The sequence below is a fragment of the Hippocampus zosterae genome, chromosome 12 (assembly GCF_025434085.1).
Source record: "Hippocampus zosterae strain Florida chromosome 12, ASM2543408v3, whole genome shotgun sequence".
Taxonomy (NCBI): domain Eukaryota; kingdom Metazoa; phylum Chordata; class Actinopteri; order Syngnathiformes; family Syngnathidae; genus Hippocampus; species Hippocampus zosterae.
In genome coordinates, this window is record NC_067462.1 from 21,073,630 (window position 1) to 21,297,842 (window position 224,213).

A 224,213-nucleotide genomic window follows, 5' to 3' on the forward strand; every position below is an offset into this window, starting at 1 on the left:
TTGCCCGCATCGCAGATCCACATGGTTGCTGACAGCCACGGCCCTCCTTTGGCAGCTGCGAATGGGAGCCCCATTCGCACCTACAGCATGAGGTTCGTGGAACTGTGCTTCAGTGGGCAGCGCTTTAGTTGGGACTTTGTTACAGCGCGTGTCGATGTACCTCTTTTGGGGGCGGATTTTTTGTGCGCTCATGGACTTTTAGTGGACGTGAAAAACCAACGTTTAATCGACGCTGCCACTTTCTGTTCTTACGCGTGCACACTCGGACCGGCTGACATTATCCGCCCCGTATGCTGGAGAGGTGTGGACATTTTCCACCGCCTGCTTGCCGAATTCCCTGCACTCACACAGCCCACCTTCACTTCAGCGACTGCCAGGCATGGGGTGGAACACCACATCGCCACCACGGGCCCACCAGTCTACGCTCGAGCCCGGCGCCTGGACCCGACCAAGCTGGCTGTGGCCAAGACGGAGGTCGACAATAAGGAGCGCCTGGGGATTGTCCGCCGCTCTAACAGCCCTTGGGCCTCCCCTCTCCACATGGTCCCTAAACCCGGCGGTGGCTGCCGCCCTTGTGGAGATTATCGACGGCTCAACGACGCTACAACGCCCGACCGTTACCCTCAGCTCACCTAGCCGGCAAGGTGAATTTCTCCAAGGTCGACCTCGTGAGGGGCTACCATCAGGTTGTCCGTTCAGCCCCCCCCCCCCCCCCCGACATCCCTAAAACGGCAGAGATCACACATTTTGGTTTATTTGAGTTTCTACGCATGCCGTTTGGACTTAAGAACGCTGCTCAGACCTTCCAACGTCTGATGGACTCTGTGCTGCGGGACCTTCCCTTTGTTTTTGTGTACCTTGACGACATCCTGGTAGCAAGTTCTTCCACGACAGACCACATGGCACACCTCCGAACCCTTTTTCAACGGCTCAGTCAAAACGGACTTATCATCAACCCTGCGAAGTGCCTGTTTGGCCTCTCCACCATAGGGTTCTTGGGGCACAGGGTCACGGAGGCAGGCGCAGTTCCTCTCCCGTCCAAGGTGGAAGCCCTCACAGCGTTCCCACGCCCAGTCATCGTGAAGTCCCTGCAGGAATTTCTTGGCATGGTGAACTTCAATCATCGTTTCATCCAAGGGAGCGGCTCGCACTATGCGGCCTCTTTATAAGGCCCTTAAAGGCAAGAAGCCCAAACACACTGTTGACTGGACTGTAAGCAGGGTCAGGGCTTTTATGGACACTAAAGTAGCTTTGGCACGAGCTACGATGCTGGCACATCCCTCCTTTTCTGCCCCTGTGGCACTGACCATGGATGCTTCGGACTACGCGGTGGGGGAGGTGTTTGAACAGTGGGTGGACGATACCTGGCAGCCTCTCGCTTTTTTCAGTAGGCAGTTACGCCTCCCTGAGCGGAAGTACAGTACTTTCGACCGTGAACTGCTTGGGATGTACCTCGCCATCCACCATTTTCGACACATGCTGGAAGGCCGACCACAAACCGTTGACCTTCGCCATGTCCAAGGCCGCAGAACCATGGTCCGCCCGACAGCAACGCCAGCTGTCCTATGTCTCTGAGTTTACTACAGACATTCAACACGTGGCGGGGAAAGACAACTGTGTTGCTGACTGCCTCTCCAGAGCCATGGCTGTAGCGGTCCACCTGGGTCTCGACTACTGCAGTATGGCGAAGGACCAGGCTTCCGACACCACAGTGCAGCAGTGCCGGTCATCCACTACAGGTTTGCAGCTGAGGGACATGGTCTTTGGCAGCTCCGGCGCCACTTTGCTCTGTGACGTCTCCACAGGCACCCCTCGGCCTGTGGTTCCCTTGAGCTGGCGACACCCGGATTTCTATGCTGTCCATGGACTCTCTCACCCGGGGACCAGGCTTCTCAAAGACTGGTGGCAGCCAAGTTCGTGTGGCACAGCCTAAGGAAGGATGTCAGAGATTGAGCTCGTGCCTGCGTGGAGTGCCAGCGGGCCAAGGTTTACCGCCACACCAAGGCCCCTTTGGAACACTTTCACGTGCCTGAGCGACGTTTTGACCATGTCAACGTTGACCTGGTTGGCCCCCTGCCTCCTTCTCGTGGCTGCACTGACCTGTTAACTATGGTCGACCGCACCACACGTTGGGCAGAGGTCACCCCGCTGTCATCCATTACACCAGTCGACGTGGCACGGGCGTTTATTGGCATCTGGATATCCCGTTTTGGCGCCCCTTCTGATATTTCCTCGGATCGCGGCAAGCAGTTCACTTCTGAGCTTTGGACTGCAGTGGCAGACGGCTTGGGTGTGAAGTTGCACCGCAACACAGCGTATCACCCGCAAGGCAACGGCCTTTGCGAACGTTTCCACCAGTCGATGAAGGCTGCTCTTCGTGCCACTTTGAAGGATGGCAACTGGATTGACAGACTCCCGTGGGTCTTGCTCGGCATCAGGACGGCGCCTAAGGAGGATCTCCGGTCTTCCTCTACGGAGCTGGTTTATGGCCAGCCTCTGCGGGTGCCTGGGGATTTTGTGCCGACTGCTTCCACTCCTTGGTCGGCCACAGCACAACGCTCCACCCTCTTGGACAATGCCAGGCTCTTTGCCCAACTGCCCACTTCCTGGCACGGTGTACCAGGTTCTCACATGCCCAAGGACCTCCTGTCAGCTGGTTATATGTTCATTCGCGTTGATGGGCACAGAGGGCCCTTGCGCCCTCCTGATGAGGGCCACTTCCGGGTTTTGGAGGCGGGACAGAAACATTTTGTCATTGACATGGGGGGTAGACCCGAGCGGGTCTCAGGCGACCGCCCTAAGCCAGCTCACTTGGACTTGGCCGGGCCGGTTGAAGTGGCTCGCCCGCCGAGGCGGGGGCGTCCTACTATCGGGCGCTTGTCTCCTAGCCTTCCCCCCTCTGACCCCTTCCCCGTGACTTCCCCGTCTCCAGTTTCTCCTGTTCCTCCGCGATCGCCCCCTGAGGATGCGCTTCCTCACTCCCGCGTGCTGCGTAGCCGTTACGGCCGCCGGATTCACCCCCCACGACTTGAACTTTAGAGTGTCTATTTTTGTAGGGTTTCTGGGGGGATGTGTGGAGTGACTTCTATGTACACAATTCACCACCAACTGCAAACGTGTGAATGCAATGTTTCATATGCTTGTCAGAGAGTTCACAATCATTTGTTAACGGGGTAGAAATAATTGCAGTCCCTTTAAGGACCGCCATGTTAGTCTGCTGGTTTCTATGGAAACTTACTTTCGGCGGGTCTCGTGTGGCGTTTTTTTGTTGTGCTAATAAAAAAACCGACACACTCTCTCGGCGTGCGAACGTGAGAAATTGTCGCTTTCTTCGAATTTCTACAATTTCCACAACATACTTTAACAAATAAATATACTGAATACATAAACACGGCTTGAAGTTAGCGGTTTCGCATCATAGTGTGCGAGTCAAAATTAGCATTTTGTGAAATAAGATTAGTATCCCTTTAACCTTTGTACTGTAAACAGAAGGCAGGGAAGCCATGCTAATTGCAAAGCTAAAATTGACACAAAAATGTGAAACACAGAAATTAAGCACTTGAGTGTTTGAGTACACTCTTCAAGTCTGTCATGGACCGTGTTAAACCGCACAGTGTACAAATTTGACAACCAAAATAGGATCCACTCTAATATTTTTCTGCAGAGAAAATTATACAGTTACAGGACTGAAACCGGAAATTACTTTCTGTACGTTATGCTTTATGTCTGCTGGGAGAACAAGGTAACAACAAGGTAAAAAGTAAGTTGATATATTTTTATAATTCCAGTAGTTATTTGTTTGTTTTTAAAATACGATTCTGATTGGATGTTGACTTAAGATTTGAGTTTTAATTTTTTTAAATTAATTCATCAATGTAGCTTTGCAAAAGGACTATACAATCCACACATGGTTATAGTTTTAGTGTTTAATAAGAGCCTTATTTCAGGGCCATGGGTTTAGCTGAAAAAAAAACTGCTTCTCAAATTTAGTTATTGATTAGTAAAACTACTCAATAAAGAAAAATATGTTATTTGGAACCTTGTATAAATCTGCTGTGAATACAGAGTACAAATATAAATATATACAGTAGGTGTGTGTATAGGGATGAAAATGCAGAAACAATAAAAGATCAATGACATTCAATATGCAAGCTTGAATGGCTGGGTATTGGGCCAGGTTTTGAAGAAAACTCTTTTTTGCATTTTATTTCATACGGTGGTTTTAATATAGTGAACAGAACCGAATTCTTCCTATCTTGTATTTACACAGCATCGTGCTTTGATAATAAGTCTACTTCGACCAACGACCTCCATGATTACCATGTCACATTACCGGATGATTATTGTGTGCGTATGTGTGTGTGCATGTGTGTTATGTTTACCTGGTGGCCATTATGAGAGTTCAGCAGCTGTAAAACATTTTAGTGGCAATACCCCGCTGCACAGCACCCTGCTGCTCACACTTTACCGCCGAGGCCAGCTTATGGCAACGTCATCATTCCTGTTACGTGCTAAAACTATGATGAGCTCTGGCATGAAGTCACACTTGGTCGACATTTTTGTTTGTGGAGACATTTTGTTTGGTCCAGCGATAAATATGATGAGCTCTTCTCGTCTGTGAGTGTCTGTCTTTCCGTCTGTTTGTTATAGACTTGAACCTCCACCATGGAGCCCCTGCAACGGTTTCAGGACTTCTGAAACCCAGGAAATGAAAATCAAGTGTCAGCAAGTTGATGTTCTGGTTAGAGTGAAATGTAAATGAGTAGAATAAACAGTTTACTCACACAGATGTCATCCAGAGAGCATCCGGCATCATCAAATGTTTGAAATGAGGACTTTTTCAAATGCAGAGACCTCTCAACATTTGATCATTGGGATCAGGAAGGAGGAATTTCAATTTATTTATTTTTTTAACACAGAATTTGTGCAGTCAAGGTAGATCAAGCGCTACAAGTAACGCCCAAGACTGTGCAGGATTACATCTCGATCAAGAAATAAAGGGCTGTACTTTTTAATTGTAAAATTGTATTTTTGAAAATTCAGGGACAACAACAATCCTCCCCAGTGGTCAATACAAGGCGCTAAAGCACCTCCAGTGACTTACTTCTCCTATCAAAACACTGGATGAATCTATTTTTAAAGACCCTCTGAAGTCATTTTTATGATTTGTTTCCAAGATTCATTAGATATCTGCCAGTTTAAGGTCTGTTTAAGAGGGAGGAAATTTCATCTGTGCTGTATGCTAGACATAATCTGTGCATATCTGTGCTGTATGTTAGACATACAGCACAGTTGACAATAAAGTTGTACTTGATATGTTTGAAGATGAGTGTTGAAGAATCAGTACAATGTATTTTGTTTTTTGGGTGGGGGACATGTATACTTAAACTCTTCACATTCTCATTTGTGTAGAATTTTGGGGTGTGTCTAAAACATTATGTTAAACATTAAAGTTATGCACTCAGTCCCCTCGCATGAGTCAGCCATCCCCCACTCAATGGGTCATTCCAGAATTGGAGGACATTTTACCTCGCATCCATCAAATTGTCAATAATCCACATTCAAAACACTAAAACAAGTACCGTAAATTTACTTGTCTTGAGACCAAATCTAAAACGAACTCAGAGAAAGTAATGCTTAATCTCAAATAAAACACTTTTTAAATGTCAGTTTTTGATGTCATTTCTTTCGTTGCTGTCTCTTGTAACCATGGGAAGAGCAAAGGTAGTTCGTCTCTTCTGTTTTTCATCCATCCATCCATCCATCTATCAATTGATTTTCTGATCTGCTTATCCTACAATACAATACAATACAATACATGCTGATTTATATAGCGCTTTCACAACAGCGGCAGCTGTAACAAAGCGCTTTACAAAACAGTTAACATAAAGTAAAATAATAAACACAACACATAACATAAAACACGGACAGTCGTGCAGTCCTAACCACTTTTCCGTCACACGCTTTGTTGTTTGAAGCGGTTTGAGATGAAAGAGGAGAGAATCAAAGTGTCCTTTAACCAGTGGATCAGAGACATAATGCTCAAAATGTGCACACGTCGGCTACAAGCTAAGTTTCAAAGTCAACAAGAAGCTGTAGCATCCATTGATGAAAAAAGAGATTGGTTCACTTCTCCTGTCCCATGGAAATCCATTTCAATTCCAAGCGGCAACCTACGGTTCCAAATACGCATCGGCGCTCTTCGCCAACGCTCCTCTCTCCTCATCCTCAACTTCAGCGGCCATCCATCCAGCCGCACCAACGCCAACTGTCCAACAGCGCTGACATAGCCACTGAACAAATCGGGGTTGTGAAAAATGCTGCCCATTACTGGCGCAAAAAACACAAGCGCCCCAGGTCTATCCAGCACCGACAGTCAATGGCGCCGACATTCGCCATCCTCATGAGGGTTGCAGGGCGTGCTGGAGCCTATCCCAGTCGGCAGGAAACGGTTGCCAGCCAATTGCAGGCAGACAAACAACCATATGCGCTCAAAATCACACCTTGGGAGACGATTTAGAGTGCTCCGTTAATTAAGGTATCCTTTATTTGGCGTGCGGCCGAAATGACCAGCTGCACGGTCACTGTTGCGCTCCGCATATCGAACCACGTCATGGGGGTAAAAGAATAGGAGCGATGAAGACGGTGATAACAAGGATGTGTATGCGCGTGTGGTTGTCCAGTTGCGTATGTGTATGCGTGTACAGGTCATAGATGCTTCGTCGAGGTCTGCTCATTATGAAGACAGTCCCGGCTTATCAGTCCATGGCCGAGAAGGAGGGGGGTGGTGGGGGGGCCCTAGACTCCATGCGTACTTCCATCCAGGGGAAAGGCCAGATAGCGTTGTTTGTTTTGGAGGGACGGCCGCCAACAATTACAGACAGCCTTGACTCCTTGGTCTGTATCTCCTCACTGGCGCCGATCAGTCGGATCCGAAAATTCTTTCCGCAGCGCGGATTCCAACTTCTCCATGGTGTTGTCGATCGTGCGGAGTCACTCCAAAACCGCAACAATATTGCGGTTGGCCTCAGTCACCGCTTGAGTCTGAGTGTTGGACATTCGCGCCAAGCCATCCAGAGTGACCGGCAGCTTCTTCACTTCCAATAGAGCCGTTCCCGTCGGTTGAATTTTGCGATAGAACAGAAAGCTGCCAACACCAAACAGCAGCATACCTGTTATCAAAAGGCCAATAATGTAGATGTCTTCCACATCCTCAACGGACAGTATTGCAAGGCACACCATTCTCCACTTTCTCCATGGATCAAGGCCGTACCGGCAGCAAGTGTCCCCGGGGGGCAAGCAGGCTCCCCACTGCCCGCTCTTTTCGGCTAAAAAAATTTAGTCGATTACATCGAGAGACCAGCCAACTAATTCCATGGTTAGTTCTTCGGACGAAAAGGCTAGGAAAAAAGTTAGACAAAGACAGCACAAGGACTAAGTGGCGAGCACGGAAAGGGTGGAGTGAGGGCAGGAGGAGCAGTGCAAAAAGCGTCCGCCTTTGTCGAGAGCCAAGCAGAAAAGGTTAACCTGCCATGCATGTTTTTTGGAATGTGGGAGGAAACCGGAGTACCCAGAGAAAACCCACACAGGCACAGGGAGAACATGCAAACTTCACACAGTAAGGGCAGACTCAGGATCGAACTCTCCACCTCTGCACTGTGAAGCCGACGCGCTAACCAGTCGACCACCACCCTCTGTTTTTCACATTTTTGGAGCCTATCCCTTCGGGCAATAGGCAGGGGACACCCTGAACCGTTTGCCAGCCAATCGCAGGGCACACACAGACAAACAACCCTTCGTGCTCACACTCATAACTTGGGACAATTTTGAGTGTTCAATCAGCCTGCCATGCGTGTTTTTTGGAATTTGGGAGGAAACCGGCGTACCCGGAGAAAACCCAAGCAGGCCCGGGAACATGCAAACTCCACACAGGAAGGCCGGAGCTGGGATCAAACGCACGACCTCTGCGCCGTTTGTGGATTAAGTTTTCGCTTAAATAATATCAAGCGAACCATGAATTCATATGAAAGACTTCAAATAGAGTCGACTTACTAAACATTGACTTGCAGTCTTCATAAAATTCTACTGAACAAGTGTGGAAAATTCTGTCTATTACATTGCAATGCCAATTTGAATTTGAGTAATAGTTCTTCACCTTTTAGCATCAATGACAGTTTGGAGTCCTTCGTGATAGTTGCAACTATTTTCATGGTTGTTTGGGATCTTCCAAGACACTCTGGTGGCCACAGCAGGAGCTTGCCTTAGTTTTCATTTATTGGTTGCAGCGACATGGTTATCCGGAGACATTTTTAAACTGTTTTGTCTATGTGGCCGTCCCATTTCTGAGATCGAGTGTGGACGCTTTGTTTTGAACAACAACTAACATACAGTACCTACGAATAGTGCATCAATGTTTAAGGCTTGTCACCTGATCTTATTTAACATGCACAAATAATGATGACCTGTGACCTGACCACTGTAGGAACCACTGTTCCTGAAAGGGTTTATTATTTAAAAAAAAAAACACACACACACAACAAACAGGTCAATGTTGCATTCAATATATTTATTTATCATTTCCTTTTCAAGCACATTTTCCCCATACATGTGAATATTTCCAAGGAAAAGGTAGAGTGAGATCAAAGTGCTGACAAATTGAGGGTGGGGGACCCCCAACCACTCAAATAGTCGTCGTAGTTATCACGGCGACAAAAACCTCTCTTCTTCCAAAAATATATTTAAGTGTGACATGTATATGTCCACCAGCACTCACACACATAGCTGCTGCAAAAAAATACAACTCTTGAGAAAGTTCTCATGGTGTAAAACCACTAACCATCCATCACCACCACCTAGCAAGCAAAACAAGACTATGTGGGCGCAACCTACTCCTCACACAGTATGCACAACGGAAGCAGCGATATGTAACACTGACAAATTTACAGCAGGAAAAAAAAAAAAAAAAAAAAAGATCGGAAAACTAACAAACAAAAAGGCACTTTAACCCTCACGTAAATTTCATTTATCCCTCATGGCGGGCTTACTGGCAGACACCTTCAGTCAGAGACAAATAGCGTAAACACAAATATAGGCCACGTGGTTTCTTCCTTCAAGTTTTCTTGGCACTTAAATTGGCAAATGCTCGCCACGAGGCGCAGCATTTACACCTGCCCACAAACACAAGCAAAAACAATGAGTCATCACTCAGTGATCGCCAACCAAAGAGCACCACAACCCTACTCCAACAAAGCCAAGATGCGTGTGCCTGCAAACAAATCTCTCCAACTCACAAGAGTGAACTGCCAAGATTGAGAGTCCCTTACATTAGCTTGAGGGCACTCTAAATCGATGCACCCACCCGAAATTAAGGTTTAAAAAAAAAAAAAAAAGCAATGGGGGCCAGGATAATCAATCCCTGAGCAACTGCTCGTTAGCTTATTTACCTTCTTCATCGGCTAGATAGGACAAAGATTCCTCAGGGGGTACAGGAGGAGTGAGATGGGGGAGGGGGACAAAAAGAACATGACGAAAAAATAAAACTAATAAAAATGAGCTCCAAACACCCACCAGGATTTTTCTAAATGGGGCATTAAGCCAACACTGGTTCGTTTAAAGGGTCAGAAAAGAAATGACAACCTGCCTCCCCCGAGCATCACGAGCCAACTCTATCAACTAAAAATTAAAAGCGAAAAACCCAAAAGAACCCTTGTTGGTCCAGAGTGGGAGTGGGCAGCATGTCACTGGTTTGTTGGAAAGCACTCGGCAAGGTACAACGAGCCAGACGGAGGGGCAGGGCAGGGGGCCACCCGCACCCTTTAACTTCAGATAAGAGTTGCTGCCGGTTATCTGGGGCAAACACGGGCGGCAGTGTACTGGTAGAGGCAAGCGATTCTGAGAAAAGGCCAAGGCCCATGTTGGGGACAGTTGGTGCTGCGGGCTGTTTGGGTAGGTGGCTGTTTTGGGAATCGCTGCCCCTTGCATAACAGGCCAACATACAGGGATCATCGACACTGCTTTACAACGCTAATAATAATAGCATGATGTCATCAAACACACCTGGTATCTTTACCCATGACCACACATGGAGTTAAGGCAGCAAGTCCCTCCACCTGACTCCAGTGAAGACTGAGTGAGGATAATTATAGAAGAAGGCTCTGGTTGCAGGGCCAGCGTGGGGACTCGCCACGTGCTTCTGCATGGAAGGCCCGAGTAGGACCGTGGAAGCGACGTGCCTTTTGGGTCTGGAACGCCACAACACAAAAATCAAGCTGTGTGCTTTGTGGTCACAAACTCGCATTGTCATGATTAATCATTTCGATGCCTTTGCTTGAAGGTGCCGACACAAGCACCGGCACGAAGTTACGAACGCAGCGATACATGGTCATGTGACCAAGATCAACTCAACTGAGCACATTCAGATTTTTTTTTAAACACATTACAGGCACTTGGTTTTTTTTTTCTTCTTAGTTCACCTGTGAGATTTCAAAGTCAAAATTTGAATTAAAAGAAAATTGATTCCTCATAATATACCAGATTCACCAACCTTTTTTTCCAATTTTGGGTACACCTTATTACACTTTCCCATAGATAGCATTTTTCAACATTTTCCACCTTTTTCATACTCAAAGGACGAAGGGAAAAAAGAAAAGCAAAAAAAATAAATAAAGCCTATTTTAAGGCTTCATTGTCATCAACAGCCCTTTAACCTTTTAAGGGGTGGTCGGCATCCAGCAAGAAAGAAAATTGGGAATAACACTTAAAAATATCACATTGATGCATCGGAAGAGAAGGAACACCAAAGGGTTCCCAAAAAAATGAAAGTCTTCATTCAGAAAATGTTGTGACCTTCTGTTGTCTCATTTTTTTCTCTTTTTTTGTGCCCCTCCCAGTCAACCCGTCAGTTGCACGGCAGCCATGTGGGAATGTTCTGGTTGGCCACATAGTAGTTGCTGAAGTTGTGGTCGCGCACGTACGGCGCCGGCTGGTAGTAGCAGGTGACGCAGGAGGCGTCCGGTATGGCGTTCTGCTCGGCAAGTACACGGAAGGCCATGAGCGAAATGAGGTGCAGGGTCTGGCGCCGCTCGTGGCCCATGAGGCACACGGTGCTCTCGTTGACCACGCGACGCAGGATCATGAGGTAATCGTACTTGCTGGACTCCTCGCCCACAAAGTGGCTGTGGAGGTACGCCTCCACTTTGCGCTGCTGCTCGCTGATGTCGGGGAAGTCGATGAAGAAACGCGAGCACATATAGCGCTCCAGGCCCTTGAACTCCTCTTCGCTGGCGGGCCGAAAGTCACGCACCAGAAGGTTGCAGTACTTGAGCAGCCCGCCGCCGCGAATCTCCTCAGGACGCTTGGTGGCGATGAGCTTGTCGCGCAGGTGGCCCAGTGCCACATCAAAGTCACCGTACACGCTCTCGCCGTTCACCGCCGGGTGGTGCTCGGGCGACATGGGTTTGGCGGCGGCTTCACCCGCCGCGTAGAAAGCCAACACTGAGTCCAAAACGATCTGGAAGGAGTCAACGCTGAATTCGAACTGGCGGCGGATGCGGTCGACGAACTTGAGCTCCACATTGCGGCCGTTGTTGTTGGACAGCGAGATAAGGCTCCAGCGGTCCTGTTCCGTGTTGACCTTGACCAGCTTCTGCACGTAGGCCTCCTTGAGCGTCGCCGGTGTGATCTTCTCCTTGTTGACACCCTCAGGTAGGAAGTCCAGCAGGGTGCCCAGCACCACGTCGCGGATGAGCCGGAACTCGGACTCGTGCGGCAGGTCCACCCTGAAGATGACGTCCAGGTCCTTGTAGCTCCAACCCAAGTCGCGCACCAGCACGTGGCTGGCCGTCGAGCCGTTCAAACGCACGTCCTTCACGCAGACGCCGCTCAGAGTCAGGCTGGAGCGCACCCGGGCCACAATGTCCTTCAGACGCACCTCCAGCGTGGGGAAGTTTCCGCGGCCGTGGACCGGCACCACCTCGCTCAGGACCTCGTCCAGGCAGTTCACTTGCTCCCATGACAGAACGCTGACGGAGGCGCTTGTTGCCACTTTGGCGGCCATCTTCTCACGTGTATTTTAGCTGAGAAGGAAGTGGAGACGTGATGGTTACCGGATTGGAACTTTTCATTTAGACTTTTGAAATTCAGTTATTTTTAATTGGTTTTCTTTATTTGAAAAATACTAAGACGCACATACACTCGCACATTTATATTTTTGCTATAGTATTACTTTTATAAACATAAAATGTGGTTTTAGTTATTTTAATCAAATAGAAAAAAATGCTTTTCTCAGTTTTTTTTTTTTTATTCGGTGTCGTTAAACTACCAGGCACAGGTGTCAGCGTCTTGCATGGGGGCATGGGCGCCCCCGCGCGATTCTCTGATGTAAGATGATTCACGTTGAGCAGAAATGGTGGCTGCCACATCAAGGAGAGCACCCCAGAACCTCAATGACCTGATGGCTGCCCTTCAAGAAGAGTGGGATACCATGCCTCAGCAGACGATAAGTTGACTTGTCAACAGCATGTGATGTCGTCAAGCTGTAATTGATGCTCAAGGGAACATGATGAGTTATTGAAACGTTGACTTTTTTTGTTGTGGTGTACCCATTAATTTTTAACTTTTGTTTGTTTCAATGAATTGCTTGAGATGAAGAACTCACCAGTGCATCCTTCTACTTAAATGTCCTACTTTCACAGTAAACTTTTTACATTTTGCATAAATTTCACTTGCAAGCCAAATATCCCTAACTTTTTGTGAGTAGTGCGCGCGCGCACACACACACACACACACACACACACACACACACACACACACACACACAGGACTTATTCTCTAATGAACGGGTGGAGTAACAGGTTCCTTGTACATTCTACCATCTACTCTAAGAGCATTTAATTTTCCATGTGCATTTTTAAATTACTCTTTCGGATGACTAAAATCTTTTATAGAAATTTGTTTCCCTATCAAATTGGCTTTACTTGTAATGGTGGTAGACCTTAGCACTTTGTAAGATTTTCTTTTAAAACGGTCCACTAGATGCCAATAAAAGTATACAGTACATGCTGTATCTAATGAAATGATCTCTGAGTCATTCATGTCATGTTGTCAGTCATTTTGCTGGCACGTCAATAAAAAAAAAAGGTTTCGTTTGAATGGTAGCCAATGAGAGCAGCGTTAATCCCAAGTGTAAATAGGGTTTGGCAATATTTGATTTCACCCGTGTGTAACAGCATCACACACACACACACACACACACACACAAGTGAGTGAGTGAGGCTTCCAGAACAACTCGAGCGCTCGGTCCATTATGCCACTTTTCCAGAGTCTTCCTTAAAAACACGCGTACACGCAAACACGCGCACAACCGCATCCCAAATTAACCAGCCGAGCTCGAGTGAAAAATAAGGTACATTTAAGTCGTACAAAGCTTTGGTCTCCCGCAAGAAAAAAAGTGTTTAAAACGCCACATCGGTAACGTCAACAAGGTGGGTAGCAGGTTTGCTAGTTATTGAGTTAGCGAGTTAGTTCTGAAGTTAGCTCGCCCATATGGCGACACTCGGCACCGGGCATTTAACACAGCTGTTTGGCATCAGTCCACAAGACAGGGGAACGAAACGTTACATTCACGTCAACCGCTCCGAACATACGTTTTTAATCGAGACTCATTCTGGTTTTAATTTAGCCAGACCAAAAGAAACACAAAACAAGAGATGGGAGAAATACCTACGTTTTCAAGAGTTCCCCGCGGTCATTCAGGGTGTGTGCGGAGGTATAAAAAGAGGCAGAAGATATTACATTTCCTTCGTGCATTCGCAGAAGCCAGCATTAGTCCACGCAGGCTTGTGACACTGACACACGTCGAGGCCAGAAATGTTCGCTCTTTACAGCGTCCTCCCAGTTGTTGGAAGTGCAGTTCTTTTATATATCCGTGGCACGACAGAGTGGATCAGATGAACATCCGCGCAATGATAGAGTCCCACGGGGACCTACTTGTTCTGAGTGTGTGCGTGTGTGTGTTTTGATTTGGCTTCTCAAATTGAAAAAATAACTCAACAAAGCTATTAAATGAAATGCAATATGTATGAGAATCATTACAACGCGATTTTAGTGATGTTCTTTCTGTTTGTAGCAGTGTGCCTTATGAGTACGTTGATTGGTCATCCGTGTTTTGCGTTGCTATGCGACTGGAGCAGGTTCCAACTTTTTAGAGCTGGCGATTTCTCCAGTTGATGGCATATTTTGTTGTCTTACATAGGAATACATTTATTGAAAATTGAGAGGAAATATTCATCATAAGGGAGATGTTGATAGGCGAGCATGTTTGTTCACGAAACTTCACAATGGGTTTTTTTTTCTCTACAGTAATTCTCGTTATTACACGGTTTATATTTCACGGCTTCGCTGTTTCACGCATTTTTTTCGTGCAGTTTTTTAAAAATATAATTGTGTACCACATTCTCATTGACTAAGGAGCTGTAGACCAATGACAAGTCTCCCGCCTCATCGCTGAACAGCTTGCAAAATTTTCTCCATGACAAAACCCTCAATGTCAACGAAACTTTCTGTACAGTATTTCTAAAAACTGCTAGTTGTTTGTCAGAAAACATACATTTTTCTTGTTTTTTTATGCTTGAGCGTGAAAAAAAAGTTTAATTTTTGGTTTCATTCAATACAGTATTATATTGTACATGTGATAATTCTAAAAAATAAAGATCACTCCTTCACAGATTTCACTTATCACTGGTTCTTTTTGGAACATAACCCCTGTGATAAATGTCGGATTACTGTATATCAGAATCAATCATCTTTATTGGCCAAGTATGTAGAACACACAAGGAATTTGTCGATTGATTTAAAATTATTTTGTTTTTTTTGTTATGTACTGTCGTTAAACGTCTGTATGTTGGTTTATGAGCAAAATTACCTAGTAAACGTGAGCTTGTCCATCATCTTAACCATATACTCTACATAAACAAACTCATGATAACCCAAATAAAAGTAATATTTTTACCTAATTTCATTCATACTAATGTAACCTACTCATAGATGGCCTGGGATGAAATGGTCCATCCGTCCTGGACAGACACCCATTTTGGGCACAGAGGACGAGAAGCTTTTTAAAAAGGACACACTAAGCAAGGACATACCTGTAAGTGGGTTTTCGTCCATCCCTTTAATGATTCCTAACCGACTTATGAACCGACGGACACCCATTTTACCAACAACTGACAGATACAGGCCCAGCCTGTCTTACGTGTGTAATCCGCCAATACACTACTTCAGACCAAATGTGACATGCCGCTTGTCTTGTGCGTGTTGACCACGTTTGTATGCGGGAGGGACTGACTTCACTTTGCTTCAAGGAGACAATAGGAGGAGCCCTCGTTCTCCGTCCAAGTTTACACTCGCCAGACATTCTGGTAACCGACGGTTTTTGTGTTGACAGCTTAATGCTATCTTGAGTGACACTTAAACAGTTGTAAAAAATTAAATCCAGCCAGTAAAGAAACCCGGATGTGTTGAATGTGTCTCGATGCCTGCCCACCCTCCAAGATGCATATTCCCTCCCATTTGAGGCACGGATTTCTAAAACTAAAGTTTTAAATTATTATTGTGTTATTTCAACAATTGGTTTCAGTTGTTATTGCTGAAGTGGGGTGGCCCGGTGGTGGACTGGTTAGTGTGTCGGCCACACAATGCAGAAGTGGAGGGTTAGAAAAATTTGGATGACCACCGATCGCAGTTTTGGCACATTAGGTGATATTTGAAGTCAAGATGGCGCCCGAGTAGGCAGCCGTCGGCAAGCGCTCTCATCAGCCTTGCTTTTTTTTGTTGTTTTTGTGTTTCTTTTGTCACTTGTGTTTGTTGTTATGTCGTGTGGACTTTTGACTTTTGACCTTTGACTTTTTTCAGCATTTTTTGGCCACGACAATCATCAAGGAGGAGACTCTGTGCTTGGTGGTTGCGCCTTTGCGGCAGCATGGATATACCAGCACTGTTTTTGACTGGGAGGAATGTCGGCGCCATTTGACAGTCGTTGCTGGACAGTCCCGGGGCGCTTGTGTCTTGCGCCTGTAATGGGCAGCATTTTTCACAGCCCCGCTTTGTTCGGCAGAGAGATCGGTGCTGTTGAACGGTCTGCGGCTGGATGGATTTAAGGCTTGAGGAGCCGACGATGAGAAAAAAGAAGCGTTAGCGTGGAGCGCAGATGCAGATGTGGAACTGGGAGTCGCGGCTTGGAGTTTGAAGCGGATTACATGGGACAGGAGAAGTGAACTAATCTCTTTTCGTCAATGGACACCACAGCTTCGTGTTTGCTTTCAAAACTTAGCTTGTAGCAGACGTGTGCACACACACAAAGGACACTTTGATCCTCTCCTCTTTCATCTATAACTGTTTCAGACAACAAAGTGTATGCAGAAAAGTGGTGAAGATTGCACGACTGTCGTGTCCTATGTGTTGTGTTAGTTTTGTTATTTTGACTTCAAAATGGCGCCGCGAAAGTGGCTGCCTTTCCAGCAGCTCCTATATTTTGTTGTTTTACTTCTTCCCTTCATAACTTTGCTGCTGTGAATTAGGAATTTCTCCATTGCGAGACTAATAAGATAAGAAAACCTTTATTTATTTATTGTAAATTTCCCCAGTGTGGGACGGATAAAGGACATCTCATCTTATCTTATCTTATTTAAATTCCTACATTAAGGTTTAAGGAAAAGTGTATTCGAGTTGTTGACTGTGGTTGAAAATATTTCATGATTCAAAAATATTAAAATGAATGTTGTTCCTGTCGGTCGTCATTCATTTTGTCACACCGTAGCCTGATCGTGTGAAAAAGATACACAAGTAACTACATGAGGCGTTGTTGTGTAATGTGTACGTGAATGCGGGTCACACTGAAAGAACATCCTCCTTTTCGGAATGGTAACATGAAACCAGCAGTGGAAGTGTGTGACTGTGTGTGTGTGTGTGTGTGTGCGCGCGTGTTTGAGGGGTAGACCGAAAAAAGGGGTTCTACATTACTTGTGAGTCAGCAGAAGAGGAAGCGAACTAGCAGCATGGGAAATCCTTGACTATGTAGAGACCGTCGATTGTCTTCTCTTTCATGTTGTGCTGCTAATACAATAAAACATTTATACCACATTGTTTTCAATTCACAAAATACAAAACATGACATTAGGTACACATTAGGTTTTGATAAGAAAACCTTTATTTGTCTTACAAGGGAGAAATCCCCAATTTACCGCAGCAACATTATGAAAGGCAGAAGTAGAAGAACAACAATTATATAAATATAAATAATAAAATATAAATATAAACATATTAAAAATGATTCCTTTTTTAAAAATGGGACAGTGGTAAGTGTTCAAGCAGGATTTTGAAACAGCCCTGAAAGCTGTCTGCACTCCCATCGCATTGTCCCTGCACCTGTTGGTCTGTGAAGGGTCGTGGAGAATTAAATCTAAACGGTGAATGAGTGAAACAGCGAAAGCTGATCATATCAACAACTCACAAGGAGCAGAACACATATGCCGCTTATCACCGCCCCACCGACACACACATACACGCACACATCTTAGGGGAACACGACATTACATTGCTTCACAGTAGATCGTTTTTATCTAACCGGTCATCCATCCATCCATTGTCCGAACTGCTTAATCCTCACTAGGGTCACGGGGGGAGCTGGAGCCTATCCCAGCCATCTTCGGGCAGTAGGCGGGGGACACCCTGAATCAGTTGCCAGCCAATTGCAGGGCACACAGAGACGAACAACCATGCGCGGACACACTCACACCTAGCGACAATTCAGTGTATTCAATCAGCCTGCCATGCATGTTTTTGGAACGTGGGAGGAAACTGGAGCACCCGGAGAAAACCCATGCAGGCCCGGGGAGAACATGCAAACTCCACACAGGGAGGCCGGAGCTGGAATCGAACCTGGTACCTCTGCACTGTGAAGTCGACGTGCTAACCACTGGACCGCCCCTCTAACCGGTCATGTTTAAAAAAAAAAAAAAAGTCCATTCCATTTTCTGTGAAACATCAGTTAAGGATTAATCATCATCATTATTAAAGTGAGACGGGTGTTTGAAATGACCTTATTTCGCAATAGCCAATTACCATAAGGATAATCTTGGCCCCCCTCCGTGAGTCGTCACCTTACCGTGGTGGAGGGGTTTGTGTGTCCCAATGATCCTAGAAGCTAAGTTGTCTGGGGCTTTATGCCCCTGGCAGGGTCACCCATGGCAAACAGGTTCTAGGTGAGGGGCCAGACAAAGCACGGCTCAAAGACCCCAATGATACAATACAATACAATACAATACATGCTGATTTATATAGCGCTTTCACAACAGCGGCAGCTGTAACAAAGCGCTTTACAAAACAGTTAACATAAAGTAAAATAATAAACACAACACATAACATAAAACACGGACAGTCATGCAATTCTAACCACTTTTCCATCACACGCTTTGTTGTTTGAAGCTGTTTGAGATGAAGGAGGAGAGAATCAAAGTGTCCTTTAACCAGTGGATCAGAGACGTCATGCTCAAAATGTGCACATGTCGGCTACAAGCTAAGTTTCTAAGTCAACAAGAAGCTGTAGCATCCATTGACGAAAAAAGAGATTGGTTCACTTCTCCTGTCCCATGGAAATCCACTTCAATTCCAAGCGGTGACTCACGGTTCCAAATACGCATCGGCGCTCTTCGCCAACGCTCCTCTCTCCTCATCCTCAACTTCAGCGGCCATCCATCCAGCCGCACCAACGGCAACTGTCCAACAGCGCTGACATAGCCACTGAACAAATCGGGGTTGTGAAAAATGCTGCCCATTACTGGCGCAAAAAACACAAGCGCCCCAGGTCTGTCCAGCACCGACAGTCAATGGCGCCGACATTCCTCCCAATCAAAATCTGTGCTAGTACAGGCGTGCTGCCGAGAAGGCGCAACCACCAAGCACAGATACTGCTCCTTTGACGAATGTCGTGGCCAAAAAGCGCTGAAAACAGTCCATATCAGGTCCACACAATGAAACAACAAACAACATGTGACAAAACAAAAGACAAAAACAGCAAAAAAGAAAAAAAAAGCAAGGCTCTTGAAGAGCACTTGCCGAAGGCTGCCTACTCGGGCGCCATCTTGGAAAAAAAAAAAAATGATGATTACGATAAATGGATCTCGGTTTCCCTTGCCCGGACGCGGGTCACCGGGGCCCCCCTCTGGAGCCAGGCCTGGAGGTGGGGCTCGTTGGCAAGCGCCTGGTGGCCGGGCCTACACCCATGGGGCCCGGCCGGGCACAGCCCGAAGAGGCAACGTGGGTCCCCCTTCCCATGGGCTCACCACCCATGAGAGGGGCCAAAGGGGTCGGGTGCAATGTGAGCTGGGCGGCAGCCAAAGGCGGGGACCTTGGCGGTCCGATCCTCGGCTGCAGAAGCTAGCTCTTGGGACATGGAATGTCACCTCTCTGGCAGGGAAGGAGCCCGAGCTGGTGTGTGAGGCAGAGAATTTCCGACTGGATATAGTCGGACTTGCCTCCACACACAGCCTGGGTTCTGGTACCAGTTCTCTCGAGAGGGGTTGGACTCTCTTCCACTCTGGAGTTGCTCATGGTGAGAGGCGCAGAGCAGGTGTGGGCATACTCATTGCCCCCCGGCTCAGTGCCTGTACATTGGAGTTCACACCGGTAGACGAGAGGGTTGCCTCCCTCCGCCTTCGGGTGGGTGGACGGGTCCTGACTGTTGTTTGTGCATATGCACCAAACAGCAGCTCAGCATACCCACTCTTTTTGGAGTCCCTGGAGGGTGTGCTGGAGAGTACTCCTGCTGGGGACTCCCTTGTTCTGCTGGGGGACTTCAATGCTCAAGTGGGCAATGACAGTGAGACCTGGAGGGGCGTGATTGGGAGGAACGGCCCCCCCGATCAGAACCCGAGTGGTGTTTTGTTATTGGACTTCTGTGCTCGTCACGGATTGTCCATAACGAACACCTTGTTCAAACATAAGAGTGTCCATATGTGCACTTGGCACCAGGACACCCTAGGCCGCAGTTCGATGATCGACTTTGTAGTTGTATCATCGGATTTGCGGCCGCATGTTCTGGACACTCGGGTGAAGAGAGGGGCGGAGCTGTCAACTGATCACCACCTGGTGGTGAGTAGGCTCCGATGGTGGGGGAAGATGCCGGTCCGTCCTGGCAGACCCAAACGTATTGTGAGGGTTTGTTGGGAGCGTCTGGCGGAATCCCCTGTCAGAAGGAGTTTCAACTCCCACCTCCGACAGAGCTTTTCCCATGTTCCGGGGGAGGCATGGGACATTGAGCCCGAGCGGACCATGTTCCGTGCCTCTATTGTTGAGGCGGCCAATCTGAGTTGTGGCCGTAAGGTGGTTGGTGCCTGTCGTGGCGGCAACCCCCGTACTCGCTGGTGGACACCAGCAGTAAGGGATGCCGTCAAGCTGAAGAAGGAGTCCTATCGAGCCTTTATGGCCTGTGGGACCCCAGAGGCAGCTGACGGGTATCGATTGGCCAAGCGGGCCGCGGCTTCGGTGGTCGCCGAGGCAAAAACCCGAGCGTGGGAAGAGTTCGGTGAGGCCATAGAAGCCGACTTCCGGACGGCTTCGAGGAAATTCTGGTCCACCATCCGACGTCTCAGGAGGGGGAAGCAGTGCACCACTAACACTGTGTACAGTGGGGATGGGGCGCTGCTGACTTCGACTCGGGACGTTGTGAACCGGTGGGCAGAGTACTTCGAAGACCTCCTCAACTCCACCAACACGCCTTCCTTGGAGGAAGCAGAGCCTTGGGACTCTGAGGTGGGCTCTCCTATCTCTGTGGTTGAAGTCACCGATGTGGTTAAAAAGCTCCTCGGTGGCAAGGCCCCGGGGGTGGATGAGATCCGCCCGGAGTTCCTCAGGGCTCTGGATGTTGTGGGGCTGTCCTGGTTGACACGCCTCTGCAACATCGCGTGGACAACAGGGAGAGTGCCTCTGGATTGGCAGACCGGGGTGGTAGTCCCTCTTTTTAAAAAGGGGGACCGGAGGGTGTGTTCCAACTACAGAGGGATCACACTCCTCAGCCTCCCTGGTAAGGTCTATTCAGGGGTGCTGGAGAGGAGGGTCCGTCAGGAAGTCGAGCCTCAGATTGAGGAGGAGCAGTGTGGTTTTCGTCCCGGCCGTGGAACAGTGGACCAGCTCTACACCCTTAGCAGGGTCCTTGAGGGTATGTGGGAATTCGCCCAACCAGTCTACATGTGTTTTGTGGACTTGGAGAAGGCGTTTGACCGTGTCCCTCGGGGAGTTCTGTGGGGGGTGCTTCGTGGGTATGGGGTACCGAACCCCCTGATACGGGCTGTTCGGTCACTATACCACCGATGTCAGAGTTTGGTTCGCATTGCCGGCAGTAAGTCGGAATCGTTTCCAGTGGAGGTAGGACTCCGCCAAGGCTGCCCTTTGTCGCCGATTCTGTTCATAACCTTTATGGACAGAATTTCTAGGCGCAGCCGAAGCGTTGAGGGGGTCCGTTTTGGGGGCCTCAGTATTGCATCCCTGCTTTTTGCAGATGATGTGGTGCTGTTGGCTCCTTCAAACGGGGCTCTCCAACTCTCACTGGAGCGTTTCGCAGCCGAGTGTGAAGCGGTTGGGATGAAAATCAGCACCTCCAAATCTGAAACCATGGTCCTCAGTCGGAAAAGGGTGGAGTGCCCCCTCCGGGTCGGGGAGGAGATCTTACCCCAAGTGGAGGAGTTCAAGTATCTTGGGGTCTTGTTCACGAGTGGGGGTAGGAGGGAGCGGGAGATCGACAGGCGAATCGGTGCAGCGTCTGCTGTGATGCGGACGTTGTATCGGTCTGTCGTGGTGAAGAAGGAGCTGAGCCAAAAGGCGAAGCTCTCAATTTACTGGTCGATCTACGTCCCAACCCTCACCTATGGTCACGAGCTATGGGTCGTGACCGAAAGAACGAGATCCCGGATACAAGCGGCTGAAATGAGTTTTCTCCGCAGGGTGTCCGGGCTCTCCCTTAGAGATAAGGTGAGAAGCTCAGTCATCCGGGAGAGGCTCAGAGTCGAGCCGCTTCTCCTCCACATCGAGAGGAGCCAGATGAGGTGGCTTGGGCATCTGATTCGGATGCCTCCTGAGCGCCTCCCCGGTGAGGTGTTCCGGTCATGTCCCACCGGGAGGAGACCCCGAGGAAGACCCAGGACACGCTGGAGAGACTATGTCACCCAGCTTGCCTGGGAACGACTCGGGATCTCCCGGGGAGAGCTGGAAGAAGTAGCTAGGGAGAGGGAAGTCTGGGCTTCCCTGCTAAAGCTGTTGCCCCCGCGACCCGGCCCCGGATAAGCGGTAGATGATGGATGGATGGATGGATGGATAATCTTGGCCTTGGTTAAAATTGACTTCGAACGTACAATGCGGGCATGGTCAATAAAAAATTAAAAAGTGTAAAAAACATTGCCTGCACATTTGATGAAGGTTTTATCATTGACCATAGTTGGAGACTGGAATAGATTCACTCTAATTTTCATTACTTCCAATGGACCAAGCTCTATTAACATAAAACGAGTGCACACAAGCACACATTCATAAGACCAGGCGCAAACACAAAAGTATCCATTAGCGGTTGCACTGTGACCTTATCTGTTCTCGGTAACTGAGTCAGGCCACGAACAGCTCACAACTTCCTGTGACATCACTTCTTTCTAGTTCATCTTTTTTTATCACAGCAGTTTTGTTTTTTACTTCCTGGTGCTCCATGCTCATAAAAACATGGTGCACGCATCAACTTGATGAAAACAGTAAGTCTATAATCATTATAATTAAGATGGTATTTTGGCACAAGTGGTTAGTGCATGACAAACAAAGTATCCTGGTGCAATGTGAAAACAGTCGTACGTATTATAGGATTGACGTACAGGACCACAACAGTTGGATTCAAGGCAGGATTTTTACTGCCCATAAATTTTGTAGGACAGGGAAGATATGCAGTAGTAGCGAAAAGGCACTGTGGGAAAGTCCGCATGGTAACGCACCTGTTGGCAGCTCTCACGTCATAGAGCAGTCTGCGTTGTCACTGCTAACTGGTTGGGGCATCTGCTGAGTAATTTCGACATACAGGGAACTTTCTGGAAGCCAGTTTGTACAAAATGAGACCAAAAGTATTAACACTAAAACCACATACGCTGAATTTGATTTTGAATTGAAACAAAAGACAATCACTTAAATATCCCGTGATATACCCGCATAATAAACATTAAAACTCTTTATACAAAATTTGCCTTTTGAGCGGCAATTTGTTTATGGTGCACCCTTCATGCCCAAAAAGATTTTTTAAAAAAAGGAAAAGATAAATTATGTGATAAACATTAATTCTACTGTTTTGAAATGATAATTGTTGAACATATTGTTTTATTTATGCTGGCTAAAGGTCAGAGTGCCTTTTAAGAATGTATTTTTTTGTAGTTGGGCGGGGTGCTATATTGTGTATACATTTTGTAGCATAAGGAACCGTCGACTATTTGTGGTTCACAAGTCAAGAATTGATCTACATATTTGTAATATTTATTCTGTGGCGCTTATCCTGAGCTATTCGCGGAATCTGTATTTTTGGACTCTTCCTGTGACCCGGGCTAAAAGGAAAGTACTGTAGTAATTGGTGTCAAAGGAGTATGTTCAAACATCCATCCATCCATCCATCTTCCGAACCGCTTGATCCTCACTAGGGTCGCGGGGGTGCTGGAGCCTATCCCAGCAGTCATCGGGCAGTAGGCGGGGGACACCCTGAATCGGTTGCCAGCCAATCACAGGGCACACAGAGACCAACAACCATCCGCGCTCACACTCACACCGCGCTCACACTCAAACAATGCATCTCAAATGTTCTAACATCTTCGACTGCCAGGGAGGAGGTAAGTTTAGCGTGGGTTGTAAGGACATGTGAAATATGTTTTTGCTTTGCTGACTGGGTATTCAAAAGTTCAACTGAATATTGAGGTCTCCAAATGGTTTCACAGGTGCTATTTTCACAGGTTATTTAAGTTTTTCTGAGTTTTAAATTATATTTAAGTGCTTTGGGATCAAAGTTTATGCTATACTTAGGGTAAAGCACATGTTTTCAAACTAGTGGCCCAGGGCCCCTGATCTGACCTGTAACAGCATTTGATGTGGCCCACGAAGGCTAATTATGTGCACCAACTTAATAACTCTTGCAAATATTTTCCCTTTAACAAAAGATACTGTTGCAATGATATTGCAAGTATTTTTTGTTACTCATCCCCCTTTACAAGAATTTTAAAAATGAGTTGAATTATTGACTGATCTGTGATTTCAACAAGTCAGCCCAGTGGCCTCACCAAGCAGAGTTGCAGGGCTTGATTCTGGCTCCTGCATTCCTGTGTGGATTTTTTCATGTTTTCCCCGTGTATGTGTGGGTTTTCTCTGGTTTACTCCTGCATTCCAAAAAACATGCATGGCAGGTTAATGGAACATTACGTGTATTGTCCCTACACGTGATTGTGCTCATGAATGGTTGTTTGTCTGTGTGTGCCCTGCGATTGGCTGGCAAATAGTTCAAGGTGTACCTCGCCTGCTGCCCGAAGACAGCTGGGACAGGCTCAAGCATGCCCCATGACCCTTGTGAGGAGAAGCGGATCGGAAAATGGACGAATGGGTGATTTCAATACTAATTCCCCAGAAAATTGTTGTGTTGTGATAATATAAGGCCATTATACACTTACTGTATTTAGCCAAAAAAATGAGTGTGACACTCCCGGACTATTATTACAGGCATTTTTTTTTTTGTGGCCAGGTTCAGTTCTTGACTTCTGAGAAAAGTGGGAGTGTAAAATATATACAATATAAAAAAAAAAACATAACATCCCAAGTAAGACTAAAATGTGAAATAGAATTAAACAACCTCATTTATCTAAGTGTATTTGTCATTGCAAGACAAGTTTAAAAGCAAACATCGCAGATTTACCAAAGCCAACATTCACACCATTAAAACAACTCAAGTCCCTCCTCACTTATAGCAACAACTTTATTGAATTTTGTGTTGACTTTTCAACATATTTACACACACCTTTTCTTTGTAGTGACGTAAAAATACAAAGAGAAAACACAGCCCACTCATTGGTTGGCTCGCTGCGGCCACATGGTTGACAGGATTCTGAAAGCGATGAACGAGGAAGGTATGTGACGTCATGAAAATGAATGCATACTTCAAAATGGATGCACTTCCTCCAAATTAAGAAATAGTGGATTTTTTTAATATTAAATAATTTAACAAGAAAATCCCTAAAATTTACATTTGCACACAGGGATCCCAATAATGCATGGTGTCACTGTCTAACTGAAAATATATTTCTCAGAATTTTGGATTTTCTTTTCATCTGAAACGCCAGGAAAGGTCATTTGTCATTTTAGGGATTAAAAAAAAAAAAAAAAAAAAAAAAACCCTCAGAACATCTGGGGATACATGCTTTTCATTGAAAAGCGACAATGTGTAGCCGTTTTTTTTAACAGTCACGGCTCGATTCAGTTTGCATTAAAAAGTCACATTCAGAAAATCCCATTAACATTTTAACTATAGCGTCGTCATTTCAGTCCTGCGTCAATCTGTTTCACTTCACAGTTCTGAACTTGAAGCCCCCCACCCCCTAAATAAAAAATAATTCATGTCTGACAGTAAAAGAGCATGGTAATGGCACAACTGTGTCACATCAGATGATAAGGCTTAATTAAGAAATCAACATCATTAAAACAGGACCGAAAAAAATAATGGTTATTCAGCTAAATTCAAGACTTACCTACATACAACAATCACTGAATGTGATTGAAACTCAGTCAGGTCCGCAACTAATGAGTATTTTAATAATCTGATATTTTCCATATTATTTTTTTGATTCATAAATGGATCCGATTTTTAAAGAAAAAGCTTTACTTTCCATCCCTGTATTAAAAAACAGGACATTATTTCAAATTGATTCCAGAAAATGCACACATTAAGATTGAGTTAATGCTTTGGTCTATAACATGTAAGAAAATAGTTCATCGCTCTCTTCCAAAGTACAAGCAAATGTTTGCAAAAGTATGATTTTGACTCAACATAATACAGTCAAATCCACAGTCCTATTTTCCCCCCTCATCAATCTTTGAATTCACCTTCAAGAAAGGTTTTGCCAAAGCAACTTCCAAGTCACGAAAGAAAGGGGCATTATAATTTCGTCACAATTGAATGAAACTGAAAAAATATGATATTACGAGTGCTCTACACCCTTAGCAGGGTCCTTGAGGGTATGTGGGAATTCGCCCAACCAGTCTACATGTGTTTTGTGGACTTGGAGAAGGCGTTTGACCGTGTCCCTCGGGGAGTTCTGTGGGGGGTGCTTCGTGGGTATGGGGTACCGAACCCCCTGATACGGGCTGTTCGGTCACTATACCACCGATGTCAGAGTTTGGTTCGCATTGCCGGCAGTAAGTCGGAATCGTTTCCAGTGGAGGTAGGACTCCGCCAAGGCTGCCCTTTGTCGCCGATTCTGTTCATAACCTTTATGGACAGAATTTCTAGGCGCAGCCGAAGCGTTGAGGGGGTCCGTTTTGGGGGCCTCAGTATTTCATCCCTGCTTTTTGCAGATGATGTGGTGCTGTTGGCTCCTTCAAACAGGGCTCTCCAACTATCACTGGAGCGTTTCGCAGCCGAGTGTGAAGCGGTTGGGATGAAAATCAGCACCTCCAAATCTGAAACCATGGTCCTCAGTCGGAAAAGGGTGGAGTGCCCCCTCCGGGTCGGGGAGGAGATCTTACCCCAAGTGGAGGAGTTCAAGTATCTTGGGGTCTTGTTCACGAGTGGGGGTAGGAGGGAGCGGGAGATCGACAGGCGGATCGGTGCAGCGTCTGCTGTGATGCGGACGTTGTATCGGTCTGTCGTGGTGAAGAAGGAGCTGAGCCAAAAGGCGAAGCTCTCAATTTACCGGTCGATCTACGTCCCAACCCTCACCTATGGTCACGAGCTATGGGTCGTGACCGAAAGAACGAGATCCCGGATACAAGCGGCTGAAATGAGTTTTCTTCGCAGGGTGTCCGGGCTCTCCCTTTCAGATAAGGTTAGAAGCTCGGTCATCCGGGAGGGGCTCAGAGTCGAGCCGCTTCTCCTCCACATCGAGAGGAGCCAGATGAGGTGGCTTGGGCATCTGATTCGGATGCCTCCTGAGCGCCTCCCCGGTGAGGTGTTCCGGTCATGTCCCACCGGGAGGAGACCCAGAGGAAGACCCAGGACACGCTGGAGAGACTATGTCACCCAGCTGGCCTGGGAACGCCTCGGGATCCCCCGGGGAGAGCTGGAAGAAGTAGCTAGGGAGAGGGAAGTCTGGGCTTCCCTGCTAAAGCTGTTGCCCCCGCGACCCGGCCCCGGATAAGCGGTAGATGATGGATGGATGGATGGATGGAGTGCTGTTAGTTGATGATTTTGCATTTAAAATGATCCATGTCGCTTGCTGTAGTTTCAGCCAGGGATGGCAATTTGCATCTCTAGTTTCAACCATGAATACCTGCATATTAGCCGAGAGCAATATCTGGCTCAAGTTGTCAGCTTTCACAGAAGATTTTCTGTCTTATTGTAACAAGGTTGGGGGTGGGGTTGCGGGTGAAAAAAAAAGACTCGCAGCAAGTAACTTCCTTGACCCAAAAGAAATGAATGATGTGAGAGGAAGTCACTAACGATGGAAATAAACTCATGAACAAGTCATCTTAAAGATGGAAAACCACAAACCACAGGACCTCAAATTCGATTTATCTCATTTCAGAATGCTGATGATAGCATAAAGTTGATGGATACAAAGGCGGGAGATGACAAAATATTTTGAACGATGAAGGAAAGTGGCGGCCAAAGAGTCAGATGATGGTGCGACTGATTCCGCCCGTCCTCGTCCACAACATCAGTTTAGTGGAAGTTGAAACAACAAGATGAAGCAGAACAGACAGAAAAGGGGTATATTTAAAAAAAAAAAGCGAGAAGAGCCAAAAAAGCAGCATCCAATTATAGCATAGCAGCGGTTTCTTTTTTTTTTTTTTTTTCAATGACGGGTGCGGTGGAGGAAGTGTTTTTGGCTGAATTGATGATACAGCCAGTCAGACTGTAGCTCTGTTGTCTGCTCTGAAAGATCCACACCTGCTCAAAAAAGAAGACGGCCGCCAAGATTGTGCCGTGAAAGCAACAGTTTCCATTCAACTGGTGCGTCCCTATTAAAGAGAGGAAGATAAAGAGTTTGGTCAAACAAACCCCAAACATTGGAACAAAAATGAAACGTGTCCATTCTGGAGCACCAGAGTTATCAGGGAGTTCTCAAGCTCCGATATGGTCCACATCTGAAGAACCTGATAAAAGTCAGTCCAGTGTGTATTGTCGGGCGGGCAGGGGGAGACCTGTTCACTGCTGTGACGGCTCACTGCCCGGCAGGGTGATGTTGCCCAGATGGAGCACAGGAAGCGGATGAGCCTCTGTGTTGAAGACCCAACTTTCCAACGGCATTAGATCGTCGCTAGAAAAGAGCAGGTACAGATACCTAGCCGACAGGAAGAAAAAAAAAAGAGATTGCACACATGAGTTACGAGAGTGATGCAAATAACTGACAATGCCAACAGACCTCGCTGTGTTTGCAAATAATAAAATAATAGGTGCCAGGGTACAGAGGAGCTGCTTTAAAAGGGGTATTTGCTCACATGTACAGTATGTGGAAAATAAGTAATACATGAGTACCGTATTTTCCGCACTAAAGGGCGCACTTTAAAATCTGGTGCGTCTTGTGTATGGTCATTACGGTAATATGTCGACCCCAAGATGGCTCTTTGCTGGAGACATGCTTCCAATGTTATAACTTGCTGTTGGTTCAGTGAACTGTGTCGCTGCTTTATTAAATACGTTTTTGTTGCGGCTCTGAAAAAAAGAGAGCATGGAAGGAGCGTAGCACCATCTAGTGGATGCATTGTAGATTGCGCCTTATAATGCGATACGTCCAATGTATGAAAAAAAATTACAAAATAGCCATTCATTGAAGGTGCGCCTCATAATCCGGTGCGCCTTTTAGTGCGGAAAATTCGGTAATTTATCAAAAGGTTAACAGCAATTCTAACATGCTATCACTTTCACCCTAAAACGGGCACAGCGGTAACATTAATCCGAGCAGCAGAACATGTTTCTGACATGTTCTAATACCCCTTTCACACAGGCCTTTTTTCCTCGGATGCCGTTTTTGTGTGAAAGACATCGAGACGGAATGAGCACTTTTATAATGTTATTTTTTCTTTTAAATTGCATGGTTTGTGCTGTTTTTGTATCTTTTCGAGAAAAGGCTTCTGACGTTAAAATGGGCTTTATTTTAAACGATCGAGCACCACATGTTGCTTGGCATGCACTCAACAGTCTATGAGCTTACTTGAGCGTCTCCGCCAAAAAGAAGCTCTGCTGTACGTCATCGTACGTCGGGTTCGAAGAGTAGACGTCCTTCACACCTGAGAAGCCTCCACTCACCCTGCAGTACTTGTCGATGGCCTGTAGGGGGTGGTAGAGGAGATTTTGCACCGTTAGAAAACAAAAATTAAATCAGAATCATCTTTATTAGCCAAGTATGCAGAACACACAAGGAATTTGTTTCCAGTAGCACAAGCTCCACTAGTATAATCATAAACAAGGACATGACAAATAAGTACAGTGGTACCTCTATTTCCAAAAATTAATTGGTTCTGGAAGAAATTTCGGAACTACAAAATTTTGTAAGTAGAGACACATTTTCCATGTAAATGTCCTAATCTGTTGCAAGCCCCACCAACATTCAGACATAAATGTTTTCTAAAGCATAAAAATATGGAACAAATACATTCATTCATTCATCATTCATCTTCCTAACCGCTTGCAACCATTCGCACTCACACTCACACCTAGGGACAATTTAGAGTGTTCAATCAGCCTGCCATGCATAACAAATACATGTTACAATTAAAATATTGCACAATAAATGAGAATTGTGCATAATGCAAAAAACTAAGTCAAGAGTAAAGAATAAAAATGATGGTCATTTAACATTTAATTGCACCTTCATTGTTTTTCTTGCCCTCTTCAGTTCAAGTTCTCTCTCAGAAGTGGTTTTTGCCTGGCGCTTTGTAAAGAACTGATCCAAGGGCGTTTGCTTTTGTCAGCTTTTACCAATCCTTGAAAAAGATCAGCATAGTGAGCCATCGCCCTTCTCAAAACTCACTTGTATTCTTTGGCATTCGACTCAGCATGACTTAGATTTGTTCTTGATTTTACTGTTTGGTGCTTTCTGCCGCCTTTATTACCGATTTGTCTTACTGTTTATCTTGCATGTTAAATTGCTCCATGTACAGCACTTTGTATGCAGCGATGGCTGTTTGAAAGTGCTCTATAAATACTGTAGACTTGACTTGACTGGTGAACACTTTTTCTGGATCATTCGCATTTACGTAAAACTATCAAATGCCTCTTGGCAAATGACGAGGACTCTGTAGAGAGACATATCTATCCTATTTATCTATCTATCTACACACATAGACATAAAAGGTAGAGCTCCCTCTTCGCCAATGGGATGCCAGGATGCTCGGTAAGAGCCAATGGCAGAGCAGCTATTAGTATGTTGAGTTTGGGAAATTCAGAGCTGCGAGGAGCAGCCCATTCTGTATTTGTATCTTGAAATTTCTTTTATAACAAGAGGCAATATTTTCATGTGGAGGCGTTTCGTAACTTGAAAAGCGCGTATGAAGCGACGTTCGTAAGTAGAGGTACCACTGTATTTGGTCTCTTCGTGGAAGGTCTAGTGTAAATAAACACACTCCATCATTTGTTTTCATTATTCTGAATAGGTATGCCACACCCCTCCGTGAGCCGTCACCTTACCGTGGTGGAGGGGTTTGTGTGTCCCAATGATCCTCGGAGCTAAGTTGTCTGGGGCTTTATGCCCCTGGCAGGGTCATCCATGCCAAACAGGTTCTAGGTGAAGGACCAGACGAAGCACGGCTCTAAGACCCCTTATGACGTGTAAAATTACGTCACGGAGCCAGGCCTGGTGGTGGGGGCTCGTTGGCGAGCGCCTGGTGGCTGGGCCTACACCCGTGAGGCCCGGCCGGGCTTAGCCCGAAGAGGCAACGTGGGTCCCCCTGCTCATGGGCTCACCACCCATAGGAGGGGCCATAGGGGTTGGGTGCAATGTGAGCTGGCCAGCAGCTAAAGGCGGGGACCCTGGCGGTCTGATCCTCGGCTGCAGAAGCGAGCTCTAGGGACGTGGAATGTCACCTCTCTGGCAGGGAAGAAGCCCGAGCTGGTGTGTGAGGTAGAGAAGTTCTGACTGGATATAGTCGGACTTGCCTCCACACATAGCCTGGGTTCTGGTACCAGTTCTCTCGAGAGGGGTTGGACTCTCTTCCACTCTAGAGTTGCTCACGGTGAGAGGCGCAGAGCAGGTATGGGCATAATCATTGCCCCCCCGGCTCAGTGCCTGTACATTAGGGTTCACACCGGTAGACGAGAGGGTTGCCTACCTCCGCCTTCGGCTGGGGGGACGAGTCCTGACCGTTGTTTGTGCATATGCACCAAACAGCAGCTCAGCATACACACCCTTTTTGGAGTCCTTGGAGGGTGTGCTGGAGAGTACTCCTGCTGGGGACTCCCTTGTTCTGCTGGGGGACTTCAATGCCCACGTGGGCAATGAAAGCGAGACCTGGAAGGGCGTGATTGGGAGGAACGCCCCCCCCCCCCTGATCTGAACTCGAGTGGTGTTTTGTTATTGGACTCCTGTGCTTGTCACGGATTGTCCATAACGAACACCTTGTTCAAACATAAGGGTGTCCATATGTGCACTTGGCACCAGGACACCCTCGACCGCAGTTCTATGATTGACTTTGTGGTTGTATCATCGGATTTGCGGCCGCATGTTTTGGACACTCGGGTGAAGAGAGGGGCGGAGCTGTCAACTGATCACCACCTGGTGTTGAGTAGGCTCCGATGGTGGGGGAAGATGCCGGTCCGTCCTAGCAGACCCAAACGTGTCGTGAGGGTTTGTTGGGAGCGTCTGGCAGAATCCCCTGTCAGAAAGAGTTTCAACTCCCACCTCCGGCAGAGCTTTTCCCATGTCCCGGGGGAGGCGGGGAACATTGAGTCCGAATGGACCATGTTCCATGCCTCTATTGTTGAGGCGGCCAATCTGAGTTGTGGCCGTAAGGTGGTTGGTGCCTGTCATGGCGGCAACCCCCGTACTCGCTGGTGGACACCAGCAGTAAGGGATGCCGTCAAGCTGAAGAAGGAGTCCTATTGGGCCTTTATGGCCTGTGGGACCCCAGAGGCAGCTGACGGGTAGCAACTGGCTAATCGGAACACAGCTTTGGTGGTCACCGAGGCAAAAACGCGTGGGAAGAGATCAGTGAGGCCATGGAAGCCGACTTTCGGTCCACCATCCAACGTCTCAGGAGGAGGAAGCAGTGCACCACTAACACTGTGTACAGTGGGGATGGGGCGCTGCTGACTTCGACTCGGGACGTTGTGAAGCGGTGGGCAGAGTACTTCGAAGACCTCCTCAACTCCACCAACACGCCTTCCTCGGAGGAAGCAGAGTCTGAGGATCCTGAGGTGGGTTCCCTATCTCTGTGGTTGAAGTCACCGATGTGGTTAAAAAGCTCCTCGGTGGCAAGGCCCCAGGGGTGGATGAGATCCGCCCGGAGTTCCTCAAGGCTCTGGATGCTGTGGGGCTGTCCTGGTTGACACGCCTCTGCAGCATCGCGTGGTCATCGGGGCCTCTGGATTGGCAGACCGGGGTGGTGGTCCCTCTTTTTAAAAAGGGGGACCGGAGGGTGTGTTCCAACTACAGAGGGATCACACTCCTCAGCCTCTCTGGTAAGGTCTATTCAGGGGTGCTGGAGAGGAGGGTCCGTCGGGAAGTCGAGTCTCAGATTGAGGAGGAGCAGTGTGGTTTTCGTCCTGGTCGTGGAACTGTTGACCAGCTCTACACCCTTAGCAGGGTCCTCGAGGGGACGTGGGAATTTGCCCAACCAGTCTACATGTGTTCTGTGGACTTGGAGAAGGCATTTGACCGTGTCCCTCGGGGGGTTCTGTGGGGGGTGCTTCGGGAGTATGAGGTACCGAGCCCTCTGATACGGGCTGTTCGGTCCCTATCCTGCCGATGTCAGCTTTATGGACAGAATTTCTAAGCGCAGCCGAAGCGTTGAGGGGGTCCGTTTTGGGGGCCTCAGTATTGCATCTCTGCATTTTGCAGATGATGTGGTACTTTTGGCTCCTTCAAGCAGGACTCTCCAACTCTCACTGGAGCGTTTCGCAGCCGAGTGTGAAGCGGTTGGGATGAGAATCGGCACCTCCAAATCTGAAACCATGGTCCTCAGTCGGAAAAGGGTGGCGTGCCCCCTCCCCTCCGGGTCGGGGGGGAGATCTTGCCCCAAGTGGAGGAGTTTAAGTTTCTTGGGGTCTTGTTCACGAGTGAGGGCAGGAAGGAGCGAGAGATCGACAGACAGATCGGTGCAGCGTCTGCTGTGATGCGGACGTTGTATCGGTCTGTCGTGGTAAAGAAGGAGCTGAGCGAAAGGGCGAAGCTCTCAATTTACCGGTCGATCTACGTTCCAACCCTCATCTATGGTCATGAGCTATGGGTCGTGACCGAAAGAACGAGATCCCGGATACAAGCGGCCGAAATGAGTTTTCCCCGCAGGGTGTCCGGGCTCTCCCTTAGAGATAAGGTGAGAAGCTCGGTCATCCGAGAGGGGCTCAGAGTAGAGCCGCTTCTACTCCACATCGAGAGGAGCCAGATGAGGTGGACGCCACCCTGGTGAGGTGTTCCGGGCATGAACCACTGGTAGGAGACCCCGAGGACGACCCAGGACACGCTGGAGAGACTATGTCACCCAGCTGGCATGGGAACGCCTCGGGATCCGCCAGGAAGCGCTCGAAGAAGTGGCTGGGGAGAGGGAAGTCTGGGCTTCCCTCCAAAAGCTGCTGCCCCCGCGACCTGACCCCGGCCGGATAAGCGGTGGAAAATGGATGGATGGATGGAGGTATGCCACAATGTCGCTAAATGATTTCTACACATATGCACACCTGTCTTGTTTTTTTAAGTTTGTTTTTTTTTATTTTTACCCTCCTGGGGGTCTAGATGAGGGGATGTTGTTAAGATTTGTGAACTGTGGGCATGTGAATCCCTGTAAGCCATTTCTGTGACTAAGGGCGAAATAAATAAATTTGACTTGCCCACTGCATGGAGGCTAGGCCATGCCACCAAAACGCTTTCATTCCAGATGTTTCTGGTGTGCATTTGTCCTGGCTGTATTAATTAGGAGCAAGCGTTGCCCATTCAGCTTCACTTGATTGCTGTTAAGTGATTGGTCAAGGAATGGGCCAGTAGGAAATGCCAGCAAAGTGCTTGGTTGTGCATGGCCTTGTAAACTGCTTTTACGTAGCAATTACCTACTTTGTGCTTTGTGTAGACTTTATAGGAAATGTTTCAAGTTAGAGTAAAACCTTTATAAATACCTGTAAATATCTGTAAATATTTAGTCAAGCAGAGCAATCAAAGGAGGAGGAAGCCATTTTTGTTTTAACGCATTTTCTCCTGTTTTTCGTTTGGGGGAGGTTAGTCAGCTATTTGTCTTTTATTTTCCTCTTTTTGTTTCGTGATGTTATAGGGTGTTTTGGTTTGGTTTGTTATGTTGGCCTATACTCCCTCTGAAGCCAATAGAATGGCTCCTTAAGAACTTAATTGACTGATGCCGCTGGTCTTTCTGGGTGTGAGAAGACTGGGGGAGCACCCACACGTGTCCCAAGGTTTCCAGTGATAATTTTACAGTTTACCACCAGCGAGTCCCAGGGACTCACAGATCAGAAAAGTATGAGTCCCATTATGCATTTCGAGAGTCCTGAATTCTGAAATGGTCTACTTATTCAATTCATATCATATGATAATAACACAAACAACAACATATGCATACAATTATAAATAAATGCAGCAAAAATTTAAACCAGTAAATTTTAGAATAACCAAGAACTGTTTCATAATATTTTTCATAGCGATTAGCCGATACAGTGATCCCTCACTATTTCGCGGTTCGTTTATTGCGGCTTCAGTGCATCGCGGATTTTTTCAAACATATTCATTAAAAAAAATATATATACACACACACGCACGCGCGCACACACACACACACACACACACACACACACACACACACACACACACACACACACACACACTAGGGATGTGAATCTCAGCACTGAGGACGATTCGATACACATCTCGATGCACTGCCAGCGATGCGATACTTAAACGATACATGGAATTTTCTGGCGATGCGATACGTTTCACCGTCGTCACGATGCGATACGATGCGATACACATTAAGTTCAAATCAATGCGATCCGATACGATACAATGCAATTTGTTGCGATATTGTGCAATTAAACATGATGCAAATAAGCAAAGAAAAAAAGCTTTTAAAAAGATGGAATTCAGTATGGTATTACAAAAAGGATACCACTTTATTCCTTATAAACAGTATAACTTGTAAAACAACTTATTTAAGCCCTTTCACAATTGGGTTTTGTGCAAAGAAAATGTAAACAATTTGGCACCTGAGACTCACAGCTGTTGGTATAGTGTAAACACAAACAGACTATTCTCACTGAGTGTCTTATATGAAATATAATAATAATATATATATGTATATGAATCTATAGCGCAAGATGTCCACCCATCCACTGTAAGTGCAACTCTTTGCGCACTGTTCAGCGACACAGTAATCTCACTTCTCACTTTGTTGTACACATCGGGAATATGTTTGTAAGTGAACAAAGACCTGTCTGGTATTTTATACCCGGGTTCCAAAACGTGCACGAGCTGTCTGAAACCCTCGTTGTCCACCACGCTAAGGCTGGAGGTCTTTGCATATGAAATAAGCAATGGCCTTAGTTATAGCCATTGTGCGGTCACAGTGAGTTGCAAGGGGACTCCCAAAATAAGAGGCAATTTTTTTCTGATCCTGACCTGGTTTACCAAGAGTTTCTCCGGTGTCCGACGAGGAACTGGGCGGGGAAGCGGGGGAGCGGGAGGGAAACTTGTCGGTGATCTGGTGCCATCGTTTTAAGTGGGTCTGCATATTTGTGGTGCTGCCGTTGTATGGCTTCTTAGTGCGACATTCCTTGCAAATTACGGAGGTTTTATCAAGCTTTCCGTCTTTCTTTTCGAAGCTGTAGTATTTCCAAACATAAGATTTGAATGTTGCGGCTGCATTAAATATAGTAGTTTCCTTGCTGCTGCTTGCGCTAACTTCCATAATGTTTCGCTAGTTGTGTACTGGACTGTATGTGACGCACGGCTACCGTCCGTATTCAACACAAAATGCAAAGCAATGATGGTGCATTCATTGTGCCTATGAAAGGGCAGATAGGTGACGTTTAACATGAATAAAACGGCGCTTGAATCGGATTTTACCGATACCCATCAATGCATCGTGATGAATCGCGATTTCACCCGTCAATCGCGTCGTACCCAATGAATGAGCCGATGCACTCGCATCGCGCACGTGCGCATCGATGTATCGATTATTTTCCACACCCTTAACACACACACACACATATATATATATATATATATATATATATATATATATATATATATATATATATATATATAGTACGGACTCGTGTTTGCGCTGTCCAATTTATCCTTATAACAGAAATTCCTCATTTGGGAAATGAGCATGGTACATGTCCTTTATGAACCTGCAAGTATGTTGACAAAATGCACGTGTAACAGCACAATCAATAAAATACGAAAATATACTGTCCCAAAACTGTTTATATAACAAAAACTGCAATATAGGTGTATCCCCAAAAAATCACAACAGTAAAATACGTACAGTATTTCAATGTTTATTTTTTTCTGTCTTGGGAAAAAATATGTATTTTGGATTGTTTTGTTGGATGCATTCTTTGGTTTATGACAATGTTTGCCTGCGTGTCATAGTTTTCTTGCCAGTTGCAAGTAACTGTCCCGTTGATCACCGATTTCTGGTAATTCTTATGCATACTGAAGGATTTTTGTTGCCATTTGCATTGCTTCCTTGCTGGATGGTGGCTTGTCATCAGGAGTTGAATCGATGCCTTGTTGTTTAAAGTTTCGTAGATTTGCGTCTTTCCGACTCCAAGTGTCTGCTGGATCTTTTTAACTTTGTGTTCAGCCTCGCTCAAACGGATGCATTTCACTCGCTCTGCTCCAGTTGTTACAGTTCTTCTACGTTTCGACGCGATGATCTACACGACGTAAGTGAATAAAGTTAAAATCTTTCACAATTACAGTAAAACGCACGCCAATAAAAAGTCGCTTACACATCTTAGTTTCGAATCTGATGAATGTAAACGGTGAAGCGAACACGTTTCTTCGGTCTTGTCGAGTGGGTGCTGCTTTTAAGCTAGTGCCGCGTTCTACAAGACGTAAGTGAATAAAGTTAAAATCATTCACAATTACAGTAAAACGCACGGCAATAAAAACTCACTTGCACGTCGTCGTTTAGAATCTGATGATCGAAAAACTCAAAGTGAAAACTTGTTTCAGCGTTGTCTTTTCCGTCGTATCTGGTGGGCGTTGCGTGTATTTAAGCTCCCGCGGCATTACACCTCCATCCGGATTACGGGTAGTGGAATTTCCGCTTACGCAACTTCCGGTAACGTGTAATATCGTAGTCAAAATGTTAATGCATAGGTTTTTATTCCGGGTGAAGGATATTCCCTTGCAGAGAATTCCGGGGATGGGAATATTTACTGTATAATATATATATATTTTTTGAAGTCCGCAAAAAGTCCGCAAATGGTCCGTGAGGAGCAGCGAAAGTCAGCAAAACAACAGTGAGTCACATAAGGGGTGTTCACACGGCAAGATTTAGTCCGGTGCTACGCCGGGGCTGCCCCAGAAGAGCGTTCACATGTGCAAATTAGCTCCGGCGTAGCCCCGGAAAACAGCTTACACCGGAGCAAATTTGATCCACCTCAGGGAGGTGGTTTAAAAATTTGCTCCAGAGCAAATGCTCGTTTGCGAAGCAGCACCGATGTAAATTTGCACGTGTGAACGCAACTGGGTTAAATTTGCTCCAGAGCAAATGCTTGTGAAGAGTTGATTACGTACATCGAGAATGCGTTGCTTTCTTTCATGCTCTGTCGGACTTCCGGCATGTGTTTGTTTAATAACGACACAAGATTTGGCTGGTAACATCTTTCTGATAGAGAAATCTCTGAACAAAATTGTATCATGTCAAAAGTTTCGGTTAATATGGGCATGTCTGGACATACTCAGCGCAGAGGCGTCGACCGTTAGGGCGGATGGCCTTTTCTTGAGTAAACGCGTCAAGCAAGTAAACACTGTCAAAGCAGTAGGAAGAAGACTAGATTCAATCACAGAGTAGGAATGAACAAATTGGGAACAAAGAGTTGTTGAATACCAAAAGACAGTTTGGGAACAGCTGTCACGCCCAGGTGATCATTTGTCATCAGCAAAGTCTTTGACTTGTGTATTCGAGTAGATCAGATCATTACCGAGGGGGCGCGGTATGCAAATCTCGGGGGCAGTGTTTTTTTGTATTTTGCAATAAAAGTTCGAACCGGCGGAGAGGGAGCCGAGTGTGTATCTTCGAAGCAACTAACCGTCGTTTGCGCTCAGAGATCCCCTCCCGCCGATATTGAAGATAATTTTCCTGTGTGCCGAGTCATTTCTTTAACTTTGTCCGAGAAAATATCTGACACTTTCCTTTTGTCGCAGACTGGACTGTCTCGGGAGTTGTTCGTGTAGTTTGTTCCTTTGTTGTGTGTTCACAACCCCCTGACCCCTATATAATTTATTTTGTGATTTCCTCTCTTGATTTTCTGTTTGGCGCATTACGTGTTTGCTTTTCTGAGTGTCATTGAAGTCATTGTTGATTTACGTTTTCGGGGGCGGTCACTCTCGAGCAGAAGGCACGGAGACCGACACTTGTGTTGTGTATACGTTTAAAAAAGAACCAACACGACATCTTATTTGTTTTCTGTCGTTTTGCTCTGCTGCAGAAAATGACGTGTGAACGCAAGTGGGGCTGCACCGACGCTGTGCCGGTGCTGACACGCTCAGCGGCTTTGTACGTGTGAATGCTCCACACAATTTGCTGCAGTGTAAAATATATTGCAACAAAATACATCGGTGCAGCGCCGGAGCAAATGTGTGCCGCGTGAACACCCCTATAGAGCAACATATACAGTACATGTGGGGTGAAGGGGTTGGCTGAGAAGATGCAGCAAAGCCATGTTGATTGGCTGTGCATCTTCTTTGTCTTATCACGTGGGTTACTCTTTGATCTTTAATATGTGTCTAAGTGTTGTTTAGATACGTGCTAGTGTACGTGTGCTTGTGTGTGTGCGTGTGGCTGAGAGAGAGAGACAGAGAGAGAGAGAGAGAGAGAGAGAGAGAGAGAGAGAGAGAAGGCTTATAAGAGCAAAAGCAGGTCTCTTCCATCCTTAATTGTCTAATCATCCTTAATTGACGTGTCTACTGCACAGCCCGGGATCGCTGGCCTGTGTGTGTTAGTGATGGGAATTCCGGCTCCTTTTAGAGAGCCGGCTCACTAAAAAGAGCCGGCGGCTCCCAAATGGCTCCTCAGTTTTTTGTTGCTTAAATTAATTTAATACCAAAAATAACGTAATATTATGCGTAAAATGAAGTACTAATGCAAAAAATAGACATTATATCAAATATTTATTATTTATATGGCTTTATTTATATTCTTCTGAACATACTCAACATGGAGTGCTACAAAAATGAAAAACAAAGTACAAAGACCCATCTCAAAACAAGGTCGTCAAAAAGTTCCAATCTCTGAATGTGTATATTTATAAGCTTTTAACTATTTACAGTACAGTACAGTTACAAATATAAGTAAGCTTTGAATACGACGCAACAAATTATAAATTAAAATTTGTAAAACAAAAAGAAAAAAACAGCATCCAGGTAAAGGTTTTAGCTTGTCTTTAGCGAAGATTGGCATGAAGAAAAACCAAGTGCCTCAGCTTTGAGGGGTTGATCCTGTTTCTCCTCTCTGTTAATAGTTGCGCTGCCACTGTTGTGAAAGCGCTATATAAATCAGCATGCATTGTATTGTATTGTATTGTATTGTATTGTATTGTATTGTATTGTATTGTATTGTATTGTATTGTATTGTATTGTTTTGGAGAAGATTCTCTCTGAGGGGACAGATGTTGCGACAACACACAGCCAACACCAAATGGATGAAAATCCCTTGCAATCATTTTATCCAGTTCCTCGTCAATTGTGTTCTGTTTTGCTGGTTTTATAGCTTTTTGCATAAAGTGGCTCATAGAGCTCTGGGCTGTACATCTAGGCAGTTGTGACATTGCAGCAGCAGCAACAGTTGCAGACACACTAGCACCTTCATTAATAGCTGGTTCCCTTGCTTGTCTTTTCTCTTCAAATTGTACTGATGGGTGGACATTTCTGATGTGCCTGTGCAGGTTATTTGTGGAGCCTGATCTATGGGATATTTTAACCTTGCACAGTCTACACGCTGCCTTTCAATTAAATTGAAATGAGTCCATATTTCACTGCGTTTCCAATCCATTTTCTCACCTTTCCACTTTCCACCGTGTTGTTTTTTTTCACTAACTAGCTCTCTCGTCTCCTCGTCTGTCTTGTTCGCGTGTTGCTCTGGGAGCCGGCTCGGTCGCGAACGACACATCACTAGTGTGTGTGTGTGTGTGTGTGTGTGTGTGTATATCTCGTAGTTTGTTTTTTGTTTTGACTGAGAAATTTCCTTGCGTCCCAAAAACGCACATTATTTGGAACTGTGCATCCCGCAGGAAAATTGTGCGTCTAGGATGTGGTAACAAGATGGCTGGTTTCTGCTCCATGTACACCACTTTGTATACAACGATGGTTGTTTTAAAGTGCTCTATAAATACAGTTGAGTTGAGTTTCCCTCCACTGGGACATAACATGGTGAAGAGAGACGTGCTGCTACTTTCGGTGAAGCACAATCACTCCCACCCCTATGTAATGCAATTGGTGAAACCTCACATTGAAAGAAGATGGTGCCTTACAAGAGCATCGACAGATGCTGCAGCAATTGTGAGGGACATACAGACAGAGATAAACACCCGAATTCCTCCAATGGTACAAGAAATGTGGCAAGTGTCTCTCACACAAAAAGAATCCACCTTCCCCACCAAAAAAACGAACTATGCCGCCGTCAGTCCCAAGCGCGGATAACTAATGAGGACGGGTGAGGGAGACAAATATCTGACAAAAAAAAAGGAGCTCAAAATAAGTAGACACGTTCATGAGGGCAGGGGGCCGGGTGAGGAGAGGAGCTTCCCAACATTCATCAATATGGTTCAATCTGTGAGAGTTGTGAATGTAAACCCCAAATTAGAAAATATTTGGATGAAAGATTTTCAAGACCCAAACTCAAAAACGCGACAGGAAAGGTAATTTCATCACCAAAACGTACAGGTCTCATCCTCTTGTGTCTATTAAATGTTTTCTGAAAATTTCAGAAGAGTTGTATGAAAACCTTTAAGGATACATTAATTTAAAAGTTTGACCTGATGGTGGCGCTAGAGGACAGGCCAGCTGGCTACTGTCTTGAGCTAAATATCCCAGGAGTAAAATTGACCACAAGGGTAAAATGTGTTCGCAATATTTGAGGATAATAGGATGGTTGAAGCAGAAAGTATCCAACTTTGTAAATCAAAATAGCTGGCAATTTAATCGGGTTCAAAAGCCGGTGGATGAGATGTATAACATCCTTGAAGCGCAAGAACAAACTAAGAGAATGCACTTGATCCTGTAATTGAAATAGTGGTGTGAAGAATACAGTCGTCTAACAGGTGCAATACAAGCAAATTCAATGAATGACACCTCTTACAGTAGAGTAGAGCTGGGAACACTTAACACGTTTTCCAGGGGATATGTCTTCAGTACTTAACCAATGCTGTCATCAGGTGTTTCGGTGAGTAACATTAAACACCCCAGGCTGAGAAAGGCCCATCAGGAGGCGATCAGGTTGAACCGTAACCCCAAAAACACTCACCCCGGCCTGAGCCCAGCCTGTACAAAGTTTCTCATCTAGCTATAAAGAAGTCCTTCATGCTTCTGTTTGGCGACTTCATGGGTAATGTCAAATATTTATATAGCTGGCGCAACTATCATTATCATTAGTAATGGCATTAGTTTTTAAATGTATGAGGGGTACCTACCTGTGCTGCTTCCCAGCCCCACTGGCGGTATTTGGGGTCATGGGTGAACCTCCACATGTACCAGTAGGTTTCGATGACCTCGGGCCGCAGGATGTAGTACTTCTCGTTCTGCCTCACAGCCACTGCCTCCAGGCCACTATCGAACTTGAAGGCCTCCGGGCCCAGCTTGACCACTGGAGGGGAAAATATGATCAAAATTGATACAAATTTTGATTGTCATTATTAAGTTTGAATTTCTGACTGTCAGAAATCATATGTAGAGTGTAATGTGGCATACAAATTCATAGATGAAAGTGGACTCTCCTGAAAACTACGGAAAACAAATCTATCTATATATGCGTGTGTGTGTGTGTATATATATATATATATATATATGGTTTTAACTGATTTACCAGGTTTGTCGACCCTTCGAATGTAGTCGGACAAAAAAAATCTCAGTTCAAGTCCTTTTCCTCAAGCCATGACCACTTGAACGTGTTCCTAACACTCGCATCTATTGCACGTATGTCAGCTTGCCTGTCTACCTGTTTGAAAATTATGCTGCGACCCTAGTGAGGATTAAGCGGTTCGGAAAATGGATGAATGGATGAAAACGCAATTCAAATACTCGACATTCAATGATTAATCTGCCTTTTGTGTGCACACGTGCACCCTTTGTGGCTTTGTTCTTGCCGAAATTTCGAAATCTCCGAGATATGGCGAGGCTATGAGAATGCGAGGTGAGGGTGTTACTGTTGTCGTGACGCCACTCAAGCGAAGCGCGCCTAGTCCGCTGCTTTCTGCTGTGAGTACGGAAGCGCGAACATGTACGCACACGTGCGTCTTTTGGTTTCAACCAATCAGCGCCGACGCAACCGACGTCACAGATCAAAGAAGCTTTGACAACAGCTAAGCCAAACTAGCCGAGACGACATGACGTTTGAAGTCAGACGGTTTTTCTGCTAATTTTGTTCAAATATATTTTTTGTACTACAACTGTCTTGTCCACCGCGTTTTTTATTCGTTCCACTGGGGTTTAGCAAATGTGTTTATAAAGAGACGAAGATCTCTTTACAGTTATTAGTGTTAGTGCCTCAGCATGGCTACGCTGGTGAAAGCAAAACAATGAACTCAAACGCATGTTCGTTCAATGTTGTCAACTAATATATGGATTAATTTTAGGCAATTTTTCCTCAATTTTCCGGAGGAATTCTCATGAAAATGTGAAAATCCGTAATTCAGGAAAATCCAGAGGACTTTCATCTCTGCAAATTGAAAGTGAAAACCTTGCTTTGCAAAAAATACCAAAATATCAGCAATAAAAACACTGTGTCTTTGGACCATACCAACTGTTGTCTTTTGCTTCAGAGTAATTTATAGGAGAAGAAAGAAGACCTTCCTAAAGTGGGGTGGGGGCAAGTACGTTTGAGAGCCATTGCAAACTTTAAGAATGACGATAAAAACAACTGCAAGTTATTAAAAATATTTAAATATATATACTGTATATACTGTAGATGCCTGTGTGTGTGTGTGCGCGCGTGTGCACATACAGTATATGTTCAACTTTAAAAATTGCAAAATTTAGAAAAAGTACGCAGCTGCAGGTACCGCTCATAAATTGAATTGGAGCAAACGGGAAAAAAAACCCACAACCCACTAAAATAGTGAGACCAAACTGCTGTAGATGAAGTTATAGTCACAAATTAAAATCTGCAATAAAATAAAAATAAATAAAATAAAAATGCAATGTCGATTTTTGAGAAACTGAAAGGAGTTTCCATCTGACATTTAGGGTATTTCTGAATGCACCCACGATTAGGGAACAGGGAATTTGGGTGAGTCTGAACTGTACTTTTGTTTGTGTGTGTTTTATTCTTTATTTTTTGGGGGGTGGGGGTAAAATAAAGTTCCCCAAAAATGTGACTGATTCTCTGGACCGATCCAGACAGGTCTGTTGTTTTTTTTTTTCTTTTTCATCATGCATTTTTGACTGGTGGGACTCCGGAGAGACTTGTAGTCCGAAAAATGCGGTCATTGTATTTGTCCATCTAAGAGCCATTTCAAAACAAACTGCTGTGGTTAAGCAAAGAAACTAAATCAAATTTACTTAGTTAAAATAAAAATAAACTATAAACAAGTACTGACAGGCTAACGGCTCCGATATCGTTCAAGCACTCCTCATCTCTTTCTCTCGATCTCTGTTTCTCTTTTCTGTAATTTGTTGCTACACCAACCTCTCTTGTCGGAGCACATTTCTAACAGCAAATAAGGTTTGAAACAATTCTTTTCATCTCTGTTGTAGGCTCGTACAAGTGGGGTAAGGTGAACACAGCAACATTTTTGCAGATTGGAAGGACGTAACGTCGGGTTCAAAGCTTAACATCACGATAAATCGCCGGTTTTGTGACATATACAGGAGACCTTTTCAGAATGTTAGTTTACTATAAGTGCTCGGGTACGGTACTTGTGCATGGTAAAGTGCTGACCTGTACTGAAAACATGACAGAAATTTGTTGGTTTTTAGAAGTTTGCCCACCAGATATTCGAAAAGACCAGGAACCAAACCTTTATTATGAGGTTTGTGGAAGGTAATTTCTCACAGGTAAGGATTACAATTACGGATGTCTCCAACAGTCCCACTCACAATATCTGTGTTTCCTCCCACATTCTAAAAACATTAGAGCACTCTAAACTGTCCCGAGGTGTGAATGTAAGCGCGGATGTTTGTTCGTCTGTGTGTGCCCTGCGATTGGCTGGCCACTGGTTCAGGGTGCCCCCTGCCTACTGAAGACAGCTAGGATAGGCTCCAGCACCCCCGCGAACCTTATGAGGATAAAACAGATTGGAAAATGGATGGATGAATGGTACTTAGTACTGCTTGTAGTAGCATTGCCCACCTGTCCTGTCATAAGACTCGTGGCAGGTGTGTGCAATCTCTGCGCCCAGCTGCAGCCAGTGGCCTGCCTTGTCTTCGGGCGAGCCATCTGCGCCCAGTGCGAACATGCCGCCGGCAAAGCACGCCAGGTGGCCCATCTTCCTCTCCAGGTGGCCATTCTTCCACTCGCCAATGAATGTCAGACCACTGTTGGACTTGCGGATCAGGTGGCGCTCGATTGCCTGCAGGTGGGCAGGCATTTTGAATTGTTTTGAATGTTTGAATATCGTGACACATATAAAATTCATAATGAACCTTCGCAATTTGGTGTAAAAGTAAAACTATGTGAATAAGTAATTATAACAGACTGCAACTAGAGTTTGCACAACGATGTAACTACAACCCAAAGCTCGACACTAAATGTTCACCTGTTAGCACTGGTGCTAATGCTCACGACTTTATCAGTTAGTCACCATTTTTATTTTTTTGGGGGGGAGGGAAGGGGGTAAGGGCAAGGCCATGCATGTTGATTACTAGCTGTGTTAAATTGTGCTTCATATGAAGTAAAGATTGACATAAACTCAAGTTTTGAAATATGCATAATATTTTGCCTTGCATTAAGTTTGTTTGCAATTAATTTTATATGACTTTACTCAATGTGTTAAATGAAGCAGGCAAATGTCTATGCATTTATCAATCAATAATAGCATTTATTGATTAATCTGCTAAAACGCATGGTACATAAATATAAAAAAATAAGACTACTATAACTGCTTTATAGAGCATTTTGCATTTACAGTTTCACCTTCTAATGCAGCAACATCAGTGTCTCAACGTAAATGTTTGTAGTAGGCAAAGACAATTTTATCACTGGTGCGCGCATACTGAACTGACTATGCATCCCCACCTTGCATGAGCCAACCGCAACAAACATAAACACCAATGAACACTAGCTATGAGTAGCGCTGGTCAGAGGACATGTGACAATATTCCTACACAATGTTACAACAATTCAATTTGAGGTACACCAGCCTACATCAGCCGTTCCTTGATGATGCGATCTCGATGAGCTGGAGCATTGTTGTCCATGAAGATGAAATTAGGGCTGTGCTGTACATGTTGGGGCACAATCACTGGATAAATAATATTATTCGGGTAATATGGGTTTGTCACTGTACCATTCACAAAGTGTTGGGGGTTCTGTGCCGACTGGACACACCTGCCCACACTGTAACAAAAAACCCATCTGGTGACAGCAGTGACTGATGCATAGCACTCTCGTTGACCTCTCCAAAATCATAGGAGGCCATAATTTCTGCTCAACGTGAATCGACAGCACTGAGGCTCACTGGTCCCTCATCCAGTGTAAATGCTCCCTGGCCCATGCAAGACGATGACGCCTGTCTGTGCTTGGTGGTGTGGTCAGGTACCTTTGCAGGTCATCTAGCACGCAGATCACACTGATGTAAACAGAGGTCATCACCTCTCTTAAATGTGCCTGGAGTTGAGCGGCATTCAATGTCTGGTTTCTCAGGACATTGTTCACAATGTTGCGGTCATGAGCATGGGATGTGGCCAAAAGACGCCCACTTCTACATCTTTCTGTGACTCTTCCAGTCTCTCTGTATCTCTGTTGCAACCTGCTGATAACACTTTGTGACACAATAACTTCCGAACCACCGGAACTCTCCCCAGAGCTGGCCACCCATCTAAATAGATCAAGCAGGGAGGTGACCAAGAACCCGAATGTTGCTCTTTCAGAGCTCCAGCGGTCCTCTGTGGAAAGAGGATTACCTTCCAGGACAATTTCTGCAGCACTCCACTATTCAGGCCTGTTTGGTAAAGTGGCCAGATGGAACCCAACTCTTAGTAAACAGCATATGGCTGCCCACCCGGAGTTTGCCAAAAGGCACCTGAAGGGCTCTCAGACCCTCAGAAAAAAAATTGACTGATGAGATAAAGATTGAACTCTTTAACTGTAATTACGGCCAACTGTGCAAAATCAAAGCAAGGCTGTGAACACTTACAGTATGTAGAAAGTGATGTCTTAGGGTTTTGTTTTGTTTTTGTAATACATTTGCAAAAATTCATATTGTCATGATGTGTGTTGTGTTATGTGTAAAATTTTGAGGAAAAAAATGACTGTATTCAATTTCGAGATGAGGCTATAACAGCATGTGGAAAAAGGAAAATGCTGTGAATACTTTGCAGATGCACTGTAGCTACTTTTAATCATTTCCAGAGCTACATCAACAATCGGTGAGAGCCAGTTTGAGAACATGCTAACGTGAGAGAAAGTCTTACCTCAATGGCATCGTCGTACGTCTTGCGTGCTTCTGTGTCCGTTTTGTCTGACATGAGCCATGCTTTCAGTAGGTATTCGTAAAAGCTGTCCCCTAGCCCGCCAACTGAAGTGTGATCTGTATACACCAGACAACACTGTAAACAACTGATTTGGAGATGTCCTTCTAAGCAAGCCTTGAGCAAGCCTTTGAAGTCGATTGGCAGACTTAGGATACCGCTCTCCGATGCACATAACCCCGCCCTCCCCTACTCCACCCCCCCCCCCAAAAAAAAGGCATGCGCACAAGAAATATAAAAAAAACATGAGACAAAGACATTTAAAAATAAACATAACAGTGCAATTTTGGATGATTTAATTCAACCATTTCATATATCAAAGACAGCTAAAAGACAAAACTTCCAGTACCACAATTGCGAGAGCTGTTTGAAGGCTACAAATGATATTAGAGGTGCATCAGCAACACCTTTTGTATTGCTCTTGTTGGAGTGTTTCAAGATTGATTTCTGATTTTAATGTTAAGCCATTCACAATTGTTATTTGTTTTGAAATTATGACACTGATTGTTAAACTTTTTCTTCAAACATGTCTTTTTTTATTCATTCCAATACTTCCTCCTGGCATTTTTTTTCTTTTTTTAATTTTTAAATGGCTATTACTGTTTCTTTAGAAATATACCAACTAATAGTCCTAGAATGGACTAAAATCTACTTTACAGTGTCAACAGTACTTTAGTCTAACAATTACAGTACAGCAATACACAAATATTCTCCAAAATGTTTTTCCTTTGCTCTGACTGTCTCTATTTTAAACTTAATATAGACTTAAATTATCCTCGGAAGAGGATAGTTCGAGCGCGTTTTTTTTCCCCTCTCGCTAGCGTTTTTCCTTTCTGAATTCTGATTGTAATTTCCCCATTGCGGGACAAATAAAAGATATCTTAATATGCTGCTCTCACACAACTCTAATTGCCCCACGAGGATAAATAAAGTTTTCTGAATCTGAATTCCTTTTTCATGCAAAGCCTTGCTTGCCCCGGTATGATCTTCAATCCTTAATTAACTTTTAAAAATTATTATTATAAAGTAATACTTTTTTTAATCATCACATTTAAATATTAACCAAGTACTAAATGTGACAAAAGGAAATTGTCCGGGCAACCATAGTGAAGCGATGGCATTTATCGTGATGCATGTATTATGTGATTTGACCACTAGGCGACACTCCACGATCAAAATAACTTGAACTTTGTGCTCACTGTGCACTTCCAAAGCATTCAGCCAAGGAAAAGTTGTGCTGTTTACTTCCAAGACATTCCATAAAACCTCATTAACCTAATATAACAATCATCAGTAGCCCTAACTGAACCGCTTTACAGAGATATAGAATTCATTAAGTCAAGACACTTTTATTCAAGTGCTGTTTACATTATCCATCTTTTTAAAAAATATATACCGTATTTTCACGACTATAAGGCACCATTAAAAATCTTAAATTTTCTCCAAAATGGACAGGACGCCTTATGATGCGGAGCGTCTTGTGTATGCGCTGAGTTCCAAAACCCGACTGACAGCCGACACGCTGTTTATATAGAGAAAAGGAGGAAGTGACTGTGGACAGGCATGCGGCAAAGAAGTCGGCCAATCAGTGAAGGGTGGGCGTGTATATATACATATATGGAGAGAGAGAGAGAGAAAAGGCAGACGTGAGTGAGGACAGGCATGCGGCGAAGAAGTCCGCCAATGAGTGAAGGGTGGGCGTGTAAGTGGACGCTAAAGGGACGCCCCAAGCAGGTACAAACACCTGTATAGAGTGTGGCTATGTGCATTGTTGCAAAACAACTTCGGGTTTGGTTTCCAAGAACCCCGGAAAATAAATTCTACAAAGAGACACGCCTACGAAGCTCAGTTCAAACTTCAAGCCATCGGTTATGCTTTTGGCATGCGTGCCCATCTCACAGCAGTGGTGAAAAAACAAGTCAAGCAAATGAACTCTGAGCTTGCCGTTATTCCCGGAGGCTTGTCAAAAGAACTCCAACCGCTCGCTGGACATCGGCATCAACCGGGCGTTCAAAATAAAGTTGCGACCGCGCGTTCAAAGTAAAGTTGCGAACGGCATGGGAACAATGGATGCGATGGCATACAAAACTTTACAAAGCGTGAGAGGCAGCGCTGGGCGAGTTACGCCACAATTTGCGAATGGATTGTGGCTGCTGCACTGTTGTTCGAGTGTTTGGCAAAGCCGGCATCATTTCTGTGGAGCCACATGGCAATGAGAGTGACTCTGACAACGAGAGGGAACGCGGCGTTTTTGATGGATTACCGGTACTTGCACAATTGTTCAATTCTGATACAGAGGATGAGGACTTTGATGGATTTCTGGGTGATGATTGATCGAAAAACGTGAGTACATTGTACGATGGCTAAATAAAATACAACGGAACTCGGTTTTGCTTCCGTTGCCTTTTTAAAAACATGTTTTTAGCTTGTATCTGTATGTCTTGGCATGCTACCGTGTGGTACATGTGGTACAATACGGTACATTTCCCTTGATGAATAAAAATAGATGGATAGATCCCACACAACAGTATGCCAAGCGCAAGGGACATCAACGCAACACCTGAAGCTGCTATGGAAGACAAAAGACAAAACTAAAATATGTTACAACTACTAGTTGATATTTAGTGTAAAAACACACAATTAAAACAAAGACTATTAAACATTGCACACCAAAATGTTCAGCAAAACTACATAATTTCATTGAATAAAAATAGGCTAATTTAATGCTCACGACGTGAAGTGCCATCAACACATGGACGGAAATTAGCCTTGATGTCATTGCATCCTAAACCTTGGGCTACTTAAACACCAACTGATCAGACCTGAGCTATGGAGCTGCACTAACTTATTATCCGTGTATTTCAGACCTGCTTGTAACTGTGTAATGTGATCTACTGTTAACTATGGAAGAAATAAAAAATCGGAATGCGGCATTGAGAAGACAAATCTTTATGGAAATTGCCAGTGGCCCACAATCGGTAGCTGGCTCACAAGCAGCATCTGGCCTGCCTGCTGCCTATTGACCTCATACACTGCAACACATTAAGGAGGGAGTTGGCAAACTAAACAAAATAAACAAAGAAGAACACTTATTTGTGAAAACTATCAGTATAAACATGAGTTGTATAGTTGACCTGTAAAATAAATAAATAAATAAAGCATCCCTTTCTGGACCCCCATTTGGTACCTCTAATTTGATTTTTAAGAAACCACCACCCGAGGAAAACCAATCAATCCAAGACACAGGGTGTTACTGACAAGGTGTCAATCATTTGCTGTGCACTTAGACACCTGTTTCCTGGGGCTTCAAGGAGCTTTGCTCAAACTATGGTGGAACATCTCCCGCGGGTTTGAAAAGTTAAAAAGACAGATCTCAAGATCAAAACAAGGTGAACATAGAAGCTGCCTTTCAGAGTTAGAGGGTCCAAAGATAGCTGAGCCAATTAAGAAATTGTAGAAGAAAGTTCACTTTAATCATTTGGACGGTCCAGCAGGATAAACGTCTGCTGTCAATATCTTACAAGCAACTGGGCTGCCATTTGATTGATAAATAACCACTGTCGCTAATTGTTTCAATAGTTCAGTGCAAGTACTATTCGGGGTCGAAATGGCCTCCAAATTTTTCATTTTCAAAATTGGGGAAAAAAGCTCCTTCAGACAATATTCAACGAAAATGTGGGTTTTCCATGTTTCCCTTGTCGTCACGATGCATGTATACATGCCAACCAGAAGGTAAAAAAACAAACAAACACCTTCCACCATTTGTGCCCCCCCAAATTAAGGCCTTTTCACACTGCACTTAACACAGTGCGCCATGAACCAACCCATTTATCATGAATGGCCACAACCCAGGCGCTGCAAAAAATATGTTGCATGTGTTTTGGTTAGGTCAGCAGTGTATACCAGGACATGTCTCCATGTCACCAATAAACAGACCCTTTTACTGGGTAGCTTGCTGTGAGTACAAGTTTTAACTTTCACTTTTGCTTTTAGAGTAGTGCACAAACTGCAGGTTGATCACAGTTTGCCAGCAGTTGGAGGCGCCATACAAAAGCGGTGTATTCCAAGCTTGCTTCTAAAGAAGAAATGAACAGTGAGAAATCGGCATTTCAAAGAACAATGGAGTGAGAATGTCACACTCATTCTCCCTCCAATCAGCAAAAAACCAATGGTGCTTAGCTCATTCAATGCTGGTCAATTTCAAAACGTTCCCCATTTGGCAGCTGTATCAAAGCATTTTGACAGCTTTTTTCAAGGCCCTCAGAAGATTGTTCTGTGACAACACAGTAAAAACACTGAACATAAGATGCAACATAAGTACGCTGTTTTTTTCCGATCTTAAGTGATCAGCGGTAAAACATGGGTTGGTGTCACAAAGAACAGATTTCTGACAAATTGAGAGAACAAGCTTTTTGTCAAAAGAAACATGTTGAGTTGAGCAGATCAGTGACTTGAGATTCAAAATGTACAAAACAAGACTGAGAAAGGGCAAATATTTTATTGATAAATACAGAGTCAAAAAACACACTGTGAGAACACTGACTCAATGCATGGTTCAAGTGTGGCTTTTTTTTTACATCGAGTTCCAGTTCATGCCAAGAATGATCTTTTCTCACAACTGCGACACAAACGTACTTGGTTATACAATACATATACTGTACATCACATCGCTCTCCTGTGACAAACACATGTCCATTTTTGTCTTTTTTATGTCTAAAATGTAGATACCACATTGACATACCACAAAAATGGACAGGTGTGTTTTTCACAGGTCTGTGATGATATGATGTTTGAGTGTTTCGACTTGTGCGAATTCCAACGTGTTGGCATTTCTCTCCCTCATAATCAATGTGATAAGGTGACTATCATCAAAGCTGTGCTGATTTTGAATTCTATTCAAATTTGAAATTCTGTTCATCATAACAGTTATGAAGAAGCTTTCATTTCAAGGCTGGGTGAGACACCCTTACACACCCGCCCATTGAAAAACAACAAATAGATTTGCTGGTGATAGTCAAAAGTTAGATTCCAGATGATGAATACAAACGCCCACAGCAGTGAATGAGTTTTCAATATGCCAGGAGGCTACTGACATTTTTTGATCATGTGTCCGCTATGCTGGAGGTTGAACTCTGGAGGTTAAGCTACGCATGAATTGAAAAGACGACTTGGAGGCCACCTTGTGTTTATTTGCAGGTGTTCGTTTTCCTCATTACAACTGTCATTAATTACCGTAATATGAGCTACATTATCAACATTTGCAATCTCTTTTGATGTGCTGAGTGCAAAAAAAAGACAAGAGTACAAAGAAACTTTGAATACCATGGAAAAGACAAAACACGATGACAAAGTGTCAGTCATAAATAACTACAATCCATACACAATTGAAACATCAGACAACACATAACTGTGTGTGAAGAAAAAAGGAAAAAATCAGCTTGTTTTACTGAATGACCCGGAATAAAAAAGCTAGTAGCTAAACAGCTTGCTTAAGCTAAAAAAGCAGCACATGGCTCGGCAGTGGTTGGCATGGTCGGAGTTGCCTTCCATTTCGATAATTAAAGAGTCTTACATTTCTGACGTCAGTGCACATTTAACAGCAACCATCGGTCGATATCCAAGTTAATATGTACATTTTATCAATTTGTATAATTGAAGAGTACAAAACTAATATGTACACATTGAAAATGGAGATATACAGTATGTAACACTTTTTTGTGTGTGTTAAGCATTAAAAGCTATCTTTCAACTAAATGCCCAAAACAAAAACATATGTATTGACTTGTATTGACTATTGGAGTGAGCTCTGAGTTGTGAACGCCTAAATTACAGTGTTTTCCTTGACGAATATCTTCTTGTCCTGAATTGAAATTGCCACAAGTGTGAAATCTGAATTTGTCCCTCCTACCTGTATTGTTGCTGCCAAATACCACAGAATAATTCACCATTTATGATGTTGGCTTTCAATCATACTTCTCTAAAACACAACTATTTCCGTATTTTTGCACCGTACAAGCATTCAATTTTCTCAAAAGCTGACAGTGTGCCTTATAATCCAATGCGCCTAATATAAAGAGACTGTAACTCGCTTTATATTCCCCATTGCGTTGTTTCCAAGTTAGTGTTCCTCTGCCATCTAGTGGTTATTATTAGCAGGAACCAATTGTAACCTAAAAGGGTTCTGCCCGACACTAATTGACATGTGTAGTCGCCAACACACACTCAAACAGACAATTACTTTGTGAGCTCTGCATAACCATTTTGAAATGAAGATAAAACGAAAAAGGATAGATAACTACTGACTAAATGAAGGAAGGGGACAAGCAAGACTTCTAAGATATCCTTAGAATTCCCTTGTGGATGTGAGCCCCAGAGGTTTGTGTGCCTTTTTGTTGAATCAATTAATAATTTTGTCTTTCATTTATTTTGTAATGCCATTTGTATTGATATGTCCGTGTTTGGCTCTGTATAAATAATGCTGTATTGTATTGTATTCCATTGTATTGTATTGTATTCCTGTAGCATAGCACCATCTAGTGCAGGGGTGTCAAACTTATTTCACATTGTGGCCACATACGGCCTCAGTAGATGTCAAGTGGGCCGGACCATTAAAATTATACCATACTCTGCTATAAATAACCAAAATATCATGTCTTTCCTTTGATTTGGTGTAAAAAAGCATTGACGTATTGATACAGCCTGCTACGTTGGGTCTGTCTCAGTGACAGATTGAGACTGCTGTTGTCTTCTTCTCTGATCAAAACAACGTTGCCTTCTACTCTGATCAAAACAGTGTGCCCCCTAGCGGATATTCCATAAATCACATCTTATTAAAATATTCATTCCGTGTCTCTCATGCATTATTTTTTCACTTTTAAATTGTCCTGCGGGCCTGATCGAACCTCCTTGGGAGCTTGGTTCGGCCCGTGGGCCATACGTTTGACACCCCCGATCTAGTGGTTGCATAGCGCAAGCGCAGCCACTATTACTACTACCGTATTTTCACGACCATTCGGCACACCGTATGGTTGGGCGCAGTCTCATTAATGGGTGCTATTTCTGTATTTGACACATAGACAAAACGCACTGTATTATTTGCCGCAGTTTTAAAGTGGTAAAACATACACCAGCTTAAACATACGGCATGCATGCGCGCACTTTAAAAACACGTTAGCTTGAAGCATACGGTAGCATGCCAAGACATACAGATGCAAGCTAAGAACACGTTTTTAAAAAGGCAACGGAAGCAAAACTGAGTTCCGTTGTATTTTATTTAGCCATCATACAATGTACTCACGTTTTTCGATCAATCATCACCCAAAAATCCATCAAAGTCCTCATCCTCTGTATCAGAATTGAACAATTAATAATAATAATAATAATGCATTTTGTGCAAGTACCGGTAATCCATCGAAAACGCCGTGTTCCCTCTCGTTGTCAGAGTCACTCTCATTGCCATGTGGCTCCACAGAAATGATGCCGGCTTTGCCAAAAAACTCGAACAACAGTGCAAGCAGACACGTTCGTCCAATCAGCCACAATCCATTCGCAAATTGTGGCGTAACTCGCCCAATGCTGCCTTTCACTCTTTGTAAAGTTCTGTTTGCCATCGATCATCCATTGTTCCCATGCTGCTCGCAACTTTACTTTGAACGCCTGGTTGATGCCGATGTCCAGCGGTTGGAGTTCTTTAGTCAAGCCTCCAGTAATAACGGCAAACTCAGAGTTCATTTGCTTGACTTGGTTTTTCACCGCTGCTGTGAGATGGGCACGCATGCCAAAAGCATAACCAATGGCGTGAAGTTTGAACTGAGCTTCGTAGGCGTGTCTCTTTGTAGAATTTATTTGGGTTCTTAGAAACCAAAACCGAAGTTGTTTTGCAACAATGCACATAGCTACACTCTATACAGGTGTTGGTACCTGCTTGGAGCGTCCCTTTAGCGTTCTCTCTCTCTCTCTCCATATATGTATATATAGACGCCCACCCTTCACTGAGTGGCCGACTGTTGTTGAGAAATGTTTCTCTTTGCTCCCTTAACGCCTGTGTTATTTTTTCTAAAATAGAAAACGAAAACACGTCAATATTTACACTCTAAACAAAGCCGACAGTTTCTCCCTCACAATTGATAATGCCACGATATCTCCTTCCCCCCAGGTGAAGAGTCTGGGTGTCATCCTTGACAGTTCACTATCCTTTCACTCCCACATCAATAACATTACCCGGTCCGCTCATTTCCACCTTCGCAATATAAACCGCCTCCGTCCCTCACTCACTCCGCACACCACCGCTATCCTTGTTCACAGTCTCGTCACTTCCCGTATTGACTACTGCAACTCACTCCTCTTCAGTGTCCATCAGAAATTCCTCCATAAACTTCAACTTGTTCAGTATTCAGCAGCCCGGATCATCACGAGAACCCCCTCCTTCCATCATATCACCCCCATCCTCCGACAGCTCCACTGGCTTCCTGTCAAACTTAGAATCAACTTCAAATTATTTCTCTATACATTCAAAGCCATCCATAACCTTGCACCTCCCTATCTGTCAGATCTTCAAATCTCAATTCCCTCTCGCTCACTCAGGTCCTCATCCTCCCTCCACCTTTTTCTACCCTCTGCCCGTCTCAGTACAATGGGGTGCAGAGCCTTCAGTCGCTCTGCTCCCAAACTCTGGAACTCACTTCCTCCCAACATTCGTAATATTGACTCTCTTACCTTATTCAAAAGCCAGCTCAAAACCCACCTATTCAGACTTGCCTACCCGCCTTAAATCTTTCTTTCTTTATTTATTATTTTATCTGTGTTTTACTATTGGTCTTGGCTGTACAGTGTCCTTGAGTGTTGTGAAAGGCGCTTACAAATGTGATGTATTATTATTATCAAGTGTACTCACGTTGGCCCCAGCGACCTGTACGAGGGTTTAGGTAGTTTGGGTAGAGCCCGTTGGGACGGTCCATTTTGGCTAGTAGCTTTCGGATGTGCATTACCTGCGAAAGCAATACAAAAGATAATAAATTGTATTTCACAGTAGATCATTATTTAACTTACATTTTTTTCTCTCACATTAAAATGAATTTGGAAGTTCTGGATTGCTTTTGAGCTGTGCAAGTTTTTATGTATCAAGAAATGTTTTGTCAATATTTCAAAACAGATAATTGGAATTTCAGCACTATAGCAAATAAAAGAATTATTAATAACAAAAGTAAGTGTCTTGTAAATTTAGAACACTGGTTTCCAACAAGAACAAAGTCAAGAAAGAGTAAACCATGAGTCTGTTAGTTAAGTGACTTTATGCATTGCCTCACTGAATATTCACAAAATTAGTTTTTTTCTGCTCTGCCAAGAATGGGATAAGATGCTACAAGATGGCACTGAAGCCCTGGCTAATAGGAAAGTTAATGGTGTCAAGGATGCATTAAAACGAATCTATGAGGGACAAACATTTTTTACCATGCCTTGAAAATCACACACACACGAACACACACACACACACACACGCACACGCACACGCACACGCACACGCACACACACACACACACACACACACACAAACAAATGTTTCAGTTCATCAAACCAATTTTAATGTCACAGAGACAACCGAAAAAATACAAAATGCAGTGGGTCACTGGAACCCCAGAGTCTTGGAAATGGCTTTGTAACTTTTTCTAGACTGATAGACCTCAATAACTTTTTTTCTAATTTCTTCGGATCATGACGTGATGTGTTGGTTTCTTGAGCTCTTGTGACCGCCTTCACTTTGTCTGACAGATTCTACATATGTGATTTCTTGATTCAACAAATGCGGCAGTAACGAGGTTTGGGGTGTTACCTGTAAAATTCAACCCACCTTTCCCAAAAGTCTTAGTTAAACTGAGTTAATTTGTGATTTAACAAGGGGGACAACAATTACTTTTTCACATAGAGCAAAATAAGTTTGGCAAATTAAATGATCGATTAGAAACTGCATTTTATATTTCCTTGGGTTGTCCCTGTGTGATATTAAAATTGGTTTGATAAACTGAAACCTATGTGTGTGATAAATATGCAAAGAACACAGAAATCAGGAAAGGGGTAAATAGTTTTTCAAGGCACTGCTTGTCAGGGAGGATTTAAGTTTAGCCCTAGTTGGTACTGAGCACAACAATGTCTTGTTTCCCGCAGCTATGTATATGCTATATAATACGGTTGTGCAGAGATGGGCATTCTGTCCCTGGGAAGGAACGCTCCGTCCTGGACGTATTGCCATTTTTGGGACAAGACGTTTTTTTTTAAAAAGGACGGCGAAGCAAGGACAGAAGTGGGTTTTCGTCCGCACATTTAATCGTCCCTCACTGAGTTAAGTATGTGGTGGCAAAATGAAGCCAAAGTGTAGACAAACACCATTTTCTTAAAAGGCAATTTCATCTCAACAGTATTTTTACAGCAACACTGCCACCTAGTGGTGTGCTGTCAAGTTTCAGGCCCATTTCCAAACTGCCTTTCATTTCCAAAATTCTGGAAAAAGTGGTGCACATGCAGTTGAAACTTTTCTTGGATAAACATAACATCTTGGAGGTCTTCCAGTCAGGTTTCAAGACGATGCATAGCACGGAGTCAGCCCTGTTGCGCGTTTCTAATGACATCCTCCTGGCAAATGACTCTGGAGACCACGTGTGTCTAGTTTTATTGGACTTAACTGCAGCATTTGATACAGTGGATCACAGTATTCTGCTGACTCGTTTGCAGCACTTGGTGGGCATTGGCGGCAGTGCCCTTGACTGGTTTAGGTCCTATTTAGCTGACAGAACCTTTTGTGTCAGCCTTGGCTGCTCTGAGTCACGCAGTGCTCCCCTGTCATGTGGTGTTCCTCAGGGCTCAATTCTGGGGCCTCTGCTGTTCTCGCTGTAACTGCTCCCATTGGGTTCCATCTTAAGGAAACATGGTATTCCCTTCCACTGCTATGCAGATGACTGGCAGATCTATGTCCCACTGAGCAAGAAGTGTCTGGAAGAAATCAAAACCTGGATGGCACAAAATTTCTTGAAATTCAATGAAAAGAAGACAGAGGTGATATTGTTTGGTCCCAGTGGCCCTTGTACATTCCATCCTGTAGACTTGGGCTCCCTGTCTCCTTATTTTAAGTCAACAGTCTCAAACTTGGGCCTTAAACTGGACAGTGATTTCAAACTTGATCGGCAAATTGGTGCCATTATTAAATCCAGCTTCTTTCACATTAGACAGCTGGCCAAAATAAAACCTCTCCTCTCACATGAACACTTTGAGACAGTAATTCATACCTTTGTCACATCCCGGCTCGATTACTGCAATGCCCTTTACTTTGGAGTCAGCCAGTCCTCCATTAAGCGCCTTCAGTTGGTCCAGAATGCCGCTGCTCGCCTCTTGACTGGTACTCGTAAGAGGGAGCACATAACTCCTACTCTGGCATCCCTTCACTGGCTCCCCATTCATATTAGAGTTGTTTTCAAGATCCTCCTCTTTGTTTTCAAATCTCTGAATAATCTCGCACCACTTTACCTCTCTGAGCTCATCCGCCCCTACACAACTGCCCGGCGCCTCAGGTCTGTGGACCAGACATTATTAGAAGTACCAAGAACTAAACTGAGGCTCAGAGAGGATCAAGCCTTTTCTGTTGCTGGTCCCTCTGTCTGGAATGACCTCCCACTGAACATTCGCCAAGCCTCCTCGCAGCCCATCTTCAAAACCCTCCTCAAAACTCACTTGTATTCTTTGGCATTCGACTCAGCATGACTTAGATTTGTTCTTGGTTTTACTGTTTGGTGCTTTCTACCGCCTTTGTTACCGATTTGTCTTACTGTTTATTGTGCATGTTAAATTGCTCCATGTACAGCACTTTATATGCAGCGATGGCTGTTTGAAAGTGCTCTATAAATACTGTTGACTTGACTTGATTTGACTTGACTAGTGTACCGTCAGAGAATATAAAGTGCCTACGGACACCGATTTCACTAACGAACAATCCAGCCGGTTAAGAAAGCTGGCTGTGTGATGTCTCAGGGTGCCTGCTCAGACTAAGACATTAAAAACATAAATGTCAATAATTTTGACTGTATTGATGCCCAGCTTTATCTGCAACAGCCAATCACGGCGTTACTGAAAATAAGGTTCAGTACACAGACATACGTGAGGAATACGTCAATGTTTGCAGGTAGCAAGACATGTCATGTGTTTTGTATTTAATGGATGACATGTTTCTTTCGTGAAGACATAAGCTTTGTAGTGAGTGCCTCTATGAAGAGTTGCATCACTTTATGGCAAATGAGAAAGGACGTACTACATTTGTGTCAGCAATAAAGCGGGATTATGGCGTTTACTACAAGACTCCATGGAAGCCATAAACTCTAAAATGAATATAAATATTATTTTCCTTTTCAATTCTGTAGCAGATAATTATTGAAATGAGTATGAGTGATATGTACGCCTATTCCGTCATATTTCTATGAGGTTTTAATATTAGATATAAATTCGGAAAATATGTTAAAACTGAGCTGGGACAAATTCATACAATCAAAAATAATAATTCCATATTTTGCTTGATCATACATCTGTAAGGAGGATGCACATTCACGATTTGCTTCACTTTGCCACAACCAATACGTACGGCTGTGGCGTTGACATCCTCAAGAAGGAGTCTTTGTATATGGAATGTAAATGTTGTCTATGACAATACTTGCTTGTTGTCGCAAAAGGCTTCACTCAAGATGGGATCAGCAGGGCGATGTGAATGTATGTAGCATAGTAAGTGCTGTCTTGTTTGTAGGGTATGAATTGCCCCCACCCCATGCCTCTCACGACTATTATATGAATAAAGGACGGAGGGACGATGAAGGAAGGGTACCCAGGTTGCGGACGGAGGACAGAAAATAGGTTGGAGTGCCCATCTCTGCAGTTGTGCACATGTAAGCATTACCTTCTGGTAGTAGACAGGATTTCCTGTCAGGTACGTGAGGTGAACAAACTCCATATGCAGAGTTCCAAACTCCGCCAAGATGCTGCTGCCAGCCGACGCCCAACCCCAATTACGACCAACACCACTGAGGGAAGAAATGTGGACATTTTTAACCTGTTCTAGGGACTTCACCTGTCAAATTTGATAGCACGCTGCTTTTGAGAGTGAATATGATCGACACAGTTGATTTACCTTGATGATATCACTTACCTCTTCAGATTGACCATGGCCCAGGGGATTCCCGTGGGGGTGTTGAAGGCAGGGAGCAGCTTCTCTGCAAGCTGCGTCGCCTTTAACTTGAACATCTAAAGGAGACAGACAAAAAGTGCATCAAAACGTGATTTAGATTAATTTTAGCCGGGTTTTTCTCCCCCAAGCTCATATTCATTTTTTAAAGCTGTTTCAAGGTGAGATTTATATGAATTTCTAACACTTTTACAGTTGTGGTAAATTAAGTTCAATACAATTACTAATGATTTCAAAAAAGGAAATAATGGAAATTTAATTATCTGTCCCTTAGCAATCATTAACATTTTTTCACTGTATAACATGTTTTAAACAACATTTAAAAATTCATGCATTCTCACAACTGTACAAATGTAAATACACAAAAAAAGACCCTCTTAATTTCAATGAGAAAATATTGCTGTCCAAAAAAAGTATTTTGAATCTTTTTTTTCTTTCATCATAATATTGATATGAAAACAAAAAATGGTTTTGTGTTTTTCTAAATAAATGTTCTCATAGGAAAATAATATGTTCTGTATCTATCAGCTGCTCTAGGGGCAAATCTGTTCAGTAACAATTTGTAACATTCTGAATTAGGAGGGGGCGGCCCGGTAGTCCAGTGGTTAGCACGTAGGCTTCACAGTGCAGAGGTACCGGGTTCGATTCAAAGCTCCGGCCTCCCTGTGTGGAGTTTGCATGTTCTCCCTGGGCCTGCGTGGGTTTTCTCCGGGTGCTCGGGTTTCCTCCCACATTCCAAAAACGTGCGTGGCAGGCTGATTGAACACTCTAAATTGTCCCTAGGTGTGAGTCTGAGTGCAAATGGTTGTTTGTTTCTGTGTGCCCTGCGATTGGCTGGCAACCGATTCAGGGTGTCCCCCGCCTACTGCCCGAAGACAGCTGGGATAGGCTCCAGCAGCCCCCGCGACCCTAGTGAGGATCAAGAGGCTCGGAAGATGAATGAATGAACTCGGAGGGCTCAACCGATCACGGTCAACATATGTATATGTTTATATACATATACATACACATATACATATATAAATATATATGTATGTGTATATATACAGGTACATAAACACATACATATGTATATGTGTGTGGAGTCCCAGAAAGTGGATTTAGAATAGAAACAACAGTGAAGATAGCATTTCAACATGGCCCATCTGACATAATCACAGCCAAAGTGGATTTCTTCAAGCAAGTAATGGTCCCTTTAAGGTGCTTTTGGGAAGTTGACAGCGAAATGGTACACATGTTCCAGTTAGAGGCACCGATCACCTATAATCCACATCAGAAAAACCATCCTAAAAGAGGCCAGTAATCCCGCTATTACACACGGCAATATCATCTATAAACTGAAAACAGGTGCTGAGTTGAAACATTACAGAGCAGGCGATAACTAACATGAGTTGTCCTCTTGAGAGCAGTCGACTTGAGTCGTCTCGACGAGCGGAGAGGCTCGATCACCAGAGCCCAGTTTAGACTTATATTGCCATCACAAAACAACAACAACACAACATCACCTTGAAGCCATGTTCAATGGTTTACTAAGGACACCAAACAAACCTTTAATGAATTAAACTGACATTGTTTTACATGGGGCTGCATGATGCTGGACTGGTTAGCATGTTTGCTTCAAAGTGCAGAAGTTGTGGGTTCAAATCCAACCTCCAGCCTTCCTGTGTGGAGTTTGCATGTCCTCCCTGTGCCTGCGTAGGTTTTCTCCGCGTACTCTGGTTTCCTCCAACATTACAAAAACATAAATGGTAGGGTAATTGAAAACCCAAAATCACATATGTCAAACTCAAGGCCCGGGTGGCAGATCTGGCCCGCCAAATCATTTTATGTAACCCGCAAAAGAAAATCATGTGTGTTGACTTCATCTTTCTTTCAATTTGTTGTCTCTTTTAACACAGAGAAATAAGATATTGCAAGCATTTGTTACCAAGCCTTCGTTAAAATAAAGTGATAAATACTTTAACACACTATTTCCTGTGACTGAATTCAATACGAGTTAACCATCAATTTGGTGTGAGTATATGTGATAACATAAGGCCAAAATACATTTATATGGGTTCACAATAATGGCCCATTGAGGGACACCATATCTACAATGTGGTCCACAACAAAAAAAAATAGTTTGACACCCCTGCTATAAATTATCATAAAGTGGGATTGTGAGTATAGATGTTTGTCTATGTGTGTGCCATGTGATTGGCTGGCAATCACTTTAGGGTGTACTCTGCCTCCTGCCTGAAGACAGCTGGGATAGCCTCCAGCACGCCCGTGACTCTCGTGAGAATCAGCGGCTTGGATAATGGATGGATGGATGTTTTATGCTGTTTTATGCTGCCCATGCTGTTGCTAGCATGGGCAGCTGTTGCCAGCATGGGCAGCTTGCAGCTTGCAGTTAGCCGTTAAGCGTGCTCCAAGCTGTTAGCATTTCATAATGTCACTAAATGCACTTATTTAATTTTTTTCAGTAGATGATGTCATTTCACTTTTCTTAATTTGATCTATACCAGTCAAGAGGCGAGCAGCCCCTTGCGACTCTCTTGGCATTCTGGACCAAGAGAGTCGCAAGGGGAGCCAGATGGCTTCGTCTGGTGAACTACATCCTCCAAAAGAGCCAAGGACAAAGTTTCAAAAGAATTTAGTAGAGCTGAACATGGAATATGGACAGAGGGGTCAGTTGCGGTATTTGAGACCGGAGTCCTAGCTGTAGAGACCTTATCAATGAAAAACGGAAGGAATTTGCTGCACATCTCGGGTGAAGAATCCGAGTAAGTAGGCAGAGGGGGTTTGAGTACAGAATACATTGTTTGGGTTGAGACGGTTAGCTTGAATAAGGTCCGACAGATATTCTCTTTTGGCCTCTTTTACTGTGAGCTAGTAGTTACGCCAGCAGTCTTTCCAAATTTGACAAGAGACATGCAATTTGTCTTTTTTCCACTTGCGTTCAGCTTTGCGACACCCCTGCCTAGCTGCGCAGGTAATGTCGTTAAACCATGGCTCGGGTTTAGGTTTTGGGAGCACAGTTTTTGAAGGAGCCACCAAATCCAGGATGGCACGGCATGACGAGTTGAACCAAGAGGAACCAAGTTGTTCCTCTGTGTTAGACGAGGGTACGCAAAGGTTATTAAAGGCATCAGAGAAACGACTAGCAGTGCGAGGGTTAAAAATTCTGCGTTTACAACTAGGAGCGGCAGATTTCACAGCAGCATGTGATAGGACTACGTCAAATAAAACTGCCATGTGATCAGAAATCTCATTTTCAAGGACTTCCAGATTTGACACCAGTAGACTATGAGCAAGTACAAGGTCTAAAATATGTCCTTGTTCATGTGTCGGGCTGGTCACATACTCCACGAAATTAAAAGAGTTGCCAGATAGTTCCACTGACAAGACCAAAGTTACCTGGATATTTTGCAGTCGTAAACTGAGCTACCATCATAGCACGTCAAGTCTGAAATACCACTTAATGGCCAAACACACAGCTGATGTGAGTACTCCGTCTAAGACAGACAGCTATGGATCATTTCAAAGCGAAGATAACGCGATGAAGAACAAATTTGCTGAAGCCATAGCTAAATGTATGGCTTCTGCATGGAAGCCTGTCAACATTCTCCACAGCCAGCCTCAAGCTGAAATCATGCGCATTGCATCTAACGATTCCACTATGGATTGCCAGCGAGAGCCTCCATTACAAGCTATGAACAGAAATTTTACGTAGCGGAGAAGGCTAAGGCACACCAAGCGGGAGCAGACACCGTTTCGGGAGAGAAATATGAGACGAGGTTGATGAGCCTCTGGTGAATAGAGGGCAGGCATTCTGTTGAGCATGACGTATGCCACTGATATACTTTTTTGGAACTATTTTGTGTGGAAGTTTACCGTGTTCCGTGTCCATATAAATAATGGCGGTGGAGCTTCTCTGTGTTCGTCTGACACTGAAAATAAAACGTCTCCAGTGTTGTGATCGAACCAAGTGAAGTCATCCGAAATAATGTCTGCACAAAACCTTGGAGATACTTCCGCGCAAGAAGGGCCAACACAATCAACATAGCCTGACTGCTGACTGCTTGAGAAAAACGAAGTATCCAACCAAGGCTTAAATCCACTATAGGCTGAGTACTAGTTTACCTTAGATGTGCACTTTATAATTTTATATTGCTCTGTTTTGATTCCATAAAATAGCTGTTAAAGCAGCTGTTATGTGACAAAATGTTTTTTTCACTGTAGTTGATGGACAGTAATATTGTATGAGAGATTATGTGTGAATAACTGCTCCAAGTGAAAAATGTTCATGTAAAATTGAAAATCAAAATTATTTCAGTAAATATTTGCATTTTGCACATTGAAAATTGATTCATTATTCCATGTTGATGAGAGCATTAAAACGGGAAAAAATAGGACAAAAAAATATTTAAAAAATTCTGAAACGATAAAAAATGTTTGCATAATCACGATTAATTATGTTAATTTTAGTTAATTATGCGTTTTTAATTAGATTAAATATTTTAATCGTTTGACCGCTCTAAATAACTGCATTTTTTTTAAATAAGAAAAAAGTCAATAACATTTGAAGACATAAGTATATATTTTTTAATTGTGCACAAAATGAACTGTGCATGACGTACTATCACGACATTCACATGTTGACTACAGAGCGAACTAAATTTCCCGCAGCACTAATTGGACAAGCAATGTAATGTGATCATCTGCAGCCAGTGATGGCCAAGCGGGCGTATCATAACTAATTGCCATGTTAAGTCAGGTGTGTCTTAACCTCCATGGCAGAGACTCCGTCAAACCCCTGAGACCGATTCACCGAACCCCTGGGGTTCGATCAAACCCAGTTTTAACGACCACTGGTCTAAATGCTTGTAATTTGAAGGATTAAAAGTAGGGTAGCCTCTGTACTATGTAATGAAAGTTATGCTCACTAGACAATATTCCTTTTTTGCAAAAGGCAAAGACCGAAAAAAGTTCATAAAATCAGAAATATATTGGCATTGACAGTGCCTCTGGTTAGGCAGACTGGGGTGGTGTAGTGTGGCTTGTCCTGACCGTGGAACAGTGGACCAGGTCTAAACCCTCGGCAGGGTTGTCGAGGGTGCATGAGAGCCAACCAGTTTACATGTGTTTTGCGGATTTGGAGAAGGAGCAGGCATTTTACCCAGTCCGCCGCGGATTTATGTGTGGGGTGCTGTGGGAGTGGGGGATACGAACCACCACCTATGACAGAGTTTGGTTCGATTTGACGGCAGCAAGTCAGATTTGTTTCAAGTGAGGGTTGGACTTTGCCAAGGCTGCCATTTGTCATGTTCATAACCTTTATAAGTTAAGATATCCTTTATTTGTCCCACACTAGGGAAATTTACAGCCTCCAGCAGCAAGAATGTAGGTAGAAAGAAGAAAGAAGAAAAAAACAAACACTGTTCAATTAAGTGCAATATAAATACAAAATGGATAAATCGCAGTGCTATTTACAATTGTCTTTCACATCATTTAATTATTATTATTATTATTATTTTATTTATTTTTTTTTATTCAGCAGCCTGACAGCAGTCGGTAGGAACGAGCGTCGGTATCTCTCCTTCTTGCAGCGCGGATGTAACAGTCTCTGGCTGAAGGAGTTACCAAGTGTTGTCAGGGCGGGCTGGAGGGGGGACTGTCCATCATAGCTTAGTTAGCAACATTCTGTTGCCCACCTCCTCCAGAGTGTCAAGGGAGCAGCCCAGGACAGAACTGGCCTTCCTGACCAGTCGCTCCAGTCTCTTTCTGTCCCGGGCTGAGATGCTGCCTGACCAGCAGACAATGCCATAATGGATTCGTCAGTCCCCTGTACTCCAGATCGTCCCCGTCTGTAATGAGGCCAACAATCGCAGAGTCATGGGAGAACTTCTGAAGGTGGCAGTTTGGAGTGGCGTGTCTGAAGTCCGAGGTGTAGAGGATGAACAGGAATGGAGCCAGAACAGTCCCCTGTGGCGCTCCAGTGCTGCAGAGAAGCCTGTCCGACTCACAGCTCTGCAACCTCATGTACTGCGGCCGATTTGTGAAGTAGTCTATGATCCATGCTGTGAGATGGTGGTCCACTCCGACGTTCTGCAGTTTGCCTCCCAGTAGTTGGGCTGGATGGTGTTGAAGGCACTGGAGAAATCAAAGAACATGATTCTTTGATTGATTCTGCCAAGTGTGACAGCACTGAGTGGAGGAGGTAGACAATGGCGTCTTCCATGCCGATGCCAGGCTGATAGGCAAACTGCAGCGGGTCCAGTGCCGGGCTCACCAGCGGTCGAAGGTGGGCGAGGACGAGTCTCTTCAGCGTCTTCATTAGGTGAGACGTCAACGCCACCGGTCTGTAGCTGTTCAGCTCCTTAGGGTGGGGGGTCTTGGGCAATGGGACCAGGCACGAAGTTTTCCACAGCTGTGGAGCTCTGCCCAGCTTCAGGCTCAGGTTGAACATGTGCTGGACAATGTCACACAGCTGGTCAGAGCAGGTCCTGAGGAGCCGGGAACTGATCTTGTCCGGACCTGCTGCCTTCCTCACATTCATCTTCCTCAGTTGGTTCTTCACCTGCTCTGTTGTGACGGACAGGCAGGAACCAGGTGACAGACTGGGTTGATGAGAGCTGGTCGAAAGAGGAGGGGGAGGAGAAGAAGTCCTCAGTGAGAGTGGCTGCAGTTGGTGGTGGGGGGAAGGGACAGACGACTGGTCGAAACAGTTGAAAAAACGGTTAAGTCCATCTGCCCAGTACTTGTCCTTCTCAATCAATGTCTTGGGCTGTCATGCCTGAGATGGTTTTCAGGCCCCTCCAGACACCAGTGACATTGCTGGCCTGTAACTGGTCCTCCAATTTCATCCTGTATATCTTCTTCCCCTCCCTGATCTTTCTTCTCAGCCGAATCTGCACGGCCTTCAGCTCCTCTCTGTTTCTCGACAGAAAAGCTCTCTTCTTCTCCTTCAGGAGGGCCTTTATGTCGGGATTAATCCATGGTTTGTTGTTGGAAAAACACCACACAGTTCTGGTGGGTATGGTGTTCTCCTCACAGAAGTTTAAGTAGTCCGTGATGGTGTCAGTGAGTGCATCAATGTCCTCCCCATGAACCTCGCTGTAAAGTTCCCACCTGGTTATCTCGAAGCAGTCCCGCAGAGCATCTTCAGCTTCCGATGACCATTTCTTGACTATTCTGGTCACAGTTGGCTACCTGTGCACCAGGGGTTTGTACACAGGCTTGAGAAATACCAAGTTGTGGTCTGCTCTTCCAAGAGGGGGCAGGGGGAGGGGTTTATATGCCTCCTTGGTATTGGCATAAAACAAGTCCAAAATATTATTGTCTCTAGTAAGACAGGTTACATATTGCGTGAAGGTTGAAAGGGAGGACGACAGAGAGACATGATTGAAGTCCCCAGAGATGATCAGCAGGGCGTTGGGGGACTGTGTTTGCAGCCTGCTCACGACAGTTATCAGGACATCACACGCTGCATCACCATTAGCCGACGGGGCGATGTACACTGTCACAGCTATGACGTGTGAGAATTCCCTCGGGAGATAATGGGGCCTCAGGCTAATGGCTAGCAGCTCAATGTCCCGGCTGCAGAGTTTGTCTTTGATTGTGATATGCCATTGCACCATTTGTCGTTCACAAAAACAGCCAGTCCCCCACCTTTTCTCTCTCCACTCCCTTCATTCCTGTCCGCACGTATGAGTTGGAAGCCTTCCAACTCGGCATGTGTGTCCGGAGTGATCGCTCTTAGCCACGACTCCGTGAGTAGCATTAGGCTAGCCTCGCGATACTCCCTTTGATGTCGCGTTAGCGCCGCCAACTCATCCATCTTGTTAGGGAGCGATCTTACATTCCCAATGATGACGGACGGGAGGACATGTCTGTACTTTCTCCTCCTTGTGCGGCGGTCCTTCCCGGCTCGACACCCTCGTGTCCTCCTCTTCAACTCGCGTGGGATATCCGGTTTGTCACCGGCCAGTAGCCCGCTGTTAGCCCGCCATGCTAACAGCTGGTCCTTACTGTAAACAATGGAGTTGCGTGTGCTATCGGGATCTCCGTTCACAGGATACGTAAAAAGTAGAGCTGTCAAACGATTAAAATATTTAATCTAATTAAAAATGCAACTGTCATAATTAACTCAAATGGAATAAAAAATTAATCGTGATTACTCACACATTATTTATAGTTTCTGAATTTCCTTTTACATTTTTTCCCCCATTTTAATGCTCTCATCAACATGGAATCATGAATCAGTTTTCTGTGTGCCAAATGCAAATATTTACTGAAATAACAATATCGATTTTCAATTTTACATGAACATTTTTCACTTGGAGCAGTTATTCACACATAATCTCTCACACAATATTACTCTCAATCAACAACAGTGAAAACAATATTTTGTCACAAAACAGCTTCTTTAACAGCTTTTTTAATAAAAATCAAAACTGAGCAATATAACATTTTAAAGTGCACATCTAAGGTAAACTAGTACTCAGCCTATAGTGCATTTAAACCATGGTTGCATTATTCGTTTTTCTCAAGTTTGCTTTGAACACAGCAGTCTGCTTCTGTATGTTTGTTGAAGAATAACGAGACACCAGACACCAGTGTTCATTATGTGCCGCTGAATTCAAAACTGCCTGCCGTACAAAAAAGCGCACGCACTTCCCCCGAGCTGCTGGGGCAAACCGTTCTGAAAGGGGGTGGGGGGGCTCACTCCCCCTAACACAGTCAGGCTATGTTGATTGTCTTGGTCCTTCTTGTGCGGAAGTCTCTCTACGTTTTTTGTGTATACCTCATTTCGAATGACTAAACTTGGTTCGATGACAACACCGGAGACGTTTTATTTTCGCTAGGTCGCTACCACTGTCAGACAAACACAGAGAAGCTCCACCCACTCTATTTATATGGACGCAGAACACTGTAACCTTCCACACAAAATAGTTCCAAACAAGTAACAATCGTGTCAGTGGCATACATCGTATACCTGTATGATACAGAGAGAGAGAAGAACAGATAACTTTGGTCTTGTCAGTGGAGCAATCTGGCAACTTTTTAAAAGTAAACTTTCCATTCATAAACTCTTTAAGTATCCGTTTTAGGTGTCTCACGCTGCCGTGGCCGGCAAAACAGACATGGGCGTGGACTTCTGCAGCGCGCTTGTTGTTTTGTTCTGGTGTATTTATAAAGCAACGCAACATCCGCTTGTGACGTGTGCCGCGTTAATCTCGCGAGAAAAAATTTAATCCCGTTAAAATTCATTTAGATAAATGCCAATAAAAACGCGCTAAACTGACAACTGTAGTAAAAAGATTCAAGCAAATAAGGGAGGTGAGCAGAAATGAAGCTGCTCCTCTCCCCCCGTAGGTTTGGGGTACAAAACCACGCAAAACAAAATGGGAAGACGAAATAAATAAAGTAAAAGGACAAAAAGAATCTCAAACAGGGATATGCGCTGCTGGAGAGGCAGCCACTCAGGGGGCGCCATCATTAAGATATGTAAACTGAATTTCCAGGCGCAGCCGTTGTTATTGTCTTCTTCAAGCAACAACAACTCTCACTGCAGCAGTTCACAGCTAAGTGTGAAGCGTTTGGGATGAAAATCAGCACCTACAAATCTGAAAACAAGGTCCTCTGGCAGAAAAGGGTGGAATGCCTTCTCCAGGTCGGCGATGAGATAGTACCCCAAATAGAGGCGTTCAAGTATGTTAGGGTCTTGTGAGGGCAGGATGCCTGGACTCTGTATCGGTCTGTTGTGGTGAAGAAGGAGCTGGGCTGAAAGGCTTCACTTTTTATTGACCAGGTTGCTCTATGTTTTACCCTCACCTACTGTTTGGTGACAAGCTATGAGTTGTGACCAAAAGAACAAAATCCCAGACGAGCGGCTGAAATGAGTATCTTCCACATGGTGTTCAGACATAATGGAGTGAGAAACCTCACCTCTGGTCACAAACAGTGGGTTGTAACTGAAAGAACAAAATAACAGATACAACCGGCTGAAATGAGTTTCCTCCGCAGGGGGTCTCTCTCTTCTCTCTCTCTCTCTCTCTCTCTCTCTCTCTCTCTCTCTCTCTCTCTCTCTCTCTCTCTCTCTCTCTCTCTCTCTCTCTCTCTCTCTCTCTCTCTCTCTCTCTCTCTCTCTCTCTCTCTCTCTCTCTCTCTCTCTCTCTCTCTCTCTCTCTCTCTCTCTCTCTCTCTCTCTTTCTCTCTCTCTCTCTCTCTCTCTCTCTCTCTCTCTCTCTCTCTATCGCTCTTAGAGATAAGGGGAGAAGTTTGGTCATCTGGGAGAGACTCAGAGTCAAGCTGCTGCTCCTCCGCAGTGAGAGGAGCTAGAGGTGGTTCGGGCATCTGGTTCGAATACTGGCTGCACGCTCCCTGATGAGGTGTTCCAGGCATGTTCCAGGGGCAGGAGGATCCCACGCCCCAAGAGTTGGCAGGGGTGGGTGGGGAGAGGGAAGTCAGTGGTTCCCTGCTAGAGCTGCTGCCTCTGCAACGTGACACCGGATAACCAGTAGAAATGGCCTTAATCTCTCCTCCTTGCAAAGAAGTGGGGGCTAACACCAGTGTGCAATTAGCTTGAAAGCTTCAGTGTTGAGTTAAATGCCCCCCATAGACATGAAGAATTAAGCCAAAGGGTGTAGACCAGCATGGTGTCACTTGTCCCAGGACGATACACAGCAAGGCTCTGTATCAAAGGCAGAGGAGGGAGTTTAAGTGTGTAAGGATGAAATATGCACACCAAAACCACCAGACATTCAAACAGCTTCTTCCCTCTTGCCATTAACTCCCTAAACAGTGACTTAAATTTATGGTGGCTCTTTGAATTTTTGCACACCTCTGTGGGACAGTATTACTGCACTTGTCGTCATTGTCGATCAATATTCCACAGAACAAGACACTTTAAAGCACTCAAGTACTTTCTGCATAATTGCACACCTAAAGTTGTACTACAATTACTGCTACTGGACACTTTAACCCTTAGATGCATATGTGGGTCAAAAATGACCTGGTGAGGTTTTTTTCTTGAAATATCTTCAGACTGAAAATTTATTATCATTTCATATCCCAGGTATTCCTCAAAAAACAGTTTTTTAATATAATGTCATTCACAATTTTAACTTACATTTTATACATTTTAAGAAATTTCAGTTTTTATGGAAACTTGCTACCCCAAGTTTCCATAAATGGGTCAAAAGTGACCTGTGTACATTTTCTATGGAATCCAATGGGAACGACTGATTCTAATCGACTTCTTCTACAAATTGGCCTTCCGCCTGGAAACAGATCATATGGCAGCCTTCCACTAGGTATGGGACCTGTTCCTGGTCAACTGCAGACAGCGATTCATCCCCAGTGATTGTGTCACTGTGGACGAAAAGCTTGTGCCATTCAGGGATGCGTGCAAGTTTCTACAGTACATGCCAAGCAAGCCTGCTAAGTACGGCCTAAAGATCTTCTGCACACATCCCCTAAGCAATAGATGGTATAGTTTACACGGGGAAACAACCAGGGGAAGACATTCAGAAGAATCTGGGCGAAAACATTGTCCAGCAGTTGTGTGGTAGATTTAGAAACACCGGTCGCAACATCACCATGGATTTTCACCAGTGTGCCACTCGCACAGCATCTCCTGGAGAAGGAGTTCACTATTGTGGGGACTCTGCGTCAAAACAAGCCAGACATCCCTCCTCTGATGAAGCCTTCCAAGTACAGGGAGGTTTACAGCAGTTTGGATTCAACGACAGCCTTACCACTGTCAGCTATGTCAGAAAGAAAGGAATAGCTGTTGTGCTCCTGAGAGAAAAAAAGAAATCTGCAACATCGGAACTGAACGACTATAGGCCTGTCGCGCTGACGTCTGTGGTCATGAAGTCCTTTGAACGCCTTGTGCTGAAGCACCTAAAGAACGTCACCGGACCCCTGCTGGACCCTCTCCAGTTTGCCTACCAGGCAAACAGGTCTGTGGAAGACGCAGTCAACATAGTTTGATTCTCTCCTCTTTCATCTCAAACTGCTTCAAACAACAAAGCGTGCGATGGAAAAGTGGTTAACACTGCATGACTGTCCGTGTTTTATGTTATGTGTTGTGTCTATTATTTTACTTTATGTTAACTGTTTTGTAAAGCGCTTTGTTACAGCTGCCGCCGTTGTGAAAGCGTTATATAAATCAGCATGTATTGTATTGTATTGTATTGTATTGTATTGTATTGTATTGTATTGTATTGTATAGGTCTGCACTACATCCTTGAGCACCTCGACAGCACAGGGACCTACGCAAGGATTCTGTTTGTGGATTTCAGCTCTGCGTTCAACACCATCATCCCGATCTGCCAGTGGATCCTCAGCTTCCTGACGGGACGGACACAACAGGTGAGACTGGGAGCAACAACATCATCAACACGCACCACCAGCACTGGAGCCACAGGGATGTGTCCTCTCTCCACTGCTCTTTTCCCTCTACACCAGAGGTGGGCAATTATTTCCCCGGAGGGGGGGGGGGGGCAAATGAGAAGCAGAAAATATTGTGGAGGGTCGGCCCAAAAGTAAGAAATAGAAATAGAAAATAAAGAAGATAGCACAATGTCTTTGTATGCCAGTAATAATGTAACATTCTCTTCCACCATCACACTCAGCACCGGTTCTCCTCAAGGATGTGTACTGAGCCCCCTGTTACTCTTATTACCGGTCCAGTTTGCGGAAAGTTTTTAACGTGTAATCAAACCATTCTAGGAAATGTTCATTTACTCGAGCCACAAGCAATTCACCCTGAGCATGGAAATGGCCAGAATCGGACTGAGTAAGAATCGCTTCCTTGTTTTTCAAAGTCTCGTAGATTTGAGTCCTTCCGACTCCAGGCGTCTCCTGAATGTGTCGTGTCGTGTGTGTTGTTACCCGCTTCGTTTAATCACATACATATTACTTTCCCTTCGATGGTCATTACTTTCTCCCTCTTTCTTCGTCTTCCCCTCCCTCCCTGTGCTCTGCAACTTGAAGTAACTGCGCCACTTGGAGTTGAAATACCTGTCATTACAAATCCAAACTAAATGAATGCAATCAAACCTTAATTGTGCACCAATTTTCGGCGTGCCGGATTAAAAAGACCAACGGGCTGGATCCGGCCCGCGGGCCATATGTTGCACACCCCTGCTCTACACAAACGATTGCACCTCAACAAATCCAGCTGTCAAACTCATAATGTTCGCAGACGACACCACGGTCATCGGTCTCATCAAAGACAGCGACGAGTCTGCGTACCGCCGACAAGTGGAGCAGCTGGAGCTCTGGTGAGCCGACACAACCTCGGGCTGAACACGCTCAAGACTGTAGAGATGATCGTAGACTTCAGGAAGCATTCTTCTCCACAGTTGCCCCTCACACTATCCAACTGCCCTCCGTCAACCGTCAAGACCTTCAAGTTCCTGGGAATCACAGTCTCCCAGGACATGAAGTGGGAAGTCAACACCATCTCCATCCTGAAAAGGGCCCAACAGATGATGTACTTCCTGAGGCTGCTGAGGAAGCATGGCACCACCCTACCCACTCTTGAGGACTTGCACACTGCAAGAATCAAGACAAGGGCCCGGAAAATCCTCCTGGATCCCCCGCACCCTGCCCACCACCTTTTCCAGCCACTCCCCTCAGGCAGGCGCTACAGATCCATGCGCACCAAATCCAGTAGACACTTAAACAGCATCTTCCCTCTAGCCATTAACTCCCTAAACAGTCACTGACATAGTCACTCTTCTTGTACTACAAATACTGCTACTGGTCACTCTAAAATGATTCAATGATTTTCTGCACCAACTGTACAAACTGTCATAGTATTGTATTCTACCACTGTTCACTTTAGCTCTGCTTGATACTTTGCACATTGTCTCGCAGTTGTCACTGGGTGGTACCACCGCACTACAGTTCACTTACATTACGAAATGTCCTTGCATACCTAAAAAAAAAAAACATGTCCTACAACCACGTGTCGTATAAATTAAGGTTGGAAAGGCAAACTTGCCGTTGTCTAAAAACATCTGCACCTTAATGCACGTCTTGTGTGTTTTGTTCCGGAAGAACCACAGGTGAGCACTGACCTCCTGTCCAGAGAGATAGTAGGCTGCCAGCAGGCCTCCGATGAAACGGATGTTGACCTCAAACACAGACACCTCGACATTCTGGAAAAACGGAAACCGACAAATTAGGACATCAGAAACACAAATGCAATTATTTAATAATACATCCATCCGGTGTTAATCATTAGGTTGATCATTTGAGGTTGATTAATAGGTTAACCACGTCATGAAGAAATTGAAGCAAAACTACACTGTTGCAACCGGCAGAAATATGGTATATTTAAGGATAAACAGGGCACAAGACTGCCCTTCAATGGCCGCATTTGCCCCTAAAATTCAAGACACGGTGAGGAAACTTCATTCATTGGTGCCCATTACGTTGATCCTGATCGACTGGTAGATCTAGGACAGGGTCCAAGTGTATCTGAGAGGTGCAGAGGAGAATTTAAAAAAAAAAAAAAAAAAACATGTGTGTGTCTTTGTACAGTTGTTTGTTAGTAATATATTTTTTGTGTTCATGTACGCTGCACCCTAATCATCCTATCAGTCTCATTTTCACGAATAAATATTTTAAAAATAAAGCAGGGAAATCATTAACCTTCTGTGAGGCGTGATCTACGTCACCGGAAGTTGTTAGCGCTCAGCAGTCTGCAATTGCAGCCTGTAATCAGAGCTGTTGCGCTACATCTTTTATCGTCATTATTCTCATTCAGAGTTTACTTCGTGTACAACTCATCGAGGGCACAGGCAAATAGGAATCTAGAGGGCCCTGGGAAGCACTTTAAAATGGTACGTGTGAGCTAGCTAAATAGTTAACAGGCTGCAAATGGGCATTGCATGCCTCTGTGTCAGGCTGTTCTCATCATGGCGTGCGTGCGCGTGTGCGGTAAGGGGCGATCGAGGTTGGTTGATCGAAAAGTCGATCTGAGGTCCAAAATGTTTGGGCACCCCTGCAGTAGTGCATTCTGTAAATTTGCCCTTGATTTATCGACATATATAAATCAGCATTTTTTTCAATAGTTTTTGTTGGCTGACAAGGTGGAGCAAGTTTCCTCCCGAGGCAGTGTTTTGTGAATTGTTTCGAATCGGCTTGCAGTGACGCCAGAAAACGAGCAACAGTCTGCGGCAAAGTAGTTTTAGAGCACAGGTGTCGAACTCCAGTATTGGAGGTCCGCTGTCCTGCATGTTTTCAAAGTCTCCCTGTTGCAAAAAACCTGATTCAAATGATCAGATCATCGACACCTGTCATTGAACTTGTTCATTTGAATCAGATGTGTTGCAACAGGGAGCTAGGGAAATATGCAGAACAGTGGCCCTCCAGAACCTGAGTTTGACACCCCTGGTTTAGAGGCTGTTAAAACCAAGTGAGTACCACAAACCAAATTATTGCACCATGTAAAATCGACACAAAGCAGCAAATGATGTTCTGTGCGAGACATGGGAGAGAAAGATCGCGCTAAGCAACGGATAAGAACAATTAATTCAGGTTTAGTTTTTACAAGGAGCCCAGTAATAAAGAAGTCAATCTCTCAACATTGTTGGTGTTGGCATGTTGCAAGAGCAGTTACATCGCCGCATTGTGGAACTGATCTATTTTGATGGTTGGTGCAGCTGTTGTGCTAAACGTCTACATATGAATGATTCATTCACGAGCAAACTGATTAATTCTGTTTCCATTTGGACTCAGAAATACACTCAGAAGTATGTTTTAATTGTCAAGCAACAGTGTCTCATTTTCTACATGACTGCTTCCGGTGATTTCACTTCACAATAAGGGAGCATCCGAAAGTTTAAACATTATGACAGGATTTTATTTTAAGGCCATATCATCTTGAGGTCAAGAAAATGTATGGGTTGAATAGCATTTGATACCGTATTGGCCCGAATATAAGACTGTGTTTAGCATTGAAATAAGGGGGGGGGGGGGGGTTGTCTTATATTCGAGGTCGAGACATTATACCCATTCACGACGCTCGATGGTGCCAGATATCATTAAAGCGAATGCTGAACTTGACTTCTCAGGCAAAACTGAACCCCTGTCACGAAGAATAAAAATAAAAATAGCGGTAGCACGAAGAAGTAAAAAAATAGTGGTGAGAAAGAAAAGAGAAGAAAATAATAGAAGATATAACAGAAAATGGAGAAACATAGCGACCATCTGGAGAAAAGTCGAAGATCGACTAGGTTAACCGGCAGCTGAGGAGAAGTTATGATGTAATTTACATTTCAAAAATCAGAAGTCATTCATTTACGAATGTGATTGTACTTTAGTTTACTTATTTAAATGTTCAGATATTAAGATTTGAATGAGGAAAAATAACACGCTTTTTCTCTCAAATATACAGTGATCCCTTGCAATTTCACGGTTCGCTTATCGTGCCTTCGGTGCATCGCAGATTTTTTCAAACATTCATTAAAAAAAATTATATATAATCTTATAAGAACAAAACCAGGTCTCTTTCATCCTTAATTGTCTTAATTGACTAATCATGAACAGTATGCTGCACAAGCTGGGTCGCTGGCCTGTTTGTGTGAGAGAGAGAGAGAGAGAGAGAGAGAGAGAGAGAGAGAGAGAGAGAGAGAGAGACTTATAAGGACAAAGGCAGGTCTGTCCATCCTTAATTGTCTAAACAATTGACTAATCATAAACACGTCTGCTGCACACCCGGGATCACTGGCCTGCGTGTGTGTGTGTGTGTGTGTGTGTGTGTGTGTGTTAGTGCGCTCTGCTCAAGGGCAAAGGCCCAAGTGGGGCAATTTTTTTTTATATTCCATAAATTCCGGATTATAAACCGTTACTTTTTTTTCCAAAACTTTCAACAATGCCGCGTGTAATATGAGGGGCTTTTTAATTATTTTTTTTCCATCGCGGGAAAAACATGGACCAATAAAATGAAGGAGTAGTTCACTGAGGTCCAATTAGATTGCATGACTAATCACAACTTCTGTTCTTTTGCCGTAACGGGGAAAAATGTGTTACCTGGCAACAGTCGACCAATAAAATGAATGAGTGGTACACAGGGGTCCAATAAAATTGTATGATTACCGGTAATCACAACTTCCTTATTTCAGTCTTTCTTCTAACACTGATCAACATGGAGAATAGCAGACGAAAAGCATATGATGCAGCTTTTAAACTTTAAACCGATCACTCTGTCAGTTATGGAAGGAAATCGAGCTGCTGCCCGTAATCTTGGCGTTGATGAGTCGATGGTGCGAAGGTGGAGAGTCACTTTTGATTTGCCCCTCACTCGGACTGTAAATAAAGAAGGTGACTCCTCCGTCATACTGAAAACAAGCGGCCACGAGAGAACACATTTTACCTGTGTTTTGAGCTGCGCAGCAGGCCTAAAGCTGCCACCGATGATCATTTTTACGCGGCTGACTAGAGAAATAATGTCATATCTTTTCCCATTTATATGATTTGCATTATTCTATTTAAAGCCGAATGGGCTTAAGTATTTCTCCTCGTAATTACGCAAATGCACATCAAGATCTCTCTTTGTCTGGCCTCTTATGTGTTTCAGCGTAATTTCGTTGTGCTCATAAAAATATGGAGATTATTTTAACTTTAAGAAAATGTTGCGTTTTTTTTTCTGCGGGGGTTCAGCGGGGGACCATGTCCGCGGCCTCACCCGGAGGTAGAGTGCCTGCGTCTTTGCCGCCTGGAGCAGGCGGCAGGGACGCAGAAGCAAAACCTCGCCTACTCATTGGCCAGCGGTTTATAATATGGTGCGGCGCAATTGGTTGCTACTTCGCGGATTTTCATTATCGCGGGTGGTTTTGGTCCCCATTAACCATGAAAAACGAGGGATTACTGTATTGTTATAATCATTTGTTTCAGATGTACTGTGATTATTTTCTGTATAAAAATTAATTTGGTGTTCAAAAAGTCTTTTTTCAAACTTGAGTCTTGAAAAAGAGGGGTCATCTTATAATCAGGGCCGTTTTATATTCCGGCCAATACAATATTTGTCAAATGGAGAGCACATCCATTTTACAGTTTAGAAGTTGTGGGTTTGAATCTGGGCTCTTCCTTTGTGTAAAGCTTGTGTGGGTTTCTCAAAACTCCCTTATGCAAAAAACATGCATGTTAGGTAAATTGTACCTAACATGCCATAATCTGGGTGTGAAGAGCTGTTTGTTTCTATGTGCTTGTGCCAAGCGTCAGCTGGGGTGGTACAGAAGATGGATGAATGGCTGCTCTGGCGCACACAACTCTGTGAATGTTAAAGCCTTGGTGAAGGTCCACGCTCTCTGGGTGTTTCAGATTTCAGATTGACACAACTATCAACAGCCATATAACCTCATAGCCCTCACAGCTTTATTCATTTGCCACCTACAGTATGTGTCCGTCAGATCACACTGTGCCAGGAATGGTACAATGCTTAATCGAGAATCAGTCTCCTAATGCAGCTCAAAACTGATTATAGCTTAGGGGTGTTAAAAGTGAAGAGGAGGGAGGGCGTGAGAAGAGGTTAACACCAATTTATGTTTGTTTGCATAGCAGAGCGAAACTGGAGCTTAATCCAATCTCATTTGCCTGTTCATGACACACAGGTGCACCCAATTGCTGCATTTGACCCCCCCCCCCCCCCCCCACACACACACACACATTCAATCCACCTCCAGGAGCATGATTGTTGAAGTTCATGCATTTGATGATAGAGCTTTTGGAAATGCAGTGGAAACTCCTATGCGGAAGGACAACAAGTAGAAAACCAAGGTGCCCAAAACATTCCGCAGTGAAAGGCATTGAATCAATCTTAGGGAAAGTCAAGATTTAAAAAAAAAACCCTTAACAATAATACTGTATCTTCAAACCGCCCGCACTAGTCGAAACTCGGTTTTCAAGATGAGCCCTTCGGCACTGTAATGTCATTTTCAGTCAACAACAAGTAGTTGTACAAGGCAAAATGGCAGCACCCTGAGATGGATAAAACCAAGTACATTATTCATCTTAATTTGTCTTCTACAAACACAATATTAATCAGAATGCTGTGTTTAGACTTGTGGTGATGCCTAGGCCACATTATTACAAAGAACATTTTTGACTCGACTTCCCCTTTAAAAGTGGTGGTGACATTTTACACCAATACCGATGGCGAGGTTAAGAGGAGAAAAACTGGGAAAGGAGTTGTGGAACAACGACTATGATCGCAAGATGTCTTCTTTGGTTGTCAAACCATTAACATAGCTAGAAAATCACTGAATGTCCTGATTGGTGCCTCTCCTGTTACGCAGTGAGGAAATTGGAGTCTTTTGTTGGGTGCAGATCTTAACATTTCCAGGTCAGTGCAAGCCAAATCACTGTACATCAAAATTTAGAGTAGCATAATCCCAGCGGTCAGGATCTCTGCTGTTTTGCAAGACAATAGCAGGAGCTGCAGACAGTTAACCAAGTTGCAAGTCGACCTTGAGTTAAAATAGAGTGGCATGCTGAGGGCTTGCCCTTCCTGTCAGAGTGACTTATCCACACATTCTTTTTTTCCCCATGAGTGTTCAGACTGAGACACCGCAGTTGACACCAGGGCTTTCAGAAAAGACTGACAAGCTCCTAAGACTCAACCTCTGAAACAGTACATTGATTTGCACACTTGGTGGTTAATAGGGAAGGCATACTTGAATGTTAACTGAAGCACTGTGGAAACACTACTTTTTGGATTTCAAATTGTAAAATTGACGACAGACACCCACCCACACCCACACAATTATACACGGGTCATACCGTATCTCGAAACCATGACTTTTTGAAATTGATGTATAAATTAAAACCAGTAACCTATGGCAGGGGTCACCTTGTTCAAAGTCCGAGCTAATTCTTGGGTCCTGATCAACGTGTAGGGAGCATTTTCTCTTTCGACCAGCTCTCATCAACCCAGTATGTCACCTGGTTCCTGCCTGTCCGTCACAACAGAGCAGGTAAGGAACCAACTGAGGAAGATGAATGTGAGGAAGGCAGCAGGTCCGGACAAGATCAGTTCCCGGCTCCTCAGGACCTGCTCTGACCAGCTGTGTAACATTGTCCAGCACATCTTCAACCTGAGCCTGAAGCTGGGCAGAGCTCCACAGCTGTGGAAAACTTCGTGCCTGGTCCCAGTGCCCAAGACCCCCCACCCTAAGGAGCTGAACAGCTACAGACCGGTGGCGCTGACGTCTCACCTGATGAAGACGCTGGAGAGACTCATCCTCGCCCACCTTCGACCGCTGGTGAGCCCGTCACTGGACCCGCTGCAGTTTGCCCATCAGCCTGGCATCGGCGTGGAAGACGCCATTATCTACCTCCTCCACTCAGGGCTGTCACACTTGGAGAAGGCTGGGAGCACTGTGAGAATCATGTTCTTTGATTTCTCCAGTGCCTTCAACACCATCCAGCCCAATTTGCTGGGAGGCAAACTGCAGAACGCCGGAGTGGACCACCATCTCACAGCATGGATCATAGATTACCTCACAAATCGGCCGCAGTACGTGAGATTGCAGAGCTGTGAGTCGGACCGGCTTCTCTGCAGCACTGGAGCGCCGCAGGGGACTGTTCTGGCTCCATTCCTGTTCATCCTCTACACCTCGGACTTCAGACATGACACTCCAAACTGCCACCTTCAGAAGTTCTTCGATGACTCTGCGATTGTTGGCCTCATTACAGAAGGGGATGATCGGGAGTACAGGGGACTGACAAAGGACTTTGTGGACTGGTGCCAGCAGAATCTCCTCCAGATCAACCCGAGGAAAACTAAGGAGTTGGTTGTGGATTTCTGCAGGAAAAAGTCCTCACCAGCACCGATGAACATCCAGGGTATGGACATAGAGAGGGTGACCTCCTACAAGTACCTTGGTGTTCTTCTCAACGACAAACTGGACTGGTCCACAAACACGGACACCCTGATTAGGAAAGGACAGAGCCGACTCTTCCTACTCAGGAAACTGAGGTCTTTTGGGGTTCAGGGGTCACTCCTTAAGACGTTCTATAACTCGGTGGTGGCCTCGGCCATCTATTATGGCATTGTCTGCTGGTCAGGCAGCATCTCGGCCCGGGACAGAAAGAGACTGGAGCGACTGGTCAGGAAGGCCAGTTCTGTCCTGGGTTGCTCCCTTGAGACTCTGGAGGAGGTGGGCAACAGAAGGATGCTAACTAAGCTAAAAGCTATGATGGCCAGTCCCTCCCACCCCCTCCAACCCGCCCTGACAGCACTTGGTAGCTCCTTCAGCCAGAGACTGTTACACCCGCGCTGCAAGAAGGAGAGATACCGACGCTCGTTCCAACCGACTGCTGTCAGGCTGATGAATAAAAAATAACAATCATAATAATAATAATAATAATTAAATGATGTGAAGGTAAATTGTAAATAGTACTGCGATTTATCCATTTGTGTTCATATTGTATTTAATTGTAGGATGTTTGTTGTTGGGTTTTTTTTCTCTTCTTTCTACATACATTCTTGCTGCTGGAGGCTGTAAATTTCCCCATTGTGGGACAAATAAAGGATATCTTATCTTATTTTGATACACACTCGAATTATGAAATAAATCTGCTCAAATTACCTTTAACAATGTATGCTTCATTAATAATGAATGCTCATTTACGGCATGTGAAGGCACTCATGTTAATGATCTTTCACAGTATTAGGTACCAGATAAATATCAACACACTTTCGTTCTACAAATCTCTGATAGTGTTTACATTTTCAAACAATCACTTATACAATATTCCAAGAAAATCACAATCTCCCATCACTTTAGCCGTTTATAGAGCAGGCCCGAAGGATAACCGATGCCCACGGCCAACACATTAGTTCGGACAGAGAAAAAGAATAAAATAACAGCTGAAAAAGAACAGAAAATCTTGCCAATATACACATTGGCTCTATGTTACCTACAAACTTTGGTAGAGCAAGCACAAGTTCACACGTGCAAATTAGCTCCGGCGAAGCCCCGGAAAACAGCTTACACCGGACCAAATTTGATCCACCTCAGGGAGGTGGTTCAAAAATTAGCTCCAGAGCAAATGCTCATTTGCGAAACAGCACCGGTGTAAATGTGCACGTGTGAACGCAAGTGGGTTAAATTTGCTCCAGAGCAAATGCTTGTGAATAGTTTACGTCCAGCGAGAATGCGTTGCTTTCGTGCTCTGTCGGACTTTCGTCATGTGTTTGTTTAATAACGACACAAGACTTGGCTGGTAACATCTTTCCTTTTGTAGGAGACTGGACTGTCTCGGAGTTGTTTGTGTAGTTTGTTCATTTGTTGTGTGTTTACAACCCCCGCCCCCCATATAATTTATTTTGTAATTCCCTCTCTTGATTTTCTGTTTGGCGCATTACGTGTTTGCTTTTCTGAGTGTCATTGAAGTCATCGTTCATTTACGTTTTCGGGGGCGGTCAATCTCAAGCAGAAGGCACAGAGACAGAGAAGGAGAAGGACGTGCCTGTCCAGTAAGGGTGTGGAAAATAATCGATATTAATCGATACATCGACGCGCACGTCCGCGATCCGAGTGCATCGGCTCATTCACTGGGTACGACGCGATTGACGGGTGAAATCGCGATTCATCACGATGCATTGATGGGTATCGGTGAAATCGCGATTCATCACGATGCATTGATGGGTATCGGTAAAATCCGATTCAATCGCCGTTTTATTCATGTTAAACGTCACATATCTGCCCTTTCCTAGGCGCAATGAATGCACCATCATTGCTTTGCGTTTTGTGTTGAATACGGACGGTAGCCGTGCGTCACATACAGTCCAGTACACAACGAGCGAAACATTATGGAAGTTAGCGCACGCAGCAGCAAGGAAACTACTATATTTAATGCAGCCGCAACATTCAAATCTTATGTTTGGAAATACTACGGCTTCGAAAAGAAAGACGGAAAGCTTGATAAAACCTCCGTAATTTGCGAGGAATGTCGCACTAAGAAGCCATACAACGGCAGCACCACAAATATGCAGACCCACTTAAACCGATGGCACCAGATCACCGACAAGTTTCCCTCCCGCTTCCCCGCCCAGTTCCTCGTCGGACACCGGAGAAACTCTTGGTAAACCAGGTCAGGATCAGAAAAAAATTGCCTCTTATTTTGGGAGTCCCCTTGCAACTCACTGTGACCGCGCAATGGCTATAACTAAGGCCACTGCTTATTTCATATGCAAAGACCTCCAGCCTTAGCGTGGTGGACAACGAGGTTTTCAGATAGCTCGTGCACGTTTTGGAACCCAGGTATAAAATACCAGACAGGTCTGTGTTCACTTACAAACATATTCCCGATGTGTACAACAAAGTGAGAAGTGAGATTACTGTGTCGCTGAACAGTGCGCAAAGAGTTGCAGTTGGATGGGTGGACATCTTGCGCTATAGATTCATATATATATATATATATATATATATATATATATATATATATATATATATATATGAATATTTCATATAAGACACTCAGTGAGAGTCTGTTTGTGTTTACACTATAGCAACAGCTGTGAGTCTCAGGTGCCAAATTGTTTACATTTTCTTTGCACAAAACCCAATTGTGAAAGGGCTTAAATAAGTTGTTTTACAAGTCCTACTCTTTATAAGGAATAAAGTGGTATCCTTTTTGTAATACCATACTGAATTCCATCTTTTTAAAAGCTTTTTTTCTTTGCTTATTTGCATCATGTTTAATTGCACAATATCGCAACAAATTGCATTGTATCGTATCGGATCGCATTGATTTGAACTTAATGTGTATCGAATCGTATCGCATCGTGACGACAGTGAAACGTATCGCATCGTATCGCCAGAAAATTCCATGTATCGTTTAAGTATCGCATCGCTGGCAGTGGATCGTGATGTGTATCGAATCGTCCTCAGTGCTGAGATTCACATCCCTACTGTCCAGTAGTCGCTTGAGTTGTGTATACGTTTTAAAAAGACCCAACACGACAGCTCATTTTTTTTCTGTCGTTTTGCTCCGCTGCAGAAACTGCCATGTGAACGCAAGTGGGGCTGCACCGACGCTGTGCCGATGCTGACACGCTCAGCGGCTTTGTACGTGTGAACGCTCCACACTATTTGCTGCGGTGATATATCGCAACAAAATACATCGGTGCAGCGCCGGAGCAAATGTGTGCCGTGTGAACACCCCTATTGACGTGTTATATTCTTTTATCAAATTGATCGTAGATTACACAGGGCATCGTCTTGGGGTTGCAAAGAGGATGTCAAGCCATATCAATACTATAAGTCTATGTAGGAATAAGGTCATTTTTTAAAAGATTCATCATTCAATTCCTCATACATGCTTTTGTATTAATAAAGGGGGTGAGTAGCCATTGATATTATGTTTATTTCCATAAACAATACACCCACACACATATCATGTTAATAGTGTCAGGTTTACTTGTCGCCCATGGTATATAGCCAGGTCTGAAGTATTGTGGACACATATATGTTACTGATGGCTATAGTATTTCATAATTATTTCATTATTGATATATTAATATATATATTATATATATATTAAAGATTTTCTTTTCTTAATGATTACCAGTAAATTAATCTTTGCAGTGTGAGAATGGGGAAAATAAAACTCAGATTTTGTGGTATGCTGTATTCATGATGCCATATGAGTACAATAAAAGTGCTAAACAACATATTTTGATCCATTTATTTGATTGAATAAACCTGGAGTACACAGCTGTTGATGCAATTATGTTAATTGTTCTTAAGAAAACATAAGAAAACCTTTATTAGTCTCGCAATGGAGAAATTCCCAATTCACAGCAGCAAAGTTATGAAAGGAAGAAGTAGAACAAAAAAATATAGAAGCTGCTGGAAAGGCAGCCACTCTCGCAGCGCTATTTTGAAGTCAAAATAACAAAAATAACACAACACACACACAGTCGTGCAATCTTCACCACATTTCTGCATACACTTTGTTGTCTGAAGCAGTTATAGATGAAAGAGGAGAGGATCAAAGTGACCTTTCACCAGTGGGTCAGAGACATCATGCTGAAAATGTGCACACGTCTGCTACAAGCTAAGTTTTGAAAGCATACACGAAGCTGTAGCCTCCATTGACGAAAAGAGATTAGTTCACTTCTGTCCCACGTAATCCGCTTCAAACTCCAAGCCGCGACTCCCAGTTTAATCGCCCAATTAATGCACAAAGCACACAATAACCTGCTCTGCCAAAACATTCTAAAGTGTTTCAAAATTCGAGAAAGCAGCTATGATTTAAGAGATAGTAACTTATTCAAAAAACTCAAAACAAGAACAAACACCAAGCAAAGAACTGTATCTATCAAAAGTGTTAATCTGTGGAGTAACTTCGAAACAGACCTGAAAATGAGTAAAACGCTTGATGGGTTCAAAAACAAATTTTTAAAAAATAGTACAAACAACCTACATCAATCAGAGTTAAAATGATAAATTCTAAACATTAAATATAATGATAAATCAGAACTAAGTTGATAAATAGAGAAAGGTATTGAAATAGCCATTATGAATACAAGAGAAAATTGACACAAGAGTGATAGGGTGTGGATGTATATAATCCCGATACAAACCAAACGTTGTAAAAATATCACGGTTAAGGCTAAAGTATGAGCCTTAATGGAGACTTTTTCTTTTCTGATTGATATCAAAATCATTTTGATATCAAACACAACGGGGTAGGACTAGATACGTTTTTTGCTTCTTCCTACTCCCTTGAACATAATAACTGTTGAATGAAGACTGATTTATTTCTTTTTTACTATTTTATTTACCGTATTTTCTGTCAAATTATTACTGTATATGTTTTATGTTCAATAAACAAACCAAACCAGTTCCAAATCCGCATCGGCGCTCCACGCGAACACTCCTTTCTTCTCATCGTCGGCTCCTCAAGCCTTACATCCATCCAGCCGCAGATCGTTCAACAGCACCGATCTCTCCGCTGAACAAAGCGGGCCTGTGAAAAATGCTGCCCATTGCAGGCGAAAGACACGAGCGCCCCGGGACTGTCCAGCAACGACAGTCAAATGGCGGCGACATTCCTCCGAGTCAAAAACAGTGCTGGTATACCCATGCTGCCGAGAAGGCGCAACCACCGAGCACAGAGTCTCCTCCTTGATGAATGTCGTGGCCAAAAAATGCTGGAAAAAGTCCACATCAGGTCCACACGACGTAACAACAAACACAAAGTGACAAAACAAACACAAAAACAACAAAAAAAAGCAAGGCTAATGAGAGCACTTGCCGACGGCTGCCTTCTCGGGCGCCATCTTGACTTCATGTGTAGTTTTCAAACATTTACCCTTTAAATATCATACTTTTGAGTCTCAAAATTCTTGATTATGAATATCAGGACAAGCTGCAGGTAGCCACGATGAGTGATGAGAATGAACCAGGACTGCTTCATGGTAAATTCTATTTTAGCTCTTCCCCGTAATGTATAAATAGGTCAAGAAAAAACACTACTACCACCTATGACGTGTTAATATGTGTAACATTTTTTTGCATTGTAGAATGCAGGAGGGTCAGACGCAGCCTCTGACTCAGGATCAGGCTTGCCTGCCTTGTAAATAATTTAAAATCTGTCCAGCAGGTGGCAGCGTTTGTAAGGGATCAGCCAGGATCATGTTGCAGAACAAGCAGATGTAGAGGGGGAGGGACGCATGGGCGGAGTTGTGGAGTAGCATGGAGTTAGCAGAGAGTACATACGAACCTGTAGCGATAGAGAAATCAAAACAATTAACCCGTGATGACTGCTTTCGGGGAACAAAATCTTACACCGAGGAAGATGGAGTTACTGAAAGCAGCAGGACGCTTTTGTCCGCGCAAAAGTAAGAAGTAGCCATCAAAAGAGGCTCTGTGTGCACGAGCATCGTCTGTATAAAGCAAAAACCGCATCACAGAGAAGATGCCTTCGTAAAGTGAAACCAGAACGCCATGTAAGACATGTTGTGTGCCCTTGTATGAGGACAACTGCTTCATTGTGTATCACACATGCATAAATTGTAGGGGGAAGGGGACACACAATGCACACGCCCGGAACTGCAGGGTGGAGGGGGGACCCAGGCACGCATGAACACCTGGATACATGCACATACAGTGCACACACAATCACTGAACTTATTGTTTCACTTCTTGTCATAGTTCATTTAATCAGTTCTATAGGGTGGAACACCGCGATCAACAGTCCTTTTGTGGTGGTGGTGTCTATGTTGTTTTGCTGAAGGAAAGTCTTAGGTAGATGCTGGAGATGTCAAAACAGCAATAAATCGTGGTGCCATACTTGAAATTATGGTCAAAAATATTAATAATACAGTAAACTATGATTGATCACATGATTAACCTGATTATTTTTTTAATCACTTGCCGTCTAGTGATTAAAAAAATCACTATTTACAAAAATACAAATTAAAATCAGAACGTCATCACGTAACGAGAATAAGGTCATAGCATTACAAGAAACAAAGGGCTCATTTTAAGAGGATAGAGTTGTGTGTTGGGGGGCTAAGTAAATAAAAACATGTGGGTTGTACGGGAATAGATTCCAATACAGTATCATTGTTATGTTCACATAACCTTTTGGGGAAATTATGTGACAGTTGGAGGCCTATTTGAAAATGTAAATGGTTTAAATGTTGGCAGTATAATCTGAAAGGTTTAAAAATATTTCAGGTGAACAACAGGGATCAAAGGTTTAGAAGTTGAATGGACATTAACGGCTGCATGAAAGAAGAGTTCCATCATCAGTGCACCTGTGCTGTTGCATTCTCTCCCAGAAACTTTTGTGTTTTACGGTGTTTTTACGGTGTTTTTACGCTCGATTGTTTTACTGTTTCACATGGAATCACTATTATCAAATCACAGTCATTCCACCCAGCCCCCATTCACGCCTGCCTCGCACTCTCAACTATCTTTGACGGTTTCGTCCCGGCGTCTCAGCGTCCTACCTGTCAACCTGTCGCTCCTCCATCGACCTGTCAAGGGTCTGCTCCAGTACTCGGTGGCCGAGGTCCTTCGGCTCCGCTTCCAATGGCTGGGCCCTCCCCTCCTGCTCTACACTGGCTCCCGGACATCGTTCGCTTTCCTTCCCGGAAATATATTCATCGTGGGTCTCGTCGGGGCTTCTGCCTCAACCAATCCAACACCATCATCTCCTTCTGGTCTTCCTCCCGTCGGCCATCCAGAAATGCCGGCCGGTCCATCGACCATCATGCGTTAGCCGGCTTGGCTAGGTCGGCTAACGGCCGCCGCCGCAGCGAGACTGCCGCCGTCAACTTTGGGCTACTTAACATCCGTTCGCTTACTGGGAAGGATAATCTCATTCAAGATATCCTCACGGACCGTAAGCTTGACATTCTTTGCTTAAATGAAACCTGGCAAACTCCCGGGGACTTCTCACAGTTGAACGATTCCACTCCCCCGGGATTTGTTTACATTTCCAAGCCCCGCGATTCTGGTCGCAGAGGAGGTCTCGCGATAGTATACCGCGAGAAGTGGAAAGTACTTCACGTTTCTCTCCCGCCACTTTCCTCCTTTGAATGCCTTGTCTGTCAAATATCCGGACCCATTCCCACGATTATTGCCACAGTGTACCGCTCCCCCAAACCCTACCGCGACTTTTTAAATGAAGTGTCTACTGTCCTCACCCATCTCTCCTCTCTGTCACCAAATGTAATAATAATGGGAGATTTTAATATACATATGGACAACACTGCGCATCCTCTCACCATTGACTTCACTTATTCAATTAACAGTTTTGGTTTTAATCAATTTGTAGATTTTCCCACACACATCAAAGGTCACACCCTGGGTCTGATCTGCTGCTCTGGTATTTCCCCCTCCAACTGTACTGCTGACGAACTTCCAATAACGGACCACTTCCTTATCTCATTCAACATTACACTCCAGCTCTCAACTGCCAAATCACCCCGGACCATTGTTTACCGTAATATTAAAAACATTAACATTGACTCTCTCACTGCATGACTGACCACCCCGACTCCGGACATAGACTCCACTCCTGATGATTTGGTTTTCCGATATAACTCTCGTCTCACCAGCATCCTCAATACGCTCGCCCCTGTCAAGTCCCGCTCTGTCCTTTTTACTCGGTCTGCCCCTTGGTTCACCCCTCATCTATGTTCCTTGAAGTCCCAAACCCGGCAGCTTGAGAGACTTTATAGGAAAACCGGCCTCACTGCTCACAAGGACATCTATGCAGCTCAACTCTCCCTCTACAAGGATTCCATCTCGCAAGCAAAATCACATTACTACTCCGGACTCATCTGCTCCAATGCTGGAAATACTAAGACTCTCTTTTCCCTTTGGAACAGAATCACTCAACCACCTGACTCCCTACCACCTCACTTTTACTCTCGTGACACATGCAACACACTTCTCCTCTTTTTCAATGAAAAAAATCAACAGAATCCACCAGCATCTGGGCTCCTCTGTACCTTTCCCCTCCACTGACCTTCTCACCCCTTGCAAACTGTTCTCTTCTTTTGAACTCTCATTAATTTCAGACCTCATCATTAAATCCAAGACTTCCTCCTGTCAGCTCGATCCCCTCCCCACAGTTCTGGTCAAATCCTGCCTACCCTCTCTGCTTCCCTTCATCTCAGCCATTATCCATTCCTCTCTGTCGACTGGAATTGTTCCTGTGCTCTTCAAAACTGCAGCTGTCACCCCAATCCTGAAAAAAACTGGTTCAGATCCCAATGACTTCAATAACCTACGCCCCATTTCCCATCTTCCCTTCATCTCAAAAATTCTGGAGAAAACTGTCGCCTCTCAGCTCCACTCCCACCTCAGCGACAATAGTCTTGATGAACAATTCCAGTCCGGCTTCCGTCCCCGTCACAGTACTGGAACAGCCCTCATAAAAATCACAAACGATCTTCTCATGGCAGCAGACTCTGGCCTTATCTCCATCCTCATCCTCCTTGACCTGAGTGCAGCCTTCGACACAATCTCTCACCCCATCATCCTCAATAGACTCTCTACCATAGGCATCACCAACACCCCTCTACGTTGGTTCCACTCATATCTCACTGGCCGCTCTCAGTTCATTCAACTTGATTCTTTTACTTCATAATCCCTCCCCCGTTTCTTCTGGTGTTCCTCAGGGTTCTGTCCTCGGTCCGCTCCTCTTCATTGTCTACCTCCTTCCACTCGAAAACATTTTCCGCAAATTTGGCTTACACTTTCAGTGCTTTGCGGATGACACCCAGCTCTATCTCTCCAGCAAACCCGACGCTTCTCTCCCACCCTCATCCCTCTCTCACTGTCTCTCAGAAATCAAATCTTGGTTCACCCACAATTTCCTCAAGCTAAACAGCAATAAAACTGAACTCCTACTCGTCTGTACCAAATCCACTCTAAACAAAGCAGACAGTTTCTCCCTCACAATTGATAATGCCACGATATCTCCTTCCCCCCAGGTGAAGAGTCTGGGTGTCATCCTTGACAGTTCACTATCCTTTCACTCCCACATCAATAACATTACCCGGTCCGCTCATTTCCACCTTCGCAATGTAAACCGCCTCCGTCCCTCACTCACTCCGCACACCACCGCTATCCTTGTTCACAGTCTTGTCACTTCCCGTATTGACTACTGCAACTCACTCCTCTTCGGTGTCCATCAGAAATTCCTCCATAAACTTCAACTTGTTCAGTATTCAGCAGCCCGGATCATCACGAGAACCCCCTCCTTCCATCATATCACCCCCATCCTCCGACAGCTCCACTGGCTTCCTGTCAAACTTAGAATCAACTTCAAATTACTTCTCTATACATTCAAAGCCATCCACAACCTTGCGCCCCCCTATCTGTCAGATCTTCTTCAAATCTCCATTCCCTCTCGCTCACTCAGGTCCTCATCCTCCCTCCACCTTTTTCTACCCTCTGCCCGTCTCAGTACAATGGGGTGCAGAGCCTTCACTCGCTCTGCCCCCAAACTCACTTCCTCCCAACATTCGTAATATTGACTCTCTTTCCTTATTCAAAACCCAGCTCAAAACCCACCTATTCAGACTTGCCTACCCGCCTTGAATCTTTCTTTCTTTATTTATTATTTTATCTGTGTTTTACCATTGGTGTTGGCTGTACAGTGTCCTTGAGTGTTGTGAAAGGCGCTTACAAATGTGATGTATTATTATTATTATTATCATAGACTACATGTGTGCTGGAGTCTTACACTATTCAGACAATACAATGTGTTGCATCACAATAGTCCAAACAAGGCTAAAGCAAATTAACTTGTGTGTTTTCTTTGGAGAAACACAGAACAGGAAGTCAGTGAGGTCAATTTCACCGAGTGGTAAAGGGAGTTAAGCCCAGCAGCCAAAAATCAACAAATAAGACTCCACAAGAGAGAACCGAATGTCCGTAGCACAGTTTCACATGACATGTACATAAGTATCCAAAGCCTTTGCTAAATACTTTGTTGTGGCACCGTTGGCAGTAATTAGTCTCAAGTCTTTTGAAATATGCTGTCACAACCTTGACACATATATCTTTGAGCAGTTTTGACTATTCCTCTTTGCAGCATATCTCAAGATCTATCAGGTTAAATCGGGAGCAGTGGTGCACAGCCATTTTTATTTTCTCCCTAGAGATGCTTGGTCAGATTTGAGTCTGGACTCTGGGTGGCCACTCAAGGACATTTACACCGTTGTCCTAAAGCTACTCCTTGGTTTTCTGGGCTATGTGTTTAAGGTTTGGAAAGTAAACCTTTGCCCAAGACTAAGGTCCTGACAACTGTGGAGCAGGTTTTCGTCCAGGATGTCACTTGATACATTCCTATTTCCTGCAATCCTGACTCAATCCCAGTTCCTACAGCTGAAAACCATCCATTAATCATCACGATTTACTGTAGGGATACTATTGGTCAGGTTACGAGCTGCGCCTGGTTTCCTCTAAAAAATTATGCTGGACATTCAAGCCAAAGAGTTCAGTTATCATCAGATTAGAGAATCTTCCTTATTTTTTTAGGTTTTGAGAGACCTTCGGGTGCCCCCGCTGGAGTGGCTTCCGTCTGGCCATTTTACATTGCAGGCCTTATTGATGGGAGTGCTGCAGAGATTGCAGTCCTTCTGAAAGGTCCTCCTCTCTCCACAGAGAGTCGCTGGAGCTCTGACAGAGTGCCCAACGGATTCATGGTCACCTCCCTGACTAATTGTTGTTGTTTACAATACACAGGCGGCTGGCTTTAGGAAGAGTCCTGGTGGATCAGAACTCCTTCCAATTATGGATGACTAGCTGGTTCGCCGCCCTCCGGGCGGCTCATCAGCTAGTTCCTGCGGAAGGCTGGTAAGGTGGTGGTTCGCCGCCCTCCGGGTGGCTCATCAGCTAGTTCCTGCGGAAGGCTGGTAAGGTGGGCCTTCGGCCCACAAAAGTGTTGTTGCTTGGTTCAACTTTTTGTTCATCTTCATTGCTTATCGCGAAAATAAAGAGATGTTTAGCTCTACTAAATAACTAACAATTTTATTGCAATGCTTGTGGGTAGACAACATTTTTTCGCTAAGATGCCCGCGCGATCGTAGTGAGCCACTGCCTGAGCGACGCAGTGGCGGCGCGCAGTGGCGGCGCGCAGCGGCGCGGTGAAGTAGGTACGTTTTGAAAAGGGACAGACGGAAGGACAGACCGCGTGCGGGACGACGCGCAATATATATATATAAGATGGAGGCCAGAGTTCTCATCGGAAGCTTAAAGTATCACAATTGTTTTCGGTCCCTTTCCAGAGATTTGTGCGTGACAATTCCTTTGATTTAATTTGTGCTCTGCCAGAGAGGTAGGGTGCCTTCCAAACATCTTAGCTCAATATTGAGCTTTGTGGAAAAGGCTGAGAATACTATGGTATATGTGATAAATTTGTTTCCCCAGTCTATTTAATAAATTAGCAAAATTTTCAAAAATACTTTCACATTGTCATGTGATAAATTTGTTTCCCCAGTCTATTTAATAAATTTGCAAAATTTTCAAAAATACTTTCACATTGTCATTGTCGGTCAGGTGTTGTGTTATTAATTTTAAGGGGAAAAAATGATTTATTCCATTTTGGAATGAGGCTGTTTCCACAAAATGTGAAGCACTGAATATTTTTATCTTGTTCCATCCATTTTCCTACCTGTTTATTTCCTTATCCAGTAGTCTATTTGAGTGGGGATTTAATTTATTCGGGGTGGATGTGAATGAATAACACACAACTGTGGCACTGCATTAACTACAAATGGGACAGTCTAAAACGCTCAATGTATAAAAGCTTACCGTGGGGGTTAATGTCACAAAATTCACATGCACATCACTAATTACGCCGACTCCAACCTCTGAAAATATCAACATGGTTGCCAGAGCTTTTGGGATTTCATGGACATTAAGGTTTTTCCTCCCCACTGAGGTTCATTCAAGAGAAAATACTTAATGAGGCTAAATGTTATTAGACGATGGCCATTCGCCACCAAAATTCCAGAGGAGATCTCTACTTGTGCCCACATCAATCTCTGAAAATATAAGAACAATTGCACCAATGTTTGAGATTTTATGGACATGACCTTCTTCCTCTCCATAGGTGAGCACTGAGGCCTAGTGTCGCATAATGAGGAAAACATTTTAGGGCAATAAAAATAAATTGTTTTGATATTTTCAGAGATTGGTGTGGTTATAGATGGTGACCTGCATATGAATTTTGGAGGTGACGAGCCGTAGTTTTCTAACATTAAATGAGGTTAAGGTCCCCCCTCACCCCACCCCAAAACACACATTAAGCGTTTTAGACTGTCTCTTGCCGAGGAAAAAGTATTTCTGAAATCTGTTCAGTTTGGGGAAGTAAACACCTGCCAGTCGTTCGATGGTCCGGCAGATTCTCAACATGGCAAAAGATTAGCTTAAACAGTCGATGTGCCTTAGCTCACGGAAACACCAGGATATACTTTTGCATTCTGACAGTTTATTTTCTAGCTCCCCTTTATCTCCACACCTGGATAAACATCCGGACATGGCCAAAACATCTGAATAGTACATACAAGAAGACTCATTCTCCTTAATTGTTATTGTTTAAGCATTTTTTTCCCTGACTGAAATGTTCAATAGGATGTCATCACTACCGTTGAAAGAGCATTCTTAAATTGTTGATATAAAACTTTTTTTTGTTGAATCGAAAATCGACCTGTGAATTAATTGGAGTTAGGTACACACCACACTGAAGTCCAGATTTTGCTCGATCCACTCCTGCCCGTCCTTGAATTCTTCGTGCAGGCCCATGATGAACAGCGTGTCCAATGCGTCCACGATGGATGCTCCAAGCTGAGAATTACCTGCACAAGACAGATAGGGAAACTCAAGGGGGGAAAATATTTGTTCCCCCCCGAACAACAAGTAATCCATCCATCCATCCATCCATTTTCTCAACCGCTTATGCTCATTTGAAACTTTGCTGAATGACCATCTCTAATATATGGACAATGAAAACAACAGGATTTCTAGCAAAATACTTCCTCTGGCCTGATTGGAGTAAGTTTCCTACCAGATGCAAGCACACCAAATCACCAATAACAGCAGTACATTGACATTCCCACAAAGCACAATCCCTTGTCACAGATTTATGACAACAGTTATGATATGACATTTAGATTAGAGTGAGAGCAATTACCAACAGTAACAGTCCCAAGTGCCATTGATCAAACATCTCGTAAAGACTGACTGTGAAGATTTAGGCATTCATTGTATCCAGCGCTAAAATAATCATTGTCTTATTTTGGATTTTATTAGGGTGCAACTCATATGGTTTGTGACTATGAGGTGTATTGGAAGATTAATATCATTTTGCTTTGAAAGTCATGTTAGCAGGATATCTTGAATGGTAGACTGGAGTCCGGATTCGGTCCAAATTAAGGTCTCGTACGGACCAATGGTGAACCGTCATTAAATAAAGTACACAAATATATATATATATTAGAGCTGTCAGTTTAGCGCGTTTTTATTGGCATTAATTTAAATGAATTTTAACATGAGTAAAAATTTTCTCGCGAGATTAATGCGGCACTCGTCACAAGCGGATGTTACGTTGCTCTATAAATACACCAGAAACAAAACAACAAGCGCGTTGCAGAAGTCCACGCCCATTTCTGTTTTGCCAGCCACGGCAGCGCGAGACACCGAAAACGGATACTTAAAGAGTTTATGAATGGAACGTTTACTTTTAAAAAGTTGCCATATTTCTCTACTGACAAGACCAAAGTTATCTGTTCTCTCTTTCTGTATCATACAGGTGTACGATGTATGCCACTGACGCGATTGTTACTTGTTTGGAACTATTTTGTGTGGAAGGATACAGTGTTCTGTCTCCATACAAATAGAGCGGGTGGAGCTTCTCTCTGTTCGTCTGACAGTGACCGCTGTCACTGTAGTGGTAGCGACCTAGCGAAAGTAGAATGTCTCCAGTGTTGTCATCGAACCAAGTGTAGTCATTCGAAATGAGGTCTACACAAAACCGTAGAGAGACTTCCGTGCAAGAAGGACCAACACAATCAACATAGCCTGACTATGTTAGGGGGAGTGAACCCCCCCCCCCCTTTCAGAATGGTTTGCCCCTGCAGCACGGGGGAAGTGCGTGTGCTTGTTTGTAAGACCGGCAGTTTCGAATACAGCGGCACATAATGAACACTGGTGTCCGGTGTCTCGTTATTCTTCAACAAACATACAGAAACAGACTGCTGTGTTCAAAGCAAACTTGAGAAAAATGAAGTATGCAACCATGGTTTAAATCCACTATAGGCTGAGTAGTAGTGTACCCTAGATGTGCACTTTATAATGTTATATTGCTCTGTTTTGATTTAATAAAAAAAGCTGTTAAAGCAGCTGTTGTGTGACAAAATATTTTTTTCACCGTTATTGATGGACAGTAATGTTGTGTGAGAGATTATGTGTGAATAATTGCACCAAGTGAAAAATGTTCATGTAAAATTGAAACTCGAAATTGTTATTTCAGTAAATATTTGCATTTGGCACATAGAAAACTGATTCATGTTTCCATGTTGATGAGAGCATTAAAATGGGGGAAAAAATAGGACAAAAATGTAAAAGGAAATTCAGAAACGATAAATGTGTGAGTAATCACGATTAATTTTTTAGTTCATTTGAGTTAATTATGACAATTGCATTTTTAATTAGATTAGATTTTTTAAGCGTTTGACAGCTCTAATATATATATATTTATATATATATATATATATATATATATATATATATATATATATATATATATAAATGCAAAAAATGAGCACATAACACCATCCAGTGTGGGTCCTTGGGCAAGATCCTTCACGCTAATGCCTACCTCATACAATGATGAGAGACAATAAAACGAATGACATGCCGTCTCAGACGTCGCCCGGCCAAACAAGGTCTGCGTCAGGTGCTGGAGCACCTTGATGAAAAATGGGCTACTGGAACAAAGCGGAGATGGGCGAGATGCGATAGCATGGCTCTGTTGGAATGCTACTACTCAAGCAACCCTAGTCAGAGGGGTTACATGCAGAGAATGTGGGTTAAATGGTTACTTCGAAACCCACAGTCACGGTTGACCACGAAACAACTAGTAGCTCAGTGTTCCAACATCCACAAACGGCAACTGCTGTCACAACTTGAGATTGATGAGGTACAACGCAGGTTTCCATGGTGAAGGGCCCCAGGCTGCCAGATCAGAGGAGGAGGTCATACAAGAGATTGGGAGGCAAGCCCCAATGAATGCAGATGATGAGATTGGGTGGCCAGCCCCAATGAATGAAATGCTGAGCGAGGCAGCAATTGACCTGAAAGCTAAGATCATGGCGAGAATGAAAGCTGGGCAACCTAGAAACCGATTACAATGGCTATGTGAAGTACAGTGCAACCCCGCTATGCGACCACCTCATTTAAACGACCACCTTAAAAATACGACCGGTTTTGTACAGTCCCAAATAGAAGGCCTATGTATTGTATTGTATTGAAACCCTAGAAATGAGACCACCCCGGAATTCAGAATTGCGACCGCGATATCCGGTCCCGAGGAAGCTATCGCCTCATAATTACGAGCAGGAGTGAAAATGGCAGCAAGCAAGAAGAGAGTTGATTTGACCCTACAACAGAAAATAGAAGTTATTCGAGCCAGTGAGCAGCCAGGATCGAGCCAGCGAACATTAGCTGAGCGGTTTGGAGTTGGAAAAACTCAAATCCAAACCATTTTGAAAAAGAAACGGGAGCTCCTCGACGCATACCAAGCGAACGCTAGCTCTTCGAGAAAGCGCCTGTGCTACCGAAGCGACTACGACGACGTGGACGAGCTAACTTGGCGATGGTTTCAAAAAGTGCGCAGCCAGAATGTCCCTATCAGCGGACAGATGATCCAGGAACAGGCACGAGAATACGCAAAGGAGCTTGAAAAGGACGAAGCCTTTAAAGTGTCCAACGGTTGGCTGGATCGTTTCAAACGAAGGCACAACATTGGAGGCGCTAAGCTAACAGGAGAGCGAGCCAGCGTAGATCCTGAGACAGTCCATGCTTGGAAACAGCGGCTACCTCAACTCACAAGAGGGTATGATCCCTGTGACATCTATAATATGGATGAAACAGGCCCTTTCTATCGAGCTCTACCTGATAAATCACTTGTTATCAAGGGTAGTGATTGTGCTGGTGGAAAGAAAGCTAAAGAGCGCTTAACCGTGGTTATGTGTGTAAGTGCCACAGGAGAGATTGAGAAGCCGTTAGTTATTGGCAAGAGTCTGAAGCCTCGCTGTTTCAGAAATGTCAACATCAAAAATCTGCCTGTGTTGTGGACAGCAAATCGCAAAGCATGGATGACGAGTGAAATTTTTCACGAATGGCTGACAGCGTTCAATGCAAAGATGCAGAAAAATAAGAGACGCGTGTTGTTGTTGCTGGACAATGCACCCTGTCACCCAGCTGCTTCGGAATTCTCTAATGTCACGCTGCAGTTTTTACCAGCGAACACTACATCAGTGTTGCAACCACTAGATCTAGGCATCATCCAGAACATGAAGTGCCACGATCGTACGTCTCTCCTTCGTGCTGTACTGTGCCAAATGAAAAAGGGCTCTGCATCAGAAATTTCAAAGGGCATCAACGTTTTAGATGCATGCCATTGGATTCACACTGCAGTCCAGAATGTGAAGGCACACACAATAAAGCGTTGCTTTGAAAAAGCTGGTGTTATTTCAGAAGAGGGCAGCATCTGCAGTGACACTCCCGACGAAGGTGACAGTCTCACACAGCTTGGTGAGCTCTTGCAAGACACAGTGGAACATCTGCATCTGGAGAGCTCCTTATCCCTCAACGAGTACACCACAGTAGATGAAGAGGCACCAGCTATTGAAGATCTCCAACAGGGATGGGAGAAAGACTTAGTAGAGGAGTATAAAACAACCAAAACTTCAGCCACCAGAGGAGAAACCGTGCAGTCAGACGATGAGGAGCCAGATGAGCCATGTCCAGCAGAACCGTTGATCAAAAGCTACACGGAAGCAATGAAATGGGCCGGGGAATTGAAGCAGTTTGCTATTGCCAACAGTCTAGACTCCATCCTTTGCAAGATTATGTCTGTAGAGTCTGGACTGCAAGAGGCTGCTTTGAAACACAATAGCAAGAAACGACAATCTACTTTGGATAGTTACTTCCTCTAAGAACCATAGTTTGTAGCTGTAGTTTTTTTTCTCTTGCCTTATACATACTTTACATAGACTATTCAAATGCTTAAATTTCTTTTGTGTACAATAAAGTTGCATGTACATTCCATCATTTATTACTCATTGTGTGTACATGACGCTACAGTATATTGTTGCATGTGAGCCACATTACTTCTGCATTATCATTACTGCATGCCACTTCAGAAATCAGACCACCCCGAAAATAAGACCACCTTGAGCAGTAACATAGGTGGTCTTATTTCTGAGGTTGCACTGTACCATCTGAAAGTCTCATAGAAAGTGTGAATGCAGCACTAAGGGGGATCCCTACCGTAACGATCACAGAAACCAATGAGCTGATATACGCTTCAGCATCAGTGATCCTGGAGACTCTGGGCTATAAGAGCAACCATGGAAGCCATGAGATACGTTACCCACCATGGAAAAGATGGTTGGAGGCTAAGATCAAGGAGGCCCGGAAAGATGTGAGTCAATTGACGGAGGCCCAGAGAGGTGTGATGAAAAGGCCGATACCCGAGAGGTACATCCAGATGACCATACCTGAAGCACTCGAAACTGCCAAACAAAGGCTCCTAGCCTTGTCCAGTCGCCTAAAGCGGTACACGAAAGAGAAAGAGGCCAGACGAATAAACAGGCTGTTCGCAACACAACCTGCGAAAGTGTACGCTCAGTGGCAGGGTCCTAACAACAGAGCTGACCCACCAAGACTGGAAACTGAAAGGTACTGGAAAGGCATATGGGAGAAGGAGGTTGCCATAACAGCAGTGCACAATGGCTGGTGTCCCTGAGAGAGGAGCACAGCAACCTCCCTGAACAGAACCCAGTTACCATAACAGTGGCAGACATACAGGAAAGAGTCTCAGATATGAAGAACTGGACAGCACCAGGCCCGGACATGGTCCACACCTAGTGGCTAAAGAAACTCACAGCACTCCATGAGCGCCTCGCAGTACAAATGAACCAGCTACTGAGGGATGGGACTCACCCAGAATGGCTAACCGAAGGGCGAACGATCCTGATCATGAAGGATCCCTCGAAGGGTGCAGCCCCATCCAACTATCGGCCAATAACCTGTCTCTCCACAACATGGATGCTCATGTCAGGCATCATTGCGGCGAAGATAAGTGGACACATGGATCAATACATGAACGAAGCGCAGAAGGGCATTGGTAGAGATACCAGAGGAGCCAAACATCAGCTCCTGGTTGACAGAACAGTCGCACAAGACTGCAGGTCCTGACGTACCAACCTGTGCACAGCTTGGATTGATTACAAGAAAGCCTATGACTCGATGCCACATACATGGATCACTGAATGCTTGGAGTTGTATAAGGTGAACAGGACCCTAAGAGCCTTCGTTGCGAACTCGATGAGGATGTGGAAAACCACACTTGAAGCCAATGGCAAGCCACTTACCCAAGTGTCCATCAAATGTGGCATACACCAAGGTGATGCACTCTCCCCACTGCTGTTCTGCATAGGACTGAACCCCCTAAGCCAAGTAATCACCAAGACAGGCTATAGATACCGCCTCAGAAATGGAGCTACAATCAGTCACCTCCTCTACATGGATGACATAAAGCTGTATGCTAAGAGCGAAAGGGACATAGATTCCCTGATCCACACAACAAGGATCTACAGCAGCGACATCGGGATGTCATTCGGGCTTGAGAAATGCAGTCGGATGGTGACTAAGAGAGGAAAGGTAGTCCGCACTGAAGGGGTCTCACTCCCTGAAGGAACAATAGCAGACATTGAGGACAGCTACAAGTACCTTGGTATACCATAAGCCAATGGCAACCTCGAACTGGCAACAAGGAAAGCGGCTACGGCCAAATACCTAGAGCGAGTGAGGCAAGTCCTAAGAAGCCAGCTCAATGGCAAGAATAAGACCCGGGCAATAAACAGCTATGCCCTCCCAGTGATCAGATACGCTGCAGGAATAATCAGGTGGCCAAAGGAAGAGATTCAGACTACGGATGTTAAGACCCGAAAGATCCTAACCATGCATGGAGGGTTCCATCCCAAATCCAGCACCCTGAGACTGTACGCAAGCCGAAAGGAAGGAGGCCGGGGACTAGTGAGTGTGAGAGCCACTGTCCAGGATGAAACATCCAAGCTCCATGAATACATCAAGGAGAAGGCTCCAACGGTGCTGCAATAAACAGTAAGACAAATCGGTAATAAAGGCGGTAGAAAGCACCAAACAGTAAAATCAAGAACAAGTCATGCTGAGTCGAACGCCAAAGAATACAAGTGAGTTGATCAATGATCAAAGTGATCAGTCTGGAACACACACAAGTCCGTTTCCACGTCAGTTTCGGTTTTCACGGTTCAAGCTTGCGATTGCTGAACACAAGTTAATAATTCGAAGACTCAAGTGGCCATATACGGTACACAAGTGTGCTTTACAACAGTAGGACCAACAGGATTTGTAATTTCACATGTAACCTACCACTGAAAACAGAGTGTGCACTTACTGTTGCCAAAACGCACAGCGGGATGCAAGCAACTCAGTTCATGGGAGTGAACTCAATGGAAAGCTGTCCTTTATAAAGCAAATAGTGCCAGTTAGGTTAAATGGCTGTAAATGTGGAATGTGGCAAAGTAGACATCCAGACTTGTTCATCTATTTACCGTATTGGCCTGAATATAAGACAGTGTTTTTTTGCATTGAAATAAGACTGAAGAAGAAAAATAAAAAATATCGGTAAGAAAGAAAAGAAAATAATAGAAGAGATAACGGAAAATGGAGAAACGTAGCGACAATCTGGAGAAAAGTCTAAGATCGGCCAGGTTAACCGGCAGCTGAGGAGAAGTTATGATGTAATTTACAGTAATAGTATTTCAAAAATCAGAAGCCATTCATTTACGAATGTGATTGCACTTTAGTTTACATTAGTGGTCCCTAAACATTTTCCTGTGAGGGCCACATAACTTTTCGCTTCTCTGATGGGGGGGCCGGGGTCAGTTTGTAACAGCACAAGTGTGACTGCAAGAGTACCTAGACGTAAAAATGTAATGTTTCCCAGAAACCCACACAAAATCAAATAACTTTTTTTGATACAGTTGCGGTGTTAAAGACGTCTTTCTTCTCGGGACACACCACCTCCGCGACAGCATTCATACATTTCTTGACAAACTCTCCTTACCGCTGCTTGCTATCAGTTGAGCTAACTGAAAGCTAGCCCAAACAGATTCTGGTTCAGCTGAGCTTGGCGTACAAATGTATTTTGCTGAGCTCACGTTCCTCTTTTTAGCGTTGACAGTTTGTCTGCTCTCATTTGCCCATGCAAAAAAATCATACTTGTTGTTGTGTCTCCGCAGATTGTATTCTGTGAATACCGCCACCGACAGATGAGACAGACAATCTTTTCTTTGCATTGAAAAGAATATAGTTTCTCCATTTTGGGTTAAATTCCCTGTATTCTGAATATTATTTTTTCCTCTTACATCACCTTTTCGCCATGACTATGTTCTCTTTGAGAGGGACGGTTTTAGGAATTTTTTTCTGGGGTTGCCAGATAACGGCGCAGACCGCAGAAGGATGGAACAAATGTCACGTTATATGTGCATAGGAAATTGTTACTAGCTAATAGTTAATCATGAAAATAGTTCATAACTAAGGAATATTTTATTGCAAAAGCCAAATTTTATGAGAAAATACAAATATACATAGATGAAAAATAAATCAAAAGACTCTCTGGTATTGTTCAGAGGGGCCGGACCAAATGTGGAGGCGGGCCGGAGTTTGGTGGCCACTGGTTTACATACTTAAATGTTCAGATATTAAGATTTGAATGAGGAAAAATAACTTGCTTTTACTCTCAAATATATTGTAATAATCATTTGTTTCAGATGTACTATATAAACAACTGAAGTTGTGGTTGTATGTACAGTAAGTATGAACACCTCCCTAAACCTGGGGATGTGTCTGTGTTCAGAATTAAACGAATTACAGTAATCCCTCGTTTATCGTGGTTAATGGGGACCAAAACCACCCGCGATAAATGAAAATCGCGAAGTAGTGACCAATTAACATATACATTAAAAAAAAATTGCCCCACGTGGGCCTTGGCGCTTGAGCAGAGCGCACTAACACACACATGCACAGAACGCGAGAGCGAAATACGACGCGGAGGCACGATTACGAGGCAAATTGGTCATTAGATTTGTAGGCTAATCGCTGTGAAAAATATTATGAAACAGTATTGGTTATTCTATAATTTACTGGTTGTAGCATGGTAACTTTATGAATAAAACATTCGTCACAAGGTGTAGTAATGCGAATGTTAACTGTTGGTAGAACTAATGATGACGTGTGTTAAATTCTTTCGTCAAATTGATCGTAGATTACACATGCATCGTCTTGGGAAGAGGATGTCAAGCCACATCAATACTTACCTGTATTAATGATTACCAGTCAATTAATCTTTGCAGTGTGAGATGATGCCACTGATGATGCCACATGAGTACACCAGTTTTTGATCCATTTATTTTTTGGAATAAACCTGGAGTACACAACTGCTGATATAATGTTCATTGTTAATGCATAGTTTTCAAACATTGACCCTTGAAACATGATACTTTTCAGTTTCGGAATTCTTGATGATCAATATCAGTCAAAATAGAAAAATGGGTTCCCATGATGAACGTTTACGGAGCCCAACATTTGTTATAGTGGTTTCCCATTAGGTAATCCAACGGAACCGAAAAACGGTTACCATTAATTTCCGAAATCCTCTGGCCTGCTCCTGAATTATTTAAATTTTTGCAGCATTTGTTTATCATTGTATGTATACACTAAATATTCTCTAGTACGGACTCGTGTTTGCACAGTCCAATTTGTCCTGATAACAGAAATTCCTCATTTGGGAAATAAGCATGGTACATGTCCTTTATGAACCTGCAAGTATGTTGACGAAATGCACCTGTAACAACACAATCAATCCATCCATCCATCCATCCATCCATCCATCCATCCATCCATCCATCCATCCATCCATCCATCATCTACCGCTTATCCGGGGCCGGGTCGCGGGGGCAACAGCTTTAGCAGGGAAGCCCAGACTTCCCTCTCCCTAGCTACTTCTTCCAGCTCTCCCCGGGGGATCCCGAGTCGTTCCCAGGCAAGCTGGGTGACATAGTCTCTCCAGCGTGTCCTGGGTCTTCCTCGGGGTCTCCTCCGGGTGGGACATGACCGGAACACCTCACCGGGGAGGCGCTCAGGAGGCATCCGAATCAGATGCCCAAGCCATCTGATCTGGCTCCTCTCGATGTGGAGGAGAAGCGGCTCGACTCTGAGCCCCTCCCGGATGACTGAGCTCCTCACCTTATCTCTAAGGGAGAGCCCGGACACCCTGCGGAGAAAGCTCATTTCGGCCGCTTGTATCCGGGATCTCGTTCTTTCGGTCACGACCCATAGCTCGTGACCATAGATGAGGGTTGGGACGTAGATCGACCGGTAAATTGAGAGCTTCGCCCTTTGGCTCAGCTCCTTCTTCACCACGACAGACCGATACAGCGTCCGCATCACAGCAGACGCTGCACCGATCCGCCTGTCGATCTCCTGCTCCCTCCTGCCCCCACTCGTGAACAAGACCCCAAGATACTTGAACTCCTCCACTTGGGGCAAGATCTCCCGGAGGGGGCACTCCACCCTTTTCCGACCATGGTTTCAGATTTGGAGGTGCTGATTTTCATCCCAACCGCTTCACACTCGGCTGCAAAACGTTCCAGTGAGAGTTGGAGAGCCCCGTTTGAAGGAGCCAACAGCACCACATCATCTGCAAAAAGCAGGGATGCAATACTGAGGCCCCCAAAACGGACCCCCTCAACGCTTCGGCTGCGCCTAGAAATTCTGTCCATAAAGGTTATGAACAGAATCGGCGACAAAGGGCAGCCTTGGCGGAGTCCTACCCCCACTGGAAACGATTCCGACTTACTGCCGGCAATGCGAACCAAACTCTGACATCGGTGGTACAGTGACCAAACAGCCCGTATCAGTGGGTTCGGTACCCCATACCCTCGAAGCACCCCCCACAGAACCTGTACATTGGGGTTCACACCAGTAGACGAGAGGGTTGCCTCCCTCCGCCTTCGGGTGGGTGGACGGGTCCTGACTGTTTGTGCATATGCACCAAACAGCAGCTCAGCATACCCACCCTTTTTGGAGTCCTTGGAGGGTGTGCTGGAGAGTACTCCTGCTGGGGACTCGCTTGTTCTGCTGGGGGACTTCAATGCTCACGTGGGCAATGACAGTGAGACCTGGAGGGGCGTGATTGGGAGGAACGGCCCCCCCGATCAGAACCCGAGTGGTGTTTTGTTATTGAACTTCTGTGCTCGTCACGGATTGTCCATAACGAACACCTTGTTCAAACATAAGGGTGTCCATATGTGCACTTGGCACCAGGATACCCTAGGCCACAGTTCGATGATCGACTTTGTAGTTGTATCATCGGATTTGCGGCCGCATGTTCTGGACACTCGGGTGAAGAGAGGGGCGGAGCTGTCAACTGATCACCACCTGGTGGTGAGTAGGCTCAGATGGTGGGGGAAGATGCCAGTCCGCCCTGGCAGACCCAAACGTATTGTGAGGGTTTGTTGGGAGCGTCTGGCGGAATCCCCTGTCAGAAGGAGTTTCAACTCCCACCTCCGACAGAGCTTTTCCCATGTTCCGTGGGAGGCGGGGGACATTGAGCCCGAGTGGACCATGTTCCGTGCCTCTATTGTTGAGGCGGCCAATCTGAGTTGTGGCCGTAAGGTGGTTGGTGCCTGTCGTGGCGGCAACCCCCGTACTCGCTGGTGGACACCAGCAGTAAGGGATGCCGTCAAGCTGAAGAAGGAGTCCTATCGAGCCTTTATGGCCTGTGGAACCCCAGAGGCAGCTGACGGGTATCGACTGGCCAAGCGGAACGCAGCTTCGGTGGTCGCCGAGGCAAAAACCCGAGCGTGGGAAGAGTTTGGTGAGGACATGGAAGCCGACTTCCGGACGGCTTCGAGGAAATTCTGGTCCACCATCCGACGTCTCAGTGGGGGAAGCAGTGCACCATTAACACTGTGTACAGTGGGGATGGGGCGCTGCTGACTTCGACTCGGGACGTTGTGAACCAGTGGGCAGAGTACTTCGAAGACCTCCTCAACTCCACCAACACGTCTTCCTTGGAGGAAGCAGAGCCTGGGGACTCTGAGGTGGGCTCTCCTATCTCTGTGGCTGAAGTCACCGATGTGGTTAAAAAGCTCCTCGGTGGCAAGGCCCCGGGAGTGGATGAGATCCGCCCGAAGTTCCTCAAGGCTCTGGATGTTGTGGGGCTGTCCTGGTTGACACGCCTCTGCAACATCACGTGGTCAACAGGGAGAGTGCCTCTGGATTGGCAGACCGGGGTGGTAGTCCCTCTTTTTAAAAAGGGGGACCGGAGGGTGTGTTCCAACTACAGAGGGATCACACTCCTCAGCCTCCCAGGTAAGGTCTATTCAGGGGTGCTGGAGAGGAGGGTCCGTCAAGAAGTCGAGCCTCAGATTGAGGAGGAGCAGTGTGGTTTTCGTCCCGGCCGTGGAACAGTGGACAACACAATCAACAAAATACAAAAATATACTGTCCAAAAACTGTTTATATAAGAAAAACTGCAATACAGGTGTATCCCAAAAAAAATCACAACAGTAAAATACATACAGTATTTTAATGTTTATTTTTTTCTGTCTTGGGAAAAAAAATTGTATTTTGGATTATTTTGTTGGATGCATTTTTTGGTTTATGACAATGTTTGCCTGCGTGTCATACAGTTTTCTTGCTAGTTGCAAGTAACCGTCCCGTTGATCACCGATGTCTGGTAATTCTTGTGCATACTGAAGGATTTTTGTTGCCATTTGCATTGCTTCCTTGCTGGATGGTGGCTTGTCATCAGGAGTTGAATCGATGCCTTGTTTTTTTAAAGTTTCGTAGATTTGCGTCTTTCCCACTCCAAGTGTCTGCTGGATCTTTTTAACTTTTGTGTCCAGCCTCGCTCAAACAGACACATTTCTCTCACTCCACTCCAGTCGTTACAGTTCTTCTACGTTTCGATGCGATGATCTACATGACGTAAGTGAATAAAGTTAAAATCTTTCGCAATTGCAGTAAAACGCACGGCAAAAAAAAGTCGCTTACACGTCTTCGTTTCAAATCTGATGAATGAAAACGGCGAAGGGAACACGTTCCTTCGGTCATGTCGAGTGGGTGCTCCTTTTAAGCTAGTGCCGCGTTCAGGACGTAAGTGAATAAAGTTAAAATCATTCACAATTACAGTAAAACGCACGGCAATAAAAACACCCTTACACATCGTCGTTTAGAATTTGAAACACGAAGCGAAAACTTGTTTCAGCGTTGTCTTTTCCGTCGCATTGGGTGGGCGTTGCATGTATTTAAGCTCCCGCGGCATTACACCTCCATCCGGGTTACGGGTAGTGGAATTTCCGCTTACGCAAATTTCCGGTAACGCATAATATCGTCTCTGCCACACACACAGACCCGCACACGCTAGCAGCATCGTAAACAACACTTAGACACTGATTATAGATCAAAGAGTAACCCACGTGATAAGACAGAAAGAAGATGCATAGTCAATCAACATGGCTTTTGCATCTTCTCAGCCCCCCCCCCCCACACACATTCACATTAGTAGTGTGAATCTCAGCACTGAGGACGATTCGATACACATCTCGATGCACTACCAGCGATGCGATACTTAAACGATACATGGAATTTTCTGGCGACATGATGCGATACGTTTCACCGTATTCACGATGTGATACGATGCGATACACATTAAGTTCAAATCAATGCGATCCGATACAGTGCAATTTGTTGTGATATTGTGCAATTAAACATGATGCAAATACGCAAAGAAAAAAAGTTAAAAAAAAGATGGAATTCAGTATGGTAATGCAAAAAGTATACCACTTTATTCCTTATAAACAGTAGAAGGTGTAAAACAACTTATTTAAGCCTTTTCACAATTGGGTTTTGTGCAAAGAAAATGTAAACAATTTGGCACCTGAGACTCACAGCTGTTGCTGTAGTGTAAACACAAACAGACTACTCACTGAGTATATTATATGAAATATCCATCTCCATAGGACAGGAAAAAAAATACAATTGAAACAATGTGGCAGTCACAGCCTCAAAGCTGCTGTGTGTATTGTAGCGTACACAGACCACTCTGTGTCAAAATGAAATGTCCAAAAGAGTCATCCATATATAATTTTTCCTTGCGCGGTCACAGTGAGCTGCAAGGCGACCCCCAAAATAAGAGGCGATTTTTTTCTGATTCTGACCTGGTTTGCCAAGAGTTTCTCCGGTGTCCAACGAGGAACTGGACGGGGAGGCGGGGGAGAGGGCGGGAAACTTGTCGGTGATGTGGTGTCGTTTTAAGTGGTCTGCATATTTGTGGTGCTGCCGTTGATCTGGCTTCATAGTGCAACATTCTTTGCAAATTACGGAGGTTTTATCAAGCTTTCCGTCTTTCTTTTCGAAGCCGTAGTATTTCCATACATAAGATCTGAATGTTGTGGGGGCATTAAATACAGTAGTTTCCTCGCTGCTGCTTGCGCGAACTCCATAGTTTTTCACTAGTTGTGTACTGCACTGTATGTAACTCACGGCTTCCGTCCGTATTCAACACAAAATAATGATGGTGCATTCATTGCGCCTAGGAAAGGGCAGATAGGTGCCGTTTAACATGAATAAAACTGCGCTTGAATCGGATTTTACCGATACCCACCAATGCATCGTGATGAATCTAGATATTACCCGTCAATCGCGTCATACCCAGTGAATGAGCCGATGCACTCGCATCACGCACATCGATGCATCGATTAATAGCGATTCTTTTCCACAAAGAAAACTTACTGTACATGTCGCTCTATGTTAATCACTGTTGTTTTGCTGATTTTCACTGCTTCTCGTGGACCGTTTGCGAACTTCAAAAAAAAATTATGAATATGTTTGAAAAAATTCGCGATTCACCGAAGCCGCGGTAAACGAACTGCGAAATAGCGAGGGATCACTGTACATTCAAGCTCATGTTAAATGCGGATCAGCACACACCTGCCACCATTTAAACTGGCTCTGAATAACCCCAAATAAAGTTCAGATGTTCAAATAGGCTTTCCCTAATATTCTTTCTCAAAGAAGCTGGAAGGTTTTGTGCTAACAAATACTGACTGTTATTTGGAACTGTCCACCTTGAGTTAGACCCCAGTCTAGCTTAAGAAAATAATCACTCAAAGCATAATGCTTTGTATTTTGTGACATCATCATTAATGTGTTAGTTGTGTGTCTCAAAACCAATACAACTGAAATCTCATGAAACACCTGATACACCAAATATGGGTATGAAACATTGTTTATAAGAACAAAATATGCATCAAAATGATTATATTTGATGACCCAGTGACTGTATTTGATTTAATTGAACACAAAACATTTGGATGGGCAATAGAAAAATTAGTCTCGTTGTGTCTAAAATATTCAAGGTCAGAATATAATCTTCAAAAACACAAAAGAAGCCTTTCACGTAATTTCTTATCTTCCTGCTTGGATGATGGACATGACACTTTTAGGCTGATTTGTAATGGGCCCAGCAGGAACAAACATGGCAGTTTATGCTCCCAGAAACCATTAGAGCAACCTGTCAGTGAACTGGCGGTTTGGAAAAAGATGAAAACATCTGTTTTCTTTGTTTTTCCTCAGAAATTAAATTATTGCACTAGATCGGCAGTGATCAAACAAGGTGCTGTGGCACACTAGTGTGCTGTGCAAAGGTTTTCAGTTAATATTATTAATGACAAATTTCTCATCTATCTTTGCCTGTGACTTAGATTTATAGGCTGAACAATTAGATAAGTTTCTATTAAATGGCAGGAGATACACTAAACCTGAAGCCATTCATAAAAAGACTTCCAGTGAGTCATGATATGTCTATCAGCTTTGTGACCAGCAAAACAGGGCTAGATTTGAATAACAGAACATTTACGAGCAAATCAAGGTCATCATTATTTCACTATTCAAATTTCATACAAACAAGATGTATATCATCTTGTAAGAACATCATTGTGACGTACTACTAGGGCGGGGGTCGGCAACACGCGGGACCTGAGCTGCATGTGGCTCTTCAGCGACATCTACTGGCTCCCTGGAGCTTTATAAAAGGTTTGAAAATGGAAATAGATTTTGATAGTATGCTAATATAGCTCAAATAGATATAGATACATGTTGCAGCTCCGAAAAAGGAGAGCTGTGGTGTTATTGTGTGTGGTATTTATGCTTTTAACAGTCTCGACAAAGACAGAGACGTCTGACTACGACTCCGTGACTTTTCTCTTCTCGTTCGACTTGAGAGGCGTTCAAAGACAGCCTCAGAAAAACGGAAATGAATGATCACTGATACTAATAAAAGCGAAAATAATGCACCAAAACAAAAAAAAATTAAGCGAGGAAATTACAAAATAAATTCTATGGGGGTGTTTGTGAACACATAAAGGAATGAATAACAAACAATTCCGCGACAGTTCAGTCTCCTACATACATACAGCATGTGTTTCCTTCATTATAAGTTTTATAGAAGGCTTTTATTTTTTTGCGGCTCCAGACATATTTGTTTTTTGTCCCATATGGCTCTTTCAACATTTTGGGTTGCCGACCCTATACTAGGGGCTTTGTTTTGACGTTCACCATGTGTCATCTAACGGAAAAAAATTCTCACTTGGGCAATCATGTAGACCAGGGGTGCCCAAACTTTTTGGATCGAAGATCTACTTTTCGATCAACTAACCTCCCGGGATCTACCCTTACCGGCGCGCGCACGCATACGCACACGCACACGCACACGCACACTCACACACACACACACACACACGTCATGATGAGAAACAGCCTGAAACGGAGGCATGCAACGCCCTTTTGCAGCCTGTTAACTATCGTAGCTCACACGTATCCTTTTAAAGTGCTTCCCTGGGCCCTCCTAGATTCCTATTTTTTGCTCGTACCCTCGGTGAATTGTACACGAAGCAAACTCTGAATGAGAATCATGACGATAAAAGATAGAGCGCAACAGCTCTGATCACAAGCTGCAATTGCAAACTGCCGAGCGCCAACAACTTCCGGTGACGTAATTACACGCCACCGTAAATGTGAGATTTACCTGCTTTATTTTATTTAAAAAAAAAAAGATTTAGTGAAAATGAGACTGATAAGATGAATAGGGTGCAGTGTATATTAACACAAAAAATATATTACTAACATGTACAAAGACACACAAATGGTTGTTTTTTTTCTTCTCGACACTCCTCGAATCTACTTGGGACCTGTCTTAGATCTACCGGTAGATCAGGATCTATCTAATGGGCACCCCTGATGTAGACACACATGTATAAATCTTGTCTTGTCATATTAATGTAACTTCTGCTTCTGCAATGAATTCATTGCCATCATTGCCATGCTAGAGTTAAGCAACACTAAACAAAACACACTAAACAGTTTTTACTGTTTTGCCCTCCCAATAACGGTATTTGTGCTGGTTGTACATCTGTACTATTAGTGTAATAACAAAGCTCAAGATAAGTAGTTTAGTATCTAAATAAATATTCTGCGCCTCATTCATACAGATTGAACTCAAACCCAATGATATCCGCCAAAAGAAAGTATTCGAAGAAAACGGATCACTGAGATACTCCCAGAATATTTCTAATTTATCAGAAATATTACACGTTTGTTTTCACAAGAGTCTTGAGTTTTGACTTTTGAGGTCTGAAAACCCTCTCTGATCTGGCACTTGGCGATTGAGTTTTTCTCTTTGTAGCCCAGATAAATTCTCGCAAAGGAACTATATTTGATAGCACAGTCATGTTTGGTGAACTCTGTATACGCTCTTCTTATGAAGTCACATCACTTTCAGTCACCTGGTAAAATGCAATAAGATGTGGCTTGATGGGAATAAAACCCAGTGAAGTGTCTAAAGCAGGGGTGCTCAAACTTTTTGGATCGATCTACTTTTCGATCAACTAACCTCCCGGGATCTACCCTTACCGACACGCGCACGTACACACACGCACACGCACACGCACACGCACGCCCTGATGAGAAACAGCCTGAAACTGAGGCATGCGACGCACTTTTGCAGCCTCTTAACTATCGTAGCTCACACGTACCGTTTTAAAGTGTTTCCCTGGGCCCTCCAAGATTACTATTCTTTGCCTGTGCCCTCTGTGAATTGTACACGAAGCAAACTCTGAATGAGAATAATGACGATAAAAGATAGACCGCAACAGTTCTGAACACAAGCTGTAATTTCAGACTGCTGAGAGCTAACAACTTCCGGTGACGTAATCACGCGCCACCATAAATTCAAAATTTACCTGCTTTATTTTATTTTATTTTTAAATATTTTCGGGTGAAAATGAGACTGATAAGATGATTAGGGTGCAGTGTACATTAACACAAAAAAAATATTATTAACATGTACAAAGACACACAAATCGTTGTTTGTTTTTTTTTTCTCCTCGACACTCCTCGGATCTACTTGGTACCTGTCTTAGATCTACCAGTAGATCAGGATCTACCTAATGAGCACCCCTGGTCTAAAGGGTTAGGGTTAGGGTTAGGGTTAGGGTTAGGGTGTATGTAGTTTATCACAACAGCTGCTAGCACCGTTGAAGTATATCAGTGTGTGGATAAATGACTGCTTTTGCAATGCATAAAAAGACACCATGCGTTTGACAATGTTCAGCGCCATCGACTGCATGATTGCCTTCACCGGGTTCCTTTCTTGTCATAGGTAAAACAACGTGAAATAATTATATTTGGTCAGTTTCTTTGTGGGAATTTTCCCTTCCATGTTACTTGCTTTGCTTTTAACAGTCTTAAACATAGTTTGCAGTGGTCTGTTTGTTGCACATTAGAGCTGCCACAAACACTTTATTCTTCAAATCAACCAAATCACGGGAGTTGCGATCAGCTGACTAGTTGGACCATATGTAATATCAGCTGCTCTGATATAACCATTAGCTTACAGCAAATTCAAAACAAAGGCAACCAGGCTACAAGCATTTTTTTCAGTAGAAGAACCACATTTTAAAAAAGGCATTGTGCTGAGGATAACAAAAACACTTGTACAGTGGTACCTCTACTTACGAACATCTCTTCATACAAAATCTTCAAGTTACGAAACGCCTCAACAGGAAAATATTGCCTCTTGTTACCAAAGAAATTTCAAGATATGAAAGGTTTTAATACAGTATGGGCTGCTACTCGCAGCTCCGAGTCTCCTGAATGCAACATACTTATAGCTGTCACGTTGTGCACGAAGCGATAGAATGATCGCTCCGTGCACAACAGAATAAGGAAGTGGATCCCCGAAATAGCAGACACAGAAAAAGGTTTGTCAAATAACAAAAGGAGTCTTTAATATGAACACAAAATAACCCGACAGGGAGAATAACAAAAAGCGCTGGTCAAAATAGGGACCAGGGATAACATAAAAAGGACAACAGAAAACGCTTGCGGAAAAAGATAGCAAGGAGGGTCTGATTAGATAATGAATATAAATTTCACTCGCCAGAGGAACAACGACGCGCAATAACAGCCACAAGGCTAAGAGGCAATGAATCAATACGAGTAGGAATTGGGCGAGAGAAATTTTGGCACGGCGTGGAATTCTGCGGCAGTGAGTAGACTGCCAGAGCGTCCAAATAAAGGCTGAGCAATTACTCCGCAATGGGCAACCCCGGGACGTGACAATAGCTGCCCTGCCACAGCTACCTCGCCTTGTTTCCGTGGAAACTCCGCTTCGTCCTCTTGACTTGGCAGGGCTCTTTCTCCTTCTTCTTCCACTTGCGATTGACACTCAATAAAGGTGGATGAAAGGGTTTAAAATAGGACAGACTTCTTTACGCAACGGAAGAAGTTATGCCTCACACCAGTGGTTTTCCCAACTTTTTTTGTCTACCGCCAAACTTGTTAGTCATACCTGATTATTATATACAACTAATTTTAATTCATCTACGAATGCTAGTTTATTACATTCTCAGGTATTATCTTGTTTTTTACCTCAAATTAAAAACAAAAAGCAATACTTTGCCTTGAAAATACATAAAATAAATTAAATGAGAAAACATGCTTTTTTTATACTCAATTCAATAAGTTCCCATTAAAGAGGTACTTGAACTAATTATCACGTACAAAACAATTGCCTCCTCAAGGATACAAGGTGTTTATTTTATTAACTGGTTTACAAAATGAACATTTTTACTCATCATCTTGGAAATAAAATATATTATATAAATATTCTGATGTACCCCCTGTAACATGCTTGTGTACCCACCCGATTAGCCCTGGCTGTGAAACACTGTTTTACACTATGGCTGGGAATTGCAGAGTAACTTCAGATAAAATAGTAGGTTTTCAGGCAATTATATAACTTCACAGCTTTATTCTTGTAATATTCAGAAATATTGTTTTTCCTTTGGTGGGCCAGAGTACTCATTTGTATTTATAGTGAGAGCGCATGCAACGTTGATATGAATGAAGGACATTTCCACCACAGAGTAATGTGTTATCATTGCTGCTTATATCACTCTGCCATAATTTCTGTATTATCGCCTATAATTAATGTATTTTTCAAAGTTTCAGGAATCTGTTCTGTGCAAAGGCACTTACCAAGTAATTTACAGAAGTTTTATTATCAATTCAATTCAATTATATTTATAGAGCACTTTCAAACACCCATCGCTGCATACAAAGTGCTGTACATGGAGCAATTTAACATATACAATAAACAGTAAAACAAATCGGTAAGAAAGACGGTAGAGAGCACCGAATAGTAAATTCAAGAACAAGTCTAAGTCATGCTGAGTCAAATGCCAAAGAATACAAGTGAGTTTTGAGGAGGGATTTGAAGATGGGCAGCGAGGAGGCTTGCCGAATATTCAGTGGGAGGTCATTCCAGACAGAGAGAGACCAGCAACAGAAAAGGCTCGATACCCTCTGAGCCTCAGTTTAGTTCTTTGTACTTCTAATAATGTCTGGTCCGGAGACCTGAGGCGGCGGGCAGGTGTGTAGGCGCGGATGAGCTCAGAGAGGTAAAGTGGCGCGAGATTATTCATTCATTCATTCATTCATTCATTCATTCATTCATTCATTCATTCATCTTCCGAGCCGCTTGATCCTCACTAGGGTCGCGGGGGGTGCTGGAGCCTATCCCAGCTGTCTCCGGGCAGTAGGCGGGGGACACCCTGAATCGGTTGCCAGCCAATCGCAGGGCACACAGAGACGAACAACCAGTCGCACTCACACTCGCACCTAGGGACAATTTAGAGTGTTCAATCAGCCTGCCACGCATGTTTTTGGAATGTGGGAGGAAACCGGAGCACCCGGAGAAAACCCACGCAGGCCCGGGGAGAACATGCAAACTCCACACAGGGAGGCCGGAGCTGGAATCGAACCCGGTACCTCTGCACTGTGAAGCCGACGTGCTAACCACTGGACTACCGGGCCGCCAGATTATTCAGAGATTTGAAAATAAATAAGAGGAGCTTGAAAACAACTCTAAAATGAATGGGGAGCCAGTGAAGGGATGCCAGAGTAGGAGTTATGTGCTCCCTCTTACGAGTACCAGTCAAAAGGCGAGCAGCGGCATTCTGGACCAGCTGAAGGCGCTTAATGGAGGACTGGCTGACTCCAAAGTAAAGGGCATTGCAGTAATCGAGCCGGGATGTGACAAAGGTATGAATTACTGTCTCAAAGTGTTCATATGAGAGGAGAGGTTTTATTTTGGCCAGCTGTCTAATGTGAAAGAAGCTGGATTTAACAATGGCACCAATTTGCCGATCGAGTTTGAAATCACTGTCCAGTTTAAGATAAGATAAGATAAGATATCCTTTATTCGTCCCACACTGGGGAAATTTACAGCCTCCAGCAGCAAGAATGTATGTAGAAAGAAGAAAGGAGAAAGAAAAAAAAAAACAACAAACATCTTTCAATTAAATACAATATGAACACAATGGATAAATCTCAGTACTATTTACAATTTTCTTTCACATAATTTAATTATTATTATTATGATTGTTATTTTTTATTCATCAGCCTGACAGCAGTCGGTAGGAACGAGCGTCGGTATCTCTCCTTCTTGCAGCGCGGGTTTAACAGTCTCTGGCTGAAGGAGCTACCAAGTGCTGTCAGGGCGGGCTGGAGGGGGTGGGAGGGACTGGCCATCATAGCTTTTAGCTTAGTTAGCATCCTTCTGTTGCCCACCTCCTCCAGAGTGTCAAGGGAGCAACCCAGGACAGAACTGGCCTTCCTGACCAGTCGCTCCAGTCTCTTTCTGTCCCGGGCTGAGATGCTGCCTGACCAGCAGACAATGCCATAATGGATGGCCGAGGCCACCACCGAGTTATAGAACGGGCCGAGTTTAAGGCCCAAGTTTGAGACTGTTGACTTAAGATAAGGAGACAGGGGGCCCAAGTCTACAGGATGGGATGTACAAGGGCCACTGGGACCAAACAATATCACCTCTGTCTTATTTTCATTGAAATTCAAGAAATTTTTTGCCATCCAGGTTTTGATTTCTTCCAGGCAGGACAGAAGTGGCCTTAAAGAGAAAGTGTCTTTTTTGCTTAGAGGGACATAGATCTGGCAGTCATCTGCATAGCAGTGGAAATTATCACGTAATTTTCTCCACCAGACATGAAGGCAACCATGTTTACGCCAAGGGTTTTTGCAAGAGTGTGTGTGATATGATTTTTTTTGTCGAGGGTCTTACCAAAGATATTTGTAGAATGTCCTTTCTTGGCAAGGGGCTTGAGCTCGTTGTGACCCCAGCCATACTGACGGTAGCTGTCCCACGCATGCTTCATCATCTGAAACGTCAAGCCACACAGAACATTGGATGTGTTCAGAAATTAAGCAATTTGTACCATGATTGTGGTGGATTTTTACACAACAAAATGTGTTCTTTGTCAGTTATCTTCACGATGGAAATTGGACATGTTGATGATGTCGTCAGTGTATCTCTTCTATACCGTATTTTTGTCCCAACCTGACTGTAGAGTTTTGGAGTTTGACAAGCTACCTATCCTCTCAATGAATTCTGACAATACAAATTGCATCACAATACGACGACAAGTGATAGTTGATATGTTGAAAGAAAAGTCAACATGGCATTTTGAAGTCAAGATGGCGCCCGAGTAGGCAGCCGTCGGCAAGTGCTCTCATGAGCCTTGCTTTTTTTTTTTGTGTGTGTTTGTTTTGTTACTTTGTGTTTGTTGTTACGTCGTGTGGACCTGATGTGGACCTTTTTCAGCATGTTTTGGCCACAACATTCATTGAGGACTCTGTGCTTGGTGGTTGCGCCTTCATGGCAGCATGGGTATACCAACACTGTTTTTGACTGGGAGGAATGTCGCCGCCATTTGACTGTCGTTGCTGGACAGTCCCGGGGCGCATGTGTCTTGCGCCTGTAATGGGCAGCATTTTTCACAGCCCCACTTTTTTCAGCGGAGAGATCGGTGCTGTTGAACGGTCTGCGGCTGGATGGATGTAAGTCTTGAGGAGCCGACAATGAAAAGAAAGGAGCGTCAGCGCGGAGCGCCGATGCGGATTTGGAACTGAGAGTCGCGGCTTGGAGTTTGAAGCGGATTACGTGGGACAGGAGAAGTGTACTTTGTTGTTTGCTTTCAAAACTTAGCTTGTAGTAGACGTGTGCACAATTTTCAGCATGACGTCTCTGATCCACTGGTGAAAGGACACGTTCATCCTCTCCTCTTTCATCTATAACTTCTTCAGACAACAAAGTGTATGCAGAAAAGTGGTGAAGATTGCACGACTGTCTGTGTGTGTTGTGTTATTTTTGTTATTTTGACTTCAAAATGGCACCGCGAGAGTGGCTGCCTTTCCAGCAGCTCCTATATTTTGTTGTTTCCTTTCATAACTTTGCTGCTGTGAATTGGGAATTTCTCCATTGCGAGACTAATAAAGGTTTTATTATCTTAAAACCAAATATATAACAAACCATCTATGAAACAAAATAAAACTTCAGTAAATAACTCACAACAAAAATATCAAATGTTCCTGAATATTAAAATACACTATGACCGAGCATAAATTGGACACATTTTCCCAAGAGAAAAACTGCATTTTGATAAAAAAACATGATGTCGTAGTTGTGTACTTTATAGTTATGACCACTCACTCACTCATGCACACTGCTGTGTGAGCAAACATTTTGTGAGTAGTATAGTAAACGACCATAGTTATCTTTCACACGCTACTTTGCAGATATTTAAGCAATTGTGGTTTTATTAAGGGATTTAACAATATACAGAGTTGTACACTTCATTGAAGTAACACTACAAATATTAGAATTTATTTTATATGGTATTACTTAATGCAGGGACGGGAAACCACATGTGGCCATTGACCAGATAATTTATTCATTTATTGAGTGTTTGTGTGCGCGAGAGAGAGAGAGAGAGAGAGAGAGAGAGAGAGAGAGAGAGAGATATGATGCACACGCGCAGACACACACAATTTTTTTAATTTGTGGGAGATATGAATATGTTTAGCCTCCTATGATGCACCCTCACCTGCAGATTCATTTTTTTTCCAATATGAAAAAAAAGCCTACTCTTCACGGAACACGGATTTTGGAGTTTTATCAGCACGATTTTCAAAAAAAAAAAAAAGAATTTCCATTGTACAATTTTCACAATGCATTTCAGTGGGTGGAGATTATGCACATTTTTTTGGTTTTCGCATGCAGACTGGCACCTCTTTGGACCATAGGACCAGGTCTGGGTGCAGGTTAGTCAACGCAATTTTGTGTGGAAAAGTGAGCCTCTGTCTGAGGTCCACCCGCATTTACCAGTCCCGGGCAACAGTCAGTGGGCCTGACTTCGGAGGAACTGGCTTGGTCCACCGTTTCTCCCCTTCCCGAACGAAAGGTGTTTTGTGTGGGAAGGTCGGCTGGGAAGTTACCTTTTTGTTTTCAGGTTTGTCAGCCAAACCTGATTGTGGCAACAGGTGTATCTTCCTTGAGTCAGACTGGTTTTGCACCCCACCAAGATGTGTTTGAGGCTTGCTCGGACAGCACAAAGGGGGCAGGTTGGTTCTTCTCCTTACCAAAGATGTAAGTTGGTTGGGGAGGGCAGGACACGTGGCCCTAATGATGAGGTTTAGCCTATCAGCCTCCATGCTCCACAGCTTGTTCCACATGATTTTCCTCCACTCCATACCCTCAAATGATGAGCCCCATTGCCATGACAACATCAGTGGAGCGATGGTGCAGCCCCCCATAATGTCGACCTTGAGGTAATGCCAGGCAGTTGTATTCTCCTGTGCTGTAAGACCGAACTGGATGTCCTGTAAGTAGGCTTTCACCAATCTTGTGATGTCTTCTGGCACTTGGAAGAAGTCAAATGCTGTCCACAATATTTGAATTCCTGATTTTTTATGACGATTGCTCGATTACGAATAATTATTGCTCCATGTACAGCACTTTACAATACAATACAATACAATACAATACATGCTGATTTATATAGCGCTTTCACAACAGCGGCAGCTGTAACAAAGCGCTTTGTTTACAGCTGCCATTTTAAAGTGCAAAAACTGTCTTGCAGGACTCCCAAAGTTCATCAAGATTCTTTGGCCTCATCTTCCAAGCCTCCTGCTTCATTCAACTTACCCCAGACATGCTCAATAATGTTCATTCTTGTCTGGTGATGGGGCTGGACAATTCTACAGTACCTTGACCATTTTGGCTTTCATGACTTTTGATGTGCAGTATGAGAAGGAGAACTATTTTGCTGAAGAATTTTCCATCTCATTGTTTGGGATGTAGAAGGCCTTCCTTGATACTGAAAGGCTTTTGATGGTGCAATCTACTCTGGAGATTTCTCGCATACCCCATACTGCATGTAATGCCAAGCCATGATTTTTCCACCCCCAAATGATCGTTTCTGGTGGTTCTTGGGTCCCGACAGGTTCCACCAGGTCTGAAGCAGCATTTGTGACAAATGGTATGCAGTTAAATGGATGATAAATCATAAAAATGAAATCCATCTTTTGCAACTTTTCCACTGTCGGTCCTTTCTGTAGACTGTGGACGTATTTCGTCTTTTATTTAATGTTGGTTTGTGAGCACTAACTCGTCCATGGAGACCACTGTGTGAAAGAAATCAATGATTTTTTCTTCAGTTCTTAGTGACCAGTTCTTAAGTAGCTCCTCTTAAGAATTTAAGTCCGCAAGGACTAGTGCGAAGCTCGCAAGCTGTTTGGGATGATCGGAAGACGGACAGGGCCGGCTGCAACTTGACATTGTTGTTTGGTTGTATCCGTTGTAATTCGAGCTTTAACTGACTCGGTTAATAAAAGTAACGTTTAATTTCACCCTGTGTAGTGTGAGCGAAACATGGTGGCAGCGCGTGTGTAGAAATTGGCGACGTGAAGAGGGGGTTGGACAAAACGCTAGCTCGTTCGAAGCTAACTGCGAACAGACGCTACGCAGCAGGAACCCACCACCAAGACCAACCAGCCGAACGCCAGCGAGCGTGAGGGAGCCGGCAAACCCACTTGCCACATTAGAAACACCCAGCAGCAAGCCCACTGGACACGTCACAAACTAGCATACAACCAGCTAGCAACGAGACCCGACAAAATGCCACCCAAACAGAAGCAAGACACAAAGCAGGATGAGGATTTCCTGACCCTCACTCAAGTAAACGAATTACTCCAGCAAAAAAAGAGCTTTTTTACGGTGCTCTTGCAACAACAACAGGAAAATTTCAAAGGATTTGTCAAGATGATAATAGACTCAACAAACTCACGACTTGATACTTTTACCAGGGAAGTCCAAGAAATAAAAACCAGCATCAACGTTACCCAAAAAGAGGGAGACGACATTAAAAAAAAATCTAATCTGTCAAACTGGCCATCCCAAAGACATGCAAACAGAATTCTACAAAATATGTGATGGCATGCTAGTATTAACAGACAAGATGGATTACTTGGAAGGACAGTCAAGAAGAAACAACTTGGTAATTGATGGAATTGAGGAAACACCGGGAGAAACGTGGACTGAAACAGAGGAAAATGTTCAAAAAATCCTCAAGGAAAAGCTGCTGATACAGGGGCAAATTGAGGTGGAGAGAGCTCACCACACAGTTAGACAAGAACCTGGAAGACCTCGACCGAGGCCATTTGTGGTGGAATTTCTAAAATACAAGGACAGATCAAGGATCCTACAAAAAGCTAAATACTTAAAAGGCTCCAACATCTACATCAACGAAGACTTTACAGATGCCGTACGACAAAAAAGAAAAGAGCTCCTCCCAAAATTAAAAGCTGCACGTGACAGAGGGGAAACTGCCTACTTCAGATATGACAACCTTATCGTCCACCCCCGCACCAGTACTCCAGCACAACAGGCTCAAGTTCAACACCATCAAGCAGCATACTGAGAATTGTTTGTCACCCGACGACAAAAACTCTGACCCAACTGAAGCAGGAAATTGAAAACATGGACTTCGAACCCTTTGATGACCCTTCCAACCCTTTGATGACTTCCAACCCTACTGATCACAAGACATTTGACCCTGAAAACAACTTCAACACGGACAATAACTTTTTCAAGACCGACCGACCGCAAGGGAGCCAGCGACGACTGACCATGAGGGAGCCAGTGACGACCGCGAGGAAGCCAGCGAGGACTGCAGGGAAGCCAGCGGACGTGAGGAAGCCAGGAGACAACCAGCCAGCGACCACCAAGATGGAGCCAGCGATGACCGCAAGGGAGCCAGAGACGACCGAGAGGAAACCAGCGACGACTGCAAGGGAGCCAGTGACCGCGAGGGAGCTGGGAGACAACCAGCCAGCAGCCGCGAAGGAGCCAGCGACGACCGCAAGGGAGGAAGCAATGACAGCAAGGGAGCTTTTAAGCAAGACCTAGAAAAACAAAACTGGACCGAAGTCTACTCAAACGAAAACCCAAATACAGCGTTTGAAGTATTTCAGTCTACCATAATCTCCTTATATGACAAACATTTTCCATTAACTAAAGTCTCCAAAAAGTATAAAGACCCAAGTAATCCATGGATAACGAAAGGCATAGAAAACGCATGTAAAAAGAAAAATAATTAATATAAATTGTTTTTAAAAGTGAGAACTGAAGAAGCAGAAAAAAATATAAGACCTATAAAAATAAACTAGTAAATATTATAAGAACCAGTAAAAGAGATCATTATCATCCACTATTCTAGCAGAATAAAAGTAACACACAAGAAATATGGAAAATACTTAACCAAGTAATCAGAAATAGTCCTAAAGAAATTGATTATCCAGAGTATCTTATCAATGGCAAAAATACTATTTTGGAAAAAACTGCAGAAATAGCAACTGAATTTAATGAGTATTTTGTCAACATCGGCAATAACCTAGCAAAACGAATTGATGATCCAACAAACTTGTTTGAAATAGATACGTAGAAAAAAAACTCCTCCACGATGTTCCTTACTGATGTAAAACAAGAAGTATCAAATATTATAAAAACTTTTAAAAATAAAAAGTCAACTGATTGATTTAATATTGATATGACAATAATCAAGCAGATTATAGAATATGTAGTGCGACCTTTCACGCACATATGCAACCTGTCATTCAAAGCTGGTATCTTTCCATCAAAAATGAAAATTGCTAAAGTTATTCCAATCTATAAAAGTGGAGAAAGACATCTGTTTACAAATTATAGACCAATATCACTACTACCACAATTTTCAAAAATATTAGAAAAACTATTTTCTCGCAGACTTGATAGCTTTATACAAAAGCATGCGCTGTTAAGTGAGAATCAATATGGCTTCAGGGAAAAACGGACCACCTCAATGGCAGTTATGGAGTTTGTGGAAGCAATAGCCACGAATATAGACAACAAAGAATTTACTGTTGGGGTTTTCCTAGATCTAAAAAAAGCTTTTGACACAATAGATCACAGTATATTATTGAAAAAACTAGAAAGATATGGCATTAGAGGTGTAGCTTATAAATGGATAAAAAGTTATTTAGAAAACAGATATCAGTACGTGCAACTCAACAATAAAAAACCGAATCAACTGAAAATCACTCACGGAGTTCCTCAGGGGTCAGTGCTTGGTCCAAAACTATTCATCTTATATATAAATGATATCTGCAAGGTCTCAGAACAATTTAAATGTGTCCTATTTGCTGATGATACAACTTTCTACTGCTCTGGAATAAATCTGAAACAGCTCCTGACAACCATACAAAACGAATTAAACAAATTAAAAAACTGGTTCGACAGAAATAAATTGTCACTTAACCTGAAAAAATCGAAGTCAATTGTTTTTGGCACAAGACCAATCAAACAGCAAGCTGAAATTATGGTAAACTCAATTGAAATAGAAAGAGCGTATGAAACCAAGTTTCTTGGATTAGTAATAGACTCAAAACTATGTTGGAAACCACATACCGATAACGTAAAAAGAAAAATAGCCAAGACTGTAGGGATCCTCTACAAAACCAAGGAAGTGCTGAATAAGAGATCTTTGTACACATTATACACTTCATTATTATTACCATATAGGACCAACTGTGTGGAAACATGGGGAAATGCCTGCAAAACAAACACACTCCCTATTCTCAAACTACAAAAAAAAGCAATTCGAATTATTAATAGATCAAAATATACGGAACCCACAAATCCAGTATTTATCAAATTAAATACGATGAAATTTTATGACCTGGTTGACTTTAAAATCGCCCAATTAATGTACAAAGCACACAATAACCTGCTCTGCCAAAACATTCAGAAGTTTTTCGAAATTCGAGAAAGCAACTATGAATTAAGAGGTACCAACTTATTCAAAAAACTCAAAACAAGAACAAACATCAAGCAAAGAAGTGCATCTAGCAAAGGTGTTAATCTGTGGAATAATCTCGAAATGGAAATGGACCTGAAAATGAGTAAATCGCTTGCTGAGTTCAAAAACAAATTCAAAAAAATAGTACAAACAACCTACATCAATCAGAGTTAAAATGATAAATTCTAAACATTAAATATAATGATAAATCAGAATTAAGTTGATAAATAGAGAAAGGTACTGAAATATCCATTATGAATACAAGAGAAAATTGACACAAGAGTGGCAGGGTGTAGATGTATATAATCCCGATACAAACCAAAAGTTGTAAAAATATCACGGTTAAGGGTAACGTATGAGCCTTAATGGAGACTTCTTCTTATTTTTTTCTTTTCTGATTGATATAAAAATGATTTAGTAGATATAAACGCATAACGGGGTAGGACTAGATAAGTTTTTTTACTTCATCCTACTCCCTTGAACATAATAACTGTGTTGAATGAAGACTGATTTCTTTCTTTTTACTTTTTTTATCTACCTTATTTTCTGTCAAATTATTACTGTATATGTTTTATGTTCAATAAACAAACAAATAAACATAATATACATACCGAAGCTAGTTCTTTTTTTTGGACATCAATAAAATGCTTTTCAGACTTTTTCCCAGCCAAACAAAAGAAAAACAACAACACTACACGAACGCCATTAATTTGTGATTACATCGTTGACAGTGCGGAGGTGGAAGTTGCACGTTTCAGCGCAGCCTTTTCACTCACAAGAACCGCAACAAGGCTAAAAATAAAGTAGTTTTTGGGCTAACACTTATAAAAGAACAACGCCGGTTGAGTTTGCTGTAATGTGTTAATGTGACCATGGATGCGATCAATGCCATTGATAGATTGCACATTATCACACTACAGTCACCGATTTTGCATAAAATGGTCAATATTAACCAATTTCGATACCCGCAAGATAATTGGTTTAAAGTCTAACCCTAACAAATCATCACCAAAATGTATGTGCACATCTCTATTCATGCTCACTTCATATACTCTAAACGTTTGATTGAAAATCGTGTTTGTTTGTTTGTTTTTTTAATGGGCACAGGTGGGCAAACTCTTTGGCTCGGGGGGGCCATAGTGATTTCTAAATTTGACACGGTCAGCACAAGATACGGGACATGTAAAAAACTGTATATGTTGACAGTCCATACCAAACATTAACAGAACAAAAGCATTAAAGTATTTTTTTAATGAGAACAGTGAAATAACTATGGTATATGTCCTGTAAGAATGTCCAAGTATATTAACAACATACAGTACATGTATGACAACACAAGCAACAAAATGCAACAATATATCGTCCAAAAACTGCAGCATCCAGTACAGATGTATGACAAAATATTACAAAGTTAGGACTATTTGCTCCAAAATGAGACGAGTAAAAGACCTGGTGGCTTTCTTTCCACTCACTCACTGTCTCGAACTTGACCTCCCCTCGATCACCACACAAGACAGCGTTGCTCAGCTGATGTCGTGCAACGAATTTTTGAACCCAGCCACGGGATGCTTCGAAGTCTTCGATGCCCATAGCGCAATGGAACTCCATTGCTGTCTTATTAGTGGTCCAGTTCGCGGGAAATTTTTAGCACAATAACAGTCAAACCATTCCTGGAGGAAACGTTTGTTTACTCGACTGTCCGTCGAGCCGCATGCAATTCACTCTGAGCATGGAAACAGCCAGAATTGCTTCCTCGTTTTTCAAAGTCTCGTAGATTTGAGTCTTTCAGACTCCAAGTGTCTTCTGAAGTTTTTGTACTTTGTAACCCGCTTCGTTTAATCAGATACACTTCACTTTCTCTTCCACGGCCATTACTGTTCCTCTTCGTTTGTATGCCATGATATATAGCAGGGGTGCCCAAACTTTTTGGATCGAAGAATCGAAGATCTACTTTTCGATCAACTAACCTCCCGGGATCTACTCATACCGGCACACACGCGCACGCACGCGCACGCACGCACGCACGCACGCGCGCGCGCGCGCGCGCACGCACACGCACACGCACACGCACACGCACACGCACACGCACACGCACACGCACACGCACACGCGCACGCGCACGCGCACGCGCACGCGCACGCGCACGCGCACACACACACACACACACACACACACACACACACACACACACACACACACACACACACACACACACACACACACACACACACACACACACACACACACACACACACACACACACACACACACACACACACACACACACACACGCCATGATGAGAAGCAGCCTGAAATGGAGGCATGCGACGCACTTTTGCAGCCTGTTAACTATCGTAGCTCACACGTACCGTTTTAAAGTGCTTCCCCGGGCCCTCCTAGATTCCTATTCTTTGCTCGTGCCTTTGGTGAATTGTACACGAAGCAAACTGAATGAGAATCATGACAATAAAAGATAGAGCGCAACAGCTCTGATCACAAGCTGCAATTGCAAACTGCTGAGCGCTAACAACTTCCGGTGACGTAATCACGCACCACCGTAAATTTAAGATTTACCTGCTTTATTTTATTTTTAAAATATTTTTTTGGGTGAAAATGAGACTGATAATATGATTTGTGTGCAGTGTATATTAACACAAAAAAATATATGAATAACATGTACAAAGACACACATATGGTTGTTTGTTTGTTTTTTCTTCTCGATAGCCTCGGATCTACTTGGGAACTGTCTTAGATCTACCGGTAGATCAGGATCTACCTAATGGGCACCCCTGATCTATAGGATGTAAAAATGTTCGCAATTCCAGTAAAACTCACTGCAATAAAGAGTCTCTCTCGCTGACTTAAAAAAAAATATGTATATATATGTTTTTAAAATTGTATACTAAAACGATGTGCAGATACGAAACTAAGGAATACTTGTTTTAAAACAAACAATTTGTATAAAACAGAGAAGGCGCTGTCAACTAATTGCTATTTAACTGCTAAAGGGGAGAACAGCCGCAGACGGCCAGACGCTGAGCATGCACTGCGCACGTGTCACACCAAATTACAGACAACGAAAATTTTAACTTTTAGGTTAAATTTCGTTTAAACAAGAGTATAGAAATACTTTCATATACCTTTACCTATTTATTTGATTTGAATTATTCTATTTAAAGCCTAGTGGGCTGAAGGATTTCTCTGCGTGCCTGCAAATCATGTTCATTGGTCGGGCTCGGGCCCGGTCGGGTCGGGCTCGATTTTTTAGGACAGATCTTACCTCTAACGCAGACACACTTATTCCGTCGTATCAAGCGGGAGTTACTTGAGTGAGCGCTACTGCGGGCTTCCATATCGTCTCCCCCACCCTCCCTGTGTTCTGCAACTTCAAGTAACTGCGCCACCTGGCGTTGAAATGCCTGTCATTACAGGTTATTATACATTATATCGAACCTTAAATGTGTACTGTACCAACCTTCGGCAGGCCGGATTAAAAAGACCACCGGGCCGGATCCGGCCCGCGGGCCATAGTTTTCCCATCTCTGCTCTAGAGAAAAAACATTAACGTCACTTCAATGTACAAAAACGGTGATCACAGCGACTCATCAATCGCTGCTTATGTTCCACCAACACTCATTGGCAAACCTCAATTCCTTGCAATTCAGTGTCATTCGTCTGTCTCGTATGCGAGTTTAAACTTGTGAACATTCAAAGCAATTGTTGAGGACAAAATTGTCTAACATTAGTGCACAGTGATAATGTTACAGTTTGAGCCCTGCGAGTCCCAGGGACTCGCTGATGAGAAAAGTATGAGTCCCATTATGCCAGTGGTGGTCAACCCACGGCTCGCGAGCCGCATGCGGCTCCCGGGCTATCACACGACAATTGTCGAAAATGCCTCGCTGATGGCGTTGCCATTCAAACAACGGTGCTTAGTACACAGCACGGACTACATCAGCCTATCATCAATTCTGTTACTCGATTGACATAGAGGGCAACCAATCAGATGACTGAATCACCGCTCACGCGCAGACAACGGCGCTAAGTGCCAAGCTTGTCAGCGAATTACCTCTGTTTTTAGGGCAGGGGTGCCCAAAACGTCGGTCGCAATCAACCAAGAGCCAGCAGACTGGTCTCAAGTCGACCACAAGTGGTTGGAGGAGGAAATGGCCGCAAAAAATAAATAAAAAATGGTGTTTGTGTCATAAGGTTTTATTTGTGTTCGGGCGCTGTTGTTTGTCGTGGCGTGCATGTATATGTGCGCGAGTGCATGCTCGTGTGTGCGTGTGTGTGTGTGTTAGAGGTAAGATCTGGACAAAAAAAATCCAGCCCGACCCAACCCGAGCCCGACCAATTAATTTGATTTGCAGGCCCGATCCAAAGCAAACCCGAAATTTAATATTTTATTTGTGAAGACTCGGGAGGAGGAGGGGTGATTTCTGATAACAAATTTAAGCCTGTCTTTCACGAAATCTAAGTTAAACAAGACTGTAGAAACATTTACATCTTTTATATTTCTGTTTCTGCAGAGGGTACATTAACCGACAAATTTCCATCATTGAGTAGTTGATGGAAAAAATTAAGGCCATCCATCATTTTGACAGGTTGAAAATTGGCCCATTAACAACAGCAGCAGTACGTCCTTAAGCATCTAGCGTGGCATTTTAAGAGAGAGAGGCAGAGTGACAAAGAAGAAGAAGAATGAGGGGTGGATAATAGACAGATTTCTTTGAATTGTCGTTGCAAGAATTTAGTACAGTACGTGTTGTGATAATGCGACTTCTGTTTTTTTTTTTTTTTGCGAACCACGGTCTCTCGTGACCAACACTATTCACGGCCTCAAAACGCCTCAGCATCACAGTGATATTTATTTTTTAAAATGTCAGCGAGAGAGAGGCCCGGCCCGGCCTTAAGCAGGCCTAAAATGTCAATCATTGCCAATGATTGACATTTTAGCCCGATTTTTAGCTTTCGGGTCGGGCTCAGGCTTTAGATCTTACCCTTAGTGTGTGTGTGTGTGTGTGTGTGTGTGTGTGTGTGTGTGTGCGCACGGCTGTGCGTGTGTGGCTCTTAGCAGTAACACAGTAAAAAAATTGGCTCTTATTCTCTTGACTGGTTGGCCACCCCTGCATTATGCATTTAGAACAGGGGTGCCCATTAGGTCGATCCTGATCTACCGGTAGATCTAAGACAGGTCCCAAGTAGATCCGAGGAGAAAAAAAACAAACAACCATTTGTGTGTCTTTGTACATGTGAGTAGTATATTTTTTGTGTTCATGTACGCTGAACCCTAATCATCTCATCAGTCTCATTTTCACCCCAAAAATATTGAAAAAATAAAATAAAGCAGGTAAATCTTGAATTTACGGTGGCGCGTGATTACGTCAGCTGTTAGCTCTCAGCAGTCTGCAATTGCAGCTTGTGATCAAAACTGTTGCGCTCTATCTTTTATCATCATTATTCTCATTCAGAGTTTGCTTCGTGTACAATTCACCGAGGGCACGGGCAAAGAATAGGAATCGAGGAGGGCCCAGGGAAGCACTTTAAAACGGTACGTGTGAGCTACGATAGTTAAAAGGCTGCAAAAGTGCGTCGCATGCCTCAGTTTCAGGCTGTTTCTCATCATGGCGTGCGTGTGCGTGTGCGTGTGTGTGTGTGCGCGCGCGCGTGTCGGTAAGGGTAGATCCCAGGAATTAGTTGATCGAAAAGTAGATCTTCGATCCAAAAAGTTTGGGCACCCCTGATTTAGAGACTCCCAAATTTTAAATTCCGAAATGGTTTACTTATTCAATTACCATATTTTCACGAATATAATGTGCCATTAAAAGTCTTAAATTTTCTCCAAAGTGGACAGGACGCCTTATGATGCGGAGCGTCTTGTGTATGCGCTGAGTTCCAAAACCTGACTTACAGCCGACACGCTGTTTATATAGAGAAAACGCGGAAGTGACTGTGGACAGAGATGTGGCAAAGAAGTCGGCCAATCAGTGAAGGGTGGGCGTGTATGTATAAATATATGGAGAGAGAGAGAGAAAAGGCAGACGTGAGTGAGGACAGGCATGCGGCGAAGAAGTCCGCCAATGAGTGAAGGGTGGGCGTGTAAGTGGACGCTAAAGGGACACCCCAAGCAGGTACCAACACCTGTAAAGAGTGTGGCTATGTGCATTGTTGCAAAACAACTTTGGTTTTGGTTTCCAAGAACCCCCGAAAATAAATTCCACAAAGAGACACGCCTACGTGTCACATTTCGGTTTTTCGGTCTGGCCAGCAGGTGGCAGGAGCGGTCTCTCTAGCACACCTGCTGGCAATCATTAATCAATAGAGACACTATTTAAGGACTCCTACGTTCGACACCTGTTATGGGAGTATTGTTTTTGGCATTGCTTACCTCATTGCTCATTGACTAGTGGCTTTTGACCTCGTCGTGTTTTGGCGTGTAGTCTCGGTACCAAGTTTGTGTGTAAGTACCATTTTGTTTTGATGATCTGGCTTTTCTTGCGTGTACAAAGTGTTACATTGTTTTTCGTTCGTAGTTTGTGGGATTTACTTTACTTTTCTTGCTCTTTTGTGCAAGCACCTTTTGTTAGTCGTTTTTGATTTACCTCCTGGTCCTCATTGTGGACCAGCGCTTTATGTTCTCGCTTATTTTCGGTTCGGTTTGGACATTAAATTGTCTTACTTCGGAGACCTTGTTTTTGTCTACGTTTTTTGGATCCCCCTCCCTCACTCGGTTTACCCGAGTACATAACACTACGAAGCTCAGTTCAAACTTCAAGCCATCGGTTATGCTTTTGGCATGCGTGCCCATCTCACAGCAGCGGTGAAAAACCAAGTCAAGCAAATGAACTCTGAGCTTGCCGTTATTCCCGGAGGCTTGACTAAAGAACTGCAACCACTGGACATCGGCATAAACCGGGCATTCAAAGCAAAGTTGCGACCGGGCGTTCAAAGTAAAGCGGCATGGGAACAATGGAAACAAACACACATTAGAAAGAGTGAGAGGCAGCGCTGGGCGAGTTACGCCACAATTTGCGAATGGATTTTGGCTGCTTGGACGAACGTGTCTGCTTGCACTGTTGTTTGAGTTTTTGGCAATTTCTGTGGAGCCACATGGCAATGAGAGTGACTCTAACGAGAGGGAACACGCCGTTTTTGATGGATTAACGGTACTTGCACAATTGTTCAATTCTGATACAGAAGATGAGGACTTTGATGGATTTCTGTGTGATGATTGATCGAAAAACGTGAGTACATTGTACGATGGCTAAATAAAATACAACGGAACTCGGTTTTGCTTCCGTTGCCTTTTTAAAAACATGTTTTAGCTTATATCTAGTATGTCTTGCTATGCTACCGTATGCTTCAAGCTAATGTGTTTTTAGCGTGCGCGCATGCATGCCATTTGTTTAAGCTGGCGTATGTTTTACCACTGTAAAACTGCGCCCAATAATACAGTGTGTTTTGTCTATGTGTCAAATACAGAAATAGCACCCATTAATGAGACTACGCCCAACCATACGGTGCGCCGAATGGTCGTGAAAATACGGTACATATGATAATAACACAAAAAACAACAATATGCATTTATAATAGGTTTATTTATTATAAACAAATGCTGCAAAAATTTGTATCATTCAGGCATACAAGATTTGCTGAGAAAAGGGTTCTTATTTCATGTCATGGTTCAGTCTTTGAAGATCATAAATCTCTCTTTACTCTGCTTCCAGTGATGCAAGGCTTTCACAAAGTCAACTTATCATTGCAAAAAAACTATCCAACATTAGCTGCTTCCTCTGTGATATCTCCGCAATAAACCTTTGTAACACTTGTTCGCAACACTTGTTTTAACATTACACAACTTGGCAATCGTCTGCTTCCCGCGAGGTGAAGGCTGAGCTCACCAATCTCGTCACGTGAGATTATTTAACGCAAGACCAAAACAACAATGGAGGGGATGGTCAAACTGCGATCGTTGCTGGAAAAAAAGATTTACCGTAGTTTTTTTCGTTGTTTTGACTGAGAAATTTCCTTGCGTCCCAAAAACGCACATTATTTGGAACTGTGCAACCCGCGGCAAAATTATGCATCTAGGACGCGGGACGCAGAGATGGCTGAATGCATGCGTCGCACGTACCAAAAAAGGTTTAAGAAACCAAAAGCCATCAAACGGTGACCCAAAACAATTCCAAGAGCATGTCACTCAACTGTTGTTCTGAGGCAACAAGTGAATGTGTGGTAGTTTAAAGCAACAAGACCAAAAATACACAATATGTACTATCGATTGAATTTTGTCATACCATCATGACGTGCTGTTTAAAGAGATGTGATACGAGTTAATTATGCCAGTAAATGTGCACGTAAGAAAAGGGAAACCAAACATCTCCTTTTGGCGCAGTATTGTCGGTCTGGCCGCCTTAAAAAATAAATAAATCAATTTTAAAAAGAAAAAGAGCTGGCATAGCTAAGATCCCTAATTTTGGGTCAAAATTCTAGTCATTAATTAAAGTCAAAAGCCTGCCGAATATCTGAAATGATGAGATGGGAAGTCCAATAAAATAATGTGTTGGAAGAATTTAAGTTAAACAAAAAAAACATGCATGGTGGTTAATACTATATAAAATGTCCGTGTGAATGGCTGCTTCTTTGTGTCCGCCCTGCGATTGATGTACTTTTCCTAGGAATGTACACCGAGCCCAGGGGCTGAAATTTTAAAAAGGACAGGATTAATAAGTACACCCTTTCATGGTTTTGTTAAAAATTTTGAATTACTCTTATTGACTTTGCATTGATCTAGGATTTATCAATTTAGTTATTTTGCATCTTCTTCCTCGCTGATGTGGTTTCTAACAAGCAATAAAATAATACGTTCATCTAAGATGCATGTTCATAATCAGAAACGAGCAGTAATTTTCCACTGCAGTATCACACACAGGAAACATCAGTGACTCCTTTTTGCCTCGGTGTAGTGCTGTGTAAACCTATTTTGATATCATTCATTCATTCATTCATTCATTCATTCATTCATTCATCTTCCGAGCCGCTTGATCCTCACTAGGGTCGCGGGGGGTGCTGGAGCCTATCCCAGCCGTCTTCGGGCAGTAGGCGGGGGACACCCCGAATCTGTTGCCAGCCAAATCGCAGGGCACACAGAAACGAACAACCATTCACACTCGCACTCACACCTAGGGACAATTTAGAGTGTTCAATCAGCCTTCCACGCATGTTTTTGGAATGTGGGAGGAAACCGGAGCACCCGGAGAAAACCCACGCAGGCCCAGGGAGAACATGCAAACTCCACACAGGGAGGCCGGAGCTGGAATCGAACCCGGTACCCCTGCACTGTGAAGCCGACGTGCTCACCACTAGACTACCAGGCCGCCCTATTTTCATATGTAGTATTATTTATAAACGTCCATTGTGCCATACAGACGTGTTGGTTTTTTATAGTGTTATTTTGATGTATGGGTTCGATAGTTCTGTAGCCGTGGCAACTGCTGCGCCGTCTGAGCCCCATTTACTCATGCTTTGAAGCTGCGTCGCCGCCACCACGTCACGGTCTTGGAAGCACATACGTCAAGTCAGCGGCTTTGAAGGCTCAGAGGAGTCATGTTTAATAACGTTAGTCGCATGTTGAGCAAACTGGTATCTTTTACATTGTGTTAGCTCTATAGCTACGCTGCGTAGCTCTCAAGTCTTGATGGTGAAATACTGCAAGCTACTGAGCATGCTGCAAGCTAGCCAGCAGCAACTCGGCCTATCGGCCCGGCAAGCGGACGAGAACCCCGGAAGATTTGTTGGATCTTTAGCAATCGTGAGGAACGGAAAACCATTCACATTAATGGTGAGTATTAACACAAAATTATTGAAAAGAATACATTAAGAGGCTTATTATACTGACATTTTGATGAATTCACTTTTAAAATACTATATATTAAAAAAAGAAAATCCTCGTCTCACCCCTCGGGTGGTGTCCCTCCCTCATTCAGCTCGGGTCCTCTACCAGAGGCCAGGAAGCTTGAGGGTTCTGCGCAGTATCCTTGCTGTTCCCAGCACGGCACTTTTCTGGACTGAGATGTCTGATGTGGTTCCCGGGATCTGTTGCAACCACTCATCTAGTTTGGGGGTCACTGCCCCGAGTGCTCCGACCACCACAGGCACGACTGTCACCTTTACCTTCCAGGCTCTCTCCAGCTCCTCTGAGCCCTTGGTTTTTCTCTAGTTTCTCTTGTTCCTTCTTTCTGATGTTTCCATCACTTGGGACCGCTACATCCACTACAACGGTGTTCCTCTGCCCTTTATCTATGATCACGATATCTGGTTGGTTCACCATTAACATCTTGTCAGTCTGGATCTGGAAGTCCGACAGGATCTTCGCTCTGGCATTCTCCCATTTTGACCTTGGGGTTTCCAGTCCATACTGCGCACAGATGTTACGGTAGACTATGCCAGCCACCTGGTTATGGCATTCCATGTCGGCTTTCCCTGCCAGCATCTTACACCCTGCAGTTATGTGTTGGATCGTCTCAGGTGCCTCTTTGCACAACCAACACCTTGGGTCTTGTCTGGTGTGGTATATCTGGGGCTCAATGGCTCCGGTGCTCAGGGCCTGCTCCTGAGCAGCCAGGGTGAGTGCCTCTGGGCTGTCCTTCATGCCAGCCCTCTCTAGCCACTGATAGGACTTCTTGAGATTGGCCACTTCAGTTATGGTCCGGTGGTACATCCCGTGTAGGAGCTTGTCCTCCCATGATGGTCCCTCTTCCAGCATCTCATCCTCTCTTCCCCATTGTCTGAAACATTCTCTGAGTATGTCATCCGCTGAAGCCATATATATACAGTAAATATTCTCTAGTACGGACTTGTGTTTGTGCTGTCCAATTTGTCCTGATAACAGAAATTCCTCATTTGGGAAATGAGCATGGTACATGTCCTTTAGGAACCTGCAAGTATGTTGACAAAATGCACGTGTAACAACACAATCAATAAAAAACAAAAATATCCTGTCCAAAAATTGTTTATATAACAAAAACTGCAATACAGGTGTATCCCAAAAAATCACAACAGTAAAATACAGTATTTTAATGTTTATTAAATACTGTACGTATTACTACGTACTACTGTACATACGTAGTATTACTGTACGTAATACTATACGGCCATGAAGTGGTACAGTATTTCAGAAGCGACATGCTATGATGATAGCTCAGTTTACGACTGCAAAACATACAGGTAACTTTGGTCTTGTCAGTGGAACTATCTGGCAACTTTTTAAAAGGAACCTTTCCATTCATACACTCTTTAAGTATCCGTTTTCGGTGTCTCGCGCTGTCATGGCTGGCAAAACAAACGTCCGTGGACCTGTGCAGCGCGCTTGTTGTTTTGTTTCTGGTTCATTTATAGAGCAACATAACTGAAGAACTAACCATGGTATTAGTTGGCTGGTCTCTCTAATCAACATTTTTTTGACGAAAAGAGCAGGCAGTGGGGAGCCTGCTTGCCCTCCGGGGACATTTGCTGCCGGATATGCCCTGGATCCATGGAGAAAGTGAAGACCAGTGTGCCTGGCAATACTGTCCGTGACCCATCCATCCGCCCTCTCATTACATGTTATGTCTTGTGACTTGTTGTAACTGTCATATGCTTATTTATGTGCTTGGGTCTTTTTTATCCTGGACTTAAATTATCCTCAGAAGAGGATAGTTCGAGCGTGTGTCCCCCGCTCCCTACCCAGTGTTTTCCTTTCTGAACTCTGACTGTAAATTTCCCCATTGCGGGACAAAAAAGGATATCTTAACATCCGCTGTGACGTGTGCAGCGAGAAAAAAATTTAATCCCGTTAAAATTAATTTTAATTAATGCCAATAAAAATGCGCTAAACTGACAGCTCTAACAGATAGATAGAGAGATAGAGAGATAGAGAGATAGAGAGATAGAGAGATAGAGAGATAGAGAGATAGAGAGATAGATAGATAGATAGATAGATAGATAGATAGATAGATTTTGAGGTAAGTCCATGTTTATTTCAACAAGACAATGAGCTCGATGAGAATGATAAAAAGTGCTGCACTCCATTTTGCCTCAAATTCTTCAAGAAAATGATTACAGTACCATATTTTCCGCACTAAAGGGTGCACCTAAAAGCCTTCCATTTTCTTAAAAGCTCACAGCGCGCCTAAAAATCTGATGCCCCTTGTGTATGGTCATTACAGTAATATGTCAACTCCAAAATGGCTCCTTGCTAGACACATGCTTACAACGCAGAGTTCAAACTTAAGGTGATTGGTTTCGCAGTAGAACATGAAAATAGAGCGGCGGCAAGAAAGTTCAACGTTAAAGAGTCAATGTTATAACTTGCTGTTGGTTAAGTGAACTGCGTCGCTGCTTTATTAAATAAGTTTTAATGACATCTGATCATTCTGATGGTGTTTCCTTGAGCGTATCTCCATCTAATGGATGTATTGTAAATATAATGCGGTGCGCCCAATGTATGAAAAAAAATTACAAAACAGGCCATTCATTGAAGGTGCGCTTCATAATCCAGTGCTCCTTTAGTATGGAAAATAAGATAATCAAGAATCAATTCCATAAAAATCAACAAAACTAATGATATTCATTAGAATTTTAATCTTTTCTGTCAGCAACAAAACTCCCATGTGAAAAAGACAAACACTCAAAAAATACAGTTACCCATCTTAAAATAAGAATAAATCCATTAACAACATTATGCAATTCTATAAATAAGTACATCTAAATATATATTCCATAACTGTGGTCATTGCAGTCAGTGCAAGCCAACATACTTCGCCTAATACGAGGTAAATGGCATCTTTTCCAGTCCGTCATTTCCAGTGTGCCATCCAGTAGGCCAGCGCAGGACTGGAGATGGTCAGTCAGCATAATGGATAAAAGTAAAATACTGAAAAATCCAACAATATGTTGAACCTGATACGCTTAATCGGCCATGTGTCATCATTTCTAGTTGTGTTGTGGGTGGGAATAAACAAACGGAATAAACGAACAAAAATAATAATTAAAAAGAAGTTTCATATTGCAGGTTTAAAGGCAGAGATAAATTCATCAAACTCAAAGCCTGCAAGTAAAACCCTGGCTCTGCTCAGGACTGTTGAATTTAATCTTCAGAATAGTGCCATTATTGCATCAGTCAGAATGAGACACGCTGACAAACAGCAGTGGAGAAGACCAAGAGTATACTTTTCGATTGCATATACGCAGTTTCATTCATACTACATTTCAGGCTCGTGTCAGTACCTGCACCATGCATGCACATTGATCTATGTGAAAGCAAAAAGAATCAACGCCTGAGTTTGTTGCAACGTTTTCAATAGTTCATGCCTGGAGTTTTAAGCCACCTGAATATCTTCATACTCTTTTAAATTTGAATTTGAAAGATGGGTAAAAGGCAGGATCTCTACACACAAGCATGAGGTTAAGGAGGGGTCCATTCTTGTTGTTCGTTGCTCTGCAAATGCATGGTTCGCGCATTTTTAAGCATTTCGTCGCAGTTTGCAAGTCACAAAATCAAGATGAAGAAAGCAGAAATAGGCTCTAACAGGAATATAAAAAAATACAGTTACCCATAAAAATGAACCATTGCAGAAAAGTGGAGACAGTTGTTCTTTATCATTTTAGTTGCTCATCCTTAAATGTTAGCGATTGACCATTATTTCAGGACAACGTATTGCTGTCAGAAAAAACAGTTTGTGACGGCAATAAGCGACCCCAAAACACAGTCTGGAAAACAAGTCAAGTCAGCGGTTACCACACGATCCGCTGTCAGGAACAACATTGAAATAAAAGTGTAACTAGGCATAGATTAATTGTTTGGTAACTACGGTTCATTTTGAAGTTGGCCTAATCGCGATGGTGGTGATATGTAGCATGAATAATTGTTGCTGTGGTTCATTTGATTTCTTCCTTCTGACAGGGTACACATAAATGAGCGGGTACTCGAGGCAGAAAACATGCTTAAACTATTTTATTGAACTGAGACACTTAAGTTACTCGAGGACGCGTTTCAACCCTTCACAGTAAAAACAAATATGATCGACCAATGAGCAACCAGCAGTCACCCACATAATTGTAGTATTGCCTCACCAAACTTGGAAGCCCGGCTGAGCAGGTATGAGAACTCATACCTCCTCTTTCCAATTGAAAAAGAGGACATTAAAGAATACTGTAACTGGCACCAAGACCGAGTTGTTGGTTGCCAAGACAACAAAAATACAATTTATTTTAGGCTTGTTGTTTTGCAAAAGTATTTCATATTTCTATGTGAACTTTCATATTTGTCTTTTCTTTAAATCCTCTGAATATGTTATTTGGAATGTTTTGTTAAAAATCACTTCCGGGTCACATGCCGTGGATAGCGAGGAATGAGAGAAAGATCGAGAAGACAACTGGAGAGAGAGAGAAAGAGAGTCAGAGACAAAACTCCGATGCCGTGTGATCTACGTGATTTACCGTAACTTGATCTACTTTCGGTTTACCAAGGTGAACACGGTATGTCATTTTGTGTTATTTATTTAATGTCCTGTTCAAGGTATTGTAATTTTGATTGTTGTTCGAAATGTGTTTTGGTTTTCACGGTGTTCCATGATTAAACGTTTTGGACACCAGTACGAGGCGTCATCCTTGACCGTGTAGATACAAATGCAAAAAATGTTCTTACCTCTCGAATCTTATTCCGTTTTTCTTTGACCTCGGGCTCAAGTGGCTCTCCATCACCAATGGCCACCACCTTGGGCATGGGCATGGGATGCAAGGGCTTCGGCCCCATGTCCTTTTTCTTCAGGTCCTCCACCACCTTGCTCTTCTCCGTCTGGATCTCGGCCTGTATCTCCTCACGCGATTTCCGCAACTTTTCTTTGGCCTCTTGCAGGGCCCGCTCGTGGTCGGCGCGAATTTTATCCCGGAGGCTCGCCTCGTCCTCCCTACAAGAAGCATCGGAAAACAAGTTAAGAAAATATCCTCTTTATTCTGGCAGATAATTAGCCTGCACAAAGAGAGCAGCAAGTGAGCCTGACACTAAATAAACAGTGTAATTGCGCAAAAAGGTATCTTCGTGATGAAAGATAATTAAATGAGTCAAGAACAAAGACAGGCTTTTAGGGAAATTAGCAGTCAGCTGCTATAGACATGAGAAGCTGTACAAATGAAAGCACTTTTGGACATGGTACCTTGAGAATTCTATCACACATACACAGATGTATGTCTATATAGAATTATTATTAACGAGTATTATCTGTAAACGGTGAAAAAACCATGCCGTTTTCACATGATTAACATTAAGATTTGAGGATAGATAAGATAAGATATCCTTTATTTGTCCCACAATGGGGAAATTTACAGCCTCCAGCAGCAAGAATGTATGTAGAAAGAAGAAGAGAAAAAAAAAATAGGTAGTTAGATATAACGTCAAATACATAAACACACAAGCTAATGTCAGCGTATGCTGTCCGTTCAAGCTTTAGCTGCCGCTTTATGTAGTATAATCATAGTCGCCCCTTGTAGACACTGAAATGTTGTGCTGCCGTCAGCCTTTTCACAAAGAAAACATGTGGCAAACATTCAGACCAAGACATTAATTTTATTATAGTAATTCAAGTATAGATGTAACCACAAAAACACAGACGTCCTAACATGTAACCATTCTAGAGCATCTGCATCCATGAAACTCTCCAGCCGTGTTATGTTATGCTGCTATATAAATCAGCATGTATTGTATTGTATTGCTGTCAAACTACGCGAATGTAGCCGATAAACATAGTGTATCGCAGATGATTTTGAGTTGTCTTGACGTACCTTAGCCTGTGCAACGGTGTGACATACTCAACAATTGGTCATGGGGCATCTGGGTTCTAAATCTATCTATCTATTTATATCCATATCACTGTGCTATTTTAGAAACCTACCTTGGGAGTACGACTGAAAACAAGCAGTTATGCTAAGTCCGGCGCATTAACACTGTTTATTCTTGTGTTAATTAATGGGTACTGTCCCAATAACATAAATAAATAAATACATACATACATACGGGTATGCTGGTTAGTTAGCAGTTGCATTAATCTCCTTACAAACATTTATGAGAATCTGAATTTATGAACTGTTTTTAGTTTTCATGTTTTGGTTCAAAATATAATTTCGGGAAATAACAATTTCCAAAAAGGGAGCAAATATGTTTTCAATTGTTATCTTAACCAACAGGTGTCAAAATCAAGGCCACCACATCATTTTATAATGGCCTGCAAAAGCAAATCAAGCATGTCAAGTTTCATGATGCTTGCTAAAGTTTGAACCAAAATGTCACATTGTCATTAAGATTAAGATTAAGATATCCTTTATTTGTCCCACGCTAGGGAAATTTACAGCCTCCAGCAGCAAGAATGTAGGTAGAAAGAAGAAAGAAGAATATAATCCATAATAACATGATATTGCAAGCATTTTCTCATGACCAAACCCCTTATTACATTTGTGTAAACAATGTTGAAGCAAATCATTGAGGTGATTAAACATTTATATCAGGGGTGGCCAACCCGCAACTCACGAGCCGCATGCGGCTCACGGGCTCTCACGCGACAAGCGTCGAGAACGCCTCGGCAGTGGCATGTCATTCAAACTATGGCGCTAAATACACAGAACTACCACGTCAGCCTATCATCAATCCCGTTACTTGATTGACATGGAGGGCAACCAATCAGATGACTGAATCACTGCTCATGCGCAAATAACGGCGCTAAGCGCTAAGATAGTCAGCGAATTACCTCCGTTTTTAAAGCAGGGGTGCCTAATAGGTCGATCGCAATCGACCGGGAGCCAACTGGCTGGTTCCAAGTCGACCGCAAGGGGTGGGAGGAGGAAATAGAGGGGGGTAGATTTGTGTTTTTAGCTTTCGTTCATTTTCGGGCCGTTCCGGCGGTTGCTCCTCATGGTTGCGCACCCACGTGCATGTGTGCGTGTGTGTCTTGCACGTGCGCGATTGGATCGTGGGAGGTTGGCCACCCTTGATTTATATGGTTTCACAAAATTCATCATCATAACAGCCCTCCAAGGGAAACCGTAACTACAATGTGGCCCGTGACAAAAATGAGTTTGACACCCCTGTCCTCAGCACACACTTGGGTTTGAAAATCTCTGATCCTTGATCCATGCATTCCCTTCTTCATAAAAAGAGAGTTAGCACACTCTATTGTGAGACAAATAAGTTTTCTTATCTTATATTCCTCAGTACAGACGACACAATAGCATAAACTAAATCAATAGAGGCAGTCTAAGAACAGTATACAAAACATTTGGGTAACAAGAAATCCTGCTGTCCGTCATCAATATGCTTGAACACAATACAGTCAGACACTACCGGTTACACTTGCCATGCCACCCCAAAATGCATCTTGAGATCTCCTACCATATACCAAGTTAGGCATTTTTCAAAATACTGGTCACACCCAGTGGGGAAACAAAGAATGCTGCACAAAGGTACGTGGTGTCATGGAACTGAATAAACAGTGCCTGACCTCTGTTGGTTTAGAAAACAAAAACACATTAAAGTTGTATATTTTCACATTAAATTAACCTGCTAATTGTTCTATATATTTTTAAAAAAAACAACAACGGCTGGCAAAATGTTACCAAAACCTTACATACCGTATTTTCCACATTAAAAGGTGCACTGGATTATGAGGCGCAGCTTCAATGAATGACCTATTTTGTTTTTCTATTTTCTCTTATTTTGTTATTCCATTTAAAAAATATCAGATGTGCCTACATGTTGTCTGGCAGCAAAAAATGTTATGCCAATGTCTTTGCCCCCCCCCCCCAAAAATGTGAATCATCTCCACCTGCAATTTGAGTTGACATGTGGCTGCTCCGATTTTGTTGTGTCAAATGCATTATAAATGGTTTCTACATAACCTATACAAAGTTCTCGCATAATCGTAATTATCGTTTGGTGCATTGAACGAGTATTTCTATGGATAATTGAGATGTCCTGCTGTGCAAGTGGTCGCACCTTAAGTCAACTGCCGAATGTGAGTGCGTATGGTACTTGCTCATATACCTGTACGGGGTGGGGGGCTACTTCGAGGATGTTCCTCTTTCACGGGTGGTCTCGGTCCCCATTAACCACGATAAGTGAGGGATCACTGGATTCAAATTTTCTGAGATAGTGAATTTTGGTTTTATTAGTTATAAATAGATAGATATTATCTTCAAAATCAAAATGAACGACCACTTGAAATGCACCTGTCTGTGTGGAATTAATGTAAGCATTACACAAGTTTCACTTTTTGAGTAGTATTACTGAAATCAACTTTTTCCATTATGTTCTATTTTTTTGATGAGCACCTGTGCACTGGCACTGTCGAGATGCGTTGACAAATTATATTTCACTGGGCATTTACAAAGGCTTTTACACAGCTACTGTCTTGTCAAGACGATCTTCCTTTTTTTTGCAAAATCCAAAGTGTTTCAGACAAGTGAACACATTGTGTTGTCTCATCTTAACCGTTATGAGCAATTTTGGTCTATTATAGTCTAAGTCAGGGGTGTCCAAAGTCAGTCCTGGAGGGCCAGAGCTGGTTGATGAGCTGATCATATGAATCAGGTGTGTTACAGCTGGGAGAGCTGGAAAAAAGGCAGGACAGCAGCCCTCCAGGACCGACTTTGGACATCCCTGGTCTAAGTTGTGTGTTCACGTATACAGTATGTATATGTTTACAGTATTTTGTTATTTGTACACCCCGGGGTTGACCGGATGTAAGGTGTACAAGCGAAAAATGAATATAAGTTGATTAAAAAGAACATTCAAACGTTCATCAAAAATAAAAGAGTATTGGGAATTTTGAGTATCAAATTATTTTGTGAAGATCACAAATTGATCAATAGCTTCGAAAATCATGAATGTATTTTCCGCACTAAAAGGCGCACCTAAAAGCCTTCCATTTTCTTAAAAGCTCACAGCGTGCATTAAAATCCGATGCGCCTTTGTATGCAGCGGCAAGAGAGTTCAACGTTAACGAGTCAATGTAATAACTTGCTGTTGGTTAAGTGAACTGTGTCACTGATTTATTAAATACGTTTTACTGACATCTGATTGTCGCTATATAAATTAGGGTGTGGTGTAGTGCACTGTTTTTCAGCGTGCCGCGAGACATTGTCAGATGCGCCGGGGGAAAATATCCAATTTGTATGCCTGTGCGGTCTTTCGCCCAGAAGGTAATCATGTAGTACCCTCCCATAACACTAAGGAGCAGCAACAGCCAGCCAATTGCCTTGTGTTTCGACGAGAGACAAGCGAATTTGTGACGCAACAATGCAGGACGACGGTGAAACAATATGAAAGATGATAAAATACTTTTTTCTTTATGTTCATTTGATTCCAATTCAAGCTGTTATAACGGCATTCTTCAATGTTAAAAATGGTTATAGGAACAATATAACACGTTAATTGTTAAAATAAGCGGGAGGGGGGTGGTCACATTTTCAGCAAGTGGTGTGCTGCGAGATTTTTTTTGCCTTGGCTCAAAAAAGTTTGAAAAACACTGATGTAGTGCCGTGTTCTGTTGGCATTTCCATGAGCATAGCTCCATCAAGTGGATGCATTGTAGATTGCATTTTATAATGCGGTGCATGTAATATATGAAAAAAATTACAAAATAGCTCACTCATTGAAGATGCGCCTCAAAATATATTCATTCATTCATTCATTTTCGGTACCGCTTTATCCTCACTCGGGTCACGGGGGGTGCTGGAGCCTATCCCAGCTATCTTGGGGCAGTAGGCGGGGGACACCCTAAATCGGTTACTAGCCAATTGCAGGGCGCCTCATAATCCAGTGTGCCTTTCAGTGTGGAAAATACCAGATGCTATCTGCTAATTTCATTATTATAGTATTTGAATGGGATCCTCGACGCACCCCACAACATGCAGAGCCTTAAGAAACTTTGGGCCCTGCCACCAAGACTGTTTTTAACCACCTCGGTTAACTTCAGCCTCAGAAAGAGGAGAGCCCATCTCAGAGTACCTCCGGACTAGGCTTCCTCATAGGAAGGCGTATGAGTGCAAATGAAAAGATCTACGAAGTATTCTCCCCACGACTCACAAACCCCTGAATTAGAGCAACAATACAAGATCTAAAAATGAAAAAAATTACCTGTGTCTGTGCTCATCAAGTCCTCCCTGACCGTGTATGATCACCTGTCCATGTTTCCCCTCCTTCGGCGAGTCAATGTGTGGGATGAGTACGGCCTCCAAGCCCAGGTCAAAGCGCTTGTGCTTGGAGTTGTCAGGCAAGAAGAAAAAAGCGCCGAAGCACAGGGTGATGAAGGCACTGAGGATGAGCAGCAGGATGAATTTCTCAGACAGCCTTAAGGTAGCGCGGTGGTGCGGAAAGGAGGAGGCGCCCGGCGACAGCGTGGGTATACGGCGCCCAGAGAGCGGTAAAAGCGCTGGCGTGGTCATGTCGAGGACTGCTGAAGGGTTATTGAGCAGCAGGACAGGAGCGAATGAGGCGGGAGGGAGAGCAGCGGCAGGGTCACGAGCGCCGCAGGTGTCGTTTGTTGCAGCTACTTGACTTTATTATCTCATGCCTGTGCTGCCAAGTCCAAACACCAAAAGAGGAAGAGGTGCCTCAGTGAAGGACTGACTGATGAGCAGGTAAAGAGTCATCATCCATTCTGCAAGACAAAAATAAATTAGTAAATAACTAGTCTATCCATTATCGCAACCGCTTATCCTCACGAGGGTCGTAGGTGTGACGGAGCCTATCCTAGCTGTCTTGTTGTCTAGTTGGCACGGTACACCCTCAACTGGTTGCCAGCCAATGGCAGGGCACACAAACAACCATTATCTAGGGATAATGTAGAGTAGGGGTGCCCAAACTTTTTTGACCAAAGATCTCCTTTTCAAGCAAACCAACCTCCCGCAATCGACAAGTTACCGCACACGCGCACATAAACACACGCATGCCATGATGAGCAACAGCCATAACGGCCCCTAAGATGAACAAAATAGACATGAAGTAGACACAAGAGTTTGTGGGTTTGTGAAAAGGAAATCATGGGACACACTTTTGCAGACTGTTCACGATTGTAGATCACGTGTGCCGTTTTAAAATGCTTCTCTCGGCACTCCAGATTCCAGTTCTTTGCCATTACCCTCAGTGAATTGTACATGAAACAAACTGAATAAGGATAACAATAACAACAGATGCAGTCTGCAATTGCAGATTGCTGACCGCTAACAACTTCCGGTGATGCAAGTCACGTGCTGCCATAGGTTAAAGGTGACCTGAATTTTTATACTGTTTTACTTGTGAAATACTTTTTTGTGAAAGTGAAATTGAGATGATAAAAATATATCACATTACTAACACTCACAGACGCACAAATACATTAGTGTTTTGTTTTGGGGTTTTTTTCCCTATGATACCAGGGGTGCCCAACTAGTCGATCGCAATCGACCAGTAGCCCGTGAACTGGTCCCAAGGTAGGGGGGTGTCTGTGTGCATGTTATTAATATTATGTAATTTTATTAGAGCTGTCAGTTTAGTGCGTTTCTATTGGCATCAATTTAAATGAATTTTAACAGGATTAAAATTTTTCTCGCGAGATTAACGCGGCACACGTCACAAGCGGATGTTACGTTGCTCTATAAATGTCACATTTCGGTTTTTCGGTCTGGCCAGCAGGTGGCAGGAGCGGTCTCTCTAGCACACCTGCTGGCAATCATTAATCAATAGAGACACTATTTAAGGACTCCTACGTTCGACACCTGTTGTGGGAGTATTGTTTATGGCATTGCTTACCTCATTGCTCATTGACTAGTGGCTATTGACCTCGTCGTGTTTTCGCGTGTAGACTCGGTACCAAGTTTGTGTGTAAGTACCATTTTGTTTTGATGATCTGGCTTTTCTTGCGTGTACAAAGTGTTACATAGTTTTTCGTTCGTAGTTTGTGGCTTTACTTTCCTTTTCTTGCTCTTTTGTGCAAGCTCCTTTTGTTAGTCGTTTTTGATTTACCTCCTGGTCCTCATTGTGGACCAGCGCTCTATGATCTCGCTTATTTTCGATTCGATTTGGACATTAAATTGTCTTTAAATCGGAGACCTTGTTTTTGTCTACGTTTTTTGGATCCCCCTCCCTAACTCGGTTTACCCGAGTTCGTAACAATAAATACACCAGAAACAAAACAACAAGCGCGCTGCAGAAGTCCATGCCCATGTCTGTTTTACCAGCCACGGCAGCTCGAGACACCAAAAACGGATACTTAAAGAGTTTATGAATGGAAAGTTTACTTTTAAAAAGTTGCCAGATTGCTCCACTGACAAGACCAAAGTTACCTGTTCTTCTCTCTCTCTATATATATATTGCGCGTCGTCCCGCACGCGGTCTGTCCTTCCGTCCGTCCCTTTTCAAAACGTACCTACTTCACCGCGCCGCCACTGCGCCGCTCAGGCAGTGGCTCACTACGATCGCGCGGGCTTCTTAGCGAAAAAATGTTGTCTACCCACAAGCATTGCAATGAAATTGTTAGTTATTTAGTAGAGCTAAACATCTCTTTATTTTCGCGATAAGCAATGAAGATGAACAAAAAGTTGAACCAAGCAACAACACTTTCGTGGGCCGAAGGCCCACCTTACCAGCCTTCCGCAGGAACTAGCTGATGAGCCGCCCGGAGGGCGGCGAGATATATATATTATATATATATATATATATATATATATATATCATACAGGTACACGATGTATGCCACTGACGCGATTGTTACTTGTTTGGAACTATTTTGTGTGGAAGTGTTCTGAGCTTCTCTGTGTTCATCTGACAGTGACAGTGCGCTGCAGCGGTAGCGACCTAGCGAAAATAAAACGTCTCCAGTGTTGTCATCGAACCAAGTGTGTAGACCTCATCCGAAATGAGGACAAAACCGTAGAGACTTCCGCGCAAGAAAGACCAACACAATCAACGTAGCCTGACTGTGTTAGGGGGAGTGAAACCCCCCTCTTTCAGAATGGTTTGCCCCAGCAGCACGGTGGAAGTGCGTGCGCTTGTTTGTATGGCCGGCAGTTTTGAATGCAGCGCACATAACGGACACTGCTGTCCAGTGTCTCGTTATTCTTCAACAAACATACAGAAACAGACTGCTGTGTTCAAAGCAAACTTGAGAAAAACGAAGTATGCAACCATGGTTTAAATCCACTATAGGCCGAGTACTAGTTTACCTTAGATGTGCACTTTATAATGTTGTATTGCTCTGATTTGATTTCATAAAAATAGCTGTTAAAGCAGCTGTTGTGTGACATAATATTTTTTTCACTATTGTTGATGGACAGTAATATTGTGTGAAAGATTATGTGTGAATAACTGCTCCAAGTGAAAAATGTTCATGTAAAATTGAAAATCGAAATTGTTGTTTCAGTAATATTTGCATTTGGCACATAAAAAACTGACTCATGATTCCATGTTGATGAGAGCATTGAAATGGGGAAAAATAGGACAAAAAATGTAAAAGGAAATTCAGAAATGATAAAACGTGTGAGTAACCATGATTAATTTTTTTGTTCATTTGAGTTAATTATGACAGTTGCATTTTTATTCATTCATTTATTCATTCATCTTCTGAGCTGCTTGATCCTCACTAGGGTCGCGGGGGTGCTGGAGCCTATCCCAGCTGTCTTCGGGGAGTAGGCGGGGGTTGCTGAATCGGTTGCCAGCCAATCGCAGGGCACACAGAAACGAACAACCATTCGCACTCACACTCACACCTAGGGACAATTTAGAGTGTTCAATCAGCCTGCCACGCATGTTTTTGGAATGTGGGAGGAAACCGGAGCACCCGGAGAAAACCCACGCAGGCCCGGGGAGAACATGCAAACTCCACACAGGGAGGCCGGAGCTGGAATCGAACCCGGTACGTCTGCACTGTGAAGCCGACGTGCTAACCACTGGACTACCGGGCCGCCTCTAGTTGCATTTTTAATTAGATTAAATATTTTAATCGTTTGACAGCTCTAATTTTTATGTAGGTGTGTATGTATGGAACCGGGTCAATCGCAGGAGGTTGGTTACTTAAAAAGTTGCTCTTCCGTCAAAAAGGTTGGGCAATCAATTGGCAATCAATTATAACTATTCTCTTCACCTTATGCCTGTTCTCACACTTTTTTCTGATTTTGTTTTCCTGCATATTGAGTGACTAGCTGGAAGTTGCGATATAATTAGATTCACATTGCAATTTTCCAGTAAAAAATGTGTACGTTGCACCTCAATTCGACACATTTAAAAGCCAAACTACAAACGGGTGTTTATGTGCACAACATATTGCCAAGTTTTATGTGTATCATTCGAACGCTAACCTGCTACACCCGAAGTGTTTCTTCTATTTTTTTGCATGTTTGTAAGTGAAAACAAAATTTAGGTTTTTGTTTGGTTTTTAATTAATGAGGAAATGCCCTGTGTGAAAAAGTAATTGCCCCCTAAACCTCATAAGTGGTTATGCCACCCTCAGCAGCAGCAACCAAAATGATGCATTTTCTATAACTGGCAATACGTCCTTCATTGCAAAATTGCTTTAATTCAGCCACACTGGAGGGTTTTCGAGCATGAATAGCTTTTCAAAGCTGATGTCACACCATTTCGATCATATTCAAGTTTGGACTTTGATTTGGCCACTCCAAAACACTCAATAACGTTTTATTCAACATTCAGAAGTTGAATTGCTGATGTGTTTTCAATTGTTATTGTGATGCAGAACTCAAATGCGCTTCAGCTTGAGGCCACAAACAACTGATGGTTAAATGTTCTCCAACAGCATTTTCTGGTAAAGAGAGGAAATCACAGTTCCATAAATCACAGCGAGCCGCCATCCAGGTCTAGGGGTAGCGATGTAGCCCAAGACCATAACACTACCACCAATAATTGACTGTTGCACAGCATGGTGTATTCAAAGTACTTTTACAACATCAGGAATTTGTACGTGCACCATGCCGTTCTGCACATGAATCGTTTTTCTTTGATGATATGTTTAAGAGCCACAAAATTAACTCGCTGTATTACTCTCTTTAAAAAGTAACATAATTGTGATTCTGGTTACTTGATTTTAAAAGTACCCAACTTTGATTGCAATTTACTTTAATTTTTCTTATCAGCAGATACAGTACTGACAATCCCTTTTTAGGAAAACATTATCTTTTTTTTCTTTAAGACTTCACTTAAACACACACACACAGTATATTTTAGTGTTGTCAAACGATTAAAATATTTAATAGTGATTAAAAACGCAATGTCATAACTAATCGTGATTACTCACACATTTTTTAGCGTTTCTAAATTTCCTTTTATATTTTTTGTCCTATTTTAATGCTCTCATCAACATGGAATCATGGATCAGTTTTCGATGTGCAAAATGCAAATATTTACTGAAACAATTTCGATTTTCAATTTTACATGAACATTTTTCACTTGGAGCAGTTATTCACACATAATCTCTCACACAATATTACTGTCCATCAACAACAGTGAAAAAAATATTTTGTCACAAGAGCTCCTTTAACGGCTCTTTTTATGGAATCAAAACAGAGCAATATAAAATTATAAAGTACACATCTAAGGTAAACTAGTACTCAGCCTAGAGTGGATTTAAGCCATGGTTGCATAGTTCGTTTTACTCAAGTTTCCTTTGAACACAGCAGTCAGGCTATGTTGATTGTGTTGGTCCTTCTTGCGCGGAAGTCTTTCTATGGTTTCGTATAAACATAATTTCGGATGACTACAGTTGGTTCAAGGCACAACACTGGAGACGTTTTCTTATTTTCAGTGTTGTCTCTAACACTGCACTGCTGAACTCTCGACGTGCCTTAGCGCACAGTCACTGTCAGATGAACAAAGAAGCTCCACCCCCTTAATTTATATGGACAGGGAACACTGTAACCTTCCACACAAAATAGTTCTAAACAAGTAACAATCGCGTCAGTGGCACATATTGTATTCGACAGGCTATCTGCTCTTTATTCACCAGAGGCTCATCAAGCTCGTCTCTTATTTCTCTCCCGAAATAGTGTCTTCTCCCGCTTGGTGTACCTTAGCCTTCTCCGCTACGTATAATTTCTGCACATAGCTTGTAATGGAGGCTATCACTGGCAATCCGCAGTGGAGTCATTCGATGCAATGCGAATGACTTCAGCTTGAGTCGAGCGGTGAACGATGTTGACAGGCTTGCATGCAGTAGCCATACATTTAGCTATGTCTTCAGCAAATTTGTTCTTCATCGTGTTATGCATTTTCTTCGCTTTGAAATGATCCACAGCTGTCTGACTTCGACGAGGGGGCGGAGTACTCACATCAGCTGTGTGCTTGGCCATCAAGTGGTATTTCAGACTTGACGTGCTATGACGATAGCCCAGTTTACAACTGCAAAACATACAGGTAACTTTGGTCTTGTCAGTGGAACCATCTGGCAACTTTTTAAAAGTAAACTTTCCATTCATAAACTCTCAGTATCTGTTTTCGGTGTGTCGCGCTACCGTGGCTGGCAAAACAGACATGGGTGTGGACCTGTGCAGGGCGCTTGTTGTTTTGTTTTCATTTTATTTATCGAGCCACATAACATCCGTTGTGATGTGTTGCCGCATTAATCTCGCGATAAAAAATTTAATCACGTTAAAATTTATTTAAATTAATGCAGATAATAACGCGCTAAACTGACAGCACAAATGTTATATATAATTTAAGAACAAGGGAGATGTGCAGAATTGTAGTAACTACAGAGGAATAAAGTTGATGAGCCATACAATGAAACTATATGAAACAGTCGTTGAAGCTAGACGAAGAACAGAAGTGAGCATTTGTGAGCAGCAGATTGGTTTCACGACAAAAATAAATAAATAAATAGTACGACTGGTGCAGGCTTTGTTGATAGAGAAGTACAGAGAAGGTCAGAGGGAAATGCATTCTGTCTTTGTAGATCTGGAGCAAGTGGATGACAGGGTGCCCAGAGAAGAAATGTGGTATTATATGAGGAAGTCTGGGGTGACAGAGATGTTAGAGCTGTGCAGGACATGTATGATGGCTGTAGGACAGTGGTGAGATGTGCTATAGGTGTGACAGAGGAGGTGGGTCTTCACCAGGGGTCAGCTCTGAGCCCCATTCTTATTCCAGAGATGAAATAGGACTTTTCTGAAAATTCCGGGGAAAATACCCCGGAATATATATTATATATATATATATTTTTTTTTTAGAGCCGTCAAACGATTAAAATATTTAATCTAATTAAAAATGCAACTGTCATAATTAACTCAAATGAACTAAGAAATTAATCGTGATTACTCACACATTTTTATCGTTTATGAATTTCCTTTTACATTTTTTGTCCTATTTTGTCCCCATTTTAATGCTCTCATCAACATGGAATCATGAATCAGTTTTTTATGTGCCAAATGCAAATATTTACTGAAATAACATTTTTGATTTTCAACTTTACGTGAACAATTTTTCACTTGGTGCAGTTATTCACACATAATCTCTCACACAACATTACTGTCCATCAATAACGGTGAAAAAAATATTTTGTGACACAACAGCTGCTCTAACAGCTTTTTTTTTTATTAAATCAAAACAGAGCAATATAACAAAGTGCACATCTAAGGTACACTAGTACTCAGCCTATAGTGGATTTAAACCATGGTTGCATACTTCGTTTTTCTCAAGTTTGCTTTCAACACAGCAGTCTGTTTCTGTATGTTTGTTGAAGAATAACGAGACACCGGACACCAGTGTTCATTATGTGCCGCTGTATTCGAAACTGCCGGCCGTACAAACAAGCACACGCACTTCCCCCGTGCTGCAGGGGCAAACCATTCTGGAAGGGGGAGGGGGTGTTCACTCCCCCTAACACAGTCAGGCTATGTTGATTGTGTTGGTACTTCTTGCGCGGAAGTCTCTCTACGGTTTTGTGTAGACCTCATTTCGAATTACTACACCTGGTTCGATGACAACATTGGAGACGTTTTACTTTCGCTAGGTCGCTACCACCGTAGCGCACTGTCGCTGTCAGACGAACACAGAGAAGCTCCACCCGCTCTATTTATATGGACACAGACCACTGTGTAACCTTCCACACAAAATAGTTCCAAACAAGTAACAATCGCGTCAGTGGCATTCATCGTATACCTGTATGATACAGAGAGAGAGAGAACAGATAACTTTGGTCTTGTCAGTGGAGCAATATGGCAACTATTTAAAAGTAAACTTTCCATTCATAAACTCCAAGTATCCCTTTTCGGTGTCTCGCGCTGCCGTGGCTGGCAAAACAGACATTGGCGTGGACTTCTGCAGCGCGCTTGTTGTTTTGTTTCTGGTGTATTTATAGAGCAACGTAACATCCGCTTATGACGTGTGCCGCGTTAATCTCGCGAGAAAAAATGTAATCCCGTTAAAATTTATTTAAATTAATGCCAATAAAAACGCGCTAAACTGACAGCTCTAATTATTATATTAAAAAAATGCCCCAAGCGGGCCTTTGCACTTGAGCAGAGCACGCACACACACACACACACACACACACACACACAAACACACACACACACACACACACACACACAGAGGCCAGCGATCCCACGAGTGCTGCAGTGTGAATGATTCGTCAATTAAATTGTTCAGACAATTGAGGATGGTACCAGGTTCAAATTATACACATATAAGTATTTTTCAAACAAAGATTTACTGTAATTGTTGAATTTTCTTTTTAGCATTAGCATAGACAAGTGAAAACGTGCTCTGACTTGCATAAAAATTTGTGTTACATCGGCACCGTAAGAGCAGAACCCCATAGTAAACCGAGTGCCCCCTGAACAGTGAAAGCGCCCAGGACAGATGTGAGTTCTATTGAATAAAAATCATATTAATTTGAAAGGCATCACAAAAAATATTACTTGTTCATATTTGGTATGGCTATTTTCGATTAGTAAGGGACAGGAAGTATAACAGCTTTGCGCGCTATAGACACACAACTACTTCGTAAACATTCACACTACACATCAGCCTTTGGAATGTGGACATCCTGGCTCGAGATATGCTTTAGTGAAACATCAAACCAATTTGAATATCCCTGCAGGTCAGAAAACTAATAATGCAAACTCAACTACATTATAAATACAAATTATGCTTTGACAGCACAATCATTCATACTGTTAAAATTGTTATGGTTGAACTTGTCATAGCAGAGATTAATTCTTTTTTTTGTTCCCCAATTCCTTTATAAGGTGCTCTGAAAGGCACTTTAAACATGGAGAAATGTTTAGTTTAAAAGTAAGACATATGTTTTCAAAGCAGTGACGAAGTGGGATAATGGTTAATGTATATGCTGGGGCTTCAAATCTGGGCTCTAGATTTGCAGTGTAGAAGTTGACATGTACTCTGTTCTTGTATTAGTTTTCTTGAGGTATTGAGGCTTCCTCACACATTCCACAAAGATGCATTCAGGTTCACTGAAGACTCTAAATTCCATACGTGAGAGAAAGAATTTTTGTTAAGCTGGCCTGCGACTGGGGAAAAACGGTTCAGAGTACACCAACTCTCAAACAAAAATAATAATAACAAATATTTCAGAGAGCTCATCTGTGATCCTAATAATGAAGGCAATATGGCAATATCACAATGCCCCAAAAAAAATGTCGAGATGGATGTTTGAAAAAGCTGTTTTCAACCGCCAAAAAAAATCCTAAGTGAATCTAAGTACATCCGATTTACCAACAACAAGAACGTGACTGTCGAAAATGTCTCTTTGTGTCAGAAAAGTGCAATCAACCGCCTTCACTTTATGCCCACTTCAACCTCTGAAAATATCAAAACAATATTTGGGATGTTATGGACATTAACCTTATAACTCTCAGATGTTCACTATAGAGTAAAGCTTAAATTGCTTAACACCAGAAGCTGATCAAGCGTCACCCAAATTATTGTGGACATCGGTTTCTATGCCTATTTTCAGGGCAGACTCATCCATTAAGTGAGCGAGACAGATGCTAAGGGCGCCATGTACTCTAGGGGACGCCAAACATCAGGTGGAAATTCACCATCAATATACGGTAATTCTATTCAAACAAATTATTACGAATAACTTTCAAGTCAGGAAAGAAGAGTAAATTGAAATTAATATGAACAATTAAATAAGCAAAGGCGAGCAAGGCTGAATGAAATCGCCGTTCCTGGCCAGGCAAAGCAGCAGCTGAAATTGACAGAGATGGCCACATAAATGTTGAAGATTGAAGGCAGTTTTCTGACAGCATGTGACACTGAGCTTTTTCTAAGGGGAGGGAAAATATTTAATGATCATAAAATCCAAAATATTTGAGCGATCATTTCGATATTTTCAGAAGACGATGCCCACACGAACAGAGGTGTCCGTGTAAATTTGGATGACGATTGGGCGTAGTTTTCAGACATTAAGTTTCTTTCTCTACAGTGGGTTCCTATGGGGAGGAATATTATTAGAGGTTGAGCTTAAGCAGACATGAGTATGAATTTATGTGACAATTGATCCCGGTTTTCAGACATTAACCAACGGAGTTAAACTTGTTTGTATTTATTTATGTATTCATTCATTCATTAGATGAAGCATTTCATTCTGTCCCCGAGAAAAATATGGGGAAAAGGTGACAGTATTCGAGAACCACGACAGTGTAATGCTATGGACAACAAAAACATGTTAAACGACAAACTCAACACTTTATTTGTGTCAACCCTTGTTTTACTGTATTGCCACCACACACAAGACATTCCAATAATAATAACAACAACAACAGTAGTCCGAGAAAAGCAGATGTTTGCAGAGGTGATTGTGTGAATGGATTTGTGCCAAACGCCTTCCGTTGCTGTTCAGGTTTCAAACACGCATCGTGACGGTGCATGCAAAGCAAAGTTCGCTTCGAATCCAAGCGTTCAGTGAATGGATGGATGGGTTACTAATCATGACGCGATTCGCTCCTTTAGGAGGGCCAACACATGCGCCGATAACAAGCAGTGACATCTAACCACACGGTGTGAATTTGAAAATCTCGATCTGATCAAACGGATGCATCGCTGCCGTGTGTTTTGTGGTATGGCAGGAGTTCATTCGTGGAGGGTCACATTCTGGCAGGCATGATTAGCGGACTAGCTAGCTACCCTGCTAGCTCACAAGAGGCGTATACTCGTTTTTTAAAAACAAATGTTTCACTTACCGGGTATCATTCAACGGGAGACGTAACCTACGAAAATAGTAATTCCGTACGCACGTTCAGCGTGCTGACATCATTGTACGCAGAATTGAAGACGACGATGTCCTACGCCGAACGGTCACAGACCAATGGGCTGGTTTCGTTAGCTATGTTACAAGGCTGCTAATGCTAGAATAGCGAGTCTGCCTTGTGTACCGCCGACAGAGGCGGTCTTTAGTCGCTGCCGTGCCGCATCAACGTTGCACTCATATTTTCGGGCAAAATCTGACGTGCCTGCTGATTCCCAGGAAGTCCGGTCAAGGCGGGTGACTTTCCGGGTGCGTTCATGATGCCCACAAATTATTCTACGTTGCTTGGGGGGGGGGGGGGGGGGTGAAGAAAAATAATGAAAGAGGGAAAAAAAATCACGCTCCGAAGAGGGGGCGGTAGTTGCTGTCTGGCCGCTCGATTGGACCTGATTGGCGGACCGACCGTCTGAAGCTTCCCCGCTATTGCTGCTGCTCCTCTATAAAGTAGTGATGTGTCGTTCAAGAACGAACCGGCTGTTAAAGCCGGCTCTTTGAAGTGAACGACAGGAATCGGCACCTAATAGAGAGCCGCTCTAAAAGGAGCCGACTTTCTTTCTCCTGTTTTTCCCCTTTCGGTTAAAGCCGCACGTGATTGGTCAAGATCCGTGGTAGAAGAGGGAGGGGAAGGTTTCACTCACGCACACACACACACACACACACACACACGCACACACGCACACACACACGCTGCAGTGAAGAGAAGGAGGAGGAGTTAGAGACATTTGAGCAAGCAGCACACGATCAGGAGACAGGGAGACGAGCGAGATCTCGATAGCGCTCTAGAGAAAAAACAACACGGTGTGTTCCAACTATAGAGGGATCACACTCCTCAGCCTCCCTGGTAAGGTCTATTCAGGGGTGCTGGAGAGGAGGGTCCGTCATGAAGTCGAGCCTCAGATTGAGGAGGAGCAGTGTGGTTTTCGTCCCGGCCGTAGAACAGTGGACCAGCTCTACACCCTTAGCAGGGTCCTCGAGGTTATGTGGGAATTCGCCCAACCAGTCTACATGTGTTTTGTGGACTTGGAGAAGGCGTTTGACCGTGTCCCTCGGGGAGTTCTGTGGGGGGTGCTTCGTGGGTATGGGGTACCGAACCCCCTGATACGGGCTGTTCGGTCACTATACCACCGATGTCAGAGTTTGGTTCGCATTGCCGGCAGTAAGTCGGAACCGTTTCCAGTGGGGGTAGGACTCCGGCAAGGCTGCCCTTTGTCGCCGATTCTGTTCATAACCTTTATGGACAGAATTTCTAGGCGCAGCCGAAGCGTTGAGGGAGTCCGTTTTGGGGGCCTCAGTATTATATCCCTGCTTTTTGCAGATGATGTGGTGCTGTTGGCTCCTTCAAACGGGGCTCTACAACTCTCACTGGAGCGTTTTGCAGCCGAGTGTGAAGCGGTTGGGATGAAAATCAGCACCTCCAAATCTGAAACCATGGTCCTCAGTCGGAAAAGGGTGGAGTGCCCCCTCCGGGTCGGGGAGGAGATATTATCCCAAGTGGAGGAGTTTAAGTATCTTGGGGTCTTGTTCACGAGTGAAGGCAGGAGGGAGCGAGAGATCGACAGGCGGATCGGTGCAGCGTCTGCTGTGATGCGGACGCTGTATCGGTCTGTCGTGGTGAAGAAGGAGCTGAGCCAAAGGGCGAAGCTCTCAATTTACCGGTCGATCTACGTCCCAACCCTCATCTATGGCCACGAGCTATGGGTCGTGATCGAAAGAACGAGATCCCGGATACAAGCGGCCGAAATGAGTTTTCTCCGCAGGGTGTCCGGGCTCTCCCTTAGAGATAAGGTGAGGAGCTCGGTCATCCGGGAGGGGCTCCGAGTCGAGCCGCTTCTCCTCCACATCGAGAGGAGCCAGATGAGGTGGCTTGGGCATCTGATTCGGATGCCTCCTGAGCGCCTCCCTGGTGAGGTGTTCCAGGCATGTCCCACCGGGAGGAGACCCCGAGGAAGACCCAGGACACGCTGGAGAGACTACGTCACCCAGCTGGCCTGGGAACGCCTCGGGATCCCCCGGGGAGAGCTGGAAGAAGTAGCTAGGGAGAGGGAAGTCTGGGCTTCCCTGCTAAAGCTGTTGCCCCCGCGACCCGGCCCCGGATAAGCGGTAGATGATGGATGGATGGATGGTTGTTGTTGTTGTTGTTGTTGTTGCTGTTGTTTTTCAGCAGCCTGACAGCAGTCGGTAGGAACGAACGGCGGTATCTCTCCTTCTTGCAGCGCGGGTGTAACAGTCTCTGGCTCAAGGAGCTACCTAGTGCTGTCAGGGCGGGCAGGAGGGTGTGGGAGGGACTGTCCATCATAGCTTTTAGCTTAGTTAGCATCCTCCTGTTGCCCACCTCCTCCAGAGTATCGACGGAGCAGCCCAGGATAGAACTGGCCTTCCTGACCAGTCGCTCCAGTCTCTTTCTGTCCCGGGCCGAGATGCTGTCTCACCAGCAGACAATGCCATAATGGGTGGCCAAGGCCACCACCGAGTTATAGAAAGTATTAAGGAGTGACCCCTGAACCCCAAAAGACCTCAGTTTCCTGAGTAGGAAAAGTCGGCTGTTTATTGGCCAAGTATGTGAAACACACAAGGAATTTGTCTCCGGTATAACATGCTGCATTAGTATCATCATAAACAAGGACATGACAAATAGGGATTGCGAGACTAATAAAAGTTTTCTTATCTTATCTTATGGAAGGACATTTTGTAATGTAAGTGAACCGGAGTGCAGTGGTACCACCCAGTGACAACTGTGAGACAATGTGCAAAGTATCAAGCAGAGCTAAAGTAATCAGTGGTAGAATACAATACTATGACAGTTGTACAATTGGTGCAGAAAGTCATTCAACGATTTTAGAGTGAGCAGAAGCAATATTTGTTGTACAAGAAGAGTGACTGCGTCAGTGACTGTTTAGGGAGTTCATGGCAAGAGGGAAGAAGCTGTTTGTCTGCTGGATTTGGTGCACATGGATGTGTAGCACCTGCCTGAAGGGAGTAGCTGGAAAAGGTTGTGGGCAGGGTGCCCCCGCACCCTGCCACAACCAGGAGGATTTTCCGTGCCCTTGTTTTGATTCTTGCAGTGTGCAAGTCCTCAAAAGTGGGTAGAGTGGTGCCAATGATTTTTCCGCCGTCCTAACTGTCCGTTAAAGTCGGATTTTGTCCTTTTTTGTGGCAGCCCCAAACCGTGATGGAAGAACACAGGATTGATTCGATGACTGCTGTGTAGAACTGTCGTAGCACCTCCTGTGGCAGGCCATGCCTCTTCAGCAGCCTCAGGAAGTACATCCTCTGTTGGGCCCTTTTCAGGATGCAGGTGGTGTTGACATCCCACTTCATGTCCTGGGAGACTGTGATTCCCAGGAACTTGAAGGTCTCGATGGTTGTCACAGGGCAGTTGGATCGTGTGAGGGGCAACTGTGGTGAAGGATGTTTCCCGAAGTTCACGATCATCTCTACAGTCTTGAGCGTGTTCAGCCCAAGGTTGTGTCGGTTGCACCAGAGCTCCAGCTTCTCCACTTGTTGTCGGTACGCAAACTCGTCATCGTCTTTGATGAGACCGATGACCGTGGTGTCGCCTGCGAACTTTATGAGTTTGACTGTTAAGAAACAATATCTTGTATCCTCATTTCTTTAATGACGAGCTGGTTCACCGCCCTCCGGGCGGCTCATCATCTAGTTCCTGCGGAAGGCTGGTAAGGTGGTGGTTCGCCGCCCTCCGGGCGGCTCATCAGCTAGTTCCTGCGGAAGGCTAGTAAAGTGGGCCTTCGGCCCACAAAAGTGTTGTTGCTTGGTTCAACTTTTTGTTCATCTTCATTGCTTATCGCGAAAATAAAGAGATGTTTAGCTCTACTAAATAACTAACAATTTCATTGCAATGCTTGTGTGTAGACAACATTTTTTCGCTAAGATGCCCTTGCGATCGTAGTGAGCCACTGCCTGAGCGGTGCAGTGGCGGCGCGCAGCGGCGCGGTGATGTAGGTACGTTTTGAAAAGGGACAGACGGAAGGACAGACCGCGTGCGGGACGACGCGCAATATATATATAGATGTGTTCTTTATTTTGAACAGATCTGGCAACCCAAGACACTACGCCATATCCGGTCTGTACTCGGCGCGAAATATTTTTTTTTCTTCCTGTTCAGTGATGATAAGAAGCGGCTGCTCTCTGTGCAGACGGCAAATAAACCATGCCACGTGTTTGAGTTAAACAAGTAAATTCATCTCTCGTCGTTATTCTCCCAGATACATCCAGACGAAGCGCACACCTCAACATTGACAGCTGGATTTGTTGAGGTGCAATCATTTGTGTACAGGGAGGAGAGCAGTGGAGAGAATAAATAAATAAAAAATAAATAACGACTGTAAAGTGTTTGCTTCCATAATAGCTAGGAGAGTCAAAGGTGTAATCGATTTTAATTGATGAGGTTCAATCCGGTTTCATAAGTAAAAGACACATTTATAAGAATATCAGGCTCGTCCTAGATCTGATTGATTACTAATTCCTCTGCTCTGACAATAGTTACCTCCGATTTCTGGACTTCTATAAGGCATTTGACATGGTCAAACATGAGTTCATTTTTCGCTGCATGGAACAATTCGGATTTGCTGATTTCTTTTGTAAAGTTGTTAAAACTATGCCAATGGCAATAGCTCCATCAAACTGAGAAATGGCACCTCTCCAAGATTTTCTCCAAATCGAGGAGTGCGCCAAGGCTCTCCGCCCTCTCCATTTCTGTTTCGATTGTGTACGCAACTCCTCACCTGTCATATCAGAAGATGTGCCATCCAAGGGATATCTATTGCGGGCAGAGAAATCCTGATTAGTCAGCTTGCAGATGACACTACCTTATTCCTAAAGAACTGCAGCCAAGTCTCTGCTGCGATTAAAACGGTCAAACAGTTCTCAGCGGCCTCTGGTCTCCACCAAATCTCAACAAATGCAAACTGTTCCCTATCCATGACCGGAATGAGACTTCGATCTGCAACATCCCAACTAAAGAGAAACTTACCTATCTTGGGATTACCATAATGAAAAATGAGGCCATGCGATGTACAGCGAACTTTGACCCAATTATTAACAAAACCCAAGCTAAGCTTAACCAGTGGCTAGGTAGAGATCTTTCTTTAAAAGGACGTACGCTACTGACCAAAGCGGCAGGACTGTCACGTCTTACGTACGCTGCAATCTCTTTTCTGTGAATGCGAAAATTTGTAAGAATATCAATAAGATGCTTTTCGACTTGTTGTGGAGGAACAAGACTCACTATGTGAAAAAGTCTGTTGGAATGAATACCCACAAAACTGGTGGATTGAACTTCCTGGACTTAATCTCTAACCTCAATAACCTCAAATCGGCCTCAATAACCTCATGTCCTTGGCGGCCCGGTAGCCAAGTGGTTAGCACGTCGGCTTCACAGTGCAGAGGTACCGGGTTCGATACCAGCTCCGGCCTCCCTGTGTGGAGTTTGCATGTTCTCCCCGGGCCTGCGTGGGTTTTCTCCGGGTGCTCCGGTTTCCTCCCACATTCCAAAAAAAACATGCGTGGCAGGCTGATTGAACACTCTAAATTGTCCCTAGGTGTGAGTGTGAGTGCGAATGGTTGTTTGTTTCTGTGTGCCCTGCGATTGGCTGGCAACCGATTCAGGGTGTCCCCCGCCTACTGCCCGGAGACGGCTGGGATGGGCTCCAGCACCCCCCGCGACCCTAGTGAGGATCAAGCGGTACGGAAGATGAATGAATGAATGAATGGATCAAACAATTCTTGGGTACCTGTAATCCCTCATCGATTAGGAAATTTATACCTAACTATATATTTTCTCAATTCTGTGGTCTTAACTTTGTACTTTTAATGTGACTACAAAATAGAAAACAAATCCCGCTTTATCCAATTTCCACAAACAAATACTTTTGACTTGGTCCTTGATATATAAACATATTTTTTCCGCTCATAAATGCTTTATCTGGAATAATCGTTACATCTTGTACAAGAATAGATCATTATTTCTCCATAATTCGTTCAATAATAAAATAATCCTGGTCAGTCAACAAATCAATAATCAAGGTTTCCTTTTAAATTACCGTACTCCGAATTCTTAAATAAATTTAATCTACCGGTCACCCCAAAGGAATTTGCTCCAGTCATGGATGCTATTCCTTTTGGAATCTTGACCCTCTTGAAAGGGGTGGACAGAACAACCTCCACAGCAACCCTGGCCCCCCAAATGACTGTTATCGGCAAATCCTGTTTTACGTCAACATCAGCCAGAAATAACAACCGTAACATACGTTCCCTGTTTCAAAAAGATATTTAAATAACCCCACATATTATTACTTACGGGTCTGGTTTTGTTGATAATCTACACTGGGGAAAAATCTGGTCTCTCCCATACAAATACCTCCTGACTAATAAGGTCTCTTTAATAATCTCTTTTAAAATGATACACAAATACTATCCCACCAAGCATCTTCTTAGGTTCAAGAAAGACATCTCTGTTGATTGTTCATTTTGTGGAATGTACCCTTAAACAATGGTGCACTTCTTCTGGCCATGCCCATATACCAACACATTTTGGAAAGCTGTATCCAGATTTGTTATTGAACATATTGACTCTGACTTTATGCTATACTGGAAAAATGTACTACTTGGATTCTACAAAAGAAAGGAAGAAAACACTAAACAAACCTTTATTATAAATGTAATAATCATTCTCGCCAAGTTCCATATCCACAAACCCAGATGGAGTAATTCAAAACCTATTTTCTTAATTTTTTAAGCAGAAACAAAGCAGTACCTGAGTTCTACTATGGATTCCAAAAAACAAGAACGCTGTTAAGACTCTGGCTATATGCTCCTTATTTGAATTTTTTGTTTAAAAATCCCCTGGCATCTTTTTTGTTTAAATGTTTGTAATATGTGTATGTATTAATAACGTGTTCGTTTTGTTTTCTGCTTACTGATAATTGTATCCTGACTTGTTCAATAAAGATTATTTTAAAAAATTAAAAAATTAAACTGTGATTACGGTGGGAGACGAGGAAATCACGAACGGACGTCATCATGAAGCCATCATCATGACGGACATCATGAAACCAGATAAATTAAGGCGTCACTTAATTAAAGACATTACACAACAATTATGCCGCTTAGTGATTGCTCTTTAGTAAACTAAAATACAGGTCCCAGCTACATATTGAGCAGGAGCTGAGAGTTGCTGTGTCCTGCTTTAAACCTCGCTTGGAAAAGCTCTGCATTGCAAAACACCCTCATTGTAGCCATTAATCCAGACATCATCTTTGATTAAAAAAAAAAAATCAGCACAAATTATTTTATGTATTGATGTTTTGCAGTTATTGTGCTCCTGAGTTAATGTTGGTCATTAGTTTGAATGCATTATTTATCGTCGATTTTATGCAATTGTATTTTTCAGTATCCTATGGTTTGACATGGTCAGTCAAAAAATGTTTCCAATTTAATTAAGGATTTAATTTTATTGTTGAATTTCAGATGCACTTTACATTTTTTCTGTTACAGTTAAAGCTATTCTTTGTTGTAAGTTGGTCCATATTTCTTTCTTTTTTATTCTCTCATACGTTAATAGGGATACAGTGTTATGCAGAGGTGTACTCAAACAATTTTATAGACAAATTATACTATTTATAGTCACGCGGGGGGTGGGGGGGGGATGACCTGTTTTCTTTTTCTTAGGGGGGGGGCATGACAGAAAATAATTCAGAATCAGAATCAGAATCAGAATCATCTTTATTGGCCAAGTATGTAGAACACACAAGGAATTTGTCTCCGGTATAACACGCTGCACTAGTATCATCGTAAACAACAAAATCATTGAACCATTTTAGAGTAACGAGTAGTTTTGTAGTACCATTTTGTGGTGCAAGAAGAGTGACTATGTCAGTGACTGTTTAAGGAGTTAATGGCTAGAGGGAAGAAGCTGTTTAAGTGTCTGCTGGATTTGGTGCGCATGGATCTGTAGCGTCTGCCTGAGGGGAGTGGCTGAAAAAGGTGGTGGGCAGGGTGCGGGGGATCCAGGAGGATTTTCCGTGCCCTTGTCTTGATTCTTGCAGTGTGCAAGTCCTCAAGAGTGGGTAGGGCGGTGCCAACGATTTTTTCTGCCGTCCTAACTGTCCGTTGAAGTCGGATTTTGTCCTTTTTTGTGGCGGCCCCAAACCAAACCGTGATGGAAGAACACAGGATTGATTCGATGACTGCCGTGTAGAACTGTCGTAGCACCTCCTGTGGCAGGCCATGCTTCCTCAGCAGCCTCAGGAAGTACATCCGCTGCCGGGCCCTTTGCAGGATGGAGATGGTGTTGACTTCCCACTTCATGTCCTGGGAGACTGTGATTCCCAGGAACTTGAAGGTCTCAACGGTTGACACAGGGCAGTTGGATAGTGTGAGGCGCAACTGAGGAGAAGAATGTTTCCTGAAGTCCACGATCATCTCTACAGTCTTGAGCGTGTTCAGCCGAGGTTGTGTCGGCCGCACCAGAGCTCCAGCTGCTCCACTTGTTGGCGGTACGCAGATTCGTCGCCGTCTTTGATGAGACCGATGACCGTGGTGTCGTCTGCGAACTTTATGAGTTTGACAGCTGGATCTGTTGAGGTGCAATCGTTTGTGTCGAGAGAGAAGAGCAGTGGCGAGAGGACACATCCCTGTGGGGCTCCAGTGCTGGTGGTGCGTATTGATGATGTTGTTGCTCCCAGTCTCACCTGTTTTGTCCGTCCCGTCAGGAAGCTGAGGATCCACTGGCAGATCGTAGAGGACACACCGAGGTGGAGTAGTTTGGGGGTGAGGAGTTCCGGGATGATGGTGTTGAACGCAGAGCTGAAATCCATAAACAGAATCCTTGCGTAGGTCCCTGTGCTGTCGAGGTGCTTGAGGATGTAGTGCAGACCTATGTTGACTGCGTCTTCCACAGACCTGTTTGCCCGGTAGGCAAACTGGAGAGGGTCCAGCAGGGGTCCAGTGACGTTCTTTAGGTGGTTCAGCACAAGGCATTCAAAGGACTTCATGACCACAGACGTCAGGGCGAGAGGCCTATAGTTGTTCAGTTCCAATGTTGCCGATTTCTTGGGAACTGGGATGATGGTAGACTGTTTGAAGCAGGATGGGACCTCACACAGCTCCAGGGATCTGTTGAAGATTTGTGTGAAGACCGGAGCCAGCTGGTCAGCGCAGACTTTCAGGCAGGAGGGGGACACTTTGTCGGGCCCCGGAGCTTTCTTGATCTTTTGCTGCTTGAAGAGCCGTCTCACGTCCTGTTCGTGGATCTGTAGTGGAGAAAAAGAGGGTGGGGGCGGGGGGGTAGGTAGAGTGGTTTCTGGTAGAGGTGGGTGTGTGGGGGAAATGGGGGTGTCCTTTTCAAATCGGCAGAAAAACATGTTTAGTTCATTAGCAAGACCCTTATTGTTCACTGTTTGGGGGGGTGGCATTCTATAGTTAGTGATTGCTTTCAGGCCATTCCATACAGATGCTGAGTCGTTAGCAGAGAACTGGTTTTTCAGCCTCTCTGCATAGCTTCTCTTTGCGATGTTAATTTCCTTTGTCAATTGGTTTCGGGAATGTTTGTACAGTACCCGATCTCCACTTCTAAATGCGGCCTCTTTCTCTTTCCTGAGTTGCCTGAGTTTGGGAGTAAACCATGGCTTGTTATTGTTGAAGGAGCGGAAGGACTTCGTAGGTACACACATGTCCTCACAGAAACTGATGTATAATGTTACAGTGTCTGTGTATTCATCCAGTGTGCCCGTTGAAGTTTCAAAGATGCCCCCATCAGTGCAGTCTAAGCATTCTTGTAGAGCTAGCTTTGCTTCATCTGTCCATTTTTTCACAGTCTTAACAACCGGTTTAACACATTTGAGTTTCTGTCTGTATGTAGGTATCAAGTGGATTAAATTGTGGTCAGAAAGACCCAATGCTGCACGGGCGACCGATCGGTATGCATTTTTGATTGTTGTATAGCAGTGGTCTAGAATGTTGCCTTCTCTGGTGAAACAGTCGATGTGCTGCTTATATCTGGGAAGTTCACGGTTAAGATGTGCTCTATTAAAATCGCCCAAAATGATCAGGGGTGACTCTGGGTATTTTAGTTCGAGTTTGTTTACTTGTTCGGCTAGCGTTTGTATCGCCGTGTTAGCGTTAGCTTATGGCGCAATGTAAACACCGACTAGTAAAAAGGAGGTGAACTCACGTGGCGAGTAGAATGTCTTGCAGTTTAAAGACAGCGACTCCAGGTCCGGGCTGCAGTGTGCGTCGAGCTTCGTGACATCAGTGCACCATTCTTCGTTGATATAGAAGCAAATCCCACCACCTTTCGATTTCCCTGATAGCTCCGTGCCGCGGTCGGCTCGGAGAAGGCGGAAGCCGGGTAGATGTAGCGCGGGATCTGGATGGCGGTCACTGAGCCAGGTTTCAGTGAAGCAGAGCGCAGCAGAACGTGCAAATGTTTTGTTGGTCTTTGTGAGGAGAAGAAGTTCATCCATCTTGTTTGGCAGAGATCGTAGATTAGCAAGATGGATCTATGGGAGCGGGGTTCAAAATCCGCGATGCCGGAGCTTGACGAGCACGCCGGCTCGCTTCCCCCTCCTCCGGCGGCGTTTCCATGCTCCGTACAGCGCAGCCGCTCCGCTCGCGATTAGCTCCGAAAAACCTTGTGGATTTTCGTGTGCTGGTGAAAAAAGACCGAGCGTAGACTCCCCAATGCGCAGCAACTTTTCCCTCGTGTAAGTAAGCCGCTCAGGGTCGCCAAAAACAAACGAAAATGACAAAAACAGGGATAATACTAGGGAGCGTGTGACCGAGGCTGCCATACCTGTCGGCGCCTGATTCAAAAGCAATGCTCAAGAAGTCATATTAATCACGATCTTGTCACGTTGACTCTGGGTTGGTTGTGACTCAGATTCGCTCTTGATGAAGGTATACACCTGGCAGTGTAAATGTGAATTTGTTTTCAAAAGGAAGGAAACATTTTAAATTTGTGCACTGCCAGCTTCAGCACTCTTTCATTGCTGGCCTTTGGCTCAGCATGGCAAAACTAATTGATGGGCTGTGCACAGGGTTGGGAGAGTCACTTAAAGGTGTTCCGATACAGTTACATGTGACCTATTTAAAAAATGTAGTTAGAAACATAATCCAATATTATAAAAAAATAATCTTAATAGTGAAATAATGTAATTTGAGGGTGCCCCGTTGGTCAGTGCGTCAGCCTCACAGTAAAAACGTGCAGGGTTTGAGTCCGGCTACGGATTTCCTGTGTGGAATTTGCATGTTCTCCCCATGCCTGCGTGGGTTGTCTGTTCATTTTGTCCCCCACCAACTGTCTGATGACAGCTGGGATAGGCTCCACCCCTTATAGGATAAACTGGGGGTCGGCAATACGCGGCGCATGCGGCTCTGTAGCACCATCTAGTGGCTCCCTGGAGCTTTATAAAAAAAATGTTTGAAAATGGAAAAACATGTGGGATGGAAATTTATTTTTTTGTTGTAAATATGGTTTCTGTGGGAGTAAAAATATGACACAAATATTCTTAACGTTTCCCAATGCTCTAAAAAATATGTAGAATAAATATTACATTTCAACGTTTCTGTCCACAAAGATTTGTGTCATAGCCTGCGACACACGTTTCTCTGAGCAGGGCGTGATGCAAGGCAGGTGGCTGTTGCAAAAAATAAATAAATAAATAAAAATAAAAAACACAAGCAATTTGTGTACAATTCACCAAGGGTATTGGCAAAAAGAATCTGGAGGATTATTTGAAATAACATTGAAAGCCACTCGATAAATAACTTATTTATTATGATAGAGGCGGCCCGGTAGTCCAGTGGTTAGCACGTCGACTTCACAGTGCAGCTCCGGCCTCCCTGTGTGGAGTTTGCATGTTCTGCCTGGGCCTGTGTGGGTTTTCTCCGGGTGCGTGGGTGTGTGGGTTTCCTCCCACCTTCCAAAAACATGCATGGCAGGGTGATTGAACACACTGAATTGTCCCTAGGTGTGAGTGCGAGTGCGAATGGTTGTTCGTTTCTGTGTGCCCTGCGATTGGCTGGCAACCGATTCAGGGTGTCCCCCGCCTACTGCCCGAAGACAGCTGGGATAGGCTCCAGCACCCCCTGCGACCCTAGTGAGGATCAAGCGGCTTGGAAGATGAATGAACTAGGAGGGCTCAACCAATCACGGTCAACATATGTATATGTTTATATACATATACATACATATATACATATATATGTGGCTGGATAGCTCAAGCGGCTGGATAGCTCAGTTGGTAAGGCATCGGTTTGGCATACGGGAGACGGTGGTTCGAATCCCGCTTGGGGCAAAAATGAGCACATAACACCATCCAGTGTGGGTCCTTGGGCAAGATCCTTCACGCTAATGCCTACCTCATACAATGATGAGAGACAATAAAACGAATGACATGCCGGCTCAGACGTCGCCCGGCCAAACAAGGTCTGCGTCAGGTGCTGGGGGACCAGAGCACCTTGATGAAAAATGGGCTACTGGAACAAAGCGGAGATGGGCGAGATGCGATAACATGGCTCTGTTGGAATGCTACTACTCAAGCAACCCTAGTCAGAGGGGTTACATGCAGAGAATGTGGGCTAAATGGTTACTTCGAAACCCACAGTCACGGTTGACCGCGAAACAACTAGTAGCTCAGTGTTCCAACATCCACAAACGGCAACTGCTGTCACAACTTGAGATTGATGAGGTACAACGCAGGTACCATGATGAAGGGCCCCAGGCTGCCAGATCAGAGGAGGAGGTCTTACAAGAGATTGGGAGGCAAGCCCCAATGAATGCAGATGATGAGATTGGGTGGCCAGCCCCAATGAATGAAATGCTGAGCGAGGCAGCAACTGACCTGAAAGCTAAGATCATGGCGAGAATGAAAGCTGGGCAACCTAGAAACCGATTACAACGGCTATGTGAAGTACCATCTGAAAGTCTCATAGAAAGTGTGAATGCAGCACTGAGGGCGATCCCTACCGTAACGATCACAGAAACCAATGAGCTGATATACGCTTCAGCATCAGTGATCCTGGAGACTCTGGGCTATAAGAGCAACCATGGAAGCCATGAGATACGTTACCCACCATGGAAAAGACGGTTGGAGGCTAAGATAAAGGCGGCCCGGAAAGATGTGAGTCAATTAACGGAGGCCCAGAGAGGTGTGATGAAAAGGCCGATACCCGAGAGGTACATCCAGATGACCATACCTGAAGCACTCGAAACTGCCAAACAAAGGCTCCAAGCCTTGTCCAGTCGCCTAAAGCGGTACACGAAAGAGAATGAGGCCAGACGAATAAACAGGCTGTTCGCAACACAACCTGCGAAAGTGTACGCTCAGTGGCAGGGTCCTAACAACAGAGCTGACCCACCAAGACTGGAAACTGAAAGGTACTGGAAAGGCATATGGGAGAAGGAGGTTGCACATAACAGCAGTGCACATTGGCTGGTGACCCTGAGAGAGGAGCACAGCAACCTCCCTGAACAGAACCCGGTTACCATAACAGTGGCAGACATACAGGAAAGAGTCTCAGATATGAAGAACTGGACAGCACCAGGCCCGGACATGGTCCACACCTACTGGCTAAAGAAACTCACAGCACTCCATGAGCGCCTAGCAGTACAAATGAACCAGCTGCTGAGGGATGGGACTCACCCAGAATGGCTAACCGAAGGGCGAACCATCCTGATCATGAAGGATCCCTCAAAGGGTGCAGCCCCATCCAACTATCGGCCAATAACCTGTCTCTCCACAACATGGAAGCTCATGTCAGGCATCATTGCGGCTAAGATAAGTGGACACATGGATCAATACATGAGCGAAGCACAGAAGGGCATTGGTAGAGATACCAGAGGAGCCAAACATCAGCTCCTGGTTGACAGAACAGTCGCACAAGACTGCAGGTCCCGACGTACCAACCTGTGCACAGCCTGGATTGATTACAAGAAAGCCTATGACTCGATGCCACATACATGGATCACTGAATGCTTGGAGTTGTATAAGGTGAACAGGACCCTCAGAGCCTTCGTTGCGAACTCGATGAGGATGTGGAAAACCACACTTGAAGCCAATGGCAAGCCACTTACCCAAGTGTCCATCAAATGTGGCATATACCAAGGTGATGCACTCTCCCCGCTGCTGTTCTGCATAGGACTGAACCCCCTAAGCCAAGTAATCACCAAGACAGGCTATGGATACCGCCTCAGAAATGGAGCTACAATCAGTCACCTCCTCTACATGGATGACATAAAGCTGTATGCTAAGAGCAAAAGGGACATAGATTCCCTGATCCACACAACCAGGATCTACAGCAGCGACATCGGGATGTCATTCGGGCTTGAGAAATGTAGTCGGATGGTGACTCAGAGAGGAAAGGTAGTCCGCACTGAAGGGGTCTCACTCCCAGAAGGAACAATAGCAGACATTGAGGACAGCTACAAGTACCTTGGTATACCACAAGCCAATGGCAACCTCGAACTGGCAACAAGGAAAGCGGCTACGGCCAAATACCTCCAGCGAGTGAGGCAAGTCCTAAGAAGCCAGCTCAATGGCAAGAATAAGACCCTGGCAATAAACAGCTATGCCCTGCCAGTGATCAGATACCCTGCAGGAATAATAAGGTGGCCAAAGGAAGAGATTCAGACCACGGACGTTAAGACCCGAAAGCTCTTAACCATGCATGGAGGGTTCCATCCCAAATCCAGCACCCTGAGACTGTACGCAAGCCGAAAGGAAGGAGGCCGGGGACTAGTGAGTGTGAGAGCCACTGTCCAGGATGAAACATCCAAGCTCCATGAATACATCAAGGAGAAGGCTCCAACGGATGACGTACTCAGAGAATGTCTCAGACAATGGGGAACAGAAGATGAGGCGCTGGAAGAGGGACCATCATGGGAGGACAAGCCCCTACACGGGATGTACCACCGGACCATAACTGAAGTGGCTGATCTCAAGAAGTCCTATCAGTGGCTAGAGAGGGCTGGCCTGAAGGACAGCACAGAGGCACTCATCCTGGCTGCTCAGGAACAGGCATTGAGCACCAGAGCCATCGAGGCCCAGATATACCACACCAGACAAGACCCAAGGTGTAGGTTGTGCAAAGAGGCACCTGAGACGATCCAACACATAACTGCAGGGTGTAAGATGCTGGCAGGGAAAGCCTACATGGAACGCCATAACCAGGTTGCTGGCATAGTCTACCGAAACATCTGTGCGGAGTATGGACTGGAAACCCCAAGGTCAAAATGGGAAACACCTCCGAAGGTGGTGGAGAATGACAGAGCGAAGATCCTGTGGGACTTCCAGATCCAGACTGACAAGATGGTAATGGCGAACCAACCAGATATCGTGATCATAGATAAAGGGCAGAGGAAAGCCGTTGTAGTGGATGTAGCGGTCCCAAGTGATGGAAACATCAGGAAGAAGGAACATGAGAAACTCGAGAAATACCAAGGGCTCAGAGAGGAGCTGGAGAGAGCCTGGAAGGTAAAGGTGACAGTCGTGCCTGTGGTGGTCGGAGCACTCGGGGCAGTGACCCCCAAACTAGATGAGTGGTTGCAACAGATCCCTGGAACAACATCGGACATCTCAGTCCAGAAATGTGCAGTGCTGGGAACAGCAAGGATACTGCGCAGAACCCTCAAGCTTCCTGGCCTCTGGTAGAGGACCCGAGCTGAATGAGGGACGGACACCACCCAAGGGGTGAGATGAGGATTTTTTTTTTTTATGTATATGTACAGTATATATACATACACATATATAAATATATATGTATGTGTATATATATATACAGGTACATAAACACATACATATGTATGCGCATATTTGTTCGTCTCTGTGTGCCCCTCAATTGGCTGGCAACCATTTCAGGGTGTCCCCCGCCTACTGCCCGAAGACAGCTGGGATAGGCTCCAGCTCCCACCGCGACCCTAGTGAGGATTAAGCGGTTCGGACAATGGATGGATGTATTATGGTAGAAATTTCATATTTCAGATAGCTTGTGTTGCCAGGTAAATTAAACTTGCCCAGGCCTTCCGATTAAACAGAGCAGGCCCCTGTGCGCTGTAAGGGAACGGGCACAGTTAGGTTGCAATAGCCAATCAGATCACGAGTGTGCGCACCGAGGCCAGCTAGAATGCCTTACGTCGAGACTGGATGTGCGCGTTCGGTGATTGGATTAGCGCCTGCTAGAGGGAGCTATCACTGCATTTTAACCCAAAATGGCCGAAGAAGAAGACGTTGATCTGGTTGCAGAACTACTTCAGAATCAGAATCAGAATCATCTTTATTGGCCAAGTATGTAGAACACACAAGGAATTTGTCTCCGGTATAACACGCTGCACTAGTATCATCGTAAACAACAAAATCATTGAACCATTTTAGAGTATACCAGTAGTTTTGTAGTACCATTTTGTGGTGCAAGAAGAGTGACTATGTCAGTGACTGTTTAAGGAGTTAATGGCTAGAGGGAAGAAGCTGTTTAAGTGTCTACTGGATTTGGTGCGCATGGATCTGTAGCGTCTGCCTGAGGGGAGTGGCTGAAAAAGGTGGTGGGCAGGGTGCGGGGGATTCAGGAGGATTTTCCGTGCCCTTGTATTGATTCTTGCAGTGTGCAAGTCCTCAAGAGTGGGTAGGGCGGTGCCAACGATTTTTTCTGCCGTCCTAACTGTCCGTTGAAGTCGGATTTTGTCCTTTTTCGTGGCGGCCCCAAACCCAACCGTGATGGAAGAACACAGGATTGATTCGATGACTGCCGTGTAGAACTGTCGTAGCACCTCCTGTGGCAGTCCATGCTTCCTCAGCAGCCTCAGGAAGTACATCCGCTGCCGGGCCCTTTTCAGGATGGAGATGGTGTTGACTTCCCACTTCATGTCCTGGGAGACTGTGATTCCCAGGAACTTAAAGGTCTCGACGGTTGACACAGGGCAGTTAGATAGTGTGAGGCGCAACTGAGGAGAAGAATGTTTCCTGAAGTCCACGATCATCTCTACAGTCTTGAGCGTGTTCAGCCCAAGGTTGTGTCGGCCGCACCAGAGCTCCAGCTGCTCCACTTGTTGGCGGTACGCAGACTCGTCGCCGTCTTTGATGAGACCGATGACTGTGGTGTCGTCTGCGAACTTTATGAGTTTGACAGCTGGATCTGTTGAGGTGCAATCGTTTGTGTAGATTGAGAAGAGCAGTGGCGAGAGGACACATCCCTGTGGGGCTCCCGTGCTGGTGGTGCGTATTGATGATGTGCGTATTGATGATTTCCACACAATTTTCAAGACGGACCTACCACGAAAAGCTGGATATTGTGCGAAGAGGTCACCTAACTCCTGCGCTAGATAGCCTGTCCCAGCAAGGAAAAGGGTTTGTCCATCATTTTCAGACGAGCAATTATGAACGGTACCCGTGGCTCACAGCCTCTGAGAAACGCTGCAAATTGTACTGCCGGGAATGCCGATTGCTTGCAACGGACCGATTTGGTGTTTGGAGCCGCACTGGATTTACCAATTTAAGTTGTTTTACCAAGGCAGCAAGGAAACATCAGAGCACGGCTGGGCACTTACAAGTTTAATGTCACGGTTCTGTGTCAGTCTGGCCAGCGGGTGGCATCAGCGGACTTTTGTGCACACCTGCTGCCAATCTGTGATTAGTCTCAGTCTGTATTTAAGGAGCCCTCTGATATGCACATATCGCTGGAGTATTGAATTTCGTCTTGCTACTTCCTTGCTCATTGACTGCTATTGCTGCAGACCTCGTCGTGTTTCGCTTTTTGAACTCTTGGTGCTCAGTATTTTGTAAGTATGGTTCTTAGTTTGTGATTTGGCTCTCGCTTGCGTGTAGTGGTTACATTGTTTTTTTTGTTTTGCCTTCGCGATTCTTATTTTCCCCCCTTGCCTTTTGTGCAGGCGCTTTTTGTTATTCGTTTTTGTGCCCTCTGGTCCTTGTTTTGACCAGCTCTTTATGTTACTACTTTGTCGGTGCGAATTTTTGTATATTAAACCCTTTTGCTACGGAGACCTTGTTTGGTGTCTGCATTTCGGGGATCCACTTCCTTATTTTTTTGTTGTGTGCGAAGCAATTATCCTATCGCATCGTGCACAACGTGACATTTAAAAACGTTTGGGGACACTCGTGTAGATGTGCAGCTCAGTGAACAGGCACTACATTGGTGAGTCAATGAATTTTATTTTACATTTCTTCTTGTAATTTTATTTCGTTAGTATTAAATTAATGGTAACGAAATAAAAACAGAAATACAAAAATGTATCCAATAAATCTGCTCGCCTGTGATTCATAATGGCACTTTGGAGTCACCTCCGTGCACGAAAGTTTGTTCAATCTCAGCTGCTCAACATTTTCAGTTATTTGCTGTTGTATCGCCAATTCTCAAAATGCAAATGATCTGTTTATTTTCAAAGGATAGCGGTAGTTTTTTTTTTTTAATTGTTTGGTTGGTGTCTTATATGAAACTGCGACATTGCGCGATTTATTGCACAGACTTGTTTAAGATTACACCGCGTAATTTGGGTGGCATTTTATTTCGTATTTCATCGTATCATCTTTTTATTTTTGACAATATCTATCAATTTAGTTTCCTGCTCTTAATTGTGAATGCAAACTTGATTTTAAATGCTCCTGAAATTAAGTGCTGCTTGACGAGCCTATAATGTATTGTGTTAATGTATGTGACGTCACTGAAGGCCTAAGGTTGAAATGCACGGCCCGCCACTGAGACCAGTCATTGGATGAATGCTGGTTTTGTCCCGCTCATTGGACGCTCAGCGTCTCTGCGAGTCTATGGACAGTGGGCGTTTATGGCCTGGCCCGGACCCTGAGCTTCAATCGCCGATCTTTTGGTGTCGGCATCCGTGGGAGCATTTTTCAATTCTCACTCTGTTCTGAGTTGAACGGGAGAGTTCTTCTAATCATTCTAGCGACACTCTTTGTTGAAAACGACTAGCGACAAATTAATCTTTTATTTCTGGTGGGTTTTATTGTAGCTGCTTGTGTTCGCAGACTGACTTATATCACCACAGGGTCACAAATCATTGTCTTGAATAGGAAAGGAATTCACGTATAAATACATAAACAAGTAAATAAATAAACGGACACATTTTATGACGTAGCCCGAAATTGAGCTTCCCCTCCTTGACAGACCAGCAACTGATATGGACTAAATGCAAGCTGGACTACTTCAAGCGACACATTCATCAGAAAAGTCATTTGAATGTTGGAATGATACAAAGACTTAAGATGGGAAATGGGATGTACAATGTTGCGGGAGAGCGGAAATGACCGGGAGAAAAAGAACCGGCTGTCACACAGAGAAAAATCCTTCCCAGAGGAAGTTGAAGTTCTAATTGACTATATTTTACTTGCCATGAAAATGAATGCACCAATTCTTGCATTGATGTTGATTTGATTCCGATTCAATGTAGTGTGTCTTAATTTTCAACGTTAAACGCTTATCGTAACAATAGAACACGTAATTGTTAAAATAAGCCTTTTTTCACATTGTCAGGTAGTGGTTTGCCGCTGGATTAACTCAATGAAATAAATGTACCTTGGCAAGTTGGCTCCAAAAAGATTAAAAAACACGGCTTTACAGCAATCGTGAGGGGCCAAGGGTTCTGTGCAAGACTCTGGCCCTGTTTGGAACACTTTGATGCTTCCATCCCATTGTCGAACCAAACACACCGATCCGAAGAGGGAAATGGTCACCAAGTGTGATGAGTTAGTTTTATTGTGAATCAACAGCGGTCACCGGAAATGGGAAGTGGGAACATGAGCATTCGCTCTGGAACAGCAGGTAGGAGAGGAAAAACGATTATCTCCTACCACCCGGTGGTATAACAAGAAACAAACGCTTAATTCATTTAAAAAGTGCACTTGCCACCATTTTATACAAAATATATCTCGGACACCGAACCAGCACAAAAGTGAGCTAAACTAACACTTTTTTCCCTAAACAATTAACAGTAATAATAATACATCATTATACATACACTTGTTTATTACAATGTCAAGAATGTATCATTTCTGTTAAACATGCATATTCAATGATTGTACAGTGTGGAATAAGAGCACTTACTGACAGCATTTAGCAACATCTACACTCATTGGAGAAAATTGATCACCGTTCTCATACATTTGTCATAAAAACAGGAAATTGTAGTCATATTAAGGCAAAGAAAGGGAGCTTGTCAACTGCAAGAATGGCATTATGTATATGCATACGGTGTCGGCAATTATAAGGACCATGGAATAAATCCTGAAATATTGTGATCATACTTCATAGAAAATATATTGTACTGTATTTTTAAATCAATGATGACAAAAGGAAGTAGTAGTCCCAACACAGAATTTTAGGGGCATGGCGTTCATCTTGTCTTCTTTTTCGTTGAAATAGGTTTACGGTTTCTTTTTTTTCCTCCGATAATGGTCTTTTTCTTTTGTGAAGAGAAAAACTCTGACCGAGTTGACAGTTTCGACTTTCACTTCAACTTTCGTCGGAGCTGTCACTGCTTCTTTGCAACACGTCTAAAAACAGCCATTGTTCAGTATGGATAGCTTATAATGAATGTATTTCCTCACTATTATGTCAATCATAAGAAAAAAAAAAGCCGTCTGATAGACTGCTTCCTTTTTCCAACACGTGGAGAACAGGTGTGAACAGTGTATTTATCTCAGTCAGATAACAGAAGTTCATTCCTAAGCTCAAGAGCAGCATGAGAAAATCTCAGACGCCAGTCTGAAACAATGATTAAAATGTACCGGTAATTGTACGAATAAATGCTTTACCCCTCATAATGACTCACCCTGCCTGTGAATTGACTAAATTTATGCCCTTGGCCACCATATGAACATTTTGCACAACTGTCTGCAAAATCGTGCTTTTTAAAAAAAATTGGCACATTGATTTTATTGTTTGCTCAAAGGCAATGTTGTTATAGAATTAAGTCAAGTCAAGTCAACAGTATTTATAGAGCACTTTCAAACAGCCATCGCTGCATACAAAGTACTGTACATGGAGCGATTTAACATATACAATAAACAGTAAGACGAATCAGTAATAAGTAATAAGGCGGTAGAAAGCACCAAGCAGTAAAACCAATAGCAAATCTAAGTCATGCTGAGTCAAACGCCAAAGAATACAAGTGAGTTTTGAGGAGGGCTTTAAAGATGGGCAGCGAGGAGGCTTGCCGAATGTTCAGTGGGAGGTCATTCCAGAGAGATGGACCAGCAACAGAAAAAGAAATTAAGGGGCTAAAGTAATAGCCGGATAATGTTCCACATCATATGGAGATGGCTTACTAGCAACACAGTCAAGCAGCCAAATTTCCTGTTTGTCTCGTCATTGACCATATCGTCCAACCTCAGAGCTCGATGGTGCGAACGTGTTTGCCCGCTGAAACGGCTTTGATCACACTGGCAGGTAAACACTCTGACTTCTCCGTGGCGCTGCCACAACATGACCAGTGTGGCTTTCCGGGATGACCCTTGTGGTTGTGACCGCACCCTTGAAATCCTCCTGCCCACATAAACACAAAGTATTCATTCAGGTTTCAAGGATGCAACATTGACCGTTTGTAGAATTGAATTGATACCTGATATGTTTACATTTTATACCTTCAGGAAATGTTACCTGCCCTCTGTACAGTAATCAATCTGTCAGGTCTTATTAACTCATTCAATCCCAGCCATTTTCACTGGAGCAACCCCCTCAATCCCAGCCTTTTACTGGATTTTGACTGATCTTGCAAGGCCCACAGAACATTTGGTTTTAATCTATATATATATATATTGCGCGTCGTCCCGCACGCGGCCTGTCCTTCCGTCTGTCCCTTTTCAAAACGTACCTACTTCACCGCGCCACTGCGCGCCGCCACTGCGCCGCTCAGGCAGTGGCTCACTACGATCGCGCGGGCATCTTGGCGAAAAAATGTTGTCTACCCACAAGCATTGCAATAAAATTGTTAGTTATTTAGTAGAGCTAAACATCTCTTTATTTTCGCGATGAGCAATGAAGATGAACAAAAAGTTGAACCAAGCAACAACACTTTTAGAACAACACTTTTAGAACTAGCTGATGAGCCGCCCGAAGGGCGGCGAACCACCACTTTACCAGCCTTCCGCAGGAACTAGCTGATGCTATATAAATATGGAGCCTACCAAAATAAAATTTGGACTCTCTTCTTTCAGCAGATAATTTTCCATCTTCATCTAATCTTTTTCCATTCTTCAGCAATCGGCATTACAAAATGGCTAAGTTTCATGAAAATGGCGATTCCTGGGCAAAAAAAAAAAAAAAAAAACGGAGAAAAAGAGCTTTTTGTAAAAGCATGCATTTCAAGCACGTGAGGCACCACTGCCACCTACTGGTCGCTTTTTTACATGATTTACAATGCAAACGGCTTATTCTCATTCACAGATTGCATCAGACCCTCCTCTATGGCGCAAAAAAAAGAGACTACAGGTACGTCCTTGGTAGGCGCAATTTTTAAAAGATGTACAAGGACATCTTGTGGAATGAAAGAGAAGTGCCTACATGAGCAGGAAAAAAATGCACTACTATGCAGAGGTTTTGACACACTTTTACATTCAAAATCATGAGCAAGTGAGCTTTGCCATTCCCCCCGCAAAATAAAAGTATAAGACGTCATCATTTATTGCCCATCATTTTCTGTACCAGTTGTCCTCATTACTTTTGACGGTTGAGCTGGAGCCGATCTCAGCTGACTTTAGGTGAGAGGCAGGATATGCCCTAAAATGGTCATCTATCAAACACAGAGCACATATGACAAACAATTCACATGAATCACTGTGGTTGCAAAAGTGGACTTTGATGTCTACCTTATACTACTTTCCTATAAGTGACTTGCTTTGGAGCGCTGCACCTGCACTTACTGTTGTCACGTTCTGTCCGAAGCGATAGCTATCGCTTCGTGCAGAACAAATAAAATAAAGGTTGGATCCCCGGAGAAGAGACAACGAAAAAATCTTGTCAACGAAAAAGTGTCTTTAATGACAAAAAGAACAGAAAGAGCCCGACAGGGAAAAACGATAACACAAAACGCTGGTCAAATAAGGACCAGGAAATAACAAGAAGGGTACTCTAACAGAAAACGCTCGCGGAAAACAACACGACGCGAGGAGGACCTGAATTTGGCGGTAATAAGAGCAATACAAAATCTAGGAGCAAAACGCGAATAACGGCCGTAAGGCAAAAAGGCAACTGGTCAATTGACAATAGCGAGATCGAGAGCGGGTGCAATATGGCACGGCATGGAATTCTCCGGCAGTGAGATGACTGCCGGAGTCGCTTGATAAAGGCAGGTGATCAGCCCGAAATTAACAACAAGTGTGCAGTCGGGGAAAAGAAAACCCGCCCCCTGCAGGCAGGCACGGAACGTGACAACTGTAAATTACATTAAAGCGACTTGCATCGTTTCGGACTACACCATGAACCAAACACCAATAATTAACTACAAAGTGTAATTTGTTTCATTAAAAACAACAGAGTGCAACAGGGTTAGTGTAATGTTAGAGTCTCTTCATACCGGGCATAGTTCCTGGACAGCCGCAGCGAGCCTCCTTGGCTCCTCCACTGGAGCAGAAGGAGCAGCAGTGAAACACTCCAGTGTGAAGCCTCAGCTTCTTCGTTACATCCAAAATAAACGGGGAACCCTGCAGGATAGAACATAAGTCGCTTTATGAACCAAACTACTATTGATTGTCAGAGGTGTCAAGGTTTGGTTGCTGACCTCAGGTCCTTAGGCTACTTTATCCATTTTTTAGAAGTTCTGGAAATAATGTTTTGCAACAATCCCAATTTTTAACATTTACCTTCTACAATTTTCTCAATACTCTCTTCCATATTTTATATATATAATATATATATATTTTTTCCCAAGATGGCGCCCAAGTAGGCAGCCTTCGGCAAGTGCTCTTCAAGAGCCTTGCTTTTTTTGTTCTTTTTTGCTGTTTTTGTCTTTTGTTTTGTCACATGTTTGTTGTTTCACCGTGTGGACCTGATATGGACTGTTTTCAGCGCTTTTTGGCCACGACATTCGTCAAAGGAGCAGTATCTGTGCTTGGTGGTTGCGCCTTCTCGGCAGCACGCCTGTACCAGCACAGATTTTGATTGGGAAGAATGTCGGCGCCATTGACTGTCGGTGCTGGACAGACCCGGGGCGCTTGTGTTTTTTGCGCCTGTAATGGGCAGCATTTTTCACAACCCCGTTTTGTTCAGTGGTTATGTCGGCGCAGTTGGACAGTCGGCGTTGGTGCGGCTGGATGGATGGCTGCTGAAGTTGAGGATGAGGAGAGAGGAGCGTTGGCGCAGAGCGCCAATGCGTATTTGGAACCGTGAGTCGCCGCTTGAAATTGAAATGGATTTCCATGGGACAGGAGAAGTGAACCAATCTCTTTTTTCGTCAGTGGATGCTACAGCTTCTTGTTGACTTCGAAACTTAGATTGTAGCCGACGTGTGCACATTTTGAGCATGACGTCTCTGATCCACTGGTTAAAGGACACTTTGATTCTCTCCTCTTTCATCTCAAACTGCTTCAAACAACAAAGCGTGTGACGGAAAAGTGGTTAGGACTGCGCGACTTTATTTGAACTGTTTTGTTAAGCGCTTTGTTACAGCTGCCGCTGTTGTGAAAGCGCTATATAAATCAGCAGGTATTATATTGTATTGTATATTGTCGCTGTCAGGAGGAATCCTCATACTGTCAAAATACCAACTTTTCCGTAAATCAAAAAAATGCCAGCTTGGTTGCATTCCCAAATACATTCAAACAATAATGCGTAAGAAAATAAAATAACACTTTTATTTCTCTGGCATTGATGAAAATGGCAAAAGTAGGGATCCCTCATCTGTGACAGGAGGTCTGTCAGTCCATCACTGATGGACACCCGTTTTGCTGATAATTGACGAATGACGCAAAACTAAAAAAAGAAATGACGGACAAAGCATTGACAGAAATGGGTTTTCGTCCATCAGTGTCCGCTTGGAGTTGTCCCTTCTAAATAATGAAACTTAAAAACTGGACAGCATCTGAGTGGAATTCACATTTCTCAGCCTTTACGTACAATTTGTTTTCAAGTAATCTTTCTAATAATTAGCAAGTAACATGTTGATGATGGCGGCCGGTTGGTTCAGTGATTAGCGCATTGACCTCACAGTGCAGAGGTACCCGGCCGGCTCAATTCCAGCTACTGCTTTCCTTGTAAATTACCTCTGGAAAATAGAACAAACATGGAGCTCGAGGCAGCTGTGCGCTTCACAGTCCATGGTCTTGCCAAGTCCCCATCATGCAAAAACCCTTTTGATATGTCACAAAAGAAAATGCCCATCCTATGTCACGGTCACAAATGTCATGAGCGAGCCAATAAGACAATCATCCAATTAACCCTGTGCATTACGCGTAATATGCAGCTGAGACTTACCTCCATGGGTTTTGAGGGTCCTTCTGCAATGATGTACTACAGCGATCAATTTTAACATAACAAGCCAATTAAAATGAATCGAACCATACTATTTTCACTCATTATTGTCAAAGAAACAACCAGATGTTGAATACAGGCGGCACACAGCATCCGCAAAACAATGAAATGGATGGGGTTTTGGAACACTGCTCAGAGTTAAGTCGTGTTCAAGACTGACGATGTATTTGTTTTCAAGCTATTTTCACCCCTATAAATAGGTTAATACTGTTGCACTGTTTGTGCAAAATTAACAGATGAAATGAGGGTGGTCCTTAAGTATCGATTTGTGAAAAAAAAATATGCATTTCGCCATATTTAGGCATTGGGGCATCCATCAGACAGCGACAATATTATTTATGGCATAAATAGCACACAAAACAATGACATGCACATTACCAATAAAGGTAAAACAAAATGTTTTTAGGTCTTGCTCAGGGAAGCCTTTGAAGTCAATTCATTTTCTAGTCTCAAGGATTACCTTTCCTCAGCCTTGTCAGTATTGTATCCTAGTACTTCTTCTCCGTATATAGTCCATAAAGTACACAGAGTAGCTATATTTAGGTCAGTCACATGGGTTCATGTTGTACCTTCACATGTTGTGCTTTGACACAAACCCACACAGAGTATGTTCCAGCCTCGTCCGGCGTGTAGGAAACTTTGTAAGAGCCGTCATTGTTGTCCACCACTGTGCTTTCCACCACACTGAAAGAAAAAAATTGCAGTACCTTTGACAAAATGTCACATACTGGTAAGTCAAAACCAACATGAAATATAACATTTAACACATCTCGCAGGATATCGTAGCAATCTCCACAAAATAAGCAAACACTCGCATAAATGCGAGTGATTGACATCACAACAGATTGAGTGAATGCTTTGTGTTTGATTTTTTTTCTTTTTGTTCTTGCTCTCACCGTTGGATGTCTAACATTTCAGAATGGATTTGATTTGATCTCAATTAATCCACCCAGCCATTTTGTGTTGTTTCACCTTATTAAGGGTTGTGATTTGTAGGAAAGCTGGAACCTCTCCCAGCTGACTTTGGGCCGAGGCAGAGTACACCATGGACTAGTTGCCAGCCAACCTCAAAGATCATCGTTCCTCAATGTCATCGTTTCAGTTTAGGTTAGTGGTAGTCACTCGCCTTATAGTACACGTAAGTATCGTGGCGCCCACTGTATAAATACTCTGAAACACTCAATCTAAAGTGTATGTAGGTATGGATGGATGGATATATGGCCTACTTGTCCTTACCAGTTTTTCTTCTCCCTGTGGACAATGCTGACCAGGACATGATCCCCGCCACGTGCCATCTGGTCCCCACTGGAGTTTCTGCAAACCAGGGTAAAGTGAGCCTGCTGGCCCTCATTAGCCTGCTCGAGACCTGTGGACATGGTGATGGGGAGGGTTCGGTAAATTTTCAAATTGAAAAAGTCATTTATTATGCGGGGCAGCACGGTGGTCAACTGGTTAAGCACATCCGCCTTTCAGTGCAGAGGTGCAGGGTTCGATATAGCCTTCATGTGTGGAGTTGGCATGTTCTCCCATTGCCGGTGTGGATTTTCTCCGGGTACTCCAGTTTCTTCCCACATTCCAAAAACATGCATGGCAGGCTGATTGAACACTCTAAATTGTCCCTCGGTGTTAGTGTGAGCGTGGATGGTTGTCCGTCTCTGTGTGCCCTGCTGGCAACCGGTTCAGGGGTCCCCCGCCTACTGGCCGAAGACAGCTGGGATAGGCTCCAGCACCCCCGCGTCAGGATAAAGTGGATCAGAATATGGATTGATGGATGAATCTCATCTGAAGTATGAAGCCTAAAGTGGACATTTGTGGTAAGAGTAACAATTCTCAGAGGTGGGTATTTTACAAAATATTGCCGGTCATTCATCATTTGTCAGCAGCCTGGGTAACCATCCTTCATCGGCAGTCCGTCGTCTTTTTTTTCAAGCCGAAACAAACTTTAATCATCAATCTCTCAGTCCGCCTGTCAGTTATTTTAACCACGCTTCTGTCTAATACGAATTACAATTCCTCAAGGGAGATTTCAACTCAAACTGCTGGGTTTGCAATGGGTTTCCCCCCTCTTTCTACCGAGTGATTTCCTTTCTGAACTCTGACTGAAAATTTCCCCAGTGCGGGACAAATAAAGGAAATCTTATCTTCTTATCCTGATGCTGCATCATCAATGGGTAAATGACCAAGCAGTGTTCATTAGCTTTCGGTACCTTTACGTAGAAAAGCGCTATATACGTGAATAGAAGCCCATTTACCATTAATAGTTGCCATTTTTACATTTTGTCTGCAGTGGAATTTGAACCATTACCTTTAAGCTCCACAGCACAATTCTTTACAGTAGAGCAAATGCAGTGTCATAGCATAAACATGGGAGCACAAAATAAGGTCCAACGAATTACTATAACTAGCTGCCACTCTAAACCTCTGTTCACGACTGCTTATTTTTGGGTTTCACACCACACAGAGAACCAGAACCATGCAGACAGATTTCAAAGCGAAAGGGGATGGGCTATGATGCCTGCCGCAGCAAATTTTGGTTAGTAAGATTAGCATCGCTCCAACAACCAGGGACGGCATGACTCAGTGGTAGAGTGGACATCTACCAACCCGAAGGTTGTGGGTTGGACATTCAACCCTTGTCACCAATGTTCTTTGAGCAAGATATTGAACTCCTAATTTCTCCTCTGCTTGGCTCTCGACGAAGGCGGATGCTTTTTTGCTCGCCACTCAGTCTATGTGCTATCCTTGTGCTGTCTTTTCCTAGCCTCCGCCGTATTTTCATCCTAACAAACCATGGAATTGGTTGGCTGGTCTCTTGATCCAATCGACAAAATGTTCTCAACGAGAAGAGCAGGCAGTCGGGAGCCTGCTTGCCCCTCGGGACATTTTCTGCAGGGTTCACCATAGATCCCTGGAGGAAGCAGAGAATGGTGTTCCTGTCAATTCTGTCCGTTGAGGAGGTGGAAGACATCTACATTATTGGCCTTCTGATAGCAGGTATACTGCTGTTTGGTGTTAGCAGTTTCCTGATCTATCGTAAAATCCAACCGACGGGAGCAGCTTTATTGGAAGTGAAGAAGCTGCCGGTCTTTTTGGGACGGCACTGCTCGGATGTACAACACTCAGACTCAAGAGATGACTGAGGTCAACCGAAAAATGGATGCGGTTTTGGAGCGTCTTCATATGATGGTTATCAACTTGGACAAGTTGTAATCTGCGCTTCGGAAAGAAATTGCGGATTTGGCTGATCGGTGCCAGTGAAGGGATACAGCCATGGACTCAAGGGCACCTAAAATGTCGGCTGTCCTTCCAAAACAAACAACGCTATTTGGATCCTTTCCCCTGGACGGAAGCTAGTGCCCCCACCATCACCCCCTCCTTCTCGGCCATGGATTGATAAACCGGGACTGTCTCCATGAGCAGACCTTGACGAAGCAGCTGCGGCCTGTTACGCACACACAACCAGACAATCACGCACATACACATCCTTATCATCACTGCCTTCATTGTTCCTGTTTTCCCCCCGCGACGTGGACTGATCCGCGGAGCGCTCGTGGACCGTGCAGCTGGTCGGATGGGATGCGTCGCATTCCCCCTTCCCCCACTCACCTTTCCCATCCATCCGCCCCCTCATTACATGTTATGTCTTGTGACTTGTTGTAACTGTCATAAGCTTATTTATGTGCTATGGTCTTTTTTTTTAATCCTAGACTTAAATTATCCTCATAGTTCGAGCGTGTCTTTTCCCCCCTCTTTCTACCGAGTGATTTCCTTTCTGAACTCTGACTGTAAATTTCCCCAGTGCGGGACAAATAAAGGAAATCTTATCTTATTATCCTGATGCTGCATCATCAGTGGGTAAATGACCAAACAGTGTTCATTAGCTTTCGGTACCTTTACGTAGAAAAGCGCTATATACGTGAATAGAAGCCCATTTACCATTAATAGTTGCCATTTTTACATTTTGTCTGCAGTGGAATTTGAACCATTACCTTTAAGCTCGACAGCGCAATTCTTTATAGTAGAGCAAATGCAGTGTCATAGCATAAACATGGGAGCACAAAATAAGGTCCAACGAATTACTATAACTAGCTGCCACTCTAAACCTCTGTTTACGACTGCTTACCTTCTCCATCTATCGTGCACTTGTTGGGGTCCAGAGCCTTAAAGTGGATTACGCCCACCACTGGGTAGCCGCTCACCTCACCTGCCAGGCCCTGGGGATCAAAGTGAATACCGCTGCCGTCATCGGGGACGAGTGCAGCTAGCTGGTCATTGCAGCTGCTCTCTGCCAGGCTGCTCAGCCTCCTGAGCGTCACACCCTTTGTGCTGAGAATCTCTGCATCCGAGCCACAGCCCAGCAGCCTGTCGGCGAAGTCCACGCCACCACGGACATCAGACAGTGCCTGCTGCAGCTGTGCCCTCTGCAGATGCAGCTGGTTCCTGTCACACAATGGGAATGACTCCTAAATTAACTTTGTTCAAGTTGTCATCCAGCATAGCAACACTCAAAACAATTAACAGCATATCAAAGTCCAACATATCATCCAGCAGTCCAGCATACAACATACCAGGATCCAACATGTAACCCAGCATTTCTATCCCAACATTTGATTTAGTATGTGAATGTCAACATGTCATTCTGTCATTCAGCATGACAAATCCCAGTATGTCAATGTACAATCTGTCACATACAGTGAAACTCCTCTACAACGAAACCTACATGGTCGAAAATACCCCCTAATGTGAAAAAAATTTCATGCTCCCCCTATGACGAAAAGTCCCCATTCCGTTATACGAAATCTTTTTCTCTGCTCTTGCCTCACAACGAGATTCACTGCAGTGAAAACAAGCCTTCCGCAAAAGTCTAATCCAACAGCGACCTCTACTGCTTCATTCGGGAAATGGCAACAGCAACCACCACACTGGTTTACACATGGCAGTAGTCCAGGAAGTATTTATTGTTAGTTTCAGACGCAGCAAGAACGTTGCATTGCTAAAATGGCTACAAAACGGACCTTTGGATGTCAAGCAGCTAAGACAAGAAGAACTCTGATGCTGGAAGAGAGGGTAAAAGTGATCAAAATGAAAGATGGAGGAAGCAAAATAAAATACATTATCCAAGAAATTGATGTAAGTGAATGCTGATCGTAAATTTCTCAATTTCTTTCTTTTTCACAAATGGATAGAAAATTTGAATGTTACTTTACAACATAACGAAAAAAATGTCAGATTTTTGGGGTGTTTTTTCTTAGTTTTGTATTATTAATTTATTAATTACAGGAGGGGGAGGATGCTGATGATAAAACACCTAAACCCAGGTCCCTGAGAGACAGTCTCAGCAATATTACAGCACTCATTGAAGATGTTAAAGGCAGAGGAAACATGGAATGGCTGAGTACAGCACTAAAACTCAGAGACCTGTTCCAAGAAGAAAAATTGAGAAGTGTTGTCGAGCAAAAGAGTATAAATGACTTTTTAAAAAGCAACAAAGTGGAGTGATAAATATCAAACAATTGTATGTTAATGTTAAACAATATCAAATAAGCGTATGCTCATATTTATGCACTATGTACAGGATTGGAATAAAAATAAAGAGTACACATACACGTTTTGTGTGTGTGTGTGTGTGTGTGTGTGTGTGTGTGTGTGTGTGTGTCTTTACATCGGAGATAAAAATTTGCTACAGTGAAAATCCCCCTGCTGTGAAAGATTTCTTGCTGTAAAAATGATTTCGTTGTAGAAGAGTTTCACAGTAGCACGTCTTCCAACAAGTCATCCAGTATGTCAGCATCCGACATTTAATCAAGCATGTCAGCCTCCAGCATGTTATCCAGCAGGTCATATGTTCTAGTTTGTCAACATGTCTTGCAGTATTCTAAAACAACAAATCAGTGGTGTCAGGTCGAAACCTCCAATGTCACATTTTAGTAAAGTTCTTTTTCTTCCCCATAAATCTATACAATTCGTCAGTCTACACATAGACACACAAATTATTGACCAATCTTAAGTGTTAACTTGCGATCTTTGACGATAATATTCATGGTTTAAAAGACATGGCGTTTTGAAGGTGTCCTGAAGTGATGATTTAGCAAGTAAAAGGCTTCTGTCTGATGCCAGACGTATCAAAATTTTATCCTCATCAAGCATATTATTGTCTGACATATACTGTGACATGTTAAAGGGGAAGTCAAGTCAAACTTCTTTTCAATAATATTCTCCAAGCCTCGCCACTCATCTAAACAGGGCATTCTGCTCCATATTGCATTTGTGGAATATGAAGGAAACCATCCATTTTTATCCATCTCAGGGGACGACCATTTTGCCACTTGGCAGTCGACTGTAGTCCAGTGGGGGATTATCATTATATATAACTTTGCTGCTGTGAATTGGGAATTTCTCCATTGTGAGACTAATAAAGGTTTTCTTATGTTTTCTTATCTTATCATATAAGTGAATGATGAATAGTACAAAAGATGATCAGGCTGTTTGAAAAATAACTGCTTTGCTGCTGCAGCATATCAGAGTAAAATGTAACACAGAATCAATGAAACCCATTCATCCAATATCCAGCACCTCATCTCAAATGTCATCCAGAAGCATCTTCCTGCATGTTAACGCGTAACATGTCTATTAGCATATGCTATGACATCTCAACAGCCAATCCAGTATGTCATCATGTCATGCAACATGCCATGCAGTATGTGTCCAACATGTTAACCAGCATCTGTGATCTATCATCCAACATGTCATACTTCATACATGTCAACATCTAGAACGCCACTCAACATGACATGTTGGATCTTGGCAACCTGTCATTCAGCATCAACATCCAGCATGGCTCATCATGTTGGTATCATACTTGCGTTGGATGTGAAGCTCCTCTAGGCGATGCAGTAGGGCGAGGCAGTGAGCTTCCACCGCACCGGCGTAGCCTCGAGCGAATGCCCTAACCTCATTGGCTGTGGCCTCCACTCTTGTCTGCAAAGCTTCCTGGGAACCCTCCACCTGGAGAAGATTATAAATATTAACAAATGAAACAGGCGGTGACAAAATCAACTCGTCACACCTTTTGCAGTGTCTGCTCCAGTCTTTGCAGGTGAGGTCGCAGGCGGACAGTGACCAGTGTCCTGATGTGGTCTCCGTGGCAGCCAATGACCTCATGGGCAGGACTGCAGCGGTGCTCGGAGTGGAGAGTTGCGGCGCATTCCAGACATACTGGTAGGTCGCAGGGTTGGCAGAAGAGGCGCAGCTCCTGTCCAGGATGGAAGGCACACAGGATGGGACGGCAGAGGCGACTGTGAGACTTGAGATCCTGTAATTGCTGAATGGAGTGAGACGCTGTACGCGTCTGACGCCTGTCAATGACAGCATCAATGGAGATCAGTGATTCCCAACACATAGAGTACAGTGAGTATTCAATTAAAAAGACCAAAATGTAATAGCAGGTAAGTAATTAGTGATTAAATCATCAAGATCATCAGACAAAAATCATCGTATCGACAGTTATAAAAAATGTTTGGGGTGGTGAACTGTGAGATTTTTGTCATGCAAAATATTCCGTCTTGGCTCAACAACGGTTGAAAAACACAAATTCTCGATAAGAGCCCAATCAAAAATGATGGCTCGGCTGTATTAAAGTCAAGATAACTTTAGAGGTACAGTATTTATGTAACAATGCGTTTGTTTTTGAGCTTGTACAGCAGCAGCACAATGACAACAGTTTCTAATATTTTCTCAATTATCTTAATGACAGTTTTATTTATTTGCTGATTATAACTAACCTGTGCAGATAAGAACATTTTACATGTTGATGAGTAGAACATGAGGTAGAAAAGTTCTACTGCAGCAGTAGTTGAAAAAAAGTCACCAAATTACAAGTGATTAATTTCTTGATTAATTTTGCACAAATAGTAATAATGATTATGATAATAATAAATAATACATGTTTAATTACATTTGGGAAAGCATCCTAAAAACGCCCCGACGAAACAAGAGAATTGATTGACCAAGTAGCCTGAAATTGCAGTGTTTCATTTTGCCTTGTGTTTAAGGCTCTCATTATGAATTCATGTTTGTTATGTTTTGTGAATATTAATTGAACAGGTGTTATGCTTTCATCGCCAGATTTTGTGTTCATGTGGAATAAATGGCGTTGTTGAAGTTATCGTTTTATCATCGCATGCAAATGTTCTTCACGACACTGTTTTGTTTACTTGTGAATAGAATTTTGCAATAAAGATTGTCTTTAAAAAACAAAAGTTAACGCGGAAGTACAAAGTAGAAGAAAAAAGTAAATCGGTAGTAAATAGTCGTGAAAGAAGTACCTGTGCGCTTGAAAACAGAACTCGCACAAGTTAACACAGCAGACCTCACAGCGGCTCTCAGCCAGTCCTTCGCCGCACAGGTCACACCCAAGTGGGCCGTTGCGAACCAGGGTCTCGAGAAAGACTTCGTCTAACGCCAAGTGGTCAATGGTTAACCCGGCAGGCCCTGAAGGCGGAAGGTCCACCTCCGAGTCACAGTCGGGACAGAGCACCGTGACGGTGATCGGTGTGGCGTTGTCTTTCGGAGTTCCCCCGTCGCTGCCCTTACGTTCTGGGGCGTCCCGGTTGCGACCAGCGTGAACTGAAAAGGGCTCCAAGTGGCTGATACAGTCCAAGCAGAAGGTGTGCAGGCACGGCAGGATTTTAGGCTCCCGGTACAAGCGTTTACACGCGCTACAAACCGCCCTAGGGTTCGCCGGCAGACCGTCTTGTGCGATTGCCACAGTTGTCGTCAGCTGTTCGCAATGATCTTTTTCTTCGGACATCGTTGGTGCCGACAAAAACAAACCAAACTTTGCGACCAAACTTGTTCAAAAGACAACTGTACTGAAGCAGAATCTTTGATATGTCCACAGTAACTCACGTGAAACTTTACTATCAAAACAAAAACACATTTTTAACTTGCCTTCATCCGTTAAAATGCCACCGGAATGCAGTCCTTGATGCTTCTTCCATGGCTCCAATGGGACATACGACACCGCTTCAGCGGTGGGCCAATGGAAGGGCGCCGGGGTCCAGCAGGGGCGGTCCGAACATTTTTAGGTACCCCCTCCAAACATGCCCATACCGGTCCTCTTTTCTGGCAGGACTGAACTAATCAAATTGTCATACTATATTTACACACAATAACGGACCTTTTAGAAGTTCTGTTGTTTCTTTTTAGGAGTATTCCAAGCACTGTTAAACTCATGTGAAAATTATGCACAGAATGAAAAATGCATGAAACGTTCAATGATAAACCTCACTCAAAGTTTAAGCTGTAGTTCGCAGTGCCATGAAGGGAGATCGCCAAGCCGTCTACAGTGAGGAGCTGAGGGCTGGCCAGTCGATGGGTTGACCACGTGTAGAGTGCGGCGGGCGCCTCTGCGCACCAGTGTCCTACCATGGCCAAGCCATTCCAGGCCGACTTGGAGCCTGTTCCGGCACACCACAGCGTGGGAAGTGCGCCTGCCTGACGGCTGCCATTCAGCGGGGTGGGAGTCATTCTCTTCAGATTGTCACTATGTTTCTCCATTATTTGTTATCTCTTTTATTGTTTTCTTCTCTTTTCTATCTTACCGCTATTTTTTTCTTCTTCTTCGTGCCACCGCTATTTTTATTATTATTCATCGTGACAGGGGTTCATTTTGGCCTGGGGAGTCAAGTTCAGCATGCGTGTCAATGATATCTGGCGCCATCTAGCATCGTGAATGGGTATAATGTCTAGACCCGAATATAAGACAACGCTCACTTTTTCAGTCATATTTCAATGCAAAAAACACCGTCTTATATTCGGGCCAATACGGTGTGTGTGTGTAATATATATATATATATATATACACTGCGATTGGCTGGCAACCGATTCAGGGTGTCCCCCGCCTACTGCCCGGAGACAACTGGGATAGGCTCCAGCACCCCCCGCGACCCTAGTGAGGATCAAGCGGTACGGAAGATGAATGAATGAATATATATATATATATACATATATATATATATATATAATTAGAGCTTTCAGTTCATCGTGTTTTTATTGGCATTAATTTAAATGAATTTTAACGGGATTATTTTTTTTCTCGCGAGATTAACGCGGCACACGTCACAAGGGGATGTTACGGTGCTCTATAAATACACCAGAAACAAAGTAACAAGCGGCGCTGCAGAAGGCCACGCCCATGTCTGTTTTGCCAGCCCTGGCAGCGCGAGACACCGAAAAAGGATACTTAACCCTTGTGTGCTCCAAATTAAAAAGGCCTTAAGTTACGCATTTTACAATTTTTGTAATGATGTATTTTGTGTTACAAAAACATTCTTTTTTTTTCAAACACTCAAAATGTTCAGAGGCATTTGTGCTATCCATACATATATAGTTTTTATTAGTTCTTTGGGATTTTTTTATTCTTTATTTTTTGCAAAAGGAAAAAAAAATGTGTCTGGAGGTCCCAACCAGGCCCTACTAACAATCCCGACCGGACGTGTTCGTGTAAAATGCATTGGTTTGAAGCCTCCTGCAAAAAAGCTAACTCATTTGCGATCCTCTGGCGCCACCTAAAAGTTGCACAATTGGAATGACCTCAACCCAACAATGTGGCAGAAGGATGCCAATCGGCATGTGCTGTGAAGCGACTCTGCTAACACAAGGGTCGCGGGGCATGCTGGAGCTGTCTTTGGGCAGAGACAAACAACCAGACAACAGACCAACAACCATCCACACTCACATTCACACCAGGGGGACAAGGGACAGTTTAAAATGTTCAATCAGCCTGCCATTCATGTTTGTGCAATGTGGGAGAAAAACCCACGCAGGCCCGGAAGAACATGAAAACTCCACACAGGAAGGCCAGAGCCGGGATCGGAAGCAACGAGTTTCGGGCAGTGAAGACCTCGAGCCCGTTCTGGCGCACCGCGGCATGGGAAACGCGCTTGGCTGGGGGCTGCCATTCCACGGGGCGGGAGTCAAATCTCGCAGGTCCGCTGCACCTGCCGGGTTGAATCCCCTGCGCAAAATATGTGAGTACGCCCCACACCCGTTTACCTACTGTAGTCACCTGATATATTTGGTCGGTGGGGACCATTGACGACAAGTATGCATTGAAAAGGTGAGCATGCCTGCCTCAGAGTGCCAAAGTGCGGGGTTCGATTCCAGCTCCGGCCTTCCTGTGTGGAGTTTGCATGCTCTCCTTGTGCCTGTGTGGGTTTTCTCCAGGCACTCCGGTTTCCTCCCATTACATTTATACTTTTACTGAAGTAAAAAGCTGGAGTTGAGACTTCAACCAAAATATTTTTAAACCTCAATATTTGTACTTCTTGAGAAATTAAAGTAAATATTTTTAACAACTCTGGTCAATTGAAGTACAAAATGTGCATCTCCTTTGTATTGTATGGCGGCATTGCTTTCATATCGAAAAATGAATTCCCGAGTTCATCGAGACAGGAGAACTTAAGACTAACTGCCGACTCAAGCTGAAGAGGAGATGGGTGAAGCGACGGGAAAAGGAACCATAGGACAGAAATAATAACACAATTCTTTCAACAGAAGAAAATACATTATGCCTTCTTCAGTGGCTCCGTCAGATCTGACCTCAACACAAAGGGATGTTGTCCCATGACCTCATGAGAGCAATTCACACCAGACATCTCAAGAAAAATATTGCTGCCCTGAAGCAATTTTCGAACTCGCCCAAAAATCCCCCTGAGCATTGTACAGGTCTGATTGTACCTACAGGAGAGGTTTGGTTGAGGTTTTGTTTCCAAGGGAGGTTAGCATCAGTTCCCACCCTGCTCTTTACATGTTCAATAAAAACATGGAAGCATATTGTTTTTGTGGGGAAAATTGTGTCTGTATGTTGTGGCCAAGATGAGCGTCAGTTCACAGAATGACCAATTTATGCAGGAATTAAGAGTTCACATGGGCTAATAGGTTATTACAGGAGCATAAATTGAAATTCCCCTTGAACGATTAAACAGTACAATAAATAAAAAATGAAAAAAGCAGCCATGAAAACGTCATAAATTAGATTTTGAAGCAAATTAGTGGCAGTTACACAAAATGTTCATGCTGTGATCATCAAATAAATAATGTTTAAATGGCTTAATATACAAGAAATAATGGCATTATCCATGTGATACATTAGAACATAATTTATATTTTATTTTGAAGGACTTGTGTTGCATTACAATAGATAAACGTAAAAGACACACATTATTCTGAGATACGGCGCAATCAAGGGTGATGCTGCATTGAAGGTAAAATATGTTTCTGTGGTAACATCAGAGTCTGCAAAATATGACATAAAAGGAAAATATTCACAAAATGTTTCCATGGTTTTGAAATGGAGGGCGTATCTGGGTAACTGACCTGTTGTCACTGTGGCATCAGAGTGTGAGACCACAAGCTCAGTCTTAATGCTGCACGTGTATATGTCACTGATGTTGAGCGACTGCAGTGTGCTGACCACTCGAAACATGCCCGCAGAGCTCTGCTGTAAATCTGTGCTCCCCTGCAGAACGTTGTCGTCGGCATCCAGCCATGTTACGTTGGGCCTGGGAAACCATCTGCTTGCCTCAGCTGTCAGGACACCGCTTGACAACGTAAACGTGGGTGCTGTGAAAGCTTACAGGAGGATATAAAAAGAAATCATGTGTGCGTCAACCCTGAAAAAAAGTGCAGTGTCTTAATATGTTACAAAAAAAAAAACACGACCCAGATTCTACATAATAATTGTGGGGTGACCGAAAGAGTGCTGTTCACAGGAAATGGTCTTACAAGATGAGAGATTGGAGTGCTTTGAAGATACTGTAAACAGAGATGGACCACACTCTGAGTGGATATATAGACAGTACACTGTACACTTTCCATGAAAAGCGGGGGGATATGGGGGGGGGGGGGAATCCTTAAATTTTTTTTAAAAATCAGAAAAAATGAAAAAGCAAATATGCAAATCCATGGTAGCCAAATGACAAATATGCCCCGGTCGACTGTAGTTTTAAGTTGTGACTTCAACAATCACCACAAGAAAATCGTCCATCCATCCACCCAACAATTTTCTAGTCAGCTTATCCTCACAATTGCTACATGTACAGCACTTTGTATGCAGCGATGGCTGTTTGAAAGTGCTCTATAAATACTGTTGACTTGACTTGACTTGACAAGAGTCACTGGCGCACTGGAGCCTATCCCAGCTGTCTTCCGGCAGTAGGCGGGGGGCACAATGAACTGGTTGCCAGCCAATCGCAGGGCACACATCGACCAACAACAATCCGCGCTCTCACTTACACCTCGGGAAAATTCAGATCAGGAGTGTCCAATATGTCGATCGCGTCCCAAGTTGATCGTAAGGAGTGTAGAGGGGGGAAAAAACCCAAAAAACTGAACATTTGTGTGTCTGTGCGCATGATATTAATATGTTATGTTTGTCTTTGTGTACACTTTACCCTTAGCATCCTATCAGTCTCACTTTCACAAAAAGTATATAAAAAATATAAAAAAGCAGGGAATATTTAACCTACAGTGTCCCATGACCTGCATCACTGAAAGTTGTTAGCGGTCAGCAGTCCGGAATTGCAGCTTGCGATCAGAACTGGTGCATCATATCTTTTATTATTCTCATTCTGAGTTTGTTTCATGTGTAATTCACCAAGGGAAATGGCAAACAATGAGAATCTGGAGGGCTGAGAGATGCATTTTCAAACGGGACACGTGAGCTACGATTGTGAACACGCTGCAAAAGTGTGTCCCTTGCCTTGGCGTCAGGTCTCTGTGATTTGCTTTTCACAAACTCAAACTTTTGTGTCTACTTTATTTTTCTGTTTCGTTCATCTTAGGGGCCTTATGGCTATTGCTCATTTGGGAATGTGTGTGTAAGTACATGCGTATGTGCAGTAGTTATTTGGACGCTCTGGCAGTCTACTCACCGCCGGAGAATTCCACGCCGTGCCAAAATTTCTCTCGCCCAATTCCTACTTGTATTGATTCATTGCCTCTTAGCCTTGTGGCTGTTATTGCGCGTCGTTGTTCCTCTTGCGAGTGAAATTTATATTCATCAGCAGCTGTGTACTCCAGGTTTATTCCAAAAAATAAATGGATCAAAAACTGGTGTACTCATGTGGCATCATCAGAGTATTTTTCCAATCTCACACTGCAAAGATTAATTGACTGGTAATCATTAATGCAGGTAAGTATTGATGGGGCTTGACATCCTCTTCCCAAGACGATCCATGTGCAATCTACGATCAATTTGACGAAAGAATTTAACACACGTCATCATGAGTTCTACCAACAGTTAACATTAGAATTACTACACCTTGTGACGAATGTTTTATTCATAAAGTTACCATGCTACAACCAGTAAATTATAGAATAACCAATAGTGTTTCAGAATATTTTTCACAGCGATTAGCCTACAAATCTAATGACCAATTTGCCTCGTAATCGTGCCTCGTGTCGTATTTCGCTCTTGCGTTCTGTGCATACGTCACAGGTGAGTTTAGTGATACGCCCTTTGGACGATTCATACGAAAAATCAGACAAGCATTCCCATTTCTTAAATATCATAATTAGTAGACCTTGGTGAGTTTTTTTCGCCGCCATCTCAAACTTTCATCTACGCGATTCCTCAGTTTGCGGACTAAAATAACAACCCGCATGCGCACATAACGTCATCTGTTGTGTCTCTCCCCCCCCCCCCCCAACACAGAAAACAAAACAAAACGAAAGTAAATTAGAAGAAACACACTCACACACCACATCATATCGCAAACACACATACAGGCGCAGTGAAATCGCGTGGATCACACAGTCAATTCAAGTGCGGTGACTTTTATAATTAAACTATTTTTTGGTACCGTGAAAATGACGCCAGGGAAGCGACACGCTACCGGTAACGATTGTTACTGTGAAATCCTCAGGCTGGCCGTAGTTTTTTGTTTGTTTGTTTTGACTGAGAAATTTCCTTGCGTCCCAAAAACGCACATTGTTTGGAACTGTGCGTCCCGTGGGAAAATTGTGCATCTCGACGTAACGATTCTCTGAGTACTACTATTATTACCACTACCACTGCCACTAATACTACATTAATTAATACTGTACCTTCAACTTCACAATAATAACAATAAATAATTAAATCAACCATGATTTTAAACTATGCATTATCAATATTCATTATTCCAAACACGAGAAAACATTCAGCAAACATAACTGGAATCGAGCAAAAGGACTCCAAATCCCAACGGCCAAACCTGGAAGTTAAGTGCCGACATTATTGACTCCAGCTGTAACGCAAATTACTTGGCTCAAATAAAGTAGTGCGCACAAACGTGACGACTGTGCAAGAATCACTAAATAAAAGACACCACTGTTACAGAAAGGCTTTACACGCTATTTAAACTGCCGATCGCAAACGCAACAAACCGTGATTGAAACTAACTGTAATGCCGCTCTTTACACGTAGCGCTAACTGTTACCCGTCAGTGGTGGACCCGCCCCTCTTAAACCGACAGAGTTAATCCATCAATACGGGTTTCCTCCGATGGAATTTATTGGTTTCCTTCGTGATTTTTGCGGTCCAGATGCAAAGGGATTCGAGGCTCTAATCTCTCATTGTAGCCGAGGACCGGCAATCCTAGGCCAAGGCCAAGGACTTGAGGACCGGCAATCCTAGGCCAAGGCCAAGGACTTGAGGACCGGCAATCCTAGGCCAAGGACTTGAGGACCGGCAATCCTAGGCCAAGGACCAAGGACTTGACTCTGAGGCTAAGGCCAAGGACCGCCCCTCGGTCCTCGAGGCCAAGGACTGTCTTGAACACATCTCTGATTACAACTCAGAAAACTAAATCCAAAACAAACAAAATCCAAAGTATCAAACAAAACATATGACTAAAGATAAAACATAATGACCAAAACCTGACTGAAACAAACATGACAGCAGCGAACAAACGGCAACAAACAAAGACCCGACAATGAGGAGTCGGCCGGGAGTCCTTTTATAGCCACTAATTACCTAACGACCAACAGGTGTGTAGCTGCTGAGAAAAATGACAGTACCCCTCACTCAAGGGACGGATCTCAGACGTCCCAAAGTTGTCCAAAAGGCTTGCCTCGCCGGAGAACTGGAATAAAAGCGATGGCGACCTTCGCCTCGCCAGGGAACAGGAACAAAAGCGACGGCAACCCTTTTATACCCCTTTTATAGCGAATAATTATCTAACGACCAACAGGTGCGGAGCTGCAGGGAAAAGTCCCACAGTGCCACCTGTTGGTCACAAACCGAAACATGACAGATTGACGGTCAAAAAATGTTGGGCAGCCCTGATTTTGAGTGTTCAATTAACCTGCCATGTATGTTTTTGGAACGTGGGAGGAAACCGGAGTATCCGGACAAAACCCACTAGGGCATGGGGACAACAGGATCGCAAATGACTAAACAAAACTACTTTGGGACATACACGCACCATTAAAAAGCAAGGCTTAGGAGTTTTGAAAATAAAAATATGAATCTTTTTATACGAAGTACATCCACTAAATTCTGTTTCAACCCTTTCGTGCAACCTATAACCTGATAACATGATAAGCTGTCCACTGTAGTAACCGCTGTCCCTGAAAGGGTTGTTAATGTGTTTTGTACAGCAACCTTGAATGTCCTCAATGGCGTTTTAAATAACATTCATTAATATTATTAAAGTACACTAGTACTATTACTAGTATGAAGTACTTTTTCATTTATATTTTCATTGTTGAGCACAGACACCATGGACACCACTTGTAACTTCAGATGGTCGTTAAATTAACCTTGCGGTTGAGCTGGAGCTCAAAACCTGGCTGCAGTATTAGCATCTACCAGTAGAGGGTCATAATACTGTAGACCAGGTGTCACCAACATTTTTGAGGGTGAGAGCAACTTCATGTGTACCGATTGTGTGAAGGGCTACCAAATTGATACACGTCTGAAATAACATATTTGTCCAAAATACCTTCAATAATATGAGGATGTGTTATTTTTAATACTTGATGATTTAAATTGTCAGACTTTGATCGTGTTTCGAAATGTCTCACAGTACTGCCAATGTTTGCATTTTTAAATCATAATTTCTACTAGCAAATCACAATGTCCAGGCACTGGCGGGCTACTCAAGTGGTCTTCACGGGCTACCTGGTGCCCGCGGGCACCATGTTGGTGACCGCTGCTGTAGACTGTGAAACATTCATTTGGAGTTTGAATCGAGTTCACGGTTGGATATCAAATGTATGAGGAAGATGACCAAGGATATAAAGCACCAGTGTATCTTCAAGGCAGAGATTCAATTTCAACGCTTTTTATTTTTTTGTCCAGTTACAGACCGACGCTCATTCCTACCGACTGCTGTCAGGCTGATGAATAAAAAATAACAATCATAGTAATAATAATAATTAAATGATGTGAAGGAAAATTGTAAATAGTACTGCGATTTATCCATTTGTGTTCATATTGTATTTTAATTGAAAGATGTTTGTTGTCGTTTTTTTTTCTCTTCTTCTTTCTACATACATTCTTGCTGCTGGAGGCTGTAAATTTCCCCATTGTGGGACAAATAAAGGATATCTTATCTTATCTTATCTTACCAAAATTATGTTGTTTTTTCCAATCCCTGCAAAGTCGGGTAACAATAAACAAATTGGGAGAGTGTTGCATGAGCAAAAACAAAAAGCAGCTTTAAAAAGCTATTTAAAGGGTGTGTATAATATTCAAGCGTGTGTTCTTGTCGAGAGGGTAATTTTTTTCATGGAGAATTACAGAACATTGTTGACTTTTGGTCCTTCTTAAAATCTGTCACTTTCCAATTGAAGGTTTCTGCTGTTTGATTATGGAAAGAATCACAGTGCAACCGGAATGTTGAGTTTTCCCACCTGCCGTCCTGAGGATGATGTTGACTTTCCCGCTGCCTCCGGAGTGGCTGAGCGAGCACGTGTACTTGCCCGCGTCACTTCGTCGCACCTTCCTCAAAAGAAGTGAGGCGTTTCCTTTCGGCACAACATCCCTGAAGATCTCTACCCTGCCGCTGTATTCTGAGTTCTGCTCACTGTTGCTCTCGGCACCATCCTCATAGCGGTAAACGACTCCTTCCAGTGATTCCTTCCTCCACGTGACTGACACCTCTTGGAATGTACTTTGTTCGCTGTCTGGAGGCAGGAAGCAGCTGAGCATGTGGTCTTTGCCGAGGTTGGCCACAGGAAGTCTATTGAGGCTCTGAACCAGAGACAAGCTGCCTTCTTGGACAAAGACAAAAAACACAGGGACTGAGCAAAATTGACACATCAGAGGTGTAACAGGTGCATTTATCCACCTTTTACACAGAATCCACAGAATGGAGGCAGATAAGCAACTGCTGTGGCGCACAGTGTAGTCAGCGAGCAAAAAGTGTTTTCAGCACGATGGTGCGAGTAGTGCAACATGTGTGCAATTTTGCAAGAGCGGCTCCACTTATTTCCTTATCCTTTCATAAAGGCAATGTCCCAACTTGCCTCTGATTCACAACACCTAAATCTGTATTGGTCCGTTTTCAGCAGGGATAGAGCAGGGGTCGGCAACCCAAAATGTTGAAAGAGCCATATTGAACCAAAAAAGGAATATATCTGGAGCAGCAAAAAATTAAACGCCAAATATATGCCTTATAATGAAGGCAACACATGCTGTACCTATATTAGCTGTATTAGACTACTGTCAAAATGATGAAGTTTGCTCCTGATGCATTGCTCCTACAATGAGCCTTCATGATTAGTTTTTTCCCCTGCAGTGCATCTGGGGAGCAGGGGTGCTCAACGTTTTATTGACCGAAGATCTACTTTTCGATCAACCAGCCTCCGAGATCGACCCATTACCGCACACGCGTGCATATGCACACATGTACACATGCATGCCATAATGAGCAATAGCCATAACGGTACTGTTGAAAAATGCTTCTCTCGGCTCTCCACATTCCCATTCTTTGCCAGTGCCCTTGGTGAATTGTACAGGGAACACCGTTTTCATTTTATTTATTTATTTATTTATACAACAGGCCCGTGCTTGGCATCTCGCCCTACTGATAGAACAGTGTGTTGCAGGCTATGACGCAAATCAACGTTGGCAGAAATTTTGAAATTGAATATTTATTCGACACATTTTTGCAACATTAGAAAATGTTAAGAATGTTTGTGTCATGTGTGTCCTCAGAAAGTATATTAAAACAAAAATATGTATTTCCCTCCCCCATCTTTTTTTTAAAATTTTCAAACATTTTTGAAAAAGCTCCAGGTAGCCAGTAGGGTGGCATAAAGAGCCGCATGCGGCTCTTGAGCCACTGGCTGCCGACCCCCGGGATTGAGTAAGCTTTTATTGGCAGCCTGGAAGGGGCTTGTGACAGAATCACACTTGGCAGTTTGATTATTGAGGGGATCGGGAGAGGGGGGAAAAGGGTTGAGGGGGCAGGAGGGGGGGGGGGGGAGAATAGCCATCCTGGGGGCTATGTAGCGTGAGGGAGGGGGACGGGTTGCAACCCCGCCCCCGCACTTTGACCACGTGGCCAGGGTCCACGGCAGCGCAGTGGCCAACGGTGGTGGTCCAGGGGGTCTGCAGCACCCGAGGTTGGACCGTGGGTGCGCCGGGCCCGGTGTTTTATTTTGAAGGGTGGGCATTCCTTCATAACCCATGGGGATGGTCGGCTTGGGGATCCGGTTAACGCCAGGACTGCGATGGATTTGTATACCGCCGGACGCGGTCCTGCGGGATTTTGCTGACCCGAAGGTAATTACCACTTCGCACCAACTCTCCAGTGATGGAAAGTCCCGTCAATTCGGCGTGGAGGCTCCCTTACGGACTTCACTGCGATCCACTAGGAATTGGCGACGGTTTGATCCGCTCCTTGGAGCCTAGGGATCGCAGATCTTTTGCGAATAATGATATTTGATTATTACATCTGGTACGATGTATAAAATATGGAGCCGCAAGAGTTTCCATTGACACAACACTGATGTCGGGGAAAAAGGAAATGTTTTTCTAAAAATGTAAAAAAATTGTTTGTCTTGTCTTTCTGGACTTACATCAACCAGCCGAAAGAAATTGTACTGAGCACTTCGTGTGGCTAAAAGGTTAATTTCCTAATGTGTGCATATCAACATACTCATGGCGAACCTTTTTGAAAATTATTTAGTCTTACCTGAGAGTGTCAAAGACAAGATGAGAATGATGAGAGCTGAGAAGACAGCAATCAGCGTGATCATGCTGTGCCCACGCACGCCCACGTACACACACACACACACACACACACACACACACACACACACACACACACACACACACATTTAATGATATTTCTGACAACACAACGATTAAAGGTTATGTTTTGATTAAGCCAAATGTATAAGCCAAAATTATCAGCAGCCGTTCATGACGAGAAAGTAACAATTGTAACTGTGACTTTGCTATCGTTGCGTTAAAAAAAACACAGTTTTTATGCTCACATGTAGAAGATGATCTGTCCCAGCGAAGCCATAGTTTCTCATTCCGAAACCTCTTTGGATGAAAGCCTCTTGATCAAGTCAAATTTCCTAAAACATAATAATAACAACAACAATAATTAAAAATATATGTATATAATAAAAAGTATGATCTTGACTTGTGTCGGCTGGTTCACTCACTCATTCAGTCACTTACACACACACACACACACACACAGATGCGGTCTTAAAAACAGGCGTATGAGTCAATATTACCTTAAGGCGTATGCTGCTGCTATTAAAATAAGCTGATTTCCACTGCTAAGAAAAGAGAGGCTTCCGACATTCCAGAAACACACACTCACAAAAAGTTAGGGATATTTGGCTTTCAGGTGAAATTTCAGGACGAGCCTAAAATACATTCAAACCTTTACTAGTGAACTTAATTTGACCTTCCTTAAGCTATTGAATGCACATGTCCAACTATTATACTGTATGTTTCAGTGCTTTCTGCACTAGTTGTTGTTCTCTAACAACAGTGCTTGACGGCAACATTTACAAAAGGCATATGATCCTTGAATCGACCAATAAATGTCCTGATTCAATAAGAGGTTGTGTTTAAACAGTCATCCTCAAGACACTGTTCACATTTTGACATCATGAGGCCAAGACGGGGCTGCACGGTGCTCGACTGGTTAGTGCTGTAAAAATGTTTGCAGCCTTCCTGCTTTCAATTTATTTTTTGCACAATTATTACCTTTTATGTTTTCGATCATTAAGCTCATTTTAATACTGTATCTTAAGGATATTTAAACAAAGCAACAAAATGCAATTTCCAAATGATCATTTTCTTTATTCAGGGAAAGAAAAACAAAGCTATCTGGCCCGTCATATTCTGTCTTGATTATGTTTCAGCTCCAGCTGGAGTAAAGGGCGTTTCCCTCCTGTGCCGCATTTCCCCATCAAGCTTTGCTGTATGTTTAAGGACTGTCTAGCTGCCTGGTCATTTTATCAGATTATTGATCTTGCTCACTGTTCTGCTTCATGTGTTGTATTCTAGACCTTTTGATACCTTTCATAGTCGCTTTCGTTTTGTCATAGACCTTTTGTCAGTGTTTTTCATTCTTCCTTTAGTTGATCTTGATCCTTGTCTGAGCCTGCATTTTTGGACTCTAAAAATTATTCGGTTCTATGTGAAAAGTATCAACTGTGATGAACCACAGTCTTTGGAAATCTGAATTTAGTTTCACTTCTAAAACCCAGGCCAGATTTGTTGATCTTTACCTGTCAGACAAAGTGAGGTAGGATACAAACTCGTCATTGAGAAATGGGGTCAAGAGCCTTCACGCGTGTACCTACAAGTACCGGCGACCCTGTTAATCTCCCAAACCCACGGGGGAGACCAATCTCTACACCACGCACAGTACTGAATAATTGGGGTGGTAAAAGGATAAACCCTCGGCCCCAATTATGCCAAACTTCAAGATAGTCAGTTTCAATGCTGAAGGAATTTCATCAACAAAAGCCGAAATTCTCTCCAACCTCAAAGCTGACATATTATGCCTACAAGAGACCCACAAGGACTCAATACCACCTAAAATCCCAGGCATGCACCTAGTCGTCCACCATGCTAGCCCTGTTCATGGAAGTGCCATCTACACACGAGATCCATCGAACATCCTAAACAGCAGGGATCTCTCCGAAGAAGGGATGGAAATACTTGAAGTAGAAACGACACATATCACCATTGTGTCAGTTTACAAACCACCATTAACACCATTCATGTGGCCCACAACCGTCAGCCAAAGAAACAAGGCACTAGTTGCTATTGGTGATTTCAATAGCCATAACACCATCTGGGCTACGCCCAAAATGATAAGAATGGAGAGGTCGTTGAAGAATGGGCATTAAATAACAACCTGACAATCTTACATAATGCTAAAGATAAACCATCCTTCATGAGTGCAAGATGGAAAAGAGGCTATAACCCTGATCTGGCATTTGTGTCCTCTAACATCTACACAAATTTTGAAAAATTTGTCAACGACCCAATCCCCAGATCACAACATAGACCAATCACTTTGAATGTGAGGCCAGTCATCAGGCCTCTCGACTCCAAATCAACACCCAGATTTAACTTTAGAAAGGCAAAATGGGAAGACCTCACCCTTGAACTAGATTCCAGGATCTCCACCATTGCAGCGCGAGCAGAGAACTATGAACACTTCCAAAAGCTTGTCTGGGAGGTTTCCAGGAGACAAATCCCAAGAGGATGCAGAAAGACCTTCATTCCTTGCCTAACAGATCAAAGCAAGGAACTTTATGAGGATTATGTTCAAGCATATAATGCAGATCCATTTGATGAAAATACCATCCAACTAGGTGAATTGTTAACAGCCTCTGTTGCAAATGGAAAATGTGAACGCTGGCAAGAACTTATATGCAACACAGATATGACTCATAATAACAAGAAGGCTTGGAGCATTATAAAGAAATTGAATACAGAAAAGAACATCCGAACAAGAACAGCTGCCGTTACACCGGACGAAGTGGCAAACCAACTACTACTCAATGGAAAACCACCCAATGAAGAGCGAGGATACCTCAAAAAAATGAAATCAGAAATGGACTGCATTATGCAAGAAAGTGATGAACTCTTCAATCCGTTCACCATGGAAGAACTCTTGGAAGCCATGAAATACCTCAAACCTGGCAAAGCAGCAGGACTTGATGGTATTACAACAGAGATAACTCGGCACTTCGGTACAAAGACAAGATCATGGATACTTGCTCTCTTCAACAACTGTGCAGCAAGTCTAAAGATCCCGAAGATATGGCGAAGAGCAAGAGTCGTGGCCCTGCTAAAACCTGGTAAAGACCCAGAGAATAAAAAAAACTATCGTCCTATTTCGCTCCTATGCACCCTCTACAAATTATATGAACGAATGATAATGGCCCGAATGCACCCTACAGTGGAACAACAACTATCGCCAGACCAGGCTGGATTTCGTCCAGGGCGATCATGCTGTAGCCAAATATTAAACCTCACTCAGTATATCGAGGATGGTTTTGAGGCCAAGCAAATTACTGGTGCAGTTTTTGTAGACCTGACTGCTGCATACGACACAGTAAATCACAGAATCCTTCTCCTGAAACTTGCCAAAGCTGTTCATAATACAACGATTGTGAAAATCATACAATCACTGCTTACAAACAGACGCTTCTTTGTAGAAATGGATGGCAAGAAAAGTAGATACCGAACATAAAAAAATGGTCTCCCACAAGGCTCTGTTCTGGCTCCAGTACTTTTTAACATCTACACAAATGACCAGCCAGAGTTTGTAAACATCCGAAGATTTATATATGCCGATGATCTGTGTATTGCCACCCAATCGCGCTCATTTGAAACCACCGAAAGGAGACTATCAGCTGCTCTTCAACACCTGACAGAGTATTATAAACAAAACTCACTTAATGCCAATCCAGGAAAGACGCAGGTGTGTGCATTCCACCTAAATAACCACCAGGCAAATAGAAAATTAAGCATTCACTGGAATAATGAGAGACTTGAGCATGTTGACTATCCCGTCTATCTTGGAGTCACATTGGATCGAACGCTCTCCTTCGCAGAACATGTAAGGAAACTCAAGTCAAAAGTTGCCACAAGAAACAACCTATTAGCTAAACTTGCTAACTCTAACTGGGGAACAGATCCTAAAACTCTGAGAACAACAGCTCTAGCACTATGCTACTCTACTGCTGAATATTGCTCAGCAGCATGGGCAAGATCATGTCATGCTCACAAAATAGATCCTGAGCTGAACAACACATGCCAAATAATTACTGGCACACTAAAACCAACACCACTGCCAGCACTCTACAGATTGGCGGGCATCGCACCACCACACATACGTAGAGACATTCATGCAAGGGCACAAAAGCATAGTCAAGAAAATGACACAAGACACCCCCTCTATGGTCATAGTGACTCAATAAGAAGACTGAAGTCCAGAAAGAGCTTTATGACTGTCCATAGTTTAGATCCTGAGCAGTCAACAAACCACAGGCTCGAAAAATGGAGAGAATGGGACAGCTCTGCACTAAATGGTGCAATCCAAAGCCCAAACGAACATCTTCCAAGTGGAACAGCCCTCTCAAGAAGGAACTGGGTGACATTAAATAGAGCTAGAACCAGAGTAGGCAAGACTGGGAACAACACCTATAAATGGGGACTCTCACTCAGCAGTGAATGTCCGTGTGGCCACCCAATACAAACAATGGAGCACATTCTTCGGGACTGTGAACTGGGGCCCACCTGCACAGATCAAGACCTCTTAGACACTAGTGATGCTGCCAAGCAATGGATCCAGTACTGGCGCGACAAGATATGATGATTGAGAAATGACAGTCAGGTGGCGTGGTGAAGTCTGAGGCTGGCTTAAGTAGAGCAGTTGAAGATAGGAAACACCTTTTGAGTGACTTCAGCGCAGCACACATGAAAAGACTTTAAACTTTAAACCATGCACACACATACACAAACTCAGGCTGCTGAGATGGCAGATCACCAGGCGCCCAACCCAGCTGACCAGGACAGCTGGGCGTGTGTTGGAGTTGTTGCAGAAGACCGGAGTTGAGCGTAGCGGGCGTGTCTGAAGACTCTGCAGCACAAGCATAACCGGTAGTGTTGGACTGCATTGTGTTTAAGAATATTGACGACTCACAGCAGGACCTCTTGTGTCGGCTGTGTTTAATCATCTCCATCACAAAAAAGGTGAAAAAAAAGGAGAAAACAATGCCCTTCTGTCAATTAGAGTGATACAGAGTGCCCCTCTCTGTGGAGAGCAAGGGAAGAAGGGAAGCACATTGAAGTAGGGGTACACTTAAACATTTTGTTCCACCCTTTGATCATGGAGGATATAGTAACAGAACACTTAAGGTATTTATCATTGTATAGATTTTGTATAATTATAATACATTACAGTCAGTTTTTCACTAGCCCTGTTATACAGGCACATGTGGTTTTGTTCTAATGTGACTGCATGGTCTTGGAAGTCAAGCAGTGGTGGTTGGTTATATAGCATCCTCGTCTCGAAAGGCGATGGTCGACGCGTAGGGGGGGATTAGGTCCTGTACTGGACGCATGAGCGCGAGTGGCTGAAGAGCCCTATTCTTGAGTGGCATTCCCGCTGGCATTTCACGCAGGTGAATGTTGAGGATGGTGGGGTGGTGCGTGGAGCAGCTGCGTGGCACTTTCTCGCTGCCCGCTTCTGTGAGGCCCGGTCCTGCTCCTCCGCCGCAGCCTCGGCGACCCCTATGCGGATGGTGTTGCGCCAGGTGGCTCGGTCTGCTGCTGCACTCTCCCATCTGTTGGAATCCACCCGGACCGCCTTTAGGTCACATTTGACAGTGTCCTTGTAGCGCAGCAGGGGCCGGCCCACACTCCGGCGTCCCTCAAGCAGCTCACCATAGAGGATTTCCCGCGGCAGCCGGTGGGGGTCCATGCGGAAGGTATGGCCGATCCAGCGGAGCCTCCTCTTCATCAAGGTGCATTGGATGCTTAGGAGGCCGGCTTGTTGGAAGACCGCGGTGTTTGGAATCCGGTCCTGTCACCTGATGCGCAGCAGCCGCCGGAGGGCACGTAGATGAAAGGTGTTAAGTCGCCGTTCCTGCCTAGCGTAGGTGGTCCATGACTCACTGCCGTAGAGTACGGTGGAGAGGACGCAGGCCTCGTACACCATAACCTTGGTTTTTGCACTGAGAAGGCTGTTTTCCCAGACGCGTTTCGACAGCTTCGCCATCACACCGGCAGCCTTAGCGATCCTCGAGCTGATCTCGGCGTCGAGTGTTGTTGCACATGTGACGGTTGAGCCAAGATAGGTGAGGAGTCGACATTTTGCAGCGGCGTGTCCTCGATAGTGATAGAGGGGGCGACGGTGGTTCCCTGGGCTAGTATATTTGTCTTCTTTAGGCTGATCGTGAGCCCGAAGTCCCTGCACGCACGCGAGAGTCTGTTCACCAAGTCCTGGAGTCCTGCCTCACTATGGGAAATGAGGGCAGCATCGTCTGCAAACAGTAGTTCTCTTACCAGGATGTTGTAGGTTTTAGACTTGGCGCGCAGTCTTGCCATGTTAAAGAGGCTACCATCTTGCCGTGTGCGGAGGTATACACCCTCTTCGCAGTCGGAGAAGGCATACTGGAGGAGGATGGAAAAGAAGATTCCAAATAGGGTTGGTGCAAGGACGCACCCCTGCTTCACTCCACTGCTGACTGGGAATGGCTGGGAGGTAGCGCCGTTGAAGCGGACTGTGCTTTGCATGTCTTGATGGAAGGAGCGGATAACGGTGAGCAGTTTTGGTGGACAGCCTATCTTCTCCAGTATTTGAAATAGCCCGCTCCGGCTGACCAGGTCGAACGCTTTGGTCAGGTCAACGAAGGCAATGAACAGAGGTCTTTGCTGCTCGCGGCACTTCTCTTGAAGCTGGCGGAGGGAGAATATCATGTCCACTGTGGATCTTTTAGCCCTGAAGCCACACTGCGATTCGGGGTAGACTCGTGAGGCGAGGCGCTGAAGCCGTTTCAGGGCGACGCGGGCGAACACCTTCCCAACGGTGCTGAGCAGAGAGATGCCCCGATAGTTGTTACAGTCGCTGCGGTCCCCCTTGTTCTTGTAGAGGGTGACAATGGAGGCATCCCTCATGTCTTGGGGGATGTGGCCCTTTTCCCAGCAGAGGCTCAGAAGCTGGTGCAGCGGTTGCAGGAGCGTGTGTTTCCCATGCCGCAGTACCTCAGGGGGGATGCCATCCTGGCCTGGTGCTTTGCCATCGTTTAGAGCGTCGATTGCTTTCGCAAGCTCGTCAAGCGAGGGTGCGCTGTCCAGTTCCTCCATGAGGGGAAGGTCAGGCAGGGAGTCAAGGGCTGCTCCTGCGACGGTGTTTTGAGTTGCATATAGCTCTAGGTAGTGCTCGGCCCACCTGTCCATTTGCCTGCTTTGGTCTTGGATCGTGTGACCGGTCTTGGACTTGAGAGGGGCGGTTTTGTTGCATGATGGACCCGTTGCCGTTTTGATCCCCTCATACATGCTCCTGGTCCTGCCCTGGTCAGCAGCTGACTGGATCTCCATGCAGAGGTCCTGCCAGTATTTGTTAGCACAACGGCGGGCTGACTGCTGGGCTTTACTCCTGGCAGCACGGAGGGTGTCTCGGGTGTTGGGGCAGGGTTTGTTCTTGTGTTCAAGCATTGCCTTTCTCTTGGCTCCTGTTGCAGGCTCCATTTCTAGCCAGTGCGCCTCGAACCAGTCTGCGTTTTTCCGCACTCTCTTCCCAAAGGCGAGCATTGCGGAGTCGTAGATGGCGTTTCTGAGCTGGTCCCAGAGACGGACGGGGTCTTCTGTGGTGTTGTCATATTTCTCTTTCAGCTTATCTCTGAATGTAGTGGAGAAGCAGTTCACCTTTTCCAGGTCGGCAGTGCCACAGGTGTTTATGCGCGGCTTGCACTTGGTCTTGGCGTGGTGGATTCTGCGAGGCTGCAGCCTCACCTTACTGGCGATTAGGGCGTGGTAGGTGTCGCAGTCTGCGCTGTGGTAGCTCCTCGTGTGGAGGATGGCGTTCAGGCTGGATCTTCTTGTAATTGCTAGGTCCAGCTGGTGCCAATGGTGGGATCTAGGGTGCGTCCAGGACACCTTGTGGCGGTCATTGCCTGCGAAGAAGGTGTTGGTGATACAGAGGCTGTGGTGGCGGCACAGCTCGAGGAGGCGTTGGCCATTCTCGTTCAGTCGGCCAACTCCATGTGGGCCGAGGCAAGAGGGCCAAGGGGTTGGTTACCTCGATAATATTGGCATGTAACAGTGTGTGGCATGTAACTTAAAAAAGGCAATTTGTTATCATGACAAATTCAGCTTCCATAAAGTAAACGAGTTACTACCTCAATAACTGCTTTGTAAAAATAATGCATTAGTTATGCGTACCTGATGATTGCGCGCTCCGAGTGGAAGTCCGTTGTTTCAAACTTTTTCAAAGTCATCCTACAGGCAGGACGCCCCTTAAGCATATCCAGAAAGAGACGCCAGCCTCCTTGGTGACAGACCACCAGTAACTGTTTGTCTGTGATGGTCACTTTTCAGAGGATTGCCTTGTTAGCCTTGGCCAGTACCAAAGTGGATTAGCCTCTATCTACCCCAAACTACATAGATGCCTACAAACAGTACAAATTGTAAGGGTCCCAATATGTCCCCTGTTTAATGGGTACAATATGTGTACCCTTGATGGTACTGCCCTAGTGACAAGAGATTGAACTCTTATCGGTAAAAATATAGCACCTTTTTTCCAAACATGTTACACAAAAAATGCCTCTTCCCTGAAATGTTTTGTATTGTTTGGGCTACTGTGCCTCTGTTGTGTGAACTGTATAGGTATCCACGAACCCCTACCTGGCTTGTGGACCTTGCAGCGGGGCCTTGCTCTATGTGCTGCGTGTGGTTCCATACAACAGAGAGCCTTCAAGGAAAGTTAACTGTGAACACAGCATCACACATTGAAACTGTGGCTCACACTATGAACCAGTGGTTCTTAACCTTGTTAGAAGTACCGAACCTAACCAGTTCATATGCACATTCACCGAACCCTTCATTAATGAAAAATAAAAATGTGATTTTTTAAAATTTCAAATTCGAGACATTAAAAATACACGTATTTAAACAGAAAAAAGTAAATGAAATTACATGCCATAAGTATAGTTAAAAAAAATTATGACGTACTATCACAACAGTCACACATTGACTACTGGGCAAACTAAATTTCCCGCAGTACTGATTGGACAAGCAATGTCATGTGATCATCTGCAGCCAGCAATGGCCAAGCTGGCGTGGCATAACTAATTGACACCTTGAGTCGAGCGTGTCTTAACCTCCATGGCAGAGGCTCCATCAAACCCTTGAGACTGAAGGGGTGTTCACACAGTACACATTTGCTCCGGCGCTACACCAATGTATTTTGTTGCAATATATTTAACTCCAGAGCAAATTTTGTGGAGCGGTCACACATACAAAGCCGCTGAGCATGTCAGCACCGGCACAGTGTCGGTGCAGCTCCACTTGCGGTCACACGGCAGTTTCTGCAGCAGAGCAAAACCACAGAAAACAAATGAGCTGTCGTGTTGGTTCTATTAAAAACTTTTACACAACTCAAGCAACGACTACAGGCACATCCTTCTCCACCTCGGTCTCGTGCTTTCAGCTCGAAAGTGACCGCCCCTGAAAACGTAAATCAATGATGACTTCAATGACATTCAGAAAAGCAAACATGTAATGCGCCAAACAGAAAATCAAGAGAGGAAATCACTAAAAATTATATGGGGGGCGGGGAGTTGTGAACACACAACAAAGGAACAAACGACACAAACTACTCAGAGACAGTCCAGTCTCCTACAAAAGGAAAGATGACGTTTGGGGACTATCCCCCCCATTCCAGTTGAGATGGTATAACCCAAGAGGTGCTTGCTACTGTTACCAGCCATGTCTTGTGTCTAGTGATGGGAATTCCGGCTCCTTTTAGAGAGCCGGCTCTTTTGGATCGGCTCCCTAAAAAAAACGGCTCTTTCGGCTCCAAAATGGCTCCTTTTTTTTTGTTTATTTTTTTGTTGCTTAAATTAATTTAATACCAAAAATAACGTAATATTATGTGTAAAATTAAGTACTAATGCAAAAAATAGACATTATATCAAAAATTTATTATTTATATGGCTTTATTTATATTCTTCTCAACATACTCAACATGGAGTGCTACAACAATAAAAACAAAGTACAAAGACCCATCTCAAAACAAGGTCGTCAAAAAGTTCCAATCTCTGAATGTGTATATTTATAAGCTTTTAACTATTTACAGTAAAATATAAGTAAGCTTTGAACACCACACAACAAATTATAAATTAAAATTTGTAAAACAAAAACAAAAAAAGCAGCATCCAGGTAAAGGTTTTAGCTTGTCTTTAGCGAAGATTGGCATGAAGAAAAACCAAGTGCCTCAGCTTTGAGGGGTTGATCCTGTTTCTCCTCTCTGTTAATATTTGCCCTGTTTGGAGAAGATTCTCTCTGAGCGGACAGATGTTGCGACAACACACAGCCAACACAAAATGGATGAAAATCCCTTGCAATCATTTTACCCAGTTCCTCGTCAATTGTGTTCTGTTTTGCTGGTTTTATAGCTTTTTGCATAAAGTGGCTCATAGAGCTCTGGGTTGTACATCTAGGCAGTTGTGACATTGCAGCAACAGCAACAGTTGCAGACACACTAGCACCTTTCTTAATAGCTGGTTCCCTTGCTTGTCTTCTCTCTTCAAATTGTACCTATGGGTGGACATTTCTGATGTGCCTGTGCAGGTTATTTGTGGAGCCTAATCTATGGGATATTTTAACCTTGCACAGTCTACACGCTGCCTTTGAACTATCAATTAAATTGAAATGAGTCTATATTTCACTGCGATTCCTATCCATTTTCTCACCTTTCCACTTTCCACCGTGTTGTTTTTTTTTCACTAACTAGCTCTCTCGTCTCCTCGTCTGTCTTGTTCGCGTGCTGCTCAGTGTGCTGCTGTGTCTCTTCTCTAACCCCTCCCCCTTCTCTAAACTGCAGCGCGTGCGTACGTGCGTGCGTGTGTGTGCGTGTGTGTGTGTGTGTGTGTAACCCTCCCCTTCCGGCTCCCAATGAGGAGCCGGCTTCCAATGAGGAGCCGGCTCCCATCGTTCACTTCAATGAGCCGGCTCTGGGAGCCGGCTCGTTCGCGAACGACACATCACTACAACAAACACATGACTGAGGTCCGACAGAGCACGAAAGCAACACATTTTCGCCGTACGTAATCAACTGTTCTCGAGCATTTGCTTGGGAGCAAATTGGAGAGTTCACACGTGCAAATTTACATAGGTGCTGCTCCGCAAACGAGCATTTGCTCTGGAGCAAATTTTTAAACCATCTCCCTGAGGTGGAAAAAATTTGCTCTGGTGTAAGCTGTTTTCCCGTTCTACCCCGGAGCAAATTTGCATGTGTGACCGCTCCACTGGCGCAGCGCCGGCGTAGCACAGGAGCAAATGTTGCCATGTGAACACTCCTTGATTCACCGAAACCCTAGGGTTCGATCAAACCCAGGTTAAGAGCCACTGCTATAGACGTACTGTTTGTCACGGCAAACTTTTGAGCGCATACTGTAAAAACATATGTGCTACATATGTGAGTGACAGGTAAGAATAGAGTGGGGCGTGTTTCCAGCTTATTCGGTGGACACAAAAACCGGCCTGAGCCGAAGGAAATTGAATGTTTCCCGCCCACTCCCAAAAAAATCATGAGCTAATTACTTCCACAGATAACTAATTACATGTATTAAGGAGAAATTCGGGAGCTTATTGAATTAGTTTTTAGAAAAGCTCCAACCCCCCCTAGTAATTTGAACCACTCTGGACACTGGAAAACAAAACCCAGATAATAGGAAACAAAAACAAATCAGATCAAAACACGATGCAAAGACAACCAAAAAGGCAAAAAATGCAGATCATGACAAAGGTATCATGCTGTTCCTCCAAAAAAGGATGTTTGTTGCAATATGCACTGTCTCTGTACCAAATATCATCCATTGTACATATATAGTATGATCATTTCATGCTGGAGCGTCCGAGTAAATACTTCAAATTAACACCTCAACAATGCCCGACACACAAAACCATAAATCGATCCTTTTAATCGATCTTCTTCACATAAATTCATGTACTTCTTGAGTCCCGTGAGATCTCGTCACATTGCGACAGTAGCCTCTCAAAATGATGTATGTATGTATAATTATAATATAACTGGACTGGTTTCAATTCTTAATGTAAATATTCATGTTTTTACAAATTGTGTTGGAGCAACTAGTCTCTACTATTCACAACATTACTTCTGTGAATACCTTCCATATGAAAGTAAAATTATATATTTAGAAAATATAAAATTGTGACATACACACTGATTATGTGTATGTGTGGTGATGAGGCTGATGATATCCTGAGTGAGTTGAATCTGACAGAGGTTCAACAGCACACATACCAAGAGGTGTGACAGGGACTCAAAAACGTCTTCCTTGTCAAGAAAAACATAATCTTCAAGCGTATTATATACAATATGTATATCAGTAGGGAGGGGAGAGTGTGGATTAGTTTATCACTGCACTGTATGTGTTGGCAGAGCATTGTCGCTCTGGGGCGCGACACAATAAACTGATCAGAGACAGAATTGTCATCAGACTGCGAGACAGGGGACTTCTAAACGCATGCAGTTGGACACGGATCTGATCCTTGAAAAATCCATAAGAATAGAATAGAGGTGACGAGACAGCCGTCTTACCTGCATGGGGACACCACTTCAGAGGCAAGGATGCTGAATCTGTTGACAGTGTTCAAGAGCAACTTAACAACTGCTAAAAACACACCGAACTATGCTAATAGCCAAATAAACAAGTCCCACAGTACTCACTGCAGCAGATGTGAGCAAACTAAGGCCCACGGTCCGGATCCGGCCCGTTGGTCTTTTTAATGCGGCCCACCGAAGGTTGGTACACAATTAAGGTTCAATGTGAATGATTGCATTCATTTCATTTAGACTTGTAATGCAATGAAACACTTTTCTCCCCCCCCACCCCAATTTTGCTGCTGTAGACTGGAAAATTTCCCCAGTGTGCGACAAATAAAGGTTATCTTGCCTTAATATTTCTCAAATAGTAACACCCCCCCTCCCCAGGAGGCTCCATCAAGGGGGGCGCGTTCAACCTCAGGGAAGATGCTTTTTTATTTTACTGTCCTAAAATAACGTGCAGTTGCACCTCCACTACGTTAGGGGGCAGTGGCGCTCTCATTGGCATAGTTTGCGCAGGGAGCATTCTCAGGGAGGAAATATGACGAGGCTTATGTAGCACTTGGCTTCAATGCGACTGCGGTGGCAGACAAGAAAAGATGGATGTGCTCAATGTGTCTAAAAATTTTGGTAGCGGACAGCATCAAGCAAATAAATTAAGGCGTCACTTAAAGACATTACACCCCAATCACGCTGATAAACTGCTTGAGTTTTTTTCAGCAAAAACGTGCCAAATATTGCCAACAATCATGCCGCTTTATGACTGCTACTTCAGTAAACTAAAATACAGGTCCTGGCTACACATTGAGCAGGATCCGAGAGTTGCTGTGTCCTGCTTCAAACCTCGCTTCGAAAAGCTGTGCATTGCAAAACGTGCTCATTCTAGCCATTAATCCAGACATCATCTTTGATTTAAAAAAATGGCACAAATTATTTTAGAAATTTTTGTTTTGCTGGTTAAATGTTTTTTTTTTTTTTTTTTAATATTGTGCTCTGAGATAATGTTGGTGATTAGTTTGAATGCATTATTAGTTATTGATGTTATGTCATTTTCTTTTTCAGTATTGTATGGTTTGTCATGGTCAGTCAAAAAATATTTATTGTTAAATTAAGGATTTAATGTTATTTTTGAATTTCACATGCACTTTAAATCTTTTCTGTTCCAGTTACTAAAGCTATTCTTTGTTGTAAATTGGTCCATATAGTTGGTCCATATTTCTATTTTTTTATTCTCTTATACGTTAATAAGGATACACTGTTATGCAAAGGTGTACTTATAACAATTTTAGAGACAAATGATACTATTTATAGTCGCGCGGGGGCGACTATATATATATATATATATATATATATATATATATATATATATATATATATATATATATATATATATATATATATATAAAACAATTTCAATTTTCAATTTTACATGAACATTTTTCACTTGGAGCAGTTGTTCACACATAATCTCTCACACAATATTACTGTCCATCAACAACAGTGGAAAAAAAATATTTTGTCACACAACAGCTGCTTTAACAGCTTTTTTAATTAAATCAAAACAGAGCAATATAACATTATAAAGTGCACATCTAGGGTAAACTAGTACTCAGCATATAGTGGATTCAAACCATGGTTGCATACTTCGTTTTTCTCAAGTTTGCTTTGAACACAGCAGTCTGTTTTCTGTATGTTTCTTGGAGAATAACGAGACACCAGTGCTCGTTATGTGCAGCTGTATTCAAAACTGCCGTCCGTACAAACAAGCGTAAGCACTTCCCCCGTGCTGCTGGGGCAAACCATTCTGAAAGAGGGGGGTTTCACTCCCCCTAACACAGTCGGGCTATGTTGATTGTGTTGGTCCTTCTTACGCGGAAGTCTCTCTACGCTTTTGTGTAGACCTCATTTTGGATGACTACACTTGGTTCGATGACAACACTGGAGACGTTTTATTTTCGCTAGGTCGCTACCACTACAGCACGCTGTCACTGTCAGATGAACACAGAGAAGTTCAGAACACTGTAACCTTCCACACAAAATAGTTCCAAACAAGTAACAATCGCGTCAGTGGCATACATCGTGTACCTGTATGATATATATAGAGAGAGAACAGGTAACTTTGGTCTTGTCAGTGGAGCAATCTGGCAACTTTTTAAAAGTAAACTTCCTATTCATAAACTCTTTAAGTTTCCGTTTTCGGTGTCTCGAGCTACCGTGGCTGGTAAAACAGACATGGGTGTGGACTTCTGCAGCGCGCTTGTTGTTTTGTTTCTGGTGTATTTATAGAGCAACGCAACATCCGCTTGTGACATGTGCCGCGTTAGTCTCGCGAGAAAAAATTTAATCCCGTTAAAATTCATTTAATTAATGCCAATAAAAACGCGCTAAACTGACAGCTCTAATATATATATATATATATATATATATATATATATATATATATATATATATATATATATATATATATATATATATTTTAAAAATCCTCATCTCACCCCCCGGGTGGTGTCCGTCCCTCATTCAGCTCGGGTCCTCTACCAGAGGCCAGGAAGCTCGAGGGTTCTGCACAGTATCCTTGCTGTTCCCAGCACTGCACATTTCTGGACTGAGGCCCACAGCCCACAGCGTAGCTTGGCATCCTTGTAACAATCATCTCCTAGAAATGGAATACTCTTGTATTATTCCTCTCTTCCTGTTAGGTTTGATGGTTAAGGTGTTAGTCCTCTCTGTTCGTTGTGTTTGTTCAGACACTTGAAAGAAACAATGTAGAATGCTGTTGAAGGTATTTCCTGCTCACTGGGTTTACAATCACCTTTAGTGCCCCTCGACCCCCACCACTTTTAAGGGCCCCCTCCACAGGACATGTTTAACATCAAAAGAGGAACTGTTATCTCAAGTATCTGTGTTCCTGCCATCACACCAAATGGTTGGTGGTGGTCTGGTCTCACCTCACCACTCCCAACTTCTTCCAGCCACATCGGGTCAGATGACATGTTACTTTCTTTGTTTCTGGGATTTACATGGAGGCGCAACTACCCGCCTTTCATTCTCATATTGTCTCTATATAATCTCATGAATGTGTTTCTTTTACGCTTCCTGATTCAAATCTGGACCCCTCAGGAGCCCGAATTGATTCGTAAACCGCAGGAAAATAAAGTAAATCCTTCGAAGGAACTGTTCATCGCCTCCAGCCTGTATTTAGAGTACCAACATTCTCCTCGTCCGAAATTCAATGAACACGCGGGGATGAGGAGGCCACTCTTCCCCCAACAAGTCCCACAACCTCTTTGTGTTTGAAACAGGGCTTGCTCTGCCCGCTCTTTGTGTTTTGACTGTGCTGCTCTTAGTTGCCGGTTGAAATCTTTCTGGGCCAACCTCAGCCCCGCGGTGTCACCGAGCCTATGGGGTGTTTTCTTCCTCCTAATGCACTCAATAACTTCCTTCGTGATATACGGTTTATTGTCTGCATATATTTTTTACGTTTTTTTTTTTTTTTTGTGATAATGTGCATGCAGAAGGAGACATAATCCGTTATTACTTCTGCAGCCTCATGAACATGTGTGTCTTGGAATATACACTCAAGTCTGTGCAGAGATAGCTTCCCTTGAGCTCCTCTACTTTGTTGTTCGACCACACATTCACAGTTTTGATTTCTGGCTTGCTAGACTTAAAAGCTGACCTGTAGATGAGCACAGCAGAGTCTTCCAGACCCGCCATCTATTCCTACTACTAGAAACAAACCCGGGTTTGGGACAGTCGTGGTGAAACAAACCAGGTTGGACTTACAATTGTTTTTTTCCCTTCTTCGTTCTTCCTCCGACGTTTCAGAGACAATCATACGTTTTTAAAAAATGATGGAATGTTGAAATATGATTGTACATGTTGTTCTGTAAGCGGCCCGGTAGTCCAGTGATTAGCACGTCGGCTTCACAGTGCAGAGGTACCGGGTTCGATTCCAGCTCCAGCCTCCCTGTGTGGAGCTTGTATGTTCTCCCCGGGCCAGTGTGGGTTTTCTCCGGGTGCTCCGGTTTCCTCCCACATTCCAAAAACATGCGTGGCAGACTGATTGAACACTAAATTGTCTCTAGGTGTGAGTGTGAGCGCGGATGGTTGTTCGTCTGTGTGCCCTGCGATTGGCTGGCAACTGATTCAGGGTGTCCCCCGCCTAGTGCCCGGAGACAGCTGGGATAGGCTCCAGCACCCCCCGCGACCCTAGTGAGGATCAAGTGGTTTGGAAGATGAATGAATGAATGTTTTTGTTTCACTGTACAATGTTTAGCCAGTTACAGAGCGTAGAAGAGGATGGATGTTAAGATGGATGTTCAAGTTATTGGTTTTGGAGTGGATTGTTCAAACTAACAGTATCCTTGTTTATGCGTACGTGATCCTTTGTCTTATTCAGCATACCTTACAGCCATGAGGCATAATAATCCTCAAGGTCTGTTCAATGAAGGCTCCTGCTCCTTGGTCCTTAATCCACACATCCTGGTCGTCCATCCAATGATTTTAGAGGGGAGATGTGGTGTAATCGTGTATGACAAAAAGTAGTCGCTGTGCGATTATGTCACGGATGTGCGTTGGGAGATGCATAATAAGCATAATAAGTTATCCACGTTAACTCAACAGTTGGACTCACGTGTGCCTCATTCAACACGACAAGTATCAGGTAGCACCAGCTAGAAACCGAATAACTCCAAAAACAAGTAGCCGCAACAAAAGAGTGTTTTACACAAATGGAAAAAGCAATGGGTATGCAGATAGGGGAAAGTTTTATGTTCCTTTTTGTCTGCTTGTGCCAGAATCTCTAATTGAGAAAATGAAGAGCATGAAAATGTTTTCTTCACATCTGAGGAAAACGAAGCCTCTCATGTTTTTTGTGCTAGAGCAAATATTGACTCTGAATTGACATGCTTGATATTCCCCAAATTCATATTCCAGCAAAGAAGTTACTTTTCCTAGACTTCCCCACCGAAAATCTAAACTCATCAATACAAGTCTTGTTGTCAATGCTCATGGCCCTGACCATCATAACATCATAAGCATGACATTGATGAATTAAAAGAACTTGACAAAAAAAGTGCCACGTTGGTTTTTTTGTTTTTTACCGCCGCCAAATCTTTTTCCAAAGTCTCCTGAAAAAAGAGATTTTAGTCTTTTTTTCCTGCACTTTTGGCGGAGAGTTCACCTTTGCTTTAAAAATTGTGCTCTTCTCTGGACAAACTTTGCGCCTCTTCATCCTGGCAAAGAAGTTTCTCACTTTTTTAAAACATCTTCTGTCCAGCAAATGCGTTTTTGGGACTGGAAGTTGTGGCAGTCCAAGAGCTGAACTATGACCCACCTCTTTTTTTAATTTTCGGGTCCTTTTTGAAGCCAACAGTTTGTGCTTTGTATTCTTGTTGCTTTCAGCAGTTAAAGGTTTTGGGGATGAGGTTGTGTTGTTTTCTTTGGTAGTTGACTGCACTTTTGTGGCCTCGATTGTCTTTTCATCCTCAGGAACCTCAAAAAGATGGTGTGGACAAGGATGTTCACTATCATCCTGTGATTCTGTTTCAATTGGGTGAACTTTGCACATCTGACGTCTTGATAAGATGTCCGTAAAGTCGGCCTGGTTCTCTGCACTATGTGGAGCTGCCATGGAGTTTTCAGGAGGTTCTTCTGCAACAGATGATATTTTCAGACTCTGCTCTCCTTGCACATTAGTGAAATTTGACGCCTCATAATTCTCTTCTGGTGTTATTAGCTAACATGACAAATCAAAGCTTCAAATATAGTGGTGGAGCATGTGTGTAGCACAGCAGAGAGAGGTACTCACCAAGAATGTCTGTGGTGGTTGGTTGGTGGCAACTATCATGTCCTAAAGGTTTTGCAGGTGAGTCCCCTTCTTGCTCTACTGGAGTTATAACATGAGTTTTAGATTGTGCAAGGTCTTCCCTATGTATTGACGCCCTGCCTTCTTTCATGGCATCCGAGTAGTCCACTACTTCATTCAATAGGGCCTGAAATATGGTGTTGGAGCAGGCTTTCATTGCATCACTGAAGTACTTTTCCAGAATTTGTGGCACTGATGTTGTAACCTCTGGCAGTGAATGTTTCAATGGCTTTGATGGCTCTTCCATTTGGTGTTTGACAACACTATCATCATCCATGTGCATCTCTTGATAAGTGGATCTATCGGTAGCCTTCGTGATGAGTGCTTGGGTGCAACTGGGTAATACAGAACTTGTGTTTTGTGACAGTTCTTGTAGTGAAAGCGTCTCATCATGTGGACTGGTTTTGATGGTGTTTTCTATCCGGAACTCTTCACACGTGGTGGTTGGACCAGGTATAACTCCTGCATACTGCTCTTTTGAAGGAGATGGGCTCAATTTGGATGCTATGTCTTCATTTGATGTGATGTTCAGTTGATGAACAGAGGCCTCACAGGTGTAAGTCAGGGCAGCCTGGATGTCAACATCCAAGCATACTAAAGTGGGGGATGAGGCTTGAGAGTCACTCTTAGGCTTTAAGTGTTCTGGAGTTGAATCCTTGTGGTCTTCTATGTGTGTGCACAAGTCTTCGTTCTGCTCCCCATTTGGAGATGATCTTGTGGAGGATTTTGATGACACCCTTTCTCTTAATATGACACCCCCATCATCATTATCACCCACTGAAACAAATTCTTGACAAGGGGAACTTGAGTCTGGTTTATCAGCATACTGGATGCCATCTTTGGAACATACTGAAGAGTGGCTTCCATGTCCTTTGGATTCATGTGTTGAATCTTTGAAAAAAAACAGATCTCTTTCAGGAGATCTTCCACTGCTGTTCTCCTCTCGTGGTGATGAACTCAAGGACTTTGACACTATAATCTCAAGTTCCTGTTCAGCTTCAACCTCCAGAAAATCTAACTCTGGTGGAGTTTCACCCCTTTTCCGATCCTCTAGTTGTGAAGGGCTCAATGATTTGGATGTTTTTTTCTCCTCCAAGTCACTATCAACCTCCACAAGAGCTACCGCCTGAGTTGAAGTCAGGGGTGGAGTTCCATCCCCTTTCTGCTCCCTTAATATCGATGGACTCAGTGACCTTGATATTTTATCTCCAATTAAGTCACTATCAACATCCAGATGACCATGGCCTGTAGATAAACTTGGTGATAGACTGAAGGATTGTGATGGTTTCTCTTCATCCATACCACTGACAACCTCTAAAGGTTCCAACTGCTGACCAGTAAAGGTAGAGGGTGGTGTTGCACCACTATATTGTTCATGGCTAGGTGACAGACTCAAGGATTTAGAGGCTTTCTCTTCATCCCCATCACTGTAACCATTCAAAGGATATGATCCCCGACTAGAAGATCTTGAGGGTGGCTTTGCATCCCTACAGAGCTCATCTCTTGGTGATAGACTCAAGGATTTTGATCGTTTCCCTTCATCCACGTTCAGAGGATCAAATCCATGACATGAAGATCTTGAAGGTGGTGTTGCATCCCTATACTGCTCATCTCTTGGTGATGAACTAAAGGATTTTGATCGTTTCTCCTCTTCGACATCACTGTAAGCATTCAGAGGATCAGATCCCTGACAAGATCTTGAAGGTGGCGACGCATCCCTATGCTGTTCATCTTTTGGTGATAGACTCAAGGATTTTGATCGTTTCTCTTCTTCCACATCATTGTAGCCATTCAGAGGATCAGATCCCTGACAAGAAGATCTTGAGGGCGGTGTTGCAATCCTATGCTGCTCATCTCTTGGTGATAGACTCAAAGATGTTGATTGTTTCTTTTCATCTACATCACTGGAAACATTCAGAGAATCGGACCCCCGGCAAGAAGATCTTGAAGGTGGGATTGCATCCCTATGCTGTTCATATTTTGGTGATAGACTCAAGGATTTTGATCGTTTCTCTTCTTCCACATCACTGTAGCCATTCAGAGGATCAGATACCTGACAAGAAGATCTTGAGGGCGGTGTTGCAATCCTATGCTGCTCATCTCTTGGCGATAGACTCAAAGATTTTGATTGCTTCTTTTCATCTACATCACTGGAAACATTCAGAGGATCAGATCCCTGACAAGAAGATGTTGAGGGTGGTGTTGCATCCCTATACTGCTCATCTCTTGGTGATGGACTCAAGGATTTTGACCGTTTCTCTTCATTCACATCACTGTAACCATTCAGAGGATCAGATACCCGGCAAGAAGATCTTGAGGGAGATGTTGCATCTCCATAGTGCTCATCTCTTGGTGATAGACTCAAAGATTTTGATTGTCTCTCTTCTTCCACATCACTGTAGCCATTCAGAGGATCAGATCGCTGACAAGAAGATCTTGAGGGTGGAGTTGCAATCATATACTGCTCATCTCTTGGTGATAGGCTCAAAGATTTTGATCGTCTCTTTTCATCTACATCACTGGAAACATTCAGAGGATCAGATCCCCGACCAGAAGATCTTGAGGGTGGTTTTGCATCCCTACAGTGCTCATCATTTGGTGATAGACTCAAAAGTTTTGATCGTCTCTCTTCATTCAGATCACTGTAACCGTTCAGAGGATCAGATACCAGGAAAGAAGAACTTGAGGGAGGTGTTGCATCACCATACTGCTCATCCCTTGGTGATAGACTCAATGATTTTGACAATTTTACTTCATCCACATCACTGTCAACATCCAGAGTATCAAACCCCTGACCAGTGGAGATAGAGGGTGGTGCTGCATCCCTATTCTGCTGATCTCTTGGTGATAGACTCAAGGATTTTGATCGTTTTATTTCATCCACATTACTGTCAACATCCAGAGTATCAAAGCCCTGACCACTGGAGATGGAGGGTGGTGTCGCATCTCCATACCTCTCTGATGGTGACAGACATAAGGATTTTGATCGTTTTTCTTCTTCCACATCACTATTAACTGCTGCGGAATTAGACTGTTGACTCTGAAACATTTGGGGTGGACTTTTCCCCTCATTTTTCTCCTCTGTTGGAGATATGTTCCAGGGTTCAGATTGTTTTTCTTCATCCACATTATTGTCAACATCGAGAGAATCAAACCCATGACCAGTAGAGTTAGATGTGATGAGATCCCCATGCCGCTCCTCTCTTAGTGACAGAATCAATGACTTTAATAGTTTCTCTTCATTCACATCACTATCAAACTCCACAAAATCCAACTCTTGACAAGCAGAGGTTGCGGGTGGTGTTGTCTCCCGATGCTGCTCCTCTCGTGGTGATGCATTCAAGGTTTTTGATGGGTTATGCTCATCTAAAGCACTATTAACTTCCATAGGATCTGACTCCTGATAAAGAAGGTTAAAGGGTGGTGCCGCTTTGTCGACCTGCTCCTCTGCCACCTTTTCTTCTGGTGTGACAACCTTATCGTGGTCAAATTCTTGAACAATGGGACTGCAGGGTGTTTTTATATTACCCGGGCTGTCACTGGAACATACGGAGGTAGGGTTGCTTCCATTTCCTGGGGATTGTGGCTTTAAAGTCAGGTCATTGGAGACAGAAGGCTGTCCTCCATTGTGTTCCTCTTGGGATGAGATTGACGATACACCGGCTGGTAATTCTAAATTACTATCCTCGGGATATAATTCCTGACAAGGGATGGCTGGTGACACATCTCTGTTCTGCTCATCTTGGGGTGATGGTCTTAAGGATTTTGATGCCAGGTGTACATCGTGTGAAGGATCAACGTAATGAACAATGCCCTCGTAGATGGTTTTGGAGGCTGTCTTTATTGCAGCCTGGACTTCATCATCCAAGCATATTGAGGCAGGGGATGAGGCTGTAGAGCTGCTCTGATGTTCTGAGTTTTTTGGGGTTGATTGTCTTTGGACACTCTGATCTTCTTGATCACCGGTGCACATTTGCCCCTCAAGAGGAGAAGCTAGCACAACATAATCCACTTTTTCATCTGATGTGACACCATCATCCTCTACAAACCAGCCTCGTCTTTTGATAACACCATGCATGTCCTCATGGGAATCCACAAATTTGGGAGTGCCTGCTTCAGGACGACTTCCATACTTTGCAGCTTCCTGTGCCTGATCATCACGAACTGAGTCATCTTTCGCTTCCAAAGACTTGCTTTCTATTTGCTGCTCACTGTCATTATTGTTCAGGCCATCTACCAACCCAGAGAAAGGTGAACGTGAATTTTCATTAGTTTCTGTTGAGTTGTCTGAGTCCATCTCCTTGTCTCAAAGTATATGAAATAAAATCTATTATCTTGCCTTATTAAGGTCATTATTTCTGAATTTT

The 224,213-nt window shown here is 43.8% G+C and overlaps 5 protein-coding genes and 1 long non-coding RNA gene across 10 annotated transcripts; 1 reads left to right on the plus strand and 5 right to left on the minus strand.

Moving 5' to 3' along the window:
- Positions 1-8,545: 8,545 nt before the first annotated feature.
- Positions 8,546-13,863, minus strand: tent5c (terminal nucleotidyltransferase 5C). The gene is made up of 2 exons (XM_052083056.1): positions 13,714-13,863; positions 8,546-12,065 (listed from the first exon to the last, which is right to left on the minus strand). The coding sequence occupies exon 2, from the start codon at positions 12,053-12,055 to the stop codon at positions 10,898-10,900; it is 1,158 nt and encodes a 385-aa protein (XP_051939016.1). The 5' UTR covers positions 12,056-12,065; positions 13,714-13,863; the 3' UTR covers positions 8,546-10,897.
- An 11,146-nt stretch (positions 13,864-25,009) lies between these two features.
- On the minus strand, positions 25,010-156,085 carry man1a2 (mannosidase, alpha, class 1A, member 2). Of its 3 annotated transcripts, none has more exons than XM_052083013.1 (14): positions 155,567-156,084; positions 144,510-145,032; positions 139,032-139,293; positions 117,235-117,331; positions 94,938-95,056; positions 74,790-74,870; positions 60,676-60,770; positions 60,427-60,550; positions 56,392-56,485; positions 47,442-47,557; positions 45,160-45,379; positions 42,284-42,456; positions 29,421-29,536; positions 25,010-28,550 (listed from the first exon to the last, which is right to left on the minus strand). In XM_052083013.1, the coding sequence occupies exons 2-14, from the start codon at positions 144,815-144,817 to the stop codon at positions 28,415-28,417; spliced, it is 1,941 nt and encodes a 646-aa protein (XP_051938973.1). In that variant the 5' UTR covers positions 144,818-145,032; positions 155,567-156,084; the 3' UTR covers positions 25,010-28,414. The 3 variants fall into 3 exon arrangements, with proteins under 3 accessions (XP_051938973.1, XP_051938974.1, XP_051938975.1); XM_052083014.1 differs by lacking the exon at positions 155,567-156,084 and adding an exon at positions 154,095-154,168; XM_052083015.1 differs by lacking the exon at positions 25,010-28,550 and having other exon boundaries at positions 29,417-29,536; positions 155,567-156,085.
- On the minus strand, positions 111,204-113,748 carry LOC127612137 (uncharacterized). The gene is made up of 2 exons (XR_007965594.1): positions 112,544-113,748; positions 111,204-111,313 (listed from the first exon to the last, which is right to left on the minus strand). It is a non-coding gene; the product is annotated as an uncharacterized LOC127612137 (long non-coding RNA).
- An 11,791-nt stretch (positions 156,086-167,876) lies between the features above and the next one.
- On the plus strand, positions 167,877-170,258 carry LOC127612055 (uncharacterized). Its single transcript, XM_052083019.1, has 2 exons — positions 167,877-169,727; positions 169,940-170,258. The coding sequence occupies exons 1-2, from the start codon at positions 168,018-168,020 to the stop codon at positions 169,976-169,978; spliced, it is 1,749 nt and encodes a 582-aa protein (XP_051938979.1). The 5' UTR covers positions 167,877-168,017; the 3' UTR covers positions 169,979-170,258.
- Positions 170,259-175,470: 5,212 nt separating this feature from the next.
- On the minus strand, positions 175,471-190,167 carry trim45 (tripartite motif containing 45). The gene is made up of 8 exons (XM_052083018.1): positions 189,462-190,167; positions 188,204-188,492; positions 187,997-188,142; positions 185,261-185,577; positions 182,374-182,503; positions 181,707-181,821; positions 179,186-179,312; positions 175,471-177,156 (listed from the first exon to the last, which is right to left on the minus strand). The coding sequence occupies exons 1-8, from the start codon at positions 189,944-189,946 to the stop codon at positions 177,002-177,004; spliced, it is 1,764 nt and encodes a 587-aa protein (XP_051938978.1). The 5' UTR covers positions 189,947-190,167; the 3' UTR covers positions 175,471-177,001.
- A 3,111-nt stretch (positions 190,168-193,278) lies between these two features.
- On the minus strand, positions 193,279-201,850 carry vtcn1 (V-set domain containing T cell activation inhibitor 1). Of its 3 annotated transcripts, XM_052083085.1 has the most exons (6): positions 201,808-201,850; positions 201,631-201,717; positions 201,327-201,391; positions 199,039-199,401; positions 193,516-193,770; positions 193,279-193,434 (listed from the first exon to the last, which is right to left on the minus strand). In XM_052083085.1, exons 2-6 carry the CDS (start codon positions 201,660-201,662, stop codon positions 193,331-193,333), a joined length of 819 nt encoding a protein of 272 aa, XP_051939045.1. In that variant the 5' UTR covers positions 201,663-201,717; positions 201,808-201,850; the 3' UTR covers positions 193,279-193,330. The 3 variants fall into 3 exon arrangements, with proteins under 3 accessions (XP_051939045.1, XP_051939046.1, XP_051939047.1); XM_052083086.1 differs by lacking the exon at positions 201,808-201,850 and having other exon boundaries at positions 199,039-199,398; positions 201,631-201,723; XM_052083087.1 differs by lacking the exon at positions 201,808-201,850 and having other exon boundaries at positions 193,516-193,725; positions 201,631-201,723.
- Between the last annotated feature and the right edge of the window lie 22,363 nt (positions 201,851-224,213).

What these genes read in the sequence shown, in the direction of transcription:
- vtcn1 (XM_052083085.1), bottom strand. Translation starts at nt 201,662, where the DNA reads ATGGCTTCGCTGGGACAGATCATCTTCTACAT. An exon ending in GGACAGATCATCTTCTACAT is followed by an intron (nt 201,392 to 201,630) that starts GTGAGCATAAAA and finishes GCGTGGGCACAG; the next exon opens with CATGATCACGCTGATTGCTG. An exon ending in CTTGTCTTTGACACTCTCAG is followed by an intron (nt 199,402 to 201,326) that starts GTAAGACTAAAT and finishes TCTTTGTCCAAG; the next exon opens with AAGGCAGCTTGTCTCTGGTT.
- man1a2 (XM_052083013.1), bottom strand. Translation starts at nt 144,817, where the DNA reads ATGACCACGCCAGCGCTTTTACCGCTCTCTGGGCGCCGTATACCCACG. An exon ending in ACTATCTCTCTGGACAGGAG is followed by an intron (nt 60,771 to 74,789) that starts GTCAGTGCTCAC and finishes TGTCTCCTTTAG; the next exon opens with ATGTTCAAGTTAAAGGCGAC. An exon ending in CGAGTCTTATGACAGGACAG is followed by an intron (nt 42,457 to 45,159) that starts GTGGGCAATGCT and finishes TTTCCCCTCCAG; the next exon opens with TGGTCAAGCTGGGCCCGGAG.
- trim45 (XM_052083018.1), bottom strand. Translation starts at nt 189,946, where the DNA reads ATGTCCGAAGAAAAAGATCATTGCGAACAGCTGACGACAACTGTGGCA. An exon ending in TGGAGCAGACACTGCAAAAG is followed by an intron (nt 188,143 to 188,203) that starts GTGTGACGAGTT and finishes AATCTTCTCCAG; the next exon opens with GTGGAGGGTTCCCAGGAAGC. An exon ending in CACAGGGAGAAGAAAAACTG is followed by an intron (nt 181,822 to 182,373) that starts GTAAGGACAAGT and finishes TTTTTCTTTCAG; the next exon opens with TGTGGTGGAAAGCACAGTGG.
- LOC127612055 (XM_052083019.1), top strand. Translation starts at nt 168,018, where the DNA reads ATGATGAGAGACAATAAAACGAATGACATGCCGGCTCAGACGTCGCCC. An exon ending in ATGGCAAGCCACTTACCCAA is followed by an intron (nt 169,728 to 169,939) that starts GTGTCCATCAAA and finishes CCACACAACCAG; the next exon opens with GATCTACAGCAGCGACATCG.
- tent5c (XM_052083056.1), bottom strand. Translation starts at nt 12,055, where the DNA reads ATGGCCGCCAAAGTGGCAACAAGCGCCTCCGTCAGCGTTCTGTCATGG.